This window comes from Anthonomus grandis, chromosome 8, assembly GCF_022605725.1.
Source record: "Anthonomus grandis grandis chromosome 8, icAntGran1.3, whole genome shotgun sequence".
NCBI classification, from domain to species: Eukaryota; Metazoa; Arthropoda; class Insecta; order Coleoptera; family Curculionidae; genus Anthonomus; species Anthonomus grandis.
Window position 1 is genome coordinate 18,190,205 of NC_065553.1, and position 243,793 is coordinate 18,433,997.

Below are 243,793 nucleotides of genomic sequence, written 5' to 3' on the forward strand. Positions count from 1 at the left end.
TAAGAAAAAAACAGAAGCCTTTTATGCTAGGAAGAGACAAGCTCGACTTCAAAGTAGGAAATCAATAGAGATAAAAGCGGTGGCCATGGACTACCAAAAAAACTTACCAGTCCCGAACATAACGACTAATGACGTCTATTATAAGCGTCAATCATCTTTTTATTCTTTTAACATCCATAGACTTTCGGATGCTGATTCAGTATTTTATACCTATTCAGAAGAAGTAGCTAAGAAGGGTTCTAATGAGGTATGTTCTTTTTTAGAAGATTATGTTACTCATCATCTTCCTAGTAGCGTTAAGATTTTAATAATTTTTTGCGACTCTTGTGGAGGACAAAATAAGAACTTTACAGTGTTTCGCTATTTGCACTACCTGGTCCACCAAAAAAAGAGGTTTCAAACTATCAAAGTTGTATTTCCGATTAGGGGCCACTCATTTATGGAGTGTGACAAAAATATGGGTATAATTAACTGCAAATCCAAGACCGAACTACCTTCAGACTGGGTTCGGGTTTTCAAGGAAGCTAGAGTTAAACCAACACCTTATAAAATAGAAGAAGTTAACGACAGCCTTATAAGAGACTGGAGTGCATTTTTGTCTCCTTTGTATGTAAAGAAGTGCCCGTTTTTGAGTCGACCAATAAGAGAGTTGGAAGTCACTGTGAATCATCCAAGAATGATTCTTCATCGTGAAACCTATAATGGATCTTGGACTACTTCCATCGTAACTAAACCAGTCTCCAAACTCATACGAGGCCCACCTTTATCTGAAAAGGAGTTTCACTATCCACCACGAGCTTATAATGGTAAGTTTGTTTTGTAATTCCTTTAGATAATAGTGTTTTTGTTAATAAAATATTTTTTTAGGTAAAATTCCTATTTCAAGAGAAAAATACAAAGATCTACAGCAACTGAAAAAATTTTGTGACGAGAGCACGTTTTCCTTTTACGACAATCTTCCTGTACTACCCGCAAAGAAAATCCCTAAAATGAACAGAAGAGAAAAGCCCGTTAAAACAACAAAAAATAAGCGCTAAACACCAATATAGTAAATACGGTAACATTTGAAACAAAGTGACTGCACGTTTTTTTCCTGTTTTTTTTGTACTTTGGTTGGTTTTGCAATAAAATTTAAAAAACTTATTGATATTTTTTAATTTCATTACATAATTTAAAAAGCTAGTATACGGTATAATAATTGTTTCCAAAATCAAAATTTTAAAAAAATTATTAAAAAATGTATAGCGTTTTCAAATTTAAAATTTTATTTTCTCAAATTCAATTAATAGTGACTTTGCACGTTTTTTCCCTGTGGTCTTCACATGCAAAGTTTACATTTACACTGCCGCTCTTTCCCACGCGATTGGAACGCCACTTGCTAAACCTGAGGGAAAGAATGTCAGTGTAAAGGTACCTAATGTCACATGCTATATAATGCATGATAAATGCATTTTATTTCTAGAGTTGTCTTGTCTTGTCTTGTTTAGTTGATGGCTTTGCTGCAAGGCAATTGCCAGCCCGATTTGGGGGAGACTCCTTCTTTGTCTGGCTCTGGACCATGCAGGAATCTCCGAAATATCTTCTTATATTACAACTTTGCTCGTTCTGTTTAGCTTGTGACTATAGCTTTGTCTTGTATCGGCCGTCGGCTTTATGGTTTGTAGCTATAATACGGGAGGAAAACGTTAGTATCACAACAAAAGGAATGAGGGACCACACCAAGCACTAAAACAAGCGGGATTGTAGGATACAAGAGGGGTATTGGATAGTTGAGCTTCAAAGTTTAATCTTATTGATGTTTATAAATCGCATGATTATTTCTATTGATTCGTCGTCGGGGGCAGACAGAATTTGAGTTATGGATAATGGTGATATTTTCTTTTTCAATACAAAGATTTTATACAAGTCTAGATCGGGTATATTATTAATAGGGCATTCAAAAAATATGTGGTTTAGGTCATCAAGCATACCGCAGTCGCAATAAGGGCTACCTTTCATTTTAATCTTATATAGATGGGCGTTAGTCAGGCAATGACCTGTGCGCATTCTAATTATTGTTGTAACGTGTTTTCTATCCCTATAGGTCAAATTGGCGTACCATTTTTTACTGTTAAAAGTAGATTGAACCCCGGCATAGCCGTGATGTTTCGTTGTAACCAAAGCTTTCCATTTATTTTTGAAGACGTTTGAAATTTCTTGCTTAAGAGGATTAAAAATATCTTTTATGTCATATAATATTTTTCTAGGAATTTTTAAGTCTGTCCCAATCTTGGCCAGAGTATCTGCCTCCGTATTTCCGGTTATACCAGAGTGTCCTGGAATCCAGGATAATTTGATGTTATAATCATTTTTGTTAGTTGTGACAATCAGCCTTTTTGTAGACAGAACCCAATGTTCGGAGTTAGCTGCAAAGGAAGGGTTGCAGAGTTTTGTTATGGCTCCCTTTGAATCTGAAAAGACTATCGCATTTTAAATTTTTTGGTTAATAGCAGTTTTAATGGCATCATGTATTGCAATTATTTCTGCTTTATATATACTTAAATTGTTGGGGAGTCTTTGTGAGAATTTATAATTCAAAGAGGGGATGGATATGCCAAACCCCACCCTTTCACATTTTTTTGATGCATCAGAAAAAATAAATGTATATTGGGCTTTTAATTTGTTGGATTCTGCCGCAAATATGTTTTTAGATATACCATCCCCTTTTTTACAGTTAAGATTTATTGGTTTTAAAGGTTTGCAAAGAATAGGAAAGTCAATCTCATAACAGGGAAAAGTTGGACCCCTATAAATTGATTTTAAATGTGGCCTATAAGATTGTAATGCTTCCACTAAATATGGCATTTTGTTCCCATTCCAGAATTCTGGTCTATGGATTACTTTCATTCGGATATTATTTATTATTTGTATAGTCGGGTGATTTGTTATAGATAGGATTTTAGAAATGAATTTAAGGGCAATTATCTTTCTTCTGTGTTCTAGATCCATGACAGATGCTTCTGCCAAAAGTGCAACCTTAGGGGTAGAACGCATACATCCCAGACATATACGTAAGCCTTCATAAAAAACCACATCCAATCTTTTAACAAAATTATTTGCAGACAGGAAATTAATGAATTCTACAGAGATTCTGTTTAAGCCTTTATTTTTAATTTTTTTAACGTCTGTCAGATTTAGATTAAAAATGTCTCTAGCAATTTTAATATTATTAAATTTGCCTACATTAAAACCCACTTTTTCGGTGGATTCTAAATAGACAAGAAATGGGCCAGTATCATTTTTAGAATAAAAAACTGGTTCTTTTTCAAGGTTGTTTTTTTAGTATTTGAAGCCTCTATTGAAATACTACAAACATCAACATTGCCATTATCTATAGGGTCACATTCTTTTGGCATTGTTGTCATGGGCTGGGGGGGCCGCCCCCCCCTGCTTCACTCATAATACTTTAACTTTAAGCAATGTAATTGGAAATAAGCATGCACAAAATGGAAATTTTTCAGCCAAAAAGCAAATAAAAGCAAGCTAGTATGTAGAAAGCTTTAACCACATAGAGTAAGCTCAACTTACCTTTTACACGCAGACAAAAAGAAAATAAATTAGTAGGACAAGATCGAAACACAGCCTCTAAAAATATATTGTAGCCTGTCTCGCGAGCGCAAGCCGAAGAGTGAAAACGATAAATGCATTTTATTTCTTGAGTGCTCGCTTTAAAATTCTAACATGATTTTTTAATCTAATTTTCATTGTTCAGTGCACATATAAATGCACCATTAGACGGTCGTGATCATATGATTGCAGTCAAATTTGTCAAACAAAAGTGAGGTTGTTATTTTTATTCTTCGGAGTCGAAGCCAAATATTCCGGAGAAAGTTTTAACGGTATTTATCCAAAAACCGTCAAAACAATGAACATTATAACGAAAAAAGCACAAAATGTTGGTAGATCGGTATTTTTCGGTGCCCAAAGCGTTTGCCGAAATACCTGTCCACTTCAAAATACGATTTTAAAACGATGTAACAGCAGCAAACCATCCTCTGGAATGTTTAAAGGGGTATTTAAAATGGGACTTGCTGGTGTTGCTGTGGGTGCTATCGTCGGTACAGGGTATACAATTCATAAGCAAAATAACCCTAAGGATCATCTTATTAACGAACAGAGCTTTATTGAGATGGTAAATGAATTACCAGAGATTAAACCCAGTCGAGAAGTAAGTACACTCAAACCCACCAAAGCAAGAACTGTATTGATCCGTCTATAAGAAAAACTCTAATAATTTATAGGTTCGATATGAAAATGATCAAAGTGGTTTGAAGTTGACCTTATTTCAATACCAAACCTGTCCATTTTGTTGTAAAGTTCGAGCCTTCTTGGATTATTATGGAGTTTCTTATGATGTAGTTGAAGTCGATCCAGTTTTAAGGCAATCAATAAGATGGTCTCAGTACAAAAAAGTGCCTATTTTAGTTGCAAAGACAGAGAATGGGTATCAGGTAAGAAAACTCAGTTAAATTTAACTTTCACAGACAGATCTAAAGAATGCCATATATGGTGATAGAAAGTATGTGACGGAAGAAAACATCTTCTATGTTTTGACTCTTATCAAATCAAATCAAAATGTTTTTATTTGTTAAATATTTAAGAAACAACACTGGTAATAAAAATCATAATATAAACAAATAAGGAAGATGTGTTGTAGATAAAAATGCATCATACAGCATAACTGTGTGGTGCAGACCTTTAAAGCTAAACCTAAACAAATTAACAACTATGTCGGTTAAGGGCGGAATACCATGGCATAGAATTAATAACCAATAATTATTATTGTCAAGTCTTTGACACTTGGAACAAAATGAAGCATGACCAGTGCTTTAAGAAATCCCCGCCAGAAATGTCAAGGGATAGAGCACCAAGGTGTCAAGGAGCAAGAGATTACTCTTGACAATAGGGCAGTTTATTTAAAAATAATGAACAACAACTCATTCTTTTTACTAAGATATATTAACTAGCTTCTGATAAAGTATTATATTGTTTCTAATAAAGTTTATTCACTGTACCACTAGCCACAGTTACAGCTAATCTTTTTATGCATCAGGTCTGTCAATCACATAGACCTACAGAAGGTTTTTCTTTTTAACAGGTCTTATACATAGAAGTTAGAGATGCAAAAAGTAATTTAATAATAGAAAGATAAGTAATTTAAGAATAAACATGCTAGAGATATTTATGAACTAAATGTCTAAACATTTAGTATACCCTCTAACCAAGCTTTTAAACTCATGTGTAAATGAGGGAGTCTATCCAATCAGTTCAAAGTTCAAAAAGTCCAATGTCTTAAATTCTAACCATATCAAAAGTGTTTAAGGTATGTCTAAAACAAAAGTACCCTACTTTGAACAAAATAAAATCCTTAATAGCTTTCAGTTTTGGTTTAGAGAAAGAATATACTAAAAACACAATTTTGGAGTTCTTTGGAATATGGGGTTGAGGGCCTTGAAATGGAATCCCACATTGGGGCAATACTTTGTACCTGTGAAAACCTTTGACTGCATATCCCAGAAGATCCTTCTTGGCAAGCTCAAACACTATAGGGGCTTGACACTCCTGTCAGTCTGTCACTTCGCGAAAATTGTTTGGCCTGAACTTTATGTGAAGAATGCCAAATATCTCATGGTGTATCACAAGGCTCCGTTTTAGAACCACTCCTATTTATTATTTATGTCAATGATATACACAGGTCAGTTGACTGTAGAGTGCTGCTGTTTAGACACTACTGCTCTTTAAAGGAATAAAAATTTGGAGAGTTAGAGCTGAAGCTTTGAAGTGAACTCCAATTTAGGCAGGTGGTTCAGAGCAAATAAACTTAGTCTGAACACATTAACAAACCAGAAGAAATGCTTCTTCTTTTATTGCACAATATGGAGGGTAGTAATATTGAGGGATCAGATGTGTGGTCCCTGGACATCTTTTTGGATCCTAATCTGATCTTTAAAAAGCATTTGGATTGTGCTGCTAGAAAACTGACAAAGCCTATTTATCTCCTCAAAAACTTAAAAAGAACAGTTAATAGAAATGTTTTGTAAATAGTTTTCTATGCTTCAATACAGTCTACCTGCAATTACAGTCTTTTGACTTGGGGTCATGCATCTCAGGCTAGGAGAATTTTGCAGTCAGTCTCCTTATACTCAGACTCCTTACAAGTCAAGTCAAAATATACTTTATTTGCTAAGTTTACAAACTTGTGCTAAAAGGTTTCTAATCCTAGAATTTATAATACAAGTATTTATTTGGTTATACAGGATACAGGACAAAAACAGAATACAGAATCGATTTTGATTGTACATAGAAGCATATTTTATATGAAACTGATTATAATGAACTGAACGAGCAAACAACCCCCCCAACTCATGCCTGACAACCCTGACTGCAAAACAACCAGAAGAAAGTTTAGCAGCGAGGCCCAAAACGTGGTTGTCAAACCTTAAACTCTCATCAATGAAGAGGCCGAGAAATCGACAATAATCCCTATCATGTAGTGGGCTCTGCTCATCAAACAAAAAACCCTCTACATTACACTTAAAGCCCAGAACAAAAGTCTTATCAACATTGAATACAAGCTGATTGCAGATGCACCACTCTTTAATTTTGTGAAGGTTCTCTACTATGAGAGATCTGACTACTTTTTGATCTTTGTTATGCCACAGAATTGTAGTATCATTGGCAAACTGAACCACTAGTCCATGCAGTGATAGAGAGCTTAAGTCATTAACGTATAATAAAAATAAAATAGGACCCAACACTGACCCTTGAGGTACACCACATTTAAGATGTGCTATCCCTGACGAAAATCCAGATGCAACCACCTTCTCGGTGCGGCCAGACAGCTATGACTTCAACCACCCCAAAGCCACTCCCCTCAATCCGTAAAATCAAGCTTTACAGCAGTATTCCATGATCCACACAATCGAAGGCCTTGGACAGATCACAGAACACCACTGCTGCAGCCTCCTTGTAAACACTCTCCAAGAATCTGAAAATGGCATCCTGCGTGCCCTTAGATGACTGTAATCCATACTGATTAGGGGACAGCACATTGTATTTGGTCAAAAAAGAGACGATTCTCTTTTTTGCAAGCCGCTCAAGAACCTTGGAGAGGGTAGACAAAATTGATACACACTGCCAGAACTTTATATCTTTGAATGTCTAATATATGCAAAAAATAATCGAGATAAACATAACCTAAGTTCATAAGTTGAATCTCTAAAAGACTAACTTACCCTAGGGGTAAGTAAGTCTCAATTTCGGAGACACAATTAATACTGTATCTCAACTACACATTATCCAAATGAACTTTTAAACAAAATAACATTTTGCTTACTCTGTAAAAAAACTGCTGGCCGAAAGAGTGTTTTATAGCCTTGATGAGTATTTGCAGGCAAAATTGTGAAAGCCCAAGTATAGTTTATGTACCTAGTAGGATATAATATCATTTTAAAAGTATTAAAGACTCCAAAGTATATATTTTAAATGTGTATTTTTTTATTTTAAACTTGTAATATTTTTAGGATTTTGTTCATAGTAAGATTTTATTATATGATATTTAGACTGTGCCATTTTATTTAACGAAGGCACATTTTTTTTTGTAAATATGAATAAACTTGACTGTACTCTCATCTTTAAATAAAACACATTCTACTTCTATATTTCAATCTCATCTTTTAAATTTCAGCCTTTAAATGACAGTACAATGATTATATCAGCTTTGGCCTCCTACTTAAAAGATGGTGATAAATCTTTGCCAGAAATAGTAAAGTGTTTCCCATTTATAAGTTTCTATGATGAAAGTGGTGCAAAGAAAAATGAAATAATGAATAGATACTTTTTGATGTTAAATAGTGAAAAGTACCATAAGGAGAAAGAAGAACAAATGAGGTAAGAACTAAAAGACTCATAGGATACATATAAAATGTTATACATATTTTTTTTAGCGAAGAACGCAACTGGAGGAAGTGGGCCGATAATGTTTTGGTACACACTCTGTCCCCAAATGTATATAGGACAAGGGAAGAAGCCCTTCAGGCCTTTAATTGGTTTTCAGAGGTGGGTGAATGGGAAACGAACTTTCCGCCATGGGAGCGAAGTCTTATTATTTATGTTGGAGCATCTGCTATGTATCTTATTGGGAAAAGGCTTCAGAAAAGGCACAATTTAAAACAAGATGTTAGGCAGAGTCTTTATGATGAATGTACAAAATGGGTAAGATTTTGCTTCAAAAATGCTGTGAGCTTTAATTTACCTTAAATAAGATAAAATCTGTGCAGAATTTATAGTCATTAGCCTAAAAATGAACTTAGTATTTATTATTTGCATCACTATTAAAACATAAGTCTGGAACAGCTCGAAAGCAAATTTTTCGCTTTTTTTGAATTGATTGATCAACAATATGATTTTATTACCTATCTTTATATTAGGTTAGAGAAGTGAACAAGAAAGGAACAAAATTCCTGGGAGGTGATAACCCTAACCTGGCCGATTTAGCAGTTTATGGAATTTTAAATAGCATAGAGGGTTGTACTGCTTTCAAAGACTTATTGAATGAAACGAAAATCGGCAGTTGGTATTTTTCGATGAAAGATGTGGTGTCACATCAACAAGGTGCTAATTTTATTTAAAAAGTTGTTCATTTTACTTTTTTAATGACTTTGTTACTTAAAGAGCCTTTGATCCTCTTTAAAGGAAATTGTACACATTTTAAATATTGTATTTATTTAGAATTCTGTTTGTTATACTAAAATTATTGTAATGTAAATAAAATAATGTTGATTTGTGTTGACATTTTTATTCATGCCAGCATTGTTTTCTTGAATAATTCTTAAGCATGGAGAACGGCTACCTTTATCGAAAGCTTTTGATTATATTATTATTTAATAATAAAAATATATTATTATTATTTCATAGAATCAACAAGGTAACTGCACCCAAGACTTTTGCTTAAAAAGTAAGCAAACTACTCAACGTATAAGACGAAGCCATGTTAGTTTTCATTTAAAATTGATTGGAGCAATGGTTTCAGTTTTAAATTGTTTCAAACATCTTCAGTATGAGATACATCTTAATTATTGCGCTACAGTCATCTATAGGAACTGAAATTGAAAGCAAGAATGAGCCAGGAAGGAAGGAACTTTTTGGTTCTAGAATTTACGAGATTGATTCAACCTTCTATCTTTTAACTTTGATCCCTCATACTGGACCAAAAAATTGTACGGCAACCTGGCTAATACCTTACAAAAATCTGCTTTTAAAATTATCCAATATGTTTACTGTCAAAAACGGTTTACTGTTATTGTGATAGAGTGAAAGATAAATCTAATCTACCTTATGAAAAAAATAAAACAAATTTATAATTATGTTTATTTAACTTGTCTGTCACCAACGCGAATGCAGGCATCTTTTAAATAAATGGCATTATTCATTGGTCTTTCATAAACCTTTTCATTTATGCAACCCCAGTAAAAATATTAAGGACGTTTAGGTCTAGAGATCTGGGAGGCCATAAGCTTGGACCAAGTCGACCGATCCATCTGTACTTTACCATCAAACTGGTCAACCATCATTTTGGAACCACATTATTCGGCGACTGGCCAAAGGAACATCTAAAAGGATTGTTAGATCGTTTTGACCAAAACCTAAATAAGCCTGCCAGTTCAAATTTTCTGGTAATTCGAATGGACGAATTAAACGGCCGTTCAAGATACCGGTCCACAACGTTTACTTGTACTGCGACCTTTCTTCTCGAATAGAGTGGGGATTTTGTAATGCATAAGTGTGCAAATTGTGTATGTTCATAAATCCATCCTTTTTGAATGTACTCTCATCCGATCACAGTATATTTTCTAAAAAATTCGGATCCTCTTAATGTTTTTGCAACATTCTGTGGCAAAATTGTAGGCGTGGTTCGTAGTCTCGAGGCAGTAAGCTTTGTACCCGTTGAACATGATATGGGTGATTTTGAAATCGCCTAGTGTTGTCGTTTACTACCGATTTCAGTATCCCTGTTCTTTTAGAATAGTTGGCTATCTAGAAGACTAGAATTGTCATGATGATTTCCTACAGAGAGATGAACTTTAAAGGAGATATATATATTTTTTGATATTAAAAATAGGGCCAGCACATGAATAATCTTTAAGTCTTTGGATATTAATAAATTAGGTCGATCAGGTTTTTTAATTAAAACTATACGAATTTATAGAAAAATTGTTTATTGAAGTCCATCTATTTATTCTAAGACAATTACTATCACAAAGCATTACATTTACAGCAGCTAAGCAGAATAATATGGTAATATAAAAAATGAGCCGTTACTTTTTAAAGGCCTTATCAATATTTACACAATTATTTAATAAGTTAGCAATAATTTAAAAAAAACAACAAAACTAGTAATAAATAACTTAAAAAATAATTATACACTAACTCATATCACAAAAGTTTAATATCTTTGCGTGACTTGTCTGATCCAATCCAAGTAATGGGCCACTCTAACGTACACACCAGGAACGCCAACTTGACCACAACCGATTCCCCAGCTCACCACGCCTACCACTTGCCAGGTACCACCTCTTTCACATACCATGGGACCACCACCGTCTCCTTTGCAAGCATCTTTGCCTTCTTCACCACCAGCGCAAACAAATCCTGGGTGAAGTTTAAACTCATAACCTGAAGAAGAAGAAACCAATAAGATACCTTTTAAACTTCATATAAACAAACTTATTACCTAATCTAGTGTTCTGTAACTGCCTTTGGCATTGCCCAAATCCAACAATTGGAACATCGACTTCCTTAAGGATATTCTGGTATTTTCCAAAGTCACCAAAAGCGTCTTTGCCCCAGCCGGTGGTCCAGCATCTGGTTCCGGTGTAGTCATCTTGAGGATGAGGTAAACAAGCGGGGGCAATGTGAGGATGCTTGGCGAAATCGACGGGTGTGCTCATTCTTAAGATAGCGATATCATTGGCCAGCGTACCGGCGTAGAATTCTGGATGAACCGTTAAGCTTGCAATGTCCCGTTCGATGTAAGGGTAGAACTCTACATCGTGGTTCACATCCCATTCACCCAGACGCACTCGCAAGTCAAAGTTGGTGTATCTGAAATAATGTTATGATTTATTTAATAAACTTTAATCAGCAGCTTCAAATACTTACTGCTTAACGCAATGGGCAGCGGTGATGATATGCAGGGGATCAATCAAAGTACCACCGCAAACGTACACACTCTCCTTAGGGTCTTTCTTTAAAATCGCCACTTGCCATGGGTATTCTCCAAACTCAGAGTCTCCATCTACGTACACTGGGTTCTTGATACGTCCATTAATGCCTTGAGAATGTCTAGTGCCGCAGGTGTTTCTATTTACACTTGGTACTGGCCTGACTGGTCTACGGCAACACACGTGTCTTGGACCGCAAGTTTGAGGTCTACCGTAATATGCTTGACGCTAAAATGTGAAAATAGGTTCATTAGAATTGGTTCTTTTATAAATAGTTTTATCAATTGAAAACTTATTACCTTCTGGGTTTTGCTTCTACTTTCATTATGGGTCAAGTCATTGTCAGTAATGTCTCGTTTTCTTCTGCTACCAGGGAAGGTTACCGAACTACTCTCCCCTTCGAATTTAAAACTTTTTCCCCCACGGAACCCGTCTGTTGGATACTGATCCGGAGACCAAGTGAGCCTACTATTGGTTTCCCCCTCGTCAAACCTGATACTTTTCCCAACTCGAATCCCTGAGGATTCTTGTCGGTGCTCAGGTGATGCCTCTCCCTCATCAAATTTAATACTTTTACCTCCACGGAACGTGTGATTGTCAGCCAGATCATCTTTTTCAATGCTATTTGAGTCTAGTTGATCAAATCTTACATCATTTCCATAATTTATAGAACCATCATTTACTTTCTCAATATATTGCTTCAGTAGATTTAAACCACTTGTGTAAGTGAGATTATTATATGATCTGCCATAGAAGGGCTCTTGGTAGCCACCTCCATAGTTTTGAGGATCATCATAGTATCCTCCTAGGGAAGGTTTATTGGGAAAAAATGGACCACTTGGGCCATCATAGCTTGGCGGATGATCATATTCAATTGCAGGACCTTGATAATGACCGGGAGGACCATGGTATTCACTCGAAGGATCATAATACTGAGATGAAGGTTTATGATAATGGCTAGGAGGGCCATCATATATCTCTGGAGTATGGTGGTAGCCCGGTGGGCCGTGGATGTATTCGGGACCGTGATGAAATTCTCCAGGATGTTCCCTGTAAGGTCCGCCATAACCTTCATGTGGTGAAGAAACGTATCCATAGCCACCCTTATGCACGTGGTAATGTTTATGCTTGTTCAATGAAACTATGCGCTTCTTATATGCAACCAGATCATCAAATTTGTTGACCAAATAATCGTTAGGGGTGATATGTAAGTTTATATGGGGTTTGATTACTTTATTTCCATAATCATCTTTTGAAAATTGAACAGACACCAAAGGGTTTACAGAAACTAAACCCAAATTGATACCAGTATAACCAATAGTTCCGTGGTGGGGATAAACATTATTGGGAGAGTAAGGGTACCCACCGCCTCCCTGGTAAGGTAGACCAAAAGAGATGCCTATTGATGGCTTCAGCTTCTTCATTATATTGTCGTAGGTACTTTGATATTGGCCTTGATATTGGCGCTGTAACAATACAGCCACATTAAGGATCTTATCATTTTCGAATTAGTTTTTCTGGTAATTTTGTTAATTCCTCAAGCCAAAGAGGCAGTGGGTAGATTTGTACATAGAAGACTTCGCCATTAGTTCATTATTAATGTCTTTATATGATAAAGTAGGTAACTTCCAACCAGGGAATGTTTTTAACTATACATGTTCCAAGTCGTCATTGTTATGCAATTAAATTTCAGTTAATTTGTTAATCTTTTAGCTTTTTAGTAGTAGACTTACCTTCAAACTCGTCCATAAAGTAAATAATTGTCAAAAATATACTTACTCCTTCAATATTGTGCTCTCCGTCTTCTTTATTATCTTGCTTTTCCTCGGCAGCAGCTTCACGTTTTCTTCTAGATTTTTCAGCTTCTTTGCTTTCAGCTTCTACTGTTACATTAGAATTGGTCACGTCTTTTGGAACTCTTACAACAGTCATATTTCCATTTCCATCGGTGATTACTCTTGTTTCTTCCTTATCACTTTCTGCCTCAATATCACTCTTTAGGTTTCTAGGATCTAGGGCGAGGTATAGATCATCTTTGCGCCCAATGACGTCATGGGTCGGACATTGATCATAAGGAACACACACACAGTCATAGTTTTCAGCTCTAAAAATAATCACAACAATGTAAATATATAAATACAGTTTAAATGTTTAATAAGCTCACCTGGCTGATTCGACACCTTGGTACTTATCAGCATAATTTGAGCCAAGGTAGTTATTGTTAACGGATTCAACATTGAGTTCTTTTTTGTACAATCCATTTGAACCGTAGTAGCCACCAGATGACCCAAAACTGTTGCTGCCAAAGCTAGACGAAGCACCAAACGATCCTAGCCCCGAAGCAGATGCTCCAAACGTCTGAGGACCAAAGTTCTCATTAACCGGCTTAACTCCTCCAAAACTGGCTCCAGAAGCTCCGGATCCATAGCTGGCAACTGTTTGACCTCCATAAGTACTTCCACCGAGTCCAGCATAACCTTGATTAACATTTCCCAGAGGCAGATTGCCAGTACCTATGGGAATAAATCCGTTACTATTTAAAGACGAGCTGCTTCCAAAGGAGCTAGATGAATGTGATAAGGTGTCCAGAGAGGTAGTTACTGCTGCAGCAGCTACAGGTATAGGATTAACAACTACAGTTGGTGCTTTGTTAGCTCCGTCAGCGTTATGGTGGAAATGATGATGCACGTGTTCTACTAAACCTCCTTTGCCAGCGCTGGCCGCTGTAGCTGTTGCTACACCACCTTGGGCATTAACAGTAATTTCGACTCTCTTGTCCTTGTGAGTCGCTCCAGAAATGGATTCGAACTGATAAGGCGCATCTGGAACAGTGAGACTCGGGCTGGGCTCTTTGTTAAAATAGTCTAGACCTGGAGGTTTATTTAAAAATTCTCCTTCTGCAAGAATCTCACCGCCAGACAAGAAGGGTGGCTTGTTAAGCCCGCCAAAGTAACCTGGTTTGCTTCCTCCCAAAGTGTTTCCAGAAAAACTGGGACCGTAATTTCTTCTTGGTGGTTTGTTGGGAGAATAAGAGGGCGGGTACTTTCCAGGTGGTGGACCGAATTTATTCCCATGGGGGACTGGCAAGGGTTTGGGTGGTCCGTAAGTTCCTCTGACTCCCTTTACTGGGATGGTGGGGATTGGACGGCCTACTGGATTAATTGCCACAGGTTGGGCGTAAATTAGTTCTTCTGGGCTGATGTATGGGCGTTTGCCTTCGATTTCTTTGCTACACTGCATGAGGCCTAGGTAGCAAAGCCTTTCTTTGATCACATTCCTGGCTTCTCCGTCATCTCCTTTTTGAAGAACCTCTTGCACGTTAGGATCGCTGTATATTTCATCGTATCCCTGCAGAGCTCTTCCTTGTCTTTGAGAGACTAGGATTTCATCAATTACCTGTGGGGAAATACATTGGTTTATACAAGAGGTGTGTGAATGAGTTGGTGATTGTACCTTTTCAACGTCAGTAGTATTTTGCTCAAAGTTTTCAGTTGCCGCCGGTTCTAAGTCGAAAGAAGACATGGCAATGTTTTGGATTTCTTCATTTGAGTTTTGAGATGGGGTCTCCTCGTTTTGGTTCCACGACCAGCCATTTTGTTCGGCAGATGTTACCGTTAGGAGCAGGAGTAGTGCCCAGGGGGCCGATAGGAATTTCATTATTCTGAAATAAAATTTTTTCTTTTAACATGATTTGGTCATAAGGTTTCACTTAAGGTAATTGCTGATTATCAAATTACCATGTAAATTAAAACCAAAGCGAAACATGAAATCCTTTTATTTATATCATTCATTTTACTGCACTTTCACTCATTTCTCATTGTTATATCGGCTTAAGACATTTAAATACAATGATGACTGGCCTATTGTATGCTAGTTGAGTGTGAAATAATGATTGCCTAAGAGTTATAAATGAAGAGATTATTTCTGATAAATAGAAATCAATTTCTAATTTCCCGAAATGAGATGACCGCCCTCAGATTTGTCATTTTTGGTAAGTCGTAGGCCAGAGGCCAATAACACCGATGGATGTATGTCAACGCCTCCGAACGCTTTTACTTTCTTTGGCATAGAACACTTTCTTCGGCTGTTTTGTTTGTAGTTGATGATGTCATCGAGTTCTTCAGGCTATTTTATATGTATGAGGGCGCTAAGTTATGTAATTTGCCGTTGGGTTAGTATATAAGAACGACAATATTGGTGTTAAATATTATATAATATATTATGTGATGATAATGATGTTTGATTATGATAAGTAGATGAAAGTTAAGTCATAAAAAGTAGATGGGATTTTGGTTTATTTTTTTGTTCTTATATATTTTAAGTTTGATTTTCATGTTTTTGTTGTAATTTTTTCCCTCCCTTGACCTGTGAGTTTTGCTAGCCTCGTTAGATTTTGGTCATGAACAGCTAAACTACTACAGCAAACCGTTGACATTTTTCCATAAAATTTACAAAAATTCGATACATTGATGTTTTGATGTGATTTTCCTGGGATATCTCAATAATGTCTCACGAAGGTTTCATGGCAAGATGGGTTTTTGTTCGGTGTATTACTGGAATATTCTGAGAATATTTTTGTTAATTATTTCTGACATATTTCATTCATTGTTTTAGATTTTTTGTTATATTGAATAAAGTTATAGAAGATATAAATCTTTGAAGTAAAAAATTATCTTCATTTTAAAATATTTATAAACTTTTTTAAATTTTAGTTAAAGTGTACAGAAAAGTTAATATCAGAAGAATTAAAAAAAAATATTTAAATAATTTAATGGAAAATACAAAAATAAAGGAAAAATGTATTTAAAAAAAGGTTAAAAATATTCTTTAAATGTCAATAATGTAAATCTTACAGTACTTTGGTAAGAAATTCCAGAATATAATTTATTTAAATAATATATATTTTTCATGGAATACATGATTGTTTTAACCGCTTATAGGACATCCCTTAAATGTTCTAATATTATTCATTTAATATTTCGGATATGTTCTTTCACGAGATAAGATTTTGGTTTTTTTAAAAGAGAATATATGCTTTGTTTTCAGATAGTTCAGCCGCATATTGCACTCAAACACTTTTCAGATAAACATTCCTAGGACCTATGACTAAAAATTGAAAATTGAATTTAAACAAAAATATATAGAAAATTTCTTCTATTATGCTGTTTAAATGACAAAATTACTATCTATAATTTCAAATTAAAAATACACCATTGAAAGATCAAAAAGAAACTAAAGAATACCTATTAAAGAAACTCTAAGGTCTACTGGAAATATGCTGGTATTAAATTCCATTTCCAATATTATATATTATGACAACAGTCTTTTACATCATATTCCTGAGATGTTCTAATGTTTTGTTTTGGGAGACAATTTTTTTATGAAAATTTGAACTTATGTATTTATACGGTAGGTGAATAGTACATTCATTATTTTATGAATGTTCCAAATAAATATTCACGGACTATATGAGTTTTGCATCTGGAATTTAACTTTATTCATAGCCTATATAAACTTATTAACAAATAAATAATTTATATACTATATAAGACAATCACTGTTAGATTAATGGTAAAAAAATAAGAACCCACTCACCAATTTTTCACAAACACCGGCACCAAAAAAACTAAAAAAAAACATAACAGTTCCGAAGACACTGTTAAAATTTCACTCTCTATCACCGGATTATATAGTAACCCCCACGCGACCCATTTCACTTTCTTCAAGAAGGAATTGACCACATACAAGACCGTTTCATGCTGACATCAGTCATGTTGAATAAGTGGTATTAGAGCAACGATAATACCCTTGGGTTTGAAGGTTCTTTTGGTTGGGTAAACAATGTCTGGGTTGTAATTATTTTTTTTGTGCAATAATGGGTTTTCACATGTAAAGAAATTTTTCGAGGTGAAAATCAATGAAGAATTTGCAAGTATTTTTGAAAATTGCGAGAGTCATTATAATAGTCCGGAAGCTTCGGGGGGAAATTGTCCTTAAGCATATTCGTAAGCGCGAGTCCCTAACTTAGGTGGTTGTGGTACAGAGAATAGGATTTGGAAGATTCTCTAATTTTTTTAAGGATTTTGTCATTATCATCGAATAATTTTTCTATAGAATAAGAATGTTAGGAGTAAAATTATCTAAAATATTTTTTTTAAAGTTTGGTTTTCGTGCTGGGCTATCTGCGGAGCTGAATCTCAGCCGAGTTACAACCACCGATTATTCGAAGCCTTGGAGAATGATTATCAGGTTTATTATATATCTACACCGACTTTTCCAAGGCGTTTGATCCTCGTGAAGTTTCGATTTTTAAGCTTGAACACTTTGGAATCTAGGGATCGTTGTTACAGTGGTTGAAGAACTCTGGCATCAAGGATAGTTCAGGGAAAGTCCGGTATCTCTTACATTTCTGGCCTTTGATGTTTCAAATATTTACTAATGATTTTTATAAATACTTTTTTATTTTTCGCTGACGATCTTAAATTTTTAATGATAGTAAGTGATACTGACAGATTTGGTCTTGTTGAGTGGTGTCGCATAAAGCTAAGTGTCTTAAAGTGTCTTGGATGTGTTTTACTGTGTGAAACTCAAATGCCTGGAATAATTGTGTATTTATTCCAGGGAGTTGATCACTTAGATTCTCTGACATTCCCGTTAAAAAATCAAATGAACCTCAAATGCCTGGAACAATGATATACTTATTCCAGGGAGTCGATCACTTAGATTCCCTGACATTCCCGTTAAAAAATCAAATGAACCTTAAATGCCTGGAATAATTGTGTATTTATTCCAGGGAGTTGATCACTTAGATTCCCTGACATTCCCGTTAAAAATCAAATGAACCTCAAATGCCTGAAATAATTGTGTATTTATTCTAGGGAGTTGATCACTTAGATTCCCTGACATTCCCGTTAAAAAATCAAATTAACCTCAAATGCCTGGAATAATTGGGTATTTATTCCAGGTAGTTGATCACTTAGATTCCTTGACATTTCCGTTAAAAAATCAAATGAACCTCAAATGCCTGGAATAATTGTGTATTTATTCCAGGGAGTTGATCATCATTCATGGCAGGTCACAACTTAAGTTTTTTTCTACGTGTTAATTGCATAACAATTAATAGAAGAAACGTATTCATTTACCCTAGCAGATCAATAATATTCTCTTAAGTTTCCTATTACAGACTTATGACCTAGGGTTTACCGTTGATATTCAACTCTCATTTGTACCTCACATTAACTCCATAGTACCTAAATCACTTCAGATGCTTGGATTTATTAGAAGATGATGTCATTTTCATTTTCGTTATATACCTACATCAGCACCATTGCCATTGAAAAAGTACAAAGAAAATTTCTCAGATTGATGCATTCTCAATGATGATTTTCAGCTTTGTCTTGATTTTCTGTAAATTCGCAAATGGATACATGATATTAAAATATATCATAAGTTTCCTAACGGTACCTCTAACTGTCATCTTTAACCTCCTTTTATTTAACATCAATCTGGAAAACCAGGTCAAAATTATCCTTTCATCGAACTTACTATGGACAAAACTTCTTTCCGACAAGATGTGCTAATCTCGCTAATTAACGAAACCGAAAGTTTGATAGAAAATTAAGAAATTTACAGCTGTTTGGAAAAAAGCAATTTTTTAAAGTTATTGTACAATTTTTGAATACAAATATTAAATTTAGGAAAAAAAATAGTAACAAAATCAGGCATTTTCTGAATTCAAACGTATTTACAAGATTAAAACTTGAAGTTTGAAACAATCAAAATAACAACATTCCTAATTATTTAATGATCTCAGAAATTGAAGAAGTTGGCCTAAACTAATATTAAGTTAGTATCCATAACCCTGAAAAAATATAAATGAATTCATAAAATTGAAGTTTTGAAAAATTCTTAGACAAAATTTATTAAGCCACAGGACGTTATTTGAACGAACCACTTTAAAGATTTTGATCTAAAAGGGAAAACCAAAAATAAAAATAGGGAATAACAAGCTACTAAAGTTACATTAAAGATACAAATTAAGAAACATGCAGATGTAGATACAACTTTGATAATGATTTCTCAGTTGAGTACAAGAATATCTTGAAAGAAAGAAAAAATCATTACAGCTTAAAGAAAACTGGTATATATTAAATGTATAAAAATTCAGAACTTGAAAAACTTAAGAAAATCATTTTGCGACTTCAGTTTTGCAGGATTCTTGGCCTGTTTCTTATTTCATATATCATAATTAATGGCTTTAAAGTCATTTGGCCAAGATTTTCCTTTGAAGATTAAATTTGCTCAAGTATCAATGATTCATGCTTATTGGATAAAGTTAATTGAAGCATACGTAAAACCTAAGAAGTTCCATGACAGATTTTCATAGTAACCATTTCCGAGGAAAATTTGCTGAGTTTTTGGCTCTAAAACTGTTGGCCTTCATAGTCTCCAGATTTAAATCTTGTGTATTTTTTTCTAAATAACTCAATGAGAAATATCCATAGTAACATCAAGAGCAATTTGGCCTATCTATGATCTAAATCCTTTGCTGTTTTTTTTGCAGATAACTCAAGAAACTTTATGGATAATTTTCACAACATTCATGCAATTTTCACAAGCAACGTGAAGAGCAATATAAACTAAAATTGCAAAAAACCACTTAATTAGTTTCCGATTGATTATTAAAAATTATACCATTGCTATTTTTTGATGTAGATGAAAATTGGCTGATATGGATTGCATAAATTCCCAGATCTAATTCCTTTGATGTTTTTTTTGAAATAAATCAAGATGTTGTGACATTTGAGCTAAAATTGATTGTGCGCTAGTGGCTCCCAAGTCTGGCCTCCTGAATCCCCAGATCTAAGTCCTTTTACTATTAACAGTATTCAAAATCGGTTTACAATTGGTATATAGGATCGTACTCTTTTTCTTAAATTATAAACATATGTATTTACTTCTTTTAAGATGAAGACATATTTTATGCAGAGAGAGTGTTTCGCGATTAAAACACAAGACTTACCAAAAAAACGATATAATAATCCAAGCTGCAAGAAAACTCCTTTCTATATCACTATCCTTAGGTCTGTTATACTTAGTAATTAAATAAATAAATAAATAATTTACAATAAATAAAATATCTTTATTTGGTTACTTGAGACTTTCTTAAAGAAGTAACCAAAAGACACTGATGATATGCCTCAACTCACCCGAGGTTTTATATAATAAGCACTAGTAAGTATCGGTTGCATTGGGTTCCTCAAGAGGGGTACCGATAACCGGACTTTTAAGAATTGGTGCGTACAAACGGATCTAAGAAGGGGTTATGTAATCATTTCTTGGCGGGCTGGGGAATTCTGAATGAAATTGTATAACACAGAAGAAATGATTAATTTTTTTTGCTTTGTTTTGATGGCATTGAACTCGATTTTTGTAGGATATTAGGTGTAAGATGTGGAATTTGATACTTTTTAATGAAATTTTAATATTTTTTTTAAATATCTTTATTGACCGTTAAGCAGTTTTTGTGTCTTGAATGTACATTTTTTGAAGCAAGCGGATGGTCTAACTTTTTATCTATTGTAAAGTTTACGGCTTGATTTTTGAGATATTTTAAACACAAGTTTCTTACACTCTCAAACAAAAGAAATGTTCTTCTGAACTAAATCTTTTGGATTTCAGTTTTTGGAAATTGTTTCCAAATGTATTTTCTGTACCTGATCTTACTAAGAATAAACGAATACTGAATAAAGAAACAATATAATTAGAGGCAGATGAGTTTATATTGTGGATAAATTGGTCAAGTTCCAATGAAAACTATGTAATCTTTAGGACTCTACAATTGCGATATTTAGGTCGGTAAATATTTACATATTAAAATTGAGTAAGCAACTTAGGTTTTTTACATCACGCCTAGTGTTTCATTTCACAGGTCAATAATGTTTATGTTATCAAAGTCAAAAGAATGATTTAGCTCTTTAAAATGTCCTGCTAATGCTGTAGGGTGAATTCTGTTTTGAACATCACTTTTGTGTTGACATAACTCTTGCCACAAATGATACAAAGGATCTTGTGACACCTGACTACAAATGTATGGGAGTTTTTGTTTTCTTTTTGCTAAACAACATGCATTCTAGCATTGGTGTTACTGAATGTTATTTTTATTTCGTCACGGTTAAGAGAACAAGAACTAACCTTTTTGATACACATTTAATACATACATGTATGTATGTATGTACAGTACCTTAATTTCAAAACGATCCACCCTTAATAACTTTCTTAAAAAAAAAAAAAAAAAAAAAAAAAAAAAAAAAAACACGTCAAATTGTCTTTTTTAATCAATCGTCTAAAATAAATTCAATCGTCAAAAACTGTCATTTTGGCTCTTACTGACTTATTTCTATTTAGTTTTAAAACACAAATTATAAATTCTTATAATACAGAAGGTTAAACAAAGCAAACACGCAAATATAATTTAATTTCGGAATTGCTAAATCTGAAAAACCCAAAGTATCATTTTATATTCAACGATATTGACCCAGATATTCGTACATTAAATTTCTTCGAACACTAATTCAAAGAAAAGTATTTTGACATTTTTTTTGAAGAATATCAGATAACCTGCCACATTTTAATTATCCCTTTCATCGCAAATGTAATCATTCGATATTTCTTCATTGGTCAAGTGGTCAATTTCTTTGCACATAATTATTATCTAACACCCACGCGAATAAATAATCAGAATATGACTAATTTAGCCGACAGGCAATTTCTTTTTTTTTTGTTGTAAACTCCTCGCGACGGTCGTCGATGAAGAAACCGTAATTTGGTGTCAAACGTTTGTTTTGTTTCTCATGTCTTATAAATAAAGAGCCGCTGTACTGCAAGCGTCATTGGTTATTTAACATTTTTAATAATGAAATTATTCAATTTAACATTTCATACCGAGCTTACAAAGGATTATATAATAGTTTTGTACGTTAACACCGATTAGTGACATAGTACAGTATGAGTTTTATGTCTATCATATATTTATTTTATTATGTCTTTATTGTGTTTATTCTTTCCTAATAAATTCATCTGTTGGATAGTTAAGGCGACCTTAGGGCCTTATTTGATTCTTAAGGCCTTTACAGACACACGCTGATGACTTAATTCATAAACGCGCGTTCGTAAACGCGCACTCAAAAACGTCCGTATGTATGCAGATATCGACAGCGTTGATGAACGTGCGTTCACAATTGACGTGACGTGCAAATTTCTGTTCTCGACAGAATTTTGAACGCGCGTGCGAGACGCGCATGCAAGTCTCAACGTGTAGATGCCAAAGAACGTGCGAATTCGACATACATTTATAGGTCAGTGTCGTTTCGTTGATAGAGACGCCCAGAAGACGAATAATAATTGAGCAAGTAATTCAAGTTTCATGATGTCTGACATCAGGACAGTGACTCGGGACTTTAACCGAGAATTCATTGAGATGTACAGAGCACATCCTTGTCTCTGGCAAACAAAATCAAAATAATATATAGATAAAAACAAAAAAAATTTAGCATACGCATTGTTAACGGAAAAGTTACAAAGTATTCAACCTAATGCTACAAAACAAACGGCCATAACAAAAATTAATATTCTGCGCGGTGGTTTCCGAAGAAAACATAAAAAAGTACTCAAAAAATATAAAGTATAAGAAGACTCAAAAAGAAGTGGATCTGGGTTTGAAGATGTATATGTGCCATTCCTGTGGTACTACGAATTATTGTTATTTCTTAAAGATCAAGAGATCCCAGTCAGTTTCAAATATTGAAAATGAGGAAGTGAATGACAACATGGAAGAGACGCAAATGGATGATGGAAATAGGAGTGAATAAGAGGAGAATAAGACAGAGGTAAGTCAATAAACCAATAATTTACAATATTAGTTTTTAATTTTTTTATTTGGATTGTCTGTTATATGACTGCACTATTGATTATAATATCTAATGTATCATTCGTTCTTGCCAACTCAGAGCCCCTTCTTCGTTAAAAAATTTTGTAAATTCTTGTCGAACATGACTTGCTTCGTTACTGTAGTTCCTGCTATGGCTACGTTGCAGGCCACCTAGTTGCTCAGGATTTGCTCTAAGCCCCATTTGCACCGTTCCCTCTGTATGATTTTCCTGATCTAAAGAATCCAATGGTATGTAAGACTGACGGCATTTGCGCCTCAAGAAATTATGCAGGATGCAGCAAGCCATTACGACTTTGTCTATCGATTCTAAGTGTAGACCGATAGCTGACTGAAGTACTTGAAATCTTGCTGATAGTATGCCAAATGAGTTTTTCAATTTTGCATCGTGCCCTTGATAAGCGGTAATTAAAAATTTTTCGATCGTGATTCAGGTCGTTTGGACTGTAAGGTTTTAAAAAATCACCTCGTAATGCAAATGCTTCATCTCCAATGAATACAAATGGTAGCTGCCTGTTACTGTTTCGTGGGCATATTGCAGGTGGTAGCTCTAATGTTTTATTTTTTAATTTTGTGTAGAAATGAGAGCATGCTATGACTCCTCCATCCGATATCTGACCATCGGTACCAAAATTACACATTATAAATTCATAATTTGCATTACATATAGCCATGCGAACTAAACTGTTATAACCCTTGTAATTGTAATAAAATGCTCCACTACCCGGTGGTGATTGATTTGAATATGCTTGCTCCAACATAATTAGACAAGTTGCATACTTCTTCAAAGCCTTCGGAGATACTTTTCCATTCTATTTGTGTTGTAGGAAACTGTAAAAAAATAAATGTCAATTAATATCTACAATATGTATATATAAATACAATACATATATATAATGGTATATGGTAATATAATATAATATAATATAATATACTAATTCACTAATGTGTGTATTATTTTCAGACAAGTAATGCCGTATCTCAATCTGAACAAACTGAAATAGAGTTCAAATTCAGAATACAGTATGGCGAGCCAGCCCAGCACGTCAAGACCTTCCACTTCAGCACCATCCACTCAATCATCAACGCCTTTATCCAAAAGGTCCAAAAAATACAAAGCAGCGCACCAAAATATTAAGAAAGCAGATGAGATATTAGATATTGTCGGTACACGACTCAATAAACCAGCAGATGAGTTCGACCTTATAGGAAAATCGCTAGCAATTAAATTATGGCGATTGCCAAGAGAAACACGACTCTGTACAGAAAAATTAATAAATGATGTCCTTTTTCAAGCAGAGTTAGAAAAAATTAACGAAAATACCAGAATTACGTCCGAGCCCAATCTACTCCAAGCAACAATTAATAATAGCAATGTATTCCCTCCGACACCTAGCTGTGCTCCCACCTGGACTAATCAGCCTACACCAAATCTTTACAATGTCAGCAACATCAGCAACGACACTTCATCAACATCAGCTGCTTGGTATTACGGATCTTATAATCCTGTACAATAGGTAGGTACCTAATAAATAATATGTTTATTCTTTATTATGAATTATTGTGTCTTTTATATTCTTACCTTCATGTATTTTTCCTTTAGTACTTGGTATATGGCTGAGCATGTTTCAGGAATTATTTCGCTCAAGGGTTGCGGTTAACCGTTCATGTGCACTTATTGCAGGTCTCATAACTGTGTCCTGACGTTTTATTAATGGAGTAACCATTTCTAACAATTCTACATAGGTATTTTCATCCATTCGTAGATAATTACGCCAGTCATCGGGTTCTCCTTTCAATTCTTCCAATATATTAATATGTGAAAATGACTGTCTTTTTAAAAGCCATTCCTTACACCACAGACGACGACGCTTTCTTGACTTTTTGGTACTTTTTAAAATGTAATCGCACGCCACTGCTATAATAGCAAGCTCTTCATTAGACGACATCACAACTCTCTTCGCGCACAACGACTTACTGGTACAAAAGTTTGAGCGTCTGTACGTAAAGCAAATTCGAATCGATGAATGCACGTTAATGCACGCACGTTCATGAATTAAGTCTGAATTGAATGTAATGTAGGGGCCTTTATGTTGAACGTTAAAATAATCAGCAAAATGGATTGTACGATTTTGGTACTATAACGGGTTAAGATCAATGAACGCTGCATCTACTTATTTCATTCTATGTGGCACTAGACATTCTATTGTATTTAACCTTATTCTATAATTGTCATACAAATCTACGTAAAAATCTCCCAAATTTATTCTCAACAGAACAATAATACAATTTAACGATAATATAAACAATATCGACATCAGTTGCATACACAAAAGTTGCGTAATACGGCGCGATTGCCGTTGCATAAAATAATATTGCTTGGGATTCCCTAATTGATATGGACAACCGAGGCGAATGAAATATGAGCGTTGCATATTAAATTTTCTCCTCGCTGGGTATTAGTTCTTTAATTAATTCATTCATTTAATGTTTAACCTGAAAATGTATTTTTTTTTATATGAAATCAATATTTAGAAATATCACTGTATCATTCTAGAAGAACGATCTCAAAAAACCCTTCGAGCGGGATTCGAAAAAGCCCTTTTCTGAATATTGTTAGGGATTAAGGTTAAAGACCACTAACAGTGGTCTGGTTTACTTAAATTTATCCATGAAATTCATTGTCAAGAATGTCTATACAGGTGGGGAAATTGAAGATTAAGTATTGGCCAAAATAATTGCAACACCGCTTCATCTTGTGATGAGTATACGGCTGTAGATATCTGGTTTTTACTTTTGACAAAATAACAATAATAATATCGGCTTGCCTTATTTGTCTATGTGACTCACTGCACTATTAAATTTTAAAGCGTTATTATTGTTTCTTTAATGCTCTCTAGAACTATGTATACTCCTTGCGAAAGAGTTCAAATTAATAAATGGTTTTATGGAAGAAATTCGGCAGTACATTGTAGGGATTTGTTTTCAATTACATTTGAAAATAGACCGGTTTTTTGCGAATAAACAATTTTAAATGTCGATTGATTTTTGAGATATCTTTTGGTTTTTAAGATTTTCATGCGTAGTGATCGACTCTCTAACCTGTATACTTTTTTAAATGAAGTATCGGCAAATTTCAAAGTGTTTTCCAGTAGAACTCAAAGGCTCTCCAAAACTTTATTTCATTTAATTAAATGTAAAAATGCATTTTACATATAAAAATTGTCGTCCTATTCTCTTTCAGAAAAATTTGAGTTTTTTAGCAGCACACAAAAGCTCTTGCGTATTTGAAGAGTCAGGACTCCACCAAAAGTGGTCACCAAAGCCTTCTGGAAGAAATTTTTGAACTTCGGCAGTTAATAACCACGATATTATTGAAGCTATATCTATTTAATTACCTGTAATTTATTCAATATGTTTTGGCAAATTGCCATTGAGGTAGTTTTCACCAAACAAGTTAAAATGAAAAAAATTCTTTTATTAATTTAGGTGGTCTATGGTGTCCAGTCCACTGATTTAGTTCCAACAACAATCAATCAATACCACAAGATCTATCTTTACTTTATTTATTTATATCTATAGAAATATAAATAAATAAAGTAAACGTATAGTCTAGGTTAAGGATAATCCAATGACTCATGTAGATGCCTAATTTTATTATGGTTAAAAGACTCTCACAATTGATGTCACAAAGTAACAACATTTTATTGAAATTATAGCACACGTAAATAGGATTTTGTCTAAGGACATTTAATCTCTCACAAGTGGGAGAAAAGGTAGGTTGATATCTGGTGCATATACGGGAAACATGGAAATATATTTGTTGAAACAAGCAAGTCTCAAAGTCTCGACGTAGAGTTATAGGAACTTCATTAAATCTGGTAAGTAAAATCTTATAGTTCTATAATAGTTATAGTTATTCTTTGCACAGATTTCACCGACTGCTCGTGGCAGTTATATATACGCGACCATATAATGGAACCGTAATCCAACTTGGCTCTGACATAAGCATAGTAAAACGGTGTAGATATTTTTGAAAAATTTTTACAGTTTCTTAATATGAAAACCAACGACCACTTGCATGCACTTTTCACCATCTAATCAATACGTGGAATAAAAGAATTTATCATCTAAAATCAACCCCAAGTCTTTCACCTTAACAAGCCTATTTAAAGAAGTTCCATTGATATAGCAGTTAAAGAGAATCGGGTTTTTTAGGCGACCATAAGAAACAACTTTACACTTTGAAATATTAAGGTCAAGGCCATTTGTTATACATCATTGACAAATTGTATTCACACAGACTTAAAAGGCGGCTCAGTCTGCTAAAGCGCTAATAAACAAAAAAATTATAATTGATATGATAACAGACCAGTCGGTGAGAAGAATTATTTCATACAGCTGAGGAAAATTCGCTTCTTTGCAAAAATTCAACAGTCCTGAATTCACGTTTTTATGGAATAGTGACCAGCTTCGGCGAATGTCCAATTTCATGAACTACTGGGGCTGTAAAAGATGACACATTAAAATTCCCAAGGAAAATTAGGTTTTTGTGGAGCATTAAATCTGACGATAAAAGCAAATCACAAAACGGGTCTATTTCGGCATTGGTTCCAGAGGAAGGAAGGTAACAAAAAATTTTTAAATATCTTAAGCTAATCCTACAATCTAAAAACTCTACATTTACTACCCTAGCCGTGATACTTAATACGTCTAGTAGCTTAGCGGTGAGTCTCTTTTGGAGGCCAAGAAGGACTCATCTACCTCTTGATAAGCCCTTTTTAGTCCTGACCTCCTATCGTGACGGAAGACCATATATGAATCTGAAAGAAGCTCGGAATCAAGAATATCCTCAAGATCAAGATTGGGCTATATATTAGAGATATAGTCTTTTCATATGGAGGTCTCGTCACACGTCTATGCGAATATGCTACAGAGCACATCGGCGAAATTCTGCCTAATTTATCTGCTAGTTTCTTGCAAATTTGAACAAGGTCCGTTTATCCTCTTTTAGAAAAATGATAGAGAAAAATCGAACGGTTTTTCATTGCCCCTCATGAATTATGACATCAGAGTAAGAAAGTAATCTAATTCGTTTTATTTTTAACCTAAAATTGTGTTTTATAGGTGGGAGTCAATTAACATCAGGAACCTTTTTTTTTTTTAATGAAGTATAGATGAATCTTAAAATATGGTTTTAAATGATACCCAAAAGCTTCTCTCCTAAATAGGTTCTTGATAACCTAAAATGAGAAACATTAATAATAAAGAGTCATGATAATTAACATTGGACCCTTAAGACGTTACACAACCGACGGTGGTGCAGAACTGCATCATCGATGACTGAGTTCATTGTCTAAAAACGCCGGCAGATCCGGGAGAAAGTGAAATAAAATTTAAGCAGGCGGTCACCGGACCGATTACGTATTTAATAATATTAGCCAATATTCTTCTTTTTTACTGTTTTGATACAGTTGGAAACAGTTTAATTTTCGTGTTTTTAGGTAAAACAGTGAAGGTTCAACGATCAACAAGTAATTTAATATTTTAAGTAGAAAGCATTTGATGGTAAAATATGGGTAATCAAATGTGTTTGGATTTTGGTCGGTTTGGGTAAAACTGAATACTTTTAACCCTTTTTTTAGTCGTAATTATTATAGTTTACGAGATATTAACAAAGTTATCCATGTAGGGGTCAAGATTAAGCTCATTAAATCCTCTCCTTTAATTGAAATCCTGTGATTGGAACAAAGAAACCGTAATTAGCACTATGAAACGAGAAACCAAACATAGCGGAATTCTGACATTTATTAATGATATTGACATTGAATGGTAAATTTCATCACGCGCAACTTCTGAATGAGATGTCCATGACTATGTCAAGCGCCTTCGACAAGTCAGTGTAAATACTGTTCTCAAAAGGCATCCAACAAGTACTACAATTAGTTGAGTTAGATTCACCCTCAGAAAAACTATGTTGCTGATTTATAATTATGTTCCTTCTACGCCATGAGAGCTCTTGGGCAAAAATACTGTCAATAATTTTGAGTACTTCAGATTAAATCCTTACACCTGCGTAGTTATGTTATTTTTGTCATTGTACTGTCATTTCTAATCCCACTTTTCTTGACTTATATCAATGTTTTAAAATTGATTTCCAGAAGTCTGAAATATATCCAGAAGCAAGGCAAAGCAGATAATGTAGGGGTTTGGTTAGGGAACACACATAATTTTTTTAATAAGATTACTGAAAGTGATTAGAATATTTAGTTTTGAGCCCCTCAATAGCTTTGGAAATTCTCAGTAAAAGATATGTTAATAGAACGAAAATCAAGTTTGTAACAAAAATTATAATTGGGAAATGTGACAACTCCTGCACCTAGATCTTTTTTGTAAGCGGCTGAAAAATTACAATTAAACAAATTAAATATATCATAACCACCAACATAATCTGCCATTTAGCTGCATACATATGGTTCGATTTCGAAAAATGAAATTTTAGTTCCTATCTGAAGAACGAAGAATCCTATGATTTGACAGGCGTGGGTTATTTTGCTAAGCAATTTCACGAAATTTTAAAGTGCTCTCATTGCTACAGAATTGCTCAAATCACATCCATCATAACTCAGCATTTTCGTGATGTCCTGAAAGAGAACTTGCCGCTGGTATAGTTAGTTTTATTTAAAAAAAACGAGTATTTTGGTGAACCAAATCTATGCTTGGATGTACATAAAAAATAAAAAAATCTGAAAAAAATTTGATAGTGGATTTCAAAAAACCTATGACTACTTTCTTCAAAATTTCAACGAATTTCTCATACTCCCAAGTCTTCTTAATCCAGTAAGACCATCCTTAAGGTCATAGCTATCACAGATTCTTAGAAATAGCATTTTTGGAAAACAAATTTTGGGCTTAAAAAAATAGTCATCATAGTTATTGCTACAGAGTTGCTCAGATCCCATTATAAGGGAACTTGCAGCAGGTATAGTTTTATTTAGAAAAAAAATATTTTTGTACAAAAGACATGCCCGGAGGTATCCAATTTACAAAAAATAACTATAAAACACACTAGCAAAATAGCGACATAGCATCTGCAAACACTGTTCGAGGAAGGCAAGCTGGCAAATCCCTGCTTTGAGATGGATAGAGTTGGCATGCACATCCTTCGAAGTAGTAAAACGCGATGACCAGGTTGAGGATCAATTGCTACATCAGTTGAAGGTTGCGTATCATTAAATGATCATTGAATGTTCATACAACTATCTGTAAGACCGACAGTAAACCACTGGATGAGCTTGAGGTATGGTATAGAGACCTCAAGGAATTTCTAAATTATACAAGGAAGGAAGAAGTTACTGTTGCTAAATGCAAAAAATTGACGTGCAATTAAAACAAGAGGCAATGAAACACTAACTGCAGTTAGAGCTGAACGCTAACCTCCAGCAAGTAAATCGAAGCACCGATGCGACCTGGATTGAAATATCTAATATATTAAAAAAAGTCATATCTAAACGCCTTAAGAGACTAACAAAAAGAAACAATAAATGACCAGAGAAATTCTGGGCAAATGGACATGGAATGCACCGGGAATGCAAAAATAAAAAGCCGAATGGAATATCGACGTATCGTATAAACTTATTCAATGGAAAATCTGAGAAATAAAAAAAGACTGGATGATAGAAAGGTATGAGGAACCGGACGACTTACAGCAAAACATCATGGTTGATTATTAGCATAATTGAAAATTACATAAATAACTATAATAGTCTTATGGTAAAATTACATCTGAGATTTATTTAGTGACTTCCGAGAAGTATCATAATTAAATGTGAACTTGAACGTGCTATTAACAGGGACCAGACAATACCTGTCCAGAAGTTATTAAGTTAGTTGATGAAGAAAACTTGGATCTCTTCCTAAAGCTACTAATCCAAATATGTAACTCTAGTAAAATTTCCAAAGAATGGCTTAAATCTACATTAATTTTCATTCTCAAAAGGCCGAATTCTCATCAGTGCAATGACCTTAAGTTGATTGCAGATGAGAAACGCCCTAATGATCTTTCTTAGAGTTGTCCATAATCAAATCCATGAATGATGCAAACAGGTGATGAAGAGAGAATAGTTTAGATCTAGGAGGGTCATGGGCACTTACGATGCACTATTTGGTCTAGAAATTCTTACTCAGAAATGTATGGGCTAGGAAAAGAGCTTATACATTTATATTTTGTTGACTTCGAAACGGCATTGGACAGATAGTTCCACATGCAGGGAAGGGATATCCAATTAATAAGGAACATTTATTAGCATCAAATAGAAAATATAAGAACAAAGAATACTTTTTCTGCAGAAATAGAGATTTGTAAGGGAGTGCGACAGGGATGCATATCGTCACCGGCCCTTTTTAATGTGTTAATAATGGCCGACACAGACGTTGGGCTTCAGAATATTATTGATAGCGTTCAAAAAAGCTCAACATTAAGTAAAGAAAAAATCAGAATATACCGATTTCATTGACAATCGACGACCAAGTCCTAGAAATGGAAAATCGTTTTAAATTTTTGGTTAAAACAGATAAAAACCCCGATAACGAAATAAGGACAAGAGTTGAACAAGCACGCCAAGGACTTATAAGATATTGGGGAATCGTCTTTGATTCATACTTGGATTTGAGAATCGGTTAATGCGATGTTAACCCTGTTAGGGTACAAACATAGTGGACCGGCGAGCCTCGAGTCTAGCCGCGATTCTAGCGACGAGATTAAAAACTCGAAGAGACACACATCCTATAGTAGAGCGACGCGTTTTGTATTTTAGTGAGAGACAAAACCTAAAGTCCAGTTACCAAGATATTGTCGGATAGTGAGGACGAAATTCTTCTAGGTGGTGCCGCATTGCAAATTTTAGTACTTTTACAAAGACAAGATGCTGTACATACAGTTAATAACAGAAGAACGAAGTGTGGTGCCTACTACACTCTGTTTAGCTGTTTAGAGAACTAAAGAACCACCCTGAAAGATTTTTCAACTATGTGAGAATGGACTTATCTACATTTTCGTACATTCTGGAGCAGGTATCACCATTTCTTCAAAAGAAATGCACAAATTTTCTACGACAACCTACTTATATATACAACTTTATTTCATTCTACATTCATTATTTCATTTTACATTCAAAAATCTGGTTTATCATTTAAGTCACGAAGTAAAGATATCGACGATTGATGAGTTTATCTAATTTTTTAAGGATTCTTTTTCGCGTTTAAGAAAGTGTGTTACCATAAAATTAATTTTACCATTGAATTAACTGAGTATTTAAAAAAGAGTACCAACCATGTATATAGATTAGTGAACGTTTTTAAGGAAGTTATATGACTAGCCAGAGCATTTTTTGATAAAAATTTCAAGTTTAAAAAAGTAAGTTCTCATTTCACAATTACGGTTTTTGCATAATAATTAACCAAAATTTCCATCTTTATGAAGCTTTTAAAGAGGACTAAAATTTGTTAGTGTAATTGCAGTCTTATCTTTCTTTTTTCCAGACAGTGGTCAAATCTTTGTATTTTTTCTTACAGCGTCAAGTAAATTTTTCCTTTTTTCCAGTTTCCAGGTAGTCAGAGCAGTTTTTTTCTTCTTTTAGACGTAGTTGTTTCTTTTTTCAATCAATCAAATTTTCTTCATTAGCGAATTAGAGAGCTAATTTGTTTCTTTTGGTGCTTTTTGCATTTTCTAGATAGTCGGATATTGTTCTTCACTGTGGTCATTTTTACTGTGTTCAAATACACGAAGTCTGAGCATTTTTTAAAAATCACTTTTATGTCCAGAAGATTTCAAGGAGGAATAAATTCAGTTGGTATTAAATTAACGTTTCAGTGTAGTATCGGTATAATATATTTCTAAAGGTATTACAAGGAAAACCTGGATTATCATAGGTCTTTTAAAAATTTACACAGAAAAAACTCGCAAAAATTAAATAAAAAGCATACAATTTTTATAAAACTTTTTAAAAAAACTCATCTTAAAATGCATATTTATAAAGTTTGTCAAAAACAACTCAACATAAAAAATTTGAGCAAAGCTTCAAAAACCAAATACGGTAATTGGCAGTCATATTTAAAAAAAAAACATATTAAAAAAAATGCTCTTAAAATAATAAAAAAATGATCTAAAAGTCAATTTAAAACTACCAATTTAAAAATGAAAAAAGTATACAAGTCTTATTTAAAATCTAACTTTTTTTTCTGTGATTGCCAAAGTGTTAATGGCGACGCCGCTATCGCTGACTGTCTCAGAATCGCATTCTGCTACCAACTGCTTTAGTCTGGCCACTCTGCGTTCTCTAAAACAATTAAAACAAACATAATTATTACAAATAAACTTTTCATACATGCAAGAGAGGTCAGGAGCTGGAATTAATTCGGGATAAGGATTTCAGTAGTTAGGGCAGAGGTAAATTACGGAAATATGCATTCCGATATTATTTCTAATAAAGGAATAACTTCAATCCATATCAGTACAAGAATATTTATTTTCGCATTTGTTTTAAAGTGAGTCCCTGTAGCTCCATCTTAAAGTCATCTTTTAATTCATAAATTAAAGTATCTAGAGCTGAAAAGGTTCTATGTCCTTCTTTTAATTAAATATTGATTACTAGCTGAATGCCCGCGGCGTTGCTCGCGTGAAAATAAAAGAAAAGTCGAAGAAGAATTCCAATAATATTAAATACAACCCAGAATACACAAAAATAAAATCCGAAGCCACGGCTCAATGATTGTACATGCAACCCACAATACACAAAAATAAAATCCGAAGCCTCGCCTCATTGATAGTACATGCAACCCACAATTGCCACGCCGTTTTTCTTGAGGTCAAGGGGCGCGATTAATATAATATAATTATTATAAAACCAAGACACAAATATTCTTAAAAATGATTCGTTAGATGCAGAGCGAGCGGTAAGACTGAGTCGAGTCACCTCTCGGGTATCAGTCTCGCATGGACCCGCCTCGTTGTTATGTCTACCAAAATATAAATAATACAGAGGCACTTTTTCAATCGTATTTATTAATCAGTTTTATGCCGCTATGCGATATTTATCATATCGCTAACACCCCTTATCGGTGGAATTTGAAAAAGTTTGTTCTTATCCGGTGCCTACATTATAAAAGGAACCCGTTGGCAAAATTTCACGTTTCTAGCTATTGTAGTTTGGGCTCTCCGATGATGAGTCAGTCAGTCAGAACAAACTTGTTATGGAATACACTATTCCAAATAAAGCTTATTGCCTATTTAATGCTATTACTAACAAAATCTATTATCTGTAACACTTTTGCTATTACTCCCGATGACTGAATTAAATTAATTTATAAATAAAAGGTAGGACCCACCTTGCAGCTTGTTTTTCCTGCATAGCAGCCATTTCATCATCAATATCATCTATCCTAGCACGCGACTTACGTGCTCTCAAAGCAGCGGCACTGGCTACCACTTCACCGTTTTCTTGAGGAGCGGGCATCGGTTGCCATTTGGTTAAATTATCCCCTTCTGCGTCATATGTGGCCTAGGAACAACAACATATTCAATAAAGATTTGCCACATATAAACTTCCTTACCTTCAAAGTTCTTTTTTGATAAGAAAACTCATTTTCCAAAGCTCTTTTGCTGGCAGAGCTTTCGTTAATACCAATACTATCCAAAATCTTTTCTGATCTGTCTAATAACCTTTGCGTCTTCAGATTATTTGATGTGGATTCGAGATCGAGATCATCGACGTATGACACTTTTTTTGAAGCTCTGATTCTTTGGAGGGTTGATGCAGTCTAAAAATTCAAAGGTCAGTCAACTCACTAACAAATAACTGTATAAAGCATTTACCTCATCAGTTATTCCATTTTCTTCAAACGAATCACTTGCCCTAGAGAACCTCGCTCCTCTGGAATCAAAAACGTTATTTTCTCTTATTCTGTTGCTCGCTCTACGTCTCGACTCTTCAATGTCATCTTCAGCAAAAGCCCTGCCAAACAATTTTCTGATTGGTTAATGGAACTTTTAGGTTTTAAAGGGTTTACCTGGCATGGCGATCGGCGATATCCAGTACAGCTGAAGAGGGTCCTCTAGGTGGTGATAGCGGACGACCAGAATATTTCCTGTCCAAGCGATCTAAAGCTGATTTGTAATAGCTTTCGCCAATGTTATAATTGGAGTCGTAGATGCGGGTGCGGGGTCTACTGAGGATGGTCCTGCTGTTTCCGGACATGGCGGAAAACGATCTTCTGAATGAATAAATTGTTTGTGATAAGGAAAATTTTTGAATTTTGTTTTTTTGTTTGATGGAAAAATTCAGGTTTATTAGGTTAAATATTTGCTGCTTCCTAAAGATTATTGAATAAGGAATCTAAATGTTCTATGTTTACCTCAATACCCCTGTCTTTCTCATTCATTTAATATAATATATGTACAATTCACCGGGCAAAGTTAATTACCTTAGAACATTGAAAGGCCTTTCAATGTTCTAAGTTAATTACTCAAAAGTATAATTTTTTTTGTGAAGAATAGTTCGATGAAGGTCAGTGGAAATTTATAGACAAACTTGTCTTTTTGTGTTTGCATCAACGTTTCGACAATTTATATCGTCACTTTCAGGATGATATTTAATTTAATCAACAATTACTATGAACAAGATATGTTAACATTATTTTTCTTATTTAAGTTGAAAGAAAAAATGATATTTTTTTCAAATTATCATTTTTTGATCCTTTAATTTGTTTAACTATGCAAAAAAAACTTTTTTTGTTTATCCGTTCCTGCAACTGTAATAACTGGCTGTTGCTTTAAAAAGATATAACATTATGATGATGACAATAACTAAAACAACGAATTATATACCAAGTGTCCCATTTAAAATAAGAAAATTAGTGTCACTTCATCAATCAGAAAATTAAATAAAGACCTGAATGTATCTAACAAAATTAACAGTCAATCAATCAAGTAATAGGCTTTAGTTACCCAGGAAGCTCTAATTTAAAAATTGCTCTAGTTTTATTGGATTAACAAGAAACTCGTTTTATGCATTTTTGGCAACATAAACTTACAGAATCTCCTCTTTAAAGTAATTTTCAAAACTTATTTAATTGATTTGGCTCAAAAGAAAGCATAAATAGTACTGTATGTTTACCTGAATTCAAAAATTTAAAATCCCACTGTTGGAGTAACTAAACCGAAACGACCATTACCTAATTACAATAAAACAAATGAGCTCGTGAAAACTGATTTTTCACTACCCGGTTTATTTATTCTGAAACTTTTTGAAGGCCGGGAACTACATTTAGCTTTTATAAATAAAACAATATAAGCGCTGCCTGCGGTTCAAACCTAAACGGCTTGGCCCACGTGAAAATCAGATCATACATATCAATTTCTTCGAATAACGTTGATAAAATGTGATTTTTTTAGCATTTTATAAATAAAGTAAAAAATACAATTATATTTAGGTAAATTCATGACTTATGTCATCGTAATTCAATGGTCAATTTTTTTATAATATATTTTCGAATTTGTTGGGTCTACCACTTTTCTGATGCTAGTAGCCAAAACAATCTAAATTTTGTTTAAATTAAACCGTTTTTTCGTCATAAACGCAAAGTTAAATCAAACTCTTCTAATTTTATTTTTATCAATCACGTTATCAAGAAACACAATACCTGATTATAAATGTTAGATTCAATGGACCGGGATCCGGCCCCTGACGTCTTAAAAATAGATTATAGGCCAGTAGCCGAAAGGTTATTTTAAAAGTGCTTTGGGTCTTATAGTATGTTTTTTCTTGCTTTTTTTTTGCTTTCAACGAAATATAGGTCATGTTGTGCCTTAATTAGTTTTTGTTATTTTAACGTTCGTTTTTTTTTAAATAGCTTACAGGTATTTCTAATTTAAAAATCACTTATTATAAGTTAAAGTAGTTTGCAGCGTATGACGTACAGCGGAGGTTTAACGTCAATTCTCCCCTTCTAACTTTTAAAAGTTCATTTTAAGAAATTTGTTAGAAATAAATAAGGGTGTATTCTTTTTCTCGTAAAAATTACTTTACTTCTTAAAATGGCAGAGGTTGTCACAGTAAAAAACTTAAATAAAGTAAATTTTTCTCCTATTAAATGGTAGTAGTTCTTTTTTGTTTTTCTTGGGAGTGGGAGTGTTTTCTTTTTTTTTTAATGTTTTCTTGTTTTAGGCCGTAGAAGTCATGTTTTTCTTTTTTTAAACCATTTTTTAGGACTCTTTCCATATTTACCAGTACCATTCTCTTCTTTTTCCAGGTAGATGTAATTAGTTTTTCTTTTTCCAGGGGGCCTGACTACGACTCTATTTTTTTCAAGAGTATTGTAGAAGTCTTTTGTCTACTTATAGACAGTCAAAGTATATTTTTCAAATAATTGAAGTCATTGCTAAGTAATTTTTTTTCTTCTAGGCAGGCAAGATTACTCTTTCCAGGCATTTAGAGTAATTTTTTTTAAGTTCAGTAAGTCATTTTTCTGAGTCAAAGGACTCTGTAGAAACCTTATGGGAACTAAAGCTTAGTGGCATATCATGAAATTTTGCAGAATGAATTTACGTCATATTATGTTAACTTGGTCTTCCCTCATATACAGTTGGTCGTAAAGTAAGAAATAAATTAAATAATTCATTTTTTTTTAATCGCTCGGCCGTTTTTTATTTTTTTCAGGTTATATTTTGCGAAAAACAAAATGTGTACATGATGTCTTGAAAAAAAGTTTTTTTTTTAAAATTGCAACCCAATTTTTTACTGCATTTTTGGATTGTCTATACAACTCTAAGCATTCTTAACTCTTTCCTAGAAATTTTTTATTCTGCATTATTTTCTTTTTTTCCAGATATGGAAACTTGTGTTTCCTCTTATCTTCTTCTAGGCAGTGCAATAATTTTAAAATGGTAAAACATTATTTTCATAGAAATCGGAGAACCTTGGCACCATTGCAATACGTGGACTCGTTGACTTTCGCGTTGTTGACATATTATCCTTTTAAGTTTGAAAGCTGGTAGTAATATATTGACTGAAATTCGGTTATTTTTTTAAAGCGACGCTGACCTTATTGTCTAACCTGAAAAGAGGCATTAGGACTCTAGGCAAAAGAATAAATCCGCTATTCATCATATTCTACAATTTCATACTATAGAAAGCAATGTTGAGACTTTGTGGAATACTGGAATTTATCTTCGATTTGGTAACATCGTGTATTATGCTGCTTACGTGTCTTACTAATCGATGACCGAATAATATGCAACGTCGCCATATAGCAATTAAATGTATCTCTCTCTCTCTTTGTTATAGGTTGTTTTGAAACAAATGATAAAAATTAGGTTTTGTTTTAAAGGATTTGTTAAGTATTTGTCGGCCTAAAAAAATTACATACTTTTCAATTTATAATAAACACAAAATGGTGCGATTACATATTAAAAAAATTATATTATTTTATTATATTTATTTATTTCTTTTCTCTCTCCCCAGTTGCTCCCTCATTGGTAATGATCGTGATTCTCTCCTATACGTTGGACTAGCTGTTTCCATTTTGTTCGGGCCTCTGCATCTCGAAAAGCTTAATAGAATGTGTTTATTGTAATTGATCGATCCACCTTATCAGCGACAACCTCTTGCTCCTTTACCCGGAACATTCCCAAATTACACAAGATCTCTCTAAACTATCTTCACCTCGGCGCGCTATATATGCCCAAAAACACTGAAGAATCTGTTGCAGACAGATTGATGATAATCTGGTTTTAATTATCAATCAAGCGTTAGTAAGATCAGCTATCGAAGATATTTACAGCACTCGTCTTGCCACCCAAGGTTTGTTAAACACCACACTTCAAAGGCGTCAATTTTCTGACGTTCGGAAGCACGAAGACTCCAAGCTGCAATAAAAAATAGAAATGGCGGGAGTTTAACAAGTCTTATTTTTATATGTTGGGAAATTGAGGGGTCATTCCATATTTTGGTTATGGCGCTTTTTGCCATAATTATAACCCGTCGAACTTCTGCCTAGCAGTTTTCATTGCTGGTTATGGTAGAGCTGTAGTTGAAACCGTCTACTAGGTCATATTGGTTTATAAGGTCAGTCAATTGTAAAGGGTTAAATCTATTGACTCATCACTCATCAGTCTTATTATTATTAATTTTAAGCGATTTTGTTGCTTCCATGTTTCACACGAGGTCTGAGAAGTTCTATTATTTCTTCTTCTGTCCCTGATGCTATGAGGGTGGTATTTTTTTCCGGCTATCGGTCAGTTCGTTCAAACCATCCATCTCTCAACGACTCTCTTTCTTATCACACATTCACTATACAGGGTGGTCCGGTTTCGATGGCGGAAAATTAAATGGCCGACGGAGAACAAAAAAATAATAAGTTTGCTATTATAAATAATATTCGAAAAATGATTTGTTAAAAAATTACAGGGTTTCAAAATTCTAATTAAAAAAATCATTTTTTTTTTATTTTTCTTAAACCACTTTAGATATTTTAATGAAATTTGGCACGTTTAGACAGTTAATCAAGACGCATCTTTTTGTGGAAAAATTATTAATTTTATTTACCAGTGGCGTGTGTGCGGGCCGATCTTCATACAAATTTAATTAAAAAATAATGCGCCACTGTTTTTTTTTTAATTTATTTTTTTTATGAAATTCTTGTTTATTATAATATAAAATAAAAAACATCTCTTTACTTTTTGTCGGACGACACACCGTTTGCGAGTAAAAATGCTGATTTATAAAAACACATAAGAAGATAACACATTTAATTCGTTTAAAAACAATAACAAAATAAAAACAATTAATAATTAAAGAAATTGTTCAAAATGCAGTCCACCGACCTCAATACATTTTCTACACCGAGTTATTAAGGAGTTTATTGCAGCCAGTACCATATGTACCATAGTACATGCTTCCTGAATTCTTAAGATTAATTCCTCTCTGTTAAATACGGGATTAGCGTAAACTTTATCCTTAATGTTTCCCCAAACGTAAAAATCTAGTGGATTAAGATCTGGGTATTGGTCCATTACCATTTTGATCATTAATATCATTCCTCCCTAGCCGGCCAATCCACCTTCGAGGGTAATTATTATTAAGCCAGTTTCTTACACCTATTCCAAAATGTGGGGGGGCTCGATCCAGTTGTATCCAACTTTCATGTCTCAAATTAATGGGTTAATCCTCAATGTAGTCCGGCAGACTATTATTTAAAAACTCCAGAAATACACACAACCAAACTTTTATGGAATCACCCAGTAATTTCGCAAAATGGAATTTATTTAAAAAAATAGTCATTGAGGATTAAAGGGCACTTTTCCAAAACCAAGTTTATTAAAAAAAATAATAAAACTGATTACAATTTTCACAATAATAGGACAAAAAACAAAAAGTGTAGATTTCTATAAAAATGATTTTTTTGAATATGACAATTTAACAAGAAAGTTAATTTAAAATTAAATGTTAATAATCAGTATTGCCACCTCTAGCATCGATGCAAGCACGAATTCGACGAGGCATGCTATTTATCAAATTGTCAATGTCTTCTTGGGGAACATTTGTCCATTCCTCTAAAACCGCTTGAATAAGTTGCTCAGTGTTACCAGGAGCATTCTGGCGAGCTCTAATCTTTCTTTTTATCTTATCCCATAAGTGCTCTATAGGATTAAGATCCGGTGAGCAAGAAGGCCACTCTAAAACGGCAATACCTTCCGTTTCTAAGAAACATTTTGCAACTCTGCTGGTATGTGGAGGGGCATTATCTTGCATTAATTAAAAAAAATTGCCAAAACCACCTCGCCAGAGCCTAACTACAGGTTGCAATACCAAATCTACATACCTTTGACCTGTTAGGGTTTGTCGAATTAGAATTAAAGGAGTTCTTTCACCAATCATAATTCCACCCCAAAACATTACAGTACCTCCTTTGTATTTCGGGATAGGTTTGGCAGCACGAAGTCTAGCTTGTCTCCCTCTACCTCTTAAAATGCGAATCCGCCGGTCATCGGATCGTAGTCCTATTCTGGTTTCATCCGAACATAAGACATTTTTCCAATTTTCAATATCCCAATTTTCATGCTCCAAACACCAATTTAAACGGTCAATTTTATGTTGCCTTGAAAGTTCTGGAACCCTTAACTGTCTTCTGCTAAATAATTCCCGAGCGTGAAGTCTTCTTCTAATAGTTTCGACAGAAACACTCACACCCGTAGCTTGTAAAAGTTGCCTTTGAAGCTCTGGATGAGATGTTGTGGGATTTCTTCTTGCTATTTGAGCTAAAAAGCGATCCTGCCCTTCAGTAGTTGCTCTGTCACGACTTCTCCTTGGTCTGTTTTTTAAGGTTCCCAAGTCCAGAAATCTTGAATATGTTTTTGAAACAACACCTTGTGTAACCCCCACCGTTCTAGCTATCTGCCTTTGTGACATGCCTTGTTCTGCCAGAGCAATAATTCTTCCCCTCTGAACTTCCGATAGCCCAATGTATGGCATTCTTGTTTAGTTTTCAAAAATAAATAAATTATAAATTTGATGCGACTTGCAAGTGAAACAGTAAAATCGACACTGCTAGGTAAAACATTATTATTTATTATTAATCTGCCTGTCCTTGAGAGTAAATACTTGTACTTTTTTATTGCTTGCAACAAAAAATATCTTACTAAAATATTTCGTATTAATACAAGGTGATTCCATATAAGTTTGGTTGTGTGTAGTTGTGAGTTTAGCCTTGGAGGTAGGAAATGCGGACCACAAACATTATCACGAATAACGCCCAACCAAACATTAACGGAAAATTGAAAATTCATTTTGAAGCGATCTTGGCCGAATTGCATGAGGATTCTGTTGTGCGAATGAATGTTATGAAAATTTATCACTCCGCGTCTTGTAAAACAAGACTCATCCGTCCCAAGTATCTTGTGCAAAAAGTCGGGATTTTCCTTTGTTGAGTTTAAAAGCCACTGACAAAATCTTGCTCTCTTTTCAGCATCACCAGGGTGTAAACCCTGAACAGGCTGTAGATGATATGCATGCCTGTGGTCAGCGTGTAAGGTTCGCAATATTTGAGATTTAGGAATTTGTAGTTGTTGAGCTGCCTTGCGAGAGCTCAGTCTTGGATTATTATCAAAAGTGCGCAGTACACGATTTTCATTATTATTTCTCTGGTTTCGGTATTGTTCATTATTACCACGTAGACCAAAGTTCCTAAAATTTTGATGTGTTCTAATGAACACGCGAGCATCTGGAATTCTTCTATTTGGATACCGTCTTCGATATTCACGAACTGCCGCTTCCGCATTTCCATCACAAAATCCATAACAAAAATGAATATCAGCGTATTCATTACTTGAAAAACGCATTTTTCACAATACTTTTAACAACACTGTTAACAATAGCAAAATTAATAAGTTAAGCAACGCAATAATTTGACTTACTTAAATAATTAACTGTCATAATAAAATACAAACAAACCGTCTTTTGTTTTATGCATGCATGCATTGCCTTCTTGCCGGCATTATTATATTCATTATTTATTTGAATTTCGGAATCCAGATTCTTGTGTCTTTTTTAGAACCCAACAGAATAATTTAGTCTTTAATTAAATTTAGAATTTTCATATTTTTTGTTTAATAAAAAAAAAATCAGCATTTATAAAAATTTATTTTTTTACTCGCAAACAGTGTGTCGTACGACAAAAAGTAAAGAGATGTTTTTTATTTTAAATTAAACAAGGATTTCATAAAAAAAAGAAATTAAAAAAAAACAGTGGCGCATCATTTTTTTAATTAAAATTAATTAAAATTGTATGAAGGTCGGCCCGCACACACGCCACTGGTGAATAAAATTAATAATTTTTGCACAAAAAGATGCGTCTTGATTAACTGTCTAAACGTGCCAAATTTCATTAAAATATCTAAAGTGGTTTAAGAAAAATAAAAAAAATTAATTTTTGTAATTAGAATTTTGACACCCACAAATCATTTTTCGAATATTATTTATAATAGCAAACTTATTATTTTTTCGTTCTCCGTCGGCCATTTAATTTTCCGCTATCGAAACCGGACCACCCTGTATATGTTAAAAAGGTCGGATTAATCGCCATGGTTGCCGCTCTTTGCTAACAGTTGCTATATTTGATTCATAGAGGTTCTTCATAACAGATACCAGATGGACAGGAGCTCCCATATTTATCAGGATGTTCAAAAGTTTCACACAGTTGATATAATAAAACACCTTATTATAATCGACGAAACCCATTATCATAAGTACTTGTAAAAAATGTATACACCTCTTTTGCCCAACATTTCGAAATGTTCTCCTAGTATGTTATTTATTCCTGGAGATTTCCTTTGGAAGGTAGTATCTGCTATCTATCTGTATGCTGCTCTCTTCTTTTAGCGATAAGATTTAAGTTTCTTGCGTTTGAAGCAGTTGCAGCATTTTTTTTTCCTCAGATGGTAGAACTGATATTTGTCTTCGTTCAAGCAGCCAAAGAAATTTTTTTCTTTCTCCAGGTACTCCTAGTATTTTTTAATAGGCAAAACATCTATTTCTCATTGACTTCTGCCCTGTTGCCATATGGTTTACATTTGATATCTGATAGTATAATATATTATTATTGATAGTGGTATTATAAACGCAGCCTATCCTGATCTTAATGTACTTGAAGAAACGAACTTCTTGCACTAACGAGAATTGAACTTCACTCTGTAGATTCATAGTTTCTAACTATGTATATGCATTTACAGTTATAGCAGCGTTCAAACTTTCTAGCAACACCGGAATTGATGTGCTAAGCATTTGACAATATCGCGATGCAATATACTGTCTCTATAGGTCTTCATAATCGAACGAATAATATACAACCTTGCATTGTAGCAAATAGGTGTATCTCACACTCACTCTCAATATCATAGTTTGTTTAAAAATAAACGATGAAAATTAATGTAGCTTTTAAGAAATGTTAAATACTTTTCTAGTTTTATTAAAAACAAAATGGCACCGTGTGTTAAAATGTTTTTGTTACAAATTTTTTCATTAAATTATTTCGTTATAATTATTTTTTTTACTGTCTTTCAAAAAACCTTAATTTAAAATAGCAAACTCAGTATTTTTAAATCTATGTTAAAAAACCTTCTGTTAAAATATTGAATATTACTAATGGGACACTTTGTGCACAGGTCTGGCTTATATCATTGGCAAAAAAAGCAAGAGGTACTTACTGTTTCAGCTATAGGGATTTTGGTTGCAGTTTCTGATGTTAATAATACCTGACTTTAGTAGCAAATCTTTAAATTTACTAAAAGTCGAATGTAACTTTCAATTAAAAATAAAAAACTGATTACAGACGTGTTAGTATTTATATGTATAACGAAATTCTGCACCTTCGTTGAATAGAGCAACTAAAAGACTTAAATTAGTTTTATATTATGTCTTAATGACTAATTTTTCATTTAAAATAGAATTAGTAAAAGTAGGCTTTCTAAAAGTATCAGTAAATTCGTCATCAGAATTTTTTCAATCCTACTTATAGCCAGAATGCATTTTATCAAGATAAATCAATCTATTTAAAAATTAAGTCCTGATCACATAACAAATTACACACGATCGGTCACTCGATATATATAGCCACCGTCATAACCAAAAATCTGCGGAACACATTTCCTATTTTAAAAACTATTTTTAGAGGGAATTAACCGGCCTCAACAGCGACCTTCACAAGATCGATCTACAGTAATGGATTTCTTTGGTTTCGCTAGTGATGCTCACCTAGTTTTTCCACAAGAAAAAGAAAATGAAGAAAAAAGAAAAGAAAATATCACTTTTCACCCGCGGCACACTGCTCGACTCGATCTTAAAATAAGTTGGTTGCGATTCGGAAAAATATCCCCGCCTGTTCAACCTGGGCTCTCCCACTCGGTCCAGTAGGCTGAAACTGTTGTCTGGATAAGTAAAATTAAGTCGGTGTTTATCATAGTTTGACATGCGTCTAATGGACAGCATGATGGTCAAGAGATTTGCTATAAATCGAGCATTTTTTTAATGTGGAACATCGTATTTAGATGAAAACTTATATCTTATATATCGGACGATACCCTTGACATGTACGTATCCCTGATAATAATTAAATCATGAATCTGATATTCTTAGCAAATGAATCGATAAGTGATTTAGGATTTTTACTGTACCGTCTCGTAGAAGAATTACGAGCGATTTTAAAAGTCAAAGATTTGTCTGCAATTGTTGAACTCCAGAAAACGCCGGTCTGCTCCAGAGAACGTCAGTTAGTGAGCATCTCTTCATCAAACATCGGTTCTTTTATATCTGGATCTTGTAGAATCTCAAATTACCTGAATAGTAACATTATTTGAATAGTTAGTTTATAATTACTGCAGTGACCATTTAATCAATTTACGCTGGGTAAAAATATCTATTTATCAATCAATCAACAATTATTAGATTCATTGCGATCAATAAACGTTTACAAGCAGTAAGATGATTTTTTAACTATTCAGAGCTGATCTGAATTACAATAATTATTATTGAATGTGCTTAATAAACCCTTATAACTGGCAAAATAATTATTGATTATTGCAGTAAGATTTTTAATTAGATTGAAATTTATAAGATTTAACCTTTAACAATAATTATAACCTCTTATAATGATTGTCTTGATTTTTATCAATTCTTGGTGTCTCGTAACTTAAGCTAACGTAAAAAAGTAACGTAACTAAAGCTTCTTTGACAAAATCAATTATTTTGGATCAACTAAATGGATTCTAAGGATTATTTAGAATTTACAATAATATTGATTTATCAATTTTCGATTCATAGATCCATTATCTAATTACTAAATTTATTTCTATCGCTTGTAGGTTCAATTCAGGATAATCAATTCGCAGTTGGTAAGAACTGAATCACAAAAATGATTCTTCCCTTAATATTGTTTAAACCTTTATATTAACTGAGTTATTAACTGAGTTGATTATTTAACCAACGTGCTGTTAAAAAATGTTTATATCAATCAATTATACCAAATATTGGATTTATTATCATGGCCATTGAACTGGTGAGTAAGATGGTTAAATTGTATCCATTTTTTATTAGTTTTCAGAGTCTAAATCGATCAGATCAATATGGTTCTTTAAATGATAAACTTACAACAAAAATGCATACAACCCCTAGCTAATGAAGCTTTACAGTTAATAAGAGGTCTGATCAAGTTGTAGCCAATATAATATACCCAAAATATTAATTTCCGGTGTCATACAACAGCGTATCTGAACAATATTAATAATTTTAGTTTTAGGCAATTAACTTCAACAATAAGTAAAATTAATTCATCAATTTGCCGACGATTATAAGACCGCTATCGGAATAGGTTAATTTATTAATGCTTGTAAAATGAAAAATCTATGTAACTATCAGGATGATAATTTTATCAATTGGTTGTTGGTTACAATTTATATAAATCACAACAATGACTATCTAAAGAAATTAAATTTTGAAAATCATCTTATTTACTTCAAAGTGCTTACTTGTTTAGCTTTGTGTTAATTTTAAAAACAATTATGCATGTATAAAAAGTTAAAGATTTGCATAATAATCACCAGTTTTATTTAGTTTATTGTAATTTACTCTATTGGTCTGTACTTAATCAAAAAGAAGAACGCAGTTGGCATAAGATTCAGAATTTGTTGTCTCAAGTTATGCTACAACGGTACGAAATTTGACCATGTAATGCCTTTATTTGAAGCATCCATGTGGATAATTCTAAAAGGAACATATCTAATGCATCTATCTTATCTTACTTACAAATTTGTATGTATTATGAAGAACACTCACATATCTTTCTAATAAATGTTTATCCACACTACACTCTTTCATTGACATATACCTAACTGCAATAGCCTTGTCATTCCTAAACACTGTAATCCCATTCAATTATTTATTTTGTAGCTTTATTGTACTTTCATTTTTTCAAATATTATTATTTTGGCTCTGTATTATTTTTTGAATTAGCTCTTCATTTATTTTTACTTGGATGATTACATGGAACAGCCGAGCTAGGTGTGCTAGAATTAAGGTACCTGCGGCAAAAAAGGCCCAGCTAAGGAAAAAATGCTTATTGTGTTATCAAAAATTTAAACAAAAACAGGACACTCCAAATATTGAAAATATGAAGCCTTTTTAACAAAATAATACATTAATTAAAAAGTTTATTTTTTGATTAGGCTTTTGACAAGCTTTGTAAAAAAATATAAAAATGGGCCTTATTATCTGACTGGTGGGTAAATAAGGCCCCATTAAATTAATGATGTCGGTTAAAAAGGCCCATCGAATAATAAAAATATAAACGTAAACAATAAATTTCTAACCAAGAAACAAATTTGACCACTAAAATCTAAGAGCAGTTTGGGCAGATAAAGTCGTCATCATCATCTTGTGAGAAGCCTCGTGACACCAAGTCCCGCACGCTATGCACTGTCTCATGTAGATTTTATCTTGTGTCTGGCAAACAAAATAAAACCAAGAGTCCATAATTGAAGGATTTACTTCTAAAGTCCAATACCTTTTGAAGAAGACGGTATCGGCTCCTTAGAAGCAGATATTTTGGATGGCTTCGTGGTGGGTTTGGTAACTGATGCAAAAAGATCTTTAGTCACTGCTTGTGCCCTGTAGTTAAGTGATTTCTTCCTTTCTATGTTAGTTTTTCTTTCGAAAAGTTCAGGGGTTGGTAGTAATTCTTTAAAAGATTTACTAAGATGGTCATTATTAATGTTACGAGTAGAGGTAGTGTTAGTAGTAGCTTGTGGGTTTTTGTTTATTTTGGAATTTCTCATCATCTCTTTTAGCGTAGTTAAAGGTCATCTTCAGAGTCATCTGAGTCATAGTCACGTGGCAGATTATTGATACTGCTCACAACGGTAACATTTGTTGGTTACGGAAATATGTTAATTTCCTGCTGAGGCTGTTCAATATTTTCTGGAGGACGTTGAGTTGCTAACGATGGGGCAAACGCTGATTCAGATATGACACTTGGGATCCAGTGGAAACATACCAGTGGCTCTAAATCCATTGACTATATTTTCGGGAGTCATACATTTGCTCCAGACTTTGGAGAAAATATAACCAAAGCGGCTTTTATTAAGACGTCGGTCTGGATGCGTATCCCAATATCGAAGAAGCTCCTGATCCCAATGACACTCGAACGAGCGATAAACAGCCTTGTCCAACAGTTGGAGCTCGTGGGTGGTATTCGACGGCAAACAAAACAGTGCACAGTTGATCTGCAGCATCAACGATTGAAATATCTAGGTGGCTAGAAGCTCCGTCAAAGATAAGTACAGCCGGTCCGTTGTTCTTGTAGCGCGATAGATGTTGTAGAAATGCAATAAAAAGTTCTGTCGTCATATTACCCTTCTCCGCCATTTTCACAAGGGAACCCGGTGGCAGACCATTTTGCCATTCAGGCTTCAATCTTTTATATGCCCTTAAATATGATCATAGGAGGTATGGAATTCCCCAAAGCATTGCAGCATCCTGCAATGGTCACGTTCTCGGCATGTTCAGGTGCCACGAGATGGATGCACTTGGCACCTCTTTTCCTAATAATTTGTTTCTGGTGCAACCCTTTTCATCCATATTAAAGAGATTTTGGGGAGTCTGTTGAATATTCATTCATTTCTCTGTAAATATCAGAGAGCTTGGCAAAATAATCATTTACTATGAATTTATTGAGCTTTTGAGCTCTCCCAGGATTCAAAAGTTGAACTTTCCGTCTAGCAAGATGTGGGTTGCGCTTCAAGAACCCGTAAAGCCAATCTTTTCCAGCTACACCTTTAGACGTGCGAAACGGGTGTTTAATTTTATTGTCGACACATAATTTAAAAGCCGATCGTCTCACTAACAGGGGAGTTAAAGGCATGCCAATTTCACACAAATGAATAATTCTTTCCGAAAATTGATTTTCCTGATTTGCTGTTACAATGCTAGATCTACCCATCTTTTTTATAGCGTTAACAGATTATATGTGGCTCTGTAGCGTTCTTCTCGGAGTTTTGTAATGTTCTGCGGTTTTGTGACATGGTTTGAGTTTGTATGGCATTTATGGCAGACTGAAGTTGCTCTGACGTCCATATTGCACGTTTTGTTCTTCCTCTTGGCATTTTAGGTATCCTTCTGGAGCGAAATTAAAGATAGAAACTTTATCCGAATTGGCAATTTTTATTTAAAATCTAAATAATTAAAAACTTATTTACCTCTTTGACTAGATTTTTACATCAAAAGATGCTCTGTGAAACAGAGAATGTAAGAAACCCAAACAGTAGAACCAAAAAGTTCGTTAAGTCAACAAAATTTACGAAAATGTGGCACACGAGAATTATAAAATGGACAATTGCGACACATCAACTCCGAAGATAATTTAACACTGTTCCCGCGTGCTGTTTCCTTTGAGTTCGTTATAGTAATATGTGGTATATTTAAGGAGAGGAGTAATTTGACGTTGTTGGGTTATAGTTTTAGATATTAAAGATATGGTCAGTGGGCCTTATTGACCGCCGGGATTTATTTGCCGCAAGTACCTTAGTATTGTAAAGTTCTATGTAATTATTGGAACAAAAAGTCTATTTATCAATGAAGCTTTATAGGTACTAAGATTTCTGATCAATGTCTTACCTAACATATAACCTTTAACAATTATTAAAAGCTTTGACAATCATTGTGTTAATTATTTAATCAATTCGAGGTTGGTTTTTTAAAATTTCTAATCGATGTACTGAACCTTTATAATTAATGTGCGGTTATCATGTTCTTAACTGAAAATAAAATTATTGTATTTATTATACTGACAGATGACATAATTTTATCGTTATGAATATTTAAAAAATCTAGCAATTCCTATCTCACTTATACCTGTTTAATGAAGCCAAAGAGAGTTTTAATCAATTTGCCACTAATAATTATGTATTTGAACACTATGTTCGTTTTCTTTAATTAGTAAGTCAGAACGCTTCCAAGTCAATAAAATTTACGACTAATTTGCCAATTTTCCTATTTCTGGCCATTGACCACTACTCACAAAACGTTCCACTGCATACAGCTGTATAAAAACTTTCAACCTTTTTTTATATTTTTATCTTGTTAATAAAATACACGCCATTTCTCTAATAATGTAACATGAAATTCCACTAAATTAGTTGGAAAGCGCTTCGAATAATAAAAGATAAATAGCGTGCGAGACCGTCGGTTGCCAGAAATTTAATTATTTCGAGTAATAAAAATACGAACGAGTATAAACATAAAAAGGATCGAACGTCCAAGTTGTGGGTTTGATTAATGCCTAGGAATTTACCGATGTGTGGGGTGTTTTTAAGTAATAACTAACTATGGGAACATAAAATTTCATAGAGATTCTCTACCAGAAAATGTCGCAACATTGCTGTATCCTAGTCATTACTGGTTTTATAATTTCGGTCCGATTTCTAAACCAATTCCCAATAATATACATTCTGTTACTGTGGCGTTTCAAATAAAAGTTTGTAACTGGCGCAGTCGTGCAGAATACGCAAAAACGGATTCTTTCAAGGATTTACTCAAAAGAGGTTTAACAACGATTAGGTGAAACCACACTGATAGTGCCAATATAAGGCAGCTTCTAAAATATTTTGGCGGAGAAGAAAATAAGAGAGTACCGATCTAAGGTGGCTCTTCACTCAACGAATCAGCAGGACAACGAGGTAGCAAAAAAGTGCCAGTCTAAGGTAACTATCGAGTTATCCAGAATATCGTTGGATCCTAGAGGACTGGAAAAAAGGGAAAAGAAATTGAAGGATGGAATCAAATAACTTGAACCAAAAAAGGAAGTCAACCCAACACAAGATATGCAAATATTAGCTCGTACACACCATTATGGTACCACAACTTAAATAAGAATGCTGGTATTTTACCCTATGAAAAACGAAATGCAGAAAGTTGCAAACCATTAGACTTTCATTTAATTATTTGATTTAAAAAAATGGATCTTATCCAAGGAGTTCTTTAATATTTATATTAAATATAACGAATTAAGAATATAGAAGAATTTCGATTTCATATTAAATGAAGACACGCCAAGACTTTATGATAATACAAAATAAAATTTTTAAAAAATGACTGAACTACTTTGTGTCAAATTTTTGGGAAAAAAATTAAACTCACATTTCTTAATTAAATAACCAGCAATGTTTATTCTTTATTCAATATTTATTATATTTAAAAGGTAATTATAGACGAGGAAAGGTAAAAAACAAACGTGTCCCATATAAAAAGTCAGAAAAGGGAAGAGCATCAGGACACGTTTGAGACTACGAAAAACGTTTCGAATAAAATTTTATTAAATTTTTTTTATTCTACATACTGTAAGTATATATTTGTGCACCAGGCCATGTTTATATAGTATTTTATCAAATTATATATTCCATACAACACTCCTTTACATATAAAAAAAATACTGTCAAATCCAACCAGCACCCATTTACCATTTAATAACCATATTAACAAATTTACACTAATCAAGTGATCAATAATTAAACTAAAATTGACATTAGACCCTCTCTAAACTAAAACTCATATTGCGACGTAAGATGGCGTTATATATATGATGCACAAAAGCGATGCACCGGACTTAAGAAAGGATAGTTAAATTTATTTTTTCTAAAGGTACTTTCATTTATTTAAAAAAGCACTGGAAAACCCTTACTAAAACTACCCTGCTTTTTTTATCATTGGCATCGCCTAATTTGAAGAGTAATTAAAATTTAAATCTGAAGTTTCGTTTGTTTTGTTTAAATACGACCCTGGATTTTTTATTTTGAATTTCTTCATTTTAAGTGGTCATCGAAATAAAAAGTTTCAGATAAGCGCAGTTGATTAACATCCAATTTTTTGCAATAAAGAAAAAAAAAATTAAATTATAGTTGACCGTATTTTATTCTTAAAACATGATAGGAAAATAAAATTAATTAAACCGGCCACAAGACATTGGAAACTTTTTTACTTCTTTTTCAAAAAACTATAATTAAGAAACTTTCCTGGAAAAAGTGAACTTTTATTTTTCCTTTTTTTTTTGGTTGATAATATATGTGCAGGTAAATTTCTTAACATTGGTAGTTTGGCAGCTTTGATGCAAAAATGAAAGCACAAATAAAAAGTCGAAATTTAAAATGACAGACCTCTTAACATTAATGGCTCAAACCTTCGCTTTTGTCACCTTGAACAATATTTCCGATATATTTTTCAAAAAAAAAAATAATCGATTTTTTAGTGAGTTTATTGGACTAATTTAATGTACATCATGTACTAATAAAAAAAATAAAGACCCAACTATATTAGGGAAAACTGTTGTTACCTAGAGCATAGTGTACATTGGACCATCGGCTATATTTTTTAATGTATTTATTTTTTGTTTCAACTTAAATGTTTGTGGTGTTAAACGAATAGCTTTACCGATCTGATGATGCCTTAGGGCGAAACACGTGTAATAGTTGTTTAAAAAATAAACATAATCTGAGACCATTGACTTTGTGTCCCTCCAATCTCTGAAATTTTTATTATTAAGAGGTCTCTTTAAGAAAAGTTGACTACTTTTTTGTACTTACTAGGCAACTACCGAAACTTAAAAATACAGAAAACACTGAATACCACGATTCATTCAATTACGATGTGAAGAAAGTATTTACAGATAAAGAGGAATGATGCGTCGTTAATTACATTCAAACTATAGCTAAAATGCAGTATGGTTACAAAAGCTAATAATAAAATATGCCAGATAAATGGAAAGATCATGAAATTTCCGAAAAAGAATAGATGAGAGAATTTTTGAAACAACGTGAAAAACAACTTTAAATTCGTAAACCAGAGGTACTCGTTTAACCCAAATGACAAGAGCATAGTTCAAGGACAATCTAGAATAGTAAGTTGCCCCAAAAGATGTAAGGCAGTGGTAGTTCGGTTGAAAGAGGGACCCTCATAATTGTTATTGGTGTAGTGAATAGAATCGGTAATTCGTTGCCTATGTTGATCTTTTCACGCGTCCATGTTAAAGAAAACATGCTTTTTGGAATACCAGTAGCATGTAATGGCACAGCAAACCCATCAGGTTGGTCAAACGAAAAATCGTTTATGTATATTTCCGGATCATTTCATGAATTCTGGAAAAAGCTGTAAGAATAATAGGGTCTTGTTAATTCTATGAAACCACCTTGGTCAAGTAATTCTTGAGAAGGCATCCTATGCAGGTATTGTAATTGGTACATTTCCACCACACATAGAAATTTGCAGAAATCTTGGGAACAGCATATCATCGTGCCTTTACTGCGGGTAATATCTGGTCCGGCTTTCGAAAATCAGGAATATTCTCGTTCAATGAAGACCTCTTTATTGATGATATTTTTTTTGTTTGTACATGACCGATAGGCTTGTAAACACCAAAGGGATCTGTACCACTAACAAATCCACAATAGACTTAGTGGAGGGACACAACCTGCTTTACTCACAACAAATTTAACCACTAACAATGTTGGATTCAGCCCTCTTGTTACTCCTGAATTGCCTTCAGCTGTCATCTTCTTCGTTATACCCTGTGCGTCTTCGTAAGGCTAAATATTTAGTCACTGATGCATCTTCAGATTCTGGGTCCTCTACTTCAACTTGCTGTTCCTCAATTCTGCTTTCATCTGCAGTTCTTGAGACGCCAAGATCATATACAAATAAGACAAAAACATTTCTTACCTCAGAAAACGTTCAGCCTTACCTTAGGCCAAAGATCGCAAGAAGAATAAGAGGGACGAAGGAAAAAAACGCAATCAAGAACAAAAACTAAAAAAGTATCTAAAAAGGACAAACTTTAAATAAAATAAAAGACAAACAAAATACCGAAAAAGAGTCAAAAAAAGTTCAATAGAGTAAAGAAATATCAAGTTCTTCGTTTAACTTGTATCAATGATAATAAAGACAGTGGTGATGAAGAACTACGCCTATCTAGCTTTTCCTTAAACTTTAGTGACAAAATTGAAGAAGAGTGGCGTAAGTGCACTTCTTGTGACAAATGGATACACTTTTTGTGCACACGGGTTTTTTGTATTAATACGATGGAAAAAAATTTTGCTTGTACCAATATTAATGTGACTTTGTGTGTGACAAATAATTTATTATTGCATCTACCTATGTTATGTTTTATGTCTAAGGTACAAGACGCACGTCCCAAGGTACACGAGCATAGTGTACTATGGACTACTATGCAATAGTTTCGGCAAAATTGTGAAAAGTGTTTCAAGGTACAACAGCTTCTTCTAACCCATTGAATGTATTTTGAATAAATACAAAATTTGACTTTTTTGGTTAAGGATTATTTAATACATTTAGTTCGTAAATTTTATATTGATTTTGTGACATCTTCTGTTACATTTGGACAACTAAGAGTTCTTAAAATAACAATTATAGGATTCAGATTTTAAGAAACGTATACTTAAGTTAAATAATTCCGTTGTTAAAATTCATATTTTATTTTTTCCAGGTAGTTGAGCAGAGTAGTTGAGACAGTACAGATAATTTTTTCCTGTTTAAAGTGATTTCAAATTTAGGGTTATTGGGATCAAGAAACTATCAAAACGATCTCAGTCTCACACAGCATGTTCGGGTTTTTTCTCATTGATGTGTTAGACATAAGTAACAAAAAAAGTAAAAATCAAGGGCCGTATTTAAAAAGAATGAAAAATAAAAAAAACACTAATAGTTTGTAGGTTGTAGTGGTTCTCTAAGACCTCTACAAACTAGACTCAGACGAAAAACCATCTTCTAAAAAGACGAAGAGCATTTTGTGAGGGTTCACTATATTAAACAATATATTCACAGTATTACATATAATTTAACTGACTCTCTAACAATTTTGAAAATCCCAATGATTCCAAGGCTCAAATTTGAGCTACATGCCTTAACATATTATAATAAGAGAATGAAAAACGTTGTTTTTATGTTACGATAACTTTGCCTGGCACAATGGTTACTAAAACAAACAACTAAGTATTTAACGGACGTTTATAGGGATCCTAAAGCATTTCTACTGCCTTTAGGCCATTCTCTTGAACACCTTTGTTAAGGTTCTTTTGTTAGTTTTAAATGATGCTGGAATGAAGGCCATATTTCATTAAATACTATGAGAATAATATACATACAAAACAAATCTAGTTTACAATGTTCTTATGTAATTAGGACAGAGAAGGAAATTAATTTTTTTTTGCAGAACACGGTCTGCTGTAAGGCCCAGTTCGAAATAAACAAAGAGAATTTAATAATTCACATCAATTTTGTAAAGCTAAGGTAAAGATTCGAGCGTGTCATAAACGTACTTCTGATCTGAAAATAAATAATTTGCTTATCACCTCAATTTATAATTTAAAAAAAAATGGTTTGTCCTATATTGATTTTCGTATCAAATCGAGCCTCGTACACATGGTGTTTTAAATAGCATTTCTCATTACTGCTATCTAAACAATGAATTTGTTAGAAAGAATTCATTTTGCACTACTATCAATAATATGATATCATATGTATTTTAGACCTTTTGACTGTGATCTAACATTCCTATTATTTTCTGAGATGCAGGATGATTTGAGAAAAAAAATCATAAATTAATTCTGTTGGAATTCTAATGACACTATTTAGATTTGGGGGTGTTTTAAAAAGTCCAGTTGGATATTTACAAAAATTAAGTTAAAAAAAATTAATTGAATCATATCTTGTTTTTTATCAAATTTCGTGGATCTTCTTTGTGCTTTTCCAGCCAAAATTTTAAGAAATAAGACATTAAGACATTGCTGATAAAACAGTTCAGTAACTAATAAATTATAATGTAGTTAAAAAATAGAAAGGGCCGGTATTTATTTGACGAGAAAGAAGTAAAAAAATAGCACTGATGAAATCAAGAATTTCAATTTGAATTCAAATTCAGATAAAGGTTCAGATTCTCTGTTCAGATTGTGTTCTTCACAGTCAGCGACTTTCGACGTGATTATCAAAACAGGAGTACATAAATCAAATTACTTCCACTTTTGGCCATGAACCTCAATAAAATTAAAAAAAAAATTACGTTGGATCCCGTATAATTTAACAAAAGTCCAAAGGGATGCTCGTGTCAATTGCTGTGAAGAAAAGCTTAAGAAATACAATTGCAAAGCATCAAACGCTGTGTAGAAAATCTATACGCATATGCATATAAGAGGTCTGGTTATTAAATAACGAGACTGCGTGCCTAGAAGACGCCCTAGACGGGTGGATAATAAAACGAGTAGTACGTTTGGCATCTAGATATCTTGTCTATGCACGTACCAAAACAAGTTTTTGTCACTATTATAGTATTCGTGCAGTAGCGGTTTGAAACGAACGTCTTTTTTTCTCTTGCCAAAAACCATGTGTGACGAAAAACAACAGCAACGCATCAATCTTAAATTTCTCGTTAAATTGAAAAAAACTCCGACTGAGTGCTATAAATTGTTGCAAGAGGCCTATAGGGAAAATTCTCTCTCTCGTGCGCGTGTTTTTGAGTGGTGTAAGCGCTTTAGTGAGGGCCGAGAGAGCACTGAAAATGACCAGCGCTCAGGTCGCCCTGTCACTGTTTCAACTCCGTGAACAGTGACCAAAATCAACCAAATTGTGCGTGCAGATCGTCAAATCAAGCACCCAGATGATTGCCGAGGCTGTAAACGCCGATAAAGAAACGGTTAGACAAATTTTACCCGGGGCAAAAGTCTGCAAAGTTACATTATTACTTGCGACGAAACGTGGATTTTTTAATACGATGTTGAAACCAAGCAGCCATCGATGCATTGGAAGACGCCTGAATCGTCCAGAGTAAAAAAAAACAAGGATGTCCAAATCAAAATTCAAGGCAATGTTGATCGTTTTTTTCGACATTAACGGTATCGTGATAGACTGAATGGGTTCCAGAGGGTCAGACTGTCAACCAGACTTACTATTATACAGTTTTGGCAACACTGCGAGAACGAGTTCGTAAGAAACGGCCCGAGTTGTGGAAAAATAACTCGTGGATTTTGCACCAGGACAACGCACCTGCCCATAACGCGTATTTGGCCGGTAAGCGCACTTCAGTGCTCGAACACGCGCCGTATTCGCCAGATTTGGCCCCGTGCGACTATAAAATCTGCTTTGAAAGGGATCCGATTTGAGTCGATGGAAGCGGTAAAGCAAAAAACGGCCGAGCTCCTAAAGGCCCTCACCAAAGAAGACTTCCAGCACTGCTTCGATCAATGGAAACAACGTATGGAAAGATGTGTGGCGAGGGGAGGGGAGTATATTGAAGGGGAGCATTCGAATGTATAATAATTTTTATAATAAAACCCTTTTTCGTAACCAGTCTCGTTATTTAATAGCCAGACCTCGTAAGCCCGAAACTAAACAGCAATCCACTCTAGGGGTTTTTTAAGACAAACCAAACTTGGCAAGTGATTTGTTCACAGAACATCGAAGAAAATGAATTCCTGTTTTTACTGCAATAACTAGACATGTGGCAACCGTACCGATAGACCAACCTAGAAAAGTAAATCCTGAACGATACACTAGCGCTTTTTTGACATTTTTTTGACTGCTTAATAAAGTACGGACAAACAAACAACAACGAAGGATCATCATGACAATGTCCACATACCGCCTGAAACAACTGTCTATGTGACTAGACAAAATGTTGAATTGTTGGGTCATCCTCCGTAGAGCCCTGATAAAACTCCAAATAATTTCTTTTTATTCCCATTTGTCAAGTAAAAATTGAGTGGCCAACATTTTTCAGCACCCAAAGAAGCCATTAATGCCTGCTTTGGAGGTACCTCAATTAAAATCGAAAAACTGTTATTTAAATTGGTTCGAGCGCACGCAAAAGTATATTGATTCATTTACTTTAAACAACAATAAATCTGCGATGATGAATTATGGGTTTTTTCATTATTCGGTTTTCATTATCAATTGTCATTTTATTTATTTATTTACTGTCTGTAATAATTTTTCTATTTTTTGTTATTTAACAAAAAATTAATCTGTTTTTAGGGTGTTTGCAATGTGTATTATTTTGCTTGATGTTAAACTGTCAAATTTAGAATTTAGAACTTCTATAAAATATGTAGGTTTATTAGGTATATGATTGAAGAAAAAGCTGTATTTAATTGGTTATTAGTTAAGCCTTACTGAAATTACCATTTTTTTTAATGAAGTGTGGGGCCACAATGTTAAAGACCAGAATCTGCCATGGCAGAATTCTAAATTTGTAGGCCTTTTATTTGCGTAAATTTATTACTAGATTTTGTAAACTTGTATTTTTTTTCTTTCTATGTAAAAAATTATTATTATTATTATTATTATTATTATTATATTATACCCTTCCTACACACTCTTGATTAGGCTGATGTTATTTAAAATCAAAAGTTCCTGAAAAAAGTTAAACATGAATGGCGGACTTAAATCCTCTAAAATTAAACTATTAATCAATCACTCAGAAATTAATAGAAATGTTCCGATACGATAAAATGATCTTAAATGAGTATCAAAAAAATTGTAACTTTTTCGAGATCAACAGAGGCACACGCTATTTAGAACACACTGTATACGCACTGTAATTTTTAACTCTGATACCACAAGCATAAACACGCGTTTCCTAAAATCATTTCCTACCAGGAAATGTAGTAATTTTTGAGAAAACTATAAAAACCTTTCTCATGAAATAAGATCAGTAGTTACTCAAGTGCTTATGAATTAAAATATAATGCTTCTTAAAAGTATTTTAAACGTCAGAAGTAAAACGTCAAAAAATCCTTTCTTTATCATATATAGCTATTACAGTGAGCACAATGAAGATGTCTTAAAAATAAAAGGAACCATTTGTACAGTTTTGATTTACTTAAAATGCATTAAATGACGTTTTACCACGGAGTTGTACAGGGTGTCCTATTTGCTACGTGTGACTATTGCTATATCCGAAACTATAGAAGATACGAGGGCGATTAAATTAGAAAAAAGTTGCAAATTTTGATGCTTATTATAAATCCGTTTACGGCATTGCAAAATGTTTATTAGTTCGTGAATTACAGGGTGATTTCTAAAAAACGCCAAGTTTTATTTTAATTATTATTTCCAAAACTATTGGTTTTAGGAACTTACTTTTAATTACAAAGTTTAATATTTTTTTGTGCTCTACTTCGCATTTAATTTTCTTTGTGACGATTGGTATCTTCGCAACGGCTATCTATATCTTCTATATATAACTTCTTTCTTTTAAATACGAACCTGCATTTTTTATAACTTATTTAGAAAACATTTTTTATTCCCTTTAAATTGACGTATTTCATTCATATGTTTCCCATTGTTTCAACGTATTAATATAATAACCATTATCAGGAATTTTTCCTTAGTGCGGATCTGACTTTTTTTCACTCTAAAAATGTTTATTCTTTTCCACATGATTTAAAATTTAATTAATTAAAGATTATTTGTGTAAAACCCGATGAACCCTAATCTAAATATGTAATAAAAATATAATTTTTGTTATAATTTATAAAATAACTTTTTAACAAATTCTTTTGCAAGATCTTTGGGACGATATCCTTCTTGATGTAATAAGAAACTTTGAATATTTTCAACATGATGGTGCACCTGCACATCGAGATCGGCGATGTACAAGGTTTCTGAACAATTTGAAACCACATCGATGGATTGGTAATAACAATATCTAAATTGGCCCGCAGGATCGCCTGATATAACACACATAGATTTTTCCATATGGGGATTTACTAAGCAAAGGAAAAATTCCTGACGATGGATATTAATCCGTCGAAACGTTGGGAAACGTATGAATAAGACACATAATTTTAAAGGTAATAGAAAATGCTTTTAAAATAAGTTATAAAAAATGCAGCTCTAAAAAAAGAATTGATAGCCGTTGCCAAGATACAAAACGTCATAAAAAAGGCGAAGCTTTGTAAAGCACAAAAAATTATAAACATTTGTAATTAAAAGTAAGTTTCTAAAATTAAAATGAAATTTGGCGTCTTTTATAAATCACCCTGTAATTCACGAGTTAATAAACATTTTGCAACGCTATAAAAAAATTTAGAATAGGGGAGAAGGGGGCACGGTTGAACGTGAGGCACCTTTGAACTTAATTCAAATTTCCCGCCTCTGGCGCGATAATCGTTTAAAAACAGCACGTGGTTGAACTAACTAGCGCAAGAAGGCAACTGTATTGTGCAGCGGCTTCCACGACTTGTTGTATCGCAAATACGAATAAACCTTGTTTTTCAACTTTTTTCTTGTAATATTTCCCACTTAACCCTTTATCGGTTTAACATTTGCCGATCCGTGTGCTATTTTATGGAACATGTAACCATATGGTAACAACATATTCAAAAGCTTCCTATTCGAGTTAGAGTTACGCGTAGTAAACCGATTCCCGGGCAATGGCGCCATGCGATCACAAATAGCCTTGGAGGGGCGAATTAAGAATTTAGCCGACATACGGCTTTTTGATATTTATATATTCACGTGTTCATGGCTCTTCGCGCCAATTTTATAGGTTATGTGATTTACCGGTGTAAAAGGTGTTGATACCAGGTGTAATATAAGTTTGTTTTTTGTGTAATTTGGCAATTAGTGTCGTTGATATACAGGTATTTATATTTTGATATTAGTTTACCTAAATACTTACGAAAATAACCACAATTTTGACTTTGAATGCTTGTGGCCACATTGCCCATTACTGGATTCTTTTTCCTTTTTTAGTTTTAGAAGTAACTATACCTAAAATAATAGTTATGGACGACATTTTCTTGAATTTGGACCAAATAGCGCCTCTTCATTTTATGGTAAGAAATGTGAGCTACCACCGCTTCCTCAAGTTTCAGATGGATCAAAGGACTCTTGAGGATGAGGAAAATATTTCTTTGGCTTCAATTCAAAAGAAAAGAAAAGTACAAGTCATAGGATCCTAATAATAAACTGTCTGTAGTTTTATATAAAACAGATTTTATGAATTTTAGATTCCGATGAATCGGGTAATGAGGACGAAGAAGAAAACATGACGTTAGAACAAATTAGTGAACACTTAAGTGCGAAAAATGCGACTGTAACAACATTCAAACATTTCACTTAAATACATAAAAAACAATGTAATTTTCCCTAAAAAAGAAATCACGTTTTGATTTTCGTCGAATAAATGAATTTAAATAAAATGAAAAATTGTATTATTTTATCATCACATGTGACCATATGGATATGAAGTTTTAAATTTGTTGCTAATGCGTGTACTATATTAAAACTCATCATTACCTTATTACAAATGTATTTTCAGTACACAGTGAAAGCATAAAAAATGTCAGACCATTATTCATGTTCTGCCCGATAAGGGGTTTAAAAAAAAGTGTTACCATACGGTGTCTCAAACTGATAAAGGGTTAAACAAATTAGGCTCAACACTAAACTATAAAGAGGACATTTAGTCTGCAGTAGGTCGTCAACTAGACTAGGTATGTAGATCGTTTTGTGAAAATATGTGTCTTTTGAGGTTAGGATAGTTTTAGCAAACGTGGTTGAATTCGAGTGTAAGCACAAGGGGTGTCTTTGAACTTTAAAATGGGGCACTATTGAACATTGTTCAAAGGTACCCCATTAGTAGTAAAAAATGTTTCTAAGTAGCATTGTTTTTCCAGATTTGCAAATCACGATGGTAAGATAATATAAGAGGAAGAAGGAAACTGGGTTTACTGAGGAAGACATCGAGAAAGCGATAGCGGCTGTAAAAGAAAAAGAAATGTATTTAAGAAAATCTGCAGAAGTTTACGGCGTAAAACATACTGCTTTGTTTTACCACTTGAAAAAACAACCCAGGGAGCAGGTGTTTTCCTCTAAGCATACATTCAGAAAAGTGTTTAATAATGATCAAGAACTTATGTTGGTAAAATATATTTTTCACGCTTGAGTGGTTGTGACTCAGGTCAGACGTCTAACAAAATAGTACGTGGGCGTATGTAGTCGTATGATTGAATATCCCTTAAAATATTACTTTATGACTCTTTCCGCATAAAATTGTGCGATTTAAACATGCATGCCATGTGACAATACAAGCGACACCGGCACACGGACTATTCGCGGCACATCAAAGATTCTAATAGATCTCTGAACTGGACTTTAGTTGATAGGACATCCACTTTCTTATTAGGAGTCAATAATCCTGTATGTCTTATTTTTGTATACTACTTTTGATGTTAGTATACTCTTATAAAAATAGTTCTTTAGAGCATTGACTAATTTGACTCTTAATGGACTCGGTATATAAAAAGATATTAAGAGTATAGAACAAATCATTACTTATATTTTTATTAAAAAAATACTTTGTTTATTCTTATTAATGTTTTTAAATACTTTCATGTACACTTATTTTACTATGTTTAACAGTAACTTAAAACGTTCCTCGTCTCCTCCAAATTTTTTTTTATCAACTTCTTGAATTTGTTTTCTTTTCCTCTTGATTCTCTCTATAAATTATTTTGAAATTAATTTTAATTAAAATCAAATGTATTACCTAAAGAGCACAATTGAAGCGGTTATTGTATAAAGGGAACAAGTCCACATTTGGACGAAATTAAACTAACATATAGATATTGAAGAATTAATGTCAACGGATCACCTAGTCCATAAAGGAAACTTCTCCTGCTCGCGATAGGAAAAATATCATAGGATGAAATTTTGATTGACTGTATAAAGGGAACTTGTCCGGGACTTGTTACCTTTATACAGTAATTCTCGTGGCGCTAGCATCGCTATGGATCCATTTTTGGGTTTGATGTTTATTGATTTAGTTGACGGCACATGTGCGTGAGTGTGTGCTCTGTTAACAGTTGCCATTTTGTAATTATAAACAAAAAATATTTTGTTTAACTTTATTTATTAGCACAATGTCTGATACCTCTGGGGGAAGTAGTGAGTTACAACCGAAACGAAAAAAGGGGGGTACGAAACTGTGAAAAATACAAAAATAATATACGAATAAAATCCCGATTACTTGGTAAAAGTTATGTTAGTCAAAAAGGCGTTACAAAACCAGCTCGACAGACAGGACCAGATTGTAGGTACGCAGCTACGCTTTACTTGGTACTACATACATATACACATATACATATATATATATATATATATATATATATATATATATATATATATATATATATATATATATATATATATAATATAATTTGAAAAATAGCAAGCATTTTTGTTTGTTAACGTTTTTGTAATTTATTTTTTAAATTTATTTTTAAGTTATTTATATAGGTAATATAAAAGTAAAAATACATATCTTTTTACATAGATTTCAATGACGCAAATATTTAACGTAATTTCTATATTTTAATAATTATAGATTTGTAATTTTTGTGTTTTTTTTTTAGCTGCAAGTTCAAATGCACAGAGAAATTTTTTGAATAAAAAAAGAAATTAATTTTTGAATCTCTTTATTCTGGAAAACCAAAAAATTAACAAGACACTTTTTTAATGGGTCTTATTAATACTAAAGAAGTCAAGAGACGTAGATCAAGGAATCAAGAGCCTAAGCAAGAACGCCGAAGCAATTTTGTGTTCCATGTACTACATGGAAAAGAACGTATCCAGGTATGCACAAAAACATTTCTTAACGTGAACCAAACGAGGTAGCTTCATTCCTGAATGATTATATTAAACAAATTCCAGATAAAATCACGGAATTGCACGCGTTTAGTGATGCTGCTGGGGGTCTAAATCGAAACCATATTCTTATTCGATTTTTCCTAAATCTGACCGTGAATGGAAGATTTACAGTCATTCATCAATATATTATTTCCCTGTTCGGGGGCATTCATTTCTTCCATGTGATAGACATTTTGGACTTGTTAAAAGAGCTATTAGGCGCCATGACTGGATTTATACATCAATGCAATATGTATCAATAATAGCAAATGCGAAAACATTGATGCCGCGCTTCAATGTAAAAGTGGTGGGGACAGATGAAGACTTTAAAGGATGGTGGCCACCTTATTTTAAAAAAACCGCAAACTACGATATGGCTTATCGTATAAAAATCTGAGGGTATTGGCATTTGATTATGCAAAAGCTATGTCTATAAAATATCCACCTAGTTGGGATACTAACAAAACGGCAGGGTTAGATTGGGTTCAAGGGTTTATGAAACGCTATCAAAATCTCAGTCTCCGAAGGCCTGAAAACACGAGTATATCACGTGTTACGGCATTTAACCAAACTGCATTAACAGAGTTTCAAGATAATCTTGTGCGCTGTTACGAAAAATAAAATTTTCTTGCACATAAAATTTTTAACTTGGATGAAACGGTTATAACCACTGTTGAAAAGGGAATTAAGCAAGTGGGCCAAGTTATTTCCGCGGAAAGGGGCACTCTTGTAACTATGTGTGCCATCGTGAGTGCAGATGGAAATAGTTTACCACCAGTTTTTATATTCTCACGAGCTAGATATCAAGACAGTTTCCTCACAGGTGCTTCAGCTGGAAGCATAGGACTAATAAACAATCCTCCTAGCGGTTGGATGACAAAAACGTTATTTATAAAAGTTCTGGAACATATAAAATCTTTTACAAAATACATTTTGAAAAATGTATTTTATAAAAAAAAAATTTAATAATAACGGACAACCACGAATCTCACTGCTCGCTAAATGCCATTAAATTTGCAAAAGAAAATGGCTTGGAGGTGGTCACTATACCGCCTCATTGTAGTCATCGCCTTCAGCCACTGGACCTTTCAATAATGGCCCCTTTTAAGGCTAAATTAAAAATAGCGCAACATGATTATTTAATTTCGAATTGAGTTAAATAGAAATATTTTTTCAGATAGTGACTTTGTTGCAGCAGGAAAAGCATCTACTAATGATGTTGCTGAAATACCAAAGTAACAAAATGACTCTCTACCGTATATTTCATCTGCAGCTCCGGTCACTTTTGTAGCATCAGCTTCCACGACCTTATTAATTGAACCTGAAGTAATATCTCCTGAGGTGGTCAGAACATTTCCCGATATTTGTTCGACTTCCAAAAAGCGTCGCCAAAGTCGCAAAACAAAAAAGTCTCTGTTTCTTACAGATACACCGATTAAAGATGCCGTTGCAGCCGAAGCAGTTGCTCGAGAAGCTAAGAAAAGAGTACAAACGGTGGTAGCCAAGAGTGAAGAGAGCAATATTGGCAGATAGTGACTCATCATGTGATGATGCCATATCCCTACAAGATGATTCTGAAAATGAGTTCAAGCTGTCAAGGTCTCATCTGATGAAAATGAAGATTCGCCAAATGTGTCGTCGGATGTACAAATTGACGATTATGATGTAATCCGAATTTGCACTAAAAAACCTGCTTTAGAAAAATTATCGGGCAAAAAGAAGATGAATATATCAATACATTTTTAGGGAAAAAAGGACGGAAATTTTATTATCCCGCAGTCGAAGATATAAGCACAGTAGCGTCTATGGATGTAATTAAGAAATTACCTGTTCCGCATCAAAAAGGTACTGAGAGGACATCTTCATTATTGGAGTTTAAGCTGGAATTTAATAAATTTAATTTACGAAAGATTTTTTGTAATAAAAATCAAGAAAACTTCCAATATATATGTACTGTTTATTTGTGCCCCTTTGCCTATTCAAATATACCCCACAGCTGGGGTACATTTGAACAGTATGACATTTACTGTTTATTTGCGTTTTAAACAAAACACACTAAAATTTCAATAGTTTTTTCAGTCTGAGCTTAAAGTAAACATATTCTACATCTGGAAAAGCTGTTCCTCACTTTTATATTGAAATTTAGATTTTTTTAGGACTTGAATTTTAGTAAATATGTTCAAAAGTGCCCCCTTCTCCTCTAAGCATCAAAATTGGCAACTTGTTTCTGATTTAACCGCCCTCGTATCTCCTATAGTTTCGGAAATAGTCACACATGCCAAATAGAACACCCTGTATACGAAGTTGGAATCACATTAAAAATTTGAAAACATTAACACTTACATCATACTCATTATCATTACTATAATAGGTATACATACTTTGGAAATATAATTTGAAGTGGAGTAAATACATACGTATGTAATTAGTTTCGCCTATTCGTATTTTTAGTAGTTCGATTTTAGGTTTAGCAGAAAACGACTAAAAACTTTATACATCCAAAGGCTTCGGTGACATTTTTAGCTGCAGCACCGGTAGCTTAGCGCGACCTATCAAGATAATCGAAATATTAGCTCGCTAAAAATGACACCTGTCCTAAAATTTAATCATTAATTCCTTAAAATATCGGTATATCATCATATTCGTAGAGAATTTCGTAAAAAAACTAAGGCGCAAGAAAAAATCGCTACGACTACGAACAGCGGATTTTTTCCTTGCCAATCACACGAGTTTGGCTTTAACATTTTGGGGAAACGCTTTGCTGTGCTGAAGAGTGAAGATCCTAAGCAAGATTAAATTAAAACAAAATAATAAAGAATTTTTAGAATAATTTCACCAATTAGGATTATAGAAATCACACCATTAGGGGATATTTTTTGTGAAGTTATAGAGGGTTTTACAAAGGAACTGAAGGAAAAGGACTATGTCCTATAAGCAAGACCCCTAACTTGCCTAATAATTAAGTTAATGCTGTCAGAATGTCATAATCAAGAAGTTACTTTCTAAAATCTGACCTTTTATTGAGCTTGCATGTTTTTTTTATGATCTTTTACATGATAATGTATAATTCACAGTAGAAACAAGTTGAAAATTAAAATATTTTTTGCATAAAACGTTTTTCAGAAAAACTGCCTGAATCCGAATTGATTTATATCTGTGATAATTTTTTTAAGCATTTAAGAGCAAAATAATGATTTATGATAAAAAAATACTTTGATGAAACTGTTTCTAATTTCCTGAGTTTACATTCAAAATTTCATTTAAATCTCCTAATGTTATGTTTCTATAAACAAAAGATGTATTATTTTAGTGAACATTAATAACCTGCGTCAATTAAAAAAAATATTTTCAATATAAAATGTATCATCAGTATTCTGTTAACTACAAAGTTCTTCAAAATGTCTACTTTATTATCCCGTAAACGCCAAAATTAAAACACTTTAAATGATAATGAAACTCAGTTTCGGGTACACCCTGTATGACTAAAAAATAATTAAATTGCTGAACTGACAAATCTTCACTCTACAGCACTGCAAAACATTCAAAGGGCATCTACAAACCTAAGAAAACAAACTGAAAACGCCCTGCCCAAAAACGGCCATGGTCTCCGATAAGTAGCGTCATATAATAATAATAATTGCTCCGGCTAGAGCTAGAGTCCTTTAAACGCCTGACCACCAGAGACCACCTCTAGTATAGGACAGTGGTTCTAAAACTTACTAGCACAACACGAAAAGTCTTCAGTTTTCAAGGAGAGAGATATAAAGGAGAATTATTGGAAACGTCTTAGACCTATCTAACAGTTGTCACTTTTACAGTAGATAAAAAGAAGTAAAACAAACTCCAAAACACTTTTGTTTTATATTCAATTAGGTACTAGATAAGAGAGGGGGGTAGTCTACTGGGCTTGGGGATCGCACTGCAACAATCTGACGATGGACGGGTCGCTTTTGGCGCCCTCTATGAACTCCTCCAACGACAGTTTACCGTCTTTGTTTTTGTCCATTTGCCGAAAAATTTTATCGGTGCGTTTCTCGGGGGTGCTCTCGTCTTCGGGCATTTTCATTACCGTCCCAACCATCTTATATATCGCCTTAAAAAATATTTTAATAAATCCTCCATTACGTAATGGAAGATGATATTCTGATCTTACCGTTACGATTTCTAACATTTCTTGTCGGGAAATGTAACCGTTTCCGTCAAGGTCGTACATGGAAAAGGCCCACTTTAGTTTTTGCTCCAATTTACCTCTCGATGTGACTGATAGTGCGCACAAGAACTCCCGGAAGTCAATGGTGCCATCTCCATTTGCATCGAAAGTTCTAAGTAGTATAAATAATAAATATTAAAAAAGATTTTATTGATAAATCAACATCCTTTTTAGGCTTACAGTATGATGCAATAGTTCTTAACAACCTTCAAAATATTCATAATGAGTTACTTATTTTATTGGGTATTACGTCACTTATAGCAAAAATCAATTTAGAAATTACTATCTCACACGCTCAAAAATTAAAAACAAGAAGAAAATAGTATTCACGTATTTAAAAGAAATATGAACTCAAATCTATAATAATACCGTTCGATATACTTAATTTAATTTAAGTTCAATAAGTTTTAAATACAATGATTTACTTGAGGTACAATAGATTTTTTATATACCTAGGAGCTGAGGTTTAATCTATCAATCTCTGAGCTCGTTTCTTCTTTTCAATATCCTACCTAACTTTATTAGGAATATTAAAATAAAAAAACAATAAAAACAACGAGAAAACCTACTTTTTAAAAAATACATAATTTGGACCAACGTTTCGGCAGTAATAACTACTACCGTTATCAAGGTAATTAAAGTAAAATTAAATGTTTTATAAATATTTTGACAAACTGTTTTGAAAGATAACAAGAAATTCAAAGGTTACTTCTTTGAAATTAAAGGGGTGTGATTTTAATGTAAATTAATGATAGAAAATATATGAATATCAAAGTTTCTAAATTATTAATTAATTTTGATTCTACCTCCCTTTTTAGCAAAGGAATCCATGAATTATTAAAATCAACCGAACAAGTAGCTAAGCATTTATCTTCATTTAACATTATAAATGCAATTTCCTTTAGTTTACGTAATTTTGAAATTGGTTCCTTTGTTAAAATTGAGGAAGCATTCCTGTTTATTCTATGGTTACTGTGGAATGCATATTGTGTAATTTTGGATTTTTGATGAAAATCATTGTTTTTTTTTTGTAAGATTAATATTCATTAATTCTTTTTGGTAATGGTCTACAGGTTCCACCTATGTAAAATTTACCACAAGTAGAAGGAATTTTATATATTACATTTTTATTAAATTCATTTTCATTAAAAGGTTTAGTTTTTATTTTGTAGCAATTCTTTTTATCTTATCAGAAAAACCTGGAATAAATGATAAAATAAGATTTGTCGTAAAAATTAGTTGATTCAATTTTATACGTGGATTATCAAACTCTTTAAAGCAATTTTCCAAAAATTCTTTGGGATAATTATTTTGTAATAAGATATTGTTAATAAAATCTTTTTCAGTTGTTATATATTGATTATTACAAATAATTTTTGCACGATTATATAACCTTTTTACCACTCCTCTTAATTAGAATTAAAATTAAGATATCTATTAGTATGAGTTGATTTACGGTAAATTCTAGTTTCAAAATTGTGTAAATCTTTTATAATTAAAATATGAAGAAAAGGAAACTGACCATCAGCCTCCTTTTCAAGAGTAAATTTTATAGTAGATTCTTTGGAGTTAATGTAAATATTATTGATTTTTGCTGTAAGTGACGTAACACCCAATAAAATAAGTAACTCAATATGAAAGAGGCTCAAACTAAAAAGTATTTTGTAATAATAATTTAACACTTATTTAACCAGAAAAAATAAATAAAAGTTATGCTATAATTCAGAGTTTTTTTTAAATTCAATTATGCAATTACTACCAGTATTTGACCTTTATTTATAAACCTAAAAAATATCTCATTACGGGAGTTATTTCCAAATTTATATAATATTTTTAAAGCTGTTAAGTTTCTCGATGCGTTTTTGTGAATTCCTTATTGTGTCTGTACTTTATTTAGTTTTTTGTTTTTTATTTTATTTTAGCTGCTAGAATATAGCACAAAAAACTGTTGTTGATGGTGATTTTGATTATTTCAAAGATAAAACCTATACAGATCTTAACTAGGAACAATTTCGTGAAATATACATAAACTCAAAACGAGTTAAGCATCTCGATACGTTCATTTAATTTCTTTATTATATACTTTCTTTACTTACTTTCTCCTCTTCATTTGTTTTTCTTTAATTACGTTAATAAACGGTGAAAAGCTACTTTTTTAAGAGCGCAAAGGTTGATGTCTCATGTTTAACATGCCTTCCGAAATGTTTCGGGAATCTTTTAATCCTACCTATTCCCCACTCAGCATTAGTGCATAGATTTCTGACCTATTTATGTTTTGTTTTTCTTTAATATTTTATGTATGCTCTAGTTTATAACGTTTTCGATTTGTGCTGCACGAAATTATGCTGTAGATGCCTCTATTTTAGCAGTGTAATATCTATTCCATATTCTTAATCATTTTAATTTGTTCTTAGGTCGCTATAATTAAAAATGGAAAAATTACTTTCTGAGACCAATTCCGCAGCATTTGACCAAAAACTACCTATGCGTAAACATAAAAAGTATCTCTATAACCTTCACGAGGGGTATTTACAAGTTTATTAAAAAGTTGTCTCAAGCTGTTGGGTTTCTCGATGCGTTTCTATAATTTCTTTATTGTTTCTATATTTTATTTGGTTTTTTTTTGGCTGCTTTAATTTACAGTTTTAAATTATAATTTATTTTATAAGAAGGAAGAATCAGCCTAGATGTTGTATTTAGTCCTGAACAACCCTTAAACATAAATAGTGTCTCTGTATGAGAGTTATTTACTATACACATTCACTCAATTTTTCTTAAAGCTCTAAAGTTACTAGAATACTTTTTTAAATTTTATGATTGTCTCTTCGCTTTATTTTGTGTTTTTTTTTTCGATTTCTCAATGTTTTTCTTTAATTTCAGCCTTGCTTCTGTATTTTATGTAGTTTTTTATTTGATTGGTGATGGCAATTTTTTAACTCTCGTTATGGTTTTGATGCCGATCTCTTGTTTTGGTTTAGAACTCTTTAAATATGAAAAGTGTCTCTTTACGAGGGTTCTTTCTAAATTTATTAAACTGTTTCCTCTAAGCTGTTAGGTATTTCAATGCGTTTCTTCAATTTTTATTGCTTCTGTACTGGCTTCTACCAAATTTTTATGATATTATAAAGTGGGTTTTTTTTACATTTCCGCATAAGTAGTTGGCATCATTGCATCAGAGATGTTGCAAGCAAACAAACTGCCCATAGTGCCACGGCAATGCTAACCATTAACACAAAAAGTGACTATTTAGGAGGATGATTTAAAAATAAATTAATATTCTGCATATAGAGCTTCAAGAAAGATACCTAAATCATGTTTTTCCAGTATAGTTTGGATACTACAATTTTATATAAATAAAAAGTTACCTAAATACGTGTTCAGCAAACTTGCTGGCATCCCCATATGGAAAAAAGTTCCCATATATTTTCTTAAATTCATCCACTGACAGATGACCACTGGGACAGTCTTTTAAAAACCCTTTGTACCATTCTTGAATTTCAGCATCTGCAACAATTACTGTATTATAATCGAAATAATTGACAGAAAATTTTAAATCAACCTGAAAATTCGGTGTTTTGTTTCAGATCCTCCAATACTTCCGGTTTCAGTTTACTATTCTGTTTACCCATGACTAGAATAGAGTTTAGTAGATCACACACCGGAACGATAAAAAGTTTCTCTACCGTCGCCGATGCATCTTTTTGAGTTTCTCTTGTATTTTACACAATCACAGATAAGTCTGAATCTAAAATAAAACATTTAAAAAAATTACAGAATAAATAATTGATAGAAAATGGGTTTGGGGTTCATAAAGTAAACACCGCTTCCAAATATCTGACATTTAATTATCATATGGTAATGGTAATAAGTGATGAAAATTTCTTGGAGATATTTAAGTACCATCAAATAGACTTGATAATATTGGAGAACGTCATAAATAACATTTTTTTTACATCTAGATATACTATAAATGGTATCATTTGCCTCTGTATATGTTTAACTTACTAATAGTTTTTATAATATACAAAAGGTGTGTCGACAATTATTATTTATCGTGTGGGATGCAACTAATGCATAAAACTACAAACAAATATAAAAATCGTAACACCTAATATTCACCATATAAAGATTAAAAACATGCCTCTACTAGCAGAGAATTTAAGCCAACTATTTGGTGAAAAATCACCCTAAAAAGTGATAGAATTTACAGCACAAAGGTCACTGCCGCTGCCTAGTACAAGTAAATATGTTGTTTCTTAAAATATATATAGTTATTATAGAGTGAGATTGCCTTAGAGATATGAGAAATTGACATTTTTTGGTGCAAAGATTATAGGTATAAGTGTTTCCCTGTATATACAGAATGAAATTGTTTATATTGATAAAACTTTCAATATTTACCTACTAATAATAAGAAAGCCTTGCAATAGGGTAATCATTGATGTTAATATATGTATTTGAGTGTTTGAGTTATCGGGAGAACATAAGTTTATTGCAAGGCTTTACTCTAAAATAAGTCATATAAAAAAAACATTTTTTCAATAAAAATGTGTTTTTCAACCTGTATATTAGCCTAAAAATGTTTAATTATAAATGCAAATTTTATATTATATACACACAGACCTACTAATCGTTATATACTAGATTACGTTTCTGTTATGTAGAGAGCGTTTCTTGTCAACGTATTATAAACAATACAGGGCGGGTCCAGTACAAAAATACGAGCAAATAATTAAAATTGTGATGTACATAGTAGATTCTTTTATTTTCTTTATATTATGTAGTCTACAGAAAAATAACTCTTTACATAGAAAATATTTGCATTTTTATTTTATTTTTCTTACAAGTTCTTCAATACCACGTTTTACAACCATTTACATATATAGAATGATTCACGTACACTGGTGTCTTTATTGATTTCCTTAGTTATTATTGTATGTCATTTATAAGCATTTATTTATACCTACCTATATTCGTTTTAAATATTATGTGTTATTTATATTCGTATCTGTATTTTACAAAAAATCGTTCTTTTAAAAGTTTTTCAATGTTACGGTCCAAATTTTAGAAAAGTAGTATCTTATTAGAAAAAGAACCTTTTGCTATGTTAAACCAGCACAGAAATTTAATACATTTACAAAAAAAGGAAAATTTCACATATTGCCTGTCTAATCCCAAAATTTTCGTTAAATATCAAAAAGTTAAATTCTTCAGGAGAACTATTTGAAATTTCCATCATACCAACTGAAACTAAAGTTATGCCAATTTATGTGGATGGAAAATCTGTTCTGATTTAACCACCATCTTATCCATTATTACATTTTGTTTTTGTTTAATATTGTCACTTATATGATACGCAAAGGCAGATTTACAGGGAGAGGGAGGTGGTGTAGACCCAGACAGATTCAACAATAACCCAAAAAAATACTGTAACAACACAGTGATAATGTTATCATGTCAGCATTGTATTGAAGAACCATCAAAAAGCGTTAATGATTTCTCCCAAAAGGCTAATATAGACTTTTAACGTAAGCCAGCCGTACAAATTATTAATTTGTAATGTACTGATCTTTTAGGTGTATATGTTATATATATAAGCTTTAAATATGCGTATAGTTTTAGAAAACTGATGTACTGAATTTTATTTGGATATATGTGACCATTTTTTATGTAACATATAACTTGAAATAAATAAATAAACCTATTTTAAATAAGTACTATAAAAACATTAAAAAGACACACACCAAAATTCCAAATTTAGAAAATTATAAAAGGTGTTTTATAATGAAAATATTTGACGTCCTGTACGTAAATCATCCTATATAAGATGCAGCAAAATATACTCAACTATAGTATTAATTGTATATGGTTTTATTGTGAGTACATAAAATGCATAAAATGTAACGAGGGTGCTTTTTAGAGTGATTTTTTTCTTCATTCTTTTACTCACCCAGCTAGTCTGTTCATCTTTTTATATTATTATTAATAAACCGAACTTAGATCATTTAAAATCCTAACATAAATTGATTTTATTTTATAAATAAATTTGATTCAAATCAAAAATACTGGCATTATTTTTGTAAAAGAAAAACTTCTTATATAGGGTAATTCCGGGAGAGATGGCCCGCCGGGTGAGATGGCTCTTTCTAATATTTCCTAAATATATTTGATTTACGGCACTGTAGCTTTAGACACATTAGACCTCCTATTCAATGCTGTATATGTCGTGATCCAGGTTTGCGGTTTTTTTCTAGACTGAAAGGTAAGTTTTGTTAAATAAAATATTTTACAAGCATTAAAAATATTTAACCTTAAAAGTAATGTATAGTTTTTTTCAGAAAATTTTGTTTTTTTTTTTTCAAGTTTTTGTTACTCCTTTTGGGTTTGTGCATTTTTGAGGTTATGTTAATGCACCCGTACCTCTAAAATTTAATAAATCTTAGGAAATATTTAGTGGGTCATCTCACACCCTGACTTTTGGGATAGATGGCCCAACTACTAAATGGGTTAGTTGGCCCATGGGCCATCTATCCCGGAAAACAAAAATATTTTTTTTATTTAATCCTTACAAAAATCTAAGTCTAAAATTGGCATTTAAGTATACAATTTAGACATCCAAAGTATATAAATGTATTTTTTAGAGTCATGCCGACTGACTACATTAGAAAAGATTCAGTGCAAAGAGGAAACTGGACTGAAGAACATTTAGTCAATGCTGCAGAAGCTGTCAGAAATGGTGTTATGGGTATCAGAGAGGCATGCCGTAATGTTAACAACATTCCACTACCAACATTTCGCAGGCGCTTCAAAAACAATGATTTCCAGAAACGAGCTCTTGGTCCACCTTGTGTTCTTGGTATCGAAAATGAGAAAAAAATTAAGCTACAGATCCAGAAATTACAGAAACATGGATTTGCACCAACTCGTGAATGCGCCAGAGCAATGGCATTTAACTTGGCAGAGCAGTTGAAAATTAAACAAACATTTAATAGAGAGAAAAAACTGGCTGGGTATGATTGGTTAACTATGTTTTTAAAACGAAACCCCGACCTAAGTGTTAGAAAAGCTGAAGGGGCGTCACTAGCCCGTTGTAAAAGAATGAATAAGACAGATGTTTCTGTGTATTTTAATTTACTTGAAATCACATTAATCATATTTAATATGGAAGAAACGGGCTTACAATTAAATAATAAACCTGGCTATGTTATTGCTACAAAAGGCTCAAAAAATATTGCTGCAATTACTGCTTCAGAGAAGGGAGAAACCATAACAGAAATATCATGTTGTAATGCAGAAGGTGTATATTGTATATTCAAGGGGAAAAATAAAAAAGCTGAGTTTGAAGATGGAATGCCCCCTGGCTCCACTGTATATATGAATGAAAAATCAGCTTACATTAACACTGATATAATGTTTGGTTGGCTAAAAAATCAATTTATACTACATAAACCGCAAGGAAAAGTTCTACTTTTACTGGATGGGCATGCTAGCCATTGCAGCTCATCAGATATGCTTTAATATGCTGATGAACATGGTGTTATTCCTCTTTGCCTGCCTAGTCATACCACACAGTTTCTCCAACCTTTAGATAGATGTTTTTTTAAGAGCCTTAAAGTTTTCTTTAATAATGCTTGCAAAACATTTATTAAAACAAATCCAACTAGGAAAATTAACCGGTTACAATTTGGCCAGCTGCTATCTAAGGCGTGGTCAAAAGCTGCGAGAGTTGAGAATGCTGTATCTGCTTTTAGGTCAACAGGTGTTTGTCCCTTTTATCCTTCAGCCATACCAGAGTACGCATATTTGGGATCTGAAGAGGAAATGATAAATTTGGTTAAGTCCCTCCACCGTCTACAGATTACAACAAGTCAGACCACTCGAGCGGCCCTGAAATCGATTGCCCCACCCCCCGTTCCTCACCTCGCCATGCATCGGCCGGGTAGAACCCAGGTTTAGTTTTCGCAAGTACGTTAATTTGTGTGCATCCGTTTCGCGAGAGAGTTTTTGCTTGTAGCGTTTTAGACAATAATTTGGTTACATACTACTTGTATAAATATAATTACCCAATAATAAAGTAGTATGTATTTCATCCCTATATGTTAAATATTTTGTTCTGTATTTTGTGTTTTACATAAAAGCATTACAATCTTAAAAAATAGTTTATTATTTATTTTCTCCCCCTAATGTTACTGGAATAGTTTTAGCCGATTTTACAACCTATTATCCCAAACCAACACACCCCACTTCTTTTTGTCGGCCACCAATGTCGGCGTTTAAGACCCGGTAAATTTTGATATTTTAACATATTTTATATATATTTACTATATCCACAAATGAATACAAAGTATATAATTTACAAAACTACTTATTTAGCGCTTATTATGATAATTGTTTGTTATTCTTTTGCGCTTTTGTATTTTTAAAACGACCTAATTCAAAAATTAAAATATCCCATACCGTATTAAAATTATTTTATATTTTTTAGTGCGTTTAAATGGGTTTTTTAATTGTTTATTTATTTTAACTTTAGATTTATTTTTTGAATATTCATCTCTAAAATTTCAACAAATATTAAGTAAAAACTTGTATTTTTTGATAAGACTCCTAAAAATGTAGCAAATTTAAACAATTCAACAAGTAAGGTTTTTTTCAAATTCACTTTTTATATATTATATTTGACTTAAAAGGCAGCCATTTTGAATCCGCCATATTAAACGCTTCCAATTTATTTAAAAGTTCAAATTCATTGAACTGATCAAAACTTCTAGATACACCAATTTTAGAAAAGGGAAACTCAAAAACATTTTAAAAACTGTCCTTGTTATCGAAAGCCAAGCACCTACAAAATTTGAAAACAATCTGACAAGTAGAAGTTTAAATAGAATTCTTAGATTTGTTATATACATACATACAAACATTGCTACATAAAGGCAAAGAAGTGAAGCTAATATAAAAAATGTGTAAAAACGTTAATAATTAAGAAACACTGTCATATAAACACATTCTATTCCAGTCCTATAAAAAAAAGTTATTTTATGACTTAAAATACTTCTTATGAATACTCCTCGTATAAAAATAATCAGCGTGCCCACAGTATAAAGAACAAGACAGTAGGTTCACTCTCTTGCGGCCGTTTGAAGTAGGGACTTCTAAACAGTGCCGACTTTTTTTACGCGGTCGTAAATCATTATTTAGTTTCGACGGCAATCCTTTACGATACGGGGGGTGTTTGAAACATTTTTAATAAGGAATATTTTCGTACATCGCGGCGGGCAGCGTGTAATATATGGAATTTTTTGAAATTAAAGGCACTTTGTATTATTGTTAAAATGAAATTGAAAGAATATTATTAAGTATCTCTTTTGAACAAATAACTGTAAGGAAAACACTTGGTACATAGCTTTAAAATTAAGTTTATTAGAATGTACACAATTAAATCTTAGCTTTACGTTCCTTTCATGCTCTTTTCTTAACTGACCAAGAAACTACCTACCTAATATTACATACACTTAATTAATAATAACTTCGTTAATATAAACCCATTTTTTAAATATTTAATAAAATTTACATAATAATGTGATAACAACACTCAGCATATGGAACTCGGTAACAGTGAAATATAAAAAGGCAGTTAAATAAAAAAAACTTATTAAATGCCTAATTATTTGCTTTTTAAATAGGGGATGAAAGAACAAACCACTAAAATTCAAATAAAACGAAAATAGGTGTTTTACAACCTAGAATTCATATAAATATGCAAAATGAATATAGTTTTACATTGGGGATTATAGTACACATCAATATTTTGAAACTTAAACCCTTAAAAACCACCCTTAATGACGAAAAAAATGCAGTATAAGTGGCTAAAATTTATATCATTCAAATGATTGCAATGCAACTAATAATAAATCGGATAGCTTTCACTATTAAAAACCACCACTAATAACAGAATATTACCAAAAATTTTACATTTTTTTAGATTAAAATCACGATTTAAAAAAAATATGTACTCTAAATCGCTGACACTTTTTGAACATATTATTGGTACCTATATATAGTCCATTGTAGAAGGCTACGCTTTAATTTTTGAAATAAATACATAATTTTTTATGATAATTTTTTTTAAAAGTGCAATTATTTTTATTTTATTCCTAACTTTTTTAATTTTTATGCTAATGACTTACAATCAAGTTTATTTTTAAAGTTTTCGATAGTACATACTTGAAAAAATGTGCTAGATATTTGTCTAAAAAACGTTTTTTTTAATTATTTCACGTTATTATTTTACGTCATTATATTTTGTTATCTAAAAAAAGGGGTTATGTTCACACAGTTGTATCTTAGCGCCTATAGCACCTAGATAAATCAAACAAAAGCCAATCTTTTGTTTTTAAACCAACTTTTGTTTATTAGATTTTTTTGTAGGATCTCAATTTTCCGAGATATTTCAGAAATACTGAAGAAAAGCGTGTATTTTTTTCTGTAAACTAATCAATTTTTATTAAAAAAAAATGTATATCATCTTTTACTCCTGCAGCCATCTACGCAACATATCGCCGGCATTTTTAAAGTACAAAACTTCCGCACAACGCTATTATAGTTCTAATATTGAAGACGCCCCTGTATAACGCAGTCGCCACCGGGCAGCAAAAAAGAGTAGCATCAGAAAGCGAGTGAGAAAGGCAACATTTTGGGCGGCGCTTAGAGTGATCCTTCTATTCTAGTTTATGTTCGGTGGCGTGCCTCAGAATTTGCTTTCATCGATATTTACGATAAACCCTGGTAAACGCTCGTACGCAGCAAACCGCGGGATTCAAGGTCAATTTTGCTTTAACACGGGCGGTATAGGAAGTGGTCTGACTTGTTGTAATCTATAGACGGTGGTCCCTCTAACAAACTTATTTTTATTTATTTATAAAAAGAAACATTTTTAGATAATACGGCAACAGTTAATAATGATGCAAATAGGGCTAATAATGATGAAAATCAAATTCCAAAACAAGAACAAGCAATACCATCCACGTCAACGTCAGGCTTGAATAACATACCATCGGAACGTGATGAAGATCAAAATCAGGACACACCCGGAACATTGTTAAACAAATTTTCGCTTGTGTCAAGCACATCAGCTAATATTGAAAATGAACGAAAAAGAGCAAAACAGGTAGCTTGCATCCTAACATCTCCGGAAAATATTCAAAAACAAAAATTGGCTAACGCGCGTAAGAAGGACAAAGAAAAGAAAAAAGAAATTAAAAAAAATACGACGATTATAAACAAGCAAAAAAAAAATAATGATGATGGGTCAAATGGTTCATGTGTAAAGGAACAAACTAAAAACATAAAAGGGAAAAATAAATTAAACTTAACCACCCAAAAACCAAGAGCGAAAAAACTTAAATTAAATAAAGACGACTCATCCACAGATACTGACACATCAGACGACTATGTTTCCGAATTTGAGGATTGCTCAAAAGAAGACGATTCTACAGAATGCCTTGGATGTGGCGAGATATACATACTCACAATTAAAACTGATGACTGGATTCAATGTATTCACTGCACAAGGTGGTTCCATGAAAGCTGCTCTAAATGTTTGAATCTCTGTGACCTATATGGAAAAATTTTTATCTAAAAAGCAATGTTAAATTAAGTTTTTTTAATGGGCCGTCTCACCCAGTTGGGTGAGCTAACTAACCCATAGCACCTGGGAGAGTTGGCCCATTCAGCTTATTTTTTTAAAACTATAGAGTTCGTTTTTTTGGTTTTCTTTAAATGTTACTTTTGACGTTAACTGGAATAAATGCTTATGTTTAACCTCTATTCTTTGGTTTGATTAACTTTTGGGTTTTCATTTTATGTCATTTTTTAAAAAAGTGAGCCAACTATCCCGGACTTACCCTAAAGTATCTATGGCGATTCCTAAAAATTGTACTTTAGAGTATAACCAACCAAAAATAACTGAATAATATATGGCCAAAAATATATATATTTTTTGTCTTAAAATGGTTTTCATACTAATAAAGACACACAATATATTAAAATAGTATACGCTATTAAAATATCTTGATTGGCTGCTTGACAAGCTTCTTCAGTCATTAATAACACATAATGCTGTCTTTGACACATAAATTGCTGCTAATTATTTAGTTATTAATTTAAATATAAAATAATATAATAAATTTAATTTACGATAGATTTTTTGTAATAAAAATCCATAAAACTTCCAATATATATGTACTGCTTATTTGTGCCCCTTTGCCTGTTCAAATATACCCCACAGCTGGGGTACATTTGAACAGTATGACATTTATTGTTTATTTGCGTGTCAAACAAAACACACTAAAATTTCAATAGTTTTTTTCAGTCCGAGCTTAAAGTAAAAATATTCTACATCTGGAAAAGCTGTTCCTCACTTTTAAAAATTTTAGTAAATATGTTCAAAAGTGCCACCTTCTCCCCTACGGGGATAAGAACCGAACGGATGCTGCACATACATTTATTATATAACAAAATAAAAAGCAGCAATATGTGTATTAAACATTAACGGCACAACTGACTGAAGATGTTGCGCGCCAATACTATGAGAGGGCGCGTTACTAGCGATTCATCAATAATGCTGATTCCTATTATGATAAAGACGATAGTGTAATCTGCTAGGAGTTAATAACAATTAAAAAAAAATGTATAAGTAGGTTTAGAAAATCCTGAAAATTGATATAATTTTCGTACTTTATCATGGAATATTTTTTCGTTTTATTATTATCTGATGTATTTTTTCAATAGCTTGTTGTAATTCTTAAGTACTCGTTTTTTTAATAAATCACCCCATAGAAGCATAAATCTAAAAATCATTTATTAAAAACTTTACTTGAGTATATTTTGGCGCATCCTATACAGGGTGTCTTATTTTAGCTATTAGCTGTTAAATTAGAAAGAGTTACCAATTTTACTTTTACTTAGTGTCGCAAAATTTTTATTCGTTTCAAAATTAAGGAGTTTGTAAAAAACGTCAAAATTTAGTGATCTTAGAAATACAATTAAAGAATAATATTGAGCCACTTTAATTATTGTGATGCGACTTATGGTCCCTGTTTGAGGTTTGTATATGGTATAAGAAAATTCGACCCAGTTATTTACAAATTAAAACTTCACTTAATGGTTTTGTTTCATGCTTTAATTTTTAACAAAAGCCCTTCATATCTTTACCAAGAAATTAAATTTGGATCAGACGTTTATACCTTAAATCTGAGATTTAAGAGTTTGCTATCTCCGCCCTCCTAGCATATTTACATGCTATACAATAATATAGTCTCTGATTTAAAAAGTTAAAAACCGGCATCATTGAAATAGCATTATAAAAAAACTTGCTAATAAACTCATAAACCAAATCTCAACTAAAAGTGCCAAGGACAATTTACAAGAGAGTTAATCATTTTTTATAGAAGGTTGCTTTCATCCCGTCTCAGTTGTGGTTCATAGCGGATTGTTTTTTTTTTCTTCTAAACCAAAAGTTGCATATGTATGCAAAATGTACGCAAATACAAATGCATTAACGTGCTATAGTGACGGATAAGAATTTTATTTCATTTATTGCCTTGTATTTTATAGATATACATTATAGCCATAGGGAGTATATTTATTATCAGTTGAAAACTACCATACACCCCTTTTTGTGGTAATAACTATATTTAAGTATTCCTTTGTAGCTAATTAAAAATAATTTTTGTGTTATGCGTTATTACTGTCGAATAAACCAATTTATTATTATTATTATTATTATTATTATTATTATTAAAAGACTTATTTGCAAATATCTGTTATATAATTATTATTTTGTTTACTGTCATAATTTATTGTAAGTATTATAAAAAAATATTTATATTATTGGTATAAGTTTTCATAGTTATTATTTAAAAATATTAAATATTGAGTACAAAATAGTACTGTTTATGAAATTAAAAAAAAGGCAATTCTGCCTCCATAAAAAAATTCTTAATGATAGAAATTTTTACTTCGAATAGTCAGAACACAAATGCATCTAATGCATTATTTTAAAGAGAAGAAAAAACAAGACGAAACAGTTAAAACAGGACCGTATTAAAAAAAAAAATATTCAAAAATTATAAAACTTTCAAACTACATTTAACGTCTTCTTTGATGAGGAAACCAATAAAGATTTTGCAATACGTAAAAGGATTAAGAGAAGCACTACATTGGTAACTTTTTTATTATTTTTGCCGGTCTTGTATTTTTCAAGACATCCTGTATATGTACCTTAATTTAAAGATTATAAGACAAACATGTATGATGCTACGTATCACATCCCAGTTACCGTCTTCTCTACATGTAACAATAATTATTATATAAACTAAACTAAAATTTGTCAACTAATTATTTACAAATCACCAGAAAAGCTTATCTATAAAAACATTTTTGCCAGCGTAATATATTATCCTAAATTAAAAATTTTGCTAAATTTTAATTTATATAAAAAATAAAATTATATGAATGCAGCACTGTTTTTGCTCTTTAAATCGAAAATAGAATTTAAATTATTGTGGTACCTCGAATTTCGTTCTCCAGGAGCCCAAATGAACAAAAAAAACACGATTATATAAACTAATAGACTGCAAACAACACTGTTCCACATTAAGGTCTTACTGGGTCTTTCGTGCTGATAATTTTAGCATGTTAAGCATCGATTACAAAAAAAAACGTTACTTCTTGCACTTGCTCAACGTTACGTGACGTGAAAATGGTAAATAGGACTCTTAATGTGTGCTTTAGTATCGCCTAGGAGACCTACCGTTTGCTACATAAGAAGAGTTATTGTATAAAGACATTTATTTATATCAAGGAACAAAAACAGGAATAAGTATAACTTTATTTTCTGAGAAAATTAAAAATTAGTATTTATAGGTAATAAGTTAATTTTTTTATATTAATATACACGTCTAGTTAACTCTAGGTTTTGGGTGTAAAGTTCCATGTATTAAATTGCAATGACAAACCTAGGTCTCAAGTTAAAAAGAGGATGATGAATGTTTCTTCTACTTTCTTTGAATAATTGAATCGGCGCAAAGGAAGCATTGAGTCAGATTGCCTATGAATTCCTGTTGCACCTTAATGAATCCAATAAAGAAATTATTTGCGATTATTTTACAAACTGACACTGAAACTGAATTTTCAAATTATGTGGCCCATTGCCAAAATCGCTAACTACTTGGATGCGAAAGTTCCGTTTGAAATGAGACTTTCTTGTAGGGCTTTTTATTTTGATGAGTAATAGTTCATCGCTATCAATTTCACTTAAAGAAAGCTTAAGAAGATTTTCAGTTCCGAAGAAGGCATACCGGCTTTCATAATTCCATACCAGCTTTCGTGGCAGTATTGAGCTTTCGTGGCTTATTGACAAATGAGTTGTAATCAATTCACAACTAAATTCAAACATAAATAAATTTATAAACAAGCAGATTGCTCTCAGCGGTAAGTTTCGAATACTTACAGCTAAGAAATGTTATTGTGTACCTTCTTCTTCTTTCCGTCTTTAATACAGGTTGGCGATCGCATTGGTAAATGCGTGGTCTGATGTTTCACATCCAGGACAGTCGGTTTCTTCTCAAACCCTTTTTTTCCTTCCAACTTTCTCTCGACTATTAGTTAGGAAAAGTCGTGCCTGAGTGGGTGGCCTAAATATGCTATTTTCTTCTCACTTTCATCGTATATAGTAGCTTTCGCTCACTCTTTCTGCTCTAAAGTACTTCATCGTTGGTAATTTTCTTTGTCCAAGTAATCTTAGAACAGGATTGACTAGACATAACACTGCATTAGTCTCAGGCTGTATCTGTTTCAATTATTTAGAACCCCAAATATTTAACATGATTTACCATTTCTAGGACTTGTGACGTCGTGGATTTGCAAAGGAATCGAGATATTGTGGTCTTTAATAGTTATCAATTTCTTCGTATTCTTAATGTTGATATTGAATTTAAAGCGATGCCAGTTGTTTATGTCTGCTATCTTTCCTGTGATGGGACTATAAATAATAAGAGGGTTACAGCTGTGATAATACAATACTTGTCGGCTTTTCAGAACATCAAAGGAAATTTACGCAATAGACTGTTTCGTGGAGAGAAAAATCGATTGGACATGCGTAAGAAATGTTTGGACAATTTATTTTTTGTCTAAACCAAGAAATGGTTTTCTGGCCATGAGACAAAACTCGTTTTATGCTGGTTTTGTCAGAAATATGCGAAGAAATTTGCGATTGGAAGGAAACTTTACCAAAGGTTTACTAGAAACAGTTTTTTTAATCTAAATAATGCACAAGTTATTCAAATTAATGTTCTGGAGATTTTGGTGCTAAAAAGTTATTATATTTTTCTTTTATTGCTCACTAAGAGATATTATATATAGTTGATAATTCAAAACTAACGACTTTGGAAATTGTAGGTATTATCGAGGTTTTGCTGGCTTAATAGATTCAAGTGTTTAAATTTCTCAAGGATAATGACAAATTAATCATTTACCTTGCCCTAAACTCACAGTTTAATTCAGTTATCGTTATAGTAACTGTTCAACTTTTCATTTTATTTTTTTCGCGCACGTTTGGATTAACCGAAAGTAACTGTAATTCTGTTAAATACCATTTTTAAATCGAAAGTTTAACTTTTGGTATATCGTTGGAAATGAAAATATATAAAAAATATTATTACAGCATTTTTAAACAAGAAACTATATATAAAAAAAATAATTTTTATAGAAAATATAGGACCGGCAAAAAGAAATATACAAATTTGTATCTGTTACCCATTAGACCAGTAAGTGGGTACAAAAAAAGGTCTTTGGCATGCAAAAGGTGGGGTAGGAATTATATAGAAATATATTATTTATGAGTAGACACTCTTCAAAAATCCAAATTATCGATTTAATCTTGTCTCTCTCCCACCAACTAGGAACGCCGCACGGTATCATTCATTTAGAACATACCATTAAGTTCAACAGTGGTATGGAATCCAAAAAAAGGCAGACTGGGGATGGAAACCTGGTGCAAATGGTTTTTCTTTCGTAACTATGACAGAGGAATCAGCTCCAGAAATATTATTAAAAATTATTTCATGTCATTGTAAAAAAGGGTGCGGAGGAGCATGTAGCTGCAAAAAAGCTGGACTGAATTGCTCTATAATGTGTAGATTCTGTAATGGTCAGACATGCGACAATGCCACAGAGGTTCTCATCGACAGCGAGGACGAGGATGAGGAACTATTATCAATTGAGGATCCAATTATCCAAAGAACTGGTAATGACTTAGATGACGAAATTCAGGATGAAGACATAAATTAACCATGACCATCTAAAAGAGAAACTGAAACGTAAATGAAAAGTGAAATATGTGAAGTAGGCCTACACCACGGTAAAAAAAAACGCGCCGATTAGCTTTACCTCATGGTGATGTAGAAATAAGCTTTCAGTTTACATTGCAAACTGAGTATTGTTTCAATTTCGTGAGAGATATGTAATTAAATATGACATTTTACTATTAACGATAGCGAAAAAATATCACCTCTTTTAACAAGGGTAACAAAATTACTGAAATAGCTAAAAACCTATTTTTTAAAACTAAAAAATGGTTGTTTGAAGTATTTTTTTAAAGAACTTCTTCGCGGTCTTCCCCCAAGGTCGAAATTTTGTATTTTTGGTCACAGTCTACCCGTAACTAACATATCCCAAAATAACTTCTACCCCACCTTTTGCAAGGTAAAAAGCCCTACTGCCTGGACTACATTTATACCTTTAAATATTCCTAGCTAAACCCCGCTATATATTTATTTAAGAATAAATTAAGATTGCCTACTTTATGAGAAATCTAAAATGAAATTAACTTTTACAAAATAATTTTAATTTTTTCATGAGCCTAAACCATACAGGGTGTTAGTCAAAAATGGTCCTTTTTTTATAAATGGTAAATCAAATGGTTATAGTTATATGACCTTAGGATATCCACGATATTAAAATTAGGCTTTAAGACAAATCTAAAAGAAGAATCATCTAAGAATAATGCAAGAATGGCAAAAAAGTCAACATTCTTTAAACTCTTCAGGAGCAGTCCCAAAAACTCCAATAAATCAAGATTTTAATAGATCAACAAAAAAATAAACATAATTTTCTCAGCAAACAAAGTTTGTTTAAAATATAACATTGACTAAATTAAATTTAACTCCAACAGGGATAAAAGTTCCACAAGTTTCTAGTTTGGATCCTAAATAGGCAAGTATATAAAAAAATTGTGATGTCTTAAGTGGTAAAGAGTAGACAGAGAATTTTTAGACAGACTATACTCTGGTCCAAAGTGGTATTCAGAATATATTGGTTAAGAAACCCTTAGGAGAAATATTCGAATTACTGGACAAAATGTTGATTGATATTATTGCATAAACGCAAGAGTTTTTAAGCGTTTACATTGAACGATATTTTATATTGGCCCCATCCATCTACAACAACATTATTTTATTATGTTGGCAATATAAATGTGATTATTTTTAATATAAATTCGATTAAACGATATGAATCTTTGCTCATTTATATAAAACCCGCAGCTGTTCCAAATATCTCTCTTAACGACTTCTCCGTTCAAACCCCTAGTTCTTAAATCGATAATTGTGCTAAATTACTTCTAAGTAAATGCTTTTTTTTTACTGACAAAATTACAGTAAATTGCGGATTAAATAAGCGGTAATTCGCTTTGCGGTTGTGCGCTATTCAGTTTAATTCGCAAAATGACTGAATTAGGAGGATGATACATTATATTATAGGAATATATTTTTACGACTAATATTATTATAAACGACATTTTTAAACATTTAACAAAAAGTATGCGTCTTCATAAATGAAGAGAACTTGGCGATTTAAGCTAAAATCAGCATACTCATATAGTTTATGATATATGATATATGAGTTATAACATATATAATTAATATTATAGTATATAAGGCAGTGCAATTAGGCAAAAGGAAAAATGTAAAACACACAATATTTCTGGTAACTTTCCTTACATGGTTTTAGAAAATCTCTAACTGGATTTTTTAAGAATTATCCCCAGATAATTTCAGCTTGTAGAAGATTTTCTTACATTATTTTTTTGTCTAAATGCACTCTCCTAATAGGTTATCCAAAAATTTTTTGATGACAGTTTCATCGATTTCCAACAAAATTTTACACATTTTTTTTTTTATAAAAGATTTATTAGTTATTTATTAGCAAAAACATAACGGGATGATTGTAAATTGTTTTTTTTTTTGTTATTTTAATACGGTTATTTTGTTTCATTTAAAATACTTGCATAATAAACTGTAAATGCCTCCAGGTCGTCTTTCGGCCACATATTAGTACCATTGTATCCCAGAGCGTCCAAAAAATATTTTTTTTCCAAAAATAGCCGTGTAGAATGTCTGGAAATAACGCTCGAATAATATAAGAGAATTAGGGACATGCAACATGCAAAAACGTTGCATTTTTAGTCGATTTAGTAATTTAAAAAAATGAAAGTTGTATATAAGTCAGTAAACCACATTTTTTGGTCAAAAATTCGGTAGGCTGCCTACCGAGACGCCACTGCCGTCATTATTTTAAATTAATTTATCCTAAATTAGCCTGTTCTCACAACAAACAACATTAGCCAAATTTCAACGAAATTGATAGGGAGATTGTTCCTCTCATATTAAAAAAATATAGTTTTAGAAAACTATTTTTATTTGTTCTTATTCCTCAAAAAATTGCACTTTACTCCTCTATCTGAAGGTAGTATTATATTTAATATCCGAATTTTTGCCTTTTACCAACTAACTGAATTAGCAAATCACAGTTTTCCAAAATTTCGATTGTTTTGGAATATCTCCTAATCGATTTTTTAACGAAGCATTTTTACATTCTACCAGTTTACCGTTCAAGTTGTCCAAATTGTGTTTATTCATGTAATTGTATTCGGACATTTTTGCACATTTTTTGTAATTTGTGATCATACTCTAGTAAAGATATACAAGGTGTTCCTTAAAGACGTGCTAATATTTAAGGGGATGATTCCTGGACCCATTTTAAGAAAAAAGGTTCCTACGAACATATGTCCTAAACGTCTTAACTGTTGAGATACAGGGTGTTAAAGTTTTCAAAAAAAATCAGCTTTTTAATAATAACTTAAACAATATTGTAGACATTTTTATGAAATTTGGTACATGTATTCCATGCATCAAGACGCATTTTTTGTTGTGCAAAAAGATATATTTTCTCTACCAGTGGCGTGCCTCCAGGTCTTCTATTGAATATTTTTAGTGGAAAAATACTACGCGACTGCTTTTTCTTAAAAAATAAAAATTATTTATTAAATCCTCAATCACTTTTTAGCAAATTTGATCTTTCGGTTTTTTTAGTCCGACGCATGGTTTTCGCTCAAAAAAATAAAAACGAAATCGTCGAACGAAAAAAAAAGTAATTGAGGATTTTAAAAATAATTTTTATTTTGAGAAAAAGCAGTGGCGTAATATTTTTTTGCACATCAAAAAATGCGTCTTGATGCATAGAATACATGTACTGAATTTCATAAAAATGTCTATAATATTGTTTAAGTTATTATTAAAAAACTGATTTTTTTGAAAATTTTAACACCCTGTATCTCAAAAGTTAAGACGTTTAGGACATATGTTCATAGGAACTTTTTTGCTTAAAATGGGTGCAGGAATCCCTCCTTAAATTTTAAGACGTCTTTAAGAAACACCATGTATATATTTTAAATACCTTACGTGTTGGAGTATTAACTATGGGATTATCCAACATTTTCGTTTGCTTCGTTTTATTATAATTTTGTTCCCAAAAAATCTATCATGAAAAAATACTAAGATATGGCCGGAGGATGACTTCATCCCGTATATTATGCCCCCTTATTTATGCTAAAACATCCCGTATATAAATTTTTAGATTTAAAATTGAACTCCTTACTTCTTCTATTAATACGACAATGACACACACATCTGATAAATATATCTTTTTTTTTTTAATGTATGACTGTATTACTTAAATAGAATAAAAAAAGTCTTTTAATTCTCGAACGATTGTGCCAGGTTTTCAACCAGAAATGGACCTGTTATTTGGTTTTAGGATCATTATTATAACCTTACGGAGGCCACCTTATCTATGTTAGCGCTGGGAAGGCTTCTAGTCGATTTTATGTATTCATACGAAGCGATTCTTACACAGAAAAAATCTACTTAAAGCGACCCAACAAAAACGTTTCGAAAGCAACTTTACTGAGACAGTTTTAACGCCTTAAGGGGCCAACATTTTCGACAGCTCCTCGTCCTGCAGGCATCCCTTAAGGAATTCATCTTGGGTCAGTTGTCCGTCGTTGTTTTCGTCCATTTTGGCGAAGATGTTTTTTGCCCTTTCTTCCGCAGAGTCGGCCGGTCGGTTTGACGAACATGCTCCGAGCATATCGTAGATGGCCTGTGTGAGAAAAACAGTAAAATAAATAGGGAATTTCAAATATTATATACGGTGATTCAAAATTGGGTGCAAAGATTTTAAGGGCGTATTTACCAGCCAAAACTGAGATGTTTTTTTCATAAAAACGTATGTAATAACTTGTTTCGTTTTCTTGATATAGAGTGTAAAAGTTTATTTTTTTCTGCTATGAAAATCTGCTTTTGTATGTATCTGTTACTTAGGCTAAGTTAAATTTTGAAAAGAAATTAAATGCATCTCAATAATCGATGCGAATTTATTATTTGTTTTAATAGGGATTTTGATTTTTTTCCTGGAAACAAAGCTAGATACGAGTAAAACTCAAGAGGCAAGAAAGTTACATTATTGACCGCTTAATCTAAAAAAAAATTTAATTGTCAAAAAAGCGGTGGCGTACCATAATTTTACATATAAGTATTAAGTAGGTAGCCCCCTGAAACGCCACTGAAATTAATAAATTTATTTTATTCCCACCAAAGGGGGCCTTTATGACGACAAATAAGCCTACCAAATTTTATTTAAATCGGCTGAAATGATTTTGAAAGTTCCAATTTTTGGCTGGTAAATACGCCCTTAAAATTTTTGCACTCAATTTTGAATCACCCTGTAGTTATAATAAGGAGAATGTTTTCTTAAAAAAAGTCCTTTCTCCACAAAATAAATGGTCATTTTGTTTTAATAAGGTGAAGGTAAAAAACGTTCTTATTACTCCAGAAAATCCTCATTTTTTGTGATGACAGATTTCGCGATTACAAAGCTTATCGCAATATCAGGTCGAGGACTAAAAATCAAAAAAAGGGGAAAGGGAGAGTTGGGGTAAATGGATTAGGTCCTAATAAGCAAGCTCACTTATTATTATAAAAGAACTAAGGTTACATTAGTTAAAACGAAAAACATCGACGAGGTTTCTTTGCACAAGATTATTTAATCTTGCCATTTGATTATAGTTGTTTTTTTTTCAATAAACAAAAAAAAACACTAACACACCCGAATATACTTAAATTTAAAAAAAAACAATGCTAATTTAAAATCAAAACAAGAGAAGTGGCAGAATCAAATAGAGAATCGCACACGAACATTGATATTCAAATGGTAGATACCCATACGAGACACATTCGCATGTGAAAAAGTTCGTATACGATGCGGTCGAAAATACAAATATCGATTTTTCGTGCGAAAACCTTTAATTTCGTATGCGAATCAAATACAAATGGATTCAAAAATACGGCCTCTGTTAGAAGTATGCCTTAAACATTTTTTTTATATTTTAACCATGAAACATACATTCAGGAAGATGACATTAGCTGACACTTTTATGGACTACTTTGAATCTAATAACATTCTAAATAACAACCCTTATAATTCAAATTTTTTATATTGTTACAGATACGTAGATGATTATTGTATTTTACTGTGGAATGGTAGCGATCAATCTTTAAATAATTTCGTGTATTTTATTAATAACCTCCATCCTAAAATAAAATTTACCCTAGAAACAGAGAGTAATAAATTAATAACCTTACAAAAGGCACGTTTTTGAGATTTATAGAAAACCTAGCCACACTGGTACAATTGTCCATATTGAGTCATTCCACCCCTTTTCACATAGGGTAACAGTTATAGTACTGTCACCGTCTTAAATAGCTTCATGAATAGAGCTTTAGAAATTCCGATGTTGGCTGAATGTAGAGAGAGGGAGTTGTCTAATATTATATATATATATATATATATATATATATATATATATATATATATATATATATATATATTATAATATATATATAGACAAATAGCCGTTACACATAACTTCAATCCTAAATTATTAAATAAAATTAAAAACAAAATTCTGTTGCGTAATGGATCCAGAAATACCTATATTCCTAATAGTCAAATCGTTTTAGACAATAAACGCACTAACATATATCGGGGCTGTTTCATATAAAATACAGAGGATTTTTGCCTCTGTTAATGTCGATATTGCTCTTCGAACTAAAAATACCTTAGGTGGGCTTTTGGTGAATAATAAGGATCGAACAGATATTTTAAACTGTAAAGGCATTTATAAACATCATGGTGAGTGTGGTTGTTTTTGTGTAGTCGAACAAAGCGTAGCTTTAAAATCAGGTTTAGTGAACATGATAGGTGCATTAAGCAAAATAATCCTGTCGTTACTAGCAAAACACATTATGGAAACCGGACACCATTCAAACATACACGAAGACCATGTTTTTTGACAACCTAAATAACCTAATAATTTTAATTCAACAAAGCAGCCAATTTTTTTCAGCGAGACCTCTTAATAATAAAAATTTAGAGATTGGAGGGACGCAAATTCAAAAATCACTTAACATCCAGACTGATTTCCCTGAAAATAATCTGATTAAAATATTAATAAACTAGTAATTGTCTAATGTTCTTTAAGCCCCACCCCTCCCTAATTTTTGCCTTATGTTAAAATTTGCTTGCTTAAAATTTGTCAAACTTAATATTGTCCCAAATTTGTCCATTTTTTCTATCTTTCTAACTACTAGAGCTATCTGCTCTTTATTTACTGTAACAACAATCTACAATATTAGTACTCGAGTGTAATTTGAACACTCTAGTACCGCTACCTGGTGTTTTTTAGTACGCAAATCGAATTTAACTGTTAATTATTGTTATAGAGATCGTTTTATAAGTTTTAACTAGGTACCTCCACTTGTTCCTTTTAAAAGAATATGATACTTATCATGGTTTTTTTCATTACGTTTTAACTGTGTCGTCCAGTGTATGTTTTTTAAAGAAACCTCTTAAAAGTGTTGTCGTCCTTTAGCATAGTATATTTGACTATTTTCGTTTTAACTAATGGAAATACCTTAGTTCTTTTATAATAATAAGTGAGCTTGCTTATTAGGACCCAATCCATTTGCCCCATCCTCAAAAACATAATATCGTGACAAAATAAAAATTTGAAATTTTCTGGAGAAATAAGACCTTTTTTTACCTTCACCTTATTAACAAAACCCCAGAATATAACTCTATAACTCTACAAAATATAATTTTGTTTTATTAGTAAAAAGTTATCGAGATAACTCATTAAAAGGCTTCGGACTCTTCGGAAAATATAGTTAAAAACACGAATAAATCCTCACATTCTTTATTTAGGTGAACGCAAAAACATATTTGGAATTTTGAAATTCTTCCCACAAAAAAAAATTTCTTGCGCTAAATTTTACAGGAACTGAATAATTTGCATGAGGGTTATATCGATATTAAAACAAATTTAATTCAGCGCCATCTTGGAAAAAAAATGGAAAGGGTGGTCGTGTGGCACATCATTTTGAAGCTCCTGACGAGTACTTTATAACCCTAGAATATAAATTCAATATCTTTACCTACTACAAAATGGTAAGTAAAGATACATTTAAATCACAGTAAAATACATTTAATAATTACCTGAATACATTAACATTTAACTTGATATATCGAATAAATACACTGAGTTTAATTGAGAAGATGCTGGAAATGGTTGCCTTGAACTTGTTAACACAAGAACAATTGGTCCGAAATTTAACACCAAACATTGTCAAATACACTAACATATTTCTACAAATATTCGTTATTGTCTGTCTTAAATCCATTACTGAAGCAGGTTCAGTTTCTTACACCTTTTGCTTCAAATAGCCCCATAAAAAAAGTCTAGTGGCGTCAAATCTAGCGAGCGAGCTGGCCATTCCACAGGTTCTCGACGGCCAAGCCAACGACCGGGGAAATTGTTATATAAATAGTTCCGAACTTGTCTCTTCTGTTCTTCGATCAGGGTCATCTTCAACTGTGTAACATTTGGATTTTGTATGGATGATACTTATTCCTTTTCAAAAGTCTCCATACAGTAGAAGGACAAACCTCATGTTCATTCGCGATGGAGGAAGTGGATTGTTGGGGATTAACTGTCATGTCACCAATTATTTGAACTTGCTTTTCTTCCGAAATGGACGCACGTCTTGGAGGCTTTTTGTTGTTTACACTACCAGTAGTTGTAAATTTAGATACGAGTTTCCGTAAATATTTCTACGAATAGGACGATTCGGGAAACAATCGTTGAAAATCCTCTCGGTTTCGTGAAAGTTACGCGTCGCACTGTAAATAAAAATCGCTTCGATTTTTTCTTCCAATGAACAAGAATTGACCATTTTAAACTACTACCATTAAAACTAAATGAGAATATTTTAACTGCACAATGATATTTGTTTCCATACTGATATTTTTGTCACTGTCAACAAAAAAAAAACCAAAACAAACTTTTATGGAAATTATCGCTGTCGCTGTGGATACGGCAGAGAATAACAATTATTTGTAGAGACATGCATGTCAGTGTTTTGGTATTCAGGTAATTATGAAATGTACCACCATTTTGTAGTAGGTAAAGATGTTGAATTTATATTCTAGGGTTAGAAAGTACTCGCCTGGAGCTTCAAAATGATGTGCCACCTTTCCATTTAATTTTATTTTCAAGATGGCGCCCAGCAGACATTTTGAAATTTTCATGTGTCAATTTTGCTTTAAAACATAGTATTCATTTATCAATTGCATTACCTTCAAGTTTCAATATTTTGAATTGATCCGCTCAAAAAATAAAGAGAGGTGGGGGAGGGGGGCATTAAAGAAAAGCTCTTTATATGTCCCGAGGGTTACATGTCGCTAATAAAGCATCATCATAGGCAGGTCATCTAGTTTATAAGGTCTAATGATGCTTATTAGCAAAAGATGTAATCCTCGGGACATACTATATATATGGGATGTTTTGAGACCGATACTTGGAGTTTTTATTTTTTTCAAATTAATATGTCACATACTATTTCGTAAAAAATAAACATTTTCTTTTAACGATATTTACAAAAAACTTGTTTAATTTTGCTCAAAAAGATTGAATCTGTTTAGTTTTGTAGCAATAGGTCTAGAGACTTGTTAAGTTTTGGTAGAAATTTAACAAGTAAAACAAATATACTGAAAAGAACAAAATTAAGTTTATTTAGAAAAAAATTAGGGCAAGACTAAATATGTATCGCTTGTTCACAATCAAGGCAGTCATTCTTCGTTAGCTTTCATCGGGGCCAATTCGGTATCTGACTCTAGCTGTTCACCATTGTTATTAGCATGGGTATATTCCAGTAAATTCTTGTACCAAGTCCAAACCTTCCCAATTTTCTACAAAATTAGTACGAAGAGTTCGGCATTTCAGGCAATTGAAAATTTGAAGAAATTATTCCTCTTTTAATTAAATTTGGTTTCGAAGTTCCAATATTAGTTCAAATTTGGATAGGTTTCCATAGTATTTGTCAAAAATATTCTTTTACACTCACCTATTTTATCTTACTTTTGGTTTTTTTTTAAGTTCTTTAACATTGTAAAGTTTCCAGTCTTTTTATGATACCTTAACAAAGCCTACTTCTCTACGTATTGCATGGTAACTTTAATCATAGACTTGTTTTTGAGTTTTCTTTCAACTGCTACAAAAAGGTATGTCCCCGCATTAGAAAATGCAAATGAATATTTTTAATACTTGTAGCATCAGTTTGGTTCATTCATGAGGGTCCGGATTAACTGATTTTAATATTTGCATCAAATCAGATTTAACTTCATTAAGTTGACACTTTTCTGAGGCTGAAACCTGAGCAGACATATTTGAAATAATGCCGAAGTAGTCAAGCAACGCGCTATTAAACACGACTTTCTACTTAACCGTCTATCTAAATATGTTCACTCTATGCTGATATTTTATTTTTAAAAAAACTCCATTGTGACTTTTAACTTTAAAAGAAGTCTTTTATACTTAACGGTCGACATCTAGCAAAAAAGAATACGTAACAGAACTAAGAAGCAGTGAGCAGAATAACTTCCAAATCTTTATTTTATCTTTGTTTAAAACTGAAATAACATAGCGAAAACCTCCGAATTAAATGAAAAATAAATTATTTGCTTTAATATTAAGGGGTTTTATTGCCCTTATTGCCGAACCCTTTATTATTTTTAACATAACTCCCCGAGTAGCAATTCGCCCAAAATGCTCTAGTTATATAAGTTCATACACGCGCGAAGTCTCATTTCTCAGACATTTCTCGCCCTATCATTAGCCCTTAATACACCCTCGGTAACCCAAAATAGAGGCCTTTAAATACCCTTGCATAAATAAAACATTTGGACATCTGACGTCATAGAAAAAGGGTTATTTATCATAAACTTTTGACAGTTTCGGGGGGCGTTTTAAAATGGAAGCGAACATTTTTATGTTTCGTCTTTCGGAAGATGAATTCGTCGAATCTTGTTCGTGTCATGTTTTGGAAACGGGAGAGATTAATGACTTGCATGTTGTCGGTATAAAAGATCGTCGTTAATTCGCAAAAAAAAGCACCAAAAAAAGTTAACGTATGCTCAGGGATAAAACCAATTTAAGGCTCTCTAATCCGACAAGAAACCCTTTAGTTTCTACATCCCAACATGCCAGTTTATCTGATTGACTGGGGTCAAAGTTATCCCCCATATTCTGGCTTGAATAACCACCCGAGATCCGTATTAATCGAGTACGAGAGAAAACACACGTTTATAAAGTTTAGACTTTAGAGGCATTGGATTTAATCCCTTCGGGGTTGACCTTTTAAACCGATGTGACGGAATATCTCGGAATAAGGGCCAATTATAATACTAGTTTGCAGGAGATTAAAGTTTGAATAAAGCCCATTTTTATTTTCGCTAGAAAAGTTTAATTACAAGATTTTGCATGAAGTAATAACTTGAGGATGATTTTCTTCAAATCGAATATTCTACGATTGTTCAAGATTTTTTAAAATTGATTTACTGAAAAAGTATTAAAGTTGTTGAAATTAGTGGTTTTTGAGTTACATATCAAAATGTGTCTGAGTTAGAAAAGTAGTAATTAGGAAAATCAGGTCCGTATAAACATACCTGGACTGCCAATTTAATGAAAAGTGAATGACGACTACTAGGGGGCCGCCATTTTGCATGATTGCGTCCTTTCGATGTTGGTCACTCTGACAAATTTCAGTTGTGCCAATTGTAGGGAAACAAAACAATTAAGGTTTTGAAGAGGTTATGTTTACAAATACACAAAAATTAAATTTAGTTAAGAATTTAAGCGAGTTGCCTTAAAACTGTGATTTTTTTTTTACGCTAAAATTTATGAAAGAAAGTATTCGCCACCTAAAATGAGACAAACTTTCAATTAACTTCAGATGAGAGAAAATATTTGTTTTATTATTCTGATAATCTTGAAAATTATAAGTCTAAACTTAAACTTGAATCTTATAAATCCTAATACCATGAAAATGATGATCTTCATTTAAATTTTTGCTTGTATTTACTCAACAAAATCAGTTAAAAATACTTTTATTTTCTTATTATTTTTATTATCACGACTTTTACTCTCCTTCTATCTTCAGTGTTTCCACATTAATAGGTACAACCATCTATAAAAATCAAAATATAAATGATTTTATGAGGGTTTTTAATTAGCAAGGGTTTATACAGTAAAAATAAACAACTCTATATATTATTCCATCATAAACACAGACAGAACCAAATACGTTTCAATAAGGATGGCGTTACATTATCCACGTATTGAATAAAGAGGACGTTATATCGCCTATTGCAGACGATATACTTAAGCGCCGTTTACAAATCGCAAAAACCTAGGCAATCCGCTATACTCACACGTCAGCGTCGTCAACTTCATTACCGTTATTTAATATTGAAAAAGGTCGTCCATATTCTCAAAGAGACCCTGATACAAATAAATCAAAGGAGAACAACACAAAGTCTCAAAAAATTCTTTTATTTGTTTGAGTGGTGACACGTGTTTCGCTCCTAAGAGCATCATCAGACCTAAAAAACTATGTAAACAAAACCAAAGAAAATTACAAAAAGACCTTAAAGTAAAACGAAAAAGTATACCTCAAGAAGGTTAAAAACACGCTCGACTGGGTCAAATATACACACACACACACACTGAACGGTAAAATATAAGTTTAAAAAACTGACGTTACAAATATATAAAAAAACAATAACATAGAACTTGAATACAAGAAAATAATAAAAAAGTAAAAAGGAACTATCGAGATTTGAACCTACAACCTTACAGCAAGACTGTTACCGTTTGCTGCGTTGACCGCTAGGCCACACCGTTCATGCGATAGCTTTAAAACAAAGGAGGGGACTACAAGATGTTATTAAAAATGAGTCCCGGCTCAAAATTGAACACGTCGTTAACGCAAGTCAAAACTGGACTCTTCTTCGCTCTTGTAATCTCTAGCTTCTCTAGAAGATCCAGCTTCTTGCCCTTCTGGCAGTCATAAACCACTGCCACATTATTGGGGTAGGAAAAATTATGACCTATTGACAATAAAAAGCATTGGCAAACGCTGACTTGGTCTCGACAGTATCGGTGGCTTTAAACTTGTTCATCAGACCTAGGTGTTCTTGTACCTTTGTTGAAATTTTTCTCCCGGACTGTCCCACATAAATCGTAGGGCAATCGGCACAATGCAAACTATAAACTCCTGATTTCGAAAGCGGATCTGGCTTATCCAATGGTTTAACCAGATTTCTTTTTACGGAATTAGAAGTTTTAAAAGCGATTGAGATGTTAAAAGGTTTAAAGAATTTCGCCACTCCCTGGGAAATACCTCCAAAGTAAGTTAAACATCTAAAATTTTTATTATTACGTTCCCTTTCCTCCTGATGCACAATGTGGTACGAAAGTTTGTACTTTTAACTTAAAATATAGTTTTTTGAAACTTGATCGAAGGAAGTTATTATTGATTGCAATGGATTGTAATATATCGTACTCTTTTTTAAAGGCTACATTGGAGAGAGGTAAATTAAATAATCTATAGAAGAGGGAGTTAAAAGCAGCAAACTTGTGTTGGCCAGGAGAAAGGGAATTAAATTGGATAATATTATCGGTAGCGGATGGTTTTCTGTACACTTCAAAACTTATTCTATTGTTGTACCTAGTCAGAAGTAAATCCAAAAATGGTAAAGTCTTATTAACTTCTTTTTCCAAAGTAAAAATTATGTTACTATGAAGAGAATTTACGAAATTCAAAAATCCCGCCAAATCATCGTCGTTTCCTCTCCAGACATACCTTTTGTATGTAATTATAAATGTAAAAAACTTACTAACCATAATTTGATTTTTTAAATGGCTCATAAATACTTCGCTTAAGAAAGGTGAAAGGGATGAGCCCATAGCGAGTCCTGCTGATTGCTTAAAAAATTTTCCATTAAATTTAAAAAAGTTTTGTTCAAAAACCAGCGATAAGAGACATACGAGGTTGTCTATAACTAACTTACTATACGTTATTTAATATATTTTCTGTTAGCAACACTGAAAATGTTCAGAGTGGCCAACATCAAAAGGACACAACCACTATAAAAATCGACCACCAGACAGTGGTCTTTTTTAGGTATCGTGGCCATATGCATTAGCAGTCCAGGAATAATTATTAATTAAGTGAGAGGGAATAAGTGAGTGTTTTTTTTTTCGTGAGCACTGTGCCGTAACTGCGAGGTTATGCAAAAGTGCAGCTATAACCACTCTACGGTGGCCACTTGGTAATAGGGACCCATTACGGTCAAATCTCACCTAAATACCTGGCAAATATAGGCTAAGAGAGAAAACTACAATGCCAAAGGAACTAGCGTATCTGGAATAATTAATAGCTAGTGGGTTTATCTAATATGTAGTTGTAAGGATGGACAGGCGAGGGCCCATTTCAATAAATGCCTTACTGCGCTACGGGGGCTCTGACGCAGTTGACCGTCTTTTCCTTTTCACTCGTCGGATAACATGGATGTACAGAAAAAAGACGAACAACAAGAAAAAGCCAGATGAAGAGGCACAAACTCCTCAAAACAATAAAGAGACAAAAAAGTCCTCAGCTGAAACTAGGACGGAAATAACATCCAACAAAACAAACAGAGATAGAAGCGAGACCAAGAAGATTCAGTGGAGCATGCAAATAAAGGCTGGCATATCTACTCAAAAAGGGCCTTAGGAGAGATATGCCAAGGCTCTACTTCCTCAAAGGATGTAGACTTCCATCAACCTTAGATTCTTACTGAATTTTAGTCAGGTAATTTAATTTGTTATTTTCAAATGCCAAGCTCTGAAAAAGAGTTGAAAAGGGTTATTAAAGGATTTTCAACACGGTGGAATTCTCCAAATTGTGGTGGTGCTTTAGACGGAACATATTTTATGTTGTCAAGATTTTTTATTTGTGTTCAGAATTTTAAAAACTATAAAAGGACGTTGAGTTTTATATTGCTTGTTTTGATTTTGCCAATGGTCACAGACCAAGTGGCCCGAAAAGGCAAAGGTCTAAAGTGGAGGTCCAAAAAGAGATCCAAGGATGAACACTCGCGAGCTACAAAATTGCAGCAGTCACTCATACCGGTGTCACTCAGAGGCGGCCCACTGCATCTTAGAAATATATACAATAGGAGTCAAAACCTGCTTTTCTGGCCTGTATAAAATATGATATCTAAAAGTGTGAAAAAAAAACATCAGCGACTTAGGCTCAAGGTTGAGACTGAAACTACGGAAGCATTGGTTCAGCAAATGGAGGCGGTGAAGTTGGAAGAAGAGAACGAAAGCCCCCCTTCCAACTCAGAGGTAATTAAATGAAGTGTGTCCAGGCTTCATCATCTAAGGCTGCATTGGCCGAAATTAGCAGAAAGTTTACTGGTGGAACCATCAACGTAGAGAGCCCTGGATATTAAGAAGTCGTAGATGAAGCCTCAGTGTATAAATCACTCAGAAAATTTATGACACGGGCGCAGACAAGCCAAGGACTGCGCCTATCATGAACACCGATATTAACTATCTATCTTTTACAAAATTTATGGATAAGGACACTGTTGTGGTACTAGTGCAGTTTAATACAACCGGAAGCAGGAGAGGTCAGGACACAGATGAAGCACCACTTCTGAATATTAAGTGGAATATTGTCCATTATGTGAAAACACGGACATGAACAAAAGAGGTGAGTTACTCCTAAAATAGCTAATACTTATATGGGCATTGCAAATGATGGTAATAACCTAACATTTCGCAACGCCATTAGGAAAGAAGTTCTTGATCTGATCGTCATAACTAACAAATCCCTTGATCTGATCAGTGACTGAAGTGAACATGCGTATATTAGCTCGGTTGTATGTATTATGTAACGGAATCTTTAAGCTTAATTTTCACTGGTTTCTAAAAGTGTGATCAATTCTAAACTTGGCACACGTATCAAGGACCGATGACAATGCAATAATTTGATAACAGTTTCCCATTATCGTTACTGAGACTGCCAGGATTAATAACATTAATTTTAACGTTCAAAAACAATCTGTGATCAATGGCAAGTAAATATCCATAGTTAAGTAAGGATGGCCAGCAAAATTTTGCTTAATTGTACGGTAAATTCATTGTATTTTCTACTTATCAAACTAGTATACTTTTTTAGTTAACATTCACTTTATCGATTTTAATAATAGAAGTATGAAAAATTTGAACATGCTGCCGCCCCTGAAAGTATCCAGGTAATATGAGATGCTTTCAACAAGATAATAAATAATAGTTTAAAAAAACTTTAGAAAGTATTTATTACAGTAGTAGAAGGTCGGATAATTAATCATAATTAATTACCACGAATAAAATTTAAGTTATTAACAGAATAATTCAAATCAAAGTAGGGTACTAGATAAACTATCTATCGGGGCAACTATCTATGAAAGAAGAGTTATAAAAATGCACCAATAAGAGAATAGGTGCAGATCGTACAAACTTAAGAGCACACAAAGTGATGAAGATAAAAAAAAACATAAAAAATAGAAAGAAAAGCTGATCGGTTTATGGATTTCTTTACCAAACAATAAATGGGTTTAAAAAAATGGGGGTAATAAATCGGGTGCTGCGATTTTTCGCTATTCAGCCAAACTTATATTACATAATTAGTTCTGAAAGTCATCATCTCCTAGTGACTTAAGAGGTTTCCTTCGTTAAATCAAGACGACTATTAGATCTTATAAAGTAAATAAAAAGCGCACTGATTAGGTACGAAGTTAACTACAACCTTCCGGAATTATCACTTACTTGAACAATTTTGGTCATTTCTTGAATATCTATGACGCCATTTCCATCTACGTCATACATTCTGAAAGCCCATTTGAGTTTCTCTTCTGGGGTGCCACTGGAGGTTACGTCTATAGCAAGTAAAAATTCCTAAAAAATAAAGTATTTATTATTTAACTCAGTAAAAAAAATATATTGGAGATTAAATAAATTCTCGTTTCGTGCTGGTTTACGACGAGCAGCGGTATCGATCACGTAACATTCGAACTGGTCATATCCACTTTTGATGCATAAATTACTGATGATATTAAACATGTTCTGAACGACCTGCCAGAACGATGACCTTTGGTTCGATTGATATTTCTATTCTAGAAAAGTCTTATTGAAAAAGAAGACAAAATTATTTTTTTTATTTAAATGTTCGGTAACACATTTTTCACCTAATGTGTAGCTGTGAAATTAAAGTTGGAATTTCGGTCATACACATTAAATCAGTCAGCAGAAAGGCCTGATAAATGAAAGCATACCTTAAGAACTACTATGGATATCCGTTTATAAATTATATCTTATATAGGGCAATATTTGACATACATTTTTCTTAAGCGAAAATTTTGGATCAAAAGGTGGATAACGTTTATTACTGTAATTGTTCTATTAATTTTTTCTGAATATGCCTAAAAGGCTGGACTCCCCCGTCCGCATTCAAGCATCCCGTCATCCAATTTAGCACCCATGCAGACTTGGAAATTTAAATAGTTAAATTTTCAATTAAACGATAACAAAATCACGAAGTTCCAGTGCTCAAACAGTTGAGTTAACGGTATTTTTTAAACAAATATAGAGAAAAATCAAACTTTGAATAATGCCAAATATATCTACTAGATTTGAGTTTCAAATTCCCAAGAGAAGAGTCAATGAAAAATCTTCAGAAAATGGTAAAAATAATTCAACCTCGTCCAAAAATTTACAAGAAAAAAATACTTTTATCAAGTACATATCCAAAAAATGATAAATAACGAAAACTTATGTAATAAGAATAATTTAGGGTATTAATTCAAGATAAAATGGAAGCAGTTTCGTGTTTAGATTATTATTATTAGAAAATAAAAAGTTGCAGAAAGAAGGGAAAGCAGAAGCAAAAGAAAAGAAGTAAATGTCAATAATTGGAATAAAACCTTAAAAAAATAATAATATAAATCAGTTATATCTTTGATTACCGTCTACTCAACAGTGTTTTTCGAATACCTATTTATGCAGGAATGACCTTTGAGCACATAAATTTATGCAAGAATTTTTAAATATAACAAACCAATTTACGTAAATTACGTGGGTGCCGAATTGAGTGACAGAATGCTTAAATGCACCCGCTCATACTTAACGAATTTCATACAAATATTATTTAAGCAGAAGATGCTTATAAGCAGAAGACGTCTTGACCACCTCATGCCCTAAAATTGCGATGGTTTTAATTGCAGTTAGAGTCTTGTTAGAACCCATTGAATCTGAGGTCTGAAGATGCTATAGTTTAAGCAAAACACGTGAAACCATTAGAATTTGCAGGAATAAAACCATAATATAGGAATGTGATAATATTGAAATGCCAGTTTATATCTCTCTAGTTTTAACAATGTCATGCAGCTCTATTTTCGTCTTAACAAGTATAATGGACCATTAGAGATTTTTATATTCTTAAGCCGTTAAGAAAGAGAATAGCCCAATATGAGCTACAGATTTATGGCAGTAATGAAGCTTTCATAACAAAAATCTTTTACACCATATAAGTACGTACGTATGCATTTCCCTTTAAAAATCGATACCTAATTCCGGCGCAAGAATCGCAAAAAGGGACAGAGTAAATCGGTTTTTAGGATAACAAAAGGAGATGGAAACACATTGTTCATCTTTAAATATTCAGCAGAAAATCCCGAATGTAGAGAGAATCAATTTTAGAGCGACAAGGTACATATCGATATTAAAAATACATGAAAAGATGATTTTAATCAAAATTCTTCAATGAATAATAAAGGTTCTGAATATAAGAATAATAAAATTCCTGTTTTTTTTTCCGTATTGTATTGAACTGATTTATCAAGAAAAAAGATATATAGAATATGTGGGGGAAGAATGGAGCTTAATTTTCTCATATAATTGAAAATGTTAAAAGTTTGACATTATAAAGATTTTTAAAAGCAATCCAAAAAGTGTAGTAACTTTTATATAAGCAAACTAGGTAGTTTTTGGGAAACCAAGGCGATGAAATAATTCCAAAACTTGTAGATTTACAGCTACAATTACAAACTTTAATTATTTTTTCATATTGTTTCATATTAAACAAAAAATAAATACAATCGAAGATAATTGAAAAGCTAAAATTCATATTTTTGAGTTTACGCATATTTTACATAAGAACTTTAATAATAATATTTTTTATTAGACAAAGTAACATCTAATCCAATAAGAGAAGATCTAATTAGTTTATCTATGGTTTCTTAAATACTCGCTTTTATAAAGAATTTCAAGTTAAAATAAAAAAGGTATTTACGGATTTTGCGCAACATATATAATAAGGTCATATAAACATAACAAAAAACTTATCGGAAAAACCAAAATATATTAACTACCACCACAAGCATTAAAAATGCCAATTTACAGGCTATATAGTTCCAGAAACTATTTGAACATGAGCTCGGCAAATTTTCCTTGCATAATTTAAATGCCTATACCGTTTTTACTGCACAGTTTTAAATAGTTAAATGACTTTTGCAAAATCATTCTTATGCCAATGAATTATTACTTACTTTAAAATCGATATATCCGTTTTTATCCATGTCGAATGTACGAAATACGTGGTCGCAGAACTCTTCCGCGTTTCCACTGGGAAAGAACATTTTGTACATGTCTACGAATTTGGCGGGGGTTAGTCTACCGTTTGGACAGTCTTGCTGTAAAAGAAAAATAAAATCAATTATATAACAGTCTATACAATGTCTGGATAGAAGAATAATAGACGTTGAATTTAATGCATTTTGTTCATATATCAACATAGTCGGTTAATTTCCAAGATAGAGGCAGTTTACCGTAAACTTTTGAATATGGTTTTTAATATAATAAGCTAAATGTTAATGAAATGCCATAATAATTTTTAAGTAATATTAGCATAGTTTACATTAGGAACATCATTGTATGCAGAAATCAAATAAACGCTTTCTTAAAATGGAAGAAAACATTTACTTAAATTATAAGTAACGAGAGAATCGTTTAAAATCTATATCTTTTTCTAATCAGTGTCTTAAACCTAGGAACATGTCATTGGCCTACAAGATCTGTAAAACTGTAAGTGTCATTATAAGTGTTCATCCAAAATAGAAAAAGCACAGCGGGAGCAAATGTTAGCTGACTACTTAACGATAGATTCGGAGAGATCAAGGTGGGCTTTTATTAGCAAAAGTGTTAACCGTATTCCAGTAAAAAGAAGGTACAGTGGCGATCGTACGAAACGAGCACATACTTTTAATTAGTGACACTAATTTAACACTGTGATGTCTAATGGCCAGAGAGTCCAAGTGTGCAAAAAGTTTTTTCTGGCCACTTACAATATTTCCGGCAAAAAAGTTGAAACCGCATTAAAAAAGTTAGCCGCTTCAGGTATCACTGAAATAGATCACAGGGGTCACAAGGAACCACCCAACAAGAAGTCAGAGGAGATTAAGAATGTAATCAGAGATCACATCAAATCATTACCAGTAGTTGCTTCTCACTACTGTCGAAGCAACACGAAAAGAAAATATTTGCCAGCTGGTTTAAGTGAGGCTCGTATCTATCAAGACTACGTGGAGTACTGTAAAGAGCACGTCGCCCAGCTAGAAATACTTGGTTTATATATAGCAATATTTGTCTCAGAATTTAACTACGGCTTTCACACCATAAAAAAGGATCAATGTGACTATTTTACTCAACACAAGAATAAGCCAGATGAAGAAAAAGAAAAGTGTAAGGAAGAATACAACTTGCATTTGATTCGAAAAGAAGAAGCTAGAGAACACAAGAAAAATGGCAAGACTGAAGCTGTTAATAATCCGACTATTAGTTGTTTTACCATGGACCTAACAAAAATATTATTAACGCCAAGTTTGCAAGTAGGGCAGCTATATTATAAAAGAAAGCTAAAGACTTACAATTTTACGGTGTATGATCTTGCTACTAAACAAGCGACAAACTACATGTGGCATGAAGGTGCAAGTACAAAAGGAACTTCAGAAATTTCTACTTGTTTGTGGAAACTTTTATTTTCATTAGGACCCAAGAAAGAAGTGACTCTTTATTCAGACACAGCATCAGGTCAGAATCGCAACTCAGTTATTTCTATAATGTTCCTAAAAGAATTAACCATCGAAACAATAAGTCAAAAGTTTATGGAATCGGGGCACTCAGAAATGGAGTGCGATTCTGTGCACTCTTATAGAGGCCTGGGGTAGAAAAGTTGACGTTTTTACGCCAGAAGGATGGTACATGGTCGCCCGTACTGCAAAAATAAACAAACCGTATCACAAGGTTGTGGAATTAGATTATACAAACTTCCTTGATTACAAGAAATATAGTGGTCAAGTGATGACGAACAAAACTCAATCGGAAAATGGTGAAGTAATGAAATGGTTAAAAGTAAAGTGGTTCCAGTACCGCAAAAACGAGCCTCTAACTATCTATTATAAGTATCGATTAAGCGACAATGACTTTTAATTTGATTAATTGAAAATATTTGTTTTGTAAAATTTTCAAAAATTTTTTGCTATTAAACTCCATTAAAAACTATTATTTTTTTATTTTTGTATTTGCTTGTAAAATGATAATTTACTTTTACTAAGTACTAAGTATAACTTAGGTGAGACTAAAGGTTTAAAAACACAAAGAATGAACGTACTGGACCCAATTAGCATTATGCTGGGTTGTATAAAGTAAAGGGTAAGACAAGTTTGCTTAATAAGGTAATGTTTTATGGATACAATAAACTGATACTTCGTTATTGTTGGAATAATGTTTTGTGGTATAATAACCATATTTACAGCTATTTCACAAAATAGTCGTGTTTTAGGATGCTTTTTCTAGGTTTCAGCATTTAGCAGAGTGGCTTGACGCTTTTGGAAATCCCGCACGTGTTGTAAACTTCGCTTCAATATTTAGCGGTCAAAAAGGTTTAACACACATTTTAACTCAAATAGTAAATTATTTCATAATTTGTTAAAACCAACTACAAAAAAATATCTTAAACTATCTATGGCCAAAATTTAAATATTCTGACAGTAAAAATAAAAAAGTTATGGATATAAGTAAGATATTTTTGTGAAATTAAAACTTTACGCGCCATTTTCTCGAAATTATAATTATGTGGACTAGCTTCCTTGACCTCTAAGGCGACGATAATCTTAGATAAGCTTAAATATAGTACAATTGAAAAGTATTGAAAAAGTATTGGAAATAGCAGTGTATAATCAAGTTCTAGAATACATTACAGTAATATAGTACCCTAATAAGTAACCAATCTGACTTTCGGTTCCTTGTAGGGAAGAATTAATTTTAATATACTTTATATGCAACTTCATCGTTTCATTTTCTTAGTAGGACTTAGATCGCCTGCAAATAGTGTTTCTCTCCTTTAATTTGTCAACTTAAACCCGAAAAACATCACTTCGTTCATATACTCTTCTAAATTTCAGACTGAGAACTTTTCCACTTTTCTCTACATCATCGTTTCATTTTCGAACCTTCTATCTAAACATTATGTGAGAATTACCCACAACACAGCCACAACACAAAGAGAAAGTATTTTCTGAAAATTCTACTTAAGAATCCATTAAGGCGTTGCCTAAATACGTGACCTATTGGCAGTAATTTAAACGATAGAAACAGGAAACATACAAATCGTTAGATAAATTACCAACATTTAGATAAAACCGCACCGATTTGATATCTTCCTGTGACGTAATCGCATCAGGTGGTGGCCATTTCGGGTCGAAGAATGTCAGTCGGTATACAAATGGTGTGGGCAGTAAATCTTCTTAATGGCCATTTAAATGGAAGGCCATCGATAAATCTACAACTAGTTTCTTGTTTTTTTTTCGTTTATAAGTCGGGCGGGGTGATTAAGGAATTATTACACTTGGACTATAAAATTTTTGATTTTACTGCATCGTAAACTGGACGTTAAAAGTTTAATCCGAAGTGAAAAAAAAAAATTTATCTATTAATTAAATTGGTTTACGGATTGATGTTAAAATGATTGGAGAATTTGTTTATGTGGTAGACTCTAAGGAATACAGTCTAATGTATAATGTAATAATGGTAATAACGTGATGTTTTCATTTTGTAATTATTCAAATTGTAATTGTAAAGTATACCGAAAAAATACAATTCCCAGATAAGCCAGATAGTAAAACAGAAATGAATCAGTGATGGAGAAGATTAAGAGAAAAGTGCATTTGTCACTTTTATATTTTCATGATACTTTAAATTATCTTTAAAGACGGTAATAACATAATGTTTTTTCTTTTGTATATGTAAAAAAAAGTAACTTACTCGCTCTAAAACAGTAAGAAATTCAAATAAAAACAATCAATTACTTAAAGGTTTCTCCAGGATGTTAAGAAAGATAAGACTTTTTAATTTCCAGATGCTTCAGATCGTAACAAAAATTAAATAGTGTTTTGAAAAATGGGAAAATTATCAAAATTTCGCGTGAGCTGTACCACATCCATTATTGTTGAAAGAGTTTTTGTGATCTTTTTTAAAACCAATATAATTATGTTGCATAAAAAAGTCAGCGGAAGGCAAATCATGCAAATAGGCCACCTACGTGGAAGTTTTTAGAAATTATAAAATTAATAAATAAATTTAAAAAAAAAACGTTAATAAAATATTAAGAAGAAAAACAACAATAACAACAAAATCTGAAATATAAAATACAAACCTTCAAAATCATATAAATATGAAAAATTACATTAAAGATTTAAAATCCGGACCTGGACTACTACAAATAAGCGTCGAAAATCTTAACACTAGTCCGGTAAGGATTTTTAAAAGAAGATTGCTATATTTCTTGAATTATTGCAGAAACTCCCTTTTTTAAGAGAAGATAATTTTTTGTTGTTCACAATTAGTTTTATCAATACGTTGGCTTCCATGAAAAATTGTATTTCATGTATAAGTATGCATTACTTAAAAACTGCTAAACATCCATAAAATTCGGGTTAGATCAAAGAAGTACCATTATATATTTGAGTATGGAGATTGAGAGAGACTGTGTCTTCAGATTGTACATAATAACGTTTCTAAAACAAAAACTTTGTTGAACATTTTGACCAATACAAAACATTTCCAATTTTAATTTTACTTATTTCTGTGACCTGATTAAATAGCAGTTCAGCAAAAAAAAATCTCTAGCCCCCTTCGTTCTTCCCAATCCTCTTTAAGTGTAGGTGTGTCATTATCCAATTTTTTTTAAAGTAAAACAAGTAACGTGATTTAAAGGTTAAACATTTTGTTCTAGCTAATTGTTTTTAAATATTGACAACGTGTATAAGGAAAAATATAAAAATTGAAGTAATTTGACTTAAAATGAAAAATCTTTTCCTCAAATTTTTTGTTTGTAGCAAAATATTAATTTTTTCGTAAGTCCATATGGCTTAACCCTAGAGAAGATAATCTGTAAATATTATATCAATTTTGCTTCAAATCCAACGCAAATAAATAACGCCGCTCTCATAAACATGTCAAATTCAATACCCTGTTGATGATTCCTTCCGTATCTGCAGGGTCGTTCCGCAATTTTCCGTTCCTTATCGTGCGAAGAATTTCCCCGTGGAATTGATTCCACTTTCTCCCCAAGTCAGTCAATTTCCTTCGATTAAGCCCCTCCAAAAGGGAATGGGAAAATTCGTTTACCGTCGGACCAGATCACGAAGAACTAATTTTCAATCAGCGTGCTTTTGAGTCTTTGGTATATCAGGCTCGTCTAAGGTTGCCGCAAGGGATGCTCGAGAGCGCAATTCTGTGGCGTTTGCAACATTATTAATATTATTATTATTAGATTCAGTAAAGCGTATTAAAATTTAATATGTTGGGTTAAAAGGGAATAGGCAACCAGCAAAAAGAGCGAAATATTCTTGATATAATGTTTACATAGCCTTTTGTTATCTTTTAACATTTTTAATATAACAATTTAACAGAAAATTTTTTAAATAGTTTGCAGGATGTATCATAAATTTTAGCATATTATCTAGGAATCAAATGAATGAAATTTTATAGCAGGAATCATAGTAATCGGAGCATTAGAACACGAGTTATAAACTAGGGAACCCGAAACAATTTTTCCAGTTTTCCTTTATCGGGACGCTATCTACAAAAATGTTAACAAAAAATTAGCTATTCAAGCGACTGAGTGAAATTTTATAGAGTTATTAAGGAAAGTCCCAGAAATAATTTAAAATAAAAATCATGAAAATCGGAGCATTAGAACGCGAGTTATAGACCTGAGAACCCAAAACAATTTTTTCAGTTTTGCTTTATTGGGATGCCACCTACAAAACTATTAATAAGAAATTAATTATTACAGGGATTTGAATGAAATGTTATGGAGATGTTAAGAAAAGTTCTAGAATTAATTTAAAGCAGAAACCATTAAAATCGAAGCATTAGAAGGCGAGTTATAAACCAATGAACCCAAAACAATTGTTCCAGTTTTGTTTTATTAAGTCACTCTTAGTTAACACTTATGTCACTCACAAAAATTTTAATAAAAAATTAGTTATTCCAGGGACTTAAATCAAAATTTAATAGAGTTATTGAGGAAAGTTTCGTCATTAATTTAAAATAGAAATCGTAGAAATAGGAACATTATAACACCAGTTATAAGCCAGAGAACCCAAAACAATTTTTCCAGTTTTGCTATATTGCGATGCCACCTACAAAACTATTAATAAGAAATTAATTATTACAGGGATTTGAATGAAATTTTATGGAGATATTAAGAAAAGTTCTAGAATTTATTTAAAACAGAAATCATAGAAATAGGAGCATTATAACACGAGTTATAGGCCAGACAACCCAAAACAATTTTTCCAGTTTTGCTATATTGGGATGCCACCTACAAAACTATTAATAAGAAATTAATTATTACAGGGATTTAAATGAAATTTTATGGAGATGTTAAGAAAAGTTCTAGAATTAATTTAAAGCAGAAATCATTAAAATCGAAGCATTAGAACGCGAGTTATAGACCTGAGAACCCAAAACAATTTTTCCAGTTTTGCTTTATCGGGATGCCACCTACAAAACTATTAATAAGAAATTAATTATTTCAGGGATTTGAATGAAATTTCATGGAGATGTTAAGAAACGTTCTAGAATTAATTTAAAGCAGAAATCATTAAAATCGGAGCATTAGAACGCGAGTTATAGACCTGAGAACCCAAAACAATTTTTCCAGTTTTGCTTTATTGGGATGCCACCTACAAAACTATTAATAAGAAATTAATTATTACAGGGATTTGAATGAAATTTTATGGAGATGTTAAGAAAAGTTCTAGAATTAATTTAAAGCAGAAATCATTAAAATCAGAATATTAGAAGGCGAGTTATAAACCAATGAACCCAAAACAATTGTTCCAGTTTTGTTTTATTAAGGCGTCACTTACCAAAATTTTAATAAAAAATTAGTTATTACAGAGACTTAAATGAAATTTCATAGAGTTATTGAGGAAAGTTTCATCATTAAGTTAAAACAGAAATCATAAAAATAGGAACACATAAAAACACGAGTTATAGGCCAGAGAACCCAAAACAATTTTTCCAGTTTTGCTATATTGGGATGCCACCTACAAAACTATTAATAAGAAATTAATTATTGCAGGGATTTGAATGAAATTTTATGAAGATGTTAAGAAAAGTTCTAGAATTAATTTAAAGCAGAAATCATTAAAATCGGAGCATTAGAACGCGAGTTATAGATCTGAGAACCCAAAACAATTTTTCCAGTTTTGTTTTATTGGGATGCCACCTACAAAACTATTAATAAGAAATTAATTATTACAGGATTTGAATGAAATTTTATGAAGATGTTAAGAAAAGTTCTAGAATTAATTGAAAGCAGAAATCATTAAAATCGGAGCATTAGAACGCGAGTTATAGACCTGAGAACCCAAAACAATTTTTCCAGTTTTGCTTTATTGGGATGCCACCTACAAAACTATTAATAAGAAATTAATTATTACAGGGATTTGAATGAAATTGTATGGAGATGTTAAGAAAAGTTCTAGAATTAATTTAAAGCAGAAATCATTAAAATCAGAGCATTAGAAGACGAGTTATAAACCAATGAACCCAAAACAATTGTTCCAGTTTTGCTTTATTAAGGCGTCACTTACAAAAATTTTAATAAAAAATTAGTTATTACAGAGACTTAAATGAAATTTCATAGAGTTATTGAGGAAAGTTTCATCATTAAGCTAAAACAGAAATCATAGAAATAGGAGCATTATAACACGAGTTATAGGCCAGAGAACCGAAAACAATTTTTCCAATTTTGCGATATTGGGATGCCACCCACAAAACTATTAATAAGAAATGTATTATTACAGGGATTTGAATGAAATTTTATGAAGATGTTAAGAAAAGTTCCAGAATTAATTTAAAGCAGAAATCATTAAAATCGGAGCATTAGAACGCGAGTTATAGACCTGAGAATCCAAAACAATTTTTCCAGTTGTGCTTTATTGGGATGCCACCTACAAAACTATTAATAAGAAATTAATTATTCCAGGGATTTGAATTAAGTTTTATGGAGATGTTAAGAAAAGTTCTAGAATTAATTTAAAGCAGAAATCATTAAAATCAGAGCATTAGAAGACGAGTTATAAACCAATGAACCCAAAACAATTGTTCCAGTTTTGCTTTATTAAGGCGTCACTTACAAAAATTTTAATAAAAAATTAGTTATTACAGAGACTTAAATGAAATTTCATAGAGTTATTGAGGAAAGTTTCATCATTAAGTTAAAACAGAAATCATAGAAATAGGAGCATTATAACACGAGTCATAGGCCAGAGAACCGAAAACAATTTTTCCAATTTTGCGATATTGGGATGCCACCCACAAAACTATTAATAAGAAATGTATTATTACAGGGATTTGAATGAAATTTTATGAAGATGTTAAGAAAAGTTCCAGAATTAATTTAAAGCAGAAATCATTAAAATCGGAGCATTAGAACGCGAGTTATAGACCTGAGAATCCAAAACAATTTTTCCAGTTGTGCTTTATTGGGATGCCACCTACAAAACTATTAATAAGAAATTAATTATTCCAGGGATTTGAATTAAGTTTTATGGAGATGTTAAGAAAAGTTCTAGAATTAATTTAAAGCAGAAATCATTAAAATCAGAGCATTAGAAGACGAGTTATAAACCAATGAACCCAAAACAATTGTTCCAGTTTTGCTTTATTAAGGCGTCACTTACAAAAATTTTAATAAAAAATTAGTTATTACAGAGACTTAAATAAAATTTCATAGAGTTATTGAGGAAAGTTTCATCATTAAGTTAAAACAGAAATCATAGAAATAGGAGCATTATAACACGAGTTATAGGCCAGAGAACCGAAAACAATTTTTCCAATTTTGCGATATTGGGATGCCACCCACAAAACTATTAATAAGAAATGTATTATTACAGGGATTTGAATGAAATTTTATGAAGATGTTAAGAAAAGTTCTAGAATTAATTTAAAGCAGAAATCATTAAAATCGGAGCATTAGAACGCGAGTTATAGACCTGAGAACCCAAAACAATTTTTCCAGTTGTGCTTTATTGGGATGCCACCTACAAAACTATTAATAAGAAATTAATTATTCCAGGGATTTGAATGAAATTCTATGGAGATGTTAAGAAAAGTTCTAGAATTAATCTAAAGTAGAAATCATTAAAATCGGAGCATTGGAACGAGAGTTATAGACCTGAGAACCCAAAACAATTTTTCCAGTTTGCTATATTGGGATGCCACCCACAAAACTATTATTAAGAAATTAATTATTACAAGGATTTGAATAAAATTTTATGGAGATGTTAAGAAAAGTTCTAGAATTAATTTAAAGCAGAAATCATTAAAATCGGAGCATTAGAACGCGAGTTATAGACCTGAGAACCCAAAACAATTTTTCCAGTTTTGCTTTATCGGGATGCCACCTACAAAACTATTAATAAGAAATTAATTATTTCAGGGATTTAAATGAAATTTTATGGAGATGTTAAGAAACGTTCTAGAATTAATTTAAAGCAGAAATCATTAAAATCGGAGCATTAGAACGCGAGTTATAGACCTGAGAACCCAAAACAATTTTTCCAGTTTTGCTTTATTGGGATGCCACCTACAAAACTATTAATAAGAAATTAATTATTACAGGGATTTGAATTAAATTTTATGGAGATGTTAAGAAAAGTTCTAGAATTAATTTAAAGCAGAAATCATTAAAATCAGAATATTAGAAGGCGAGTTATAAACCAATGAACCCAAAACAATTGTTCTAGTTTTGTTTTATTAAGGCGTCACTTACCAACATTTTAATAAAAAATTAGTTATTACAGAGACTTAAATGAAATTTCATAGAGTTATTGAGGAAAGTTTCATCATTAAGTTAAAACAGAAATCATAAAAATAGGAACACATAAAAACACAAGTTATAGGCCAGAGAACTCAAAACAATTTTTCCAGTTTTGCTATATTGGGATGCCACCTACAAAACTATTAATAAGAAATTAATTATTGCAGGGATATGAATGAAATTTTATGAAGATGTTAAGAAAAGTTCTAGAATTAATTTAAAGCAGAAATCATTAAAATCGGAGCATTAGAACGCGAGTTATAGACCTGAGAACCCAAAACAATTTTTCCAGTTGTGCTTTATTGGGATGCCACCTACAAAACTATTAATAAGAAATTAATTATTCCGGGATTTGAATGAAATTCTATGGAGATGTTAAGAAAAGTTCTAGAATTAATCTAAAGTAGAAATCATTAAAATCGGAGCATTGGAACGAGAGTTATAGACCTGAGAACCCAAAACAATTTTTCCAGTTTGCTATATTGGGATGCCACCCACAAAACTATTATTAAGAAATTAATTATTACAAGGATTTGAATAAAATTTTATGGAGATGTTAAGAAAAGTTCTAGAATTAATTTAAAGCAGAAATCATTAAAATCGGAGCATTAGAACGCGAGTTATAGACCTGAGAACCCAAAACAATTTTTCCAGTTTTGCTTTATCGGGATGCGACCTACAAAACTATTAATAAGAAATTAATTATTTCAGGGATTTAAATGAAATTTTATGGAGATGTTAAGAAACGTTCTAGAATTAATTTAAAGCAGAAATCATTAAAATCGGAGCATTAGAACGCGAGTTATAGACCTGAGAACCCAAAACAATTTTTCCAGTTTTGCTTTATTGGGATGCCACCTACAAAACTATTAATAAGAAATTAATTATTACAGGGATTTGAATGAAATTTTATGGAGATGTTAAGAAAAGTTCTAGAATTAATTTAAAGCAGAAATCATTAAAATCAGAATATTAGAAGGCGAGTTATAAACCAATGAACCCAAAACAATTGTTCTAGTTTTGTTTTATTAAGGCGTCACTTACCAACATTTTAATAAAAAATTAGTTATTACAGAGACTTAAATGAAATTTCATAGAGATATTGAGGAAAGTTTCATCATTAAGTTAAAACAGAAATCATAAAAATAGGAACACATAAAAACACAAGTTATAGGCCAGAGAACTCAAAACAATTTTTCCAGTTTTGCTATATTGGGATGCCACCTACAAAACTATTAATAAGAAATTAATTATTGCAGGGATTTGAATGAAATTTTATGAAGATGTTAAGAAAAGTTCTAGAATTAATTTAAAGCAGAAATCATTAAAATCGGAGCGCTAAAACGCGAGTTTATAGACCTGAGAACCCAAAACAATTTTTCCAGTTTTGCTTTATTGGGATGCCACCTACAAAACTATTAATAAGAAATTAATTATTACAGGGATTTGAATGAAATTGTATGGAGATGTTAAGAAAAGTTCTAGAATTAATTTAAAACAGAAATCATTAAAATCGGAGCATTAGAACGCGAGTTACAGACCTGAGAACCCAAAACAATTTTTCTAGTTTTGCTTTATTGGGATGCCACTCACAGAACTATTAATAATAAATTAATTATTACAGGGATTTGAATGAAATTTTATGGAGACGTTAAGAAAAGTTCTAGAATTAATTTAAAACAGAAATCATTAAAATCGGAGCATTAGAACGCGAGTTATAGACCTGAGAACCCAAAACAATTTTTCCAGTTTTGCTATATTGGGATGCCACCTACAAAACTATTAATAAGAAATTAATTATTACAGGGATTTGAATGAAATTTTATGGAGATGTTAAGAAAAGTTCTAGAATTAATTTAAAGCATAAATCTTGAAAATCGGAGCATTAGAACGCGAGTTTCATTTTTAATCAGTTCTTCGTAATGGGTCATCCTCGTCTCAACGGGCGAAAGAATCCAACATATTCTTTAAGAAGGACTAACTGGAGACGGAGCCCATTAAGCCCATCCTAAGAGAGCTTTTCAATGAAAATGCAATGAGAAACACAATGAAATGATGGCAAAATGTGCTACATAAAAATAAAATACATAGTATGCCATTTAATGTAATATTAAAAACTAATAAACTAAAATTAAAAACCAAAACAAAACCAAAAAATAAGGATAATATTACAATAATAGTGCTGGTATAAGGTACAAGTATTGTTGGCAAATAAATATGTTTAAGATTATGCATTCACATATGAGTGGGAATATAAAAATGTGGGAAATCTAAAATCATACAAATAAAATTTTAAAATATAAAATGAGTTAAAATAAATAATAAATAAAACTTATAATATAACACAGAATATAAAATTTATAACACAGAATAAAGATAAAAACGATAAATACTAAATCTCTAGAACAAATTTTCTCAAGAGCCTTTTAAACACGTTAAAACTATCACAGGATTTAAGACTAACCGGTAACTTATTGAATTCTAGCAACTGAGTTGTATTACATCTGTCAACTAGGAAATCTGTTCGGTTGCGAGTATGATAATTGTGAACGTCACTAAAAATTGTCAATTTATTACAGATATAGTCTGGTAGCAGACGATGTTTTAATTAAAAAATAAACAGATAAACATTAAACATAATTCTTTGGTTCACAGACAACATATCTAGGACGTTTAACATAGACACAACTGGGGTATAACTATTACATTTAAGAATCAGTCTCATAGCTCTATTTTGTATTATTTCAAACTGGTTTATTACATATTAAACAGAATTGCAAATGGGGAAGGGCAATGGCATTATAAGCATTCGTTTTGTGTGCATTGATAGATTTTTCCTATGCGTGCTATAAATCCAACTTTCTTTGAAAACTTCCTCATGATGTAATTAGCATGCGCATGAAAGTTTAGGCTCGCGTCCAAAATAGTCCCTAAGTATTTTATTTCCTTTTCAAAAAGAATTTTTTCTCCATCTACAATAATGTCCATAGCGTCTACCCGGCATAATCTTGATTTTCTGTTAAACACACAGAATTTTGATTTAATGATATTTAAACCTAATTTACTGTCGCAGAGCCAGCTATATAAGTTAGTAAGATCAGTGTTTATATTAGATACCAATTCATTAAGATTTTTACCAACTGTGTAAATCATGGTATCATCTGCAAAAAATAAGATTTTACATTTGTTTACTACTTTTATCATATCATTAATATATTAGTGTAAACAATAATGGACCTAACACTGTCCCTAAAATTAAGTTTGAAGCAAATACTATTCTGTATCTAAAGATGGAAACAGAGACCGTGTCTCCAGATTGTACATAATCACCTTTCTACTTTAAAATAAATCCTGTTTAACATTTTAATCAATTCAGAGATATCCAATTATACATAATTCAGAGACCTGATTAAATAACGGTGCAGGAAAAAAAACGTCTGGCTCCCTCCGCACATTAACTTTCAAGTATTTTGTTTGATAACTACTTAGGAGCAATATAACCAGTCCCAGCATAAAGCGAGCGGGCGCGCTTGAGATTAATTTCATTAAGTTACCGTATAGCAACAACGTGAATTTTTGAGAATTTATCCAAATCTGGAAGGGTGCCAACTCCTGGAAACCCAAGTAACAAAATGGGAATATTTCAGATTAATAAAACTTAAAACAATACATGTTCGGGTAGAAATTCGACGATCCGCGATAAAAATATTTGCATATTGATTATGCAATATTAGCTGGACACGCAAGGTGGAAGGTCAGCAAACTGCTTTTGTATTTTGTTTCTTTTTTTATATTTCTTTGTTTTTAGGAAAATTTACTTTGTATATATAAAAGAGCTGAAAATTTGGTTACTACGGTAAAACACGTTGCTCTATTACCATAAAATCCTTGCAACGTTGCCGGTTATATTAACAAGTAGCAGCAATTTTGATTTTTTAAATTGAATGCTCGTATACTATAATTTTTTTTTATTCTCTATTCAATTCTTGGTATTTTTATCATATCTTATATAGCTTCCTATACTTATCTGCATCAGCTTTCGAGATAAAAAAGAAATTATACTAGTTTAATTGATCTCATATATATAATATATACATACGTTTGGCGAGTTGAATCTTACGGATTGAGTTTTAATGTATTAGTGTGATAATTTAAATTGCCGCCGAGTTTCTTGCCATGCAGCTTACATCGCAACTCGCCGCGCATTTATACTCGCCTGCTTAAAACATAGTGAAAGAACTTCGCGAGGAATTCCTCCATGGCCTGAGTGAGCTGTCAGTCTGTTAAAGGTTATACCATCAAATTGTTATTAAAAATGTTTTCAAGCTCCGATAGTGACAGTGCTTCAATAAGTAATGGTGTAAAATGGTGGTTGCTTTCCAGAAGAAGATTCAGAAAATGGGGTGTGCATCCATTGAACAAAGGACGTACGTACTAAACTTGGTGAATTCTATACACTGTATCAACGTCTTAAACGTTTTCCGCATAGGTTCTACGGATATTTGCGAATGTCTCAGTCGACATTTAGTTATATTCTACAGCTGCTCGAACCTAGAATTGAAAAGGTGTATACCGACATACATAAACAACCTGTTAGCGCAGAGGAAAGATTAGTAGTAACACTCAGGTAAAAACATTTTTTTACATTTTTATTGAGTTAAACGGGACAAATACATGTCCTTTAAATTTGTACAGCTTGCTAAAGAGATTTCATAATTGTATAAAATTTATCTCCATCAAAATATTTGTTCTGCTGTTCCACGGGAATCTCTTGTGAGCATGACGCTGTTCCCATGACCATACGCCATTTCCATCAGTATTTGTTGAACCTGAAGTCGAAAATGCAGCTTTTCAGCAGGAGGCAGTTTTTTGACATGAGGTAATAACGAAGTAAAGAAGGCCACGTCCTCATCTTTATTGAAATCTGATACTTCTTTTTTTTGTTTTTTTATTCCTAATTTCTCCGTCTCTAGTTCTAACAATCCTTGTCCTATGGGGTCCTTAGGGACAAATCTTTTTCTGTACCCTAAATTTGTGTGTGCAGATGATGTCGAACGTGTAGCTTTTGTTGAAGCTGAAGTGTCTTAAACAGGTGAAGTTGAGGTTTCTGATAAAAGTGTATCAGTTTCGTGTTGTGTGTCATCTTCAGTAATAATATTGTTAGTTTCATCACTATGATCCTCAAAGTCCTGAGTTTCTGCATCTTAATTTCCAGTTGCCAGCCTTTTTTCAAAAACATCTTTGAGAAACAACAGGGTTTTGAAATATGGCCATGACACATCCTCTTCTGGTGCAGCATCTCCTAATCTCCGGGGTGGAAGTTTATCAAAATGCACTTTGAACTGTTGTCTTAGCACTTTCCACGTCTTTTTAGCTGATTCAACTGCAAAAAACAAATATTTTACAGGTTACTTAAAACTATAATGTAAAAAGGCCCAAAAGAGGACCGTCTTTTAATTTTTATTTTCAGATAAATTATAAAAAAAAAGTTATTTTAAACTGGCAGACAATAGCAAGTGGAAATTCTTTTAGAAGTCTCGCATTTTCATTTCGATTGGGAGCCTCTACTATTGCGAGTATTGTACGAGAAATCACTGTTTTATTATGGGAAGCTTTTACATATGAAGCAACCCACTGAAGTAATTAGGAATTAATTAAGAAAGAAATTGTCAATGGTTTCTATTACAAATGGAATTTCCCACAATGTCTAGGTGCAATTGATGGTAAACATGTTCGAACCAAATGCCCAACTCGGTCAGGAACAATGTTTTACAACTATAAGCAATATTTTTCAATTGTATTACAAGCAGTCAGTGATGCTAACTATAAGTTTTTATTTATTGAAGTTGGGGCATATAGCAAACAGACCGATGGAGGAACGTTTCGGAGCTCTAATCTGGATAAGTTAATGGAAAGGCAAAGGCTGAACATACCTGCTGAAGCATTTTTTTTTATGGTAAACACAAGCACAAGAGGAAAGTCCTATGTCACTCTTGGAGTGGTGCTTGCGCGAAGATATTTGTGGGCATTTATCTTGAATCGCTGCAGGTTGTATGCGTAGGGAAATATGTGAGGTGGAAGTCCGTTCCACAAAGAAGATGTTCTCCAGATGAATGAGTCCCGATACAGCGACGTCCTTGGGATAGGCAGGTGGACTCGATGTTGATGAGCTGCAACTGCTAGACGCGTCCTTCTTGCCGGATCAGCTCTGGCTGGGATTAGGCCTGCCAGCTCAGAGGAGCACTTACCGTGATAATAACGGTAGAATAAACAGAGATCAGCCACCTTTCTCCTGTGCTCCAGACTATCCAGACTATTTGTCAGTTCTGGTTTGTCGATAAGACGAATAGCTCTCTTCTGTATAGAATCTAGCAGCTTTAAACTATGCTTGGGTGCAGAGCTCCAGACATGCGAGCAATACTCGAGGGAAGGGCGTATTTGAGCCTTATAAAGAGTCAGCAGCTGTTCTGGTGTATACAGTTTTTTCGTTTTGAAAAGCACTCCGAGTTTTTTGGAAGCTGCCCTGGCGATCTCTGCAACGTGGTCATGCCAGGACACATACATTCCATGTTCAAATATTAGACTTTCTCGAGCACGAAAAACGATTAAATGTAGCTTTGGAATTATAACAATGAAATGGAGAATATTAACCCAAGCTATTGAAACTCATCCTGACACCGCTGATGCAATTATTAAGGCTATATGTATTCTCCACAATACTATAATTGACAAAGAACACATAATATTTAATGACTTTGCGGAGGACAGAATAAGTGGGGTGCTGCAAGATGTCCAAGCAACAAGAAGAAACAATCGTTCCACAACAGAGGCTGTTTCGGTCAGAAATTCATTTAAGGAATATTTTGGTACCAAAAATAATATTTGATATTATGTTATTAAGTCTGTTTACATTTATTAGGTTAAGACTTTCAGAAAAATGGTCATTAGGACACTAGATGCACATAAAATATTTCACATTGGACTAGTTTCACATAATTATTATCATAAATATAAAAAAATACCATATGTACATAATACACAAAAATACTTTATGCCTACCTGTAATTCCACAACTCACAGCGACTTGTGCCCAGCACTTATCCAAAACATATCTGTTATGATGAGATTTGTGACGCTGATCCCATATTCCCATTTTCGATAAACAGCACTAATTAATTGTTATTTGTCCATATTAAAAGAAATATTCCGCGTGTATTATTTATACTCAAAGTCTAAACGTCCAGACGATTTCGCCGCCATGTGCTTCACAATGTGTGACCTCGAGAGGGCCAATCAAAAAATGGACAATTACTTTTGATCCATTGATTAAAATATGTTAAAGCCTCTGAAACGGTCACAAAATACACAAAAATGACTTGAAAATTCAAATGGCTTCAAATGCTTGGGATAAAATATAAAGTGTCCCCAAGTGACTTAAATGTATCTTAATGTACTAAAATGTATCCTTGGTGTGTGTGTAAGAAAGGTATAAATATTATTCATATTTACTATACACTCAACCATTTTTTAAGTAAAGATCTCAAAAATGTTTAGTAAATTATTCTAGTAAGGGTAGTTGTTTTATGTATTCCCTTGTCAATAATGTTTTTGATATTTTCGGAAAAAATGTCATGAATTTTATAAAAGCCGAAAAAACGCCGCATAGGCCTGTGAGTGACTTTTTTGACTACATATTCAAAAATATAATATACCCATAAATATTTTTGTTAAATAACATATCTTAGATAGAAATAATCTGCGACTCATACCTTAAAGCCTTTATACCATTCCTTAATGGTGCTTTCATCGTATCTCGTATGTGATTTTAAAAAATCCATGTCCTCTTTCGATAGTTTGTCCTTGCTTCCAAAGCAACCCATGTTGACGTATTGTGCGTGTGACCTGAAAATAAATATCGATATCAACATTTGCACATTCGGTAACAAAATACATTTTATTGAATTATTCGTTATTGGTTCAGCTAACTGAACGGTGTGAGTATGTATTTATGAGTCTTAGAGCGAAAATGCCTCTATAGGTGTTCTTTTGTGTAGAAATTCAAGAATATTTGATAACATATAATCTGATCAAAACAGAGCATTTGCTGAATAGACCAGATCTGTAGAAATGATTCATATTGCAAAAATGCCTTTTTTTACTCTAAATCACAACTATCAAAACAACTACATAATAGACGCATGTAAATTCAAAGACCGCCGCAGTTGCTATTGTTCACAATTACCTTGAAATGTAATTAAAATATTTACAATCTTGATTTAAAAAATGTCTATTTTTACAACGAGTAAAAATACATTCTTTCAACGAGAGTAAATTTAGATTTATCGTTTTACGGATGTTCGGTTTTATGCTTTTACTGCAAATTACTTGACGTTAACGAATTGAATAACTACATATTGGAGTAAAATTAATTTTTAACGGCGTTTTAACCATTTCATCCAGCCATCTTGAGAAAACTAAAGAACAGCCTAATCAGACAATACTTTTCTCTTCATTGATTTCCGGAGGCGAATGTTCTTAAGATGTCAGTGAAATGTCAGTGAAAAAAGCCAAAATATTTAGAATTCAATTTTTGGTAGAAAAAGCTTCATCAAATAGGGTCAAGCAAAAGTGCTCTAGCTCAGCACCTCTCGAGCTTGAATCATCTTTTATACCTCACAACTAACCTCAAAAAACCCTCTATTTTCTCCTGAAAAAAATTAGAAAGAGTTTGTTTGAGCCTCAAAAGTTTACTTTCTAGTCACTTTTAGGTTTCTTTCAAACCATACACTAACACTTTGACCTGGTCTGTCATGGCTCACATAATTGGCTGTAATTCACTAACTTCTTAATCTACAAGAGTCGTTTGTGTATCAAATTGTTTATTAAGGATTACTCTTACTCACCGTAAAATCCCCTTTTAAGTATTACTGTAATAGTTTATAAAATATCCAGATGATGTCCTTAAAATTATGAACATAAACCAAAGAAAAATAAATACACTTCGATGATAGAAAATGGTGTTGTTGGGTTATTTCCCAACACTAAACTTAGTAGAAGCATTTTTAATCGTTAAATATACATTTTGTATAAGGCATCAAGAAGTTCAACGTTTTTTTCTTTAATTTTTTGTTTTGCCAAGGTCTCAATTTATTGTATCTGTATTTTACTCTTCTGGTAATATGTGTGCTAAATAAATCATCGCTTAGAATTCAATTTTTGGTCAACAAAGTTTCGTCAAATAGGGTTCAAGCAAAAGTTCCGTAGATCAGTGACTCCGTGAGCTAGAATTACCTTTTATACCTCAAAACGAACCTCAAGAGACCCTTAATGATTTCCTAAAATTAGGTACAAAACTTACTAGGTAAAGGGTTCTTGAGACTCAAAAGTGTATTTTCTCAAATACTCTCCTCAAAAGTAATTTTGTATAGATATAGACATGCTGTCTACTTTAAGCTGATCTTCTAGCGCGGCTCACTTAATTAGTTCATTACCAAATTTATGGGTTTCGTATAAAATATAATTCTCAGAGCTCCGTAATATACAGTTCTATTTTACCATTTTACATTCTAATATTAAAATTATAATTAATATAAATATAATATTTATTTGTATATGGATGAAAGGTAGCCTTGACTAAATAAAATGTTGAAGATCGAGGATTGAGTCAAAATTAATAAAAAGGCCTGCGATATGTGGAACGTTCTATTGTATGGTGGTAGACTATGTCCCTACTGCCTTTCTTAGGGGGAAAACAACAATAATTAGGTCGGTAAATCCAGCATGTTCCTCCTATTTTTCCATTTTCTTTTCTATCTGAGCAGCGAAAATTGTCGATTTAACTCGAGGGTGCAAGTGTGGCTGATAGAAAAAAACGAAAAAAAAGAAAAAGGCAAAACCCTAAAAATGAAAGACGACATATTGTGTGTTTCATTCCGTACACGCGTGGCATGTAAAATTTAAAAAAAAAATTCAATAAGAGCGCAAAATTTTAGTGTTCAATATAACCGTTGATTGATTTTTTTTTTTGATGAGCCTAAGCGCGGTTTCACATACACCGATATTATCGGTGTCGTTATCGGTATCGGTATCGGTTTGCCTAACAAATACATTGCCTTAAATGAATAGTTTTACACAAAAACCGATCCGATAAAAATATCGGTGGCTGTGTTCGATATCGTTGCGTCTGTCGGATGGTCGAGTTAAAATCGGCCAGTAAATTATCGCCCGGTTTAGTACGCAATGCAAACTAAATAGGCATATTCACACGTTCCGACTTGTCGTTATCGGTGTGTCATATTACTTTTGAAACCCAGTGTCTCACGAGTAGTTTGGCGTATTGACTGGTTGCTGGAACACGGGTTATACTTAATATGAGTGACTAAATTTAATTACGACATTGTTACATTCATTGAATTGGTGGACGCAAGGCCCTGTTTGTGGAATAAATTTTCCGATACTTAAAAAGACAAGATATTGAAAAAACGTGAGTGGAAAGAAGTGCATAAATACCTTAAAGCCAATTTCGATAATTTAAATGAACAAGAACAGCAAAAAATTGGTAAGTGCATGTTTTTTCCTGTATTTATTCACATTTAGAGCCTACGTTATAGATCTAGGTTAGTACATACCTATTTGAGCTTTAAACTTAAAGGTCACTTGCCTAAACATAAAAGTAATATCTAAGTATAAAGACATTAAATAGAACTAGAAGCAGTAACTTATGCGCTAAATTTTAGACATTTGCCATGATAAGGATCCCTCTGGACTCTGCAAATTTATCGCGAACATCATTGGCAGCTCGTCCACCGCGACATGCTGTAGTTGGTGGTAGATTTTGTAGCTCTCTGTCTGGTGCGTACATATCTTCTACACGCGTGCCATCTTTTTCTCGAACTAGGTTGTGCAAAATTATGCACGCTTTAACAATATCTTTTGCGGACTCCTTACCAAAATTTATGGCTCTGTGAAATATTCGCCACTTATTTACTAATATACCGAACGAACATTCTACATACCGTCGCGCTCGACATAAGCGATAATTGAAAATTCTTTTATTAATATTTAAACTATGGCCCCCATATGGCCTAAGTAAATTCTGGGAAAGTGCAAATGCTTCATCTCCAACTAAGACGAATAGTAGATTGTCTCCTGTTGAAATTAGTGGGTTTGGGTGGGGAATATCCAAGGCATTTTGTTGTAATAATTTCCAAAACACGGTTTCTTTAAATACTGATGAGTCGCAATCCTTACCAAAGGCACCTATGTCTACGTATATAGAGCGGTAATTAGAATCCGCAATAGCCATTAGGACTATCGAAAAAAAAAATGTACAATTCAAATTCATCGATTCACTGCCTGGAAACTTCATAACGCGGACGTGTTTCCCGTCCACAGCTCCTATGCAGTGCCGAAACTGAGCATTTCTTGTAAATCCATCAGCATGTCCTTCCAATTTTCTTCTGTTGGCGTTGGAAGATATTCATCTTTTAAAATATTCCAAATACTATGACAAACATCTATTATAATCTTGCTTATGGTTGAAACTCCTAATCTGTAGGCATAATGCATATCCGGGAACGTGTTTCCACTTGCCAAATATCTGAAAAAAATATCTATGTATACCATCTATTTTAGGTGACGCTATTACAACAAAGTGGCAAAATATTAGAGATGCGTTTGTTAGATCTCTTAAGAAAAAGAGTGGACAGGGTACACAACGAAAATATGTTTACCATGATCAGCTGCAATTTTTGTTACAAGTTTTGAATAAAGATGAAACGATCTCTAGTATTTCGGATGTGGAAGTAAACCGAAGGAGAAGAAACTGAAAATTCAAATGAGGTCCCACCTACACCAGCAACATCTAAAGCCAGTTCAACAAGTTCCTATGCAAGTAAAACTCGCCAAGGCCACAAGAGGCTTGGGGACCCCATTGAGTTGGAAATTAAGAAAAAACTAAATGAAACTTCCAATGAAGATGAGTCATTCTTCAATTCCGTTATTCCTATGATAACAACAATGTCAGAAGAGGAAAAAATTGAGTTTAGGATGGGAGTGCTGCAGCTAATTAAAAAAATTAAACGTCAAATAAGCACCTCTAGCATCACCTTTTCTACTTCTCCTGTATCTGATTTCTCTGCAGTCTCATCTCCGTCATATTGTAGTCTACAAGCAGCAAACCCATCAACGACAAACTATCAGTCGTTTTATCCAGAAGGGTCATATACATCAACGAGTAGTCAAATGTAGCTCTGCTCATTCTAAAGTAGTTAAAAAACTTTTCATCATGTTCGCGCAATTTTTCAAACATTGTATAAAATGCTCCTTCTACATATTTTTGAGATAATATGGGATGGACCCAATATCGTTTTTTTTTGACACTTCTTTTTTCGCAAATACAGCAAATATAATAAAGGCACAGCTTTTTTGTTCATATTAAATAATAAACTGTTCTGATACACTACACACACCGCACTGATCCCTGGCCTTTTATGAAAGACGGCGCAAAGTTTTATTATTTTATCGGTGTGTAAGAAAGCACTCTTCGATACCGATATCGACACTGATAATATCGGTGTGTGTGAAACCGCGCAAAGTGGGCTATAAAGCAGCAGGTTCAAGCGGAAGGCAGAAAATTATTATTAAAAACAGTCATGTTAAATCGTGTATTATACGCATTAAAAATGCTATAAACAAATTTAATTAATGTACAGAACATGCGGCTATTTAACGTAAACAAGGCAAAACTTATTATAAAAGGTAACAAACAAAAAAACAACATACTTTTGCATGACTTTATGCCATTGAGAATAACGGTTAGTAAGCAATAATTTTCTAAAATTGACAGTTATTTTAATTAATAAGAAGTGGTAATAAAACTAACTTTATACACTATGTATTACAACCCCTGGGAAACGTCAAGAACATAATGATTGCAGGCTCATTTAAAAGTCTCTAGAGGTAATGTGGGTCAGGGTAGTCCAATTTATTCCAAAATAAAATGGAAAAAACCAGGTCAGGCGTAAAACTAGCGAGACATGGTCCTATATTATTCAAGAAAGTGTGATTGACGTAAATATTCTTGTCGCGATCGATTTAAAGAAATCATGTTAATTTTTTTTTGATACGTGCTTATTAGCAGGTAATAGGGTGTATATATTGCTTCAAGTGTTTTCATGTAAGAATCATAATACTGTAAAGTTTTTTTAAAATTAATTTTGGTAGTTTTCGCTTAGGTTAGTTGTATTATTAAATACGAACACATTAAACACAATGATTTAAAACTTGCGCCAATATTCAAGCATAAACTGGCCCCCTACCGGCAAGTTCCCGAAGTATGCCCTGGTACCTAGTAATTACTAAAAACTAAAAGCATAATTTTTAGGATTGAGTTCTTAATTAAAGGTCATGCCCTAGTTTTCTGCTCCTAAAAAACTCTAAATATGAACAAAGAGGAATTACATTTTATGAACTTCAAAGGTTTTTAGCTTGAGCCGGTATTATGTATCTAATAAACTCCATTTAAAAGTTTCCCTAATAATTCTAAACTTTTATAATCCAATATAAAGTTTAAATCGCTATATAACCAAACTCGTTCCTAATATTTCGTTGCAAATACCCACGTCAAAATTTTAGGGACTATTTATCCGGAGCATAAAAACGCTTTTCGGGGATGATTTAATATTTTACGTTTTAATCGATAACATGTTCACGGAGTAACAGAATGGCGGCTTTTTGTTTGAAGAAGAAACGAAATATTTTGCTAACCCAAATTCGAACCTTTATAGCAACTAGATTTCATCAGGCTGCCGTGTGGTATCTTTATTAAAATAATAAAGGATGAGTTATTACACTATTAACGGTTTTAATGGTTTATAAGGTTGTTTTTCATTTTCTGATGTTGATGTGTTTGGTTTGCCTTGAGCTGATTATTATCACGAAAGTCACTTTTAATATAAGAAAATGTATAAGGGTAATTACAACATAATCTAATAGTAACAAAGTGTAATAACTTCACTAACTTCACTTGTCTACGTAGTAACAATTTTATGTTCTAATTATATTCCGTCGGTTCTCTGGATTACATTGAATGAGCCATTATCCTTGATGTATCTCAGAGTAATTTTATTAAGTAACTGTGCCATAAAATGTGTTTCTTTTGGCTCGAAAAATCTTGCTCCTACACTCCTGATCATTCGCTCATTTCCTGGTATATTATTTATATAATGCTTATCTAATTTATGGTGGGGTTTTATTTAACAATGAATATTTATGAGAATTTTTTTTTTTAGATACAGGCACTTCTCGTCCTGTAGGTCTCAGGATAATTTGAGAAATTTTCTTTTAGAAACTATATTTTTCTAGTAAAATTTATAGAATCAGATAAAAAACCATCGTTTTCTCAGCAAATAAAAAATGAGATTCAGATGTAGATATATGAAAGAAAATTAAACGTCTCCAGCTTTTTTTTCTATACCTATCACTACGTAATATATAATATTTTAAAAATTGTATTTTTTTTCATATTTTCTTTTTTTTTTGTTTAGGCTAATCCATTTGTCACTATTGAGTGTACTTTAGCAATAGATTTATTGTACTCAAAACAACACTCCGCTGACTTACACCAGTACAAGTGTTTTGATGCTGTAGTATTGTCTCTGGGTTTAGTATGTCTTTCCCCAATATTTATTATTATTATTATTATTATTATTATTATTTATTATTATTCATATTGACGAACCTTTGTAGGCTATGGACAAATAAATGGACCAGCAAATCCTCTTCTAGCAATTTTTCCAATCTCTTTAGTATCATATCAGCTTCGATGCAACCATGAAGTTAGTTAGTTATGTAGGATAAATTAGTTTTAGGTTCGTAGTTATTTAATTTATACGTATATTATTCTTTTTCTTTCGAAATCCATTTCAATATACAATGATCTCATTCAGGCTCCGTGAACGCTCCTAATCGATGTGTTATGATTAGGTGGCAGGTTTTACTTTAACGGTGACATCGGGGATGATGAAAGGGGACATCGGTGGACAGTCTTCATGAAGGTTCCGAAATGAGATACGGGAAAGAGACGCGTTTTCAGGAAAATCTAAAAAAAAGACGTAGGGCGTGTCCCTAAGATTAAGACGGAAAGACGTATAAAAGACGTAAAGACGGGTTAAGGTCAGGATCAGTAAGACGTGGCTGCATCCTTTTCCTTTTCTATTATAAGACGTGAGACGAGTTATAAGTGTTTTAAAGCCGCTCGACATAGGGATGTGAACGCGATTTACCATATCAGTTAACAGTTAAAGTCTACTCCAAACTCTTTTGTGCAATAGTTTTCTTAATTTATTTTATTAAATACTTTGAAAATCACGCACCGGACTTTTCATTACCATCAACAAACCCTAGACAACATAAAAAAACCCTACAGTTATTAAGTAACCTCTGCATATCATCATGCACTAATTTTTACTAAAAGTTGCTTGAGTCATGCCGGATTAAAAACATGGTGATATTAAGGCCGCGTTAAACTACAAACCCATATCAATATATTTAAAAGATCAAGTCATCAAAAGACGATGCTTCAAGGATCCTCCTGCTTGTTATTAGGATCTGCTTGTCATTGTAGACTTTCCAACTTTTTTCATTCACACATTCCACTATTGGAAAGATTTCTATTTAAAAGAGCAACGCAAGGTTCCCTTATGCATAAAATATCTGTTGTCTTCGTTTTTCTCCAAAAATTCTAGCTCCAGCATCTTCCTCTACCTTTGATCCATCTGTGTATCAAGAGTGAATCAAAATTGTATCTAGAAATCCTGCGATCCTACATTATTTCTCGTGTTTTATTATTACATATTGAATTGACTATGCAATATCTGTAGCCTTAGTCAAATAAAATTGAGGCAATGGTTTCTGTTATAATACCTTAACAAGCTAGTCTTTGTATTTAACTCAGCTTCTGTCTTGCTTTAATTTGCAGTGGTTTGGTAGCAATACCTTCGTGTAGATCCAGTGTACCATAACTATCCGGTAAACCAGTGTATCTTACCATAAGGATAGTTTCACAAGGTTTGGCTGTTTTATCCAAATGTTGGCTCCAACCTCACTTAAATTCCAGACTCATTCTCATGTATTTAACTTCTCCCAACAGAGTAATCTAAATACTTAAGGATTGTTCAATGTTTTGGAAACTTTCCTGTTTTCCCAATGACCCCTGTGGTAAACTCGAAGATGTCTTGTTGTTAGGTTTGGTTTATTAAGATGTTTTCAGAAACGTAAATACCGAAATACTTCGGTTAGAATGTGTGTACTCTTCTTTACGAACTATGGAGTTTCTACGAGTTTTCTACCTACTTCTCTACGAGTTTATGAAGCATCCTTGTTCTTCAGCGAGAGTCTTCTTCTTCTAGAGAATTTAATTTTTTTTTTGTTATTTATTTAATGGGTTTCTGAATAATCATGAACCAGCTTATTATTGCAGAAAATTGTATTATTTTATGTTTTTTTTATTGCTCCGATGCCATTTGCATTGCATTTTGTTTTGAGCGATTTAAATTAATTTAACACTTATATATTACCTCATACCTCTGAATTTGTTAATTCCGTGATTACTCCTATTTAATTATTCCCTTTAAGACAACCTACAAGTATAAGGTTCATACACGCGCATGGACCTATTCTGTGCATCTACATATAAGAGGGTCGAGAAGGTGAGAATGTGAACTGGCTGAGTAAGGATTTGAGCAGTGCAGTACAGTACATAGATCGAACGGTACCGGTACCAAGATATTATAGTGCTTTTCCTATGACACCTCTCCTGCAATAGTGGTAAGTCAGAGATCATTCCTTTTCTTTTCATTAGATATTTTACCGTTTATTTCTTCACATTCATTAAATGCGGTAAGGAGGCATACTAATCATCCAGAATAAATCTTAGGAACCGGATTCTTCTAAATTAAATACAGTCCACTTCAAAGTTGTACCCAAAGATTATTTAAGATCCTATTTCCATTAATAAATTCGGTTACACTTTCATTATAAAGTCTTTTCCTGATCAGGGTTCCTCTTTGATTTTCTCCCTTCCTGTCTTCCTTTGTTCATTTTTCATTCTGTCTCTTGTCAGTGTTAACATTTCCTTTATCATTTTAATATGACGATATATGAATCAAAATTGAACTTTTTATATAGATTATACAAAAATGGGGAGATTAAAAGTTCATTTTATTTAAATCGAACATAATTTTGACGTAAAGCAAAAACAAAATAAAATTTCCTTTGGCAAAAACAGGTTAAACATTCGATGAAATCTATATCGTCCAATTAGCTTTCCGTAACGGCATATTTAAGCCTAAACAGTCTAAAATAAGGTACACTCGTCGTGCTATTTTCGTCCGTACCGGTTATTTTCCTTTTGCTTTTGTAAACATCATTTTTCAATTCGGATTTCCAATTGGTGTATCACGGAGGATCGTGATGAAATTACGAGAAAAAAATTAAAGAAACAGCCCGTCAAATAAGCTTAAACGACCCTTCATTGAGCATTTTTTGTTTTAAGCGTTGGAGAGCATAGAAACTCGTTCAGAGGGCGGTACAACACGTCAAATTCATTAATTTGAGATTTGACAGAAAACCGGTGCAAACGGCTGTCAGGTAGTCATACTGGATGAGAACCACAGAATAAGATGTGGTATTTTTAGATAGGATAACCCATCATAGTATAGAGAGCTAAATGAGATAAGAAAATGTCATCATGGGTTGCAGTGATAAAGACGACGAATAAACCTAATAATCCTTCTCAGGCACAAGTACCATATAGGGGATCTTAATAAAGAGATGTGTGTAGTGCGTCGAGTTACGTACGAAATATACAGTTTTTTTATGATTAAAACAAGGAAATGGGGTAGAAACCAAAGAAGGTTGTAAAATTCAATATGTTGTCAGTTTTAGATATAAAAACGTCATTTCAGACCAAGTAAGACAGAAGATTTAGAGGAAATAATGCATGTATACAAGACATTTATAGGTTGCAAAATATTTATGACTAATTACTTCAAAAAACGGGCGTTCCTATCGAAATAAGACAAGAGCACCTTTTTTATGTAAAAATGTTGGTTACTTTTACTATGCACATAATTAAAAAGTAAGCAGAAAAAAAGTTATGACATTTTTATTTTTGCTAACCACTAATTTTAATCGACCCTGTATACATTTTAGCATAAAATCAGTGGGTAACAATAACAATAGTCTACGATAAAAATTTCGAAAAATAACGGCCAGGCATTTCGAAAATATCAACAAAAAAACCATCTTTAATAGGAATTATAAAACACCCTGTAACCTGAATTCAATTTTAAACTTGAAGTTGAGAGATTCAATATTTTGCTGATTTCGAGGCATTTCTTGGTATCATAAATTATATTAATGAAATAATGTATGACTTATCTATTAAGTCAATTTAGGTAAGAAAAATATCTTTATGATTGATTGATTCATGCAGTAATTGGGGGTTAAGGAAATTAAATATCGAATTATGTAAAAACAAAGAGGCAATTAGATGAACAAGTTTATACTTCAGATACACTGAATGAAATGTATTGCTTGTTTTCAGGTATCCAACTTTTATTACATATTGTATGTAGTGAGCCAAACTACATAACAAAAATAAATTTTAAGATGATTGATCCGGTTCCTAGAGAAATGGAATTTAGCCATAAAATTCCACCTCCAGAACATGTGGTAGTCAAATTACTTGAGACAAATGCATTTCAAGATGATTCAGGTGCTAACAAAGAAATAAAATATTGAGAGATTAATTATTTTGCCTAGTTAGACTGAGATCATCGAGGTTCGTAATTATGCTTAGAATTAAATAAATTATTTCGGTCATTTATAGATGCTAGGTATAAGGGCAAAATTTATTTGTTTCTTCCAGGCAGTTGAAGTATTCAGATTTTCTTTAGGAATTTTAGATTTGCAGGTAGTTACAGCCTGAAACTGCTTAGAAAATATCTAAACGAAAATGCCTGGGAGAAAACGAGGGATTTGTGCAAATACTTCTCGATTTTGCTTAAAGTACTCCCAATTTTCAGTTTGTTGCAATTTTTTTAAGATGCATTTCTACATTATCGCAGAATGTGGTTTCTCAATGTAAAATGTGCAATGTAAAAAAACAGTAGTTTTTCTACTGAGTTTTTTAAGGTAGCATCAAAAAATTACTCTAAATCAGCGACTGCATCATGTAAATCACTTTTTGAAAAAAGTGCACCGAGGACCTATTAAGGAAAATATACTAAATCGCATCGAAATTGTCAACATTAATTTTTAAATTTTTGGCCAACTTTTTGACAGCTTCACACCTACTGTGGATGCAATGCATTTGAAAATGTCTAAAAAGCGATTTCTATGAACGTAGAAAACGGAGCCTTAATATTATTCACTTAAGACTCGAAGGAACGAAATCTATGTAAATTCTGGAATACATTGTCTTTTCTACACCGTAGCAGGATTGTTAAAATGAATAAATCTAAATGGCCAAATTATAAAAGCAAAAAAGAAAGCTGTATTTAAATAAATAAATAAATAAATATGCCTTTATGTTACGGAAATAAGATTAAAATTCATAAAGAACTAAATGACAATCAACTCTTTTGAACCACAAAAAAACAACCGGGTCTTTCTCATTTTTAGTAAAGGTTTCCATAAAATGGTAAAAAAAGCATCTATATCCCAATACTTTTTTAATCCATGTTAGGACTTGATTGATTGATACTTTCAAGGAATACTTTTAAGACCTTAAGATGAAAAATCGCAATAATATTGAAACTTACTGACGGCTAAGTAAATAATCCAGAAGTCATCCCTAAAAATTGAATCAAAGATTTACCCATTAATATTTAACAATTCAATTCAGTTCAATTAAAATTTTGTAGGTTGTGATATTGAATGGTACGTCTAAACTGAAAGACGTTTGTTCTCGGTAAAAGTGTTTAAGTTAAAAAAAAGCTGGATTCTCTCCAAGTAAAGATTGTTAGAGTATTAGTTAAGTGAGTATTGACAAATATGGATGTCATTATATAATAAAATTAGGGATCTGTCTAATTCTGTACATAGAGACAAAATACAGGAAGTTCTGGGGCATAAATAATTCCATTGGCCAATTTAGAAATAAAATAAAGGTCAGCACTCACACGTTTCTTTGCCAATATATCTCAAGAATGTATATTGTACTCTTTACCATACCTATTGAATTTTGATATAGGAGAAAGTAGACTGATGAACAAAAACCAAGGTTTGACCTAACCAAGAATAAAGAAGATGATAATAATATTTATTTATTTATCTGCTGTTCTTTATCCAAAGCGTTTGCTACGTAATTTGCAAAAATCTATGTAAAGTTCCGTGGATTGTTTTTTTTAAATCCATACTGATACTACTTTGTCTGAAACTAAAAAAAAATCGTTCTAAAATCCTTATCCAATTTAGAGCAAGTTTGATTCCTTGCATTTTTTTCGTATGATGCAAGGTTTTCGAGTGAAAAAATAAGAAACATTGTCGTATATGACGTAGTTAACATTTCCATTATTGTTAATTTGAGTGGCGAAACGTACAAAACGGTAATTGCAATTTAATTTCGAAGATGGTGCTTTATTTTACAAACTATTTTTTTGGAATCGTTATTCCAGTTTTTGTGAAATTATGTGGTCCCTAAATTCTACAATTGTTTAAAAAGAGTTCCTTTATATTCGGCATCTGTGCTTAACTGAGTCAGTCATGTGGCCTGTGAAACTCATATTTACTCATACAGTTTCACAGGCTTGCTCTTCTTAGTATCAGTTCTTCTCTTGTATTAACTGGTCTCAAATAAACAAGATTTTTAAAATAATCCTACGCAAATAATTTGATAGGGATAATATCAGAAGGAGGATCGGTAACTATTATTTAACCACTCATGATTTACTAGAGCAAAATGCGCAGGAGCCCCGTTCTTTTGAATCTAGAATTCGTTTCTATGATTTAGTTTTTCAATAAATCATTTTATAGGAAATCTTTGAATAATTGACCGTCTAGGCATAGTTTTAGAATATGGAACCCAAAAAAAAAATCTTTTCAAAAAAAAATTATTAAATCACACCAAACATTAGCAGAAAATTCGTATTTAAATGCTCTAGTGCCTATAACATGTGGATTTCATGGTTCCAGATTCACAAATGATGGTACTTCAGTTACTAAGCCGCTTCGGGTAAACGTAGCTCCATAAAATCGTCTAAGTTCTCGTTTTCCTTTACTTCGCTCAAAATTTACTTACAAAAACTGACGCATTTATCGGCATCACCAGGTTGTTAGTTTTGGTTTGGCAGGGATGTGCCCTATCTTCACTCCTCATTAATTTATATTCAGAAGCCATTTTTCAAGAACTATTAAAAGAACGGAAGATAGGCATAAAGGGGGCACTAATGGGCCAAAAAGACAAAATTGGTGATTATCTTTAGGAATCTGAATGCATTAGCGAATTCCAGCATAACTTTTAAAGCAATGACCATAGAAAGAGTGTAGAAATTTAAGTACCTCCGGACTTGGTTATTTAAGGACTGAACATCGGATCACGCAGTAAAATGTCGCATTATTCCTAAAGGTAAGACAGGTGCTTGCCTGCTTCAAGTTTGACCTTCACTTGCGACTAAGATTCGTAAAGTGTTCGTAGATGTTTGGTCGGTGCTTGTCTATGGTATGGAATTTTGAAATGTGGGTGTACCGCAGAATCCTTAAGATACCCTGGAGTCGTCAAAAAGAAACTTGAATTCTTTCATATTGCTAGTTTTCAAGTATAGTATGTAATGCATGCTACTAATAAAAAAACTCTTGATAAGTGTCATATTAAAGTTGATGATCACTTCGGTGATGATACTTAACAAATGTTGGTATTGAAATGGAAAAGAAAATTCCAAAACCCAAAAATGTCCTATGTTTTCAAAAAACTTCTGATGATCTGATGATGGCTGTTTACACAGCCCAAATGCATAATACATTTACCTAAGTGACCTACATGCATTTTTCTTGGAGTTAAAGACTTCCCCATTATGTAATCTTTATACACACATTCTCCTACAAAATATGGACTTCAACTATTTTACTATTAAAAGAACTTATCATTTATAAATTCTTAGCTGAGTCAATTTTGAGATATGGTATTTTGGTATGGGGAGGCTTATACAATAATGCATTGCAAAAATTAAATATTGTACATAAATATATTTTAAAAACTATATACAACAAGCCAAAACTTTACCCCACAGAACATCTATTTACTGAACAAACCACCAACATAAGAATTTTATTTTGTTCACACATTAACAACATGATATTGCTAAAAACCAAATAAATCACAATCATAATACAAAAGCATGAGCTAGAGGTAACTTAAGCATACCAAATAATTTCAAAAGGATTAACCTAAAATTTTCAGTTTATCTTGCGTCAAAAATGCATAATGTTCTACCACAAAAAAAATTAGCGAAGAATGTACAAAGTATGCACAACAAATATAATATATTCTCCTCATTTTTCTAAGAATTTAAGTAGGTACTATAATATACTCCTTTTTCATAGATTGTTAAATGTTAATAGATTAGGTGTGGTAGTATTTAAGGTTATTAAATTTATTTGTTTTTGTGAAAATAACATCACAAGCAATGTGTATATTTCACACCTAGGCGTTACAGCAACTTGAATTTGTAATAGTGATCAGGCAAAAAATTCGCAGTTTCTAGTAAATTAGTTAAAAAATCAATAAATATGGTAGGGTGTCAGGGTTTACTGATTCCTTTCAAATAAATAATAGGATAATACTGAGGTTTTCGAGATAAATTGACAAAAATGAGTGGTTCAGCTAAAGTGTTGCAATATGTACATGTGGAGTATTAGTTTTAATTGTAATGTCTATTTATAATAGCACTACATATACCCCATGTAACCGTAAATAAAAAAACGTCTAAACCAACTTTTATGAACGTATGAAAAATTAGACCAAGCCAAACTGCAACAAAAAGAAAAATAGAAAATCTAAAGCAACTTTTTAATCAGTGCCCTAAAACCCCCTAAAAACACAGGCGAAAAAGTTTCGTGAATTCAAAACTGCGAGCGCAGTATTGAAATGTTGCTTGCGAACTTTTAATCAAACTTCCTGCGAAACGTTTAGCCGACAAGCGAATCCTGAGAAAACTGTATAAACAGGGGCATGTTCTTGAAAGTTTATATTTGCGGAGAGGTTTAAGGTATTGAAAACTTATTTTTTACTTTATTGGAAATCAATTAACGCTCTCACATAACAGGTAAGATTTTATAAACTAAATATCGTGTGTATATTCAAAATATCCGGCAACTGTTAAACTTATAAGAATTTGTTTGTTTTTCATTACGGTTTTAAAAACTCTTGTTATGCAACGACTGTTACAAATATGATTTTATAAATATTTTTTCGCTCGGTATTTGTTTGTACAAAACAGCGGGATTTCTCCTGATTTATTTTCTGACTTTTCCAGGAATGCAGATGGTTCATCACCGGCGTATACGAATCGGTTGTATAAATCCCTGACAGAAAAATATGGGCCAGCAGGTAAAATTTATTGGACTCTAACGCGAAAAATTGACAATAAACTGGGCCATATATTAACGCAAGTAACAACAATTTACATTTAAGTGGATCTGAAAAAAGATTTCTGCAATATCTACTTCATTAAAACATCAACTCCGCAGCCAACTATCTTCATTAAAAGTAATGAAGTTATTAGAGGATTACTAAAAAATTGAAGAAACATTTTATTTTACTATTACCGCCTAAATATTTTGAAAATTTAGTTTCACTTACATTATAAAATTGCATACGAAAACCATAATTTTAGTAGAATTATTGATCAAATTTCAGACTGGGAGGCGATTGTATGTCAAAAAAAATTAATAGAGATCTGATTTTTCCAGTAATTTTTGGACATCCACGTCCCACTGATTTTAGAAGTATATCACCAACCTTTTCATAAACAGAAAGAATTATTGACGCTATTTTCTCTTCTAACGCTATTTTACCACCAAAATAGTCTGGATTTTGAATGAATCTATAATTATATAGAAAAAAAATGTTATTAAAATTAAACAAAATTAAACTGATTTATGATCTGCATTATTTCCAAGCGTTTTTGTTCACCAAGACGTCTAATGTCTGCTTATTCCTCAATTTCTGTCATCAGGATTGTCATCGTTGTTATTTTCTATTTCATAGTCCAATTCATCCTGCAAATACTTGGCAATATTATGAAGTACAGCACAACATATGAGTATTTTAGGTACGTTCTTTATTGCCAGTCTAATCCTATTTGCGAGTTTTGGAAGCGCTGTTTTATTTGGTCAAATACCCGTTCTATTACTACTTGTTCTTTTGAATGTAATATATTGTATTGGCGTTCTAATTGAGTTTGTGGCTGTCTAAATGGTGTTAAAAGCCATGGAGATATACCATATCCCCTGTCCCCCAACAAACAGACATTTCCGTGAAATATTGCAGTTTTTGTTGAACAGAACTTTGTCTCCAAATCGTACACACTTCCAGGTCATTGCACGTCTATACTTGTGATCCTTTCCATTGCATCACATGTCATCTGAACATTTATTGAAGCAAAATTTTTTTCTATTTATGTACTCATCGCCAAACTGTATTTTTCCATCCAACTTGTCTTAGCTTCATTTAACTGTCGTTCAGTTGTTGGAAACATTATCCATTGATCTGCTTTCTTCATAATTTTTTGTGCAACATAATCTACAGTCTTACAAACTGTTATTCTATCAACACTAAAATCATTTGTAACACCATTTTAAAAACCAGGGTCACTAATATAGCGAAGAATTATTTCCATATATTTTGTTGAAGAAAGTGCACCACCTCGAGTTTCGTTGCTATATGGTAAGAAATAGTTCGTAATCAGCTCAATATTTTCATTTTTAAACTTTAAAAGACGTTTTGCACTATTTGGACTTACATCTCTACGATCACGATATTGTTTAATTTTACGAATATTCATAAATGCTGCAATAATTTACAAACTTTAAATTATAAATCTTAAACCGATAGTATGGATATCAGTATTCCGGACAACCCGGAATGCCGATGGTGCTGTGAGGAGGATGAAACCGTTGACCATGTAGTCGGGGAGTGCCCAGCACTCACGCGCGCCATGTTCAAATACTTGGGTAACACTTTCAGTGTACCGAGCTTATCGGCTTTATTACTTATCGGTTTCTCTAAGGCCGTTGGGCTCTGGTAACCCCCGGTGGAGCATGACGGGTCCATCAGGAGACCTATGTGCACAACTGCCTTGGCAGCCCACTGTTTCGTCAATTCATTATATATCTTATGGTAAGGTAGCATCAAATCAACCTTACGAAAATAAAAGCATTTACTTAATAATTAATTAATTAGTTAATTTTTCATTTGCTGTCATTTACCCCGACCGTAAGTAAACACTTAAAATAGTTGCTTTAGGAGTAATAACTCGAGATAGCAAGTGTTTGCTTGACAAGTAGGACTGAAACTTTTGTTACTCACTTACTGTCAAGAATTTACTAAAAAATTAGAAAGTAAAAGTATTTACTCTCTTTTATTCACCTCACCCATTGATAATGTCATTAATAGTCGCGATAATGATTATGTAACCGCTCTGGTTTTATTAGATTACATGACAGCGTTCGATTTAGTAAACCATAAAATATTTTGCAGAAAAAATGAGGAAAAGTTAAAAAAAGTGAAAAAAATTCATAATAAAAATGAAATAAAAACCGAATAGTCATTATAAGCAGCTTTGTTTAAATTACTCTTTTTAAGACCATAATTTCAAAGTAATCCTCATAGCTATAAATGTAACGCATTATGCTAAAATTGCAGTTACTAGTGTTAACATACACACAATAATATTAATTAATTAAAATCTGTCAGATTATACACAGCTTTACCCTTTTCGTATTTGAATTTCCCAATTACTTTTAGCAGGACAAACAGATTGAAATGAAAATTAATTAAATCCTCTATCGGTTTCCGTTTGTAATAGAATTGAACCGATTCTGGGTTCAAAAAGGTTCAAGAAAAACCGTGATTTATAAACCGCATCTTGATTTTTCTAATTCTGGAAGAAAAACGAGCTCGATATAAAAAAGGGGCAAACGAATCCCGGGCCGCAAAGTTCGAAGGAATAAAATGAAAATAAATAGGAAAAGTTTACCGGATCTGCCTGATGCAGAGAAAGAGTCCGAAGTTTATCCCGAGGGTCTCTTTGGTAGATGCCTGGAAAGTTCTTTATTAGAACTATTTTTTATGTATGTGTATGTCATTATTTTTTATACTTTAGAGGGCGAATCAGAAAAATATGCAAGAAAAATTAAAAAGAATTAATTAATTGGGTTTATATTTAAATGTTTTATAGAATACTCATTTTTATTTTTTTTTTTTTATAAATCCACGTCTCATTTTTCTATAACTGTCGGGATCTTTAGCAAATTATATTTCTCGATATGACAATCATTTTAGTAAAATTATTTGTTATATTTCAGACTAAGGAGGCAATATAAGGCAAAAATCAGAAAGCATGCTTAAGACTTGATGCAGATCTAAAGGAATAGGTGAAAATACAATGTACGGTCAGGCAGGAATGTGGCGGCCTCTCGTCTTTCATCTTCAATTAAAAATTGACATTCAACCTCTCAACAGCAGTCATCTAGGTGCACACTGATAAAAAGGATTCGTAAAATTCAGTATTTAGTTTAGGTAATTTTGTGACCAATCCTTATTCCATATAATTACAAAACAATTGTGAATATGAAAATACAGAATATTTTAAGTAATAATCATTAGTAATATGTAATGTAAATTTACCAACTAAAATTTGTAAATTTTCCGTTCAAATACTGTAAAAATCAATAATAATTTAAAGAAAAAAACGATGTTACCAATTTTATTAGTAAGAATTACAAAATACATATTGTACTATTTATTAATACAATTATTAAAATTTTAAAATATGTTATGAAAAATTAGTTGTGAGGCAAGTAAATTGTCCATTTAAAGACTTTGAAATAAATTTTTTTATTGGTAAAAATTACAAAATATATATTGTATTATTTAATATTTAAATGAATAAAATTTTAAAATCTATAATTGAATGATTTATACTGAATTTAAATTATTATACTTTTAAGTAATATAGAGTTACATAATTTACCAATCAGATCCTGCTTATGTTATAAAATTCAAACAGGATATGATTGTTAAATTTGTTGATTCAATATTACTTAAAAAATATAATAAAATAAAATGGATAAATTTCATATATGTACGTATGAAATTAAACAAACAACAAAATCTTTAAATTTTATATAATTAAGTTTAACTGGTACATATAAGGTACATTAACACTTAACCAGAATAGCGTTCTAACTCTAGATTTAATTTTAAATGTAGAGTGTTGAGATTTTAAGACATCAGCTAAAACTTCTAAGGGTACGAACAGAAAACGCGCGCTTTACTTCTTTTATTTAACTATATATAGGCCCTATATAGTTAAATAAGGGTATAAAAGTATATATATAATTTGAAATGGTATAAACAACTAACAAAAAGGCAATCTTTAGTTGATTTTTTCCTTTTAACAGGCGAGTAAGGTGATTTTCCATTGCGAGTAATAATTTTAATTTTACAAAATTATTACTTTTTAATTGTACATTTTAATACCCAGCACCATTAAGTTAAATATTTGAAAAATGCGGTAAATGGAATAAACTTTTTTGATCTTAATCTTTTGTTAAAAGAACTAAAAATCGACTTTAAAATCACACTGTCTAACAAAAACCTATTATTCTAATAATAATAAAACAAAATATAGGAAATATGTACCTTCTTCTTCCATCAAATTATTGTCGTAGGTACTTATACGTAAACAAAATAAATAACATTACATGGCATGTAACATGTTAACAAAAAAAATGTTTTTTTTACATAAAAAATATACATAGTATGCATAATAATATAACAAAGATATATTATATATTATAGGTACTTATTATGTTTATTTATTTTTTATTGAATACATTAGACAAAAAAACCTTCTTTAGGCTATTAGATACCTGCCTGGCTTTACTTCCCTGATCAGGGTGAAGTTTTAGAAAATATCTTTGAAGAAATTCCAATTTGGAGGGTAGTTTCTAGTTTTTTCGGGTAAACCAAGATTAGTACAAAGTACAACACAAGAAGAACTTTTAGGGCCTCCAGAAAAGTGGTATAGTCATCTGCCTGTATTATTTGACGTTCAACCAAAACATAAAAGCAATTTTTGTTTTCTAAAATAATAAGATAAGTATATGTTATTGTTTGATACTTCTAAGTCATAAATTATTTACCTTGCTTTAGAATTATAGGTTGGAGTCATGTAGTTCTTAGTTTTTTTTTATTTATAAAAAATGTCACTTGCCTCTGTTTGAGATATCAAAAATTCAATATCTTCCTTGAAGTGCTGTATTAAATTTTTAATTAGTTGCTGTTCTATTGATACATTTTCTTCTAAATCAGCGTCTTTGGGGAGTTTAAGGCACTTTGTGATTTTGTCAGCTTTCTCATTTATTCCATTGAGCAGATGAATATCAGCACCTGTTAATTCTTGAAAATGCCAAGATTTTGATGAAGAGAGATGGTGATGAAAATAGTAATGGCCATTCTTCATTAGTTTCCCTGATAATAGGAATATTATTAGGAAATTTCCTTATCTCGGAATAATCCATTAAGATTTCGGTGTATATACAAATGCTTATTATACTTTTGAATATTAATGAATTTAATCGAGCAAATACTACATAAAAACATGATTATAATATTTACTTACCTGTATTATCACAAAAACTCAAACAAGATGGACAGAATTCACTTAACCAATGCACTAATACGCAATACTTTATCCCATAGGAGCCTGAGCTCACGCTCCCTTAATAATTTTGGTGCGAGATGTGACTAAACAAACGGCAAACGCCGAATTAGCCTTAGCTGAGTATAGGTATGGCGTATTTGGTGGCGTCTGTTAATTTACCTAGCGAATTAAGTAATTTTACAAAATATATGTATTTTCCCGTTTTGTTTACGTATTTTTACCGTGTAAACTAAAATATTACTTTGTATATTGTAAAAATTACATGCAAAATAAATTTTACAAATGATATTTTGTATTTTGTATGTTTTACAAAGTAAAGTTCAATATTCTTTAAAAAATTACTAAAGTTTGGGCTTCTACAGAATACAATTGGTGATTAATAATAAATTGATTTGGTATATTTCCCCCTATTTTTTTCAGTGCATGCATCAAAAGCAGTAGACTAGTTGTCGCTGTCATACAGAGTCCTGCAGACATTTTCTAGATGGCAGGTGCTAAGCAGAACTGCCTTCTGTGACAATGTCAGTAAATGACTAATTCCATACTAATAAATTTTATAGTTTCAGAGAAGTTCAACTTACAAACAGTCGATGCTAATATTATCCGCTAAACCGGTTTTGAACAATTCAAGTTGCTCAGCAACCTAAAGAACTTAAAGCCAGCTTTCATTTTATTCCAAAAAAAAAATCTGCCTTAAATGTCAACGACAAAATATTGAGTTAAGTACTCGGAAAAGCACAGTTTAATGCAACAGTAGCGGCATGTAGGCCAATAAAAAGTCAATGGCACGACATTAAACGGTTCTGGAACGGCTCCAACTATGTTTGTCAAAAGGAAGTATGGAAAATAGAAATAAATAAACGGTGACAAATGAACGAAAAAAATTCGCCCGTGGTGTGCCAACAATTTGCAAAGTATGTTATACGAGGTTTACTAAAACAAGGATTTAAAATAAAAGTAAATAAATAAATAATCCGATCATTTTTTGAGAAAATATAGGGATTTAAGTGAACATTTTGTGGTAGATTTAGTTCAAGATTTGTGCCAATGCTTTAATCAAATGAGCTAAAATTAAATTATTAGGGGAAGTTTTTTCTCCACAAATAAAATGCTAATCGTCTAATTTCAGGAGTTTTTTTTTCTAATTTCTAATTGCATTGTTCAATTTTATTGGAATTTTAACTGTTCACTAAATATCGTGGAATGTACTATTCAAGTATTATTTGTTATTGTTTAGAATTTGTGTGTGTGTGTATTAAGTAACTGTAAGTATTTTACAATTTTGTCTGTGTTTTTTGATGTCACCTGTCACGAAAAAAATAATCTTAAGCCGCGTATCCACTGGCATTAATATTTGTAGCAACATTTGTAAACGTTTGCGAATATTGATAAACGCTTGCAAAACGAAGTACCCACCGGTCAGCACATATTGTTTGAAATTGTTCACAAAGCAGTTTTGAGAGCGTTTGTCGCGTATCCAGGTCTTTTTTTATTTTGAGGAAAACCGAGAATAGAAAAATTTGAACAAGGCCCCGTTAAGTAGAAAGAAACTTGCCGCCTGTGCTGCATTAGTATTTTGTGCACTAATAGAAAAAGAAAAGAAGAAAAAAAGAAGGAAACTTTTTGGCTGTCTCATTTTTTAAAAACTAGAGTTTCTATGCAGCTGATTTCTGATATCAAAACTGACAGGAGTAGCTTATTCAAAAATTTTACTCGAGTTTCGCCAAGAGATTTTGATTTTTTGCTCTCAAGAATTTCTCCAGAAATATCTAAAATTGACACGAACTATCGAGAGTGCGTCTCTGCCGAAATTAGACTGGCCATCACACTTCGCTTTCTAGCGACAGGAGATTCCTATGCCAGTCTTATGTACCTCTTCAGAGTTTCGAAGCAGCTCATTTCTAGAATAATTCCTGAAGTATGTGCCACCATCATGAAAGCATTAGCGAGCTATGTAAGGGTAAGTAAATAACCATATAATAAATTTGACCTTTATTGAGAAAACTAGTTACTTAGCTAAACATGAGTAGGTATGGTCTGTACGCTGAGTACAACCGCACTTGACGTAATGTCAAAAATCAATGGCTGGGTTCATCAGAATAAAGCGCTCACTGAGCGCTCGAAACTTAACCTAGCAACATCCAATCAAAATGCTTATACCTTAGATACCAGGTAAAAAGTTTCGAGCGCTCAGTGAACGCTTTTTTCTGATGAACCCGGCCAACGTTTTATTTCATTGAAATGACATTTTTGACATAAGTCCAGTGCGGTTTTACTCAGCGTATAAATCATACCTATCTATGCGATAATATAAATGGTATTTTATTTTTATGAATAATTAGTATTTGTCTGTGATTGAGATGGATTAAAGTTTGCTAAATAGTTTCCTGCATTCATGGATGCAGATTCTAGGTCAGGATTTTCATCTGGAAAGTTTGTTTCCCAATGGTCATTTTCTTATGGCTGCTGACAACTGGTGGTATATGTTGCGTTGCTACTTGCATTTTGATGGGCTTCGAGCTGTTGAAGGATTCCTGAAGTTGGCAGAACATTAGTGAGTAAAGTTAAGTTTCGTTGTGGTTGCTGCGAGGGTTGCTGATAGCTGGCGAACGATGCGCTAGTGTTAGCATTTTTATGGATACGGAGCTTTAGAGGGATTTCTGAGGTTGGCAGAACATTAGTGAGTGTAGTTAAGTTTTGTTATGGTTGCTGAGAGCCAACGAAAGATGCGCCGGCACTTGTATTTTCATGGGTACGGAACTGTGAAGCATGATCGGAATAATGAGAGCTTGAACCAGCAGGTGAAGGAGCAGGGGTAGTGCATGTGCTAGCAGAAGTAACGCTTCCAGAAGATGACAGATGACCAGAGGCGTTCTTAGGCACCACATCGTCGTAACGTCTCATATCACCATTAAAAAGGATATTACTAAACATGTGTTGTACCATGGCCTGTGTTCTTTGACTGTAAGTACGTAGCTTTGATGCGATATGCTCCCCATAAATATCACAAGAATCCCGGTCTTGAGCTGACCGCATAATATCGACTACTGTAGAAATACAAGGATCCTCGTTTGGGACGTTTGAATTTTCCTTATTCCGTTTCGCTCGTTTTGCTTTTTGCAATTGTGAATTTGGTAATTCATTTGTAGACGTTGCAGAAATAGATGGCAATGGTTCTAAGGCTCTTTTTGTATAAAGTTCTGGTTCTGTTCCTCCACGAATTGGTTCACTGTCTTCATTATATACTTCTTCGGCAACTACTTTATTATCAGCAATAACCTGAAAAAAATGCAAAAATAAAAAATGTTTAATAACAAAAATAATTTAAATATGCATATTCTAAATTAGTTGAGGTAAAACACATATTTTAAATTGACGCAAACAAACACATACAAATAAAAAATAATTCTTTCTTTGCAGATGCCAGAAACCGAAGCGGAATGGTTGCAGACATGTGAAGAATTTGAAACGTTATGGAATTTTCCACAATGCATTGGCTCAATTAATGGGAAGCATGTAGTTTTACAGTGCCCTAAAAAAACCGGAAGTGACTTTTTTAATTATAAGTCATTTTTCAGCATCGTTCTCTTTGCCCAAGTTGATGCTAATTATAATTTTCTATTGATGTTGGTGTTCAAGGAAGAATCTTAGACGGAGGATTTTTTAAAAACACAGAGTTGTATGAACGTCTTTAAAATAATGCTTTAAATTTATCATTACCTAAATCGTTGCCTGGTCGCGAGAAAGCTATTCCCTATGTAATTTTAGGAGACGAAGCGTTTGCCCTGGCTGATAATTTAATGAAACCTTATTCAGGAATTTATGAAAAATTCAATATATGAAAGGTTCAATACAAAAAATTTTTAATTACAGGTTAAGTCGAGCACGCCGAGTAGTGGAAAATGCTTTTGGTATCCTAGCATCTGTCTTTAGAGTTTTAAGGAAATGAAGATCAAGAAGAAGAACCAATGCTTCTAGAGCCACATAAAGCAGAATTAGTTGTGATGACTTGTATATATTTGCACAAGTTCTTACGCAAAAGTAACTCTTCAGCAAATATTCATTGTCCACAAGGAGCCCTGGATAGTGAAGTAGAAAGGAAAGTTAGTCCTGGTGCTTGGAGACATGATACTGAAATGTTGTCCCAGACTAATATTAAAAAAGTTCCTCGAAAGTCTGCAAAAATTCCTCAGGAAATTCGTGAAGAATTTGCAGCATATTTTTCCAGCAATGGAGCTATTCCATGGCAAAATGAACATGCTTAGCTAAACGTTAGTGTTTTTGTAAAAAATGAGTTTTCGCTTGTAAAAGTGAAATAAAAAATATTTCTCACCTCCGAATCTTCTATTTGGGAATGAGTCATCTTTTTTGTACTGCTGACAGATTTCCTGCATTTATTCTTATCCATAAGAAATCCAAATGCCTCATAGGCAAACCAGTGGCTTGTGTGTACCTCCTCCCGCCCTGCAAGCTTTCAGTTTTATTGTTGGCCATCCTTATTAATAGTAAGCCTGGATCCACATGACTTGCAACCACGTGACTGCTCTCGACCAATAAGGGTTTGTTATGGTTAATTGCCATTGGTTGATATCAGTCACGTGATCGCAACAGATCCGTGATCACGAACCCATGTGGATCCAGGCTAACGGTTAAAAACACAAAAAACTGCACTCTAAAGCGATAATGCTGGAAGCTCCTCCAACTTTGATGTCAAAAAATATTAAACAAGAAAAACAGGTTCACTAAATATACAGACCTTTTCCTGTTCCCAAACTTTGAGTTTCTTTGTTTCTTTCTCTTCTAAATGAAGTTGTCAACGAGCCTATTTTAGCCTTTACAATATCGATGGTTGCATTCATATTTTTGGCTATATGGACCCAGGCGTCATGTTTCTTAATTTTATTATAATAAAAACCATGTCTGGCATTCCATAGTTCCGGTTTTTGTCTATATAAATTTATTAAGTAAATACACTGCTCGTGGTCCCATTCCGTAGTAATATTCATCGTAAATAAAAAAATAAATAATGATTATTGTTCGAGTTATTGATCAATCACTTCAACCACAACTTTTATAAACACTAAATACAAGTAAACAAACACTAATCGGTTATATATATTTATCTACAAAGGTAAAATATCGCGTCTTCACTGAAATCAGGCAGAAATCCACAAACAAGTCAAATCCTTGAAGTTACCGACTTTTCGCGGAACAGTGACAAACGCCTGCAAACGTTTGCAAATGTGAGTGACCGACGTATCCACCGGATAAACATCGTGTTTGTAAACGATTGCAAATGTTTCTAAACGTTTCGTTTGTCAGGTGGATACGCGGCTTTAGATGTTTTTGAACTGTTTGTCTGATGATGGCAAGAACAGCAAGGAAGTACTTGTAGAGCAACATTTTTGGTTTTTAGACCATAGTTTAAAATTCTTAAGGTACTGTATTAAATTTCGTTGTACTGGAAGTAAATTTCAACTTTTTTATGAATAGCTAATCTTAGTAAAAAGCTTATATCCTAACGCAAACTGTACTTAAAACTTTGCTCAATTTTCAGACACACCATAAATTTTATTCAGAAAAGTTTCTTAGTTTAATTTGTGTGCACTGTGGCACAAGGAAAGAACTTTCCACTTATTCGAATTTCTATCCAAAGGATTTTCAATTGTCCTTTTTTATTCCGGACGGGTTTTCTCTGGAATATGTGGAAAATCCGAGCTGTAGGGTATAAATCACGTCCTGTCGGGGCCTGCCTTTTACATTTAGATAATTCAGTTCAAAAGTTGAATTTAAATGCGATTTTATTGTTAAAGTAAAGCGAAAATGGCTTTATTGTTTGAAATTTTAAATGTACCACTACTTTTTTCCTTATGTGCCATCACTGAAGTTCTATTAACTGTTATGGATATGAATAGTACATTATTTTAGGGAAAATATCAATATAATCATAATTTAATCGAAAAAAATAACTGATTTTTTGATATTGTTAAAAGGGGCACTATTTTGCGTATTTTCTACAAAAATGGTGGAATTTTTTAATACACAACATTTCGAATTTTATTGTTCAATTTGCGGCTTAACAGACATTTTTACAATTTATGTTACTGTATGAAAAAAGAGGAGAGGAGTTAATGAAATCCAGTTCAACTGGAAGATACCGAAAATTTAATTATATGAAAGTAGAAATCAACTGTTAATTTTATCTGCATAAGAGAAACAAAAAATGCTATATACTTTTTGATATACAGGGTGGTCCAGTTTAAACGTCATTAATTTTAATACGTAATAGAGAATTTAAAAAGAAATAGACTTTCATTATAAAATTTTTCTCAGAAATGTTTAACAACAAAGTTAAGGGTGTTAAAGTTAAGAATAATTATTAAACTACTTTTAAACTACTAGCTCAATTTTAATTAAATTTCACATGCAGGTTATTGTAATGAATTGTCAATTAATTACTGATGAAGCCAATTTTTTAAAAACTTATCAGTGGTTTAACATATCGAGGAATTTGGTCCTTTTTTGCCTCAAATCTGCGAGGTGATCAAATATTTTTTTATAAGAAGTCAACTGTTAGATTCTCCATTTAATTTGGGTAAACAAGTTACTCTTACCAAATTATGATTTAAGGCACTATTTTTAAAATATTTCAATTTAATTGTTCACAAATATCTGCTAAAATATTGCAAAAATTTATAAAAAAAAAGGAAATCGGACTTTGATTTGTAAAAAAATTGAATATAAAAGATGATCAAAAGTTACCTTAAGTCATTGTTTCATTTCGACTCGTACAAGGAAGACTATAGTAACTCATTTTTGGGTTTTTTGAGTTACTATAATGCGGCGCATGTATTTACTAAAAGCTTTGCCGAGGAAAAATATGGTATGTCTAAAGGCAGAGGTTAGGCAACCAGAAAAGCTGCCATAAAATATCGTAAGTCATTTTTGGCTGTAAAATACAACGAATAATATATTATCTCGATTTACTCTACTTAAACAGGTGCTCAATTCCCATGAAGACTATAGTATATCGTGTTGCTATAGTATTCGACGTAAATATTGTTGGTAGGTAAAACTTACTATAATTTTATTGTGTGCCGGAATACATAGCAAAATTGGTGATTTTGGAAGATAAAAAAGTTATACTCTATTTCAGAAGTGTGTAGAGCAATAAAACCTCATTAGGTATGCAAAAGTGGTACCTGGTGATCTACCAATATTTTATGCCACTACCTTAATTGGGTATTAGTTTCAATGTAAAATTCTTTCTTTTCGTTGATTGCAGGTAGTGCCACCCGGTTTTGGGTCAATTTATGAGTTTTGCCCATTGTTACCCACTGATAAACTTTCAAAACGGTTCGCCAAAGGCGTGCAACTGGGACTTGTTTTTTACCTTATAATTAATGTACTTAAATGCTATTTTATTTTAGAAAGTTACTTTTGTTTAAATGGAATAATATATTTTTTTCACAAATTTATTGAACATAATATGTAGAGTAAAACAGTTGAAAATGTCACTTTTGGATCTGGCACTTTTTGAACAGTGTATAACAATTTTAAATTATAATAGATTGTAGTCTTCTTCGTCATCTGACGAACTGTCATCACCTCTTGACATTATAATTAAAGGATCGACTGTCTGATCGATGAGGTTGTCAAGATCCCACATTTTGTCCTCTTGCTTAATTACATGCTGGACTGCATTTCGCCAATTCTCTGGTGTCGCTTCCGTAATGGCTTGATCAAACAGTAGCTTAACATCTTTCATTTTAAAAGTCGTGTTTTGTCTTGCTACAAATCCTTTTACCTGCGCCCATATCAGTTCTATAGGATTTAGTTCGCAATGATATGGCGGTAAGCGCAGTACAGTTATATTATATTTTTCGGCTATATCTTCCACGGCGTATTTCATGAAACGAGTTTTGTGTAAGTTTGCTATTGCCAGCAGTTCTTTTTTTATCAAATTTGCTTCAAACGCAATACCTTTTGCAGTCAGCCAATCGATAATTTCTTGCTTTCTCCAACTTGAAGTTGGCGTCTTCTCTATTCGCCGTGAATGATAGCTTGCGTTATCCATAACCACCACCGAATTAGCCGGAAGAAATTTTATCATTTCACCAAAATAGTCCTCGAAAACGTCTGAGTTCATGTCTTCATGGTAATCTCCTGTGCGAGTCGACTCAAAGGTTAGCAGACCTTCTTTTAAAAATCCCTCTTCGCTTCCAATATGTGTGATTATAAGTCTTTTTCCTTTTCCCGAAGGTACTTTAATACCCGTAGACAGGCCTTCTATGAAAGCTTGGCGAGCACTGGTTATATTTTTGTCTTGCCACATTTTTTGGACTATATAACCTTCGTTAATCCACGTCTCATCAAGATAAAAAACTTTCTTTTGCTCCCTGCGGTACTGCTTGATACTTCTCAAGTATTGTCGTCTCCAACAAACAATTTCGTCGCTCTCCAGTAAAAGTGCTTTGCGGTTATGCTTTTCCCAGGCAAAATCCATATTATTTAAAGTTTTCCATAAAAGTTTTCTACTTATCAACGTATCTATGCGCCTATGAACTACCACGAAATGTAGCCAAACAGAACGGAATTCCCCAGTTTATTGCTCTATACACTTCTGAAATAGAGTATAGTAAAAAGGGTGAGTCAAGAAGGCATTTTAGTAGAAAATATAAGTTGTTTATCGAGGGAAAAAACTTGCAAGTATGTAAAAAAATGTTTTTAAATACGCACGGAATATCGGAACAGTGGGTAACAATAGAACTTAGTAGAATAGAAGAGACCAGCATGGTAAAAGAAGACTCAAGAGGAAAGCATGGAAACAGACCACACAAGTTAAATGAAAACATATTGGTTAGCGTAAGAGACCACATAAAAATGTTCCCTGTGGTACCTTCTCACTACATACGCAAAAATTCAAACAAAAAGTATTTAGAGGAAGGGCTTAATTTGCAAAATGCATAGATTGTATCTAGCTTATATGCAAGAAAATCATTCCGGGCAACAAGTGGCAACTTTACGACAATACCGTGATATATTTAACACCGAATTTAATATTTCATTCTTTAAGCTCAAAAAGGATCAATGTGATCGCTGTATGGTGTATGCTATGGCTACCAATAAGGAGAAGATGGAGCTGGAAAGTGAATATCAACAACATATTCAAAATAAGAAAATAGTCCGAGATCTAAAAGATTATGACAAACTATAAGCAGTAGAGGATAAAGTAATAAAAAAATAATATACTTAACAAGTCAAATACAAAAAATAATAAAGAACTTTTCTAAAATGGGGTTTTAACCTAGTTAGGGTTAGGAATCCCACCCTTATTAAGAGGTTAAATTATATTAGATCTTTAAGATTTTTAAGAGATATGTTCAGGATATTTATTCTGGCCTCTCTTTTTATTAAAGGCGAAGAAATTATTATAAACATCCATATTAAAGAATTTTTGATTATTTGGTTAACTTAGATCCACCTATATAAAAAATTTGTTATAAACACTCCAGTCTTACTATTCTAACTCAATCTAATTAAGCCAGGTTTCACAGGTTGACCTGGGAAAGAGCACTATGAATCTTTCCACTGTAATCGTCATAGAAATTCGTAGTTTTCCTACCTTTCCAGGCTATTTGGAATTCCCCATTCTCTGGAATTGCTTTATAGACCCTTCCAATCAGGTTCATATATGCTTGGACTTTGACTCTGTTATTTCTCTACTGACCTGGACTTTGACTTTGGTCATATTTCATAAGGATTAATATTTATGACGTAAAGATGGCATAGAAATTTTTTTGTGATCTTTTCTATTTGATTTATATGCACAGATTCTAAAGCCAGCCATATTTGAAAAGTATATTCAACTATTTCATTATATAATCTTAAAGCAAAAAAGTGTTGAAAGTACTTCCAGGCATTTCTATGTATGTATGTGATATTTTGGTACAAGGAGGCACTCTTAAAATCGATGTATCATTAGTTGATCCTGGGAGTGAACACGATTTTGCCTCTCAAATTAAAATCGTACCTAAAATTGAATACTTAGTTTCCTTTTTATTTTTTTCACTTTACCTAAAGTAGTCAAAAAGTGCCTGGAATTAAATTTTAATTACTCTAACATCAACAATAATATTTGCACACACAACCATATTTGAGAAGTATATTCAAATATTTCATTATATAATCTTATTATAATGGAGATTTTTTTTTTCGAAATGTTGAAAATATTACTATTAAATTTTAAATTTGAATGAAACTAAACTCCTAGATTTATAACCACAGTAACTCGACTTATTTCAGGATTTTCAATATCATACTGGTTTAAGCCTGGACTCATATTAAAAGAGATAATGGAACATTTTTTTATGTATAATGCCATTTTATTATTAATAATCCCTGTCACGTAACTGTAATGAAAAAAACAATTAAATTTGCTTTAAAAATTACTTAAATTGCCTGGAATAAGAAAGTCATTTATATATTCTAGGCAGTTGAAGATTTATTTTAAAGAAAAAAAATAATCTCTGGATAAAAAACCACTTCCAGGAAGTCAAGGATTAATGTTACTGTGACTAAAGATGAATATTACAACGTAGAGCAAAATTATTTAAAAAAAAATAGGTTTTATGATTTTTGGAAAATAGCCCTAAATTAAATTATTATTATTATCATTATTATTACCTAACCTAATATATTTTCGAATTCAGCTCGTAAGTAATTTCAGAAAATTGAAACAGCAAATTTCAAAATTATTATGTATTTTCGACCGATCGCGGCTCGCTGTATAATTTTCAATAAATACATCAATTACATTGACGGATCGGGTAAACAGTATTTTCTTTACACTCTCAGCCGAACTGAATAATAAGTCTGGCTTTAATAAACTTTCAATTTTAAAGTTTCATGGAACGTTTTCAGCAAAAAGCCATACAATTTCGATAGCCATAAAGTTAAATTTTAGTGGTTTTTGATGGGTCTTTTCCACTGCAATTTACTATTTTAAACATGGAAAAAAATTATTAGAGTAGAAAAGGTAATCATTTAAAGTAGGGGCTTTAAATAATTAAGTTAATGGAATGCATAATTATTAACTATTTTGTATCCCACACAGGAACGCATTATTGTAATTCTAATATTCAGCACAAACAACTCTCACTTTAATTCTCAATATTTTCCTCTTTACCTTTTTTTCGTTCGTCCCGTGCATTCTTGACCTGGATAGAGAGGGTGAAAGGCTTATAGGCCGTGACGTCATAACAGTCAAGAAGTCTTTGTCCACTGAAACGAAGGCTTGACATGGATGGCGCGTCCTATAAGACACCCCTTTCTGCTGACTGACGTTGTTTGATAACGTTGAATTGCCTTTTGTATCGTAATATCCATAAATAAGAGCTGAACGCTTTTATGGATTGGCAGTGCGTTTGATTTTATGGACGTGATGAGGTAACTGGGATAGATTAATGCTAGAAAAATAACGTTTGCTTGTGTACTTGCTGCTGACTAGTCAGCATATAGTGTGTTGTTAGTCAGAGTAGCTGATCTGCATCTGCTGCGTGTAGATGCAGTTCTTTCCTATAATTTGCTGTAGCTTCATTAATTAACAAATTTGTTTTTTTTTTTATTCAGAATAGTTAAAATGTTCTCATAATTTTGTGAACAACAAAATACCTAAACACAGAAGTTTAACGTGCTTTTATGCCATATCATTAAGTTTGCTAATGATTACACTCTCATAAAAAATAGTATGGTTGCTATTTTTTCCAGACTTGCGATGCTACACCAACCGACGAACTGAAACTCCAAATACGACGAACACAACCCGTTTAATCTTTGCGGTCACTCGTACACTCCGATCTACAGAGGAAAACCAGAAGAAAAGTGCCCTCTATGCGGCACCAGCTGTTTGCCCAAATACAAAGGGAACCTGTGCAACGTGTGTCACGTGGCCAAAAACGGAAAAGATTGTATCGGGTTGCGGATAAGTATGCATCAATTTAGATAGATTTTTTGTTTACGAATTATTTTCTGTTTATACATTAATTGCTAAGTATATTATTATATTAATATTGGAAGCATTAAAGGAGTTTTAAATGTGGACGTAATATGCTTGTAAAGGTTTGAGGTGTTATATTAAAACAAGCAGTAAACTAGTTTTTATGTTAAGCAATTGCTCCGTGTTAAAATTCTAAAATGAAACCTCCCTAGTGAGTAACTGAGCTTTGTAATATACAACCTCATTTCAAAACTTTTTTTTTTGTTTTAAAAAGTCCTTGATCTTTTGGAACACAGTCACCAGTCAGGACAGTTGACGCTAAACAACAGTAGAACATGAAATTAGACCAGGAAAATAACACGATTTACGTGCGGCATTTGGATGAAATCAACACCGACACCAAAGAAGAGAACTACTGGCAATTCCCGACTGATGGGCTGTTCTTCAATGCGAAACAGGAACAAGTTTATCAGAGGGTGATGGAGGGAGTTTTAGAAGAGTAAATATATCAGGGTGTTAGGGCAGAAGGTGGGCGATAAACGATAGGTAGATAGGCCAGTCAAGAACAATTTTTTAATTAGTAATTTTTGTAGTCGTAGTAGGTATGTAAAGATCACACAAAAGTAAATGATCTATTCAAAGGACAAGTTGAATTAAGACACATCAACATTTTTATTTTTCACATCTTTCAGTCCATTAAAGTCTTCTTATATGTTCCAGACTGTTGAGCTATTTTTTAATTATAGTTGAAAGATTATAAGGTTTTTCCTGATGTTTTTTATTTCTTATGGGTGTATTTAGACTCTACTTAAGTCTTTCTATATATTCCAGCCATTTCGAGATATTTTCTATTTTGTTCCAGGCATTTTCAGCACTTTTGACTTTTGTCCAGACACTTAAGTATTATTTCATAAGATTTTGGAGCAATTGCAAATAATTTTTTAGATGTTTCAGGAATATTTAAACATTTTTTTATCTTAAGTATGTATTTAAAACTCCAGGCATTTTTAAATACATACTTAAGATAATACCTAAAGCTCCTCCAAAGTAGTCAGAATTATGGTCGTGTACGTATTTAAAATAATTTTTAATCTGTTTTAGGATTTAAATCCGTACCGTTTTAAGGTTTCCCTTGATATTTGAAACTGTTTCTTATTTCTTACGGATATCTTTGGACTCAGATTACAGAATAACATGCTAATCCTTGAGTGATTTTAAGAAGAAAAATTCACATATAGGTATGTCCTAAACCCTTTTAACTTTTGAGCTACTATCGCTTCTTCATCACAACTTTAGTTGTTTATAAAATTTAGCACACACCCTTTGAGTATCAACAGTCATTTTTTGACGTAGGGCATTTTTTTAAAGTTTAACCAGTGGCGCCTCTATATCAGTGGAGCCTAAATTATACTAAAAATATTATGTACGCCACTGTTTTTTTGGTAAAATAAAAACATTTTTATGCATGGTCAATTTATTAGTAAAAAAAATTAATTTATTTGTTTTATAAACCTATGTACATCCTGCAGTCTCCCTCCACTTGTTTATTAAACATCATTCAAATCGTTTTTCAAAATTCCTCACATGTTTCGGACACAGCGGTATCCATCATCAGGGGATAAAAAGTTTAAAATTGGTATTAGTTAGATATACACCCCAAGGTTTGAGTCCATGTCAAAACACCTTTAATTTATTATCATTTTTATTTAATTTTTTATTTAGAAATAAATAATATTAAAAATAAAAGGCTCAATAAAGACTCAAACCCTGGGGTGTATAACTGTATAACTGATACCAATTTTAAACTTTTTAATAAACAAGTTGGTCCGTCCACATTTAGTTTGTGAACCTCCAAATAGTTTAAATTTTTTTCTTTTTATAATATTTTTTTGTTTTTCTCTCCAAATTAAAACTACCATTTAATTTAATTTAATTTTCTCCTTTTATTATAACCAATTTAATTAATATTTTTATATTAAGTCTTAACAACAACAAATCTGCGCGTGTACGATAGCCTTTAAATTTCTAAATTCCTTTGGTTTGTGCTGAACGGAGACCAGAGAGAAGACGACTTCCTTGTTAGCACTTTATCATCGCGCATTGATCCCAGTGTCGTGATCTATACGTTTATTTCCGCAACTGTTGTCTTAATCTTACCGCATCACAGATCGTGATTTACTTATCAAACCCGCAACCACTCTTAGTGATTCAACCCGAATTAGAAGACCCAAGAAGTCCAAAGCAGGCCTGCTGAAGCTGGATACAGACACCTTAAGGTAAGGATCTTTAAAGGCTGGTTTTTCGACCATTCCACATTTACTTTTAATCACACAAATACAGTCCACTTCAAATGTCTCACTGAATTGTTTAAGTCCACCTTGTCCTTAACTAAAAAGATAAGTAACAACTTTACAAAAGAGAAAAAAAGAAAAAGTTCTTTTTTTCTTACCAGACCAAAGAGTGGAGGAAGACTGTAGGATTTACATTTTACCTTAATCTACGACACCACTGCAAGTATGGACTATTTCTTCGCTATATGTACATTATTTTACCATTACAGTATAGCACCTCTAATTATGGATGGTCTAGCGGTAATTTAATCTTAAATAGTTTAAAAAAATTTGATACAGGATGTCCCAAATTTGGTTTTAAGTATGAAAACTTTCAACACTCTGTAGCTCAAAAGTTAACGAGTTTATGACAAAACTTAAAAATCATCTAAGAATAACATCCTTTAGGATCAGCATCTTATTCTGTATATGGTATTTATAGTTATTTCCATTTTATTTCAAGCATTTGAACATTTTTTTTTAATAAGCATTCCTTTGAAACTATTAAAAACCAATTAATTCTTCCAGGTATTTAAAACCATTTTCCAGGCATAATACTGCATCTACTTGATAGTACCTTATAGCTATTGGAAACCAAATTCTTGGTTTCCTAATGGGATTATAACTGATGTTAAAGTCTTCAGACACTCTCAAGAATTCATGAAATTTGGAATGAATCATTTTTGGATGGAAGTTCATTGAAATCTTCAATGCCTGTAAACATCAGTTCTAAAACTTTCCAAGAATGACTTGCTGCACCAAGCATATCCTTGAATTTTGGTATAGTGCACAGCCAAAGGAGCTATTGTGCATAATAATAATAGTATATATATATTTTACTTTTCAAAAGATTAAATTAAATATGCTGGGTCGGCAAGAAGAGATTTAAAGTGCAGAAATGATAGGCGTGAACGAATTGATGAGAATATACGGTTTTTTCTTGGACAAAAACAGACCTAGTGACTACCATGAGGAAACCTCGCACTAATAAAATTAATATTTATAGCCAAGTCAGTGCTGTTGTCCATCAGGACTTCACCCAAAACAACCTACTACCGTGACAGGTGATTTATACCTGACATTGTATTAAGGGATAAAATATCGAAGGAAGCATATAGAGGCTATGAGTGCAACAACGGACTAACCCCAATATTATTAAGTGCTAAAAAATAGGTTTAAAAAAAAATACGAAAATGTAAGTGCGCAAAACCCTTTTAAAAGGACATTTTTGTAGTTCGAATTAATTGAATGTTCTTGAGTGTTAGCTAATATTCGATTTTTCTATGTGGGTTAGTCCACTCTGCTTTTAAAATAGATTGGGTTTTTGAATGGGTTACTGTAACTTAATATAATATATAATATTAGCTATAATAAGTATTCCGTCAAAAACTTTATTACTCGTATTGTCACGGGAATAAATTTAAAAAAAAATAGAAACTTTATTTTTTTATTAAGTAGGTAGTTATTAAATAGGTAAAGTTTCTTCTTCCTCAATTGGGCCAATTACTTCACCTCCAGTTGCTTGAGCGGATGACTCAGATTTTTATAAAAAATTTGGTATATAGGAGGGATGAATTCCATAAAGTCAAGGAGATCTTTCTTTTTAGCTGCATTAATGGCATTACCATTTGGGATAAAAGGGGCAGATTCTTAATTTCCTTGGAAACAGATCTACTGTGTTAAAATAAACCTCTTTATTATTCGAGTACTTATACTGAATAGTATTGAGAAATTTTTTTCTAAACCTTAACCATTGGATTTTGAGACACTCCACCTTTGTTTTTGTTTCAGATGCTTTTCTGTTTAATATGTTACTTTTAAGTTCCTTAGTAGAAAAACATCTTGACTTATCCATTTCTATTATGGTAAACGGATTTTTTTCTAGCATGTCTTATGACTGTATGCCAGTTTTAAGGTATAAAGATATGTACATGGAATTTCTTATCTTTTTCTCTGATTCCGAAATCTTGATCGCATGGTAAATAGAAATGACCACTTACAAGGAATTTATGATCTATTTCTTCCACACTAAATAATGGAGATGCAGTAATATAGTTACACTACCGCTCAAAAGTATATGCACATATATGACTGTTTTAAAGTTATAACTAAAAAAATAATAAACCCATCAGTTATTCTTATGAAACGGTTTATTTATAACAAAATGAATATAAACAATACATTTTTCAATTAATTAAATTTAAGAAAATCAAATTTTGGATTCATCTGCATGTCCGCCTCGATTTTTAATAACAGCTTCACAGAGTTTCGGTAGTCTTCTAATTAATTTGTCCAAAGTTTCCTGAGGTATCTTGTGCCAATCCTCCACAAGCCTTCTTTTGATGTGGGGCATGATTTTCACACTTGTCTATCCAGTTCATCCCACAGTAATTCGATAGGATTGAGGTCCGGTGATTGTGGGGGCCATACCATAACTTTCCAGAAGATGTTGCCTTTGTAATTGACCTAAATAATGCTTGCACAATTTCGACGTGTGCTTGGGGTCATTGTGGAAAGATGAAGTTTTCTCCAATTATTCCAGTACCAGAAGGAAGTACATTGTCACACAAAATTGTTTTGTAACCCTCTTTTCGAAGAATTTCCTCTATTCTAATTAGATCTCCCACTGCAGATCCTCCGAAATAACCCCACACCATCACCGAACCACCACCGTGTTTAACTGAGACAACTGTACAGTTTCAGCGACCCTTTCATTGGCATAACGGCGAACAAAAACTCGCCTCTTCGTTCCAAAAACATCGAATTTCGACTCGTCACTCCAGAGAACTTTCTTCCAGTCATCAATGGTCCATTCTTTGTGTGATTGGGCCCACTCAAGTCTTTTCTTCTTATTAACATCCTTCAGTAGCGGTTTTGATACAACTAAACGTCCTTTAAGACCAGCATTATAAAAGTCGCCGTTTTACTGTCGAAACACTGAGCGCTTTTTTACGCTCCTTGTTGATTTTTGCCGTGATTTCAGGGGCGGTAAGGCGTCTACTGCATTTGCTTGTAATTATAATATTTAAATCCTCCTTTGAACTTGGTGCCTTTGGCCTTCCCGATGGAGGTTTGTTGCTAATAGTCCCATCTCTAGTGAATTTCCTAACATTATAATCGACAGTCCGCCTTGGAATTCCCAAATCCGTCGAAATTTGACGGTTAGTCTTTCCAGCCTTATGAAGTCCAATGATAATACCTTTTGCTTCTACCGATAACTCTTTTGTTTTAGCCATTTTGTTACGAACGAATGTTAAAAAACCAGCAAAGAAACGGTGACAATCGTCAATAAGCAAGCGAAATTATTTACCAATGTTACACAAAATCAATTCTTGAAGACTAAACACCTCACTCAAACGAAATCACAATAAAATAATTTTCAATTATAATTTAAACTCAGTTGGTGCTATTTGACGAAAAATCGTTGTTTGATGAACATTTTGAACACAATACTAACAATGCCTTAAAGTAAATTAAATACTTATTCCAGGTGCTAAAGGTTAGTTACAACTGGCTCTTTTAGAAACTTAAGGGACCTAATGGAATTAAGTTCTAAGTCCTATAAACTATCTAAAATTGAATAGAATAACCATATCGTCCTTGGTGTATTAAACCAACAAACAAAAATCTAATTTGCATACAATTAGAACTACAAAAACAACTTAGCCGAGAATTTTGCCGTCACCATCCATTGACGTGTTCTTCAGTATTACCAAATATAGAGCGCGTTATACAACACTTTAGAATGTTAATTAGATAAACCCCATTAACTGTAATTTCCATGCCGGTCTCTCACTATTCATAACAGAAATTACCTCATTTTTATTCGCGCCGTGGTCCCGAAAAAATAAGCCGTTAAGGGCGGAAATTGCTGATGAAGACTTACATTTTAAACATTAAATCGCGGTGACGTTATCAAGCGTTGTAAATGGTGTGTACGAAAAATGTTGAAAGGGCATGGGAGGGGAGGGGAAAGGGTGGGTCGCGGAAATATTTGGAACACATGCGAGAAAATAAATGAAATTATGTCCGAAAGGATGAATTAATGGGCGGCGCGTGTAAGGATGCCGGTTTGTTGGATAAATTAGCGACAGTACACGTAACACTCCGGGGAAATAGCAATAAAATGTAATAAGAGATGGTAAAAGGTGGTTGTGTAATTAAGGTGAACACGCTAGCAGGACCATATTATATTTTTTATATAGCTGTTAATTAAATGATTATGTATGTTGTTAGTGGAATCTCGCCTTTTATGGTCTATTGGTGATCTCTGTTGTTTGTTTAAAATTGCATATGACATACTCAGAGATAAATGCAGATGTAACTGTAGATCTATCAGGAAAAACTACATGCTGATAGATTCAAATCTCTCATACGCTAAAATTGATTTATAAATAACTTTCTCAAATACTTTACTCAAACTATTTAATAGGCTGATTGGTCGATAATCCATTATGTTATTTCTTTTACCTTTTACCTTGTGCAGCTTTGCCCTAAGTTATCGATCGAGTCAGTTGATATTGAAAAAAAGTTTCAAAATTGTTCATTAAGGCTAAATAGAATAAAAAATTAAACTGGCTATCTCTTCCAAATGAATAGAAAGAGAAAATAGTAAATAGGACGCTCACGCTTTGCAGAGGAGTGATATCTATTTAGTGAATACACGGTTGAAGTAAAGAAAATAAAAGCTCCAAGCGAAATACCTAACAAAAATAGCAACTTCATTTGGATCCTGGTGACTCCATCTTCGGATGATGTTCTTAAAAAAGAAAAATTAAAAAAAAAACAGAAAATAATGAAAAAGAAGACAAAGAAATCGATGATGATGTCACAAAATCATCGGTAATAAATCCGAATCTTGATTGATTCAACACCATAGGCAATTCAAACACACTCCTCATACTTCTCTTTTGCATATTCGTCCTCAATCCCTTACGTAACAGTAAACTAATGGAGAAACTTGAGATAAAATGAAAACATGTTTTGGAAAAAATTAAGATGAAAAATGAACTAATATAGAAGAAGGAGAAAAGCAAAAAAGCTAGGGAAACATTGATGACTATGTAGCACTCTGACTATATCGTCATCGACGTTTCCTTCGGTATCGGTAGAAATCATTTAACAGATAAGATCATAGAAAATTATTATTTTAATACTCCTCATAAAATAAAAAATCCATCCTCCTCATATAAAATCTATTAGGATACTTATGACTTCATTTCTCCACCTTCGATGCTTTCAAGGAAAAAGTAGGAGAGAAGGAGCCAAGGAAAATGATGACAATACTTTGAAATACTGTTTTTTAGGTCATATTTAACAGGTCGAAGGCAGGTAGTTAGGATAAATGGTGAGACATCGCAGAGTAGAAACATTATTTCAGAGTGCCACAAGGCTCCATACTTGTCCCTTTGTTGTATGTTATTTATACTGCAGATATGTTTTCTATTGTATCAACGCACATGCAAGCATATGCAGATGATACACAATTATTACTTCAGTTTAATCTAGACTGTCCTGATAATGCTGCTGAAATTTTAAATTCAGATTTATCTAAGGTTTTGCTACACTCAACAGAACTTAATCTGACAATTAATCCTGCAAAAACTACAATGTTACTGTTTTGTTCTGAAAAGAAACGAGGCATACTCATGAATCAACTTTATATTTAGATTGAAAATACTCGGTTGACTTTTGCTAACAACGGTAAAAATTTGGGTTTGTGTATAGATGGACAGCTTAACCCCTTACTGCATGATTTTTTATTTTAAGTTGAAAAAAAAAAATATATGTGATAGTTTATGCCGCAAGATTAAGTAGAAAAATATTTAAAAAAATTAATAATGTTTTGTTTTTGAGAAAAAATTACATTTTTGACATGTGCCAAATTTGGCACAAATTTTTCCATAAGAAAGAAAATAAAAAAATTACCAGAAAATGTATTTATTCAAAAACATTATAAATACATCAAAAAATATTTAAACTAAATATAAACCTTAAGAATATTTAATTATTCCACGTGAAAACGGCGACAACAATTTCGATCTTTATTTAAACATAACCTGATATTACACTTTTCACATGTAATTTGGGTTTTACCCTTACACTCAGGAAATTTGCATCTCTGGCGATCTTCATACCACTCAGGAAGATGGCCCACATTATCGCGACGAATTTCTTGGGCTGGTATTTGCGCAAAATGATATTTCCTTTTTTTTAATTCTAGTTGTGGCTAAAGTGCGCAACTAGGTCTGCCCTGCTTTCTTGATATTACATTAGATCTTGTTAGAATTTCCGCCAATCCAAGTTTGAACTCAGCCAGTGGCAAATAACATCCGTCAGAATTCGTACTTATGACCGATCTTCTACATAATATCCAACTGTTACAACATAACATGTCGAGGAAATGAAAAAAAATTCTTAGGTAAAATTTTTTTGATCTTATTAGTATCCTATAATTGCCTAGCATGGAATCCAAAAGATCCACACCGCCCATATAATTATTGTATACTTCTATATACTTTGGACGAGGGATCATATTGTGCTTTTTTTCCTTTCTACAAAATCTCTGCACTTCAGAAATAGGTTGCCTGCCTACATAGTTTGATACTGTAATAACTATTTTATTATCAAACCACGAAACTACAAACACATCTTTATCATCCACTCGAGCCACTTTTTCAGCAACCGTGCCCCTTCCTTTTTTTTTCATTGCAGATTCCTTAGGAAAATGAAAATCTGGAATTCGATTTTTGCGACCAGTACCAAGAGGCAAAATGCCCTCTTTGCTGAGATAAACAAGTAGTGGAAGGCTCGCAAACCAATTATCAAAAAAAACTTTGTAATTTTGATTTATTGGAACTGACTCTGTCAGTTTTACTACAACATCATTACTACTACTTGCTCCAAGATCTGGTTAATGAGCCTGTAACTTAGTTGGTCTAAAAAAGAAATCAAAATCATAGCTGAAGCCTGATACTCCACTTAGTACAAATACTTTGTAACCCCATTTATGAGGTTTTTTTGGGTTATATTGCTTTAGGGTTAATCGAGCTTTTGTAGGAATAATTTGTTCGTCAACTGTATCGAACAAGTAAGTATCTTTCTCGCATTTTTTCTAAAAAGGCACGGATTTTGAAAAGCTTATCATAGTCAGGTTCATCACGATTGTGTTGCTGCTTTGTGTTATCATTGAAGTGAATAAAACGTTTTATTTCTTCAAATCTATTGCATGTCATAGCTTCGGTTATTGCAATAATACCCAAGGTACTGCTCCAATAAGTTCTAGTAGATGGCAGGTGTGCTACAGACATGTATATGCAAATTCCAATAAAAATATTTATTTCTTCCTTGCTGATTTTTCAGGCCTATATTGGATAGCATATAAATTAGTCTGTTCCGCTATATACACCAATATTTCATCAGTAAAAAAAAAACTTGAAAAAATCAAAAGTACCATCAAAATTCAAAATATCGATTCCTAAAAATTCAGTTCCTTTGAATAATTTGTCTCCCTCGGCTACCTACATATGTTTTTTTCCCATTCAAGAACCATCTTGTTTGTTTTCTTTTTCTTGTACGCTGCAGCTAGGGTTAAAAGGGGAGCATCATCTTCATTATCAGAATAATCGGTTTCACAAATTTTGACATCCTCAACTTCTCTCTCAATCTGTTCATCTTCGCTGGACTCTTTCAATAAAACTTTAGAAAATAGTGTTCTGCTTTGGTAAAGGTTGTCGTCTGACAAATTTTCATCTTCACTACCACTTTGATTTGGATTATCAACAGTTTTGGTACCGTAAAACCGTTTTGGATCCATCTGAAAAAATAAATGATTTTTTTCCTTTACTGCAAGTTCCGTCAAATATGGTACAAGTAAATAAATTAACAACTATATGCATTGAAGGGCGTAATTATACCCAGATCACATGAATAAATACTTACCAAAACAGATAATTTTACAAACAAAAAAAAAAAGATTTTTATGTGTTTTATGATCACTTCAACTTTGTAAATAAACGTTGTAACACGTGGATGCCGGCGGCTAAACAAGATCTGACCTAATTCATAAAATAAGCGCTAGTCGACGACAATATTAATTGAAAATAAAGAAGCGAAGGTGCCAAATATGGGACAAATTGCGGTCGCGGCATAAAACCACAATGCCTGTTTAAAAATTAGGTTTAAAAAACATGTTCCAAATTTGGCACAGTATGCGGTAAGGGGTTAATTTTGAACAACATTTAAAATCTTTACTAAAAAGAAGTTATGTGAGAATGAAGCTTTTATATGCTAGCAGACAACTTTTAAATTTTAAAACCAGAAAAAAATTGTGTGAGTCACTTATTATGTCTATTTATTGTTTCATAGTATATTATCCATTCTTACATGTTGTAAATAAAAAACGGATACAATACGTTTAAAATACATGCTGTAGATTTGCTTAAGTGTGATAACTGGTATAATTTTAACTTGACTCCATTTTCTAGAAAACTAAATATGTGTCAACAACCAGTATATTTGTTTAAGAAACTAATTTATAGGGAGGCTGTGCATAATCGTACTTTACGAAATAAAAATTATTTAACAATGCCACAACACAGAACTTCTTTTTTTAAAAAGAGTTTCAGTTATAATTGTGTTAACTTGTATAATAATTTACCTCTTCAATTTAAGGTATGCAATACTGTTATTTAAGGTCAAGTACAAGAGGTATTTATTAGATGTGCAGTAGATTTTTAGGACTTGTTTAGTGACAGATATATTGTATGTATATATGTACTGCATTGTTATATTATTATGGTTGGTTAAAACTGTTTTATCCTCAGTGTCATCTCTTAAAAGTATTCTTTTGGACTTACTCTGCTAACATTTAAAGATGGTGAACTTAATATCCGGAGAATTGGTTGAGTGGAAGAATGGCCAGGAGGCTAAACTTCGCCAGTTGCACTATTCTTGTGCATATGATGTGAGTGTACATTTTCATATGTTTTTGCATTGTATGTACAAAGAAATACGTGAATGAAGGCGTTATTTATTTATTTATTTATTTCCTTGAAATTATTATATAACATTTCTAGCATAATTATAAAGTACTTATTTTACTGTTTTAATATATGAATGTGACTATGATTATCTGTCTTCAAACCATTTCATATGAAATTCTAGAACCTATATAAAATTAAATTTAGTCCTTAGTATAGCGTTTAATGATAAAGCTCTTAAAAATTGGGCTCAAAAACTAAGTCAAAAAATGACTTTTTCCTAATTTTCAAAATGCTCTTATTATTTATATACATTAATGGACTTTCTCTGTTAACATTTAAATAATGGTGTGGAATAAGTGGAAGAATGACCAGGAGGCTAAACTTCGCCAGTTGCGCTATTCTTATGCATATGATGTGAGCGTACATATGTTTTTGCATTGTATGTACAAAGAGATACTTGAATAAAAGCGTTATTGATTTATTTAATTTATTTATTTATTTATATCGTCAATATGGTCGACAGTAGTGAGTCAACAGAACAAACCAAATATGTAAAAAAAATCCTGTCTTAATACCCATTTAAAATGGAATATGAATATAAGTGGGTTAGAAGTAGTTTAAATTTATACTCTTCGGTAGCAACAAGAGTTTAATTGATGTGGTTTCTAAATAGGAATATCAATGCTGCCATTTACTGTCTACAGCTTTTCACCTTAGTTAGGTCGATAACTAACAGTTTTGAAAGTTTCTTTATCCTTTTTCGCAAGACTAATTGTGGCATTATTAAGCTTCACGTGAGGGAACTCTTTAAGCAAACCAACCAATTTCTTCGATCTTTGATAAATTGACAAAAAAATTTAAGCATATTTAGGATAGTTCACAAAATTTTACACATGGATAATACATATACTCTCCAGACGATGTTGTTAATGAAGAAACAGGAGAAGGCAAAGAAAATGGTGATGATAATGATAAAAACCTCATTAATCGTAAATGGTCGAGGAAAACCCTCTTTCTTACGACATGCATTGGGATGCTTGTGTCCTTCTTGTCAAGCAAGAAGCATGATGACAATGCGGTCAAAATGGTCGATAATAGTAATTAAACACAAGAGATTATAGTCTAAATTCATATTGAAAATTACTCGCCTAAGGATCTCCTCGTCTCTTTAAATAAATTCAATTATTTTGAATACGTAAAAGTTAATTATACAGACTATATAATTTGTAAATGTGAAAGAGTTATTAAATTCAAAAATTATCCGAAAACGCTAAATGGGGCTCATCGCAACTGCGTATTTTTAATAGCTCTTTCGTCAGTTAAAAAGGAAATTTTAACTTATATTGTTTAACCGAGAGTGAATATAATTAAGAAATTATGAGCGCAAGTAACATAGGTGTCTATCTAAAATGTCTTGACAACATCATCTTGACCGACATAATTGAACGTCGTTTTACGTAAAAACGTCATCAGATACTGTACTTCTTCGGAATATCATTAACAGCCTTTCACTAAAATTCCGAGATGCGTTAAATTTAATATCAATGCACGCATACCCGAATTTTCCAAAATGTATATTTTTAAATTAGAACTCTAGCAAAATGGCAAAATATATTAAAGCCGTGTTTTTATTTTGAGTCAGCGTAAAATTTGATTTATAGCCCTAAATAAAAAATGCATATAGCATATATATTATTCAATTTTTCACTTATACATGGCGCTTGACATATTCATATATTTCACAAAATCAAAGTTTCCCACTTACAAATAAATCGTACTTTCCGGTGCCTAGTTTAATCCGAATTGCTGAATTTTTAACGAATAAAACATTTTTATTTTAATTACGGCTAAGCGAAATTCGTTAATAATACGCGGAGTAATTCTTTTTTTAATATTAAACATCAAAATATCCAGTATTTTTTGAACATGATTCGGTCGATAACGCTATGCAGTTTAATTTAAATGAATTTTTAATGGTTACCAACCTATGGCTTGGATGCTAATATACAAACAAAATAAAGTTATACAAGCGGCATTACTAATGAAACCAATTTTCTGTTTTGCACATTCTAAAATCAGCCAGACACGCTTCGGAATCTGACATTAAGCAACTGATTAAAAAAAAATCATTTAAGTTTCATTTTTAAGGTAACACATGGAGAGAAGGCTATATTTTTGAAATGCAAATAATTCAGCTTTCCACAGAAGATAATCCTATATTTTTTCTTAAAATACATGTGAAGTTAGAGAAAAAACTAAGTGTCAAGCCTAATAACTAAAATTTCATTCAATTTTATTTTTATATACAGGTTGGAGAATCGATCATTACACATACAGAGGTGCTTAATGGCGAAATACGGTAACGGACACGCATGAATGTCGTGCATTCTGCTGCAACTCGCTTCTTGCTACGTCGAGTCGAGATTTTCATAGGGGTAACTGTATCACTTGCAATAAAATTGCGCAAACTATTACACAAAAGTTCAGATCACTATATAAATATATATATATAACCCGCATAGAATAACAATTTTAAAATATTTAACGAAACTCTATGAACATTGTCTCATTTTTAAATTAGTTTAATCGATACCGCAGGAAATAATTCCTCCAATAGAGCAAAGGAATCTTGGAAAATTATAAAAGACCTGAGGGGCAAAAATAATGTCTTTGTTCCTTCAAGCATCTTAGATTGCAACGTCCTCAATTCATTCTACTGTAATTTTGCTAGTAAGCTTAGAACAAATATGTCACAGGAAATAGACCCCAGGGGATATCTAAGCAATGTGGTAGTAGCTGCATCTTTCTTTTCTGTACCAACGAATAAAGATGAGCTTAAAAGTTTATTCAATAATATAATTAATAAGAATTAATCAGGTTGGGATAGGCTTTCACCAAAGACATTTTTGGCCATACATCCCGTTGCCCTGCAGGTTTTGGCTGAGGTAATTAACTTTACATTTGTGTCTGGAGTAGTTTTCCCAGTTTGCCTTCCTTAAAGACTGTAATGATTATTCCTCTTTATGAGGGAGGTCAACATAACTATCCTCCTAATTTTAGACCCACAGCATTACTGCCTACTTTGACGAAGATTGTGGAGCGGCTTGTTAAGGTGAGGATGGTTGCATGCTTAAATAGCCTTGGGCTATTAAATTTTCAATAGTTTGGCTTTCGTGAATCTCTGAGTACCGAGGATGCCCAGAAGAAGAAGAACTACCCTTAAATGGTTTCAGTCTTATCTTTGAGATCTTGTTCAGGCTGAAGGTAATATATAAATGTAGGTATGATCCTCTGCTTTTTCTCGTTTACGTGAACGATCAACGAACGTGAACGTATACAAATACTTGTCAAATTGACATTGACTATTAAAATATTTAAGGATTTTTTTGTATTATTGTAATTAGTAACTAAGAGTATTATGACGTTTTAGTCATTAATATATGTTTAGTAGTGTTTTTCCTACTTATAATTTTATTTCTATATATTGTTGAGATGCAATAAAAAATAAACAAAAATACGTTATGCTTGCTTTTTCATTATTTAACTAATTATTATTAAGTTTTTAGGGGTTTCAGAGGTTTTGGTTAATATGTTAAAGAACTGTTTTATTTGCGAAAATACCAAATTTATTTATTTCTAATTTTAATGAAAATGTTACCTTCTTTTTCCACAAATCTTTCACTTTAATGAGTGTCTTTCAACAAAGAAAAATAACTATTTCCCCACGTAAAAAGCCTTAACTTTACGGCAATGTTTTGCCAAAAGACTTCCGCCAATTAAAGGACAAAAGGCCTTTAAAACCCTTGAGCATTAAAAATTTCAACATAGTTTCATTCCAGTCTGTACCAACCTAAGGCACAAGATTATTTATCATCGCTTTATGGTCTTTTAGAGATTTTAAAACGCGGCTAATTTGTTAATACTCCATTTTTCTTTTACCTTCTATACGTCCGCAACGATGTGATTTTAAAAGGTTTATATTTACATTGCCGGTCATTTAATAATGTTATAAATTGTCCGACGTAATAGTTAAATTGCAGTTTAAAGTTCGTGAGAGACCATTAGTGTCCCACAAGCCATTTGGCTGGGAAAGAGCCATGTTATAGAAATAGCTGAGAGGGTCTAAATTATTGGTTTAATCATAAGTTAAAGTATGCGGTTCGGAATATAAATGATTCTGAAATTTTGCATATTGATCGCGTTATAAATGGATCGCCATATTACAACCAGTCTATCTGTAGTTAAATATAGGGTGTCCTCTTTCAAATGGTCACAAATGCTAGAGTATATACAGGAGCAAAAAAGAAGTAGTTTGAAATAGGATATTGATGGTCAGAAGTGCGCACCTATATCATTAAAAAAATTGAATCTCTCTATAAATATGAATTTATTAAGTTGTCTCTCATCTCTTGTATTTGAAAAATTGATGAATCGGTCAGCAGGATGATTGTCCATAATTTTACTAGTTTTACGGATCCAACGACTTGCAGTAGTTCCAAAATTAAAATTTTGTCCAATGCTTATTTGGTAACAACCCGTGGCATAAAATCTTGACATACTAAAACTCCCGATTCAATGGAAACTCTACGTCCTCTGCCTCTATTATTGACAGGAGGTTGTGGAAAATAGGGTCGAATTAGATCTATTAGTTGTCGGGTTTAAGAAATATTCTTAATAAACAAATGAAAAACTGCTAAACAATCGAGGAAACAAATACGTTTAAAAAAGGATGCTGATACATTATACACGTATTAAATAAGGAAGAAGATATATTGTCTGGTGCATACATTTTCTCAATGCAATTAAGAACTGATTTAATGTTGTATTTTTGTAACTGCCTGGAAGAAATAAAAAATTATATTCCAGGTAGTTGTATTTTCTTAAGTTCAAGCCTCTAGCCTAGTAGGCCTTGGTTGCATTACATTTGAAAGCCAAGAATCATAAAGTTTAAGGCTTGATCATATTTTTCTTTTATTATTAAAAATTGATAAAATATTAAGGTGGTTGCTTGATTTTTCAATGTCATTAAGAACTATTTTAACGCATTTTTCAACTGCCTGGAAAACATTTATATAACAGACCTTGTAAGCCTTGGTTACATAACATTTGAGAGCCAAGGCTGCAGTGCTTGCAATGCAATTAGGAACTGATTTTATGTATTTTTTAATTTCCTGAAAGAAATAAAAAATTCTATTTGAAGCAGATAGGCCTTGGTTACATTTCATTTAAAAGCCAAGGCTTATAAAGTTTAAGGCTTGATAATTTTTTCTTTTTTTTTATTAAAAATGAAGAAACTATTAACATTGCTGCTTAATTCCTCAATGCAATTAAGAACTGATTTTATGCTTTTTGTAACTGCCTGGAAGAAATAAAAAATTCTATTTGAAGCAGATGTATTTTTTTAAATTCAAGCCTCTATCCTAATAGGCCTTGGTTACATTACATTTAAAAGCCAAGGCTCATAAAGTTTAAGGCTTGATATTTTTTTCTTTTTTTTATTAAAAATGAAGAAACTATTAACATTTCCGCTCAATTCCTCAATGCAATTAAGAACTGATTTTATGCATTTTTTAACTTCCTGAAAGAAATAAAAAATTGTATTCGAAGCAGATGTATGTTTTTTTAAAAGTTGAAGCTTCTAGCCTACTAGGCCTTGGATGCATGGTTTAAAATACCAATGAAAGCCAATGATTATAAGGTTTAAGGCTAGACCATATATTTTCTGTTATTTATATTCAAATTATCAGATTGGTTACCTCTGTTATAATTTTCCGTGTTGCATTTTCCTTAAAAAGTAAATAAACTTAACTAGCCAGTATAATAGAAAGATATCGAGAGCGATTTATAATAAGAATTACATTTTAAAATTTTAAAAAATATTTATTTTGGTTCTTTAGAAAATGCTTTTTTATTGATAATAACTAGTATTAAAATAGAAAAAATGTTCAGTTGCTGGAAAATCATTATAAAAAAAAATATATCCAACCTTTGGAGAAAACTGCTTCCCTTCTGAAAACTCTGCAAACACGTTCAGGTACTCAAACCCACTCAACTCTACCAATACTCCACTCTAGCAAGAAGAAAACAACAAAGTGTTCAACAACAATGCTCGCAACCAAAAAAGTCCCACCAAAAAAACCTCAAAGCACTCTCTAAACTCGAGTCCCAACAATTCCGCTCTAACGCAAGACCCAATTCGGCTCTTTACCGCAGATTTTTCGCAGCATTCACCCGCAATTCGGCCATCTCCTCTTTGCGCGTATTAACACAATTGCGGTTTACGCTATTTTTACCGGGCACGATACAAGTGCGCTCGAACCTGTAGGCACTCCCGCTAGGTAACTGGTTCGGCTGCGGGCTCGCTGCTTTTTAGATAGAACGGTATAGGGCCCCCCCAGCTACGTTGCCATGTTTTCCCCATTTTGTTTCGTTGCAGGAATCTGACGATGCATATTGCAACTGTAAGTAGGGGATGGATAAATTAGGTTAATTGAAAGGGCGAATAGTTATGGTCATTTAGTGGCGCGACATCATTTATCTTTCAATTTGTTCCGGGCAAGGCACTGATATCGATAAGAAGTTTGACTTCTTTTGCTTTCAGCTTCACCCCATTGAACATATCAACTCTAATTCAAAACAGTGTATTTCTCTGTTGATCATTACATCAGCACCAGCTTATTTAGTACGAGCCATCTTCTCATCCAGTCTGATTACACAGAGTAAGTGTAGTCTCCACAAGATAATAATTGCCAATCACTTAGTTTTTAGTCTTGATTCTTATATTTGGTATAAAATTTTTTTGTGTTCATGTTTATCCAGTACACTCTAGTTACTTGATATTGACAACTTTGAACTTTGCCACAATATCGAAATATTTTCATGGTTTTAACTCGAATCAATGTCAATCACTTGAAATATGCAAGCTGGTCCTTGGGAGCGAAAAGTTTTGCTTACTTTAATATTTCAACGCCAATTTCATTTAAATAAAATACAGTAAAACAATAAAAAGCCAATTTAGGTATAGCTGCGCAACATCTTTAGGAAATATAACCGATGATTTATGTAGGGAAACTGATAAAGCCAATACCACCGCACTAATCCTTTTAGACTACTCAAAGGCGTTTGACACTGTTAATCATGAGATGCTGCTGTCCATTTTACATTTTGTTGAATTTTCAGAGGAAGCAATGGCTCTTTCAGGTAGTTGTTTAAAAGGGAGGAGCCAATAAGTGGAAACGTCTTTGGGGCAGTCGGAGCAAGGTACAATTAAAAACGGAATACCACAGGGCTCAATTTTGGGACCGCTTTGGTTTTTATTTATACGTGTAACATTGCCTTATTCGTTCATCAGTATGTCGATGATGAGCAAATGGCATACTCTTTTAAACCAAAAGAATGGGAACTTGCCAAAAAAAGTATCGAAGAGGACCTAAAAAAATCTTGGTAAATATTCAAATAAATCGGTGGTATTATTTTTTGGAAAGGACAAAAATCATGTAAAAAATCAGATGCAAATAGTTATTTGGGGAATCAGTTAACCAGTTCAAACTGTGCATGTAATTTAGGTCTTCTGATGAATACTGATCTACGTTTTGGAGAGCATGTTAGTTTGAAAATTTAGAAGGCATATGGTTCCCTAAAGCTGCCACATCGGCACCTGCTCAACTCTCTAATAGTCTTCTTCTAAGTAATTTTAACTTTTGTGACGTAGTTTAAGGGCCGTGTAGAGATCAGAGTGACCAATTCTGAATTCAAATTGTTCAGAAATCCTGTTCGCGATTTATTTACGGTATTAAAAAGGGATTACCAATATCTCATAAACTAAAAGATGCTAAATGGTTAAGCATGAAGGATAGAAGATATCTGAACTCTCTGGTGTTTTATCACAAAATTATTATCACCACAACACCGCTTTACAATTTAAATAAAATTAAGTATAGGACAGATGTGCACACAATATAAATGTAAGGTTTAGAAATTTAATAACTCCACCACAACATACCACCGCAATATTTGAAAGGAGTTTTTCTGAGACGAGTTTAAGATGCAGCTTTTGAGCCAATAATTATGTTTAAAGTTTTTATTTTTCCCTATATTTTTTTTTTGGTAACTTTATTTTTAATTCTTTATTTTATTTTTTTTGTTTATTTTTATTGTATCTTTGTACCAGTAAAACAAAAAATGTGATTAATTACTTAAAAGGCACTATTTTTTAATTATTATAATTTGTTAGTGTGTACTATTGATATACATGTAATTATGTTCTATTGTTGCCTTTTTTTTCGGTTGGTTTTTTTTTGGTCTCTAGTTTTGAATAATTTATTTTTCCTTACACATCTTACATAGATGTATTAATAACCATTAATACATCTAAGTACATATTCTACATCCTATTAAGTATTCATAGGATGTAGAACAAATTGAGAGACTGGACACAAACTTATTTAAATCATCTTTCAGTTCCTTTTTCTGTTATTCTAATTTAACTAAGTTTCTTAATTATTATTGTAACTTTTTATATTGAATTAATGCAAATAAATTTTGTTATTAATATTTTTTTATTTTTTTAAAATAAATCTAGTTAAATGGCCTCCCCTTCTCTCAATATACTATTGCCTTTCGTGGAAATCCTCCATAACCCTATGTAACATATTAGCGGGAATATTAGCAATCTCATCAATAATGTTTAAGTTCCTGAATGGTTCTAGCAATGAAGACCTTTTGTTTTACGTAGCCTCACAAAAAGTAATCGCAAGCCACTAGATCTGGCGTCCTTGCAGGCCAGTCAATACTTGCTCGTCTAGAAATAACGTGTATCTTAAACAATCTTTGCAAAGAATTTAATTCCGCTCTTCTGGTTCGTAAAGTAGCACCATCTTGCTGATTGGTTGTTATGTGGAAATCTGTTTCATTGGTTACTGAAAAAATTATTAATTCTACAGATTTTCTGAAGTCCAGTAACGTCAATTTTGTTTGTTGGTATAGCTCGTCAGATATCCACAAATTGTGAATATCGATCTCATTATCAACGAAAGTTTCAGCAAAACGTAGACGATTTGGGATGCCTGTTGGTTTTAGTGCTTGGACTATTTAAATTTTGTATGTGTGAAAATTGAGATCTTTGTGCACTATTCGAAGTAAAAAAATCGCACATTTGTTTAAGGCCTGAGCTCGCCTTCGGGTTGAACGTTTTGGACTGTGCTCTACAGATTCTCTTACGCGATCGCCATTTTCAGGCGTTTTATCACTTTTCCTTTGAACCTGCGTTTTTAAACCCATTTCTTAAAAGTGATGAGTCAAAAGAACTCTGCAGTGCCGATCAATATGAAAATAAATTTGGAAATACCCCTGCACGGCGATTATATTTTTGTATTTCAATTTAATCACAAAAGCACGTTGCTCACTGAGCTATTGCTCCATAATTACTATATGGCATATGGTTGCAGGTAATTTAAAAAAACAATCGACAGCCAACTATTCGTAGTTGCGAAATAACAAGATTATGAAAACATCCTTGTACTTCAGCACTAACTGATTTGGTACAGGAATCAATAAATGAACTCTGTTCCAAATTTCGAAACTCTTTATAGTTTTAGCTTGTCTCAATGTTTATTGGCGTTTTCTTTTTTCGAGTTATTTTTTAAGTCAAGTTTAACTTTCTTTAATTTTTAAATTTATTTGATATGGAGCAACTAAGTTCGATTATTAACTTTGTGGACTTCAGGAGATCTGCTTATTTCAAATATTAATATCGAAATATTAAAGTCAAATAATCCCCTCTTAAATGAAGACAAATATTTTATTTAGAAAATAATTTAATAGTACTTTACAATATGTTGAAAGAGTGTGAATCGTTCAGCGTTATTACTTGTGATGTACTAGTCATACATACGTATGGATGTTTGACTGCTTCTGTGACTAAATTTATGTTCAGGTACTATGAGTCCATTAAAAGTGGTCCCCTCCTTCATTGGTTCGTAATATTAAAATATTCCGGATTCACATTGTTTTAAGACTCTTTTTGAAGCCAGTGCCTATAACCATGGGTCTGATAACTATAAAAATGGTTTTAATTTCCCCAAAGTCCACAGACGATGACATTTTATCTAGCATTAAAAGTTGAAGCCTAAGAAAGCTACGGTCGTTAACAATATACCATCATCTAATGAAGGCTGCCAATTGCTCCAATTGTTCCTCTAAGTTTCTATTCAAACTCTCTTTTAGGGTAGGATGCTTTCTAAATAGGCTAAAAAAAATCTATTGTTATACCTATTTTTAAAGATGATAGGAGAAATAATATAGTTGGTTATCGATTCATTAGTATATTAAATATTTATCTATATAAATCTCGCATCTGTCTGAGGAGATCTCAGAATTTCAGCAGGGTTGTATTCCTGGTAAATGCTCTGTTAGAAACCTGCTTTTTTTTTTAACTTCTGTCACATGCAACTTTGAATAACAACAAAGCCTTGTATAATCTATACTGATTATGCAAATGCATTCGATAAGGTCAACCGTGGCATTTTAGTGCGAAAACTGGAGACATCATGCATCTGTTCTAGATCAAATTTAATCCAAAGAGTAAAAGTTGGTAATGGCCTCTCTGACTTGTTAATGATGGGAAGTGTTATGTAGTTTCTTTTTCTCAAAAGGTCAATGTACTTGGTAGGGATTCTTGTATTAACAAACTTCAACACCGCAATGTGATGAAGTTAAAGATTTGGGTGTTGTATTTTAGAAAAAAAAACTTTAAAGTAATTGGGTTTGTAATATGAAACAGCAAAGACTTATATACTGCAACTATCTGTTCACCAAGTTCCTACAGTTACAGCAATGAAATCGAAAAGATACAGAGGCTTTTTCTGCAGTATATGTATGTGAAAAGAAACGGCATATATCCTTTCAGGATTTCTATAGATCTCTGATAAAGATGTTTCACCTTTTTTCTGTTAGGACCAGTAAAAATAACACACTGTGATATTTATATATACTATATTGAATAATATAACCTATAGTAATTGTAATCTTATTACTTTTAGTCAATTTAGAGTTCCTAAAATCAACTTAAGAGTCTTATCACAGGATTTATTCATTATTGATAACATCAGTACCTCACCTCTTTCGCACATGCTCAGCATTTGTAATGATATACTTACAAATGCTATAGTCCATGATTTCTTTCCTTTATTTTTATTCCTTATTTTTTATAAGTAGATAAAAGTGTATTTTTTAATTTCACCAACTACCTCGCCTTTCAAGTTATTTACCAAAAATCTTAAATGCTTCCAATTCATTTTGTAGATTAGTGTTTTTTCATATTTCACAACCTCTGACAAAAAAAAACCGACCAAACTAGAAACTAAACAAATAATAGATACACACATGCTCAAAGTCCAGGGATATTAAATTATTTTAATTACAAACTGGTTTAGAATATTTAAATTAAATATTTTTGTAAACCTTTATAAGTGGAGATACCCCAATAACAATTTAATTATGACGTGATATTAAAATACTGATTTTCGTGAGAAAAATTGGAATTTATTTACAATATATGCAAAACAACAAAAAATTTATAATCAACATTTTGCAAAAAAATTAATATGGACTGTGACATTCTCGTGCATTGATTGTGTACAATGTCTTTCCATGCGATGGATTAAGTTATCCAGATCTTCTTGGGAAGTTGCTATTCAACACTGTTGTAGAAATTGAAACAGCTGCTCTTGGTTTTAAAGCTGATTCTGAAGAACTCTTCGCTGAAGCATATCCCAGGCATTCTCTATAGGATTAAGATCAGGTGATTGAACAGGCCAGTCTAAAACACGCATGTTTTGCTCTTCCAAAAAACGTCGTGTGATTCTAGCTATGCGTGGAGTGGCATTATCATACATCAAAATATAAATTTTCACTCTAGAACATCTCTAACGTAACGGTATGCTGATAAGAAACGACCCAGAAGAACGAGCTCGGTTCGACTCCAAAGAGAAATTCCTGCCCATACCATAATTGTGCCTCCTCTAGCTAACTGTGAACCTTCTGTGTGTGATAGACTCGATTTGTTATGCCAGATGCACTCCATACGCGTACTCTTCGAGAATCTGGATACAAGCCAAAGCAATATTCAATAGTAAATAAAATATTTTGCATTGATTTTATTTTTTCTCAAGTGATATGTACTCAGCCCAAGCTACTCGACTGGCGTGATTCCCTCGTTTTAAGGGTTGACGTCTCCAAAGCTTTTGGCTTACTAGATTACGTTCTCTCAACTCTATGTGGCTACTATGCCTTGAAACAGTCACATTATAAGCTTTGAGCAGATGACTTATTAATTGTGCTGCTATTATTGTGTCATTTCTTCGAGCTTCTAACTGAACATATTGATCCACGTGAGGCATCCTTGGTCGACCCAAATTCATTTTGTCAGAAACAAGGGCACACGTTTGGGTCATTCGCAGCCGTTCTCTTATAGAAATGATCATCCGGGGAGTTTATTAGTAATAAAAAAAACATGTGCGTGCATTTTCTTTGATGTTTACCAACATCTTTAAACTTGTGGATTTCTGAATATAATGGCATCAGTTGCCATTATCAATTTGATTCGTTGTTCTACATCAGACTTGTCAACGTGTTTAACTCTTTGCAATTCTCCTGATATATCTTTGACCTAATAGTTTGGGAAATAAATATCTCTAGGAAACAATTTGACATCCCACGAGATTAATTTTGAAATTAATAATGATCAAAATTTCAATCAATCTAGTGACAAACTAATAATGTAACGGTGTCAGACCGTTATGCCAACAAGGATTCCATTATGATTGGTTGGTAATTCAATACAGTCCCGTCCGTTTCACCGCCCAAGCTCTTCCGGCCAGCGATCCGCTTAGTGGGCGAATAATAATATTGAAACAACAGCGGCCCACGTCACTGACCAAGCGCACCTTTCTCAACTGTAAGCTGAGGTGCCCGCGAGGCACTGTTGCCGATATTGATCCCGTGGCGCCCGAAAATCAGCGCCGGGACGCGCGCATTTTCCCGGACGCCCAACGGTGTTGCCACAACGGATCGTATTTTGAATGATACTTATATTTCCCGAGTTTTTGGCGAAGTGGATGCATTTAAATCTTGGATCGAGGTACACTTGAAATTAGCTTGTTTTTTATTTCGTTTTAAGCGTTTATTGATTGTTGAAACGCTCAAAATGCTGCAAGCATTATTTCATTCCAATTCTTATGTATGAAAATAGGACGCATATTGAAATATTCAATTTTTTGAGAAGAAATTAAAAAAACGTCCTCGAATAGAAAGTGCTATTTCACCAATAGAATACACACAATAAAGACAATACTCAAATTGATATTGGATTTTTTTCAGCTTGCTGCTAGTAGCTGTAAAGAATCAAGCTCTAAATCTAGCTTGGAGTGAATACTGGTGGCTTATAAGCCTCATTTGAATGATACGAGTAAAGAGATTTGACTCCAAGTGATTGCCAAAATTGAAGCCGATTTTAAAAGTAAACGCAAATCACCATCAAAAAAGGGACTTTATTTTATTTCTTGTTTATTTAAGTAATATTTAAATAAAAAAGTTATATGCAAATAGAAAAAAAAGTCAACCCATCCTCCAGCGACTGCCAAACTCACTGTGTAACAATCCTCAAGATCAGATGTGAAACTAGGTGCCTGCAATGAAAGATATCACAAGTGGAACCAAAATTGTTGATGGTTTGCACACGCTGGAAAGAGGATCTTGATATTTAATGTTTAGTTTTGGCACGATTAAAGTCAAATCATAGCTGTCCAATACTTTGGTATATTTAAAAGGCTATTTTGACGTGTGATACGATCATGAGTGGAGAATTTAAAAATTAAACGACCTCTAAGATACTCAGGCGCTCCACTAGAGAAGATTCTATGAAGAAAGCATGCGAACTGTACCGTCTCTCGATCCTGCATATTCAACCACTTCAGTGCAGGTAACTTGTATCTGACGTGATCACGGGCCCTTTAATTGTAAATAAAACGTATATATATGTTACATCCAGGGCTGGGCCATACGCAAAATTACAATAAGTAGTATGCGAGAGAACCTTAATGTTTCGCACAAAACCGTTCTCAACCGCAGTATGAGTATATCGTTACTTTTGTACAGATTCCGCAATGACATATACGACCTTTGAAGGAACCTTGCCAGTTGGCTGCGCGAAATCGTAACTTAGAATCAATTATGATGCCGAGATTCTTACATTCTCTCACGATCGGGATTGGAGTTTGGGATACATGAATAGCCAAATTATTCGTTGCTCACTCATGATCAGAAACAATGTATATTACGACCGATTTCGACGGATTCAGTCGCATCCCAATATTTTTAGAATATTCAGCTACTATAACTCCAATACTTATAACTCCAAACACTCATTCAATCGAAGAACAGCTTCGTCCACATTTGCTTTAGAAAAACTGGTATATATTTGGGTGTCATCCGCGTATCGTTGAATTATACAATTATTGACAATAGAATTCATGTCACACGTATAAATAACAAACAGCAAGGGTCCCAAAATCGATGCTAAACCAAAATCGATTTAGCATCTGCAAAAATGTTATCAGGAAGAGTTGGAGAATCGATGTAACTAGTGAGCAATTTCCACAAGAATGCCACAGAGGCCGAAGCCGAAGAATGAACCGGGATAACAGATAATGACCGCGAAAATGATGTGAAAATGAACTAATTATTAGTTATAATAATATAGCTATAGGTATATATATATATATATATATATATATATATATATATATATACAGAAGAATGTTCAATTGTTAAAAAAATTAGGGTGGATAACGCAATCACAATTTGACCAGGGCACAGTCTTCGCTAAAACTTGTATAGCGTGACACGCGTGACAAAACTTATTCAGATGACTAAAATCGCCAGGAAAAACACATGAGGAGACGAAGTGATGCCGAGAACATAAATACGTCCTTTATTGAAAAGTTAGAGAAGCGTTAGACTACATACCGTACTAGCAAATTAATATTACAGACAGGAGATTAATGCATCAGAAAAGGAAGTACAGTGTATACCCAACTACTAAGGTATGATAAAGAAAAGAGTGTAGCTCCACCAGATTTTGTCTAGGTTATTTGTTACGCAGTGGAGCCAAACGATCAATGAAGAGGTCGAAATTAATGTTCTATCTCTCTCGAAAACAATTCCCATGAGGGATAGCTAGGGAACTCTGAATTTGCCATTTTTTAGTGGCAAGAGTTCTTAAAGCTGAAAAATATCATTCCTATTAAATAACAATGCTCCAGGAATTCAGCAAAGATGATCCGAATAGAAGACTCAATTTGGCGAACTACGGATCTACTAGACGGGAATATTCTAAAAATAGAAAGTCTTCTTTTCTGATGAATCACATTTATGTTGAATGGTAAGGTAAAGTGTCGTTAATGCGTAAACAAAAACCCACATTGCATCAACGAATGCCACACTCAATATCCAGAAAAAGTCAATGTTTGGGCGGGGGTTGTTGGTGATTATATACGCTGCGGTGATTATATAGTTATACCAGCAATTTTTTTCCAAGAATATCTTAAGTGATCAAGCTATTTCGATTCCTTGCAGAAGGACCTAGTTACGAATTTGGCTATTTTGTTCCCTTGTCCTATAGAAGCTGACGTCCCGAATAGAAAACATCTTGTTTCAACAGGACGACGCGCCTTCTTATTTTGCAAGACCTGCCCGTATTGGATGATTTATTTCTAGCTAGGTGTATTGGGAGAAGAGGACTCTTTGAATGGCCACCCAGATCTCCGGATTTAAGACGTTTGGACTTTTTTTTATGGAGCTACTTAAAGAGTTTTAAGACCAAACCGGTAAATATTCAGGATTTGAAAGAACGAATAAGACTGGATTGTAGGCGAAATTCCGGCGGGATAATTTGAAATGTTATAGTGTATAGTAAATGGACGATATTTTAAACTTTTATTAAAGAAAGACTATTGAATTGACAAGGAATAAAAAATTGAAACTTGGCTCGCATATGTTACTTCTTAAACTTATTAAACTCTTTAATAATAGTCATCAAAAAAAAATAGTGATGACATCATATCTCACATTTGAGACATTGTTATAATTTTTTCTAACATTAAAATAAAGGCAGACTAATCGTGTCCGAGCATATTTCCTAAGAAAAGAGCGCCTTTGATTTAGTGTATTTATTCCAAGTTATGGACTCGCACAGTATATTTCTGTGTTAAGAAGGGATTTTCTTTGGATTTTAATCATTTGATCAGAGTACTATAACTTTAAGTCATAGTTATCTAGTTTTAAGAATAAACGTAAATAAGGAACTGTTTCTCATTCACACTTCACTAGATAGGGGAGTGATTGAAAACTTCTTGGATTGCTTCTCTCCATTGAAAAATTATGAAAACTTAGCGGCTCTCTTTAAATAGGTTTAAAATGGCTGTAAAGAGATATTTGTTCAATGCTTCGTGAGTACTCTGAAATAGATTTAAAAGATTTAATTCGCATCTACAGCATTTCCTTTTCCCATAACCTGTCTATGGTATATTGCTGCATTTCGAATCTGCATATATGCAACTATCCGTAGTTTGATGCATCTATTGATTCATCAACCATTACATCCTAAAAAACTAATTTTTTAATCAGGTATAGGTCCTTTAATAAATGTTTATTCGCATATAAAGTTGTCTATTATTACTATACAATGAATTAACATATAAAGTAAATATCCCTAACAAGTTTTTAACAACTATCATAAAATACACGTTATAACAATAGCAGTTCTACACACCGTCCTAGAATTAAATACGAACACGACCGCAGCCAAGCTCCTCTCATATTATATGTAATTTACATACAAAATGTTGCAAGGAACGAAGAACACTGTGTAGTACGCTATGCAAAAACGGAAACACCCTTAACGTATCGGGAGGCGGATGTGTTCACGCCTCTATTTGAGTAGTAGATTGTCCTCAGCGAAAGCGAGAATCCGCTTTAGCATGACAGGTATTGTGACGCGTCATACTCTACGATGTTTTCAACGATGTGAAAAGGACGGCTCCCATTAACGTTAAAGAGGTTAAAAAGTGGGGAAGTTCATTAATATTTAAATGTTTTTTAACGAAATTTTTATCCACAGTTTTTTTCTATTCGATCATTTCGTATGAAAACTTTTATTTGATGCCTCTACTACTACCACCTGAATTTATTCGGTTTTCATCATGTTTAGGGCATTGTATACATCTAATATTTGATTTTTTATGATTCCAGGCCTTTGCACACTATTGTTTTGACTACTACAAGGCTTTTAGTAGCCTGCCCCAATGCTTGAAAATATACAAGGCATCAGAGACAATGATAATATATCTAAAAGATCATGTAAATGTATATGATCATGATGAAAATAGTCAACTAAGGCATTCTTCCTGAAAAATAAATCTAAATTTCTTTATTGAGAGGTGCACTCTTTAAGCAGTAACTAAAGATCTTTACATAAGAGAAATACGTGAGAATAAATGAAAACGAAAACTCTATTTTTACCATTGTGTGTGTTGTGAGCGAAAGGTAAACAGTAAAAGAAATGAGATCCAAGCAAATTGAATTTTAAACTTTGTGTGGAATGAATTGTTGTCGGCCGTTTGATTGCCCCTCTCGTTCTTTATATAAGTTTTCCACTTACGTTTCCCAAACAACCATGATCTCCAGTCTGAAAAGGTCGGGAACGAGGGTTGTTTTAGAAAATTATGTTTTCAGAGAAATTTCGTTTAGCTGTAGATATTTAATTAAATTTATTTATTCAATTTAGATGGAAAGTGGTCGAAAATTGAATGTGAGAAATTGATTGGTAAATTCGTTCCCACCATCAGCAAATAGAATAATGTATTTCGAAAATATTTTAATTGAGTTCCAAAAGAAACAGTTTAAGATACTGTGAAAGAAAAAAGGATAAATAGAGAAATAATGTCTTAAACTGACTTTTTGAAAATTTACCCTCAAATCTAGCTAAATCCAAAAACAGCAAGTTAACTCTATTCTCCCTAACGCAATTTCCTATACAAACATGCTCTAATGCCAAAACAATTTAGGCAAAGGCAACTTTCACACTGTTGTCGGAAAGAGTAGAAATTTAGGTCAAAACCCAAGTTAGTCCAAAAACAAATAATACCTTAAAAAACGTGTATCGACATAAATTTACGATATCAGGCAAATCACCCGGTTTGAATAGCAGTTGGGCGCTACTAACTTCGCATTCCCCGATATATCCCATTGTTGTATGAATTTGCACCCTTTTCGCTATATCCCTTCCTTTTCAATTCGCTAGCCATCTAGGGCTATAATTTAGTTCGTTAGTAATCGTCTTTTGTGTATTGTGCTAAAAACGTTTTACTCATTAGAACTTTGCTGTGTATTTTAATACTTAATAATTTTGGGAAATTATTGACTAATTTCCAACCTGACCATACATTTACAAATAAATACCCATATATTTTCTATGGGATTAAGAAATATCCAAAGATTATGAAGGCCAATCCGTTAAATAAAGGTTTTGTCTTCAAGACTTATGACATGAAAGTACGTAAAATAACCCTCTATAGTACCAGCTTTGGGTTTAATGATCTGAATAGCATCTTCTTTTAAGCAGCGTTCTTTACTACGTCTGTAGTAAATTATGGTTTAGCCCTTGTGGAAAGACATAGGGTTAAAATGAAACAACCTTCTTAGGGTTATCTATAATGATATTTCAAAAAGCTACGTCCAAGGATCGTTGAACTTCCCGTTGACCTGGTTTATGATAATGCTTACTAGACATTATAATTTTTTGCTATACAAAATTGGTTAATGTATTATTACAATATAGTAGATTCCTATTTACACAATATTTGTTATACTGGGTGATACTTCCATACTACACGGCCTCGTATAGAAGAACCAGTCAATGATTTTGATCAGATTTAGTTACAGTAGTGGTTAATATTTTTCATAACATCTGAGTGGAAGAAATATTCCCATGCCACCTTGATTTCCTTACTAAATATATAGGAGGCATTCAGTTGATAATGGATATATCAACTGAATGTAGTATAGACAAAAGTTCCTAAAATGGTTACTTAAGTTTAAAAAAACTTAAGTAATTAAAACTTAAACCCTGTAAATTGAGACATTTCCCCAAAAAGCTCCAAAATTACATGACTGCCTCTTTTTTTTACTTAATTAGGTGCTTTTTAGAGCGATCGAAATCTTTAAGGCGACAAAAGCCTAACTTTTTTCTCGCGAAAACTTTTACTGTAAATGTTTGATCGGCTAATGAGCCGTCAAAAAAAAGGTCACTAACCATCCAGAGCTCGGTTAATCCATTAAAAATGACTGCGTTTAATTTCCACCGAAGATAAAAAAAAGCCGTAGTAATGGAAAAGGAGGGATTATAGGAGACGAATTCGCCTCATTTAAGGGTTTGTGGTAATTTGAAAACTCCTGTATTAATCCATCTGAATATTAATTGTAAGAATAATTTCATCCAAGCATCAAATCGGGTGTTAGATAGACTCCGACTTACGACTACTCAGTACGCTATATTTACAGTACTGCGCCAGTCAAAGATCGGAAAGCCAAGAGATCCAAAAACTGTAAAGTCACCAAATTGTAGAAATTGAGCAATTTCTACAAGTGTATATATAAATAAATATGTACTGCGAATTTGTAAACAGCTACTATATTGTAATTAATAAATTAAAATGTCGAGTTCAGTAAAATATAGTTCACATAAAATTAAAGAATAAAACAACTAATAATATCTATCTAAAAATAAAAAGAGAAGAAATCGCCTGGAGTTACATTAAGGAAATGAAATTTTTATCACCACTCCGAGGTCGTTCGTTAGGGCTATTGGGAGAGAGTTTACAACCCTTTAAAACACTTTTTTTACGATTGGGACGAATTATTAGAGAATGAGACTAAGCATTTAGTTTGTTGTCTATATACGAGTACATAAAAAAGTATGTAATGCGATTTTAATTTTCTTCCTCTCCTTCTAGTTAAAAATATTTCGTGTGTTTCGTGTATTTTCTAATCTTTCTTCTTCCTTCTTCTATAAGATAATTTTACAACTTTGCATTACTAAAATGTATAAAACACATATGTAATTTAAAACTCATAAAGAACCGCACTGTTCGAGTTTTTGTAAAATATTTGGAATATGTATGTTCTCAAGCGCGCAGAAACTTAATTTAGTAAAGTAATTGCTCATAAAAATTCTAAGAAATATTTACATGAAAAATGCTATCTCGGATTTACTTCTAAAAAAAGGAGCTAAATTTTAAAGACTAATTGCTCATTAAATTGTGTACGGCAATAGAGAAAAGCCGATCCGAATGACAATCTCTATTCAGTATACAAACCTTGGGTCTAGATGGTAAAGAGCGTCATTTTCATTGAATTGGTTTAAAAAAAACTATATCAAATACAGAGTATTTTATAGCTTCCATTTTCCATTTATTTGGAAATTCCATTGATACGAGGGCGGGTCAATAAGTCCGTGACTTTTTGAATTTCCCGCCCTTTAATGGAAATGGCAACTCTGCTCCTGTCAACAGAGAACTGTCAGTTGACGCCTGTCAAAATTTGAACAAGCTGCGTCATTTAGTTTGTGTTTGACAGCTGTTGATAGCAGACTACCACTCGTTTTGAGAAGAAAATGGTGAATTTCGTGTGCTCATTAAGCATTATTTTTTAAAAACCATCACTCAAACCAAGGTTAAGCTTGATAAATATTATGGGGACTCTGCACCATCCATTTCCATGGTAAAGAAGTGGTTTACTGAATTTCGATGTCGCCGTACAAGCACGGAAGATGCCGAACGTTCTGGACGCCCAGTCGAGGTCTCTACATCCAAAACAATCGAAAAAATTCACGATATGGTTTTAGAAAGTGAGAGAGATTGTGGAAGCCATAGGCATCTCACATGGTTCAGTAGTTTCAATTTTGAATGATCATTTGGGTATGAGAAAGCTTTCCGCAAGATGGGTGCCGCGTTTGCTCACAATCGACCACAAACGCAACCGTGTGACAATTTCCCAGGAGTGTTTGGTGTTATTCAACCGCAATATGGACGAATTTTTGCGTCGTTGGATCTACCACAACACGCCGGAGACCAAACAGCAGTCAAAACAGTGGATTTCTCGGGGTGAATTGGCGCCCAAGAAGGCAAAGGTGGGTTTGTCAACCAATAAAGTCATGGCGACCGTTTTTTGGGATGCACGCGGTATAATCCACATTGACTATCTTCAAAAGGGGAAAACAATCAATGGAGAATATTATACCAACTTATTGGATAGATTCAATGAGGAACTGAAAGAAAAAAGACCACATTTGGCCAATAAAAAAGTTCTTTTCCATCAGGACAATGCAAGGGTTCACACATGTGCAGTTTCCATGGCAAAAATCCATGAATTAGGTTACTAATTACTTCCTCATCCGCCCTATTCTCCAGATTTAGCCCCCAGTGACTATTTCCTATTCCCAAACTTAAAGAAATGGCTCGGCGGAAAGAGATTTGACTCCAACGACGAAATCATCTCTCAAATAAATGCCTATTTTGATGACCTCGATAAATCATATTTTTCCGAAAGGATAAAAAAATTGGAGAAATGTTGGACTAAGTGTATAGAACTTAAAGGAGACTATGTTGAAAAATAAAATATAATAATTTTTACACAAAAACCTGTCTTTTATCCAAAAAGTCACGGACTTATTGACCCGCCCTCGTATATCTTTCTCTCTTGCACTCATGGAATGCAACCGGACATGCAATTGTAATATCTCATTTTAAAGGCAATTAAAAATACTTTTTAAAAATGAGAAAATCCAATATGGCGCCTATAATAAAAAATAAACTTGATGATAATCGAAAGCAAACGAAACGTCGGATTAATTTTTTTGAGTCATGTTGTAGAACATAAAATGTGGCAAACAAAACTGTTTTTAGTTTTTCGATGTCTCTTTAAATAAAGTCGATACAACGTAAAAACGATTTTGACAATTTTCGATTTTTTTCGGATAACTACAGAAGTATCTGGAATTTTAAAATTTTTTAAAGGTCACTTTATTAAGCTCCAAATTGCGCAACCTTGCCTCCATTTAACCGAGCCCGTAACTCTTATGGTTTCTGAGATTCCAATGGTCACCCTCGAATTTGGGACATCCTGTACACAATTTTAGTGACAATGGATTATTTATACGTGTCCCTTTTATTTTGTTGCTAGGATCTTAGTGGAAGCATAAGCTGGCGTCAGATACTCGTGGTTATTTATTTGTAGCCTATGTACTAGAGAAATGGGTGCAACAATATCTAAAATTTCAACTTGATCAAAAGAAATTTCATATTTTTGTTGTGATGTTACTTTTTGGCTGATTTTGCATGTTTTTTGATAATTTTGGATTTTTCTAGTATTAAATACCACCAAAAGTAAGAAAGATCTGTTATATTTCCGTTCATTCAAGTGATACTTTGATCTCACCTAAGACTTCTCAATAGCCTAGTAGTAACTAACAAAATATATTAGAAAAATAAATAAATTATTCTCGTTAAAGCGTGTTCTTGAGCAATTTCAATATTCTTAATAACTAAAGAAACCTTTTCTTTAAATCCACATACTGAACTAACACCCTGTATCTCCATTTATATCTTCGCACAAAGACATTTTATAACCACACCCCCGATCAAGAAAAAGAAATCAATCCATGCTTTTTGGTGTTATAAAAGCCCCATCTCCTTTTGACTCGTAAACTTCCCTAATAAAATAAGCAACCCGTTTCTCTTTACGACGGTCGAGGATCACTGTCAGGGGGTGTTAACCGTCCTAACTGGAAAACTTTTAGGGGGGCAAATGTCTCGGAGGAAGAACCGAAATACTTTGTGAGCGTTTTGAATAATAGCGAAAAAGCCCGAGCAGAATGCAAATTGCCTCAGTAATATTCACGAGGAAACCAGTTATATTTTCTTTTGAAATCAGGAATTCTCTTTTTGAAAATTTGGATTCTTGTTTTCTGAAGCAAATGAACGAAAAGTGGTATTAGATGAAAAATATTGAAATGTAAAGTTGAGGGAGGATTCAATTAGGATCGAACTTGAAAATGTATTATTTACTTATTTAAACCCAAATCGTCGTACAAAGCCGATTAACATATGGGTTCACAAGAATTTTAAAATATAGCATATTATATATAACAAATTAATAATTTATAAAAATTAATAAACCCATTCATAAAAGTTTAACAAGATAATCATATATCCAACAAAATTAAATTAACTGCAATATACCTACTAACTATAATTTAAATACAAGAGTAATGATCCACCAAGATATCGACAATCACATGAACCGGAGAGAAATAGGTATCACACATGCGATAGATCCGATTAAATATAGCGCATATTACACCAGAAAGAAGTACAGGACTATCAATTAATCCATTCAGTAACCCATGCAGGAATTTTACTGAAAAAATCATTCTTTTGAGATATAATGGATGTAGATTGAAGCATTTCAATAGTTGCCGATGATCAAACCTACGCTTACTTAGCAAATCTACGCTGAACAGATTCAAGGAGACCAATATAGTTCTAAAAGAACGGGTTCCATATAATGCAGTTAAACTCCAGTTTTGATTTCACAAAATAACAGAAAATCAGTCTTAATATAGATACCAAAGTAAAACTCTGAGAATATCTAATTATGAACCCAAGCCTTCTCAGAGCTGACTTGACTATGTTGTTGAAGTGTAATACGAATGTAAATTCAGAATCAAATGTGATACCAAGAACAGTAATTTGTTCTAATCTATTCAAAATAGTACCATTAATAGAGTGATTAAAATTTAAGGGCGTTTTTGATGTAGAATGACTAAACGCGCAGCATACCTCCAATGTATTTAGACAGCTCTGAAGAAAAACACAATCCTCTGAACCATATACATTCTATATAGCCTCAAAAGACAAGTGAGTGACTCACTCAAATTAAAAAATGAAAACTAATATCTAAATTTAGTTTAACCAAAAAAGGACAAGTTATGCAGTGTGCAGTTAAATACATCAAAGTTCCGTTGATGTGATACAAAGCTGCATATTTTTTAAAAGAGTGAACTGATTATCAAAAACTCTCCATTGTTTTGGGTGTAGGAAATGTATAGAATACTAAAAATACTTTTTAATGTGGCATCATTTAACCTCTATTCCCACTTGACATAAATTGGTGGATGAAACCTTTACTTAAAGGGTTAAATGTTTTTTTTTCTGTTTTCTACAACATATAGGCCGCCAATTATATATTGCGAAAAGCTGCTTGAGTGACACAACATCTGATCGCAGATATTGAAGAAAATCATTTTTTCATTGACGGATTTGCGATAAAATGATCATTGAGTAAATAAATATCTCAAAAGAGGAAAATCCTGTTGCACAAAGCCAGAGAAAGATTGGAATATTTACTGGTTTCTATAACATAAATACATTTTCAAGCTCTCATTAAACTTTGATACCTTTTTGAGCGACTTTAATCTCCAATTTTCATATTATCTCTTATCCTTTATGAATTTTGCAGCCCTTTTCTTGGTGTTTCCCATTAAAATGTGCCCGAAGCTTTACTGACTATGCCGTATAAAATAAATGACGTAATATATAAATGCTCGGGGGTAATGCTAAGGCCCGCTGGCGAAAGCGGGATTACTTACAAAATTGCTAGATTAGATTATATGACATTTACTCCACCTTAATAAGACCATAAAGACTTCGTAATATTAAAAAAAAAATCTATATTTTTTTCATATAAACTTTAGTACAGAAGCGACAATTTACAAAACACAAATTAAAAATTTAATTAAATTTTTTAATTACGACGGGCGGAACATTTTGCAAACTTACCGGCATTTTAATGACTATGAAGTGTATGAACGCAACCTGCAAAAAAAGGAAAAAAAATATTAATTATATTTATTATTATTAAACAAATACAACTCAGACTTAAATAATATTTTTTATTATTTTTACGAGTCTCGTGATATTTTTAAAACTGAATTGAGTTGTCTCGTAATTTGAGTGTCTCACCAAAGGTTCTAACCATAAGACTACCCACACGTTTATGCCAATTATAATTTGAAAACGAGTTTCCATTATCCATCGGAGATTGTTTTCAGACCAATATTGTGCATTATGTCTAATAACTATCCCATTATCACAAAACCTACTTTCATCAGTCCAACAGATTTGTGACAAAACTTCGGGATTGTTATGAATTAAAACGCAAGGGGGTGCGATAAACTCTATCCTTTGTTGGTAATCAGTAGGGCGAAGTCCTTGTACTAGGTGGGTTTTATAAGGGCGATGTTGGTAATTCGCTGAATGGTACTTCTTGTAATATTACATTGTCTTGCGATAGTGCGAATGAAAACGTATATTTACTGCAACATCCAACACGGATATAATATTTTCCTCAGTGCTTGCTTGCCTTACATAAACTATGAATGTGCAAATAAAAAATTTCTAATTACTTCATAATTTCTAATCATATATAAAATTCATAATTAATCATGATTCGATAAATATTTTATAATATCCTTAATAGTAAATCATAATTGAAAATTCACCGGCAGTTCCGTTTTAATAGAGATATATCGGCATATCCTGCCAAAGGAAAAGAAGCAACTATTAAATTATAACCGTTCGTATTCGTACTTAATATAAGATTAATTCTGATAAAATATCTTTGCCAATAGGTAATCTTTCGGACTCCCCATCCAGAAACATATTTTTCAATTTATGATAAAATGAAGATATATGTATAAATCTAAAAGAGTCGGCTTCGGTGGAACGTAACTCCAATCGATTCAAAAAGCTTCAGAATTTCGTTCCGAGAGAGATATTACCGGGGCAAATCTTCCACTTATCGTTTTTTTAAAGAATAAACTCTCGTTTAGAGATCTTACTTTTGCGTTTTATTTCCTTTTGGAATTATAGAAATTTATTAAAGTTATGGACAGAATTACAATCGTTTCACTTACTAAACATCACATTGTCCTTATCCCCCATTATATTAAATTCTTATTTTATCACCGAAGGCGATGCTGATTTAGTTTAACAGGGACATAACCGCCGCCATATGCTATATACAACTTTTATAGCAAGATATAAAACCACTCCTGCTTTCCAGTTCTGATCTCTGTTCTTTAGAGTTCGTAGAGATAAAATTTCTGGGACGAAATAAAATTGGATGCGGCACATACATTTCTGTGTGTTTTTGCTTGTTTAACTATAGCGCTTTCATTATGTATTCAGGGCACATACTCGGGATTGTTTGTCGGGAGACATAGTAAAAGGGACATATGGTGATGTGAAGGAACACAACTGTGACTACTAATTGGGTTCTATTAATTAAGCAAACACAATTCGGGCTTTAGGAATTATGTTGATATTTATTTCCAGGAAGTTTAATTTTCATGATAAAAAAAACTACGAAAAATCACCAATGTTCCAAATCTACGACGTTTAGGCCATAATATGTTCATAGAACCTTTTTGTTTGACTTCATCCAAAGAAGACGTCTCTGAATTTTCTCGCAATATAAAAAAACACCCTCTATAAAAAAAATATATTATTGGTAACATACGTACGTTAATCTGCCAAGGAAGGTTATTTGTTTGGAGCTTGTGGAGGCCTGACTAAAATTCTGGATAACGAAGAACAAAGTAAATCAGTTACTATAATTGCTTTTTTCTTGTAAACCTATTAATAATTTCAGATACTCGTATATAGACTAGGATGGAAGCATAGGATAGACACCGTAACGTCTATTATCTACATATGGGTCCACCATCTTAGAATAAATAAATACCGAAATAAATATGCTCTTGTATTTTTCCTAATATGGATATCTAAAAAAACCGTCTGAATCCTATTCCAAAGACGTCCACCATAAAGAGCAGCATAAAATGAATCCGCCTCTTTGTAATTTGATCTTATTGCACCGCTTGATATTATAACCCTCCCGACGCTCCGGAGAAAAACTGGAGTAAAATTTAAAGGGGAATAATTTCGTTTTGATGTTTTATGATTAAAAGCTGCTGCGACTCGAAAGTGCCTTTTTAAAGTTACTAATATTTCCAGTTAAAAACTAAAATGACGCGTAGATATAAAAGGTTTTGATTATAAAAGGCGGACGAGTTGCTAAAAGGTGCTTTCGTAATTGGGTTAGCAAGTAATCCTTGACTGAATAATACAAGTTACATGAAATGATATTTATGTCATGGTTGCGCCACGCCCCTAAAAAGATAAAACAGGAAATATAAAAATTATGACCGTCTCTAGTATTAAAATAAAAGTGATTTTCTTAATTTTTCTAAAAGATACCTTTTTGTATAGTTTTTCTACCATTCTTTTTATATTCTATAAATAGCCAAAAAACCTAAATATTTTTATCCCCTATACATCCAATAAGTCTTCTGTATTTTTACAGTATTATCCAAAGGACGTCTATGTGATAAACTCCTCCATTACTATTGTTCCAAAAGCAAGATGCAAGATATTTCATCAGCGTCAACTACTGGATCATAACGAAATATGTTAATATCAATATGTTAATATCCTTAATGTCAAAGATTGAACTTTTAGAATCGATTATACCGTTTAGCGTCTAAAGCTAAGTTTAATTTTTATTCGCTCATAATAAGCCAGCCTGTAAACCAATCTTTCCCAAAAACTATACAGATCACGAGATTCCTGTAAGTTTTTAGTCCTGAAAATTTCAAGTCGATTAAATGGTTCAAATTTGAGTTCTCGCGTCCGAAAAGAATTAATGAATTCTCAAAATTAAGACTGTGCCTACCCCATGACTTACATACTAAATCCTGAAGGAATAGAGCAACAGACAAATAGAGGAAGATACTTCATGTTTCTCTGTATCGCAAAAACAAAAAATAGGTAGTTTACTTTGGAACACTAAAAGTATGATGAAAAAGTGGCACAAGTTCCTGAAAACCGCAAAGTGTGGTCTTTAATTGTCTTATTGGATATATTATAAGGAAATTTTTTCTTAATAAAGCTTTTACCACCAATAGCTTTTTCTGTTATTTTATAGATGCAACTCCAAATTTTAGAGCGTTTTACCAAAGCGGTGTCATCCGCAAAAGATTCCTCCCAGTGCCAAGACATGAAACCCGGCCAGCAAGGGATCTACGAGGGTTATCTTTTAAGTTTTGCATATGCAGCTGGAATAAAACAAAAAATAACTTTTAACGACTTTATTGTTTTTCAAAGTATTCTCCACGAAATTTAATGCACTTTTGCATGCGTTCAAACCAGTTGTCAAAGCTGTTATTCCACTCGTTTGTGGGTACTGTCAAAATTGCATTTTTAAAGGCGTTAACTGCTTCCTCTGGCGTCTGAAACCTCTGACCACGCAGTTCATTCTTGATTTTTGGAAAAGTATAGAAATCGTTGGGACTTAGGTCGGGACTGTACGGAGGATGATCCAATAATTCGACGTTTTGATAAGTTAAAAATTCAATAGTTTTCCGGGCTGTGTGCGAACTTGCATTGTCTTGGTGGAGGATGATTCGTCGTTGTGGGTTCGCTTTTCGAAGCTCAGCGATGACTTTCGGCAAACAAATGGTAATGTACCAATCGGCAGTAACAGTTCGTTGATTCTCCAGAGGAATTGTTGCAACATGACCTGCTTTTGAGACAAATGTTGCAACCATCTTTTTGGATACACTTCGAGAACGAATGACTTTTGTTGGCTTTTCTTCATCTTGAAATACCCATACAGACGACTGACGTTTATTTTCAGGTTCATATGAGTAAATCCATGATTCATCACCACTGACAATGCTGTACAAATTTTTAGAGTTTCCTGCATCAAAGCGGTCTAGAGTTGTTTGACACCACATCACCCTAGCTTCTTTCTGTTCTTCAGTTAACAGATGCGGTATCCAGCGGGAAACTAATTTTCTTACCCGTAATTCTTCATGCAAAATTTTTTGAATTGAGGTCTTTGAAATCGCCAATGAAGCCTCAATCTCACGATATGTCACATGTCGATCTTCCGTGATAAGCATACGCACAGCATCGATGTTTTCTTGGGTGACAGCCGTTTTTAGTGCACCTGACCTTGGATCGTCGCTAAGACTAACCCGTCCACGCTTGAATTCTGCATACCAACGAGAAACTGTCGACTGATGTGGTGCTTTATTACCGAAAACAGAAATCAACTCAGCACAGCATTCTTGTTGAGATAATTGCCTTCGAAAATTGTAAAAAATGATGGCCCGACAATGTTCTCTGTTTAATTCCATGGTATGTGCAATTTGCTACCTTTAAAAATTCACTGTAGCTGTAAAACTATATGTATCGCACTGACGTTTTGAATTTAAGAAAGGTAAAGTTTGAGGTTAAGTTTGACTAATGACATTTGATTAGTGACGCCCTCTATGTTTCCATATGCAAAACTTAAAAGACATCCCTCGTATTATCTATAATACTCTTACTAGTCACATCAACTTGAAACTCAAAATATGGATGTTGACTGTTCTAAGAAGGCTGCTAAAATTAATTGACTAATTTTTTCCATTATTTTTAATCGTGTCCATTAATGTTTCACAGACTTTGAAAAGGTCTTTGATAAGGTTCTATTCAGAGTGTTATTGCATGTGCTTTAGATTATGCTGAGCATAAAGTTTTGAGAAAATTCAGATTTAATGTCAAAAAGTCGATTTAAGGAACCTCAGGTTCCACTAATTAGTTCAACGCTGGATAACCCGGATAACTTTAAGTGTACACTTTTGAACCTTAAACAACTTTTTCAATGAATGAATTCCGAATCCAAAGCAACTCGTTTCATTAAGATTTTTTGAGTAGTTTTTGGAGATAACCGAGCTTAAGTGACAAAAAGTAGGTCTAAGGACTTTAGAGTCCACTACTTAGTTTAACTCTGCATAATCCGGAGACCTTTCAGTGTATACTTTTGAATCTTATATAATATTTCCAAAGAATTTAATTCTGAATTTAGCGTAATTTAGTTCATTAGATAAGAAGTCTGTTCTAAGTTAATAAGTAGAAGAAGGCGGTGAGTTCTATCAGTGGTGTAAAAGAATAATTTATTGTGCTCAATGAATAACCAAAAAAAAAAGACCTTATTCACACAGCTAGTTCAGTATTTTTTTTTTTGGAAAAAAATCGAAAAATTTGTATAATTCAAAAGTCTACAAAATTTGCACAGATGTTTTAGTAACGAATTTTTTTTGAGATTTATTTTGAAAATGTCAATTAAAAACAAAAAAAATTATTTCTATATATGAAAAAAGGAGCAAGCCTGTAATTTTGTCAGCCTTGTATTTGTTGCCTATAAGGTTGAATGAAACCAAGTTCATCTAAGTTATAGGCTTGACTCGCATATTTAAAAAAGCATTATTACAACCTTTGTCAGCCTGTATATTTCAGTAAAAGTCATATTTTTATATCAGCGTCGTATAGTATTTTTAAATTAATATACTGGGCCTCATATTAATTAAGAAATATTAATTAATGGTGCGACACATTTCACGTCTTCCAGGAATTTTTCCAGGCGGTTGTCATCGTCCAGAAAATTCAGGATTTTTTCCCTGAAAAACTTGGATGCGATTTTTATTTTAGAATTAAAAAATCTAAACACTGGTATACCGCAAGGTGCCACTTTTTATCAACAGTTTCTCTAAGATAATAAAAAATTAAACAATTTTACTTTTTGCTGATGACCGTAAAATATAGACCGTAAAGTAATAAGTTTGCGTCAAGAGCAGATGAAATTAAAAATTTAGGGGTAATCTTAAATTCTAAGCTAATATGCAATGACAATTGTAACTGTCATAATAATAAATAAAGAGATTAAAAATGTATGAGTTTATAGGCAGAAACATCACCGAGTTTCAGGAATCATTTTACCAGATGTAGTTCAACAACAAACATCACTTATATATTATTAGGAAAATTGGTTTCTTGGGAACCAAAATATTCATGCAAGTGAAATTTATAGACAAAGGATTAAGTTAAAGAGTTGCTTGTCCAATTTCCTACTACTCTGGGTCCCAGGTATATCCCTAGTCGTGTAGTTTTAGCGGTGTAAGATTTTTTTTTATTACATTATATTTGTGATATTTGTGATATTGAATGTGAGTTTCTAAAAACAAATGGCTGTTTTTCTTTTATAAAAATATATTTGGCTTCTTCTTCTGTTTCTCTCCCGCCTACTTCTTCCATTATCTTTTACCCTCTCCTTCGGTTTAGAACGACGTTTCTCGTTCTTTACTCTGACTTGCTCACGCGAATCAAATGGCCGTTTTTTATCTCTCAGTTGTTCAATATTATCTTTACGTCGACTTCTGACCCATTCATAATCCTTTTTACTTCTTGATTCATTTCTATCGTCTTGGCGATCTCGATTTCTTCAGGGCATCTCACCTTTATCTAAAGACTGATCTCTTCCATCTCTTCGCCGGTTATCACGTTCGTTGTGCTCCCTATGAGAAACCTCTGATGATCTTTCTTTTCTGCGTCTATCTCGGTCCTTTTGATTCAATTTCTATGGTTGTTCTTTTTGGTTTAGAATCTTCTTCGACTGAACCGTCGCTCTCTGAGCTGCTACTACTGCTGCTGTTGCTTCCATCTGAGCTTGAGCTAGAACTGGAGCTACTTTCCTCCTTATTTTCCACAGGTAAATTGTGTTCCCTAAGTTCATCTGTCAAACCACCTAAGCCTATTGAAGTGAAAAAGTTTATAGAAAAACGGGTATTATTTGGACTGTCTCTTGGGAATAAGCCTGCAAAGAAAGGCTGAAGAGTCTCATCTTTGAGCCCTAAGGCAGTTAAAAATGTAGATTATTATCTACATTTTTAACTGCCTGGTGTAAAAGTGTTGTTTGATTGTGTGGTTATAAATAATTGCGCATGAGTCCTATTTACTTTTAGTGACTAACTCGCATGTCGGTAATTCAACAGCTTCCTTTCCGGAGACTAACCAGTAGTTCGACCCTAACTTATCGAGATAATCTTGGTTAATCTCACTGTAGTATCTCCCACATTGAGATTTTGCAAAATATTTTTGGTAAAATGGAAAGTAGGAATTTCTCGCTCTTTTAGTTTCAAGGGTGTAGAGGTTTGACGATTTTGCAGTTCTATAGAAATAGTTTCTTAGGTTTTGTCTAAGGTGGTCCAATTGAAAGCCAAAAATCTACTAGTCCTCTCCAATTTTCACATACTGGTAACTTCATTCATTCTCTCGCACTTTTAGAATGGTGTTTTTGGTTCGTCGTCAGGTATACCCTAATTCTTCGCTTAAATTTCACAATATCTGTTTAGTTCCGATTAGTGATTCCAAAAGAGTAGCTAACCTCGGTAGAAGCACACGTCTTAATGTTTTTTATTAGATCCTTGCTATTAAGTTTAGTTTTAAACAGCTTTTATAGTCTTTTTTGGAACTTGTTACATTGAATTCCTCGCTTGACAATTTATACTGCTGTTTAAATTTTGTTTTTCTTGTATTTACCCCACAAACTAAAAGTTCTCACTGGTCGTTTCCTGCTAAAACTTTTTTCGTTTAAAATCATATTTGGGCCAGCCTAATGCAGTGAATATACCACAGAAACGTATTCAGAGAAAACTTTATAAATAGTAAATATTAGTTTTTAGGAACTTAGTTAAGATGTACTGCAGTTAGGTGTAAAATATTTTTTCGTATGTTTTATTTTTGTAATAATTGTAAATATTATTTATAGGTCCGTTAAATAGAACTATAAATAAATTATACTTGCCAAAGAAATTGATACAAAGTATTTTATACGAATTAGTACAGTTACACTTTTTTAAGAATAAATGAGAATTTGCCTTGGTCTATAGTGAGATTTGAGAACAATAGTCTTAGAGCAATTTATTTTAGAGGCCAACTCAACTAGATAGTATCTGCTTTTTAGATCTAGCGTGGTAAGGATTTTCGATCCAACCAGACTGTCCAACGATAGCTATCCTTTTTGGTCACGTTATTAAGGTGCCTGGTAATCTACGCAGAATCTGGTTCTTCTTTACGAGTACCACCGGTAAAGGCCAGAGACTGCTAGATCTATAATGATCTGGTTCTATAATGCCTTTCTTGGCCATATTTCGACCATATTCGACGAGCATTTCCTGTATTGATTTTGTGCTGTACTATGTTAGTCCTCCACTCTTCCCAATATCAAAATCGTCTTGATATCTATGGACCAAATGCCTTAGCTTCCTTCTTTGGTCTGGCCTTAGACTAAAGACGCACGAATAAGGAGTGACTTATATACCCATTTATCACTTACAACTATACTAGAAATATTTATTTACACCGTATTTATTTACTACCAGTTATGTCCGATTTAAATATCGGGCCAAAATTCCGAACTGCACTTGATCTGACCTTTATCAATTGGGTCCCAGCTACGACGCGGCTCCTTATATACTCGGCAGAACGCTGTCCGGAAGATTCGCTAACTGTTGGCAATGCATATATCCTTAAAATCATATTTTTCCTTCAATTGGATGAAAAAAAAACAACAGAACACATACACACAAACAAACTACAAAACAACAAACGACAGAAAAGGATTTTACTATCCACTGCAATGCTGATCAGCACTCGAATCCAACAAAAAAACTTGAATTGCCTTCAAACCATTTAATGCGTGCCACATGTGTTTTTTCACAAAGATTTATTCGTTACAAATGTGGCAAAAGTCTCCGCTCGTCCACGATAATGGATAGTACTTTATTACACGTCAAGGGTCAAATTAGGTCCTTTTAGCGTTAAAATATTTATAATTGACGGGTATTCGTAGAGGCAAATGAGCAAAGTCATATTGCAAAGTGTGAAACATTAAAGTGATTATGGGTGACGATATATCGGGTTGACTTACGGCCTTGCCATTTTGTTTTAGGTTCAAACGCGGGGCATTTGAATTATTGAAGGGCCGTTTTGGCACAAAGGGCCGGGGGGGGCGGAGCCAGGCCATTAATTTTTCTGGGCACATGCGAGGGATACATTTAGAGAATTGATGGAATTCGGCATGGCTTACGAAGGGCGTGGAATGGGATTATTAGCCGGGAGGGGTTTACTGGATTTTATTTAAGTTCATTTTACCCTAGAGCAAACGGAACAGATGCCTGATGTAGCTTTTATTTTTAGTAGGTGAAAACCTAAACCAACATAATACTAAGGTAGCATTCATTTGATCAAAAAAAAAAAAAAAAAAAAAAAAAACGAAGCTTATCGGCATGTTGTACTGCATTTATGCTAATGAAGACAAGTTTCAACTGTATTTGTGGACTTTCAGGTACAGGGGTGATGAAGAACTTACCACTTACCGAAGAAATTCCTCATCTTATTAGAGAAACATTCTGTCTTTAAAATGTTAAAGCAGGGCCCATAATTGTCAACTTTAACAGTTAGATAAAAAGAGATAAGGTTTACTGGGATAAGAAAGTCTTTCAAAAATCATTCGTAACTATATTTGAGAATTTGACCTTTGCAATTTCGAAATGAAGCAAAAAGAAATATCAACAAAGACCCACGAATGTCATCGGGTGAAAAATGGAATTAATATCTATGTGCAATATAGTTTAGACGGTTATTGACAAACATTCTATATATTTACTCTTTATTAAAACCAAGATATTCAAAAAACTTTTTTTTTAATAATCATCATCATCAAGCAGAACTCGTCCACTGCTGAATATAGGCCTCTGTCAATTAGCTCCAACTTTACCAGTCCTGAGCAGCATGAATCCAGTTTGTTAAGGTGTCTTTCACATCATCTGTTCATTTATTTGGTAGTAGTCCTTGGTTTCCGAAGATTTGTTCTCTAGATCGCCATTCTATAACTATTTTGGTCCATTTTTCATGTGACATTCTTGCTACAAATCCAGCCCAACTCCACTTTAATCAAGCCATTCGCTCTGGCGCATCTGTGAAGCCAGTTCTCTGTCGTATTGTTTCATTAGGAAATCTATCCCTTATTGTCATTTTCAATAGAGTAGAGAACTTTTAATTCAAGTACGTTGTGTAACTCTTACTTAGTCAAATTCTCTGCTCGATTTCGCATGTTTGATTAACTCTGACGATCCTGATCTCCTTTCCTAGATATTTATGGAACGTCACTTGCCACTAGAGACCGAATCATCATGAATTCCGTTTTTGTTGCATTGATTCTGAGACCAACTGTTACCGTTTTATCTAGGCAATCTGCTATCAATACAATAACGTCGGCGAATGGGTTTAAGATCTTTTCCATTTATATTTATAGATAGACTCTCCAGCTCAATATTTTGAACATTTATTCCAAAAGCGTGGCAAACAACTTAGACGAGATTGCGTCTCCCTATCGAACCCTACGTTTCATCTTAAATTTATGGATCTTCTCATATACACCTGCTGTTGCATGGTTGTAGATATGTTGTAGGATGGCAGGATATCTACTGTCAACTCGACACTCAACATTGTACATTGAACATCTTGTTCTATCTAATAAAGCCGAATGCTTTTTCATAGTCCACAACACTAGCACTTTTCTAATCAGTCCCAACTAAAACTGAAAAATTTGTATCCAATTACATTTTAGATTAAAATTGTCTCTGCACTGAACATTTCCACAGGTTTTGGATGGTTTCAGAGAGACGAGCATTTGATCTCTAGATATTTTTTTGAAATTTGCGACGAAATCCAGCAAACCGCGATTCGGAAAAAAAAACCATTTCAATTGCATAAACTTTAAAATCCCTCGAAACTCTCGAAAAATCCCCGCTTGAAAATGACATATCGACGAAAAGATGGGGGTAGATTGAAGTGCATCTTTTTGTGCCGCATCTGAAAATCCTCGATGTGTAAACCGGGGGCGGCTTTCGAGCGGGACAAATTTCGAGCGCTCGATGCCGTTATGCATTCACCGGCACATGACAATATTATTTGTGCCCGAGTCAACAGAAAAAGCAAATGCCCAACGGAGCGTAGACGGACAAAACAAATAACCCACAGTCAATCAGTTTTTTATTTTCAATTTGTTAAAAAATTATGATTCTATTCAAATATCGTCCCATTTCACTTACAACTCACTCAAATTTGCAACGAAACCCTATTCTCAACAAACTTTCAAATTGGGGTGTGATCTCTATACTGTAACTACTGTTAAGATGAATAGTAACATATATGATCAAAGGAAAAGAAAGTATACTCAAAGTCAAATAAATCAAGCGTCTATTAAAAGGTTACGTTTTTTTTGCCGCATTAGGGCATCATCAGACTTAAATAAAATTATCAAAATTAAATATTAAAGAACAAAACGTTAATTAACAGAAAAGACATAAACTAAACTACATAACACTTGGAACTAGGATAACTATTCTAATTAAAGCTCTAAACTAAATACTAAGTCTTACATTTCTAAGGAAGGTAATTAGATAATTAAATATTCTTGCATTTTCTAGTGCCAATAAATGCATAGTATTAAACGGACTAGCCAGTTTACATTCCACGCGTAAATTAGTCACTAGCATCTCGATTTTTACATTCAAAAAATATGTGATTTAGATCACCTGTAACATTACAATTTGTGCACAGATCAGTAGGTAATACTTTAATTTTGTTTAGGTATACTGGGTGGCAAGCATGTCCAAATTTTATACGAATTACAGTTGTTTTAAAACGCCTTGGCACGTTTAGTTCACTATGCCAGTATGCAAAAGGTATTTTTGGAACTAATTTGCAATAACTTGCTGGAGATTCTTTGCAAATATTTTCCCAAATATCATTCCACTTAACATTTGTATTTTTCCTAATTATTGCGTTTATATCAGTGAGACAAGATCAGGTATGTAGTTGCCGACGGCAATACTATTTTTGGCTAACAAATCTACCAACTCATTACCTTAAATACCAGTATGAGACTCAACCTAGAAATGTTACTTTTTTGTAAAAAGTGACAGATAAAATGCGGATTAAAAGGCATAATTTCAGCTTCTCAACGCAGTTGAGGGCTGTTGTAGCCTATAAAGTAGAATAATTTATCCAAAAAAAGTATCTAATAGTAAGTACCTAAAGAAAAATAAATAAATAGTATTAAAATCGAAGAAACACATTTAAAACATGTTTACATAAATAAAATGAAAAAGAGAATATACAAATATAAAAACCTATAACAAATCCAAAATTCATATTTTTAAATGCATTGCTCTGTTTTTAAATAATATTCTGGAGCTTAGATTTCATGCATTTTCGAAAGCCGTTTGTCGTTAGCGAAAGACCAGTAATATATATTATTTACTACAGATGCCATATTGTAAGAAAATGATCGTCAAAAAATTTCTTTTTGATGTCGTGCAATATCTAAACGCGGTCTATTTCTAACATTAGCCTAATGATGAATATCAGCTCTAAATACCACCCTATCCAATAGATATTGTGGGCACCTCATCTTAAGAATATTGTCACAAAATACCACATAATGTAATTCTCTCCTCGATGACATATTAAGCCACTCAAGATCTTTTAACTTGTGCGACACTCCATATGGCCTGCGAATACCAAAAATAAACCTTATACATGCATTTTGCAACTTCTGTATACACTTTTTATCTCTGTTGTCTAAGCAAGGGCCACAAAAGTTAAAATGCGAAAGAATGAGAGAGTCGCACAGCATTCGCTTAGTATCCACATTTAACTCATGGCGCTGCGGATATAAAGTTTTTAACCTGGAATAGGCTTTCTGCAATTTGGATGTCACATGATATGAGAATCTTAATACATCAATGTACAAACCGAGATTTTTGCAAATATCTTGAAATACGATAGGCTCTGAAATACAATTATACATCGCAACCGATTTCTTAGGGTTTAACTGTAAGCAATGTTTTACAGATAAATTATATAGACTTGACAAGTCTTCATTTAAACAGTCACCAGCATTGCCCGGATTTGACGAATCAAAAGACAACATCAACTGAGTATCATCAACATAACTATGATGTTTAGTATACTTTAAACATTTAAACAAATCGCACGTATATATCAAAAAAAGAAGAGGACCAAGAACACTGCCCTGAGGAACTCCAATAACTACAGCCATGTCTTCCGAAAAATTGTGATTTAAACAAACTCTTTGCTCTCGATGATTATAAAAATGTCATCCACATACCTCTTATATATCGTGAGGGAATCTCTAAACCTACCCTCAACTATTTTTCTTTCTAGGTGACTCATGAAAATCTCGCTTAGCAGAGGAGAAAGACAAGAACCCATAGCTAAACCTGAGACCTGCCTAAAAATTTTATTGTCAAACTGGAAAAAATGTTGGTTAATCACTATATCGAGTAAGTCAAAAACACGTGTAGCCCGTCAAATTACATGTTGTGAGACCCTGACTTTGTGTTTTTATTTGTTTTTCGTCAATTTTGTATGTTGGTCTCTTAGAGAGGAATGGATGAGATTTTTGGATTTCAAAAAGCCAGTCAAGCTAAACTCATCCGCCACTACCAAAAGAACCTTTTTGCACGGAAGAATCTGCTGTTAAAAATATGGTTTCTTCAACAATGTTTACTTTTCGGTTTGACCCCGAAATTCATCAATCTGAGGTGTAAAACATGAAGGAATTCATCAAAAACTGCCGTGAATGTCGCCAGAACAACTTGGTTGAAGGAAGAAGTGAAGTGCCATTACAGAACTTTAAACAAGGTGAACTCTTTACTAAAATAGCTCTATTTCACGTTAAACTCATTTCTAAATCACTTGGAATTTGGTACTTTAGACTGTTTATTGAGAGATAAATTAGAGATTAGTTCTAGAAACACTTTTAATAAATTAAACGATAAGTTGAACCGTCTTAAAGCCACCGTTAGATCTAATAACTTTAGGGAATATCAAATAAAATTAGGCGATTGTCATTTTCAGTTCCATAAAAGATTTTTTAATTTATCTGATAAGTGGACTCACAAACACGAGAAACTTTAGCTGTGGAGGCTGAGAGTGTTTTGCAGATGACTGATACAAGAAATAAGAACATTTTAAGCGCTAAAATAATAAACTTTTTAAATTCTAGATGTAGCTCGAACAGCTTAAATAATAACATCAATAAAAGCACCTAAATTCGCTAAAAAATAAAATAAAGAGTAACGATTTGATATTGTCAAAAGCAGACAAGGGTAATTGCTTAGTCATTCTAAACAAGACTGACTATATTCAAAAGATATTGGATTTTCTGGACTCGGAGGATTTCGTTACAGTTAATAGAGACCCCACCAATTCGTATTTTACGAAAGCTAAGCAAACATTGGACAGATGTAGCTTAACTCTCGATTTCTTTAACACTAAAAAAGAAAAACTGTATCCTATGAATCCTAGAACTCCGATCCTTTATGGTCTCCCAAAAATCCATAAGACCAATTTTCCCATAAGACCAGTGGTTTCCTTTGTTAACTCCCCATGCTATAATCTTTCCTCTTGGTTGAATAATGTTCTCAGGGAGGTGACCAACTTTAAGAGTGTTTATTCGACTAAGAATTCTGTTGATCTAACCAACACTTTGAAAAATCTTATTATCCCTCATGGTTCTAAACTTATTTCCTTAGATGTAAAAAATCTTTTTCCCAGCATCCCTCCCAAAGATTGTTTAAAGTTAGTGAGAACTCTCCTATTAAAAACATCTCTTAGTCGTATAGTCATTGAGGGTCTTTTGGACTTACTCGATATAGTGATTAACCAAAAAATTTTTTGCAGTTTGACAATAAAATTTTCAGGCAGGTCTCAGGTTTAGCTATGGGTTCTTCTCTTTGAATTGAATATTATAAAACATATTGCTCTCAACAACGGATTTCCCCTTCATTTAATAGACAAAATTTTTTACAAATTTTTAAATAAATATAAATTGACGTACAATATTGTTCATAATAAGGACTTGATGATAAATAGGATCCTTGACCTTTTTTGGTTCTATCTCCGTAAATTTAGTAAGATTCTTTAAATCCCTAAATGTAAAAAACACGTAGCGCTTTTTGAAAAATTTTAAAATACCAATGTCAGTGATACCAAATCAGCGTTTGCGAATCATTTGCTGGCCTCTACTCATAATTTTTCTCCGAGGGTGGGAGCTGAAATGCTTCATGAATGCCCTAAAGGTAAGAAGCTTGATCGTCTGGAAAAAATGGAAATTACAAAAGCTAAAAAGAGTCCTGCTCTCGTGTGTGTGAATGACGTGTTTACTTTCGAACCTAATTTAATTTTTAACAATTTAATTTAGCTAAGTATCGTTTAACATTTTCCTTGTAGTCACTTTCTTCAATTTACATTGGCTAACGTGTTAAGTTGTTTTAGCATTAGGTCCGTATAGCCGATAGATTTTACACCTATACTTATAACCTTGTTGTACCGGGTTCGATTCTCGTTGAGTCTATGTTGTTCCGGCCCACTTTTTATTTTTTATTTTCTGCTTTTTACAATTTATAACCTTAAAATTATTGTTTATTTATGTAGTATGAAGTGTGTAGCTGGCTTCTAAAGGCGCCATTTATTGTTTTATGTAAGTTTTTAGTTTTGTTTAAGTAATATTTTTATTTTAGGCCTGATGATGCTCTAACTAGAGCGAAACACGTGTAGCCCGTTAAATTACATGTTGTGAGACCGTGACTTTGTGTTTTTATTTGTTTTTCGTCAAATATATTTGATGTTATGCATGAATTTATGAAATGAGCAATATGCGGACAACAGAGCACCAAGTTTAAATTATCACGACCAATTGCTTTTGACTTAAGTTTTCCTAAAATTTTCATGACGGTATTTTGTGACTGAACATTAAACTTAAATGAATTATGCGTTAGACTATTAGTACGGTAATAATTAAGAAGGCCTGTATTGATGTTAGGTGGCTTGACAGAAATATTGGAAAAATGTGATTCAAGTTTTTTAATAAATTCTCAGGTAATGTAGAGTTTTTGGACTTACAAATTCCTATTTTTCTTATTAAATTCCACTCTTGCTTAGTTTTTTTCAGCACGAATAGCAGAAGTAGTATAATTTCGAAGTTGTTTGTAATACGACCAGTGATTATTATTTTTTGTCTGTCGAAACTATTTAATAATATTAAATAGTTTCATTTCAGTTTTATAATTCGACTATTTACAGCTTTATTTCGTAGTTTAATCATTAACCGAATATTCTCAGTTATCCAGGGTGCACAGGGTTTCTTTTTACCTTTGATAGTTCTTGTTGGTGCATGACGGTTAAAAAGCTGAAGCAATTTGTCTGTAAAGAAATTCACCTTTTCGTCAATATCGTTGGATTCATAAAAAATGTTCCGCAAATCAAATAGTAATTTATCTTTTTCAATGTTTCTTATGTCACGATAAGTAAAACTATAGGTTGGAGGTTTAACAATTATTTCAAAATGCAAACTACAATATATTAAGAAGTGGTCCGAACCATTAGGGTCTCTAGTCCCTACCGCTGTGACATTATCGCCGTTGTAAAAAATCAGTTCTATTAATGTCGAGCAAGTTGTGACAGATTATAACTCTCCGTAACATCAATTAGTGCAGAGCGTAACCTACCCGTTGGATTATTCATATTTATATTGAAATCTCTCAAGTTATCAAAAGATGAATGCAAATCCAATAAAATATCCTCAAAACGGGACAAAAAATGCTGTGTGTTTCCCTGCCGTGGACGGTAAATACTACCTGTAATTAGCGAAGTATCAGCCGAGAGGGCGACTTTAACCCATATATGTTCGATATGGCTTATACATTCTTGTGTAATTATTTGAAATGTAATTTTTTTTTTCAAATAAATGCTCCCTGACTATCTCTATCCTGGCGCACAAAGCTATATTTAGGTATGCTGACGGATAATGAATCAATGTCTGGCCGCAGCCAAATCTCAGATACTTCCACGACATCATAATTAAACTCAGTTATATGATCTTTAAAGTTGTTAAAAGAGTTATGTATGGACCTTATACGTTAATATTGACTAACGACAGGTTCATGTTGTTTCTATATTATGGGATTAACTAAGTTAACTTTCTAGCTATATACCAGCTATACACCGTAAACCGTCCATTCGGCGCAACGACCCCCATGATCCTGAAAGGGAGCGTGGGGTACGTGCTGATGAACGGCACGGGGGTCTGGGCTTAACCACCCGGACCGCGTGGTGAGAACACTATAAAATCTCCCAATTCCTAGGGTATGGCGCGCGCCAAGGGATGCAAGACTGTAGGGAAGCCCAGTCACTAGCGGCCAACCCTGGGGAACAAGGCGCACCCCAGTGTATCCAGCCTTACCCCTGCATGCGGGGCTCTGCAGGGGTGGACCACCATTTCCCTAGCTACTCGTGGGAACATCTATGATGGACCAAAACAAAAAAACCAAAGAAGGGGGCCAAGAGCAACCTTTGCCAGCAATGGCGGGACCTAAAGGAACCGCTGTTGAGAAGTCAACGGCGGGGCCGCAAGGAACCGCCGCTGAGAAAGCAAAAGAGGGACCTGCCGGAAGGAAACGACCGTCGGGGGCTCAAAGACGGAAAGCCAAACTGTTGGCGGCCAAGGGAAGGGGGGGGACGGGGCCCAAAGAGGCACTGACACCCACCCAGACCAAGGCCAATACGAGCGAGACGCAAAAACGACATCGCTCGGAGGGAGAAACTCCGCCGGAGTCAAAAAGACCCAGGAAAAAGCCCAGGGGCCCAAGACGGGAACCAGGGCTGTCCTATCGGGATGCTGCGGCGGGGCTAAGAATGGCCATAACAGCCAAAAAATACCCCGAGGCATTCGTCTCGGAGGAGCAGGCAAACACCCTAAAGGGCTGGCTGCTCAACAAAACGCTCGCTCTGCAGAGCGGATCACAAATTGCGCCCAAGTTTGCAGGCGTAAGCCACGGTGGGGGAATCCTTCACATCACCTGTGTCGACGAGTCAACTAAAAATTGGCTCGTCGGACTGGTGCAGAAGGAAACTCCCTGGGAAGGGGCTGAACTCCAGATAACGGAGGACGGCAAACTTCCCAGACCGGTGAAGGCAATAACATGGGTGCTGGGACCTACTGAGGAACCGAAAGCACTCCTACACAAGCTGGATGTTCAAAACAACATCAACACCAGCTTGTGGAAAGTGCTCGACATGAGGAAGGACCAGGACGACAAGGGTTGCCTGGTAACGCTCCTCATGGACGAGAAATCCTGGGCCAAAGAAAGGGAAGCGAATCAATCGCTATACCTCAACTTTGGCAGCATAAAAATAAGACTCTTGGCCGGCAGCCAAGAGAAAGAGAAGAGGGACCAGGCAACCCCTATGAAAACAGAGGGATTGCCGGGAACCTCTTCTTCCTAAAATCGCTCTCCGCAATGGATGCGAGGCTGATACAAATTAACCTCCACCACTGCAAAGCAGCCACTGCGGCCTTACAAAAATGCATAGCCGACAACAATATTCAGATAGTCCTGATTCTTGAACCTTATACTTATAGGGGCCAGATAAGGGGACTAGGAAACCTCAACGGGAGACTAGTGTCAGACCCAAAAGAGGGACCTAACCTAAGAAGCTGTATCTTTATAAGAAAAGATATAGAGGCCACACCGCTGTGGGAGTTTTGTGACAGGAACACAGCGGCGGTCAAAGTACAAATCAAAACAGCGGAGAGGAGCTACGATACAATAATAGTATCAGCATACTTTCCGCACGATCAACAAGGGGAACCACCTCCGACAACAGTTCGGAGGTTGATAGACCATCAAAGATTGGAAAACCTTATAATAGGCTGTGACGCCAATGCTCACCACACTATCTGGGGAAGCACTGGAACAAACAAACGAGGCGAATCATTATTAAATTACTGTGCTGCCTCCGGTCTAAATATACTTAATGTGGGGGAGGAACCGACCTTCGTCAACATACTCCGCAGAGAAGTAATTGATCTAACCATTGGCAAGGGACGCATCTGCGACCTCGTTAAAAAATGGCATGTATCTGACGAACCAAGTTTGTCGGATCACAGGTACATAAGATTCGATCTAGAATCTATGGATACAAATCCGGAGACCTACAGGAACGCCAGGAAAACGGACTGGGACCTCTTCAATGAGATACTAGGACGCGAACTGGAAAACTGTCCAACGGAGGCAAAAGACAATGTAGAGCTCGAAGTGCTGACAGAGTCAGTCACTGAGGCTATTAAAATTGCTTTTGAAAACTCATGTCCACTAAGCAAACCGCGTCAAGCAGGGAACACCTCATGGTGGAACCAAGAATTGGGCGAGCTAAGGAAGACAGTAAGAAAGCTTTTTAACAGAGCCAAAAGAACTGGCGAGTGGAATCTATACAGACAACACTTAACCAGGTACATGATGCTATAAAAAGAGCAAAGAAAGAAGGGTGAAGGAAGCTATGCCGGGACCTAACAGAGACACCAGCATATGCTAGACTCCACAAGGCAATATCCAAAGGGCCACGACAAACCCTAGGCTCTTGTCTAAAACCCGATGAAGAATATACGACAACCGAGGAAGAAACGCTTGGCTTAATGCTGAACACGCACTTTCCGGGATCGAAAATTCTCCACCAACCAGAACATACCCAGGACCCAACTCCTATCATTCCGAACAGGGGCAAAAGAGAACACTGGGAACTAGCGAAAAAGGTAGTAACCTACGAGAAGGTTAAATGGGCGATAAATTCCTTCAAACCATTTAAATCTCCCGGAATGGATGGCATAATGCCAGTCATGCTACAGCGGGGTAGCGAACTGCTGCTGCCTGCACTATGTAAAATAATGCGGGCAAGTCTAGCCACGGCGCATATACCAGAGAGTTGGAGGGAAGCAAAAGTAGTATTTCTACCAAAGACGGGACGCGACTCCTATGCGAAACCTAAATCCTTCCTACCAATCTGCCTTACATCATTCCTCCTAAAAACAGAGGAAAAGCTCATAGAAAGGCATATCAGGGACAATGTATTACGGGTCAACCCTCTACATCGACACCAGTATGCCTACCAAACAGGTAAATCTTGTGAATCAGCGATTCACGAGATAACCCAGAGGGTCGAACAATCTCTGAACAACAAAGAGATCGCCCTAGGAGCTTTCTTAGATATTGAGGGAGCATTCGACAATACATCATATGACTCAATCAACCGTGCGATAGCAGCACGAGGAATACATCCCATGATTGGCGGCTGGATAACCCAAATGCTAAATCATAGGAAAGTAGCAGCAAATCTCAACAGCACAACGGTTAAGGCCAAAGTGTGCAGGGGAACACCGCAAGGGGGCGTACTGTCACCGCTGCTATTCGAAAAAATGCAAAGAGCCCTGACTACTGTCGAGCACTGGTGTGAGGAAGAACAACTAAGGGTAAATCCCACAGAAACTACTTTGGTTTCCTTTACCAAAAGAAGGAAACTAGAGCCCATTAGAAACATAAAATTTTATGGAGAAAATCTGCGACTTGAAGACGAGGTCAAATATCTAGGTATAACCCTGGATAAAAAACTCAGCTTCAAGAAACATGTAATCCAAGCTACAAATAAAGCCACGAAAACTCTTATGTACTGCAAGAGAATGTTCGGTAGATCATGGGGACTGTCACCAAAAATGGTACATTGGATGTACACGACAATGGTTAGACCCATCATTACATACGCAGCACCTATATGGTGGCATGCGGCAGAAAAGAGGACTGTAATACAGATACTCAACAAAACCCAACGAATAGCATGTCTGGGCATAACAGGAGCTATGTCAACAACGCCGACTGCTGCCCTAGAGAACCTGATAGGACTAAGCCCGCTACACTTAGTGGTACGGGCTGAAGCTATAACGGAGGCGAAAAGACTGCTGTCAAATGGCGCAACAATCCTATCGAAAGATGGGCACAATGCCCTATTTGACAAGATACAGGACCTTAGGCGCCTGGCCCTAAGAACAGACAGAACCAAGGTCACATACCTAGACAAACCTTTTATCATCAAAGAAAAAAGGGGACCACTGGACGCAGAAGCGAACAGGCTCAGGCAAAGAGGTTACTCAGTAAGGCACAGGGCAACCAAACGATCCAAGATCGGGGTAGCTGTGGGCATGGTGGAGGACGAACAACAGGGCAGACAACTTATGCTAAACCTGGGCCTCGAAACAACAAATTTACAGGCAAGCATAATAGGAATTCAAACCTGTGTCCAACTGATGAGAGAAGGGCTGCCAAGAGGCAAAACCTTCGCAATTTTCACAGGAGACCAGGCTGCGACACTTGCACTACAAACAGTTCGAGACTGTTCGCTGCCAAAGATGGAACAATCTAAACAACTTATAGGCAGCCCACCCTTCAAGAAGGGTGAGAACATACTGGGCCTCTCCAGACAACAACTACGAAGGGTCGCAGGGCTACTTACAGGCCATGCACCCAGCAGGAAACACCTGCATACGCTAGGAAAATCAGTTACCTCGCTATGTAGGGGATGCAATGAGGAGGACGAAACAACTCTTCACATACTGTGCTTCTGTGAAGCATTTAATCAAACCAGGGCAACATTCCTGGGGGAAGAGAAACCCGCACCAGAGGGTATAAGAAATCTACCACTGGGCACAATCCTGGACTTCCTTGAAGCTACAGAATTTAACCTGTGGGACTAAACATATGGGACACAATAGGACTGCTTCTTAGCAGACCGCAGTGTAGGGAGCCACAAGGCACCACCCAGCGGTGGAGTTTTAGTGGGTATAGGACGAAACAGACTCGACACTGAATCCCACACTACTGGGGGCGGCGCCGCGTAACCAGTGTTCATAAAGAATTTCTCCACCGACCCAAAAAAAAAAAAAAAAAAAAAAAAAGTTAACTTTATAAGACCAAGAAGAACAGAACAGACATGGAGTCGGATAGTATATAATAATTTTTGTTTTAAGTGCCCCTCTAATGGCAATTGCCTTAGAAGTAAATATGCTACCATTTTTGTCAATTTTAAGTTGATATTGAATGTCTAAGTTGTTGTAATGTCTATTATGTATACTCTTATCATGCTGTGATAATTCTAATTTCAGTATGTTTTTATTTAATATGGAGCTATCAGTAAACGAAGGATATTTAACCACCATCGACTATATAATATTCTTCTGCCGAAAAATGTATACATTCATGGACGTTTTGGAATATTTAATACTGCGAGAGTTGTCGAAGAATTTTTTGAGGGAAAATATTTCCCAACACTCTAATATAGTCCATGCTTATGAGGCGCCAAACGTTCGTTGTCCCATACTCCAGATACAACTTCAATTTAAATAAATCTAAAATATATGTGTGCCAAAAATAAAAAATTATAACAGAGTTTCATATTAAAATGAAGTGTCGCCGCCTACGTAGAATAATTTGACAGAGCTCGGCTCACCGTCCTTTAATTTTGTCACGACGTGCTTGAGCGGCTCTAGTTGAATTTATTGTGTAGCAGCCTTCGGTCTTGTTAGATAAAATTGGCGTTGCAGCTTACTAAACTTTTTCGTTTCTTTTTGGTGTTTCCTTTAGAGCCGTGGAATAAGGAGCCTGGATATAAATTACAGATAAATAAGGAAAAATAACGCATTTAGGTAGGTAAGATAACGAGAAAAGCCTTATTTTGTTAATTCCGCTACTACGTAAAAACACTTCAATCAGTGATAAATTTACAATTTTGTTGAAACAGTTAAAAAAAGGCGTGTGTTTCATTATTTGAGTAATAAAATCATGTAACTTACGATCTTTTGAAGTTTTTTTTGAAATTTCACTTCCTTCTTCTCTGTGTATAATATACGTCAATTATCAACCAATGGCTTCAAACGCCCAACAGGTTTTACAAATCTGAAGAAATTGAATTTGAACTTGAATAGATTTTCAAGTATGAGTACAATTAATTAACTCTCTCTTGATACGTAACTATCAATTTTGTTTATTTTTAATTTAAAAGAGAGCGATGTTGCATGACCCTTTAAAGGGTTTACTTTTGAAACAGTTTGAGAGCATCCACTGAAAAGGCCTCAGAATCTCGATTGAAAGCAAATAAATCGCATCCGCTTCAAGTCTTTAATTTAGTCGGTTTAATATACTCAACTTAATCCTTTTAAGTAATTCAAGCATGAATCAGGAGATTACGCAGAATTATTACAAAGGGTACATAAGTGGATATTTTCAAAATTATACCGCTTATTATTGTCACTCTTAAATATAATACAAACACTCTAATTGTCAGTCCCAAGCGATCGAAGTGATATTATTCATTATATTTCGTCATGCAAACACCTGAAGCTATTGTATTTACTTAAGTTCTTCATGGAATTTTAATTTAGCTGAAGTTTCCACCCCAAATTACTTTCCACAAGCACGACAAAATATGCCAGGCAACGCCGGCAGTTATTTACGAGCTTTTAGGCGGTTTTGAACCGCCGCCGCCGTCCGCCATATCGATTTGAATATGGCGAAACAACAGCGGCGTCACTATATGCATAAAACGTGTTCAATTTCGTACAACATGCACGATTTTAGGGCCATATTAAAAACCATTAGCTTTTGATACAATTTTTTCATCCATGATGTAGGGTATGATGCGTTCTCATTCTAAATGTTTTTTTTTTAATACGAGGGTGGTCCCAGAAGTACCCGACCCAAGAAAGAATAAATACGAAAATTTTGGAAAAAAATGTATTTATTTTTCAACATAATCTCCTTTCAGCTCTATACACTTTTCCCAGCGATGTTTTATAAGTTCGATACCCTTTTTATAAAAAGAACTGTCTTGCGCCTCGAAATAGCCATTAACTGCAGACATCACTTCTTCATCGTTGGAAAATCTTTGACCACTGAGCCAGTTTTTTTAAGTTTGGAAATAGAAAATAATCTGAGGGGGCTAAATCTGGCGAATAGGGTGCATGCGGTAGCAATTCAAATTTTAATTCGTTAATTTTGGCCATTGCAATAACGAATTTGTGAGCTGGTGCATTGTCTTGATGAAACAACACTTTCTTCTTAACCAAATGCGGCCGTTTTTGCTCGATTTCTTCGCTCAAACGTTGCAATAAGTTCGCATAATACTCGCCGTTGATAGTTTTACCTTTTTCAAGATAGTCAATGAAAATTATCCCTCGCGCATCCCAAAAAACCGATGCCATGACCTTGCCTGCAGATGAAACGGTTTTCGCCTTCTTTGGAGCCGGTTCTCCCTTTTGAGTCCATTGTTTTGATTGTTCTTTTGTCTCAGATGTGAAGTGATGGACCCATGTTTCATCTATGGTTATGAAACGACGCAAAAATTCTGCTTTGTTGCTATTAAATTTCGCTAAACACTCAATTGAAACATCTTCACGATACTGTTTTTGCTCGAGTGTGCGCAAACGCGGCACCCATCTTGCACGCAGCTTTCTCATGGAAAAATTTTCAGTTAATATGCGATGTACCGCACTTTTCGAAATGCCTACTATGTCCGCTAGCTCGCGCGCTTTCAGTCGACGATCATCCAGTACCACTTTGTGAATTTTGTTTAAAATTTCTGGAGTCGTCAGCTCATTTGGTCGACCACTGCGATGCTCGTCTTGGCAGCTCGTACGGCCTCGTTTAAACTCTGCTACCCCATATTTTACTGTTGTTAACGAAGGAGCAGACTCACCCAGAGTAGAATCCAGTTCAGCTTTTATATTGGTTGGGCTGAGGCCTTTCAAATAAAAGTAATGTATCACATAACGATGACCAATTTTCTCCATTTTTACAAATTCACTGAAAACGTTCACTATTGATGGCTGCCAAACAAATACTAAACAACGTGGCGTCTTCAAACTTCAAACATATGCTTTATAGATTGTATACTTTCTAATACACTGATATTTTTCAAACTACTACCGACATCTCTAGGTCAGGCCGGGTGCTTCTGGGACCACCCTCGTATTTCCCTTCCTCCAAAAATATATGAGTAGATCTTCACGATCACAAATCAAGGTTCAGTTAAAGAACGTGCATTAAGCTAAAATCGATATAAACGAACTCAACAAAAAATTAAATGTTCGAATTGAGCACCGTTAACAACCTGACAATAACCAAGGCGATTTAAAAATTCTTTTTGAACGTTACCAATGACATCCGGAGTAATAGTTCTAATTTCCTGGCGTATTTGTTCTTTTAAATCTTTTAAACCGGCTGATTTAGTGACATAGACTTTACTTTTTAAATATCCGTATAAAAAGTAATCGAGGTGGCCATTCAATGAACCCTGATCTACCTATCCAACGATTTGGAAAAACTTCATCTAGATAATTGCGAAGATCTAGTTATCAGATCGGAGATAAGACAATGTTAAAGAAAGTCCAAATACTTCTGATCAGTGAGATTGTCATCAAAAAAGTAAGGTCCTAAAACTCCTTCCTTCCACTATACCGCACCACACATTGACTTTTTGAGGGTGTTGGTATGATATTTGGTGAACCGATGAGAGTTTTCGGTCGCCCAGTATCGACAATTCTCTCTGTTCACATGGCCATTTAGAGGAAACGTTGCTTCCTCAGAAAATATCCGTTTTACAAAATTATTGTTATCACACATTTACTATTATTACATATTTGCTGCATTTGCTCACAAAAATCATCTTCCGATAGCGACGTAAGAATATTTTATAAGGATGAAACTTTGCTTTTTTCAGTAGTTTATGCACAGTAGATCGCGATAAATTAACGTCAGAAGCCGTGCCTGTGATTGTGGCTTTGGTTAATCTCATCTTCTTTAGTTATTGAACCCCGGCTAGCTTTTTGAGTATCCCGAACATGCTCGAATTTACGAAACTTTGCTTTTACTCTGCTTACCATGGTTTGGCTAATAGGCGACCGATCAGGATGAGTTGCATTAAACAACTGAACCACCAATTGCAAAGGTAAGAATACTTTAAATAGTTGCACCAAAATACATTCACTTTTTGACACTGACAACAACAACTAATAAACCAATATACTAACGTTTAATTTAAATAGGTATTTCTTTATTTTTACATTTTATCATAATTTTTCGTTCAAGATTCCTTATGTAACCACTATTCATTTGTACCATATGCTTTGTAAAAAAATGCATTCTTTCTGATTCTGCATTAAAAAATGGTGGTTTCTATTAAAAAACTCACGTCAAGAGTCACGCTGTATATTTAATTTCCCAGTAGAAAAACCCTAAAACCAATATTAAAATGGACGGGTTCGGACATTTTTTTCAGAAACGGTCCATTTCATTTTTATTGAATTTATCCGCTACTTTATGGATGTATAACAATTTCAATATTCCCTTTTACGCATAAAATGGCGAAACTTGAAAATCAGTAGTACCATTCCCTTACTCACAGGGAAAGGGGGCTATTTAACAATGGTTTTAGGCAACCATCTACGCATAGTCTTTAAGATCTTCGCTCACTATATTGTAATGTTGCAATTGTTACGATAATTAAGTAATTTGTTATTTAGATAAGAATTTATTTATATTATGTATCACCTGAGTTGTATGACCTTATATTAATGTAATTTTGTAGATATTTTGTCATTCTCTATTCACAGGAACTTCCTTGGAATCTTCAGCTTTTCTCTCTTTAACTTGGCAGAATTCAGGTTGCCCAGGCATCGGAATGTCTGTCTGAAAATATTACTATACGTTTATATTTCGTGTAGGTAGTCAGATCAGCTGGAATTACTGTATTTTTCATAAGCCTGGATCAATAGCAAGGCAAACGTAATGAACCGAATGCATGAAATGCGTTGTATATGCGGCAAGTAATAGGCCGCAGAGAAGGCTGAAGGATTTGATGCACCAGTACCACGTGGGAAGTCGCCTTGAAAGGATTGCTTTTGACGTTGCTGGTCCGTTTCCCGAATCAGAACCAGAAAATAAGAACATTGTGGTCGTGATGGACTACTTCAGCAAATGACTTGAGGCATAATCTCTACCAAACCAGGAACCATCTACTATCCCCAACGTCTTTATAAAAGAATCGATCTGCCGATTTAACGAACATTTCGAATCCAGCTTGTTCCAAAACATCTGTAAGACGCTTGGAAACAAGAAAACGAGAGCTACCTCATTAAACCCGCAGTCAGATGACAAGATGGAACCAATGAATAGGACCATTAATCGCTAAAGGCCAAAGTGATCGAGATATTTGAAGATCTTTAACATTTCCTTGTAATTCATAATATATTCCACAATTATCTTTGGTTCAGGACACTCACGCCTTTTTGAAAGATCTCATTGAAATTTATGTTTTTCACTACTTCTTCAAAGACCTGGAACCTTAGAACCCTCCAATCTCTACACTCTTCTTCAAAACTGTAATAACTCTTAACCAGGACTAAGTTGTAAATACTGAGATATGGCTTAGAGAGGCATCTTATAGACATGAGTTACAATTCTGCCTACACGTATACTTCCAAAGCCTATATGGCCGGTTGGCACTGGTGAATTCGTTGGAAACTGACTTATTTTTTTTACAAATGCCTCTGCTCATACATCTAGAATCATTTTTTATGAAGTATTTGTAACTTCGTTAGATTAGGTTAAAGGTGAGTGGTTAAATTCGAAAGTTCTCCACTGCGACTGACTCGTCTATTGTGGATCTCATCTGTTTAGATTTCTTTCATCACATCCGAACTTTTGAAGGGTACATTGAGGAATGCGTTTTGCATATCTTCTCCTTAAAGTGAGGCAGTCTCAAGGATAGCTTGTCTAGTTTTTTTTTCAATGATGGACACTTACATAGGTTAAATGTCACTGTTGCTTCCTTCTTGCTTTAGGGCATCTTATCTCATCCTGGTCTTAACATTAATGATGTCTGTCTACAACTTTGAAACTCATGGCCATACTGGAACTGAAACTCTCCAAAACGTTTAAAGCATTATTTCATTATTCATATCACTTTTTGATAGTTGCATGTGATGACAATATCAACAAATTCTGTACTCTAGCTGTTGAAATACTCATGTTTGTACGTCCTAATAAAGTTCAGAATAATAATATAATAATTGGGTCAGCTTAAGCAATGAATCAACAAACTCTATCTCTATTCGTTTAACATTAAATTAACAATAAACCAGGGTCGATGATAAATTAATATGGGCGAAAACACATAACGTTTTAATAAAACCATCAAAACGTGCCGAATAAATGTCCATAAACCTCAAGGGGGAATTATTGGGGCGACCAAAAACACAAGGACAAAAGCTTATGATGTATCCCACACCCCATAAATATGCTAATGACATTTCGATCGACCGCTTGCTTCCCTTAAATTTATTAGCCGGGGTGTTTTCGTGACGAAACTGGGCAAATTGCGAGCATTTTTATTTGGCCATTGTTTGCTGCATCATTACCGATTTAAAATTGCTAATGAACTGGATATACCGGGATTTATAAGAAAAAATAAAAAGGGATTCTATATATATACGAACCATCATGTCGAAACTATGGAAATTGTTAATTTTCTTCATCTTCTGCTTCTCTACTTCATTTCGTTGCATTAAAAAAAAACGTAATATATCCATTAAAGGTCAAACTGTTTAAATGTTAGTCAAGCCTTTGATGATATCAAGTTTTCTTTAACTTATTGAAATTCAAACTTATCACGTTTCGCACATATCAAAGATGTTGTTTATAAAATTCAGCGAGACACAATCAAATAAGAGGTAGGTATGCTCAATGTAACTTTTAAACCACGACTATTTACGGATGTACCTAAAGATTAACTGCACATCGGCATATAGATTCTTCATTTGTCAAGGTTTTTTATTTCACCAGAATAACGCACAAGATGTTGCTCTAATTATTCAAGGTTATTTTAGAGAAGATCGTAATAGATGGGCAAGCGAACCGTCCAGATCTAAATCCAATTAAGAATATTTGGAACACGCTTAAGATACATCAACTAGCAAACCCTCTAATTTCCCAATAATTTAAATGCGTTTGCAAGAGCCGTTGTAGTTCAAATATGGACTAATTAAAACTCGAAGGACATAAAAGCTGTCGTTTTACTGTTCAATCAACTGTCAAGCTGGTCTTCAGAATAGAGGAGGCAACACTCGTTACAGACAGTCATCAAGATGTTCTTTTCTGTTATTATTATGATTTAGACCTAACCTTATGATCATGATTATGACCTAACCTTAATACAATATAATATACACATCAAACTGGTCTAGTGGATAAAGGTAACATACAGTTCAGCAACTCTTGTCTGGAACACTGGTCTTTGATTTAATGGATTCCAGAATTTGATCCCGATATTTGTTTGTTGCTAAAAACCCTTCAATGGGAACTAGATTAGTCGGAAGACCTATCGAAACTTGAGCCAAACGATCAGTTTTGCCTTGGTTCCTGTAAATTTCCTGAATGCTCACTTGAATCTTACTTGTTGGCAGTAATATTGGGATTTTGTAAGGCTTAAATGTGAATAAACCTATCGTGTATAGATTCTGTTGCGCTAGTTGAACCAGTATGTCTTTATTTCACTTCATGTCTCTTCAAATATCTGCCACAATTACTCTATAACTCTAAACATATTCTATTTACAAGAATATATAAAGACTTTTTCGATGAAGAAACTCAGCTTTTATATGAGACCGAAATGAATAAAATAATTTTAGCAAGACCTCCATGAGACAGAAAGAGATAACTTTCTTGGATCTGTTTAGCGGTCCTCGTTTCCTTAATAAACACAGTTTACAGAATGTGACAATTAAGTGTCCCAACTTCTCAACTAAAACACTCCTCATTTAGCGGTTTGTGGTTTTAAGGACGAAGTGTCTAATGGACTGAAAACTTATTACCGGCCCTACTTCCATTTTGTTGTACATGAAGTTTCTTTAAGAAACAACAAACTGTAAATAAGAAGTTTTCACCTCTTCTACCTGGAGCACCACTGAACAATACTATATAGTGCATCCAAAAAGTCTGGAAAAAATACGTTTTACAGGGAAACGAATTATGTGGTTAAAACACAGTCGGACACATCAGTTCTCTTATTTTTTTGCAGATTTTCAGAACATCCCATTTACTGTTATATATTCTAAACACATCTCATGTATATCCCTATGCCAATATTGAGCTATTTTTGAAATATCAACAATTGAAAATCAAAATTTTTAAAGACTTTCCAGGCTGTAAATGATTTAACTTGGAGAAATACGGGTTGCACTTTCCTATCTTAGTTTTTCATAACCTACCGTTTAACAATAACTTTAGATTTAACTGAAGCTTAAAAAAAACGAATTTCTAGTTTTAAAATGTTGATCAAATAATGCCCTTTTTTAATAGAGGAATTGTAAGAGAAACCTTGGTACGAAGCAAAACTATTTAATTAAAAGTTCAAAATGCTTTCCTTGCCCTTCCTGATAATACGCAATTTTGAAACAAAATTTGTCAATAATATAATTTTTTGTGTAATTTGGCCAGCTTCATTTCTATTGCGTTGTTTTAAGTCCTCTATATTTTTTTTTTTTTTTTTTTTTTTTTTTTTTATGGTAAACACAAGCACAAGAGGAAAGTCCTATGTCATTGCGCGAAGATATTTGTGGGCATTTATCTTGAATCGCTGTAGGTTGTATGCGTCGGAAAATATGTGAGGTGGAAGCCCGTTCCTCAAAGAAGATGTTCTCCAGATGAATGAGTCCCGATACAGCGACGTCCTTGGGGTAGGCAAATGGACTCGATGTTGATGAGCCGCAACTGCTAGACGCATCCTTCTTGCCGGAACAGCCCTGGGTGGAATCAGGCCTGCCAGCTCAGAGGAGCACTTACCGTGATAATAACGGTAGAAAAAACAGCGATCAGCCACCTTTCTCCTGTGCTCCAAACTATCCAGACTCTTTGTCAGTTCTGGGCTGTCGATAAGACGAATAGCTCTCTTCTGTATAGAATCTACCAGCTTTAAACTATGCTTGGGTGCAGAGCTCCAGACATGCGAGCAATACTCGAGGGAAGGGCGTATTTGAGCCTTATAAAGAGTCAGCAGCTGTTCTGGTGTATACAGTTTTTTCGTTTTGAAAAGCACTCCGAGTTTTTTGGAAGCCGCCCTGGCGACCTCGGCAACGTGGTCATGCCACTGTTGTGACCACACACTGTTGGTGACCTCGACTCCTAGAAGATGTAAAGATGATGTCATTGGCAATGTTTTTCCTGCCATAACCAGCTCCAGGCCATCAAGGTTAGTCTTCATCGTAAATACTGCAGCCTGCGTTTTTTTAGCGTTAAAATTGACCAAATTGTTATCGCTGATATATACCAAGAAAACGGTGGGGGATAGAATGCATCCTTGAGGGACTCCAGCGTTAATGTTAAATTTGTCGGAGAGGTATCCATCGACGGCTACTTGGATTGTTCGTTGTTCAAGAAAACTTGATCCAATTCAATAATGAGTTTTGTATGCCGATTGAGAAGAGCTTGGTTAGTAGTCCCTCATGCCACACTCTGTCAAATGCCTTGGAAATGTCAAGAGCGACTGAGCGGGACTCGCCGTGCTTCTCCATGGCCTCCGTCCACAAGTGTGTGACGTAGGCCAGAAGATCGCCGGTGGATCTAAGCTTTCGGAAGCCGTATTGATGATCGCTGATTAGTCCAGATGATTCCAGATATCTTAACAGTTGTTGGTTGACTGCTTTCTCCATAATCTTTGATATTACTGGAACTAGTTCAATCGGGCGGTAATTGGAGGGCATCGTCTTCTTACCCTTTTTGGGTACAGCTTGCACTCGAGCAGTTTTCCAGCTTGTTGGAAATTGGCCCTGCTTATACGATGCCGTGAACAGTCTACATAACGGAGGAGTCAATTCGTCTGTACAACGTTTTAGTATTAGGGCTGGAATTCCATCGCGTCCAGAAGCTTTGTTGGTGTCTACGCTTTGAATAATTTTATTTATAATTCGTTGGGGAAACGAAATTTCTCCCATCGATGAATTCACCCTTGGCAAATTAGGCGGTGTTTTGCCTTGCGAGTGCAGAGTAGAATTGGACGCGAAGAGATTTTTCCCTTGCTGTTACCGCGATAGAACCATCATCTGCTGTTAGGGGTGGCAAGGCCGACTTAGCAAATCCTTGACTGACGGCTTTCGATACCGACCAGAAAGATCTTGTTCCATTTGGGCAGTTTAGCAGTTTGTTTTTGATCCTGTTGTTGTGACTCTCTTTGCATTTATCAATAATTCGCTTGCAGCTATTTCTGGAGGCTAAAAAGTTCCTCCGATTTTCAATGGAAGGATGTTGACGCCATTTGCGATATGCTGCGTTTTTAGCGTTTACTGCCTTTTTGCAATTCAGGTTGAAACCATTGCTTGTTGTTTGATCCGCATTTAGCAGAAAAAGGGATATAAGCTTCCATTCCTGCCAAAATCGTCTCTGTAATTTGGTTTGCACATTCTGAGATGTTATTGGTTCTAAAGCAGACTTCTTTCCAAGGGAATGAGCGATAAAATTCCCGAAGATGGTTCCACTCTGCTGATTTGTAGTGCCATACCTTCCGCGGCATCATCATTTACAGGTTTAGTGACAAAGACTCTATTTTCCAAATGGCCCTAAAAAAAGTAATCTAAAGGGGAGAGATATCGAGACGTATCTGACTAATTCTATGGTACCTCCCTGCTTATCCATTTATTTGGAAAACTGAAATTTAAATCACGCACCTCTCGATTATAGCGCGGAGGAGCTTTCTCTTGTTGAAAACATACTTGTCTGTTGTTTGAACCGGCCAAACGTCTAATTTCAGGAACAATGCGGTTTTGCAGCATTTCTAAATACTTTACGGACGTCAGGTTTTCTCAATAAAGAACGGACCAACTATGTGAATTCCAAATTTGCCATGATTGTTTCACAAAATTCGAGCCTCCCGTCACAAATATCTTCCAAAAGTTCTTACACCAAGTGAATTTTATAAGGACTGAATTTGTCAAGGCCAATTTCCTAAGCGGTTTTTCGCAACGACCTGTGGGGTTTTGAACGAAATATTGTAAAATTTCCAAACTTCTTTCATCATTTGTTGGCCGACCAGATTCAGTACTTTCTTTAATGCTGCCAGTTTCGTCCAACCTCTTTACTATTTTTTTTGATCACTTGATAAAGTACTTAGATTTTGATATGGAAATAAAGCGACCTCTTCGTATGGTCTAACAGAATCTCCATAACCCTTTTAATGTAGTTTTGTCTCTTTCATTTAATTGAGCCATTTCGAACAATACTGAACTGAGCGAAGACGTTAAATCTATTAATCGAAGTGAAAGCGTCCCACCTGCCACCTGCGACACAAAAAAGTACCGAAAGTTAAATAATTAGATTTTTTGAATTTAGATTTTAAGGCATGGTAAAATTTTTATAAATTTTGATTTTCGATTTTTCTTTTCTCATGTTGCTATTAATTTAATTGCCTCTTATTTAAATAATAGGATTCAACGTGTTAAAATAGATAACGACATATCTGATCCTTTGGAAGTTGAAAGTGGTGTGCCTCAGGGTAGTATTTTAGGACCCTTGTTTTTTATCATACACGTCTAGATTTTATCTTCAATTAAAGCATTGTGCCCATCATTTTTACGCAGACGACACGCAGTTATATTATTCATTTTTACCAGGAGATTTTAAAATGGCTGAGTTTAAAATTAATCAAGATTTACAGGCTATTTGTGATGTTTCTTCAAAGCATTTATTAAAATTAAATCCTTCGAAGTCATCTATAATGTTCATAGGTAATCGAACTAATGTAAATACTATTTTAAATGGTATAAACATTAAATTGGGGGACGAAAGAATTCCAGTTGTTGACAAATGTAAGAGTTTGGGCCTTATAGTAGATAATAATATTCGTTTTAAACATCACGTGTCTAATATTCTTAAAAAGGCATATCTTGCTTTGAAATTAATTTATTTGCATAGACACTATTTAAGTAAAGATATTAAGAAGCTTTTATGTGATTCATTGGTCCTTTCACAATGTAATTACTGTGATGTAGTGTATGGCTGGTGTCTTGATTATGATGATAGGGGTAGACTGCAAAAGCTCCAAAACTCTTGCATTCGACTAATATTTGGCATTCGTAGGAGAAACCGCATTTCCCATAAACTTCACGAACTTGGATGGCTTAATATGCATAATCGAAGAATTGCTCATTCTTTAACATTTTTTTATAAAATTTTAATATATCGTAGTCCGCCCTATCTCTATTAAAAAATAACTTTTAGAAATGATGTACACCATTTAAATTTAAGAAGAAATACTATTCTCATTCCGAGACATAAAACACAGTTATTTAAACGATCATTTTCTTACAATTTTGCTTATCAAATAAATTCTTTAAATTTGGATCCGGACCAATTATTAATTTCTTGTAATACTTTTCGTAGGAGGATGATTGTAAATCTAATGAATCAGCAGGGTATATAATTTAAAATAAGTTCTTTTTTTTTTAACTTTTTAACTTGAATGGTTGTTTTCTTGAGTAATTTATTACAATTTTTGGTATTGGGATCATTTTATTTATTTATTTATTGTCTGCAAAAATTTTTCTATTTTTTGTTATTTAACAAAAAATTTAAACATCTGCCATGGCAGAATTCTGAATTTGTAGGCCTTTTATTTGCGTAAATTTATTGCTAGATTTTGTAAACTTGTATTTTTTTTTGTTTCTTTTATGCAAATAAAAAATATTTATTATTATTATTATTTATTATTAATTGTTGATATTTCGGAAACAGCTCAAAATTAATATAGGGTATTTTACATGAAATGTGTTTAGAATTTATCATAGTATCCAAATATGCATTCATAAATGGAGTGTTCTATTTCAAATAATAAAAATGACAGTTGCCCAGTCTTTTTGACGCGTCCTGTACATTTTTCGGAAACCTGAGAACATGCCAAAAAATAAATCAGAATTGAGGTGTCCGAACGTTTTTCAACCAGGTAATTCGTTTACCTGTAAAAGGTGTTTTCCAGACTTTTTGCACAAACTTTATAACGTGACATAGTTCTAAACATGTCTTCATAACTTCAAATCAGTTGAAGAGTACCACAGATCCACTAAACGAATTTAATCTTATATTGATTGATCTGTTCAATACACATTTTCCACTACGAGCAATAAAGGAAAGGAAAAAAATTGTGGGTAACAAATGGGATCAAGATTTCTTCAATAAGTATAAATCAATCTGCTGTAAGGTTATAAAAAATGTTAAAAAAAATTAATAATGCAACATGTAAATCGAAAGAGGTTTGGAATACAGTAAACAATTCGAGAGGAAAACACCCCAAGGCTAATGATTGCCCGACTTTGTGGATTCTGACAGCTTTAACACTTTCTATTGTACAATAGCGGAGACACTGGAAAAAAATATACGGACACATATTGACTCTATGGATTATCTAGGTCATGTAGCTGTGCCTAACTCATTTTGCCTGCACCACACTGACGTAAATAAAATTATAAGTATATTGCAAACCATTAAAAATAAGAAATCAGCAAATATTGATGGCTTTTCAACATTTTTTTTTATTAATCTTCCCAACTCTACACTTGAAGAGTTTGCTGACCTCTTAAATACCTCCCTTGTCCAGGGAATTTTTTCCCATCAGCTTGATTGTAGCAGTGGTGAAACCTATATTAAATGGTGGGAATTCTCATGGTCCGTCTTGCTTTAGACCCATTTCCTTATGTCATCTTTCCTTGAAAAATATAAATTATTGAACAAAAACCTGTTTAGTTTTTAGAGCCACAAAAATACTACAGATGCAGCGTTCAATTTACTAGAGGAGCTTTATTTAGGTCAAAATAGAGTTGAGATGGCTGTAGCAGCGTTCAGTGACTTTTCCAAGGCATTTGATTGCGTGTTGATCGCAGAATACTGCTGCAAAACTGTCTTGCTATGGGTTCAGAGGTTGTGCTTTGACTTGGATTGAGTCGTAACTGGCAAATAGGAGGCAGATCCCCAAGGATGGCCCACTACTCTTTCTTATCTACATTAAAGATATTATCTTGCTGTTGACACCACAATACTTTGGCTGAAAACAGGCAACCCATATCTGGAACAGACAATAAGTACAGAAACTCAAACAGTAAAAAAATGATTTGATGGTGGAGAATCCATAAGTAAAACAGGCTGCTCTAAGTTTTTGGGCATTTTTATTGATTCAAAACTGAAATTTGAAACACATATTTGCATGTTGAGGAGATTGGCCTCTTCCTTTTATTCTATTACATTGATCCACTGTGAACAGGACAAAAGAACAGCAAAAATGTTTATTTTGCCCTGCTGGAGTCTCAACTACGCTACGGAATTCAATTTTAGGGTTATGCATGCCTTCAGATTCTACAATCTCTTATGTACTGCAGGAGCAAGCGGTGAGATATCTGTGTCGCACAGGCTTTATAGATCATTGTCGCCTCGTGTTTGTTGGGGAAAGGATCCTCACTTTGACTTGCTTATTTATTTTGATAACAGTCGAGTTGGTGACAAAATATACAAGGGACTTTATGATTATAATCACAGTGCTTATATTACCAGGTTCAATAGTGAGGATTTGGGTATGTGCATTCCAAAATCACCTCTTACAAAATACTCTAAATCTATAATTGCTTGCCTCTTAAATGCAAAAATATAGAGAACAATAGGTAATTTACACGTAGTGTTAAAAAGATTTTATTGACCAAAGCATACTATGCTACTTCTTGGATGAATTTTATACTGATAATGATGTTTTATAATTAAGACTCGCACGTACCTATTATTTTTAATTTCTGTTAAGTTTATAGAGTTATCGTCTTTCTATCTGGCTTTATTTAATATGTAATCGCTTAAAGTATTGTTTTAGTCCATAATGTTGCAAGTTATTGCAAATTATTTAAATTTTAGAAGTTTGTATATATATATAAATTCTATATATATATATATATATATAGATTCTAAACTCAGTTTAATAATAACAAAGTAATCATTCGTGCAAACTTATTTACATAATATATTACCACATCGTCGCCACAACTATATCGAAAAGCTTTTCCGAGGAAAGTGTATAATTTTCCAAGGAATTAACCACGTCAAATCAATTTTAAAAATCTCGAAATGGGGTAGCGAGACCCCTCAGAAATTGTATTTTGCATGCAAACCACGGCTTACCATCGCAAACTTTTTAGTTGTTGTGTTATTTTTAGCAATACGATTTCGAGTTTATAGAAAGTTTGACAAAGCACATACATTTTGAGCTTTTAGAAGAACTTTGTTGCTCGTGTTTCGACATATTCATAACAGCATTATAAACATGTCGACTTGACGGAACGGAAATGTTAAATAAAATTGTATTGTATTTCGGAAGAGATTTCTGTTTCGCATTAAGCACTTTCTCGGCCTACTTAGACAGCTCACTAGGTTTCCTTATTCGGGAAGAATAGAGCAGTTACATTGACCAAAAGGTAAGGAGTTGAGGACTATTCAGTCTTCAGTCAGTTTCCAGTAGTAGAGACAAAAAAAAATTACATTAAAATCTGGAAAAGACTATAGAGAACTAAAATTAATTTACAAAGTTACGCATCTTCAGTCAGCTTGCTTCAGCCCCAACTTCCCAATTTTCATATTTTGTAAGCCGGCTTTAAACACCCTAACTAATCCTGCAATTATCCTCCCACATTCTAATTAAAATAATCCAGAAAGCTTCACTAAACTAACTTTACTACGTGCTTGATCCGGAACCTCATCTCGTTGCACTTCAATTTCAAAAACAATTCACCAGTGAGTTCTCGGCAAGTAAAACTCTGGTTAAAAGTTTGAACATGTCGTGTCGCTTACGTTGAAAGCCTAAGGTAGCAGCATCGGCGCATTCTAACAACGCTCGATCGGGCCCTATTTAATTAAGGGCCCCCTGATAAGGGCCTGGAAAATGCAATTAGGAAACTTCCTGCTGAGAGAGCGAACGCCCGAAAGGCGCAAATTATTAGCGAAAGAATCGCGTTAATTTGCACTGGATGTGCGACCCGTGCCCATCAAAAGGTCGGGTCTTCTATGTAGTAATGATACATTTTGTTAAAATGTGATAGGGCATTATGGGCTCTGCAGATAGCAATTACGTTAATTATTAGGTTATATAGGGGTGAAGATATATTCAACATTAAGCGAATTGAAGCGACTTTGATGCTATAAAAGAGGAATGATTGCACAAGATACTACTGCTTGTTATTGCTTAATATTATGTAACTGAGAGGTCAGTCTGAACTCCGCAAATAATCTGAATGGTTTTTTTGGAGCTGGTGAAAATGAATAAAATGCCTCTCCAAAGCAGAAATTGATAAAAAAACAACTCTTCGTCTTCCTAGGGGTCGTTCGGTAGAACTCGGGTGATATCGCAGTTGTTCGGTTAAGCGTTATGTCAGTCTTACATTGGCAGCTGTAACGAGTGCTTGGAGGAAACACTAACGGCATTGTGTTTGTTCAAGTATATATTTTATTATTTGAGCGCCCAAGGTTTTTTTTAAGAGAGACAACGTCGCAAAAACGGTTTTTTCTTCGGCAAAGAGTATGGCGGACGGTCAGGTTTCGCTTCTGCGTTATCGGGCCATTTTAGTAGAATAAATAAGTGTTTACAGTCCAGTACGAAGTCTTGATTACCCCCCAACATTTATATTGAATTTATTTTTACCATGGCATATTGGAGCATCAAATAACGCTGGCTTCAATAAAACTTTTAATGGATTTATTATCGTATAATTAATTTCCTTCCAATAGAAAAACGCATTAGTGGTTCTTCGGTTATAATTTGCTCAGTAAAAAACACCAAAGACAGACATTGGACATTGTTCTTAGCCTGGAACACAACAGAGAGCTCCTTCTTCGATTCTGCTACATTGGCAGGAGTGTTGCAATGAATGATGCTTAGCTGGTCAGTCTTATACTTCCATCCGCGGCGAGTGCATGGAGAAAACACTGACACAATTATAAAGGGTGGGCTATCTATTGGTCCGATTTTGACAGCCTGTCGATAGTGGTCAACCATATGTTGTTGATTATAGGTTAGTTCTAACCTTCCGCTGAACAAATATTAATCGGTTTTCTTTAGAACAACGCTTTGAAATACTGAAACCTTATTTTGAATGTCGGTCTCTCATGAGTGAAACAGTCGGAAAATTGCGTACAAAATTTGGAAGAAATGAAGCGCCCGCGTGCTATTGGAAAATTGGTGCGTATTGATGCCAGACGTGTGCCGCATACACGTCCGGTGCGTACAGCTGAAGCAATCACTGCAGTGACAAAAAGTGTTCGTCAAAACCTCAGAACCATCGACCCGGCGCAGAAATCAACAGTTGAGGGAGGGTTGAGAGAGGGGGATTTTGCACAAAGACCTCGGTATGTTTGCGTACAAAATCCAACTCATTTAGGAATTGAAACCGAATGACCCTCCAGAATGTTTACGATTCGCCGAGTGGGCTTTAAATGAGTTGAACGATGACCCAAATTTCGCACGAAAAATCATCTTTTCTGACGAAGCGCATTTTCACCTCGGCGGCTACGTTAACAAACAAAATTGCAGAATTTGGAGAACAGACAATCTACACGTCGTCGTACAGAAGCCAATGCATCCAGCCCGAGTCACTGTGTGGTGTGGATTTTGAAGTGGTAGCGTGATTGGTCCTTTCTTTTTCGAAAATAAGGTCGCGCCGTATAACAGTAGATGGTGAACGTTATCGCAACATGATAACTGACTTCTTGTGACAAGAATTGGAAGATATCGATCTCGACGAATTATGGTTTCAACAAGATGGCGCAACTTGTCATACCGCCGAGCGTAGCATCAACCTCCTGCACACAAGATTCAACAACCATGTGATTAGCCATTTCGGCGATGTCCATTGGCCTGCTCGCATCGCATCAGCTGCGATTTGATGCCGCTAGACTTTTTTCTGTAGGGTGCATTGAAGAGTGCAGTCTATGCCAACAATCCCCAACCAATTGATCACTTGAAACAGAATATTCGTGCAGCAATTGCCCAAATTGACCAGAAAACAGTGGACAAACTGCTTGAAAATTGGTGTTGCCAGCCGTGGCCAACATTTAAATGAAATCATTTTCCATAATTACTCGGAAGAAACACTGTATCAAATAAAGCGAAATTCGTTAAAAAAAATCAGCTTTTGTCTATTTAATAATCTAATTAAAATGGGACCAATATATGGCCCACCTCATGTTATATATATGTTTACTCAATTTATTCTCTAAGATATTCAACAATTTTATTATTTAATGCCTAATAAAAAAACCAGACCAGCTTTGGACATTATTTGTGATCTGGATTGACCCCCTATCCATCGGGTTTCTTCGGTTCTACGTCGTTGCGAAGAGTAGGGATGAATTACGTTTAGCTGATAATTTTGTTGTTTAATTATATTGGTTTGAAAATCGAAATAGTTTAATAAGTTTATATTTTTTATAAAGTTTTGCTCTTTTTGTAGTTTAGGTTGGTTACTTAAATGTTTTTATGGTTCTACTTGCTCTTGGCATATGTAAGCACGTCGTGTTAGTTCGATTCTGCATCGAGGCCAAGAGAGGGGCACATGATGCTTAGTCAGTTTTGTAGCACATGTATGAGTGTACACACACAAAGAAAGCAGGTTTCCTGCTTACTGGCAGTCGGCGCCTATAAGCGCCGATAATTAAGTGTACTTTTAAATTTGCCCGCACATAGAAAAAGCCGGCCGGAGCTTGTTGCAAGCGTGAATCGGCACCGATTATTTTACCGGAATGAATTTTTAATTCTTAACGCTTATTATCAGAGTCAGACGTGGGGTTTTAGTAGAGTTTTTGATTTATTTTATAATAATGGATGTCGAAATTTTAATATTTGCCGTATGTACAAGACCTGCGCTGTGGAACAAACGGCTAAAGTCTCACAGCAATAGGAACGTGACCCAAAGTTTGTGGAATGAGATAGCAGCTGAAATGGGGAGCAATGGTAAGTTTTTATTATTAATAATAAAAGCCTGTTTATTTCCATTATTTAATAAAAACTACAATACTGTAAGTATAGATACCTCTATAATTACTTAAATACACAAACCAGACAAGAAGAAATTACGGATATGATTACATTGTTTAATTACGATAACTTAGTCGATTGTTAGAGAAAAAGTGGGTAAATATATCTCTAATTGTTTTAGCTGTATTTGGCGGTCTCCCAGCACCATGATTTTCATGATTTCTTTGCGCAATTTCTACATTAGTTAGGTGTCTCTCAAAACCTTCTCTATTAAGAATCGTGTTATGTAGAATACAAATACATTTAATAATATTGTCAGCAACACGTATATCCGTTTCGATGGGTTTGGACAAGATACGCCATTTTGCAGTTAGTATCCCAAAAGTGCATTCGATGGAGAGTCTGCTGTTAAAGCACTCATGATCCAGAGGCAAATTTTTTCCGCCGTAAGGTTTGAGTAAAAAATCTAAAAGTGGATAGGCTTCATCACCTATAAAAACATATGGTGCCTTCGTATTTGTCCCTGGAAGATTAGAGGGTTCAGGTATTTCAATTTCCTTGGTAGTTAATAGTTTATAGAAATCTGAGGATTGGAAAGTGCCGCCGTCACTTTGCTTTCCATAACCACCTACGTCTATTTATAGCAATCACTTTGTAATCGGCGTCTAAAATCCCTTGAAGTACAACAGAGAAATATTTTTTATAGTTAAAAAACATAGATCCAGAATTTTTTGGACAAATAACACGGACGTGTTTTCCATCAATAGCACCTATTACGTGGGGAAAGTTCCATATATTGTAAAACTCTTTCTGAGATTTTTTTGAAAGTGTCTTTTGTTGGAATAGGCGTATGTTCGGGCTGTAACTCTTGCCATATTACTACTACAGTTTCGGCTATAATATTCCCTACAGTCGAGGCTCCCATTCGAAAAGAAAATCCCAGAGACTTAAATGAACACCCTGTAGCTAAATACCTGAAACAAATAATAAACGTTAATCAATTCCAACACAAAAATTTAAGCAATTTTTTTTCCAGAAAATGTGTTACGAAAAAAATGGAAGTATTTGCGTGACCAGTTTGCAGTGGAGTTAGGAAAAATTCCAAAACCTCGGTCAGTGGATGCAGTACCCTCCAGTTACGTATCAAAATGGCCATATTTTCATTCGCTCATTTTTTTTTAAGACATAGTAAAAGCCAGAGTCTCTAGTGGAAATTGTAGTATACAAACTGCAGAAAGTATGCCGAAAGACGAAAACGCAAATAGTCACACAAATGAAGAAATTGACCAGGTTCAAGATGAAAATTTAGATATCGAAACAAACACATGGCAAAATGAAGATAACGCTATCCCAAAAACAAATTAAATAAATGAAGCCGAAGCAAACAATGGTGGAAACAAAACAGAACGCCAAGAAGCATTAAAAAAGAAAACGGGAAACTGAAAGTTGGAATGAACAAATGATAAAAATTGAGAAACAAAAATTGGAATATTTACAAGAAAAGGCTAAGCGACCACGAGTGATGGAGAAGGAGGATGATGATCACATCTGTTTTGTTCCTTATGTACGACAAATTCCAGTTAACAAAATACTATCATTTAGAGGGCGCGTTCAACAAATTGTCGAAGAATATGCGTATTATGTCACCTTTACGTTTTGAGTTACCTTTTGTACCAACTCCTCAAATTTCTCCTTATCCTGGAAGTTCATGCTCTTCTTCATCCACGTATAGTACACAACTCACGCATCCATTTGCTCTACATGCAAATTATACAACTGCAATCCATGGGACAGCTGTGGAGCAAGAATTATCGACCGATTTGCTTGAACCTTAGATAAACAGGGTATCTAATTAAATCTTATCCTCAGAATTATACTTTTGTTCAATTAATTATATTTAATTTGATAAAAAATTAATTTTTACTCACCTAATAGTAATCACCAGTCTTTCTTCGGGGAGAATTGGCTGTTTGTGCCAGTTGCACCATGTTTTTGATATGATTGACGTTGCTCAGTTTTCCCAACACATAATTTAATGTCATTCTCATATACGAAAAAAACCGTTCTTCATGTTGTTTCAAAGTCAGAAATAGGTGATCATATTCTCCATAAACTTTTCGCTTCTTATTTAGGGGATGAACTCCTTGCCTTCGTCTTTGTATTTGGAGAAAAACTTTTTCCAAAAGCACAAATTCGTCATCGTAGGATGAGCTGGACATCTTACCTTCACTTTTGGCTTTATACTAGCAGTTAACCAGCTTTCTTTATGAACGTACAAGCGGGAAAACCGGCGCCGGTATTCAGCGCCGAAATTAGGCGCTGGCTTTCTATCAGTTTGTATGCAACCACCACTTCTGTATATTTTTGTGTTTTGTGGTGGCACCCGCAACGAGCAGATGTAGACGAGAACTGTTCGTCTAAAGAACCATAATTTAAATAATACTTTTTTACCTTTTACGATTACGATAGTTATGTACCTAAAGTGCTAAGAAAAATCAACTAGTATAATTCCTTAATACTCCCATATTAATGAAACACCGTATCATGTTCCCTATGTGAACCTGATAAAATCTACCTACATCATTAATATTCCTGCTTGATTTCTTACTGCGTTATCGAATCGCATCGTGCAAACCTGAATCGAGTAATTATTGTGCGATGGGAATGATTTTTTTTTTCGTCGGCCAAACAAAGTAAAACCGCGTGTACGTGCGTCATAGCAAGAATTTCCCATCGTAAATATGACGGAAAGATAATAAATAATTCATATACGGTTCATGTGCGTGTATATTTTAAAATTGTAATTGTAATTTTTTTTTTGTCTGAGGACTTGTTTTCTATGTAGCATATTGGTCTGTAAATTGATAGTACGGAATCCACTGTGGTTAGTCGAAGACTGTTTTTCAAACTCTATATATGCAAGTTTTTTTACAATTAAAATTAAAAAAAAAAAAAACGTTTTCCGCAGTCTTTCGGGTATTATCGAGCAAATTCGTCGTGTACAGCATGATCCAGGTGGGAGTAGCTTAGCCTGTGATAACAGAACATTGAACTTTAAAATTCTCAATAACCAAAATCAAGAATATTATTCCAACATTCTGATATTGATACAACTTATTCGTGATATACACATGTAATATATTGAACACGAAGATTTTGAGTTACTTATTAAAAACCATTGTACACCATTGGTAAATCACCAATGCCATTTTGATATTGACTGATATTTTTTAATTCATGACATTCATTTTTAATGTGTTGGATTTTATGTTTATACTCGATTTATTATACATCATTCATAACTGGCTCAACCAATTGATTCAGTTATTACATTGCTACTAAAAAACTTATGAATATAATAAATGAAAATGCTTTATTGTCATAAGGAATACCACATATTTTCTAGGATACAGCATATACCACTTCTTAATACTAACTATTTGTTGATGCTTATAGTATTATATTTAAATGATTACCGCGCCTTATGATAATAATTTTTACCTGAAAACTAAACAAAAAAAAACATTACAAAAAGAAAATCATTATATAAAAGTTAATGAATAAAGTATCATAAAATTGTCTTTTTATTTGTTCAAACATTCTCAAAGAGTTTTGACATTAACCTCCGAGGATGGACATATCTATGTCCGAAGGTATTGGGATAATTTAAGACTTGAAAGTGTTATTTACCCATACTTACTACTCCACTGCAAGATGAACTAATGCTTGAACATTAAAAAAATACAAATTTTGAGATATTTTAATATCATAATTTTTTTTTTAATAAGATAATTAATTAAATGTACCTTAAATGGTAAAGATCTTGTTGTTTTGGATGTAGTATTTGACAAATGATATAGCATGCTTACTTGCATTACAGTCTAAACTGCTTCAGTAGAACACTACAGAGATTAATATTTTGTTAACACATTATTTTTTTTTATATGCCAGGAATAGATTAGAATTCTACAATTACCTACTTGACATCCCCCATATTGACTACTTACATAAAAACAAATAATAATGGATATGTAGTGCTAATCATTTACCCTCAGTAATAAAAAACTAAGATAATAGTACATTACTTAGATCCTGAAATAATATAAAGTAATATCTTACATCTATATTTTAAAATTTCAGTCTGACCTTATAAAAGTGTAAAATATATCGTAAGCATTTTTATTCTTAAATAGTTTTATATTCACACAAAACATAAAACATGGTCATAATATTAGCCATGTTGCACAAGGTAAATTTAGGCTACCCCAAATATATATATAAGCCAGTCAAAACCATGTTCATGCATTGAGAAAAAATGTTGTAAATCCAAAAGGAATATAAATAATGAATAAATAGAGAATATAAAATTGAAGAATGTGATACAAGTGTTTGAAAAGTGATAAATAGTTGTGTAGTGCTTTTGTTATTTATTATTATTTTTTCTTGTTCATATTATTTATTAATCCTGTTTTGCTTTTTCCCTTACTGAATCAAATAGACCTTACAACTCAATTACTCTTCAACCAGCCAATACAACAACGAGGTGTCACTTACTAAATACCTGGGCATAACTATAGATCAACATATTAAATGGTCGGAACATATTCATGATGTAACAAACAAACTAAAAGGTCTAATTCATAAAGTTTACCAGATAATAAATATATTACCTTATAAAATTATAACTATGATATACAAATCATTAGTGGAATCAATATTAAGATATGGTATCATAGCCTGGGGGGGAGGACTTTGCAATAATGCTCTCAGTCAGTTAAATGTAATTCAGAATTACCTATTTAAGATTATTTATATCCAACAAATCAACTATACAATGAAAGCATTTCAAATGTTAGAGGTCTATACTTTTAAAGCAATTATATTTATTGTTTTAGGAATAAAAATAAACAGCATGTAGATCATGCTTATCTTCCCTTTTAGAAGGTTTGATGGTAACCAGAGATTTGCATCTGTAGTTGCACCAAAAATATATAATTTGCTACCTAATAGTATAAGTGAGCTAAAAAATTATTATCAATATATTAAACAGGTCAAAATATTTATTTCAAAAAACATGAATATTCTGTGATGTGTTGTCAGATCAAATGGGTATATCTTGGGGATTGTTAATGTAAAACTATCTCAGTGATCATTGAATATAAATTTTGTTATTAATAATCAATATTGTTAGTAAGGTAAGGCTAGAGGAATACATTATTATTTAAAACTACAAAAATCAAAGAATAATTCGCTGCCCCTTAGTCTTTACAACAGAGAACAATGTTCTACTCGCCAACAATCTTCTAAAAAATTCAAAGTAATCATAAGACATACTCTTCAAGAACACAACTGTTATTCTGTTGATGAGTTTATATTCACATCTCTGAATGAATGAGAAATGTGCTCAGATCTTGACAGATTTTTGTTAAATTTTATTGTACTTTTTTATTACTATTATAACTTTGTTCAGCAACAGCATTTATGTTCTTGTTAAGATGTCATAATTTTGTACTTGTTTTTTTTAAATTTTTTGTTAAGTTGTTGATTTTAAATTTGTGTAATGACTTATAGGTATGTAATTTTTTTTTCTTTAAATCTCTCAATTGTTATTGAACTGTATTTTTAACTTCTGCATACACTGTTTTTATTGGTTTAATTTTGTGACTTGTGTAAGACTGTAAGGTTACTCGCATCAATAAACTACTACTACTACTACTACTACATTATTTCACTTGTGTCATAATTTAATATTAGGAATGATGTATAATAAACTTCTGCATGAAACAAATTTGTGAAGGATTATACACATGTTTGTACTGTACATTTTCTAAATAAATAAAATAAATAAACGTATTTTAATGGTTTTTAGCAAATCCTCTATCTTTAAACAATTCAAAATTGCAAAGTATTAAGTTGACTCTTAGGAACAGCAATGAAGTTGTACCTGGTTACTTGCATGTTCCATTTTTACTTACTCTATTCTTGTCTGGGGTCAATCTTGTCATATTAAGAAAGCATTTGGGCAACAAAGAAAATGAATCTGTACAATCTCGGGTATTGGCTATAGAGAGAACTGTTGTACTTATAGTTCCTTTATAAGTCTTAACATTTTAACCTTACCCTGTGTGTATATTATGCAATGCATTTGCAATGCAATCAATGCAATTGCATGTTAAACAAAATCTTAATCTATACAACTCTCATAAAGATCTTATGACCTACCCGACAAGAAAAAATAGTAATCTTGTACCTGACTTTGGTTGTCTGGAAAGACCAGCAAAAGATATTTAGCAGTAAAATTCTTTGATTGAATCCTAGCTAGAATTAAATCTCTGAGCTTTAATCAGTTCAAGGGACGAAGCAAGAGGTATCTTTTCATTTGAGGAGTGTCTTGGATCCAGTTTTAACCTGTAGTGCTTGTGCTGTAGTGCGTGTTTCATCACCTGAAGTTTTCAAATTTTATTTTAAATAGTAGTTTATTCAAGTAGTTTATTTGTCTTGGCAGGTGATTACAATTCACCACATGCTATATGAAAAAATGATGATCTTGGTTTGGTGGTTGGTGGTTGTCTGAAGAGTGACAGAGAGTCTGTGCTTTCTCTGGCCAACTGCTTTAGCTTCTATAACTTTTTTCAGGTAAATGAGGTTCTAAATACCAACGGGGTTGCCTTGGATCTTGTATTTAGTAGCTCAGATTTAATTAATGTCGAACGTGCAATAGACAAGATTTTTGAGAATAGCTTGCACCATACAGCAATTAGTTTTGACCTTTGTTGTGCAGAAAATTCTGATGATATGATATATGAGGAATATTTTTATGATTTTGGTAAGGGAGATTACATAGCAATTAACGATTGTCTTGCTGGGATAGACTGGAATCAATTGTTTTTGGGAGAGACATCTATTGATAGTTTCAATTTTCTATAATGTGATCTACTCCTCAATGGAAAGGTTTATTCCTCTAAAGAGGTACAAAAGTTCTTGTTTTCCATGGTTTTCTTCAGAGCTTCGCAGTTTGATCATAAGAAAGAAACAAATTCACAAAAAGTTTAAAATTAGTGGTCAACAGCAGGAATATGATGAATTTGTATTTTTGAGACATCAATGTGAGTACTTAAGAGAGTTGTGCTATCAACAATATATTAATAAGGTGCAAATGAATCTCGCTAGCAATCCGAGGTACTTCTGGTCATATATTCCAAATAAAAGAACTGGTTTTAGCCTTCCCTCCAGAATGACATACAATAACAGGATTAGTATGAATATCTCGGATACTGCAGATATGTTTGCAGAATACTTTTCATCCGTCTATTCGGATGAGCAAGTCAATGACATATCATCTTTTGATTTTGATAAATCAATTTGTCTGAGCAATTTAACTGTGTCAACGCAGGATGTTTATGAGGTTATTACGTCCTCTAAGAATAAACTCTGCTCTGGACCAGATGGGATTCCGGTGAAATGTGTTTGTGTTCTTACGAAACCAATACTGTTCATTTTTAACAAATCTCTAGGTACTGGTTCTTATCCCACTCTCTGGAAGAGAAGTTTTTTAAAACCCATTTTTAAATCTGGTAGTAGAAATGAAATTTCCATTTATCGGGCTGTGTGTAACCAACCTGAGTTGCCAAAGCTGCTTGACTGCCTGGTCAGTCATAGGATTGCCTGGAGTTTTAAATCTTTATTTAATCCTGAGCAATTTGGATTTATGAAAGGCAGATCTACTGATGCTAATTTGGTGCTGTATGTCAACTACCTCTACCGCAGCTTGGAGAAGGGACTTCAGGTTGACTCAATATATACAGATTTTTCCTTTTTGGCTTTTGATAGGGTTAACCATGGGATACTCTTGCAGAAGCTTAGGGCTTTAGGTATTGTGGGGCCTTTTTTTCAGTGAATCTTGGGATTCATCAGAGGTAGAATCCAGATTGTTAATCTTGGAGGTATATGTTCCTCTGAAATTTTGGTGCCATCTGGGGTGCCACAGGGCTCTCACTCAGGCCCTGTTTTGTTTTGCCTCTTTTTGATTGATTCAGTTTGGAAACTTGAAAATTGTCGTGTGCTAATGTTTGCTGATGATGTGAAGCTATTTAGGCCTATCACATCCCTTTCCGATGCTGTGCTCCTGCAAAAAGACCTTAATTTGTTCTTTGATTGGTGCCACTTGAATTAATGTCCCTTAATATCAATAAGTGCCATAAGATTACTTTTTCTAAGCAAAGAAACCCTATTGCTTTTCTTTATAAAATAAATAATGTAGCAATTGGTGTCAAAACAGAGGTTTCTGACTTAGGAATATTTATTGACTCGAGGTTGTCTTTTAAAAGAAAATGCTGGGTTTTATCCAATGGTTGTGTGGTCTCCGTCATATAACTGCTACATTGAGCAGATTGAAAAAACTCAAAATAAATTTTTAAGGGTGGCTGCTTTTAGATGTAGTTACAGGAGACAGGAGTATTACTATCAGTGGGTCAGGGATAACCTGAACCTACCCACATTAGAGTCACGAAGAACATTACTCAACTTATGTTTTATGCATAAGGTTTTAAATGCTACTATAGATTGTGCCGAGTTATTGTCTCGTTTTAAACTTAGGGTGCCTTCCAGATTGAATAGACAATCAGAAATATTTTCAGTCCCATTCCACCATACCAATTATGGTATTAATGAGCTAATTACACGAATGGCTCGAAGTGCTAATGGTCTGTCAGGACAGATAAGCATTTTTGACTCTAGGATTACATCTTTTAAGGGGCAGTTAAAGAATATTATTTCATAGGGGCTTTAATTAATTAACTCATCTACACCTTTCATTGATTTATAGGTAGTTTTGTATCTGAATATATATGTTTGTATGAGTATGCTATGTAACACTTGTAAATGGATTCCGTAAATAAATAAATAAATAAATATTTATCAATATTGCATAATTTTATTTTGTCATTTATTGACTTGTATAAGTATTGAATTTGTATATATTATACCAATAAATTATCTATGTTTTAGGTATTACTAAGCTTTTTCTAATAAATAGATGTTGCCCAGTGATATCATTATTCTAAGAGCTTATAATATAAGTTCATAGGAGCATAAAGTTACATAAAGGGGAATATTTATGCCAGCATGAATCCCTAATGCCCTCATTTATTTAATGTTCACAGCATTAACTCTACATCTGAGCATGTAGCTCCATAGGTGGTAATCCCTAGAAACAGAGGGATTGTAGAAAATCAATACAGCTTCAACCAGCACCCTCTTTTGCTGGAAAAGTGAAACTCTTTATGATACTTTCACTGCTATAATGAAATCTCCAGTAAAGCAACATGCAGGAAAATCATTGGTGGGTTATAAATTATTAATACAATAAGTTTATAGTGAAATGATTGCTATTAAAAATTGAGTTTTATGGCATGAAATAATGAAATTACTCTGGTCTTAAATTAAACTACAGAGCGACTATGGCAAATCAAACTGAAAATAAATCCCCAGGATTCGAAAACAGCTATAAAGTTTGATGAATTAATTGATAATAAACCTGTTCTCGCTCATACAAGTTTGATGGAAATATTCCAAAATTTGTAGGGAAATAAAAAAATCAACACAATCATCACAAAATAAAAATAACAGGAAACTTACCAGTTTAGGTGATCCAAGTTGGTTTCACTATCAGGTTACTTGCCATGAAAGTTTTTCCTAGATAACTTAACTTAAATCTAAATTCCCTAATTTATATAAACAAATATTGGTTACTAGGCAACGTTAATAAACAATAGAACAGAGGCAAATAATACTAGACAAACTTAACCTATAAATTAAGGACCTCTGTAAGAAAGCAAAAAATTATCGTTAAATTTAATATATTTAAAATCAGGAGCTAAATGATGGTACTTAAAAACAAACAAACAAAAAAAAACAACAAACTACGACGACGAAAATTTAAATGTCAAATAGAGACCCTGTATTTATTACGGCACGGGACTCTGCTGCATCGTTGCTATACTTAATTTTTACCGGGAATAACTCGATTAATCGAAGACACTCACGTTATTTTCGCGTGGTGGGCCCCAAGGGGCGTCCGAATTGTTCAATTTTTATTTTGCAAAAATTCAGAATTCGAGATTGTTTTTGCACTTCGTATATTTAGGCTGTCGGGATCGCCATGTTTGCGGTAAGCGAATCGGGCATGCGCCGCCGCCGGTCCATGATGTCACGTTTAGTTTAACCAGACCGTTGGCTGGCTAGTTTTCCTGCTACATTGGGTACATATGAGCGGTTCGAGTTTTCTATGAGTTACAGTAGGCGGTCAAGTTTTAAGCGGTATTATAATGTAGTGGAATCATCCGAACTTGTCCGAACATATAATTACACACTGTAGTTTCCGAATAACCTACTCATCAGCACGAACTTGTTTATACAGGGTAAGTTTTTTAAAGTGTTACAATGCGATATGTCAAAAACGGCTGCAAATTTTTTTTTGACATTTTGGTGACATTTCAAGTATACCGGGTGACCCCCCTAAGAGGGGGGGAGGGTCACTTCCTTATTTTAAATGGAATGACGTGTTTTTTATTCTTAAATACGAATCTACATAAAATATGAAGTCTGTTTACAGAAAATTTTTAAAATTGCTCTGCTGGTTACGGAATTATGATCAAAAATGTTTTGAATAAATTTAAAAATAATTCGAATATTCTACTACAATAAAAATAAATTATTTCCTACTTTTTAACTATTTATCGTTTATGTATTATGCCTAAGGAGCTGTTCGAAGTGACCGCCTTCGACTTCCAAACACTTTCTTATCCTTTCTTGACATGAGTTTCGTACCCGCTGTAACATTGCTGGTGTCACTAATGAACAAGCAAAACGAATCCTGTTCTTCATGTCCTCTGGAGTTGTAGGTGCACTACCCATTACTTTGTCTTTTATAAATCCCCATAAAAAAAGTCAAGGGGGGTCAAATCTGGCGAACG

At 33.3% G+C, this 243,793-nt stretch overlaps 5 protein-coding genes and 1 pseudogene across 12 annotated transcripts; 1 reads left to right on the forward strand and 5 right to left on the reverse strand.

Moving 5' to 3' along the window:
- Window positions 1-3,817: 3,817 nt before the first annotated feature.
- On the forward strand, window positions 3,818-8,825 carry LOC126739807 (prostaglandin E synthase 2). Its single transcript, XM_050445626.1, has 5 exons — window positions 3,818-4,207; window positions 4,281-4,490; window positions 7,727-7,929; window positions 7,986-8,253; window positions 8,469-8,825. The coding sequence occupies exons 1-5, from the start codon at window positions 3,905-3,907 to the stop codon at window positions 8,667-8,669; spliced, it is 1,185 nt and encodes a 394-aa protein (XP_050301583.1). The 5' UTR covers window positions 3,818-3,904; the 3' UTR covers window positions 8,670-8,825.
- A 1,414-nt stretch (window positions 8,826-10,239) lies between these two features.
- On the reverse strand, window positions 10,240-20,439 carry LOC126739699 (uncharacterized). 3 transcript variants are annotated; one of them, XM_050445491.1, is made up of 8 exons: window positions 16,857-16,985; window positions 14,715-14,922; window positions 13,426-14,657; window positions 13,041-13,365; window positions 11,561-12,727; window positions 11,200-11,489; window positions 10,772-11,142; window positions 10,240-10,713 (listed from the first exon to the last, which is right to left on the reverse strand). In XM_050445491.1, the coding sequence occupies exons 2-8, from the start codon at window positions 14,916-14,918 to the stop codon at window positions 10,484-10,486; spliced, it is 3,819 nt and encodes a 1,272-aa protein (XP_050301448.1). In that variant the 5' UTR covers window positions 14,919-14,922; window positions 16,857-16,985; the 3' UTR covers window positions 10,240-10,483. The 3 variants fall into 3 exon arrangements, with proteins under 3 accessions (XP_050301448.1, XP_050301446.1, XP_050301447.1); XM_050445489.1 differs by lacking the exons at window positions 11,561-12,727; window positions 16,857-16,985 and adding an exon at window positions 20,284-20,439; XM_050445490.1 differs by lacking the exon at window positions 11,561-12,727.
- Window positions 20,440-23,361: 2,922 nt separating this feature from the next.
- Window positions 23,362-24,968, reverse strand: LOC126739812 (uncharacterized; annotated as a pseudogene).
- An 8,111-nt stretch (window positions 24,969-33,079) lies between these two features.
- Window positions 33,080-45,178, reverse strand: LOC126739484 (uncharacterized). Of its 3 annotated transcripts, none has more exons than XM_050445173.1 (6): window positions 45,012-45,178; window positions 35,275-35,478; window positions 35,081-35,219; window positions 34,819-35,025; window positions 34,594-34,766; window positions 33,080-33,545 (listed from the first exon to the last, which is right to left on the reverse strand). In XM_050445173.1, exons 2-6 carry the CDS (start codon window positions 35,460-35,462, stop codon window positions 33,428-33,430), a joined length of 825 nt encoding a protein of 274 aa, XP_050301130.1. In that variant the 5' UTR covers window positions 35,463-35,478; window positions 45,012-45,178; the 3' UTR covers window positions 33,080-33,427. The 3 variants fall into 3 exon arrangements, with proteins under 3 accessions (XP_050301130.1, XP_050301131.1, XP_050301132.1); XM_050445174.1 differs by having other exon boundaries at window positions 35,275-35,475; window positions 45,012-45,162; XM_050445175.1 differs by lacking the exon at window positions 45,012-45,178 and adding an exon at window positions 36,381-36,517.
- Window positions 45,179-57,429: 12,251 nt separating this feature from the next.
- LOC126740003 (neurocalcin homolog) lies at window positions 57,430-243,018 on the reverse strand. Of its 3 annotated transcripts, none has more exons than XM_050445853.1 (5): window positions 242,864-243,018; window positions 71,768-71,953; window positions 71,574-71,712; window positions 68,152-68,320; window positions 57,430-68,091 (listed from the first exon to the last, which is right to left on the reverse strand). In XM_050445853.1, exons 2-5 carry the CDS (start codon window positions 71,835-71,837, stop codon window positions 67,897-67,899), a joined length of 573 nt encoding a protein of 190 aa, XP_050301810.1. In that variant the 5' UTR covers window positions 71,838-71,953; window positions 242,864-243,018; the 3' UTR covers window positions 57,430-67,896. The 3 variants fall into 3 exon arrangements, with proteins under 3 accessions (XP_050301810.1, XP_050301811.1, XP_050301812.1); XM_050445854.1 differs by having other exon boundaries at window positions 242,832-242,989; XM_050445855.1 differs by having other exon boundaries at window positions 242,776-242,914.
- On the reverse strand, window positions 78,248-242,727 carry LOC126740004 (neuronal calcium sensor 2). Of its 2 annotated transcripts, XM_050445857.1 has the most exons (6): window positions 242,457-242,727; window positions 191,700-191,735; window positions 122,252-122,384; window positions 104,635-104,778; window positions 101,858-101,986; window positions 78,248-89,703 (listed from the first exon to the last, which is right to left on the reverse strand). In XM_050445857.1, the coding sequence occupies exons 3-6, from the start codon at window positions 122,360-122,362 to the stop codon at window positions 89,527-89,529; spliced, it is 561 nt and encodes a 186-aa protein (XP_050301814.1). In that variant the 5' UTR covers window positions 122,363-122,384; window positions 191,700-191,735; window positions 242,457-242,727; the 3' UTR covers window positions 78,248-89,526. The 2 variants fall into 2 exon arrangements, with proteins under 2 accessions (XP_050301814.1, XP_050301813.1); XM_050445856.1 differs by lacking the exons at window positions 191,700-191,735; window positions 242,457-242,727 and adding an exon at window positions 172,733-173,170.
- Window positions 243,019-243,793: the final 775 nt, after the last annotated feature.

What these genes read in the sequence shown, in the direction of transcription:
- LOC126739807 (XM_050445626.1), top strand. Translation starts at nt 3,905, where the DNA reads ATGAACATTATAACGAAAAAAGCACAAAATGTTGGTAGATCGGTATTT. An exon ending in AGATTAAACCCAGTCGAGAA is followed by an intron (nt 4,208 to 4,280) that starts GTAAGTACACTC and finishes AATAATTTATAG; the next exon opens with GTTCGATATGAAAATGATCA. An exon ending in GAGAAAGAAGAACAAATGAG is followed by an intron (nt 7,930 to 7,985) that starts GTAAGAACTAAA and finishes TATTTTTTTTAG; the next exon opens with CGAAGAACGCAACTGGAGGA.
- LOC126739699 (XM_050445491.1), bottom strand. Translation starts at nt 14,918, where the DNA reads ATGAAATTCCTATCGGCCCCCTGGGCACTACTCCTGCTCCTAACGGTA. An exon ending in GAGAGCACAATATTGAAGGA is followed by an intron (nt 12,728 to 13,040) that starts GTAAGTATATTT and finishes GTATTGTTACAG; the next exon opens with CGCCAATATCAAGGCCAATA. An exon ending in GCTGCCCATTGCGTTAAGCA is followed by an intron (nt 11,143 to 11,199) that starts GTAAGTATTTGA and finishes ACATTATTTCAG; the next exon opens with ATACACCAACTTTGACTTGC.
- LOC126739484 (XM_050445173.1), bottom strand. Translation starts at nt 35,462, where the DNA reads ATGTCCGGAAACAGCAGGACCATCCTCAGTAGACCCCGCACCCGCATC. An exon ending in AAAATGGAATAACTGATGAG is followed by an intron (nt 35,026 to 35,080) that starts GTAAATGCTTTA and finishes TTGAATTTTTAG; the next exon opens with ACTGCATCAACCCTCCAAAG. An exon ending in ATCAAAAAAGAACTTTGAAG is followed by an intron (nt 34,767 to 34,818) that starts GTAAGGAAGTTT and finishes TGTTGTTCCTAG; the next exon opens with GCCACATATGACGCAGAAGG.
- LOC126740003 (XM_050445853.1), bottom strand. Translation starts at nt 71,837, where the DNA reads ATGGGTAAACAGAATAGTAAACTGAAACCGGAAGTATTGGAGGATCTG. An exon ending in ACAAAACACCGAATTTTCAG is followed by an intron (nt 71,713 to 71,767) that starts GTTGATTTAAAA and finishes TAATTGTTGCAG; the next exon opens with ATGCTGAAATTCAAGAATGG. An exon ending in TTTGCTGAACACGTATTTAG is followed by an intron (nt 68,321 to 71,573) that starts GTAACTTTTTAT and finishes TATACTACTTAG; the next exon opens with AACTTTCGATGCAAATGGAG.
- LOC126740004 (XM_050445857.1), bottom strand. Translation starts at nt 122,362, where the DNA reads ATGGGTTGCTTTGGAAGCAAGGACAAACTATCGAAAGAGGACATGGAT. An exon ending in ACGGATATATCGATTTTAAA is followed by an intron (nt 101,987 to 104,634) that starts GTAAGTAATAAT and finishes TTTATTTTTTAG; the next exon opens with GAATTTTTACTTGCTATAGA. An exon ending in AAATGACCAAAATTGTTCAA is followed by an intron (nt 89,704 to 101,857) that starts GTAAGTGATAAT and finishes TTTCTCACACAG; the next exon opens with GCCATCTACGATATGCTCGG.